The following is a 276,320-nucleotide window of genomic DNA, read 5'->3' on the forward strand; positions in this document are numbered from 1 at the left end:
TGAAGGCAGTCCTGTATAGGGAAGTTTTTTAATGCTTAATGTTTTATTATATTTTTATATATGTTGGAAGCCACTCAGAGTGGTTGGGGCATAAATAATGAAATCATCGTCGTCGTCATCATCATCTTCATCAGAGAAATGTTGGAGGGTATGGTAACTAACTACTTGAGCCAGCCTAAATTTTCCAAATGAGATCAGTCCCGTGGAATTTGCAAAGGAATTACTTCCCCAGTCATACCCAACATGTCCTCAGGGAATCAATCCCATCTGGTTGCAGGGCAAGGAGTTCAGAATACAGTGGTACCTCTGGATGCGGACGGGATCCGTTCTGGAGCCCCGTTCGCATCCTGAAGCGAACGCAACCCACGTCTGTGCAGGTCGCGATTCACCGCTTCCATGCATGCGCGTGATGTCACTTTGAGCGTCTGCGCATGCGCGAGCAGTGAAACCCAGAAGCAACACATTCCGTTACTTCCGGGTCACCACAGAGCGCAATCCGAAAACGCTCAACCCAAAGCTACTTCAACCCGAGGTATGACTCTATTGGCTTGCTATCCAAGTAGATTGCAGAGGAGGGATAAGCCAGAAGGATCATAGGATCTCTCTTAGTTGCCTCCCTCGACTTCTGCATCATTCGTAGGAGGTTGTTCTGAAACCAGGCCTATTTAACCTGCCAAATTTGCAAACGCATGGCCAACTCAGTTTTTCCCCCAAGGCTTAAATTCCACCATAGGATCTAGCCTGCCATGCTAGCAGAGCAGTTAGTTCCAACCCTTTGTGTGCGTGTTTTGTTTTGTTTCTTTGTGGAGCTGATGCTTCCTGTCCCGCCCACTGTCCTTGCTTCCTGCTCGCTAATTGCGGCAGGTGCCTTAACTCCAGGGAATTGCTCAAATGGAATTTCCCATTCCCACCCCTAGCATCAAACTACCCTGCACTCTGTACCTCTGGCAACCATTAAATTAATTTGAACGGGAACCAGCAAACCCTAGCAGCATAAATCTTCCATAACTGGTTTTCACATGCCCTGCCTCTGTAAGTAGAGGACATAGTGGGTCTTCTTTTGCTGACAAATAAGACCCTTAGGGTCATGTCTGATCTAGCTAGTTTTCTAGCTGCTGTTTTGTCTGTTAAAAAGGAATGGGTTGATTCCCATATGACTGCCTGCCAGCACCATTTAGAATAATGGGGGAGGATAAAGAATGCCAGACTGTGGGCCCTAGATTACTCTCCTTGGGGCTGCCTTCAGAGGCGGACTTTGCCTCTGATTATTCCTGGGCCGCAGCAAGCATGAGTGGAGGACTTTTCTAGGAAGCTGAAACTCCAGTAGGTGTTAAAGCTCTGCAGGGTCTGGTTCCAATCTGTAGCTGGAACAGAACCCACAAGGATCTGTGAATCGGATATACAGGGAAGCAGCTGAGGGCAGCTGAGAACAGAAATTGGGGGTATTTGAGTTCAACTGTAGTAAGAGTTGTGGCATTCCATTGGGCTCTCTCTGTTTCGTTCTTCAACTTCCCACAGCCTCCTTTCACAAAGCTTGTAGCCACAAATATGACACAGCATCAGAAGAGAATCTGGAAACAAAACAATAAAACAAAAAACCAAAACCACCACACCAGCCACCACCAAAGACAAACCAACCACAAAACACCAGCTGAATTCTAGAGCAGGCATAGGCAAACTCAGCCCTCCAGATGTTTTGAGACTACGATTCCCATCATCCCTGACCACTAGTCCTGTTAGCTAGGGGTGATGGAAGTTGTAGTCCCAAAACATCTGGAGGGCTGAGTTTGCCTATGCCTGTTGTAGAGAGAACTGAAATAAAGCCATCATTTGCATTTCATTCACTACAAGGAGAGCAGGTAAGCATAAGACTTCAGTCAGCAATGTTTTTTAATGAAGTTTGTAAAGACGCAAGAGAGCTGTTTGATGACAATGTAAATAAGGAGTGGATTTTGAATTATTTAAAAAAAAAAAATGTTTCAGCAAACTGTCCATGAGAGGATCCTGTAGCCTCCTAGATGTTGTTTGGCTCCCCAGCATAGACAATGTTCAGAGATTATGGGAGTTGGAGTCCAACAATACTTGTAGTGTCACAGATTTCCCAAAGGAGGATTTCTTGGCACAATTTGGTGATTTATACTGTACCTTTTGCTTGCTGCTGCCACACCTGGAGTCCAACTCACTACATCTGATTAAGAGGCTGGGATGACAAGAATTGATCCTCTGGCACTGGGAGAGCTTTTTAAAAAACCATTCCGTGCTTGACTTAAAACACTACCATAGCATCATCTTTCAGCACTTATGCCTCATAGCATCACGAAACCATTCATTGGTTAATTATTGCCCTGCGGATCAATGTTTATAATCCTTTCCTTGCAAGAGCTCGCTTGTGTGTTTCAGATCACTAAAACAAATGCCTCAGTCATGACATGCTGCTTGCATAGCAGCTAAGTAGGTCTCGTCTCATTAGACAACTTATAGGGCAAGTGAATAGAAGCCTTCCTATAGAAACAATGCCAATTCTTTTGCTGCAGACATGTTGCCCATAGTTCTCCTGGCTTTTCATTAGGGCCTTTGCCTGTGGTAGCTGCCTTCCACAGGCATATTTAGCAGGTGAAACATATCCAGCCATGGAGACAAAGTGCACAACTTTCGTGTTTCAGGAGCATGCATGTGCTGCAATCCTAGGCTTGGCCACAGCTAGCAGCATTGATGCAAAGCTTGTTTATTTAGATTTAAAGTATCACCTCTCTCTCTCTCTCTCTCTCTCTCTCTCTCTCTCTCTCTCTCAAAATCTTAGTACGTGCTGGCAATGGCTGCTTTGCAATATGAAGTGTAAAGCTAAAGGTACCCCTGACCATTAGGTCCAGTCGCAGACGACTCTGGGGTTGCACGCTCATCTCGCTCTATAACCCGAGAGAGCAGGCGTTTGTCCGCAGACAGCTTCCAGGTCATGTGGCCAGCATGACTAAGCCGCTTCTGGCGAACCAGAGCAGCGCACAGAAACAGTGTTTACCTTCCCTCCGTAGCAGTACCTATTTATCTACTTGCACTTTGACATGCTTTTGAACTGCTAGGTTGGCAGGAGCAGGGACCGAGCAACGGGAGCTCACCCCATCAGGGGATTCAAACCACCGACCTTCTGATCGGCAAGCCCTAGGCTCTGTGGTTTAGACCACAGCTCCACCCGCGTCCCTAATATGAAGTGTAGCTACCTACATTTCCACCTCTGCATTTCTCAAGGAGTTGCAGTCTGATCATCGATGAAAGGCAGGGCTCAGACAGGATCCAGACTAGGCCCAGGTTGAAGAAACAGCATCGGTTGTGGGGAGGTCTTGGAGAAAGGAGAAACGGGGTAGGACTTCTAGGTCAGCAAGATTACAGCTTCCCTACTTTTGCAGTGTGGTTGGGAGGACCTAACAGACTTGCATTGAATTCCTCCAGGAAAATCAGTGTCTGTTGGTCTAAGCCCTGTGAACTGCCCTGAGACCTGTGGGTATAAGGTATACAAATTTAATAAATAAATAATAAAATAAAGTAAGCTGGGAAACTAAGTGGTGCACCAGCTGCTCACACTGCAGAAACAAAGAAGCAGCCACACTCTACCAGCCTGGGTTTAAAGTGGGAGACTTATCTGGCTGCTAAAGGGGAGTGAAGGGAGAATACACGAAGCCTTGATTTCTTGGCCAGTGGCTTCATAGCAGCAAAGGATGCGATTCACAACCACACCTGTATCAGAGCAATTCCTGTTGAATTTCGTGGCACTTAGCTTCCAAGTAAATATGAATCAATTTTGGGGTGTCAGGATGTGCATAAATTTCAATAATGACCTACTTAGGAAGTTTACTTTCTTTGATCAGTGTTTATTCAGAGCCCGGTGTCCTATGAGTGAGATTAGTGGTATTTGGAGAAGTTAACCCATAAATAGTTTTCTCTTCTGATTAGCAGTTTGGCCTTTTAGGCAGTGCCAAGGGAGAAATCATTTCAGTACAGAATGGCTTTGTGTAGTTAGCGAGAATGCCTTCCTGAAAAGAAAGTCCAAAGGGTGAGTTCTGGAATGCAGGCTGAAGGTCATGTGAGTTAGCTCTCATATTTGGCTAATGGATATCTGAAAAGGACAATCAGCTTATTTAAATTTGGCAGAGATGAATTCATGGGTAGAGTACTTGGGTTCTTACCTTTTAATCAAACCTGCAACATTTCAGTTCATGGGAAAACCACGAAAACAGCTTTCACAAAATGCCGACAGGTTGTTCAGTGAGAAGGAATGCATTTTTTGTTCAATGTGGTAGGTTGATGGGTAGCTACAAAGACACATAGCCTTGTATCAATGCTCTTTGAGTGCGGCAGCTGGGGGTGCACATCTATACCTGCAGCCAGGTATGCACCTGACCAGCCATTCTGTATCCCTTTAGGATGTCAGCTTGCAATGCCACACTAACAAGGGAAGCGTCAGTTGGCAGCATTTCCCTGTCAGGATCGAGACCTAGCAATCCTGTGTTTCTTTGGCTTCCTGGTCCACAAATCACAGCTTTCCAAGCTCCCAGGCTCACCCGCCACAGCTCTTCCTGTCTCTAAGGCTTATGGTCAGTTTTGCCCCCCCCCCCCCCAGTTCTATGTTCTTCTGATATTCTACTCCTTCAACTCAAAGTTGCCACCACAGTTTATTTCCTAAGGTTCTTGTGTTTCAGATAACTCTGCCCCTCTTCTGTTAGTCATTCTGTTGTTCCTTGGCCAGTTTCTCTAGTACTCAACGCGGCCATACCATACAGTTCCTCCTGATCTTAAGCACAATGAAGTTTGTTCAGAGTCCCTTCTCAGATTACACACTTCTTGCCTCAATAGAACATTATTTGATATTTGACGTTTAACTTTCCTCAAGTCTCGTTCATCCAACCATCTTCTCTCGCACTCTCAATCCACCGCCCACCCTCAGCACTTCAGTTCCTCTGGCCTAATTATTTGCTAGCTTCTTTATATCCCAGGAACCTCTTTGCCAATCCTCAGTCCGCCTCGTAAGGTTTTACTTTCAGCCATTCTGACCGCTTTCCCTTCCCTCACAGAAGATGGACTTTGAACTGTTTGGTTCCCTGAACATGCCATGTGTGCGTGGCCCCAGCCAATGCATTTCAAAGGCTTCTCTGCAGCAAGTAGAAATTGCTCGAATCCCATTGCTGCCCTCTAGTGCCAATTTCAGCAGAGACTTGGCAGCACATTTCTGTGGAAAGGAGTGCCGTGCATATTCATAGCACAAAGGGTTATTTGAGGTTAATAATCTAAAGGTCAGGCTCCATGGTAGAGGAGGTGCTGCTGACAATATGCTCTCGAACATGTGAAAGCTGCAGCTGGCTTATCTTCATTATACGTTTTGCAGCAAACTTTTTTCCCTAGTGAAGGGTGGACAGCAGCTGTCTAAGATGGCAGTCATCAAAGAGAAGAGCCATACCATTACGCTGCAACACGAACACAAATTTGTTATGGTGAACGAAGGAGAGGTTGCATTCAGTGATTGTGTCTCTTAAATGATGTTTTCCATAATAACCATTTAATGAATGGACCGCACTGGATAGCTCAGTTGGTTAGAGTATGGTGCTGACAATGCCAAGTTTGCGGGTTCAATCCAGCTGCATATTCCTGCATTGCAGAGGATTGGATTAGCTGGCCCTCAGGGTCCCTTCCAGCTCTAAAATCCAATGATTCTTTTCATTCTATCTTGAACAATGTTGGGGAAGCTCTGGCCAGAGCTGTCTTTCCCATAGGGCTCAGTGGTGCATCGTGCCAGGGTGCTGGCCTCCCAGGGGCGCCCCAGTGAGTGGGGGAGCTGCGTGGCTTTGCTGGTGGCCTCCCCTTTGCCTGCACACCCGCCAGCTGTGCTCCACCAACCATAAGGCTGGTGGGCATGCAGCTTCCTTCCCAAGCCTCCAAGCCTCTGCACAGATCGCTGTCCCGCAGCTGCAAGGGGGAGAGTTGTGCCCCCCTGGATGGCAGGCAATGCGCAGCTACAGCCACCCCAACACTATCAGTGGTAATTTGGGGGCGCTGGGCGGATATTTGCACCCTGCCTCCACATCTGCTAAAGATGGCCCTGGCTCTGGCCTTCTCATAGTGGCTCAGACTGTTAGTCCATCCAGCCCAATATTTTCTACGCTGGCTGGCAGGGCTCTTCAGACATGGGGATTTTCCAGCCCGAGTTGGAGATGCTTGGGATTGAACCATGTGCTCTACCACTGAGCTATGTCCCACTTGTTCTAAGAGTCCCAGATCAGAGGGATAATATTCTCTGTAAAATAAACATGTGGCTTTAATATTTTGAAACAAAACATTGATTTTGGGTCAGAGAAGAGAATATTTTCACACTTCACCCGTGCAGAAATGTTTGCATTTGTACTGCAAGGAGATCCAAAGTTCTTACAGCATCATGTGCCCCCAGGCATGTTTTGTTCTGTTGCCATTGGTGATGTGCAACTCCACCTCTGCTTAGGAAACATTCCTTCACTGCTCCCTGCTTAAAACCTGTTGTATGAATGCCCAGCCATTGGGGAAGAGGTTATGCGCTCCTATTGCTATTCATTCTTACTCTCTAGGACATGTACTGTTTATGTGCTGAATCTATCCCCTCAATAATTCCCTCCCCCAATTGTGCATCATCACTCATGCATTCAAGCACTCCCCCCCCCAGGGATGCTTCCCCAAAACATTATCAAGATGTTGTTGTGACTCCCCATCAAGGCCAATTGTCAGAGATTATGGGTGCTGCAGTCTAACTACATCTGAAAGTCCATAGATTCTCCACTCCCGTTTTACGGAATGTATTGGACATAGCCTGTTGAGGCAGGTGACCCTATTCTAGTCAGGAAGAATTGGAACAAAACTGCATTTCAAGCTCTAAGAGAGAATTTACTGCTTTTGTCCTATACACAATTGGCTTTAAGTTCAAGAAGAAAGTGTTGTATTCTTGGTGTGAAATTCAAGAAGGTGTCTTCATGTCCTCCAGTTCCTTTATTCCGTTAGTTGTAATGTTGCCCCACCACCACCACCACCGCAGGCTTTAAAAAGTGGTTTAGACTGACAGTGTTAGGATTCATTAAAATGATACAGCTTGCTGTGAACATTGCAGGCTTGTGGTACCCTACCATTCCAAACATGGTCCAAGACGTAAGGTGGCCTGCATATTCTTGATTGCTCACTCTCCCATTTTGGCAGTCGCAACGAAAATCACCTCTCCAAAGCTGCTATTTGCATTTTAAGGGAAGCTTCCCTTGGTGCCCATGGAGGCTTCCATTGAAATGAAAATAGCAGCTTTGGAGAGGCATTTTTTTGTCAGCACTGGCAGAGAGAGGAGATGAACTCCCCACCTGTGAGGGGACGATGAGCTGCTTGTGTGTAAAATCCTAGTCCCTCAGAGTTTGGTCAAGTTTGCAAACCTCTGTCTGTAACGGAGCCCCTTAAACATGGCTCCGTCAGTCGCTGGCAGATTCCGACAGTGGTTGCTTTCGGAATCGCTTCCAACATAAAAGCTCCTTAACGGAAACACGTCTTCTGGACTCTCTGCGTGACAGTTTCCGGCGAGGAGTGGGTGTCCCTACAGGAGGTCCTGAAACCTCCCCACTGTTTTCGCTGGAAGTGTCTCTGAGCCATCCCTCCAGCTCCCTTTCCCTCAGCTCAGCTCCTCTCCCCCTACTGGTTCCCTCTTCAGCTGCTGAGTCTCTCCCAACCTGTGTGAGCCCTTTCACTTCCCTTCCTTCCGATGGCAGTTCCCTGACATCCACCTCCCCTCCAGGGCCCCCTTCATCCCCTCTCGCCCCCTCCTCTACGGGCGGTGAGGAGGCAAAACCCCGGAATGAACTTCCTTCATCTTCCGATGTCCCGAACACTTCTCTCCACCTGTTGCGGTTCCTGGTCTCGAAGTACTCCTCCTCCTCAGAGTCCATCTCCCCTTCCCCTTCCGATTCCGAGAATCCTTCCAACTCCTCCTCCTCATCGGTGGTCCCAAAGTATTCCCTCCGGAACCTCTCCACAGGCTGAGGTTTCCTTGGGAACCTTTGATGGAACGTTTCTATCAATACCTCGTCATTGATATCTTCTGCCATTACCCAAGTGTTTTCTGACTCCGGTTCTCCTTCCCACGCTACCAAATACTCCACCTGATCCCCCTTCCATCTGGCGTCGAGGATTTCTGCCACATGGCTGCTGCATTCCCTTTCTTCTATGACCGGTCCCCGAGTGGCCATCCCTTCTCGTCCCCCCTCATACGGTGACAGTAACGACCTGTGAAATACTGGGTGCAGTTTCATGTGGTTGGGTAACCGGAGCCTGAAAGCCACTGGGTTGACCTGTTGAATGACCTCAAAGGGACCCAATCTCCTGGGTCTTAATTTCTTACAACCTCCTTTGAACGGCAACCCTTGGGTTGACAGCCACACCCTATCTCCCACCCTTATGGTTTCACCTTCCCTTCGGTTCTTGTCTGCCTGCCTCTTGTATTCTTCCTTCGCCCTTTCTAAGTTGAGTTGGAGCTGACGATGGATTGCTTCCATTTCTTCTACAAAATGCTCGGCTGCCGGGACACCCCATCTCTCCCCTTCTCCCCCTGGGAAAGCCCTGGGATGACACCCATAATTAGCCAAGAAGGGGCTCATCCCTGTGGACACATTCTCGGCATTGTTGTAGGCAAATTCCGCCAGCGCCAACTTTTCTACCCAGTCATTCTCTCTGTCATTGACATAACACCTCAGGTATTGCTGGAGGACCCCGTTTGCTCTTTCCGCCTGCCCGTTGGTTTCAGGGTGCCGGGCAGTCGAAAAGTTGACCTCCACCTGCAGTAAGCTCATGAGCTTCCTCCAGAACCTGGAAGTAAATTGTTTTCCTCGGTCTGAGACCACCCTCAATGGCACCCCGTGCAACCTAAAAATGTGTTCTACAAATAACTTCGCTGTCTCTTCCGCCGTGACTGCATGCGAGCAGGCTACAAAGTGGCACATCTTTGTTAGTAGGTCTACCACCACCATGATGGCTGTTTTCCCCTTGGACTTCGGCAGATCAGTCATAAAATCTATCGACACTGCCTCCCAAGGTCGTTCTGGGGTTGGTAAGGGTTCTAATAGCCCCGCCGGTGCCCGCCTCTCCCCTTTGGCTCGCTGGCATTGCTCACACCCTCTTACATACTCCCGTACATCTTCCCTCACCTTAGGCCACCAAAATTCCCTGGTGACCAACCACATGGTTTTGTGTTGTCCAAAATGCCCCGCCGTAGGGCTGTCGTGCAACTGCTTGAGTACCCTCCCCCTTAAGTCTCCTTCAGGGATATACAGTGCCCCTTTGTAATACAAAGCTCCATTTCTTTCCTCGAAACCCCCTGGTTCCTCTCCCTCACCCCTAAGACCTCTGAGCTTATTCTGGGCGTATTCATCATTCTCTGTTTCCTCTACCAGTTCTCTTTGTCCCACCAATGCCGCCCCACACACCCAGCGGTCCTCTGGAATGACATGTCTCTCTTCGGGTGCTCCCTCCCCCTCCAAATATTCAGGTTTGCGTGAGAGAGCGTCCGCCCTAATGTTCTCTGGGCCTGGCACGTAACAAATCTCAAAGTTAAATTTGGAGAACTCCTGGGCCCATCTCACTTGCCGTTGGTTGAGCACTCGTGCCGTCCTCCAATACTCTAGGTTCTTGTGGTCAGTGCACACTTGCACCTTATGTTGTGCGCCAATTAGCAGGTGCCTCCATCTCCGGAACGCCTCATGAATGGCTAGTAGTTCTCGGTCATACACCGTGTAGTTCCTCTCGGATTTGTTCAGCTTTCGCGAAAAAAAGGCACACGGTCTCCACTCTGACTCCTCCTTCCCTGGCTGCAGAAGCACCGCCCCAATAGCTCTGTCTGATGCGTCAGTTTCCACTCTCATCGGTTTTTGTAAATCCACATGCAGGAGTTGTTGTTCCGAGGCGAAGGCCCTTTTTAGTTCCTCAAATGCTCGCTCCGCCTCCTCAGTCCAAACGAACTTCTTCTTACTGCTGAGACAGTCCGTAATGGGCGCCGTCAGGTGGGCAAAGTTTCGGATGAACTTACGATAGAAGTTCCCAAATCCTAGGAACCTCTGCACATCCTTCCTTGTTTTGGGTGTTTTCCATTCCAGCACCGCCTGGACCTTGCCGGGATCCATGGCCAATCCCTTGTCTGACAGGCGATACCCCAGGAATTCCACCTCCTTGGTATGAAACTGACACTTCTCCAGTTTCACCCACAGCTGGTTGGCTTGCAGCCTGCTCAACACTTCTCTGACGTCTCTCACATGCTGCTCCTCATTCTCAGAATACACCAACACGTCGTCTAAGAAGGCCACACAATTCTTGTAAAGCAAAGGCCCCAGGACGTGGTTCATAAACGATTGAAAGCACGCGGAGCCTCCTTGTAGGCCGAAGGGCATAACTAAATATTCAAATGCCCCCAAAGGGGTGAACATGGTGGTTTTCCATTCATCCCCCTTCCTTATTCGTATCAGGTTGTACGCCCCCCTTAGGTCCAGTTTAGTAAAAATCTTTCCCTTCCTGACCCTTGTCAAAATGTCGTCAATCCTGGGCATAGGGAAAGCCACTGGTTCTGACACTGCATTTAAGGCCCTGAAGTCACACACAAGCCTCGGCTTGTTCGTGTTTTTTTTATCCACAAAAAACACTGGGCTGCCCCCCACCGCCCTGGACTCTCTGATGAACCCTCTCTTCAGGTTCTTGTCAATGAACTCTCTTAGCTCCTGCATCTCTCTGTCTGACATGGCGTACAGCTTGCCTACAGGGAGCTGTGCCCCAGGGAGTAAATTGATTTGACAGTCAAAGGGTCTATGCGGGGGTAGTTGGTCAGCTTCCCTTTCGCTGAAGACGTCGCGGAGATCTGCGTATTGTCGTGGTACCTTCACGTTCTCCGTTACTTCAGTCCCTGCTAGGGTGGCTTGGGCCCCTGCCAAACCCTTTCCCTCTTTGCAGTGTTCTAAGCAATGTGCTGAACCAAAAGAAACCACTCTCTGATGCCAGCCCACCAGCGGATCATGTAACGCTAGCCAGCTCATCCCCAATATAATGGGAGCTCCTCCCAAGGTGGCCACATTAAACGCTATCAGTTCGGTGTGCCTTGCCACCTTCATTATCATTGGGACGGTCTGCAAGCTGACTTCTCCTCCCAACAGCTCCCTGCCATCGATCGTGGTCACCTGAAGGGGGTTGCTTAAAGGGATCGTCTGTATCTGGTGTTCAGCTGCAAACTCTTTGCTCATGAAATTGCAGGAGCTGCCTGAGTCCAACAGCGCCTTTATCTTTAGAGGGTGTCCGTTTGGCAGCTCTAGCGCCACTTCTATCACTAGGGCGGGTTTAGGAGGTTCTGGCGTGGGCACTTTCACTGCTCTTTGGCCTGGCTGCTGTGCCCCGACGGTGGCAGCCAGGCGTTGGCTTTTACTTGCTTCGGTATTTCTTCCTCTCTTCCCTCCACAGCTCCTACCATCCCTTGCCATTCCTTCCTCTGGGGGCAGACTCTGGCAAAGTGACCTGGCTGTTGGCAGAGATAGCATTTCCGGGCGCCTTTTCCCTCCTTCTTTCCCCCCTCACTGGGCTTTGAAACTGCGCGCGCGCGCGCTGTTCCGATTTCCATCGGCTCTGCCGGCGGGAAAGTTGGCTCTGGAATGTCTGGAATGCGGAACTCCTTCCAACGTTCCCCCTTCCCTTCCCGCCTCTCCAATGCTCTCGCCTCCTGGCGCGCTCCTATGGTCAGCGCTGATTTGGTCAGCTGGTCCATAGACTCCGCCCTGGGCGCCCGGGAAAGTTCGTCTTTCACAGCCGAAGAAAGCCCTTCTTCAAAGAGCATTTGAATGGGTTCCGCCGATAGATCCCACCCCAATTTATGGATCAACATGGTGAACTCAGTCCAGTACTCACGGACAGATCGGCTCCCCTGTTTGCAAGCCATTAACTGTCTGCGGACCACTCCCTGTTCAATATCGCTGGAAAACATCAGATCCATGGCGCGAAAGAACTTCATCGTGTCCTTTAGGACGTCACTATTCGCTGCCATCAGGGGTCTAACCCAGTCTCTCGCCCCCTTTTCAAGATGCCCAATCACGAAAGCCACTCGTGATTCCTCGTCAGGGAATTCATCAAACTGCAGATTGAGGGCATATTGCATCTCTGTCCGAAAGCCATGATAGTCTTTGGGCTCCCCCCCAAACTTCTGCACCAATCCTGGTACCTTTCTGACGAGCTGGGTGTCTTTCCCCTTTTTGTCTGCATCCTGAGCCCTCCTCTCCTCAAGCCTCGCCGTCTGCAGCGCTAGCTGGACCTCCAACACCCGGTACCTTTCTTCCAGGCTTGGACCCGCTCCAGCTCCTGCTTCTCCGGTTCCGGCTGGGTTGCTCATGATGCCTTCTCCTGCACAAGCTGCTCACGAAGACTGTCGGAATGCTGTGAGGGGACGATGAGCTGCTTGTGTGTAAAATCCTAGTCCCTCAGAGTTTGGTCAAGTTTGCAAACCTCTGTCTGTAACGGAGCCCCTTAAACATGGCTCCGTCAGTCGCTGGCAGATTCCGACAGTGGTTGCTTTCGGAATCGCTTCCAACATAAAAGCTCCTTAACGGAAACACGTCTTCTGGACTCTCTGCGTGACAGTTTCCGGCGAGGAGTGGGTGTCCCTACAGGAGGTCCTGAAACCTCCCCACTGTTTTCGCTGGAAGTGTCTCTGAGCCATCCCTCCAGCTCCCTTTCCCTCAGCTCAGCTCCTCTCCCCCTACTGGTTCCCTCTTCAGCTGCTGAGTCTCTCCCAACCTGTGTGAGCCCTTTCACTTCCCTTCCTTCCGATGGCAGTTCCCTGACACCACCCATAACCTGCAGGTGGCTCAAGAATCACACCCCCCCATGTTATTTACATAACAAAACTGTGCAGATTAATTTCACACATGCAGTTAATATTTCATCCCCCTTGCTCCGCCACCTAGGCAAGCAGCAAAACCCAGCAGGTTTAGCAAGCTCCTGGTGAGCTGTGTTCAGCTCAGCAGGTCAGATAGCTCAGGCAAACATGATAATTCACCTGAGTTGCTACTACATTTATTAGCAAATCACTTTACTCATCATAAGCATATCCATTGGTCTGATTTCAATGGGATTTACTTCCTGGCAAAATATTTAGACTTGGAAACCTATTAGGCTTCTCTCGAAAGGAAAAGCCTGGTTGTGGGAATCTTATTTCAGCCAGAATTGTGTGAATTTGGACGACATTTTTCTCTCTTACAATTTCAGCCCTTGGCTGATACTGTATCTTTCAACTGCACATAATGTATACTGTTGTTGTTGTTGTTTGTTGTTTTTAAAAAAATACAATATATATTTCCAGTTTTAATTATAACAGCATTTCTTGATTTGGTTTTCCAATGTGTCGGCATCATTTTACTCCTTTGCAGAGTTGTAGCACAGTCTCATCTTCTTTGTTTACCCTTCTTCTTCGAAAGAGAATTAGCACAGAAACACAAAGAACGTACAAAATAAGTTGATATGAAAACATCGTCTGAGGATTGTATTATCATGTGGCTCATTGATGTGTTTTAAAAGAAGAAAATGCACGCATTTTATGTTAACAGAGCACTTTTAAGCCGGATACATATTTTAAAATGCAGTAGAGGCTCTATTGCTCCCTAACCTGCCTCACATGGTTGTTGTGAAATAAAATTGGGGGTGGGAGAGAGAACCATTCATAATCTGAGCTCCTCAGATTAATAAGGTAAAGGGACCCCTGACCATTAGGTCCAGTCGTGGCCGACTCTGGGGTTGCGGCGCTCATCTCGCTTTATTGGCCGAGGGGAGCCGGCGTACAGCTTCCGGATCATGTGGCCAGCATGACTAAGCCGCTTCTGGCTAACCAGAGCAGCACACAGAAATGCCGTTTACCTTCCCGCCGGAGCGGTACCTATTTATCTACTTGCACTTTGACGTGCTTTCGAACTGCTAGGTTGGCAGGAGCAGGGACCGAGCTCACCCCGTCGCGGGGATTTGAACCGCCGACCTTCTGATCGACAAGTCCTAGGCTCTGTGGTTTAACCCACAGTGCCACCCGCGTCCCGTCCCCTCAGGTTAATGGTGGGATACAAATATGATATCACTGGTAGAGAATCTGCTTTACCTGCAGAAGATCCCAGGTTTAATCCCCAGCATATGTAGGTAGGGCTGCATCTTCAATTGTCCATAGTGCAGACATGACCAGTAGCCAGAGTTACCCTACAGATGTTCTGGAGCTCCATCTCACATCAGCCCTAGTCTGTATCCCAAAGCCTTGAAACAGCAGAAATCATGGACTGTACTTTCATGCAAGGAATTAGAAAATTAAGAACTTAATTGACAGTCAACACAGCTTTCCATAAAGTACACAGGGTGTGAAATGAATATTCCAAGTACTACATAATGGAGGGAAAAATCACCGAAGGGAATAATACAAAGAATATTTTATCGTCAGAGTACTTATATTACTTCAGTGGAGATGGGTTTCATTTCAACAGACTTCACAATTGCCTTGAAGGTTTTATGAGTAAATAGAGTGGCTGGATCTAGACACATCAAAGAAGCATTTCAATTAAACACGTAAATTTAAATGGGGAAAACAAGTAGAGAAAAATGGGACTCCACTTCGCCATCTGGTGGCACAATGTTATATCGCACATACAGTGCATATCAATCGCTTTTTCTTTACCAGTCTAGTTCAGTCCAGTGTGTGCTGTGCTAGTAACACATTTACTGTTCCACCACAGTGCATCACATTTTTAAGTAATAAAGTTCTCAAACTAAATTTGTGCATCTTCCAGTAAGAAAGGTATGTGTTCCCTTGTAACTACCGCAGTCTAGCCTGAAAGTGTTTTCATTTTATAACTTCATCTTTTGAAAACAAGGAAACCTGAGCCCCTCCAAAAAGTTGTTGGACTCCCATCAGGTCCAACCAGCATGGACAGTGGTCAGGGGTGTTGCAAGTCCAACAAAAACCTGGAGTGTCAGGTTTCTCATCCCTGTTTTTAAAGCACGTCTGTAGATGTTGCAATATTGGAAACTGCTCAGTGTCATTAATCTCTGTTAACTTAGATCTATATTTTCAGTGAAGCAGAGAAGAAAGAAGAGACAAGCAAATGTATACCAGATAGTGTGTTTTCCCCTTTCATATTCGTTAGTGAGAATATGAAAGCTACCACCATTTTATTCCCTACACTCTAATAAATCATAAATCAGTTGAACCATCAATCAGTTTATTAGTATAACTTTAGATTTTCATTGACAGCAACCTTTCTTTCTCTCTCATCGTACAACATGGATCCAGGTATTTTGTCCAACATTCACTTACCCTTAGACTCGCTCAAGTTTTTCCAGAGAGAATAGTGCAAACGGCATCCCACTGTCTTATTGTGAATGACACCTTCCTATCCTCAGGCTTTATTACCATGCTTCAATCCTGTCAATGCGTTGCAGGCTTAGTCTCTGTGGCAAGGTTTACCAACAACCTCCTTTTACTGCTGCAGCTACTGTGCTTCAAGCTCTAGAACAGGGAACATGTGGCCCTCCGGGTACATATTGGATTCTAGCTGCTGCCACACGCACAGAAATTAGCAGCTGAAGTGACTAATTATCTCCATGCCACTTATTTCAATGCCAGGAAGAGCATGTCAGGTTTCTGTTAATGACACAGAAACAGGGCTTGCCTAGGAGGTAATAACCTTTAGCAAACAGTAACATTTCTTTTGCTACAATCTCAGTTTAATTGAGAAAAGTATTATTAACTCCAGTCACATGACTCTGGAGTTGCACTGACTGAAGACTCCTCATTTTGAAATTATTAGCTCCAGGGGAGTTTTGGACTACCATGCCTATGAGTCCCAGCCAGCACAGTAAGGAACATGATCATGGCCTTGCTGGCTTGAGCAGATGAGAGTTTTAGTCCTAAACAAATGGAAGGCAAAGGCTGCCCCAACGTGAGAAATTTTGCACCTATTTGTATCCCTATTGAAACTGATGGGACTAAAGGCCCATTGACACTTCTGCTTGTCTGTTGTCTAGAAAACACGGGCCCAAGCCATTTTCCTCTTGACCCACAATTTCTAGGCTTAGGTTGGAGCGGTTTCCCCCCTTGACCCACTCCTTTGCCAGGGAAAACCCACTCTTTAGTGCTAAATCGGAGCAAATGTCAATCCGGAACAGAGACGCCATCTCCTCAATCCGACTGCGACATCACGCGCGGGAAGTCACTTGACTTCCTGACATTGCAAGGAGCCAAGGGGTGGTGCCATACTGCCTCTGAACTTTGAGGGGGTCCAGCTCCCTCAAAACAAAAACATGGGGTGGGGTGGACAAAAGTGCCTCTGCCGTTAGGAGCTGGCACCTATTATCTGGAGAAAAAAGCCGAATGGTCATTTGCTCCAATTAAGCTATAAGGAATGATTTTCCCTGGAGGACAGCATCAGGACAAAAGGAAGCGAGGGTGAGCCCTAACTGCAGAATCGGCAAAAGATGCCACCACACCTGTAGTAGCCATTAATACAAGACTCCTGCAGCCATGAACCTGTCACATTGGTTCTATTTCCATGCAGTCTCTCATTCATTGTTTTCCAAAATCTTACATTATGACACTTTAGGTGGCTTGGAGTTTTAAAGGGCCACTTGTTATGATGAGAGGTAGCCTAAGATCCTAAGAAAAAACTTGTGACATTAGACCAGTAGTCCATCTAAGCCAACATCCTGTTTTCAACAGTGGCCAACCAGATGCCTGCAGTCACCCACTGCTGTTGTTCCTCAGCAAATGGCATTCTGTGGCATATTGCCTCTAAACGTGGAAGTTTCATATAGCCAGCAATAACGGCTAATAGCTATTGGTAGATGGGTCACCCATGATGTTAGACTTTTTCATCTGTTACATTGAACACAGGAACAAGCCATCTCCATTATGCAAATACAAATTGTTTTGTGCAAAAAAAAAAGGTGTACACTTGTTTATTGGTACAGCACCACTATTCTGTACACTGGTACACAGATGGTACATATTTTGAATTTAATGTGTATCTCCCACTGAAGTCTAATCCCCATCTAAGCCAGTAGCCATAACTATGTCTTGTGGTTGCAAATTCCGTATTTTAAATGTTTAATATTTTAACTATGTGTTGTATGAAGAAGTACTTTCTTTTGCCTGTTTTGAATCTCATCATTTCAGAGTCAAAGTTGAGCAGATGCATCTCTGATTGAATTCCCTCCCATGCTTCATAACTGCATAGCCTGCCTCAGATAAAGCCACAACCCTACTAAACTTTAAACGGGATGAAAAGTCTTTCTTAAGGGCTCCACTTTGTGCAAACGGAGGCCTTGGCCAATTATGCGAAAACTTGGAAAATAAAACTTTCTTCCTACCTGACAGACTGCCTTCTGTTCAATATTTCCCATCTCCTAATTTTTCATCCAACAACATGACCTCTGCAGGCAACTACCATCCTTTATATTAATTAAACTGCTATCTGGAAACAAAAGAGCCCAGTGAAAACAGCATCTTTTACAGGGTCAGGAACTGGACTGCGAAACTGACAGTGACAAAAAAATAAAAATGACAACATGCGTCGCCAAACTCAAGACCTAAACACAAAATCCAGCTTCCTTAACCTTCACTTTATCTCAATACATTCTTCATGTACACAGAGGACCTATGCACACTCTTCTCCTTCATCAGCTTGCATTCAATGTCACATCCGAGGGAGACAAACAAACGCTCATGTTTAATAACATGCAATCATTACCCCTCCGAACGAGGGAGGGCATGGGAAATGGTGTATAGGCCTTATACCTATACATCCCATTTAGATCATAGGCAGGCTGACCTGAATGGCCTACTTTTGGGGGGGGTGAGGGGGTGTAGAATCCCTTTGATCTGTCAATCACACCAAGTAAGTGTGTATATTCAGAAAGACCTCATAACACTGAAGGAACAACTGGATTGTAGAAGTGACTCTGAGTCTGCATTCTTGCCAGGGCTGGACGCCACAATTGCCCACAATCGCCCCTAGTTATGTAGTGTTGCTGCAAGGCATTGTGGGAAAACTACAATGGCAGCTGCCATAGGAACCAACTCCTAGGGGCAGAGAGGGCTTTGCCTCCCCCTCTGTAAAACATTTGAGGGGCCTGCGCCCCCCCCCCCAAGTTTTTGCCATTCAAATGGTGTCTGTGCACCAGGTCATGTGATCGATTATGCAGGGCGGGGCTTACCTGCCCCCCCCATATTTTATTCAAGTTGGCACCCCTGGCAGCTGCCCATCACTCATCCTTGTACTGAAACAGGGGGCACTGGGAAGTGATGTCAGCCACTGCTGTGCTTGACTTGTGTAAGAAATGCCTTGATGGATCAAACAAAGGTTCTAGTCCAGAATGTTGCAAGAATCCCAGCAGACACCAGAAGGCCCACCAGGCATGGGATGGCAGCCTGAATAATAATAATAATAATAATAATAATAATAATAATACTTTATTATTTATACCCCACCCATCTGGCTGGGTTTCCCCAGCCACTCTGGGCGGCTTCCAACAAATTATTAAAATACAGTGGTCTGTTAAACATTAAAAGCTTCCCTAAACAGGGCTGCCTTTAGATGTCTTCTAAAAGTCTGGTAGTTGTTCTTCTCTTTGACATCTGGTGGGAGCGCATTCCACAGGGCGGGTGCCACTACCAAGAAGGCCCTCTGCCTGGTTCCTGGTTCCTAGTAGCTCTTGATTTTAAACCTATCAGAGCCTACGGTCCCAGCCCCCCTGCCATGATACTTAGCTTGGGGACGGTCTGCCCATAGAGCCACTCCTGATTTATTCTACTTCCCCCTCTCTCTTTCTTTCTTTCTCTCTCTCTCTCTCTCTCTCTCTCTCTCTCTCTCACACACACACACACACACACCACACACACACACAAATAAATAAACAAAAAACCCAAAACAATTTGGGTCATTTTTTTCTTGCAGATTGTGAAGAGACAGAGATTATTTCTATTTTTTACATTATTGGTTTGAAATATGACTCAGCAACATGGATAGGGCCATTCAAGTATATAAACGGGAGGTGGGGGAGCTAAAGCTGGCTATTCTTCTTCCATACTACATAATATAAGCAATTCAAGTGGTAATGCTTTATTAAATTAACAATAAGGTGTTGGATTCCCAAAGTTTCCCCTGTCATTCTACCCTAAACAATACTACTTAAAACTACCTTATTGGACCAAAGTGTTTTTTCCAATTTCAGCTTACCTATTACTATGAGCCATTAAGCTTACATTTTAGAATGCCACGTGGTTAGTTTTTGTTTTTTTTAAAAGTAATGTACAAACCTTTGTTGTTGTTGTTATAGAACTAATGCAGTAGTGTTTACAAAAATGCTGTCATCCCCCCCCCCCCAGTTTTTAGATTTTAAAAATAGCTGAATGGTATGACCGAGATGAATTTCAATTCAAGCTGCAATCTTCTGCACACTGCTACAGAAGTAAGCTCCATTAAGCTCAATGGAGCTTACTTCTGAATACACAGGTAGAGCACTGAATTCTTGGAATACAATCAGGAGCTGTCAAGATCCATGGGGGCTTTGCCATTAACTCAGTGAGGGGTGTGTGTGTTGTATTATTACATTCCTTCACAGTGAAAAGGCTGTTTTTTAATAGCAGCTCCTACCTGCTCTTCATCCTATAGAGTGGCCTTCCTTAACTTGGTATTAAGGAAGATCCAGTTTCTCAGTCCACCAGCTCTGCAGCTCAGCCTCGTGCTGGCAAACTCTTTGTGGTACAGCCCCGGGGGTGCCACCTATACTCCTCCTGCCCCAATGTCAAGTTCTTCCAAAAGTTGCCCAAAGTTGAGCATAAAGGCACACAAGCTTAAGTCTACTTCCTCCCTGCAAAAAGCTCAACAACTCTGGTCAATCCAATGAGTAGATCACTGCCAGTTTATTTATAGTGGGAGTAGATCATAGTCTCTTGGAAACTGGACGTGCCTGATCTATGTTAATTAACCTAGAGCAGAACTTTTATGTGTGAAAATGATGTTATTAAACTGGAGAAAGCTGGCCAAAGTCTAGAAATGCCAGAGTTGAACTTCTGTAGGTCTGCTGTCTCACCCCTGCATGGAAATTATTGAAGGAAGGAAATCTAATGCATATGCAGGTAACATTTTGGGGACTCTGAGATGTTTGACATAGCCCTATGCATTGCAACCCAAAGAGACTTTAAAATATTAAGTGGGATACAAATTGATTAAAGATAACGGTATGTTAGTTTTACATAGCAGGTGATTACTATATTTTCAAATATACCGTATGTTGGATGTCTTTGCCTATTCTCTTTTAGGCCGAAGCTCCAACTCTTGAGAACTTGGGAAACAGCTCTCGAAAGAAGCAAGGTGCTTTTAATGTTTAAAGTCAGAGGCCTGTGGCTTTGTCCTGAAGTGGCAAGTGCCTTACATTTTTTAAATTTCTCAGGTCATACCATGCATTTCCAATGACATGAAAATGGGCTGGTTTTGCAGAACCAAAATTCACCGGCAAGCAAAGGTCGCCTCCCCCACCCTGCCCCCACCCCTTCCTATAGGCACGTAAAAAAGGGTTTAACCTAGTCTTTCTAAGCCTACGTTTTTAAATACTTAAATACTGACTGGCACTGAAGATACTGAGCTAGCCCTGGATTCCCGGGTTTTGGTATTGGGCATCGCAATGGTACAGCAGGACACTCCGACAGTGGCCTCCGGCAACTCATCCTCATCGGTCCATTCATTAAGACCAGGGTTGTAGCATTGAATGCATTTCTTGTATTTCTTTTCTATTTCATTCCAACCTCCCACCAAGTAAATTTTCCCATTGAGGATGGAAGCGCCGGCGGTGCTCACGCCGGTTGGGAGAGGAGCGGCGTAATTCCACTGGCCGGGGTAAGAACTGTAACACTCCACAGGAAGCACGTCTACCCTTTCCCCTCGGCCTCCCAGTTGGGACCCTCCCATGACATAGACCTTTTCCCCAAGGGAAGTGGCGCAGTGCCACCCTCTCGGGGTACTCAGGCTGGGCTTGTCTTGCCAGCTGTCGCTAGCCGGGTCATACATGCAAACCGAGCGGGAATAAGCGTTATTGATGTAGCCTCCGGTGACCAGGATCCTACCATCTATGACCGCACTAGCATGGCAGCACCTAGCCACCTCCAGAGGGGCCTTCATTTGCCATTGATTAATTGCCGGGACATAACATTCGACGGAAGAGAGACAGCCTTCCGAGTTGCGGCCGCCCACTGCGAAGAGGAGACCGTTGAACACGTTCAGGCTGAAATGGGTGCGCTTTTGATTCATGTTGGCCAGGTGAATCCATGTGTTGAAACGAGGGTCGTACCTGAAAGAAATAGGGAGGGGGGAAGGATTACTGGTACGATCCAGATACGAACTTCATCTACAGTTCTAAGTACAGTTCAAATTTGTATTTGCTGTAGCTGCCACTCTCTTATTTGCTACTTTTCTCAGAAATGAAGACTCCCAAACATTGCCATTCCGCAGAAACTGCTGCTTGCCTTCTATCTGTGCCATTGAGAGTGTGCTCACTTATGGCTTATGTGTGTGGTACGGAAGCTGTACTACCCAGGACAGGATGGGGTTGTGCAGGGTTGTTAAGGCAGCAGAGAGCATTGTTGGCTGCCCACTCTCCACCTTAGAGCAGATTTATGCCACAAGGTGCCATAGGAAGGCACTGGACATAGTAAAAGATCCATCGCATCCTGGTCACTGTCTCTTCGAGCTCTTGCCGTCGGGACGGAGATACAGGACGATGAAGACAAGAACGAGCCGTCTTAAGAACAGCTTCTTCTCCAGAGCGATCTCGGCCCTGAATGGGAAGCCTGGACTTTGAAAGTCATCTAATCTTCCTTGCTGTATTATACTGTATTGATTAATTAGTGTTTTTATGGAGCAGTCAAGTAATTTTGTTGTCCCCGAAGGGGGCAATGACAATAAAGATATTATTATTATTATTATTATTATTATTATTATTATTATTATATTATTGAGGGCTAAACCAGATGCAAGTCCATCATCGGATCTTAGCTTTTCCCAAAACTAAAAGCAATGGTGAGCCCAAAGTGAATCATAATAATAATTAAATAATAATAATTTATTACTTATACCCTGCCTGTCTGGCTGGGTTTCCCCAGCCACTCTGGGCAGCTACGAACAGAATATTAAAAGCACGATAAAATATAAAACATTAAAAACTTCCCTAAAAAAGGATGCCTTCAGATGTCTTCTAAAAGTCAGATAGTTGTTTATTTCCTTGACATCTGATGGGAGGGCGTTTCACAGGGCGGGCACCACTACTGAGAAGGCCCTCTGCCTGGTTCCCTGTAACCTCACTTCTTGTAGTGAGGGAACCTCCAGAAGGCCCTCAGTTCTCAGTCTCAGAGTCTGGGCTGAACAATGGTGGTGGAGATGCTCCTTAAGGTATACTGGGCTGAGGCCATTTAGGGCTTTGAAGGTCGGGGCCATGGTGTGGGCCAAAAAGGCTGTATTACTCTCTTATCTCCTGTACAGTGGTACCTTGGATTACAGGCGCTTCAGGTTACAGACTCCGCTAACCCCGAAATGGTATCTCGGGTTAAGAACTTTGCTTCAGGATGAGAACAGAAACTGTGCTCTGGCAGCATGGCAGCAGCGGGAGGCCCCATTAGCTAAAGTGGTACCTCAGGTTAAGAACAGTTTCAGGTGAAGAACAGACCTCCAGAACAAATTAAGTTCTTAACCCGAGGTACCACTGTACTGTTTTCCTAGTTGAAATCACCCCCTCCCCAAAACTGCTCATTACTTATATGGCATACCGTCCAACTTTTCCAGAGCCCAAACAAAAACGAGCATCTTCCAGAATGTGCTCCTGAGTGAGTCATGTGACCTACACTGTGCTCTCAACATGAAAATTCACTTTTTTCTGGAGTAAGGTCTCACAGGGCACCCCCAAAAAACATGTTTTTGGACACTGTGGGAGGTCACAGCCCCCAAAAGTGCTTTTTGGGAGTGACAACATAGCATGAAAGTGCAGCACCCAAAATAGCCGCTGCGATCTTGTGTGGGAAAATGTGATGTCCCGTTTTTTTCCTGGGGAACTTGGGAGGTATGATATGGCAACTGGATGTTTCCTGCTATGGAGCAAATAGAAGTTTCAGGCAGGAGAGATGGTCAGTTGGAGCCCTGCACTACCTCTTCTTTGTTCTGCTCCCCGCCCCCTGTCAGCAGCTGGTTGGGTAGCCGGGGAAGGGGCGAGGCAACAGCCAGCAACTAATGGGGGTGTCACCCTGGCACAGGAAGCTTGTGCAGGGTCACAAACCCCGCCCACTGCTTTGATGAGTGAGCGGTAATTACATCCAGAAAGTGGCGTGTGGGAGAAGATAAAATCTTCCTTCCCTGGTAAAGGTAAAGGGACCCCTGACCATTAGGTCCAGTCATGGACGACTCTGGGGTTGCAATGCTCATCTCGCTTTATTGGCCAAGGGAGCTGACGTACAGCTTCCGGGTCATGTGGCCAGCAGGACTAAGCCGCTTCTGGCAAACCAGAGCAGTGCATGGAAACGCCATTTACCTTCCCGCTGGAGCGGTACCTATTTATCTACTTGCACTTTGATGTGCTTTCGAACTGCTAGGTTGGCAGGAGCAGGGACCGAGCAACGGGAGCTCACCGTGTTGTGGGGATTCGAACCGCTGACCTTCTGATCAGCAAGTCCTAGGCTATGTGGTTTAACCCACAGCACCATCAACGTCCCTTTCCTTCCCTGGTACTGTGGTCCTATTCATGCTCATACATGCATCCTCATAAGAAAAGCCCTTCTGGATCAGACAAAAAGCCTATCTACTCCAGCTTCCTGTTTCCCACAGCAGTCAGCCTGATACTAGGCATGAAGGCAATAGCTGTCTCCAGCTGTTTGATGCTCAGCAACTTGTATTCAAAGGCATACTGCCTCTGATCTTCAATATGGTATGTATATAGCCATCGGGACTTGCAGCCATTGATAACCTTGTCCTCCACGAATTTATCCAACCCCATTTGAAAACTGTCTAACTTGGTGGCCATATATCTTTGGGGAAACAGAACTTTCTACATTGGGGGTCTAGTTCATAACCGCTTGTACCTCATGAAAGATGACTCATATCTCAGCTGGATAGCATTACCTTGGTTTCAGGCATGGAGATATGTAAAAACAATGGAAAAGGGAGTTGGCACTGAAAGAATGATCCCAAGGAAAGCATAAGAATTGCAATATTGGCTGAGCTGCTTGCTCAACAGGTCCATAGCTTAATCAACGAACAAAATGGGGAGGCAATGAATGAGATTAACCATTTGACATCGATCGTGTTAAATTATTGTTGTACTAGCAGCAGGCTGGGCTCAGTAAGATGTCTGAATCTCGCCTGGTAACAGCTCTGTAATAAAACTAGGTTTAATAATATGCACATTTCATATTATTTATTATGTACTTCATTACATATTCGCCCCCATTATGTTCCAGTGTGTGATACATAATTAAGTCATACTCAGAGTAGATACAGTGGTACCTCAGGTTACATACGCTTCAGGTTACAGACTCCGCTAACCCAGAAATAGTGCTTCAGGTTAAGAACTTTGCTTCAGGATAAGAACAGAAATTGGCCTCCGGTGGCACGGCGGCAGCAGGAGGCCCCATTAGCTAAAGTGGTTCTTCAGGTTAAGAACAGTTTCAGGTTAAGAACAGACCTCTGGAATGAATTAAGTACTTAACCTGAGGCACCACTGTATATTAAAATCATTGGGCTTCCTCTGAGTATGACTAATGTTGGGTATCACCCAGTAATTTGTTGCGTGTGAGTACTGGAAAAAGCTTGAGTTAGTATGCATATTGCATCTATTCTTTTGATTCTGACTTGTGGAAAATCAAACTGCTAGCTCACTAATAAAACCAAACTGAATGGACATTTAATATAATTTCACTGCTCTTAGTCAACTGATTTCATTTGTTCCTAGTTATTTACCAGAAATGTTTGAAATACCCAGTGACTATCGTACATGAATGCTTAGACAAAACATATGCATATACACATACAAAAAGAGAGATGGAGAAAGAAAACTTCTTCCTTGGAGAATGTTCTTACTATTTGTTAACGTCGTTAAAAGTACATGACTCAAAATCTAACATTGGAAATGGCCAGAAATGGCACATTGTGGAGTAACATATTCTAGTTTCATTACATTTTATTATATTCTCTGTGAAATGAGCCCATCTGTTATTTGTATGTAACTACGTAAAATTTATGTATTTATTCATTTACTTTATATGCTGAATTTCTGCCAAGGCACCTAAGGTGGTTTATAATTTACTGTAAAATTGGGAGGAGGGGCAAGAGAAAGAGGCTGTCTGGTTGGATCACACAAGAAATGAGGGAGTATTTTCTATTGACTTTCTGGGATCAGAATTTCGGTCCTGGCATTCTTGTGGCCACTATAAACAAGTCTGGCTTCTCAGGTCATATTTACAACACCTTCATCCATTTCCTAAAATGTCCAATAGCACTACTCATAATGCTTCAGATAACAGTGAGGAAATGGCAGGATTAAAATCCTGGCTTTATAGTAACTTCAGAAAATATACTAGCCCAAATGTTCAGAATTTGGGTAACGGAATCTTCCAATTGCAATATAGTTGCTGCTAGCCAGTCTGATTTGTAACATTTGCAATCTACAAAAACTTATGTTACAATGAACCTGTTTGTTATTAAAGGGGCCACAAGATTGTTTGCTGTTTTCTTGGCAACAGATTAATATGGCTACATCCTTAGAATTTGCCCTGTGAGAATAGGAATATTTGTTGCATTGCTATATGTTGCTAATTCTAAGAAGCAGGAAAGAAAGTATTAATTCAAAAGAAAATAATATCAGCCTTGTTGTTTAGTTGTCTTGCAAGGGCCTACGACTCTGTAATAATATAAAATAAAATAAGGTTCCTCAATCGCTATATTCCTCTCTCTTCTGACTCTGCTTTCAGCTACAAAAAGAAAAAAAAGTTTGTGACCTGCTTTAATTTGGACATAGTGGCTGTTTCCAGACAACCTGTTTGCCAAGCATTTGCCAGATTTGTTTATACAAAGTTGATCAAGAGGTTAGACTATGTCAGCTATTTATTGAGTGTTCATTCTAAGTTGCATGTGGGGAGGTTATACAGGGTTGCATCAAGCAGTTGCTGTTCCATGTTTCTAGGGCATTTTCCCATCACATTTTATAATCACAAAAAGTCTGCTTCTGGGGAGAAGCAGCAGTTCAAATATGCCAAATGAACTTTACTTGCTTAACATGCATTTGACAGTATGTGACTGAATCCCCCCCCCCCAAAAAAAATACTCTGGATATATAAGCCTATAAAGTATTCTAAAGCATATAAATATATTTGCAGGTTCAAGTTATGAAATATATTATTTATATCCTGTAGCCACAATTCAACACAGCGTTAACATTTAGAATTATATGTTCTATACTGGATTTACAAAATTAAAATTAAAATATGGAGCGTTCTTTTAATGCTTCATATTTAGTGTCCATTGAATGATAATTTTATGACCAGAAGTAAATAATTTAATTTCAAAATTATCAAGCCTAAGCATGGCTCTGGGACTGATATAAAGGAAGAGCAATTTGATTTCCATTATATTCCCCTCAGTACATGATAATACTTAAGATTAATGCTCACTAGTCCTTTCAGCAACCCTGTAAGGTATGCCAATATTATCGTCCCCATATTTCAGAAAGAGGCTGAGACAGAGAGGCTCGTCTAACCATAACAAGTGAGTGGATGGCATAAACTCAGTCCGAAATGAATAATGGCCATGACAGAGAGATCAGCTTGCTTCAAGGTACCTGTTGAACTAATGGCTGAGGTGAAATTTGAAGCACAGATGGCCTGCTAAACAACGCCATCTCTCCAGTACAGTTGCTATTCATATGCCACTGCCCCATCTCAGAAGAGCTAATAACAGCTGGAAGTGTGTGACTTACAGTGCTGGAAATGGCATGGGAGCAAAGGATTAAATACTATTCAATATAGCACCACAGGGATTGTTCATTAGCAAAACCAACATCAAGGAGACTCTTCCTTGTCAGTTCTGCTGTACTACGAGCTCTTATGTTAAGCCGTGTAGATGGACTTTGCAAGATGGAATAGATGAAGGAAAGATAAATATGGATAGATACCTTTTAAAGCCTTTTAATGAGAGGTAATAACATTATCAGCAGTGCTTAAACACGCCCCCCCCCCAAAAAAATATTCCAGCAATCAGACTGAATCCTCAGTGCAGTTCTAAATGGCTTTTCTGCTTAGGGATGTTTGAGGCTTTCATTCAGTCCCCATTTTGAAGCAAACCGACTTGATCTGAACTTCCTGGATACAGAAGAGAAGACAGTTGTCCTTCAGTTTTCGCACTTCAACTCACATCACCCTTTCTGCCAGTGTGTAACCTCCATGGGGTTGGGGTTGCTATGTCATGTGACCAAGCTGAATGGATTTTGAAATGAAGTAAGTCTCCCCATCCTGCCCTGCCCCCACCAGTACCCCAGAACACCCCCTTTGGGGGACTTGCCTTGACTGAGCAGGGCAGAGCCAGGACTTAGCCCGGTGTCTCTCTGGCTGAGCCCTGGCTCAGCTACGGATACACCTATTCCAAACTCTGGTCATCCCAGTAGACCTTGGGTTTGGATTGCTCCCAAGGTCCAGTTCTGTTTTAAAGGCTTGTTTTGTCTTAAATTAGGGAACTAGCCAGTGGTAGGCCTGTCCCTGAATAGAGTTTGGAATAAGGTTAGGTGAATAAGGAAGGTGAAATGTTAGAAGCAAAAAAAAATTTGCAGCATAATGTGTGTACACTGTTTCCCAAACCAGTGGTTGAAGTGCCCTGGATATTCCCATTGATGCCCATTGATGCCAATGGGCACTATCCTTCCAGGGGTAATAACAGCTGCAATCCACTTGGGGCAGTCCCATCAAAAATCCTGCCTCACTTGTCTGCTTCCCCCTTCCCAAAGACAGAGTAGACTGCTAGCAATGTGTAATCTCAGCAAAATCCATATCAGCCCTTGAAGGCTGAAGATGGAAATAAGAACAGTGAAAGGGATAGGATGGACCACAGTGTGTACCATCCTGACGGCTTCTGAGACTTTCAGACAGAAAAGAGGAGATATGGATTGTGTTTATTTATTAATGTATGCAAAACTGAGGATTCAGTTTGGCAAAATGTGAAGGGTGGGTGACGCTGGGAGATTGGCAGCGTTGTGGGAGGGATGTATATTATATATTTATACCAAAGTATTCTAGGGGTTTCATTTTCACCTTCTGCACACTGCACCAGTGAGGCTGAATTGTTGATTACTGGGGCCAGATGTCAGACAACAATGTTCAAAGCCATGTTAAGGAGGAACGCATGCATGTTGTCTGGGAAGAAGCAAGATCTGTTTTTCTCAGGCAAAGTTTTACTCAAGAGGCATCAGAAGGAAATGTTTGAAAACTGATGAACGACTCTTATAGAGAGATAGAAGAGAATTTACTCTACTCTACTGTTTTGAGGACAGGCTATAACAATGTATAAAAGCCACAGCAGAAACTGGTAATTGAACAGGTGATGTGTAGGCAGAAGGGATGAATGTATTTTGAAATGATAGTAGGAAAAGTTATTTTATTGGGAGCACCAAAGGAAGGAGGAAAATAGAGGGGACATCTGGGGTGGGAGGGAAGTCAGTGTTTAGATTTATATTGAATTTGTATTAATTTGATGAGGATTTGTTAAAAATCATGGAATATCAATAAAAATAATTGGCCAACCCCCCCCCCCCCAATGTAGCATCACATCTGACTTGAACCTATGGAAATGTAAAGGCTCTCTGCATGGCTGCTAGAAATGTGTCTCTGTTTTAAATGTGTTGGGTGGATATCTTTGAAAGAAACACATATCAAATAGTATCTGAGAGTAGGAATGCCTGTCACGTTTAATGGTACAAGCATGGTAAAAACCATGGTGAAACCATCCATCTTTGCCACAAACCACAATCCATGAGAATCTAGACATAAGGGCACCTTGCTCTCCTGTGGGTGATCCTCATATAAGACTGGCATCCATACATGGAACTCACTAAGCCATTTCCTCTAACATCCCTATAGATACATGGAAGAAATGAAGGAATGTTCATGACAGTGCGGACGGATTGCAGGAGGACTTGCCTCATGAGCATCCTCAGATTCACAGTGAGGAAGCTGCCTTATAGCCCAGACTGTTTGCCCATCTAGCCCAGTTTTGTCTCCTCAGCCAATCTGCAATCCTTTGATGTGGAGATGCCAGGGCATCTTAAAAGCATGTGCTGTACCCCCGAGCTACAGCCGCTGCCCCAATTTAAGGGATCGTACACATTGCCTCTTTTGCTACATATACACATGTTGGGGAAAACTGCGAAGGGAGTTATTTTCTCATTCCATATGCTCTGCATGAATACTCAGCAAAATAGGTACATGATGTGCAATCAAGACACTCAATGCAATTCTGCCTGGGAGCCAAGCATAAGTCACTCTGACCTTCTGGGAGGAAGAACGGGGAATTTATAATAAACAGCATAAGACCTGGGGCAGCAGTGCCACCAGCAGCCAGTGCCATAGCTATGGAGGGGCTAGCTGGGTTTTTGCCCTGGCTGAAGCCTCCAGAGAGGCACCATTGAGACTCCCACCCTGTTTGTGTGTGTGTGTGCAAGTGCTCATGGGAGAGTTTTTGACCCAGGTGGAATAAAATCTAGTTTCGCCCCTGCCAACAGCCAAATCTACCTCACAGGATTATTGGGCAAGGGGGAGAGAAATCATGTGCACCACCCTGAGCTCCTTAGAGTAAGGACAGGATCAAAAGTCTGTGTGCTTTTCCCCCTACCCATGTCCATCATGTTTTATCATGTTTGAATAAAAATTGGTCATGTATTCATTTATTCAACTCACCTTTCTTGGTGCTTCTGGCCTTCCCATCGGTGATAGTCAATGAAGTTCAGTTCAGAGTAGACCCACTGAAATTAATGGGCCTAACTTAGTCATGATGATTAATTTTGGTGTGTCTACTCTGAGTAAAACTTCATTAAATACAGCTCCCAATCTCCTAAGCCATTTCAGGCAGGCAGTGTTAAGGATGCCTCTCTTGCATCTGAATGACCAACTTGGAGGATGAGAAGGATTTGTTGTATAATTATTTATGTTCGCATTAAAAAAATAATTAAAAATAAGGGAGTTTATGGGCTTCTGTCAGAGATCAGCACTGTTGCGCACCTGGTAAGGCACACCCTGCCAGCAGGGGGATCATGGTCAACTCCTGAAACCTTTACTGCTTCTGCCTGTTTGCCTGCCATTGCCAAGCAAGTGAGCAGGCAGGAGCAAGAAGAAGAAGCAATGGCAAAGTGAGCAGAGGGAACAAGGGCTCTTTGTTCTGCCTTCTTTCTGTGGGAGGTGATGTTGATTAAGCCCAAAGGGAGAAGGATGCATCGAGACAAGATGTGGGCATGGGTCCACTGAAGCTTACTGAGAACACCTTGTCCAAATGTTTTCCCCAAACCTAGATCTCCAGCACTGGATGGTTTTCATGTTAAGATTAACACGGTCGCATCCCAGCCGACTGGATGCTGTGCTGAGTGGTTGGCCAGGCTAAGTAGATGGCCATGCCCCTCCCCCGGGCCACCACGGATTGGCTCATTTGAAGGATGGGTTAGGTAGGAACCCATGAGCCTCTGCGGCCACAGGAGCAGACAAGGAAACAATCTAAATCTACTCATCTGGCGGAGAGAGGAGATGCCACGCTGGGCTGCAACTGCCGCTCACTGGCAAGACAGTAAATGGCCATTCTAACCCAGCTCTGGCTGCCTGGTCATAAGAGGCTACCAGTGCAAATCTTTCCACCATACACCATATGACCATCATTTACAGAAACATGATATATAGACCACAAAACTGTCTGGGAAACACAGCCATTTCTACACCCTGTACAGTTCCTAGTTTAGTGTTGATGCAGTGCATGTTGGGAAATCAGTGACGCCATCACACGATCACCACCCCTCACATTTGAGAAGCCCAGATGCATTAACCCCACACCTCCGTTATCATCGGATACTGGCTCCCAGTATGTTTGCGGTTTTCTGTGCGTAAAAGATTGTGTTTATTCTCCTGAGCATGGCCCACTGACAACTTTAATATTGGCAATATAACCCAAAGAGAGAAAGAAGATAATGGGTCCTTATCCATGTTGTAGGCCAGGTGAGGGATACCTTTGTCCCTCCAGAGGTTGCTGAACTACAACTCCCAGCACCCCTGTCTCGCTTGGACTAATGGGATAAACATCTGCAGCCCCATTCCACACCCCAGTTGTAGGGCAATAAAGCAAATGCACTCAATACCTTACACCATTTAGAATCATAGAATTGTAGAGTTGGAAGGGACCCCAAGGGGCAATGCAATCTTTTGCCCAATGTGGGGCTCAAACCCGTCACTCTGAGATTAAGAGTCTCATGCACTTACATATAGGCCAGTAAATATATTACTATGACAAAGAAATGGAAAACGTGCCTGTCTAATCCTATTTCAAATTAGTACGCCAACTGTGAAGCACCAACAGCTCTTGGGTGGAGAAGCATTTGAGTCTTATCCAACATGCATATCATCCGAGACATTTGAGTTATTCAGGCGTTCATAAGGGGACTTAAACACACAACGAATGGGGAGCGTGCATGAGCCTGCTTGCGGTGTCCCCATTGTCTTCCATGGCTGCAGGAGGCTTTCCTGCAGGAGACAGTCACCCTTGAACATACAAATGTCAATGGAAACAGGGAGTGGAGCTAGCATGCTTGTACATGCATTTTCCTCTTTGCAACATCCCTGTTGTAAACATATAAATAGGGACGCTGTTAATCTAACTTTGTCACAAAGGCATTTTTTTCTGGCTGTTTTTTCCTTCCAAAAATAATAATCGACCTTTGCAGATACAGTGGTACCTTGGTTTAAGAACAGCTTAGTTTATGAACAACTTGGATTAAGAACGCTGGAAACCCGGAAGTAGGTGTTTTGGTTTGTGAACTTTGCCTTGGAAGCAGAACATGTTTCGCTTCCTGTTGAGTGTGTTCCATTTGTAAATTGAGCCCCCCCCCCCCCGCTGCTATGGGAAAGCACACCTTGGTTTAAGAACGCTTTGGTTTAAGAACGGACTTCCGGAATGGATTAAGTTCGTAAACCAAGGTACCACTGTATTCCCTTTTGGCATGGCTTGGATGGCATTTGTCAATCACAGGCACCTATGCTAAAAACAACAACCTCAATCAAGATTGTTCTTCCGTTGCTGTTTATGCATCTGCATTTCCCTCTCCCTCCCCCTCCGGAGCTGTTATGTGCTGAACATACTACCTCTATAAATAACCAGTTACCTGCAGAAATTGCTGACCGCATGCTTAGCCTGATTCCTGGCATCATTCTGGTCTTCTCCACCTGCCACGTAGAGGAATCCATCCATCACGGTGACGCACTGGTTGAAGCTTTTAGCAGGCATCTCAGTAAGCCTCTTCCATCCATTGTCAGGGTCTCTGTATAAAATGTCTCTGCTAAGGGATTTCTCTGTTAAAGCTGGGCGTCCCCCAACCGTAACCAGGACCCGTAATCCTCCACGAATCCTTGTTCTCCTAGACTGCAATGTATTCTGGTGGTAGGGAAGCAAATGGTAATTCATGGCATCTACTAGAAGTCTATGGCAATCTGCATCTTGCATCATTCTTGGTACAGTCTGAACATAATTCACCAGGTCTTGGGCAGAGATGGTACCAAAGCGAATGTTGCTTAACAGATCCGCAGCATATTTTGCTCTTTTTTGGTCAAATTCCAGCCATCTCATTGCAATTTGGAATGCAACGAGTTCAGAAGGCAACTGCAAGTCATCGTCTGCAAGAAGTTCATTGATCCGGTCAAAAGTGAGCTTTAAGAACTGATCCGATTCGGAAAACTCAATGAAGTTGTCTCTGATGAATTTCTGAGCTGCTTCCTTGGTGGTTTTGAGTCCATATGTCTCTGCGATGTTAGCAACATACATGCAATTCTCCACGTTGATTTCTTGCATCAAAAAATCACTGCACATCTTCACAAGGGTATGAATCTGAAGGTAGATGGCTGTGGAGATGATGCTACCTATAGTATAGAGCGAGAGAGTGAGCTTTCCTGTGTAGGCATATGCAATGACAGTAGCTAGGCCCAGGGGAGACACATCGTTGAGGTCCACTCTCTGAGTTGATGGGTCTTTCTTCAAGATGTTGTGGAAGTAATCACTGCAGGAAGCCATCACCACCTTGTGGACATCAAAAGACTTTGTTTTGGTACCAATGACTAAATCACAGAGGAAGTTCTCCAGTCTCATCCTGCACAGCCCTTCCAAAAGGTTGGGACTATAGAGAGCATCGGAAACCTCAGTCGAGACACAGCTGAAGCCGTTCCCCCCTTCCAAAAGGCCGTTCAAGCCGTTCAGCTTGCTGAGAGGACCATCTTCCACGATGATGGTCAGCTCATTGATATCCACCTTGCTCTTTTTGACGTTCTTCTTCTTGGGCGCCATGACTGCAATATAATATCACAGCCAGGAGCTAGCTAGAAGAAGGAGAAGGAGAAGGAGAAAAGGACAACTTTTAGACCCGTATTTCACTGCGTTGGTTTTCAGCATCTCACTGAAAATGACTGCAAAGTGTCCTTGCAGGTGGCAAGAGGAAACAGAAAAATAAGAAAAGTGGAACAGCAGGAGATTACGGAAAACTCCGCAATCACACACATCTGTAACCTCATGCAAGTGAATAAATATTGCTTGGTAAATGGTGGTTTGTATCTACTCAGTGTCTCGTGTCAAACTCGTACTCCCCAAGTGGTTTGTAAAAATATAATACCAAAAAGAAAAACCAGCTGAAATTACAAAATCAAACATCAATTTAAATGCCTGCTGAAATAATAAAAATATATTCAGAAGTTCAGTAGGGAGTGGGCCTGTCTGACCTCAACTTGAAGGGAGTTCAATAAGCTATGATGCTTACTGAAAGGCTGACACACCCCAAGTTGGACACTGAGATCATGGCAGGGAGCCCTATTAGTGGTTTGCTGTGGGCCAGAATCTGACTCACATGTTGAGCTTTTAGTGTTGTGGGTCCAACTCAGCGGAACTCCCTGCCACAAGAAGTTATACATGGGCACTATCCCTACAGAGCTTCAGATGCCTGGTCAAATCAGGTTTTATTTTTGGAGGCTTTTGCACCCTGAATGCTTCTGAGATGTTTTGCAGCATTATTTTATATAGGCGGTTTCAAAATTAGGTTTAATTTCTGTTTTAAGTTATGTATATCATGATTGTAAGCTGCTTTGGGACCTACATAAAGAAAAGGGGGTATATAAAATTTTAAAATAAATAAATAAATCTCTCAGACCAATCTGCTTCACAGGGTTGCTGGGCCCACAACACGAGAAAATTGTGCATTGTTCTTGAGCCCCATTTTTTTCTTTTTTCTTTTTTTGTAGTGTGGACAAGCTGACAAATAGATAGGATTCGCAGCCCAGTCCTAAAGCACATTTAATACGAAGCAAGTCCCACTGGCTGAAGTTCCAAATCAGTATGTTTCGGGATTGGGAGTGTGAAGACTTCTTCACTTAAACTGGAGACTGCCTCTGTCCTTCATATGTAAGAACAGACTGCTCTTCTCTTTTGTAGATAGACTCAGCGGCCTGCTAAAGCCTGAGGTAATTATTTTCCTCCAAAACAGCATGACTAGACTAAGAGATAACAGTGAAAAAGAAACATACAATTCTGAAATAATAAATCAAGTTGAAAGTTGTGGCTCTTTTACACCTAACTACTACTGAATTGGGTAGAACAGGCCCACTATAGTCTTTCAATTTGTTTTGTTGCACATAAAAAAGAGTTTATTGTATTTTTAAAAAATTGCTTGGGGAGAAGGGAGATCATTGGCTTGTTTTGTTTTTATTATGTATTTTGTGTTTTATATTGTGTAGGGCGGAATCCAAATTTACTTACTTAATAATAATAATAATAATAACAATAATAATAATAACCTGTTTTAATTATGGTCAGGACATTTTATATACAGCTTAACATCTTTGGACAAAATCCTTAAGCAATTTACAGAAATTATGAAACCAAAATATAGTAAATGGTACACATTAACATAAGGAGCAGAAAGATGGCAATACAATAAATGCACTGTAAAAAATCCAATAATAATACAAGAACAGCATAGATGAATTTTTAAGATGGGTTCACATGACAGTTTTCCTCATGACAAGTAATGTTTCTTCACTCCTTGTCCATGTGGCAAGTGCCATACAACACTGAGCACAGCACATGTTTAATTTGCATTCAGCTGAAATCGACAACCTCCCTTCTTTTCAGACCATGTAGTAGTTGGGGATCTGAATTGGTATTAAATTATATAGAGCTCCACCAAAGGACCAGGAGTAAAGGTAAAGGGACCCCTGACCATTAGCTCCAGTCATGGCCAACTCTGGGGTTGCGGCGCTCATCTCGCTTTATTGGCCGAGGAAGCCGGCATACAGCTTCCGGGTCATGTGGCCAGCATGACTAAGCCGCTTCGGGCGAACCAGAGCAGCACACGGAAATGCCTTGCACTTTGACATGCTTTCGAACTGCTAGGTTGGCAGGAACTGGGACTGAGCAACGGGAGCTCACCCCATCACGGGGATTCGAACCGCTGATCTTCTAATCGGCAAGTCTTAGGCTCTGTGGTTTAACCCACAGCGCCACCTGGGAAGCAAAAGAAAATCCTACTTGTAATGGCAGGAGAATGGTTATGGATGACCTCCATATTTATTTACATCTGCCCCACTGAAATCAACAGGATTTATCTTTTGAGCAATTGCAGACAAGCCTAATTTACAGTTTGTCTACACAAAACACTTGTAGATTTGCGCATTCTGGTTTTCACCAAACCAGCTTTCTGGTCATAACTCTCACCATGAATTGATCCAGACTTCCAGCTGAGTGCTCTGTCACATGACATGGGAAACTTTCCTGAATAATTCAGTCGCTTCTTCCTCCTCATAAGACAAGTGCTATGCCAACCTCAAACAGCACTGAAGGGCACCAGGCTGGGTGAAACTGTTGTAATGCCAAAAGCAGAAAGCCAGCAACCCACAATATCACTGACAACTCAGGCCTGTAGGGTTGGTGGAGGACCAATGAGAGACCAACCCTCCAAGTGTCCCTATTTTCCAGGGACGTCCCTGATTTAGAGAAGTCATCCCAGTTTCTGATTTGATCCTGAAATGTCCTGCTTTTCTTAGGGTGTCCCTATTTTCACTGGAGAAATTTTGAAGGGTATGGAGTTATCTGACGCCCAAGCTGTCTGAAGGCAATCCTGTATAGGGAAGTATTTTTTTAAAAAGTTTAAAGTTTTATTTTGTTTTTCTATATGTTGGAAGCTGCCCAGAGAGGCTGGGGCAACTTAGTAAGATGTGTGGGGTATAAATAGCAAAAATTATCATTATGGAATGGGACATCCCTATTTTCATCGGAGAAATGCATAGCTGTCAACTTTTCCCTTTTCTTGTGAGGAATCCTATTCGGAATAAGGGAATTTCCCTTAAAAAAAGGGAAATGTTGACAGCTATGGAGAAGTGTTGGAGGGTATGTGACAGAGTGAAGCATCGACCTACATGGATTTGGATGCTCTAGATAAGGTAGACGAGGACCTGAGTTCAAATCCTCTCTAGAGGATAACTTTGGACCAGTCACTCTATCGCAGCATAACCAAACTCCAAGAGTCAGTCCTGAGGATAGAATAGCGAAGGGAGAGGACATTGCTGTATACCACATTTGATCTGCTTGGAGGAAGAGGAAAATCAAGATGTAATGAACATCTTAGATCAAACGAGTGCATCGGCAGCCCGAAATAAGCCCCTGCGAGTCAAAGAGCGCTGCAAAATGCACACGAAAGCTCATACCAAGAACTAACTTAGTTGGTCTTAAAGGTGCTACTGGAAGGATTTTTTTATTTTGCAAAATGTTAAAACAGGCAAGGGTTAAGCAATGCTGTATACTGGAGTACCATCTGCATTAGCGCTTTCTTGCACACAGTTTTTAAAAAGCACGAGCCATTCAGCATTTTAAGTATAGAAAGGAATGGTTAGTTCCTCTTTCAGGGGGGTATGGCGTCCACCCATCACCCAGTCCCTCCTGCTAGGTGGCAGCTATGTGCAAGCGAGATGATCGTGTGTGTGTGTGTGTGTGTGTGTGTGTTAGAAGCTTCAGCCATTGCCCGCGTACCAGAATGAGCAGAGGTCCCAGAATGTCACTTTGCCAAAGTGGCGGGTCAGCTGCTCCCCCCCAAGCTGCATTCCTTAAGCTGCATCTGTTGAAAGCTATCAGGGACGTTTCCAAGAATAGCATCGCTCTCTGGGGTCTCTCAAAGCCGCTTGCCATTTTAAGGCACGTCCAGTTTAAAGTGCATTTCATGCTTGGGGTTTTAATTCTTTTTAAGGGAGAAAAGAAGAAATATTGCCAGGTATACATTTGCAGCCCTTTCTGTTCTCCATTACTAAAAAAAAATCTGTTTATTTCATCGGTACAGGTTGAAAATAGCCAGTATGCTTTGGATACATATCAATTCTCTCTTAGCTGGCTATGCCGATATTCCTTTGGCAAGTGCAATGAACATTTAAAGACAGCCAAGTATCCTTTACATATTTAAAGCTTAATATGAGATCTATGTAAGGATTTGTAGCTCAGGTTTTTTAAAAATAATAATAAAAAAACCCAAATTTTATCAATATTTAAAACCGTTGTTTGTTTACGACTCGAGAGACATGCTAGCAGGGAAGAGCCGCCAGCCCTGTGAAATTTTAGCAGCAAAAGTCCTTGCGGCTTTTTCTTGGAGCAAACTTTCACCAAGTTACTTGTCAAAGACTGTACAGGAAAACACGCGGTTAAAGGAAAACCTTTGCCAACTTCATTTTCCTTCGGGCCTCCACCCCTCCCCATAGCTATAGCTGGCCACGTTAAGTTTGTAGCCTGGAGGCAATTCATCCCAGGGCATTTTCAGCTCTTAAATAGAAGGAACACCACCACCCCACTGCCTAGGAACGCTCAGAAACCCAGAAAGCTAATCAGCTCAATAAGAACAGGATTAGAGAGCAGCCTTACCCTTCTCAGCAACAGAGCCTTCCCAGGACTGACCAGCACAATGTCTACGAGAATATTTCTTGAAAAGAATGAGAAAAGGCAGGGGGAAGGGGAAATGGATTTCACCTGAGAAGTCCTAGCTAGCCACAGAAGTTTCAAGTGTGACCCTGCTGCCACTGTAGATGAGAGAGTCTGGAGCCTGCGCTCTGGGGCACTTTAAAAATGACCCCTCCCTCCCATCCTTTCCTGTCACCCAAAAGGGTTTATGTTTCCTCTGCTTGGCTTTGAATCTGAAGTCAACTTAACTGGACGTCTACAGGATAATAAAATGAGGGTTAAGCTCCTAGAAATTACATTCCTTCCATCGCTGCTGTACTACGGCAGGGTTACCGTTCCACCGTAAATGACTAAAAACATTGTCCTTAGAATAACTACATTTTTAAAAAACCTTCGCCCCTCTGAACTTTGGTTAACTCCTACTGAAAGTTTTCCCTGCTCCTCCCTTCCAGCAGGTTTTCATATACAGTGGTACCTTGGGTTAAGAACTTAATTCGTTCCGGAGGTCCGTTCTTAACCTGAAACTGTTCTTAACCTGAAGCACCACTTTAGCTAATGGGGCCTCCTGCTGTCGCTGCACCGCTGGAGCACGATTTCTGTTCTCATCCTGAAGCAAAGTTCTTAACCCGAGGTACTATTTCTGGGTTAGCGGAGTCTGTAACCTGAAGCGTCTGTAACCCGAGGTACCACTGTACAGTCTGTAACCCGATGTACCACTGTACAGTGGCACCTTGGTTTAAGAACAGCTTAGTTTATGAACAACTTGGATTAAGAACGCTGCAAACCCGGAAACAGGTGTTTTGGTTTGTGAACTTTGCCTTGGAAGCAGAACATGTTTCGCTTCCTGTTGAGTGTGTTCCATTTGTAAATTGAGTCCCCCGCTGCTATGGGAAAGCATGCCTTGGTTTAAGAATGCTTTGGTTTAAGAAAGGACTTCCGGAACAGATTAAGTTCATAAACCAAGGTACCACTGTAGACTGAAAGGCTGTAAAACATTTTATGGGTTTCGTTGTAAATTGGCGTGTATAGGGTATTAGGGTATGGGTAGTATCTCTAGTGAGGGACACATCATGCTTCTCAAGTCCCCTTTTGGTCCCCACCCTGCACTCAGCTCTCACCTGTGGCTACTAGAAGCTGTCAGCGTGTGGCAATGGCCACACCCTGGGAATGGCTTCAGCAGGCTGGCTAAACAAGGTGAGGTCAGCTGATGGGTCTCAAACCCTTGGTGAGTTAGGGGCTGGATCTACAGTGATTTGTAAAAACACTAAAAAAAACCCCACACATGTAATATAACTCTCAATGCAATTTTACATTGGTGACAGATCACTGCTCTACAGCGCCCTCTGGTGCCACATTTTTATAACACATTTTTAACATTTTCTCTGACTAGTGTAGATCAGCCCAGGACTTCCTCTACATGTGAAGACAAGCTCCGACAGATTGAGCAGACAAGACCAAAAGTGGGTCCAATGGTCAAGAAGGTGGTTTATGCACATGCTGGAGGAGAAAGCGAGGGGGAGATGGGACCTGTCAACCTGGGAAGGTAGCCCAACTAGGAGAATGAAAACTCTTATTCTAAACCTCTGCTGACTTGTGAGATATATTTTAGAGAAGAAGAGGCTATGGAGAAAACCCTACACAAAGTTAGAGTGGAATCCCTAAGATCATGGGTAGGCAAATTAAGGCCCGGGGGCTGGATCCGGCCCAATTGCCTTCTAAAGCTGGCCCGCGGACGGTCTGGGAATCAGCATGTTTTTACATGTGTCCTTTTATTTAAAATGCTTCTCTGGGTTATTTGTGGGGCCTGCCTGGTGTTTTTACATGAGTAGAATGTGTGCTTTTATTTAAAAGGCACCTCTGGGTTATTTGTGGGGCATAGGACTTTGTTCTTCCCCCCCCCCCAAAAAAAAAAATATAGTCGGCCCCCTCCCACAAGGTCTGAGGGACAGTGGACTGGCCCCCTGCTGAAAAAGTTTGCTGACCCCTGCCTAAGATGGATGCATGGCATCCCCTTCCAGCAACTCCTGCAGTCAAGCTAGTGTCAAATGTATTGCTCTGCTTTCCTTTGGACCACATTAGAAAGGCCAAGATATAATCTGGGCAGCCTTACCATTGCAGACCATTTGCCCTGAACATTTTGGAAACTGTTCCCCTTCTGCAGCATTTAGCCCCATACCCTCTAACATGTCCAGCCCCCAACCCAGGCTGTGTGTCTTCCGGGCCATGTTCTCAGGGGAGTCACGTGACTTGCACGTGATCCCAGAGCCAAAAATCAGGATGTCCCAATTTAACCAGAGTAGTTGAGGGGTATGTAGTCCTTCATTTGTTTGTGTTCCCTGCTAGTGTAGAAGTATTCGGCCTTGAACCACTTTAGTTCTGATTCTGGAAATGTTAAGCCAAAGGGAGGTTTATTTATTGACAACTGTTGGTGATGCTGGAAATCGTTGGCGCATGATGCCAAGGCCTAAGCAGCTAACAGAAGCCATTAAAATATAATCACGAGGTCTCTCGATAGCCAAGGGTGTGAGCCAGCCTTTAAGTAGGTCTTGGCAATGCCTTGTGTTTCATAGGTCAATATAGGTCAACTGCACTTTTTCTCAGTCCACAACCGTTTCTTTGCGAGCTACTGAGGGCTCTTTATTTTCTCAGAAACTGCTGTAAACTGAATTTGATTTCCCATGCGCACATGCGTCTGAAACATAAACAAATAAAGCACACTTAGAGTTGACATCAGGCAGCAGTTTTGTAAACTGAATGGACAGAGAATCTCTTCACCTGCAACATCAGTCCTCAGAGTAAGAATGATCTTGCTTGGCAGAGAAATGCTGGTTGGCCCGCAGTGTCTCCACAAGGACAAAATAAACTTCATTTCCTTCTTATAACTAGGTTTACTATGCCAAATTTTTCCTAGTGGTCTCTTGCTGATGATCTCTTCCTAGTGGTGTTGACCTTTAAAGCCCTAAACGGCCTCGGCCCAGTATACCTGAAGGAGCGTCTCCACCCCCATCATTCTGCCTGGACGCTGAGGTCCACAGCTGAGGGCCCTCTGGCGGTTCCCTCATTGCGAGAAGCAAAGCTACAGGGAACCAGGCAGAGGGCCTTCTCGGTAGTGGCGCCCGCCCTGTGGAACGCCCTCCCCCCAGATGTCAAAGCGATAAACAACTACCTGACATTCAGAAGACATCTTAAGGCAGCCCTGTTCAGGGAAGTTTTTAACGTGTGATATTTTAGTGTATTTTTGGTTTCTATGGAAGCCGCCCAGAGTGGCTGGGGAGGCCCAGCCAGATGGGCGGGGTATAAATAATAAATTATTATTATTATTATTATTATTATTATGCATTTTAGAGCTGCAGCCCTCACAGAATAAACAAAAAGGATAATGTGGGTGTCATATTGTACAGCAATCATAAGGATATGAGTGGGGGGGGGGGAGAGAGAAGGATTACCAACGAATGAGGAATAGCTTTTGAAACTGATGGACTATGCTGAAATGGCGAAATTCACTGCCGAACTAAGAGAACATAATGAAGAAGTGTTTAAGGAGGAACAGAGACTACTGATGGATTATCTATCAAAGTATCACCCATACATGAAGTTGTGGGCAGGATTTGAAATAAAAGCAGTGGATTACTGATGTGATCACCCCCTGTTCTCTGACAGGGAGGGGGGGTGCCATTTGGTGGTTTGCCTCAGGTGCCAAAATGTCTTGGGCCGGCCCTGCCACTAGTCAATGTGGCCTCCAAGTTCAAAGGCAGTGAGTTCCAAGGTCCTCATGCCCAGTTTGTGGGCTTGCCATGAGGCATCATGCAGTCATGTTGTTGTTGTTTAGTCGTTTAGTCGTGTCAGACTCTTCGTGACCCCATGGACCAGAGCACGCCAGGCATTTCTGTCTTCCACTGCCTCCCGCAGTTTGGTCAAACTCATGCTGGTAGCTTCGAGAACACTATCCAACCATCTCGTCCTCTGTCGTCCCCTTCTCCTTGTGCCCTCCATCTTTCCCAACATCAGGGTCTTTTCCAGGGAGTCTTCTCTTCTCATGAGGTGGCCAAAGTATTGGAGCCTCAGTTTCAGGATCTGTCCTTCCAGTGAGCACTCAGGGCTGATTTCCTTAAGAATGGATAGGTTTGATCTTCTTGCAGTCCATGGGACTCCTCCAGCACCATGGGTCTGCTCCAGCACCATATTTCAAAAGCATCAATTCTTTGGCGATCAGCCTTCTTTATGGTCCAGCTTTCACTTCCATATATCACTACTGGGAAAACCATAGCTTCTACTATACGGACCTTTGTTGGCAAGGTGATGTCTCTACTTTTTAAGATGCTGTCTAGGTTTGTCATTGCTTTTCTCCAAGAAGCAGGCATCTTTTAATTTCGTGGCTGTCATACCTCAGGTTGAAGTTGCTTCAGGCTGAGCATTTTCGGGTTGTGCTCCACGGCGACATGGAAGTAACATGGAAGCGTTACTTCCGGGTTTTGCCGCTTGCCCATGCGCAGACGGTCAAAATTATGTCATGCACATGCGCAGAAGCGGCAAATTGTGACCCACACAGACACGCAGACGTGGGTTGTATTCGCTTCAGGATGCAAACGGGGCTCCGGAACGGATCCCGTTCGTATCCAGAGGTACCACTGTATTGTCATATTGTCTACAGTAAGAGACAAGGTGCTTGAGTCAATAGGCTGGTCCAGTGGGCTTTTTCTTATGTTCTTATCAGCACCAGGAATTGCACAATGCTCTTCATAGCAAAGAAATATAGGAAGGCTTCACCTGTCAAATGTCTGGCCGTCCTGCAGCTCATAAGGCCGGGGGAACCTGAAAAGAATATGAAGTTGATGCTGAATGTCGGCATAATACATCAGAGAAAATTGCACTATAACCTTGTTAGGGAGCTGTGCCCCAAAATGATATATTAGCACATGCAGGAGACACGGTAGCCTAATATGCCCATCCACTGGGTCCCTGGCCTATCCAGGTTGATCAGGGAAAGTCTAGAGGGAGCATCTTCCTGCATTTGCTTGAATATGAATATAAGTCATCGTTTGATTGGAGATCCTGCTCGATCAGGGTTCCTGGTCATGCACTGGGTTCTTCTCATATCCAAGCAACACAAGAGGGCCAGAAACAGAGAAGGCAGGCCTGACATATTACAGAGATGTTGCTGTGTGGCTGGTGTGCATGACTCCTCACCTCAAAGTGTTGGTGCTGACCTTTAAAGCCCTAAAGGGTCCAGTATACCTGAAGGAGCATCTCCACCCCCATCATTCAGCCAGGACACTGAGGTCCAGCGCCAAGGGCCTTCTGGTGCTTCCCTCACTGCGAGAAGTAAGGTTACAGGACAGAGGGCCTTCTCGGTGGTGGTGCCCACCCTGTGGAATGCCCTCCCATCAGATGTCAAGGAAACAGCTATCTGACTTTTAGAAGACATCTGAAGGCAGCCCTCTTTAGGGAAGTTTTTAATGTTTGGTGCTTTATTGTGTTTTAAATATTCTGTGGGGAGCCACCCAGAGCAGCTGGGGAAACCCTGCTGGATGGGCGGGTTATAAATTATTATTATTATTATTATTATTATTATTATTATTATTATTATCACCTCCCACATTTATATATATCATTGTAGAGTCAGAAGGGATCATGAGGATCATCAACCCCCTGCAATGCAGGGATTTGCAGCTGTCCCTGACGGGGATCGAACCTGCAACCTGGGCGTTATCAGCACCGCGCTCTAACCAACTGAGTTATCCAGGCTTGCCCATGGGCAGAGATTTCTTGTAACAGGGACTTGTGTGGAAAATTATCGCCATGGGGAAAGTTGTGATGTGGTGATCGAGAGCTCTTTCAGAGGACCCCCCACCAGCACCACCATTATTCACAGCGCTGACGCGCTACTAGTTCTCCAACAACTGTATAGGCAGCCAAATGCCTTATCAGGGATGAAGGTCCACAGAAAGGCTGCATGCAGTTCCCTACAGGGAAGTGGGTTTCTGTGTGGGGAATGCCTGTGAATTGCTGTTGATTGTGTTCAGGCTTTGGCCTCTCCTGTGTGTTGGGAGAGTGAGGTCAGCCTTTTTTTCGCCCAGTCTAGCTACTGGCATTTACACTGCCCATTTATAGTACAATGTAAATGGAGCTGTCTGTCCTATGGTATTCCCATACATAGCAACTGATCTCATTGCCAACTCAGCTATTCCATGCTTTCTAGAGAGAGAGAGACTGCGCACAGGAGGCACTTTCCATAAAAGGATGGCTAGGGAATCTTGCTTTATTCTGTGTGGGGCTTACTGATTCAACTAGCAAATCAGTGTGATTAATGAGCCAACTGGGTATAATAGCGGGAAAAGATTTTTCTGGCTCACCGCAAACCTAACTGCGGGAGAGGTGGTAGGGACTGATTATCAGGGGGTTTAAGTTGATGTGCTCAGGGAACTCTGATTTCAGGAGAGTCATAGAATTATAGAGTTTGTAGGGACCCCAAGGGTCATCCCGTCCAACTCCCTGCAATTTAACAGGGCAGGGGGGAATGTTTATATTCTAAATAGCTTTGTTCCTGCTCTACCTGCCTCTTCGTTTTGCTGGAGGGTTGCTTTGAGAAAGGAGAAAGCAGCAGGTGTCAAAGCCTTTCCTTCCCACCTCGACAGACTGTTGCCAATAATATTATTATTAATAATCCTCCTCTTCTTATTTAAATATACAAAAAGATAACCAACCATTATTCACACGGCCACAGAGTGAATACAATGAACGAAATGATCCTAATAGACCTTCTGCAATTTTTATCTCTGGGTTTGGTAGTTTCGGGGAACCAGATGAAGCTCATGGGCTCCCAGTTGCCGAGTCCCTCATATCTTCTGACCTCAAGCATGTTTCGAAAGAACGTGCTGATTTTCCAACTAATCTTACCAATGGCACTCTTTCTGTCTACTCAGAAACTAGCAGCAGCACACATTGCCTGCTATTACTTTTTAGAATGCAAGTTGCATACCTTCCTGCTCTAAAATTAAATTGCCATTTATACCTGGCACTTCTGCTAGCTCTGGGAAAATTGTATTTATATACTGGAACTAATTAGAATTTCTGCTTTGTTTCTGCAGCCACTGCAAAAGCAATTGCATCCAGGAAATGCTGGTTCCTTTTATGAGCCTTGACTCAGCAGGCCTTGAAATAAATGCAGGTATCTCACCTCCCCCCCAGGCTGCTGCTTGCTTCTGACATTTTATACAAGTTGTTTTTCTGGGGTTGTTTTTTTCTGCCTGCCTTTATTTTCATTCTTTATTTATTGTGCGTTAGGGAGTTTGGGAGGGGGAATCTATGCAGAAAATATTCTTCTTGTGTATCACTAACCCATTTAAAAATAGCTATGCAAAAATATGATCAGGCTGAAATACTGAGCAAGCTGCGAATATTTCCTGATACTGTACATGGAAACTGGTATTCCAATTAAAAATATGGGGCTTTGTGGATCTCTGCTCCTGAATTCCAGCAACTAATAAAGAAACTTTATTTTAGCATGCTGATGCCAAAGTTTAGGGGCTTTGTTTTTGATAGACACCAGGTTTCTGCCATCTAGATCCTGCAAACTGGCATTCTCTTGGGTTCAAAATACAGTCGTACCTTGATTCTTGAACAGAATCCAATCCGGGAGCCTGTTCAACTCCCAGAACCATTCAAAAATCAAGGCGTGGCTTCCGATTGGCTGCAGGAGCATCCTGCAGCCAATCTGCAGCCACAGAAGCCACATTGGATGTTGGGCTTCCGAAAATAATTCATAAACTGAAACTCTCACTTCTGGGTTTTGATCATTCGGGAGCCGATTTGTTTGGGAGCCAAGGTGTTTGAGATCCAAGGTACAACTGTATGAGATAGGTAGAAAAGACAACTTTAAAATCTGAATGAGCTGGTGACATTCCATGTAACCCATCTGAATGATGGTGACAATAGCCTTGCTTAAACCATACCTATAGGTAAAGGGTAAAGGGGACCCCTGACCCTTAGGTCCAGTCGCGGACGACTCTGGGGTTGCGGAGCTCATCTCGCTTTATTGGCCGAAGGAGCCAGCGTACAGTTTCTGGGTCATGTGGCCAGCATGAATAAGCCACTTCTGGGGAACCAGAGCAGCGCACAGAAACACCGTTTACCTTCCCGCCGGAGCGGTACCTATTTATCTACTTGCACTTTGATGTGCTTTTGAACTGCTAGGTTGGCAGGAGCAGGGACCGAGCAACGGGAGCTCACCCCATTGCGGGGATTTGAACCGCTGACCTTCTGATCAGCAAGTCCTAGGCTCAGTGGTTTAGACCACAGTGCCACCCGCTAAACCAAACCCAAAACTGGCTTCAGGGCAAATTGTCCTCTCGAACGCCTCCTCCACTCTTGGTGTGTCCAGTGGGTCCTGGTGTCAAGGAGCCAACAGGGAGAACAGGTCGTTTACAGAACAGAGAAAGACAATGACACGCCAGCTAACTTACAGTTAGCTTCTTTATTAAGGAAGCAGAACAGAGTACACACACAGACCTCTGAGGGTTGCTCCTGTCTAGATGGAGCAGTTGCCCAGACTGGCTTCACTTCTTATCCCTCTGTGTCAGGCCCCTCCCTCTGTCTATGGTGAGCCCCAACCACCCCCTCTGTTTCTGCCTGGCTCTCTGCTCTGTGACATGCAATAGACGCCTCGTTCTGGGAGTAGCATCTTGCAGGCTGTCAGCAGAGAAGCTGTCAAGGTGACTCTGTGGTGGAGCTGCTAAGTCTGATTCCTGCTGCTGCACTGTACTGGGGCACCTGCCTGTCTCCTCCTCTTCACCCTCCTCCAAACTCCCAGCCTCCAGCACTTCCCAGCTCTTCCCCTCCTCTGGGATGTAGCTGATTTCCCACCATCAAGAGCCCAGATCCAAATCCTCTCACTCTGTGCTTTCCCTGGGGGGCTCTTGGTCAGGCACCCTCCACCACTTCTCATCCAGTCAGACCCTGACATCTGGTGGACTTATACCTAGCTATGGTGGGCAGTGCCCCAAGCAGTTCAGAGTGGCTGTCTCCAGCCACCCTTTGAATTTCACAGTGTCTGTTATGTACTGAGTTGAATAGGATCCAAATTGCAGCAGTCTGATTGGTCCTAGAAAAATAGGATCCAGAATGCAGCAGTCTAATTGGTCTGCAGGAGCCACCCAATCCAACTCCAGGTGGAAGTGAATTTGCAACCTGATTGGCTAATTCCGGGATTCTCCTCTAGGCCAATCACGTGGGGCCCATTGTGTAAATAATGTATTTAAAGCAGACATTTCGGGGGAACTTCCATTCCTCCTCACTACTATGAGCTGAATAAAGAGCATGAAATACACACTCGACTCCGAGTATATTTCAGTGCCCCAATCTGGTTTCATTCTAGGGAAACTTTCCCCAAACTGGCTGTCTTCTGGCTGGGGCCATTGGGAGCATTGGGGGAAATGTAAATGGTAGTTTTAGCTCTCCTCTGTAGCTGCATCTGGGTGCTGGGCCAGAGGGTGTGAGGTGTTTTTTTCTCTCTAAAGGAGGCCCAGGCTGGGATCAACAGTATTTGGGGCCTTGGCAGCTGTCAAAGGATGCCAGGTGCGGACACTGGCCCTGACCATATTCTCCGACGTTTCAGAGTTGAAAATAGGGACACATCTGCTCGCAGTATCTCTGTCCTCACAGCAAAGATAATTGCTTAAGCCACCTGTCCCGTCCTTGCAAAGTTGCAGTGCCTCTCCTCTGCTGGCAGATTATGCTGCAGCAGCTTGCAATTTATCCCGCAATGGTTTCAGAAGCCGGGCATTGCGTTAAATTACTCATAACCATTTTTCCTTTCTTTTAAGAAAGCAGCAACCTCACAGGTTAGCCATTTTTAATCGAACAAATACTTGCAACTTGCGCCTTCCCATGTTTGCTGGGAGTAATCAGAAGAGTAAATATTGCATACCTATTAGTAAGGGACGCGGGTGATGCTGTGGGTTAAACCACAGAGCCTAGGACTTGCCGATCAGAAGGTCGGCGGTTCGAATCCCCATGACGGGGTGAGCTCCCATTGCTCAGTCCCTGCTCCTTCCAACCTAGCAGTTCGAAAGCACGTCAAAGTGCAAGTAGTTAAATAGGTACCACTCCGGCGGGAAGGTAAATGGCGTTTCCGTGCGCTGCTCTGGTTTGCCAGAAGCGGCTTAGTCATGCTGGCCACATGACCCGGAAGCTGTACGCCGGCTCCCTCAGCCAATAAAGCGAAATGAGCACTGCAACCCCAGAGCCGGCCACAACTGGACCTAATGGTCAGGGGTCCCTTTACTTTTACCTATTAGTAAAACAGGAAGTGTCATGATACCTTCTTCACTCCAAAATTAGGCAGCCATAGATGTAACATCATTCTTTGGTCATCTGTTGCATTTTCGCCCAGTCCTTCCTGCCAAACGAGACCAGGGTGGAAGCACGCAAATGATAAAACAGTAAAAACATCAAATAAAATTATTCAATGCTCTCGCAGACTGGGAAGTAACATTATGCCTTCTTGCTTTGGAATAAATCCCAAAGTCTCTCCCTTTAATCGATGGACTGGCAACATGACAACACTTCCAACTTATGAACAGACTGCTTATAGATGTAGACTTCCTTTGGATAAATATGACAACATTTATAAAGAGTTTATACAGAATGTAGTAGGGTATTAACATCAATATATGTATTAGGATAATAACACTTTATCAATTTATATACGTATGTATGAGAGTATATTACATTGCATTTTTGTATATTTCCCCCTTTCTTATACACATATTTGCTCTCCTTTTTTCCCCTCCTCACTCTTTTTCCTTTGTATCACTTTATTTCTTTATAATTGTAATTCTTTCAGTAAAAATATTAATATTAAAAAATGTCTTCTTGGTGCAGCCTTATTTTGGGGTACAAGCTTGGCGAGTATTCCATCGCAAGAGATGGACAAAGGACAACCTCTGTAGAACTTATATAGTCTATTAAAAAACCTCGACAAAGGAATCACAAAGAAGACCAAGTTGCTGGTGGTGGCAGCAGTGTCATTTTCTGATGTTCCCCACCCTTCAGAGAATATATGCTTATAATTTATAAAACGCCAAACCTTAGGTGCTGTATAAAAATGAATGGAACTGTTCCCAAGACATAGCAAGAGAAGAAAATGAAAGGATATTATCAGACTAATGTTGAGGCGATCACAGTATGAAAAGGCTTTAGGTTATTGGCGGCTTTGCATTGCATGATTATATTATTATCTAGCAAGTGAATAAGCACATGGTGCAATAAACCAGATTAGAACAATGGAGGTTTGTCCTGTTTCGTTCCTATGGGAATGAGCAATGAGTATATGGCTGTAGCCAGAGGGGCAGGGGGGCAGCTGCCCCCCAATTAAGTAAAACAAAATAAATACTTAACAAACTGACCAATCACATTGGTTCTGCGCCCCCTGCCCAGCAAAAGTCCTGCTGCCCCAACAAAAATCCTGGCTAGGCCCATGAAGGGGTAAGTGCATACTTGTTACCATGAAGCCCTAAAGTTCCAAGCTCTTGCTCCTTCTCAAAGGCTGCTTTCAAATGGGGGTTTTACATTGCAAACAGGTTGTTCAGATGTGCCACTGGCAACAGCTTTTCAAAACTTTATTGGATTTTTCCTGGAAAGGGAAATGCCAGATTCATTGGGGGTGGGGTAAGGGTTAAAGGTAAAGGTAAAGGTACCCCTGACCATTAGGTCCAGTCGTGGCTGAGTCTGGGGTTGTGGTGCTCATCTCGCTTTATTGGCCGAGGATGTTGGCGTACAGCTTCTGCGTCATGTGGCCAGCATGACTAAGCCGCTTCTGGCGAACCAGAGCAGTGCACAGAAACGCCGTTTACCTTCCCGCCAGAGCGGTACCTATTTATCTACTTGCACTTTGACATGCTTTCGAACTGCTGGGTTGGAAGAGGCTGGGACTGAGCAACGGGAGCTCACCCCATCGCGGGGATTTGAACCGCCAACCTTCTAATCGGCAAGTCCTAGGCTCTGTGGTTTAACCCACAGCGCCACCCGCATTCCTTGGGATAAGGGATAGGGGCTGGCATTTGATGGTGTGGATGCTTGTGAAAAACTTGCATGCACAAGTAGCACCGTCCTTTAATAAACAACCACCTGAAAGCACCCTTGGACTGTAATCCGAACCCCATCTGCCTGGGAATAATTCCCATTTGATTCAATGGGATTTATTTCTGAGTAGACATAGTTAGACTTGTGCTGTTACTTACCTTGGCCACTGCAAAGACCGCACTGAGATTTGCAGAGATCAGGTAAGGATATAATTTAACTGGGAGCTCTACTGATTCTTGATAATTTCGTACCACTTAAAGGGAATATATTTGTTTTTCCCCAAATTTCAACATTTGCTTGATTTATTTTCTCTCTCTTATTGTTAAATTCATGGAATAGGGTGGTGTTTTTTTGCGAGAATCTTATTTTGAGCAAAATAAGAGATGACAGCAATAATTTGTGTCAATCACATTTACAAAAATATCCTTGCTCAGAACAACTCCATCTGGTGTCTCCTCTGCTAAATCTTTAAGGACTACTCTATGAGGAGAGGTCTAGATCAACCATGAGAATGAGCTTGTAACTTTTGACTTTCACATATAAAGAATGGTTTTCTTCCATGCTGTTTTGTCAAAAGACAAAGTTGTCGGGGCTGCCTGGTCGGGGCATGTCAGAACTATATACTCTAAAGCTCTGTAGATGCCATAAACATTGATCTGTTTATCAGTGCATATTGCACACTCCACATGAGTCAGAGAATAGGAGGAATTTGGCTACTAAACCTATAAAGCTGCAGCTATAAGGAACAGCAGATACTACTTGGCCACTGCTGCCCTCTGTGGGAAATAACTAATTTTTGCCAGACTTTCCCTAAACATCTCCTGCGCTGTGGGGCCTCCATTGGGAAGGTCAGGATGAGGTTTCCTATTAAGCCACAGCTCAAAAATGCAAATTCTTTCCACAGGCATCAGGTTGGTCACTGTGATAACAGGATGTTGGATAAGATGGACCATTGTCCTCATCCAGCAGCAGCTTCTTCTTATGAATGAGAGTAGAACCTTCTCATTAATTACACCCCATGCTTTGAACTCTCTCTCTATTTCTGGAATGTTTGTGCTGTTCTGCTTTAAAGAAAATTATAGTTGGGCTTCAGAGTAGGGTAATGGATTTCCCCCCCAGTGGCTTGAATATATGGAATGGCTTAAACTTTGACCCTAGTGATTTCTAGCTACATGGACTTCTTTGCTTCCTAGATTTGTTGTTGTTTAGTCGTGTGCGACTCTTTGTGACCCCATGGACCAGAGCACGCCGGGCACTCCTGTCTTCCATTGCCTCCCGCAGTTTGGTCAGACTCATGCTGGTAGCTTCAAGAACACTGTCCAACCATCTCGTACTCTGTCACCCCCTTCTCCTTGTGCCTTCCATCTTTCCCAACATCAGGGTCTTTTCCAGGGAGTCTTCTCTTCTCATGAGGTGGCCAAAGTATTGGAGCCTCAGCTTCAGGATCTGTCCTTCCAGTGAGCACTCAGGGCTGATTTCCTTAAGAATGGATAGGTTTGATCTTCTTGCAGCCCATGGGACTCTCAAGAGTCTCCTCCAGCACCATAATTCAAAAGCATCAATTCTTTGGCGATCAGCCTTCTTTATGGTCCAGCTCTCACTTCCATATATCTGGCTGCAAACACACCATACATTTAAAGCCCATGGCTTCTTCCAAAGAAACTGTAGTTTTCGCTTCACAGAGCTACAGTTCCCAGCACCCTTAACAAACTACAGGATTATTTGGGGGCAGTCATGCATTTTAAGTGTACACAGCAACCTCAAAAAGTAGAAGTGCAAATCAACTCTCATGTCAAGACATCTTATTTCCACCTAAGCAGATCGTAAATTGCCATTCCTATGGAGCAGAGAAGGGCACTCCTTGGTTTGCCCTTAAAATCCACAGCGAGAAGTTGGGGGTCAAGCTTTTGTGCTGTAGGGAACTTGGTTCAATTTTTATAGCTGGTGTGCTGATCCGTCCTTCAGCATGACTACTGCTGGATCTGCTCCAACACGTGCCTCACATTGCCACAAGATGTCGCCGTTTCCAAGGCTCACCAAATTTGCTTTATTGTTAACTAACAACGTCTACGCAGTTCCCTGTAATGGCAATTAATTTGGAAAGATTTGTAGCTAAAAAATTAGCAAAAACTGAGCAAGGCCTGGTTTCATTTATTTATTTTTTGGCCACTTTTAAATGAAATATCTGAGCAGGAAACAATATCGAAGCACGTTACCATAAGAAACTCATTTTAAAACAAGTAAGAACCGTAAATAAAGTCACGAAACAGTTCAGTGAATCTGAAAAGCACATCATTAAATAAATCAATGACATGCCTGGGCAAATTAAAATGTCTGCAAAAGATGCCTAGCACCCACTCAGGACCACACCAACCAGATCTGTGAGGGGAGGCCACATTAAACTGTGGACCATTAACATCAAGCAGGACCCCTGCAGACATATTTTTAATTTTGCATCCTGGATGATTTCTGCTCATGATGGTACTGGGACTGCCAATTCGGCTTGTGCCTCCAAAACTTTTGGGACATCCACACCTACAGCCTTTCTCCTTAGCTGATCCATGCAGGTCTACTAAGGAAGGGGTAAAAATAAATAAATAAATAAATAAATAAATAAATAAATAAATAAATAATCCCCAGCCACTCTGGGCAGCTTCCAACAAAATATTAAAAATACAATAAAACATCAGACATTAAAAACTTCCGTAAACAGGGCTGCCTTCTGTATCCACCAAATGTTCCCCTGTCACTTAGGACAAGGGGAAATTGCAGCTGAAATTGCAGCTGAACACTAGGCTCTGCCTACCTCAGAACTGTCTACTCCTTTATTTCTTAATTATTATCATTGCTGCCGCTGCCAAAATCTGTAGGGATTTTTGGGGGGGGGGGCAGCAGAAACATTTTCTTGTGGGGCCTGACCTGGGTTAGCTACCCCTGCTGTATAGGATCCAAGTTCTTGAATTACTTGAATTACTTTGTGAATTTGGCACTTCCTCGTGCACAGAAATGTGGGGAGCTGCTTCAGATCCAACTACTTCAACCAGCTCCATCTTGCTAACTGTCTGCGATTCTTTCGAGTTTCAGGTGGGTCTTTTGTAGCAGAGGTAGATTTAGGGCAGCACGACCGGTTCCACCGTACTGGGTCCAAGCAGGGTGTCACAACTATGGTGAGCAGAATGGAAGGTGAGGGGGGCATCAAATTTTGGCCTTGTACAGGGTGCTGCTGAAATGTGAAAGTCCATCCCTCTTCTCAGTCATCTTCAGAGATGCCAGGAATCCATCCTGGGGTCTGGTACGTGCCAGACATCTGCTCTGCCTGGTTACAAGGCCCTGCGTTGGTTAGACAGGCTTTTTCTCCTATTGGGCATTCCCCTTCTGTGTTAACAGCAGTTCCATTGTGAATGAATGTGCCCTCCATTCTGAGGCCCTTTGAATGTATTCAGTGCAGGGATTATGCTTAAGCACTGATTGTGTCCCAGGTCAAAAGAAGGTTCTGCCGAGTCAGCAAAGTGACTGGTCAACAAAAGCATGTGTAGAATTCCTTTTAATACTGCAGCCATATAGCTGAGCCGGGTGGGGAGGAGGAAGGAGGCAGTATTCGTAAGCAGGAATGCCATGTAGCCTAGGGTTGCCATATTTCAAAAAGTAAAGAATCAGGAAAGTTGTCAAGCTTTTTGACTTGTCCTGGTAATGTCTGGGAAAACCTGGACATATGGCAGCCCTACTGTAGCCCTGTGTTATGTGTAGCTGAAGGATGTGCTAATTGGAGGAAGAAACCCCTGAATGCTAAAGTTCCCACCCAACACATTATCAGGTAACTGATCACTATAGGTGAAATGAAGGTTTGGGAGCAATTGGCTTCCATGCCTTATTCCGGGGCTAAAATGATGGAGGTACCGTATTTTTCGCTCTATAGGACGTACTTTCCCCCCTCCAAAAATCAAGGGGAAATGTGTGTGCGTCCTATGGAGTGAATGCAGGCTCCTTGGCTTCAGCAATAGCAACGCGAAGGATGCGAAGTGCAGAGGGAGCGCTCCCTCTGTGCTCCTGAGGTTTCGGGTTCCTTTTGCTGAAGCCACGAGAGCAAGACTCTCCTGGCTTCAGCAGAGAGGTAGAGCTGCTCAGTGCCCCTCCAGCGAAGCGGGAGGAGAAATGGAAGGGGCTCCGTTTCTCCTGCCGCTTCGCTGAAGGGGCGCTGAGCAGAGAGGGGGAGATTTTTTTTTTCTTGTTCTCCCCCTCTAAAACAAGGTGCACCCTATAGAGCGAAAAATACAGTAAATGTTGTGGGGAGCGCAATGAAATCCACATACCCCTATCTTCTTATTTCTCCCCAACTTTAGTCAAATCACACCCAACCTGCAACTTCCCAAAATATAACCTGCTGTAACAAAAGGTGAGGAGCGTGAGCCTCCTTTGTCCACCCCTCCACCCCCCAAAACCTTTGCCTTGAGCTATCTAGATGCTTGTGAGCATCGCTCAGGGATTCCCCGTGTTTAAAAGCTGAGCTATTAATGCTAGCATTGATAGTGCTGGTTGGGCTTCTGATACAGTAGGGATGGAGGGAGCACTGTCACTTTCAGGTTCTTTCAGGTTCGAGATCTGGTGGTGGTGCCCTGCCTCTTCCCCCTTCCATTTAAGAGAGCACAAGATCATCTGTTCAACTTCAGGAATGAATGTCAAAACTCCATCTGGAAAATAAATTCCACCCATTCTCAAATGACATTCGCATACACTTTAATACAGACTGTAAGATTCAGGTAGATCAAATCTGAGTATTAGAATCTGGACCCTATTGCCCAGCTTTACCAGTAATCTACATTTTTATTCCTGCTGTTTTTAATTGTTTTTAGGGTGGGGGGGGGGCTCTGCTATTTTTTGCCTGTTTCCCATCCGCTTCCCCTTTTCATGATATCATAGCTCTTTTATGATTTCTGTTAGCTGCCTAACAGAAAACTGGTCCTAACTGCTAACCTTCCCTCAACAAGCATTTTGCACCACTGTTGTATACATCGTTATTCAAAACCAAGTCCTGTTGTGTTCTATGGGGGTTCCTGTGAGGTAAGTGGGTGTAGTATTGCCATCTCAAATGAAAAGCATCAGAAGTGGCCCTGATTAGGGGCTACGAACTGCTATTTCTGGTTGAAACCCCAATTGATCGCAAACACTAGTCAAGGAAAACTGAGCCTTGCCCCCCACCTCTCAGTTCCCACGCCCTTTGACAACTGTTCATATCATGGCTAAATATGGACTCAGATATTATTTAACTGACAGGTAATAATCCTACGTAGGTTGCTTCTTTGTTCCACATAGAACATATTCATGACTAATTTGAACACCGCTGATCGCAGGTTCCTGTAAGGCAACAAAGCAGCCATAGTTTTCATAAGGTTGTGGGATTCCCACCCGCCCCCCGCCCCCCGCCCCAAGAATTGAGAGGCTTGAAGGAAAACCAGGACAGGAAAAAAGCTTTAGTGGTGTTACACTAGGTAAAGCTAAAGGTACCCCTGCCCGTACGGGCCAGTCTTGCCAGACTCTAGGGTTGTGCGCTCATCTCACTCTATAGGCCGGGAGCCAGCGCTGTCTGCAGACACTTCCGGGTCACGTGGCCAGCGGTGTTACACTGACCCTTCACAAAAGGATCAAGGCTTATAACTGCACCAGAAATGGGGTAAATATCTCAGCATATTAAGCAGAGAAATGAACAACCTTTTTGCCCAGGCAGATGGCTTCTTCACTTCTCTGTTTGCAGGAGCCAGCGAACAATCAATGAAGTCTTCATTGCTTCAGCCAAACCAAGAAACTGTAGCTAACGGCTTCAGAAACAGCCAGGATATTAAGCCCCAGTTTATAGTGGGTTTAGAATCTTGGCTAATTCAGAAACAGCTAACCACAGTTTCCTGGTTTGTATGTGATGGGAAACTAGACTTAATGGAATACTTCCTGGTTTGTTCCCTCACCTGCACAAAGAGCCATGTGAGGACAGAAGGCTTGTCCATATCTCAGCTTATTATACTGAGAGGTGGTTATCCAAATGTTGCTTCCTCCCAGGTAAGTGTGTATAAGGTTGTACACCCTTAGAGTCAGTGCTGTTTTTCTAGGGGTGGGGGAAAGGTGCTGGAACTCATCACGAATGCCTCCCTTGTTCTCTTAGAATGACAATGTCGCTCACCTGAGAGGTGCTGGAACTAAGTTCTGGTGAGTTCTGGCTGGGGGAAAAAAGCCCTGCTTAGAGTGTCTTTAAGTCATTTATTTGCTTCCCTCCTCATTAGACTCAAGGCAGGAGTTGTGGAGGTGGTACCTCAGGCTCCCTGGAGAGAATTCACCACCCTTCTTGTGTGTTAAAATCATGAGCATTCCTGCTTTGCTTTCACAGCCATTCAGCTGAAAAAAATGACCCTTTAAAAAAAATAATGCATGCAATTTAACGAAGCATGGAAGGGGTGTGTTAGAGGCATGCTTCTTGCCTTTCTCCAGCAATCAAATTTAGATCAAAAGAAATACAAAGCTGGCCACCTGATGTGATTCAAAAATCTCCCCCCTCCCCAACACAAAGACCAGGGCTGCGCATGAACAATCGTTCCCTGTATAGCAAGGGCAAGGAAAGAGATGCCTTGCAGCGGTTCAATACCCCCTTCCTATTTATAGCCTTAAATGCAACGGTTAACAGCACTGGTCACGCCAGTTTTGCTATGGGGCCTATTATGTCACCAGGATCCCTGCATGGATTTCTTTAAACGCAGTGTACACAATTGTTACATTTCGCACACAACCTGTTCAATTAAGTGCTGCCTGGCTTGTGTGTGTATGTGACCTTTTGAGAGAGGCTTGTGGAGGGCTGTTGATTGAACTCGCACACAGTTGAAATACCAGAGATCATTTCAGAATGAATGCTTATTGGCAGGGGTAGGATAGCCCAGGGTAGCTATTCACACCTCCTCATTTAATATATCAATTTATGCTTCTTCTTCTTCTTCTTTTGCAGGGTGAAGCATGGGGAAGAGTGCAGAAGGTCCCTGGTTTAATCTCTGCCATCTCCAGTTAGGGTTGTTGCAAATGCCAGTCAGTGTACACAATATTGAACTAAATGGGACCAGTGTTCTGACTCAGTACACAGCAGCTTCCTGTATCCCTACAAATCACTGCATTCAGGCTGCCTGTGTTTTTGCTGCCTTTATTTCCTGTGCCTTTGACAGCAGTGCTATCTGTTCACATTAGCAGGAGATATTGCTCACCTCTGCAGATCAAGCTGCTGTTAATGGCGCATGAGTCAGCCAGGCTGCCCCCCCCCCATGGTCAGCTAGCAATCTGATTCTGTATACCTAAGACAATTAGCAAGCTATTGATTACGACAGACTTCTGAGGTCAAACAGAAGCAAATCGGGACCTCTAATGTTCTGTGGGCTTTCTCGTTTCAACCTAGCTTTATATTACACATTAAAAGGTGCAATAGAGGGACGCGGGTGGCGCTGTGGGTTAAACCACAGAGCCTAGGACTTGCCGATCAGAAGGTGAGCTCCCATTGCTCAGTCCCTGCTCCTGCCAACCTAGCAGTTCAAAAGCACGTCAAAGTGCAAGTAGATAAATAGGTACCACTTCAGCGGGAAGGTAAACGGCATTTCCGTGCACTGCTCTGGTTCGCCAGAAGCGGCTTAGTCATGCTGGCCACATGACCCGGAAGCTGTACGCTGGCTCCCTCGGCTAATAAAGCGAGATGAGCACCGCAACCCCAGAGTCGGTCACGACTGGACCTAATGGTCAGGGGTCCCTTTACCTTTACCCAAAAGGTGCAATGAGAACATCTGCACCCAACTACTGTCATTTCTGCAGACCCTCTTCTTGTACAGGAGAATTGGGCTTACTAGGGAGTAGCGAATGGGTGGGTCTGTCCATTTTGGTTATCTATTTTCTCATCGTACTGTAAATCTAGTCCTTCACATTTCTGTAGCAATGTGATTTAAAAAAACAGCAACGCTAAAGATACCCTCATGAAAATTTGCAAGCATTTTAGTGTAAATTTATCCCAGTAAACACATTTCTATTTTTCTTGATACAAATATTTTTGCAAAACAGTTTCTGCTAATAATAAATTTTTGTGCATACTCTGCCCTAGCAATGCAATTATTATTATTTTTGCAAACATTACTTGGTTGGGGAACTGATTTGCAAAATTCAGAGAAGTGGAAAAGTCTTGGAAGGATGGCTGTCCGTGAAGACCAAAGCTCAAAAAAGAGAGAGAAAAAGAGTCAAGGCTAGCTTTGTGCTGCAATTCATACAGAGCAATTCACCCCCACCACACCCCAAAGGAGATGTATTTCATTCCTCAGGGAACTCTGCAAACTTTTTTTTAAATAACAAAAAACAACAACACAATGGTGGGCAGGCCAGGATATATACCTGCTGGGATTGACAAGGCATCTGACCCTCACCTGAATCTCATAGCTCTGCTGTAGCTGCCTCTGATTAGTTATCATTTAACTCTTGGGGGAAATAATTAGCATCACACGTAATTTGCATGGAAGTTGCCAAACCAATTAACCAACTAGAAGGATTACTGGTAATAGCACCAGTTTTCCTATAACTTGATATTGCTGGATAGTTTTGATGAACTGCAAAAGCATTTTTAGTTTGCTTTCTGTTGCCACCCTGGAACTTTTCTTTATTAGTGCCACTTTGTTTTGTATGATTCCTTGCAAATGAAGGAAAACAACTTTTCTGCTTGTATATGTTGATAATATAATTTGGGTTACTGAGAACAAACAAAATTGTACAAAAACAAGATTGGGCACAGGCCTGGTCAGGACATAGGTGTCTGACTGTGACAAAGGTGACCTGTGTGCTTGCTTGCTTGCTTGATTAACAGCTGTTGGTAACTTCAAGGTCTCTGCTCTCCCTTCATATGGTCTTTATATTGGACCTGGGGACTCCAACAGAGAGCATTCCATGCCAGGAAGAAGGGCAAGTGGGCATCCTATCAAATGACAAGTCAGGAGCTACACAGAGCAGGGCCTTTTCACTGGTGGTGCCCATCGTATGCCTCACTCTTCCTAGACCTGCTCTCTTTTGGCCTGTATTTTGGAGCTTTATAATTTAGGAAGACTTTAGAAGTCCTGGATGGCAAGTCTTATCAATCGCTGACGTATGAGCAGATTTTATTTGCTGCTATTCTGTGCTTCTGGTGCACCAGGGTTTACACCAGCATAACAGAGTTGGCCGGGATGCCAGAAGGGATACAGTTTACAAGCTTTCTTCATTATCTGCACAGCTGGGGGTGTTCAGTCAACAGTGCAAAGGTTGAGCTGAAGCATTCCCTGCTGGTTACCTGCTTTCAGCAATAGGGGTCGCTGTTTGGTAGTACCCAATTGGTTAGCTGACAGATTCTAGAGCTCCCTATTGGTGGCTCTTAGGTAATTCACAAAATACAGAGTCCATTCATAAAACACAGTGTTCATTCATAAAGTAGTAACATAACATTGTAACATAACATAGTAACATTGCTACATATTGGGTGTATATTTCAGCAGTTGAACGTACAGGTTTATGGCCATGCTGTAGAGTAGTGCTTATGCGACTGTGATTAAAAGGTGGCTGGGCTCATTGTCTCAGGGTTTGGGAGGGGGGAGAGGTGACAAAACTGATTTCCAGTAAGTGCCCCCCCCCCTTATTTCCATAACAAGTCCTTGAGTCTGTACTTTGAATAGTGACACCAGGGACCTAGACGGTGCAGGGCTTGTCAGTCCAACCCCTGCACACTCTCTGTTAGAATTCCTGCTCCATGATTGCAGTCATGGGATTTTTGTCTATAAGATAACGGTGTATGTTTTGACTCCACAAAGTGGGAAGTGATCGAGACAGGATGTTTGTGTTACTGTGTTCCGTGAAGTGGGACTATTGTCCTTTGTTCTTTTTCTCTTTGCTGTCTGATGCTAGAGAGAGAGGGAGCCATGTTGCAGTGCTCCGTGTGTGTTTATATGTAAATAAAGTAGATTACGCAAAATGCGGAGTTACTGAGGTCTCTTACGCAAGCTGCGAAGACTCTGTGGATCCCTAAGTGTGCTGATGACTGTTGGCATCGGTCGCTGTGATATTTGGGCTGAAGAAAGCTTTTAAAGCTGGGACCGAGCAACGGGAGCTCACCCCGTTGCAGGGATTCGAACCGCCGACCTTCTGATCAGCAAGTCCTAGGCTCTGTGGTTTAACCCACAGCACCACCCACATCCCTTGCTCAGCCTACTTAGCCTATTCATAAATCTGGCACTGCTTCTCATGCCATCAGGTTGTGGCAGGGCAGAGAAGAGAGGCAGCTACTGAAATTATATTTTCCAATTTTCCTGCCACCCCACCCTGCAGAGGCCCTGCCCTCTTGTTTTGCATCTGGTCAACCTGCTACAATCCTAAAACAGCTCCTAGCTGGACATGAACAAATAATGTGTATTAAGGACTTGATGCCACAGGGTGATCTATCCAGCACTCTGCCAGCCAAGTAGTGGGTGGGTGTGCATTAAAACTGCTTGTGCTGCTTTCAGAGCAACATATTGCACAACAAGCGGGGCAGAAATGGTCAAAGTGGTTTTCGAGCGAACTTCTTTTCAGGGGCCGGGTGGAAAAGTAGAGAAAGAAGATTATTGTGCGTGCTAATTAACTCTGGAAGGCTGCCAAGCTGGGCCTCCAGCTACTTCCCAAGTTTCTTATCATGAAGTTTGTTTGGTAAATAGTTTGGCTCAATCTGTTTGGAAGAATTTGGCATCTCCACACTAGGATTCTTTTTACCCACATTTGTTTTCCACTCACCAGATCACTAGTTAATTGATTAGCGTGCCTCTTCCTCTGCTAGTTCCCATTCTGAGTTTGCTTTGCTTAGCTTATGTAGGTCGACCTGTTTAAGTCCTCCTTACCGTGGTTATGCTCTTCATGTTATTACTTTAGTCAAAAATAATCACAATGCTGTGGGTTTTTAACAATATTGTCAGCTGCCTTGCAGACTCACTGAACTGCAAGATGGGGAATGAATGTTTAATGAATAAATAACAACAGATTTCCTCCCCTATCTGTTAAGAATGGTTAAATGATCAGTGAGAAGTGGCCGCGTTATTACAGACGGTGCTTATGGCAAATTCTGCATCCATCAGGGAAGGGAGCCTGCAATGAAATAAACAAAATCCCATTGATTTTCATATAATCATTTGCTTTTTTATAAATTGATTCAAGCCTACGAGAGGCAAAGAGCTGTGGAAGCCACTGAACCTTTCCCTGCTTGGGCAGAGGAAACCCAAGTCAGTTACTCTCTGGTTTGTCAGACTTTCCTAGGTCAGGGATAAGAAACCTGGGGTCCTCCCTGCCCGAGGATAAAAGCTTTTTGGGAAATGATCTATAATGAAATTAAGAAGGTTCTTAAATGGACCTTTCCTAAAAAACCTGAGGCTTTTCTCCTGGGCATCGTCGGCCAATTGGTGAGAAGGAAGGACAGGACGTTTTTTATGTATGCGACCACAGCAGCAAGGATTCTTCTAGCAAAGTATTGGAAGACACAACAACTACCCACACTGGAAGAATGGCAGACGAAGGTGATCGACTACATGGGACTGGCAGAGTTGACTGGCAGAATCCGTGACCAGGGGAAAGAGACAGTGGAAGAAGATTGGAAGAAATTCAAAGTTTATCTTAGAACTTGTTGTAAAATTCAGGAATGTTAAAATGTCAAGGGGTTGGGAAACAGAGAATTGCAGCTGTAATTAATAATATTAGAAGAACTTAAAAGAAATTGAATTGAATAATTAGTTGACTGAGGAGTTGCTGAAGAAATATAAAACAAGGATGCAGAAAAGGGGAGGTATGGGGAAGTCCGGAAAGTAAGGTTTATGAAAAAATGGTTATGAAATTATACATGTTTATATGTTTGTATGTCGGTGTATTGTGTATTGTTTGTTTTTTTTATTTTGTGTTTGGAAAATTAATAAAAATTTATTTAAAAAAAAAAAGAAAGAAACCTGGGGTCCTCAAGATGAAGTTGAACTCAAACTCCCATCAGCACCAGTCAGAATTGCTTAAAGGTAAAGGGACCCCTGACCATTAGGTCCAGTCGTGGCTGACTCTGGGGTTGCGGCGCTCATCTCGCTTTATTGGCTGAGGGAGCCGGCGTACAGCTTCCGGGTCATGTGGCCAGCATGACTAAGCCGCTTCTGGTGAACAGAGCAACTCACAGAAATGCCGTTTGCCTTCCCTCTGGAGCGGTACCTATTTATCTACTTGCACTTTGATGTGCTTTCGAACTGCTAGGTTGCCAGGAGCAGGGACCGAGCAATGGGAGCTCACCCCATTGCGGGGATTCGAACCGCCAACCTTCTGAACAGCAAGTCCTAGGCTCTGTGGTTTAACCCACAGCTCCACCCGCATCCCCAAGTCTATGTTTGCATGGCACAAATGATTGCAGAATTGTGCCCTGCCCTTGTGGCTTCCTTATCCTCTTTTTTGAGCTCTCTCCTCACTCCTGGCCGTACAAGAGAAATCCCTGGGCATGTCTGCACATATGAAATGGTTTTATCTGTTTTGTGAAATATGCAATTGTTTTAGGTGTGCTTTTATTGCCTTGAGAAATTGCTTTGAGGGTTTTCATGGGAAGCAAGTCACAAATTAAATAACAATGGTAAATGGTGTCATTTCTTTTCACATGGGACCAAAGGAACCTGCTATCAGTCCAGAGCTTTCAGTGACAACCTGTGGACGTCCCAAGTATTTTTGAGCACTTTCAAGCCTCATTTATTTCTGTGGGACTGTTTGAGGGCATGATCCAAGTGACTGGCTTTGAAATTAATTTGACTCGAAAGTGCTTAAAAATTGGCTCATATGTTTTAACTTATATTTCACAACATGGTCCAAATATTTAAAATGTTTGAAGATGTGTCAAAAGAAATATTACAAAATTGTAAGTGTGTCTAAAGGACTGTTAAAGATTATATTTTTTTTAACTTTGCTGCCATCCTAGTCCCACCTACTGGGTAGTAAGTCCCATTAAACTTTGTGCAGCTTAGTTCTCACTGAATAGACAAGATTAGAATTGCACTGCAATGCCGCAAGCCTATATGCACTTATGGAGAAATAAATTCATATGAATTCACTAGGACTTAATTCTCAGTATATGTGCATAGGATTGCACTGTAAACTAAAGTATTCTTCCAAGTAGTTCAGTAGTGTTTGAAGCTACCAGTGCTTGCTGCTCCCATGTTATTCACTCTGGGTTTATGTCCTGCATGATAAACCCAAAATAATATTCTTGGGTGTCTTATAACTTAAAGGTTTGAGCCAACTAAAGTGGCCATCCCTGTTTCAACTGCTGCATCTTAAAAAGAGTGCATAGCTACTGTTCTGATCCACATAATGCTCTCTTAACATGTTATTAGCAAAGGAAAACAATACTGCAGACTCCCACTACCCCTGGCAACTTACCTTGTAACAACATAATGGGCAAATGCTGATAAGCAGAAAACAGCACGGCAGATTTAAGTGCAGGGTTACATTCCCATAATACTGGAACACTCTGAGAACAATGGGCTATAAATAGTCACACACACGTTGTACCAACTTGGGCACATTCAAGTCTTTGCTGCGGTGGTACCAAAATTAACACTTGCTCGTTCAAAATTTAAATGAGGTACATGGTGAAATATTGTGGGGCTAACTTTGGCTGGTGCATGAAAGCGCACTTCACTTGGAATAAAAGTGAACTTAGCCTCATCCGTGCAAATAAGGCTATTATACCGCACCTGGATAGCTAGTCTATAAACAGTGCACTGACTTCTCTGTACATCTAACTCAGGGTTTCCCAAATGTTGGTCTGTAGCTGTTTTTTGGACTACAACTTCCACCATCCCTAGCTAGCAAGACCAGGATGATGGGAATTGTAGTCCAAAAACAGCTGGAGACCCAAGTTTGCGAAACACTGATCTAACAAAAGATGTCATTTTCATCCAAAGGGATGTATGGAACTGGGGGGGGGGGGGGATTGCATTTCTTTTGATTGATATAAATTGAGGCCACTGGTTCCACTATCCTAAAATCACATACTAGAATAGCTGCATTTGGTTCGGTTTGCCTATTTTATTTTTTTATAAGATATTTATTAAGATTTTCAAGATATTACAAAATAAAAATAGAAAAAAGAAAAATACAAAATAAAAATAGTTAAAAACAACTCAATCTTTCCGTTACTTATTTTTCATTAGCTTGTTTCCCGGACCTCCTCACGCCTCCCTTTTTTGTATTCCAGTTCGGTTTGTTGGTTCAGCAAATCCTTCCCCTCTTTGTTTATCCTAATCTTTAATCTTAAAATATTGTAACGTTAAATTTTTACCTGTTAGTAATCCATTTTTCATATTCCCTTATAGTATTGCAGCTAAAAACCACTTAATTTCTATCCAACATCATTCTAACATTCATTAATTTTACAATATTTCTGTAAATAGTCTTTAAATTTCTTCCAATCTTCTTCCATCGACTCTTCTTCCTGGTCTCGGATTCTGCCAGTCATTTCCGCCAGTTCCATATAGTCAATCACCTTCATCTGCCATTCTTCCAGAGTGGGTAAATCTTGTGTCTTCCAATACTTTGCAATGAGTATTCTTGCTGCTGTTGTGGCATACATAAAAAAAGTTCTATCCTTCTTTGGCACCAATTAGCCGACTATGCCCAGGAGAAAGGCCTCTGGTTTCTTCAAGAAGGTATATTTAAATATCTTTTTCAATTCATTATAGATTATCTCCCAGAAAGCCTTAATCCTTGGGCACGTCCACCAAAGGTGAAAGAATGTACCTTCAGTTTCTTTACATTTCCAACATTTATTATCGGGCAAATGATAGATTTTTGCAAGCTTGACTGGAGTCATGTACCACCTGTATACCAGTTTCATAATATTCTCTCTTAAGGCATTGCATGCCGTAAACTTCATACCTGTGGTCCATAACTGTTCCCAGTCAGCCATCATTATATTATGTCCAACATCTTGTGCCCATTTAATCATAGCAGATTTCACCGTTTCATCCTGAGTATTCCATTTCAACAGCAAGTTATACATCTTTGACAAAATCTTAGTTTTGGGTTCTAACAGTTCTGTTTCTAATTTTGATTTTTCCACCTGGAAGCCAATTTTCTTGTCCGAATTATATGCCTCCATTATCTGATAATAATGAAGCCAATCTCGCACTTTGTTTTTTAGTTTCTCAAAACTCTGCAATTTCAGTCTATCTCCCTCCTGTTCCACGGTTTGCCTATTTTATACTCATTTTCTCTCCGCAGTGATGGCCGAATGTAACAAAATAGCAGCCTAACCTTAAGCAGGGACGCGGGTGGCGCTGTGGGTTAAACCACAGAGCCTAGGACTTGCCGATCAGCGAAGGGGTGAGCTCCCGTTGCTCGGTCCCTGCTCCTGCCAACCTAGCAGTTCGAAAGCACATCAAAGTGCAAGTAGATAAATAGGTACCACTCTAGCGGGAAGGTAAACGCCGTTTCCGTGCGCTGCTCTGATTCACCAGAAGCGGCTTAGCCATGCTGGCCACATGACCCGGAAGCTGTACGCCGGCTCCCTCGGCCAATAAAGCGAGATGAGCACCACAACCCCAGAGTCGGTCATGACTGGACCTAATGGTCAGGGGTCCCTTTACCTTTACCTTTAACCTTAAGCAAATTTATTCAGAAGCAAATCTCCTAGAGGTCACTGGGGACTGCATCCTGAGAAATGATGTCTAGGACTGCAGCTCCAGGATTGTACAGCAAATCTTGGGAAGAAGTCCTGCTGAACACAGTGGGACCTGCTTCTGAGTAAGCATTCTGATGGAGCACGCTGAATGCTACATTTGATATACAGTTGTTACTAGCTGGTGTCGCAGGAAGCAATAGATACAAAATGTCCTCTCTCCTGCTTTGCAACTGTCAGGCTTAGCACAAAGGAGTGGCGGGAGATAACTCGCCTCTTGAAAAAGTTACATTTGATGCAAGCTAGCTCTCATACTGGAAGTCTGAGAACTGCTCAGATACAGTAGGGAAGGTGAGAAGGGTTCTGGCAGGAACTGTAGCCACTTGTAGTCTCACAGGTCCCACACAAAAAGTACAGTGGGAATATTGACTAAATGTGAATTGCAAGGATCTTTTTGGTCTTGTCAATCCCATGCTCCCAAGGACGGAGAAGAAAATGTTCTTGAATGGCAAGGCATTGCTGAAAGGGAGAAGAGAGTGCTTTAGGCAGATACATGGACACCCTTCCTTTAGTTAGAACACAGGAAGTTCTCTTATGCTGGGGGAAAACCATTGGTCTACCCAGTTCGGCCTTTTCCGCAATGACTGACAGGAGCTCTCCCAGTTTTCTGACAGTGGTTTCTCCGGAAATTGAACACAGGTCTTTCTGCATGCAAAACAGGTGCTCTAGGATAGTTGCAAAACTGCTACGTACATGTGGGTTAGGAAGCCTTTGCTCTTGCTGCTGCTGCTGCTGTAAATAATAATAAAAATCAGAGCATGACTATGCCATGGAGACTGGTAAAAAAATCTAAGTCTGAATCTATTTTGCAAATGTTGACTGCAGAGCAGATATATTTGTATTACTGATTTTTATAATATGCAATTAATTTGAGTAATTAATAGGCTGAGTTAAAGGTACCCATGACTGTTATATTAAAATATGCATGTGTCTGTTGTAAAAATCCTGATTGTGCTGTTTGGGTCTTTTTAAATACTGTACAGGGGTTTGTTTGTTTTTAAGAGCACTGCAGGTACAAAATCAGTTTAGCCAGTGACCACAGCAGGGCTTGGTTGGGGCATGAATATTTTTACTGAACATTTGAAATGTGATGACCTTTAGATCTGACTCTTGACAGACTAGTCAAATTTTTAACGGTCCAAAAGAAAGAGAGAAAGAGAGAAAAAGAGAGAGAGAGAAGAGAGCAATTAATGTTGACTCTCATCTTCGGCTCCATTCCTATAGCTTCTTACATGAGACTAAACCTGATAGTATTTGCTTCTGAGAAGACATGACAATTAAGATTGTAATATCAAGATGATTGTTAGAATTAACTGGTGTATATCTCCAAAGACATTGCAAAATTCATCTAGGATTGTCAGCCAAAACATGCAGAATATGAATATTTACCAATTTTTGGAATATTCATTGCAACACTGCAGGCAATAAAAGGTCTATACACTGAGTGCAACTCTTCGAAATGCCACCATATGTGGACTCAGCCTCAAATCAACAGCTGATGTCTTGAGCAACATCTGCATGTGTTTCATGGGCTGCATTCAGTTGCATTCCAGAAAATTTTGAGGCAGAGGCCCCATCCCCACTTTTGACAAATAACTATGAGTTTTATTAATTTATTGCTTCTTGTTGACTGGTCAAATTTTAAAGCTCCCTCTCTATATTATGTCACTGGCTTTATATAACAAACAAGCTCAGCATTCCTCGCATGCCTTTCAGGAGAGAAGAAAGGAGTTCTTCTAACAATTTTCCACAAAGGGCAGGTGATGGCTGAGATTATGCCCATTCCTCTCCCACAGCTTTCAGATAGCAAGCTGAGAATTGGGCTGCCTATCTATAAGGAGATCAGTTCAGTCTCTCAGGATTTGTGACTGATTTTTGTGTGTGTTTGTTTTTGTTTTTCAGTACTTGGAGGAATACAAAAACAAAAAGTGTATACATACCCTACTGGGAAACTTTTTTGCTTCTTTCCTTTTATTATTCTTTACATTTTTCAATGCATGCATTGTTAGAAATATAAAGAAGATACAGAACTTTATGCTGGTTAATTGAAACTAATAAAAATCTTACTGGTCCTGCAATTCAAAGCACACCCCATGGAACTCAGGGAGATTTATAGTGCAATCCTGTACATGTACACTCAGAAGTAAGCTCCACTGAATTCATCATAATTTACCCCCAGAAAATTATGTATAGGATTTCAGCCTTACTTTTGGATAAATAACTTTAGGGACATGTCAAGGGTAGGAAATGGGTGCATGAAGGGCAAAGGGAGGAATAAACAAAGCTGCAGTATGTCCTTCCTTTTGAGAATGTGGGCTGACCTAAACTGCCTAAAATGTGGACGTACGGTAATTAAATTCACCTAACAGGAGTCAATATAAGCACCAAAAGCGAAGGTTAACACTGTCTGCTTCACTCATGCCTCCTGCCACCCAGAAGCAATTAGGATGCCGCTTAATTTACAGAGGAGATGCGCCCAAGTAGTGGTGTCTTGTCCCCTCTGGGAATGGTGGAGCAGAATGCAAGGAGCCTCATTCTCTATCTACTTATCCTTCAGGGTCCTCTTCCTTATTCCTTTTGTGCAACTTCTCCCTTAACTTCCATATGCAGTCCTCAGCCATCCCCCAGATGAACTGACAGCATTCATTTCCCTCATATTTGCTAGACGGTAAAGCTGTTTACTTTCCTTAGCAGTGGAATGTTCTATGCCATCATGTCGTTTTAGCTGTTCATTGGCAGAGACTCGTTACATGCAATACAATATAGACATAGACACTTCTGCAATGAGTCAGTGCGTTGCAGCTAACCTGGTGCAATCGCACTGCACAAGGCCTTGCATGAGTCATATGACAATGTGATAGTGGAGGATGAAGGCGTGCCGGCACTAATCCTAATCCCAGCCACATTATTAGGACCTAGAAGCCCCCTGTGCAACACTTTGACAACAGACTTGAGTTTCAAGGTCTGTAGCTCAAACAGACTATGAGGTGTTGATGAGCTTCTGCCAATGCAATTACTTTCCTTTGAAGGACCTCATTAAGACAGGTCTGTGAGTACTTCCAGATATGGGAAGCTCTGGCTATGATATCACCAACACAGGATGCTGACTAAGAAATACCTTGAAAAAGAGGTGCATGCGAATTAGATATGCAACAAATCAGATTTTGAGAGGGACAGTATGTGTTCTTTAGATATGTATGGTACAAGCACGTAACACACAGTGATACTGCTTAAATTCCTTCAAAGAGGGTGTGTACTGTAGCTGCTTATGCCTTGGACTTGGACTAGAGAAGGTAAAAGGTAAAGGTACCCCTGACCGTTAGGTCCAGTCGCGGACGACTCTGGGGTTGCGGCGCTCATCTCGCTTTATTGGCCGAGGCAGACAGTTTTCCCGGCTCGTGTGGCCAGCGTGATTAAGCCACTTCTGGCAAAACCAGAGCAACACACGGAAACGCTGTTTACCTTCCTGCCGGAGTGGTACCTATTTAACTACTTGCACTTTTGGCGTGCTTTCAAACTGCTAGCTGGGCAGGAGCTGGGACTGAACAACGAGAGCTCATCCTGGCGCGGGGATTCAAACCACAACCTTCTGATCGGCAAGCCCTAGGCTCTGTGGTTTAGACCACAGCACCACCCGCATCCCATTGGACTGGAGAAACTCGAGTTCAAATCCCTGTTCAGTTGCAAAGCTTATTTGGTGATGTTGGTCTGGTCATGGAATGAAGATTATATCTATGGCAAGAGAGTTGAAAAATATTTTTTCTTTGAGGGTTTTTTTATTTTAAGTATTGTTAATGTGAAGAGTGTGAAAGTTGGGCGATGGAGTCGGGAGTTTTGGGCAAGACAGCTTGTGTTCTCTAATTATGCATATTTGCTAGGGAGGTGGGGATCGTGTTGCATTTCTAGATACATGTAGGGACTCAGACTTGTGTAGGAGCAACAACATCTTTCCTAGAAACCTGTCTCTTTAATTCTGTGTGAGCACAGAGGTACTTTTACTATATTTCTTCTGGCTAGTGGGGTTTTATTTTTTACTACCAAGCCTGGACATAACTGGTGGCCCCTTGGTCTCAGCCTAACCCACCCCGATGAAGTGGCACTCCAGATGTGGCCGTGCTGGCTGCTGCTGACAACTGGAGCACCTTAGGCTCCTCATCTATGAGAAAGGAAAAGGCAAGTCTCATAGTAGATCAGGGCTGCTCTCCTTTGTGCAACTAAATTCCAAGTATGGTGGGCAGAGAAGGGTGCTGTGCCTTGCAGAATACCTTTGATTCCCTGACTTTGATTTGCGGAATGAGTGTGGAGGGGGCTGGCTGGGATGCCATGTGAGTCGAATCCAGTGGCGAAATTTTTATTTTGTAGGGGAACAGTTAGGGCCAGAGGCGTCAGCCTGCGAGGGCGATGGGGGGGGGCAGGCAATGTTGTTAGCATGTGACATTGCAGGTGTCAGCATCACACCTCCCTCCCTAAGCCAGGCAGAAGCATCCTAGACTTGGGGAAGGAAGTGCCAGACTTTAACACTCTAACGTACTGGGAGTATTTAGGGAACTAGTCTAGTCCTCTTAGTCCACATGTGACTGGTGGAATCTTTCTCCACAAAAGAGGAATCACAGAGGTGGAAGCAGGGCTGGATTTAGGTTTGATGAGGCCCTAAGCTACTGAAGATAATGGGGCCCTTTATATGTCCAACTGTCCTTTGTCAACAACAAATTGTCACTGTTTTTTGTGTCGAATATATGCTATATGGTAATTTACGGACCTAATAGGTATCTAAAGCCATTTGAACATAACAAATACAGTGGTACCTTGGGTTAAGTACTTAATTCGTTCCGGAGGTCCGTTCTTAACTTGAAACTGTTCTTAACCTGAAGCACCACTTTAGCTAATGGGGCCTCCCGCTGCTGCCGCTCCGGAGCACGATTTCTGTTCTCATCCTGAAGCAAAGTTCTTAACCTGAAGCACTATTTCTGGGTTAGCGGAGTCTGTAACCTGAAGCGTATGTAACCCGAGGTACCACTGTAGGAGCCTACACAACACAAAGCACTGTTCCTGTATGTAGGTTTTTATTTGTTTTTTAACTTATATTTTGGAAATGTACATCAAGTCCCCCCCCTTTAAATTATTTGGGCCCCCCCAAGAGAGTGGGGCCCTAAGCTATAGCTTGTTTAGCTTATAGGTAAACCAGGCACTGGGTGGAAGGGACCACGAGGGTCATCTAGTTCAACCTCCTGCAGTGCAGGAATCTTCTGCCCAACATGGAGCTCAAAACCCACGACCCTGACATTCAGAGTCTCATGCTCTATCGACTGAGCTACCCCTGGCCAGGAAACTTTGGGAGAGCGGGGGGTGGGAATCATTCCCTCTTCTTTTCGCCACCCTTCCTCCCCGTCCCCTGGAATTTCTCCCCGCAGCAGACGGAGGCGAGGGGCTTGTTCTTTCTCCCTTCTCCCTTGCTTGGGTGTCGCACGCACCACCTCGAGGTCAGATCCCAGAGTCCCAGCGAGGGAGAAGGGGAGGGACCAGCGGCTGGTGATGTCAGCTTGGGAAGAGCGAGGGAGGGAGAGGGAGAGCGCGACGGAGGAAGGGAAGGAGGGAGGGAGCGAGAGCGCAGAGCCAGCGAGTGTTCCGGGTCAGGCGCAGGAATGAAGAAAGGTGCTGCTGCTGCTGCTGCTGCTGCAGCCTGAGCGACGAGCGAGCCGGGCTCCTTGGGAGAACTGGGGGACACTGATTGGACAGCGGAGGCCCAATAAGAGACAAAAGCAGCAGGAAGGTTTTCTGTTTCTTTTCTGCGCGTAGTAGTCTGGAGCGGCAGGAAAGAGTTTTCTCCTGTCCCAGGCGAATGTTTGCAGGAGCTGCCGCCGCCTCCTCCTCCTCCTCCTCCGGAACTTGCTGAGGAGAGGAGAAGGCGAGGGCGGCCTCGAAGGCGGCGGCTGGCAGACCAGCGAAGGCGACGTGCCTGGGGAGCCGGCGTCGGCGGCGAGGGTTGCTAAGGGCCGGGTTTGGAGCCGCCCCCCTCCGTGCTCCTCTCCTCTCTCTCCCCGCGCTCGCTCGCTGAGGGCGAAAGAAGCCTCTCTCTCTCGCGCGCGCGCCTGGCGCTGGAACTGGAAGCCGAGCCGGGCAGGGGGCCGCGGGGAGGCTGAGGCGCTGCCCCGAGTGGCCGCGCGAGCCTCGCGCAGCTTGCCGAGGGTTGGGCTGCGGGAGGCAGGCAGAGGGTTGCCGCCGCCGCCGCCGCCGCCTTTGCTGCTATGTTTCATTGCATCCCGCTGTGGCGGTGCAACCGTCATGTGGAGATTATCGACAAGCGCCACTGCTCGCTGGCCGCCGTGCCCGAGGAAATCTACCGCTACAGCCGCAGCCTCGAAGAGCTCCTGCTCGACGCCAACCAGCTCCGAGAGCTGCCGAAGGTGAGCGAGAGAGGGGGCGAAGAGACGGCGGGGTCGCCGTTGGGGTGTGTGGGGGGAGAGATTCATTTTCGCAGGTGGGTCAGGAATGGAGCGCCGCTCTCGCCTCTCCCCCCCTCCCCGACCCTAAAGGTGAAAGAGTCCGCGAGAGGTTCCTTCACCTCGGCTGGGACTGGGAGCAACCATTAGCAGCAGTGGGGGGGGGGGTAGGTGGCCTATTGAAATCAGCGCCGTTTCTGAAACTTCTGAACTTCGCGGGGGGGGGGGAGTTCCGCTCTTAGTGCTCTTCTCGAGCCACCTACCAGCGCGGGTGACTGGTTTACTCGGAAGGAGTGTGTCGTGACCCCCGTTCTCACGACGGCATCAGTGCATTCCGACGGTGGTCTCTTTGGCGCATGGGCTTCTGTCAGAGCGCGCTAGCAAAAGCCCCCGCCCCCACCGCTCGCTAGTTTGGGATGGAACCACATTGGACAAGAGGAGAAAGTGTGGGGCGAGGAGCTGGCTAGGTAGGGAAAGGGACCTGAAAAACAGCTGTCTCTGCCTGGGCGCCAGCCTTCCTTGCCAACACAGCCCTAAGTCTCAAGTCTTGCAAGACCTGCTTTTCCATTTGTGTGATGGCCTGTTTGCCTTGTTAAAAAAAACAAAAACTGTCCTGCTTCACAGCCAGGTACGAATGAGATTTTAGAATAGCATCTTGTCAGGAAAGAATAAATGAGGAGCAAACAAACTTGGGACCCAAGATATAGGAGAATAGTGAAAGTGGTACTGGGCTCATGTTGGGTAGCCCCTGTCTTCCTGATGTAAATTAACTTATGGATTCCCCCCCCCCCCCGTTAATACTTAAAGGTGAATTCTCACTAAAGTAGTGCTGGAACCAACCTTTCATTTGCAGGTATTACTGTGGAGATGGGAATTTCTGCAATTGCTGTATTGTGTTCAATTAATGTGGTCATGAGGGTGGCTGCTTATAGTTGTTGAACTGGCCCATGCACAGGTTCACCATGGAAAATAGAACATTTGGATTTACAATGAGATGGAGAAGACCATGTACACTATCCCCTTTACACAGGAACTATTGCAAACATTGTTTTATAAATTCCTAGTCTCCTGCTGTGTTTTTTGGTGTTTTTTTTTGGAGGGGGGTTGTGTTAGCCTGCCCAAATAAAAAGGTTCTGAGTGGGTTATTTTATGTTTTAAAAACACACACAGTACAAATAAATCAGACCCTGTGACTAAAACCTAACCACCTCAGCTCAAATTACCTTGCATCTCTTCTGAAATACTTGGGGTATGTCTGTAGTGAGGCCTCATTATAAGTGAGTGATATAATCCATAGATGCAGCAATGGTATTGATATGTGCTGCTTTTACCAGTGGTTCTGAAAAGGGTCTTTAGATGGATTTAAGATATGGGCAGAAAGCATTTTTATGGCCTCAAGTAAGTCTCCTTCTGCCACTGTTTCCCCCCCTTAATGCACCAGTAGATACTTCCCCTTTCACTGTACAAGTTTATGAATCAAGTACCGCTTCATCTACATTTGTGGTGGTGAACAGCCTGTGGTACCGACTGGCTGAGTTGCTGTGGTTTCTTGGGGAACTAAGCCCTTTGCAGTCCAGTTTCTGTGAGGGAAGAGAAGGTTTTCGGTATGCCTAGATTAAAGTGGAAACACAGGATATGTCTGAGAACTGGGATACAGGGAAGCTAAGTGACAAGCTGCACAGAGGACAGAGGCTGAAATAGAAGGACAGAACAGGCCAGGACCTGAGAGAGTAGGTGGATAATTCAGCTTGAGGAAAGCTGCTGCTTGCTGTTTTAGCTACCAGATTTTGGTAAAAGTTTCTATGTGATGTACAAGCATGTCTGCTGAATCAGCATGCATGACACTTGGAGAAAACATCACCCTTATCTAGCTCTGGTCATGCTTAAAAACCCTCCCCACCATTTATGCATGGCTAGTCGTGTCAAAAGACTAATGAGCATTTCAATGTGCATATGAATCTGCATCCCACTGGAAACAATATGATGAAGACGGGTGTGTATTCTGAGCCACATTTGGTTTATAGCAATGGTTCCTGATTCTATAAGACAGGGATGGGATACAGCTGGACTCTCAGGTCCCATTATCCCTGACTGTTGGCTGCACTGGCTGCTGCTGCAAGTTGGAGTCCAGCAATATCTAGGTAATTCCAACATCCCTGGTGTAAGAGATATGGAAGTCTGCTTTCCCGTATTGAGCTTTTTAGCTGCTTAGGAGTGCAAGCCTGGAGTGCACCCTTTGGTTCAAGTAGCTACTAGAATGGAGCAGAATCATCACTTTTGGTAGGTAGGCCATTTTTGAAGTAGAAAGACTGAGAATTATCAGTTCTCAATTTATAGGATGAGTGTTGTTTGTTTCCTTTTGCTATTTTCACTCTTAGAACCCATACCCTAGGGGCAAAGGACTTTGGCACCTATAAATTGTCAGAGGACCTGAAGTATTCTGTGTGATGATTCATTCCATCTAGGATATAAGGGACTGTCTTGAATTAAATCAGGTTAGCTGAATTCCGTGGGAATGATAGATACAGTATACTGCTTCACTGCTTGTGCATTGATTTGGAATCAAACATTCTGTAATAAAAAGACGAATCAACTCTCTCTAGTACTGGCTTTTCAAAATTTTAGAAAATGGTATTCTCAGTGCTTCCCCCCAGGGGGTACTTAAGGGTACACAGTACCAGCACCTCTTTTTTGATTGCTAAAAATGTAGCACTTACTGTAACAACTTCATGGTGCATACCAGCACCTATTTTTCTAGAAAAATAGGTATTTCCTAGTCCTGCTCTCTGATATTATTTTACTGGAGATCACATTGCTCTTTCACTGAGCTATGCCTCTGCCCTATACAGTTTGTGCTTCCCCTCTGGAAAGGGAACTTCATTAGAAAAACTCAGTCGTCTTAGATTGCCTTCTTCCAGGATTCAAAGGCACAGTTTCATGGGTGCAGACCTTTGTGCGAGTCATATGCCAAATCACTGAGCCATACTGTGTGTGTGTGTGTGTGTTTGTAGCTGCTTCATGCTCAAATATCATGCTGTGGTCTGTCAGTTTGTTTGTCTGGGTAAAGTCATTGAACCTGACAACATGCTTCTTAAAAGTGATAAACATGTTTGTCTTTCCATTCTTGAATTTTTCCTTTAAGAAATACAATACCTTCAGCTCCTATATTTGGTCTTCTAAAGAACTAACCTTATTTCTATTGTACTCTCAGTTTACAGTGACTCTTCTCAGAGCAAAACATGGTTAAGAAAGTATAACTGGTTCGAAGTGGATGTCTGAACTAGGGTGGGGAAGGCTTATGGGTGATCACCAAACCAGAATAAGAAGCTATGGTTTGAAGTTGTTTTCAAACCATGGTTTTTGCCAACTCTGATTCAAGCCCTCTTCAGAAGTTACTTGGGTGAAAGGGGCTGTATGAGTAGTAGGCACAGCAAGGCAGGACTACTGCCCCCCCAAGTCACATTGCTATCTGCCCACACACCCCTCTATCCATGCATCGCCTGGATGTCTTTATGGGGGAAGCCTGTCTACACACACAGGCACTCACTCATTCTGGGCTCCTGCTCATGCAGGGTGGTATTCAGTGCTCGTCCTTCTCACAGTAGACCAATTGAAGCTCCTCCACATGCAGCTGCTGGGTGACCTTGGGCCAGTCACACTTCTCTGAAGTCTCTCAGCCCCACTCACCTCACAGAGTGTTTGTTGTGGGGGAGGAAGGGAAAGGAGAATGTTAGCCGCTTTGAGACTCCTTCAGTAGTGATAAAGCGGGGTATCAAACCGAAAACTACTACTACTACTACTACTCTTCTTCCTCTTCTTCTTCTTCTTCTTCTTCTTCTTCTTCTTCTTCTTCTCCTCCTCCTCCTCCTCCTCCTCCTCCTCCTCCTCCTCCTCCTCTTGATAGGCATGACTAACTTAGGTTTGTTGCTTTCAGTGGGTCTACTCTGAGTAGGACTTAGCTGAGTGGCCCATAGGGTTTTTGAATGTGTGCAAGCCTTTGTGCGCAGACACTGACTCCCCCTATGCAGACATCAACATGCACAGCCTGAGACTGCTTTTATGTGATGAGCCCACTTCAGATGAGTAAGACATGAAGGGACTTTGGTGTGATGTCCGCATGAGCAAAGGAGTTAGTCGTCACTCTTTTTGCAGAGATGCTGCATCCTGGTCAGGGGAGTGAACTTGTTGTATGTTTGTGTTTCTAGTCTATAGTTACCACAAAGTATGGCTTGGTGTGTTTTCTGAATTCAACAAAAGTGTTTCATTCATTCATTCATTCATTCATTCATTCATTTTCATCTGCCCAGTGATGTATGGTTAGTAACATGTCAGATCCAGGAAGTGTTTCTAGGGCTTGAACCCAGGTCACATTCCAGCATTCCACTTGCTTCTCCCCACAGCCAAAGAAAAATAACCACCAGCTGGTAAATAAAGGTTGCATTTTTTCCTGTTGCCCTTGCTTCTGTCGAAATTGTTTTAGGGAATATTGTGATTTCCAAGGGTCGTAAGGCAGGAACTGGCAGGCTTTAACACTTGAGGGTTCTATTTTGTTTTGTTTTACTGTAGCTCAGCCAGTGGCAGTTGCAAAATAGAGGCTTGACTGGGTGGACCTGATTCAAAGAATTAGAACCAAGCTCCCTCTGAGCACATGCTCAGCCCATAAATGTATGATCAGTACCAGAAATGAGCTCACAACATTTTTCACATGAAGATCCTACTCTTGATTCTCCTCCCAACCCCTTAACTTTCATTTTCATAAACCTAGTTGGGCATGGGGGTTGGGAGAGCTTCGTTGTTAAACAATTGGAAGTCAGAAACTTTTGCCAGTCTCCTAGATATCTGTCAATAGATCCCAATCTACCTTTTGCTGACCCCTGTTTTGAGCTGCTTTGAGTAGTCCATAGGTATTAAGAAGCGCAGGATAGAAATTTCTACGTAAACAAAAGAAATGTGGTTCCATTAAACTAAAGCTTTACCAAAACCTTTTATTTACTGGCACTGTGATAAAATATATATATATATATATATATATATATATATATATATATATATCACCTCTGCCAATACCTCTCTCTGGTCTAAAGAACATTTTGTGCAGTTTACCAAACACCTGAGTGTACATATTTTCATTTTTAACAATGGTCTTTGTTTTGCACCTTCCAGTATTTATTATTATTTATTTAATTTTATATCCTGCCCTTCTTCCCGAAGGAGCCCAGAGTTACAAGCAGACCCAAAATTTAAAAATGAAGATATTTTTAAAAACCCCACTACAATTAAAATCAGTCTGAAACATTCTAAAAGCATAGAGTTAAAAATATGATTCCACTCAGTGGTCTCAGTGTTGCCAGGAACAGTATTCTTTAGCTATCAAATGCCTGGATAAAGAGGAATGTTTTCAAGTTTCTCCTGAAAGTTACTGATGATAAAGATGGGTGCATCTCCCAAAGGAGAGCATTCCACAAACCGGGGAACACCACTGAAAAGGCCCTGCAATGAGTGAGCACCAACTGAGCACCCATTGCTTACAGCAGCACCAAGGCATCTACTGCTGAGCATAGGGTTATCTGACATGGTTGATATCTAGGAAGGCACTCCCTTCACTATATTTTATGCCTTCTTAAATGCATGGGCTACACAGTCGAGCAAGTGACTACCAGGAACACATCTTTGTCTTTCTCAGTTGTTGTCATTGCCAGCAAGATGACTTACAATCATGGATTCATAGCTAACAGATTTATGAACATCAGGTGTAGTTTGGCTCTAAGATTCAGTGTCCAGAACTCTGCAATTCCATAGTATAGATATGGTCTTAATAAATAAAGAAATTGCCCAAGATGTGAAAATGTTGAAGAGATACCTAAATTAGCTCTCTGAACATTTGATAACTTGTGCAAATAAGGGGGGGGGGGTGCAATGTATAGTAGGGACAGAAAACAATAACCCCACACACCTGTCCCGATAGGGGAAAACTTCCAAAGGATAATGGAAATCTCTTTGCCACCCTGATTATGTGTAGGAAGAACAGATCAAGCAACGTGTGGGGGCAATGCGGTGTGCATGTTTTTTTAGCTATTTCCTTTCAGGAAATATATAACAGAAGCAGTCTTTTTCAACCTGCTGTCCTCTGGATGTTGTGGTCTACAGCCCCCCCCCCCCAAGTCCTGACCATTGATGATTCTGGCTGGGGGCTGATGGAAGTTGGAATCCAAAACAGGTTCTGGAAGGCTGCATTAGCAGTTTAGTATGAAGGGGAAGGTTAATCGCATTTAGGCAAGAAACAATGTGTTTTCGTTTGCGAGCCTTGAGACTTGAAAGCAATTCATGCCTTTCCCTGAGAGATGACAATATAGGGTGTGTGTGTGAGAGAGAGAGAGACAGAAAGAAACTAAATGGCATTTGGAGGATTGTGAATACATAATGGAACTGACATTTCCTTATGCTCCTAATAATAATAATAATAATAATAATAATAATAATAATAATAGAGTTTCTTTCCACCCAGCAAGTTTTATCGCTGAAGTGGATGGCTTGTTGCCTGAACATTCTCTTTTGAAATATCTAGATTCTCTGGAACAGCAGGTTTTAAGGCATGGCATGGCTTCAAGTCAGCTAAGGTATGCAGGTGATACTGTACCATGAGCAAGGCCAGACATATGTGAAACTGGATAATTGAGGTTCCTGCAATGCTTCCGTATATATTGCTCTTCCTCCAAGGAGCTTGGAACACTTTTATTCTAGTAATTCTCCTGTGGTGGAGGAAGGGGATCCTGTGTGGGTTGTCACTGCCCACCTCTCCACTGTCATGAAGTCAGGCTTTCGAAAGGGTACACCTGTGGTGGGCACAGCATTCTCCCCACTAATGCAATTTGTAGTTAAACAAGCAACTATGTAGGACAAAAAACAAAACAACATAGTTCCGGCTTAGTTCCAGTAGTAGTGGAACTGTGTTATATGCCTTCAGACTGCTCTCTGGACTTGTTGTGTGGACTGTGCATGGCAGCGCTTTTTGGGATGTAAATGTTTCTGACAATACTGCTTTCGTAGTTTCTCAACTATCCCCAGGACCCACAAGAGAATATCTCATGTCTCATGCCTTGTTGATGCCTTAACAGTCCCTAATGTTGTTTTCACAGGTGATTAGTCACCTTTTGGCTTCTGTTCTTACAGGATGTTACTGTGTCCTGTTCCCACACTAAATGTGAGGCGATTTACAATTGGTCCTGATTCAGCCATGTGATAGTGTCGATATGAAAGCAAGTTTTCTAGTTAGGGGTTGCAATGAAGCGAGGATAGCGCAAGTTGCTTCAAGGTTTTGCACACAGTTGTGTGAGAAAACAAAATGCTGAATTAGGTGGTCCGATCCAGTCAACTCTTCTTGTGTTCTTATGATAGCAGCAACATATATATAGGTATTTGAATTTTCAGTTTAAAATATGAATTGGTACATCACCTCCTTAAATTTCTTATTTTTAATACTTGTGATGAGGTTTTTTTTTGTATTTCAAGCTAAACTTGTTTTTTTTAAAATACTTGCAATGTTCTAAAACAAATATGATACTCTAATTCTGATTCAGTTATCTGAATGCCATTGTTTAGGTAGCCTGAATTGCAGCGCACTTGCACAAATGGGAGGTAGGAGCAGGCATGGGGTACCCCTGATATATTCAGAGATACAAACCCTACAAAGGCATGGATGGCTGCAGCAGGGAGGATATTCCTTCCAAACATCCTCATAGGTATTGAGCAAGCCCAGTGCCTGTAGAATGCTGACTGAGGGAAAACACCCTGAAAACTGGGTGGGAGGGGAAAAAATGGGATGGAGGGGCTGGAAGAGCAGCATGGAGGAAGAAGCACAGAGATATAAAGATGCTCGCCTGTTTACTTGCTCTGCATAGCCTTCTGACTGAATTCAAAGGCCTGCCTCAAGCACCCACCCGCCCATGTTTGCATGTTACTTTTTGTTCCTCTTATTGTAAGTTAATATGATCAGAATATTTTCATTGTTCCTTGAGGCTCTTCAGACTGCTTAGCTGAAAGAGCACTTGGATTATTAACATGCATTTTAAAAATAATAATAAAAAAATGCACTGTAGCGGCTAAATGGGTCTAACAACTTCTTTAATTTTATACTTTTCTGCAGCCTTCTTAAATTTTGGACGCATTGTCAAAAGGAGTGTAAGTGCCTACAGTTTAGACTGCAGGCTGGCCAATGACCCGGCAGTCTCCATCAAGGAACTTTAATCCAAGCCTTTGGGAAGGCTTGATGTTGGGAACTACAGTGGTACCTCGGGTTAAGTACTTAATTCGTTCCAGAGGTCCGTACTTAACCTGAAACTGTTCTTAACCTGAAGCACCACTTTAGCTAATGGGGCCTCCCGCTGCCGCCGCGCTGCCAGAGCACGATTTCTGTTCTCATCCTTAAGCAAAGTTCTTAATCCGAGGTACTATTTCTGGGTTAGTGGAGTCTGTAACCTGAAGCGTATGTAACCTGAAGCATATGTAACCCGAGGTACCACTGTACTCAGAGAATTTTTATCACCTGCTTTTGTTTTTAGCATTTACAACCCATCTTTCCTCCAAGTGTCTCAAGGTGGTTCTCTCCCTCTTCATTTATATCCTCACAACAACCTTGTGAAGTAGTGTAGGTTTTTTATATCTTGCTGACATTTCTGTTTCTTTTATTGTGAACATTTTATAGTGTTCACTGTTTCCTTTCTTTTTGTATGTGACGTATGGTATCGGGTGGCCTCAAAGTTAGGTAAGTAAACTCCATCCTAGGATCCTCCAAAGCAATTTGAAGACACTTGAGGCACATCTCTGATGCTAAGCCAGATAGACAGAAGTGCAGGTCTTCAAAAACCTGACGAAACTCTGGATTTAGCTGTCACGTCATGTCTTTCTTCCCTGTCACAATGTTTTATGACAGCCTTTCCTCTATAAATTTGGAGTGGAAAACCTGGTTTGAAAACGCCTTAAATCAACAGGGTGCAGGCTTGCACTCAGTTACACCCAAGTGGTTCCAGTAACACTTGTTTTCTTGCAATGTGTAGACATACTTTGGCAAAAACCTTATTCTCAACAGTACAATAGGGATTTTCATCTCTCCTTGTAGTGAAACCAATGTGTACGGTACAAGACCCAGCTGGAAAATGTGGGCTTAAATGGTGGATTTAATGAGGGAAGGGATGGGTTGCGAGGATGGGTAGGCATATAAGGGACACAACTAGAAATGTCCATAGCCCAGTAGGACCAGCTTATGTGAGAATTAGTGGGAGGTTCATTGCATTTTTCCTGTGTGACCCCTGTGTTGAATTCTTCCCTCTCCCAAATAGGTTTGTATGTTTACACAGAACCGCTTAGCATCATGAATTTGCATTCTTACAAAAAATGAAATGCATCCTCTGCCATTATCTCAGGTCATCTCTTAGGAACCATAGGCAGCTCCCTTATACTGTTGGTCCATCTTACTTTGTATTGTTGATACTGACTGGAAGATGCTCTCCAGGGTTTCAGCTAGGGAGTCTCTCCCAACCATACCTGGAGAATCCAGGAGCTTTCGGATGCTTTACCACTGAGCTATCCCCCTTCCCCAAATAGTCCACATACACATTTCTTCTCTTCACATGCTTGCTGCCTCCAGATTTGTGTGGACAACAATGTGTAGATTAGTGGTAGGAAGGGAGTGTGGACCTTTCCTTCTTGGGATGCGACTTGAGATTTCATTCTGTACATCATTAGTATCTCTTTCTCTCTCATTAATCCCAAGTGCTTTAAAAGTAGCTGCAATGAGTGTGGCGTACTTCAGATTTCAACAACTGCTGTAATTACTTAATGCAGAGCACTAACTCAGTAATTGCCCATCTTCACGAAAGCTTTGCAATTAAGGGGGGGGAAATATATTTAACAAAATTCATATATTGCTTGTTTTAATAAAACTTCTAAGTAGATTAGAGTAGACACATGTAATTTATTGCAAGCTTGGAATGAGTATTATGTGGCACCTGGAACAGTAACAGTGCTGCAGATCAAAGTGTTCAAGGGGGCATCCATAGGGTAGGGCAATCCTGCAAGTAAACTGGTCACAATACAGTTTTAAATACAGATAGTGATGCCTAGAATGTGGCCCAGTAACAAATCAGGTTCTGTATGCTGATGGGGTCTTGGGAAGCTCCTCATAAAGGGCCAGTGTGGTGTTGTGGTTAAGAGCGGTGGACTCACAATCTGATGAACCGGGTTTGAGTCCCTGCTCCTCAACATGCAGCTGCTGGGTGACCTTGGGCTAGTCACACTTCTTTGAAATCTCTCAGCCCCACTTACCTCACAGAGTGTTTGTTGTGGGGGAGGAAGGGAAAGGAGAATGTTAGCTGCTTTGAGACACCTTAGGGTAGTGATAAAGCGGGGTATCAAATCCAAACTCCTCCTCCTCCTCCTCCTCCTCCTCCTCCTCCTCCTCCTCCTCTTCTTCTTCTTCCTCTTCTTCTTCTTCTTCTTCTTCTTCTTCTTCTTCTTCTTCTTCTTCTTCTTCATTGTAGTAATCTAGTTTCAAAGCCACCACTGCCTGAACTTCTGTAGCCAAGCTCTCCAGGGGTGGTCATAGCTGGTGCAGCTGGTAAAAGGTGCTTCTAGCCACTAGGGCTACCGGGGCCTCCATTGACAGAGCTGGTCCCAGAAGCACCACAGGGCTGGGCTGTGTACCTGCACTAGCCAGTGTTTAGTTGGCTTTGGAGTGAGATTTGTGCTCTCGTCTTCGTCCAGCATGCTTCCTTAGTCTGAAGTTCCCCAGAATGCCAAGGAGTCGGCAATTGTGTCGGCTGCCCATTTCATCTTTGCATTGCATAGCGAGAGCAGGGCTTCGACAGAATGGCCAGCTTCCCCCACTGCAAAATCTCCCTGAGCATTCGGGAACACATCAGGTTCCATCAGTCTCAAACTAGGTAGTTCCCTCACTGATAACTTCTGAAGGCTTTTTAAAAAACAACAGCAATGGCACAGACCTGTAAAACTCCAAAAAATATTGTTTCTTAAAGGGAAAGTTTGTACCATTCAATTCACTTTCAGGGGACTATAAGGCAAAGTCAAGGTATTTAATGTTTTCTTTCTTTTGTGCTACATTGTTATGTTGTTCAGTTTTGTGGTTGGTTGTGCAAGAATTACTTATACAAAGTGGCAGGCTGGGTTGTTTACTTATTCTCCATGGCACTGCTGGTAATGGAAGTAATCTGTCTACATTCTCTCTTCCCCTTTCCCGCTGCTGAGCATGACTATCCAGCTTGCTAGTGTATGCCCCAGTCCTTGTTTCTCTGTTTCCAGTTAAACTGGCCACAGATTCGGTAGCATCCAGTAACAAACTATGATTATAGGTTTCCTCTGCAGCAGCTGGAGGTGAAAGCTTTCTCCCTCTGCTGTGATCTGATGAGTCTCGCAGCAGATGCTCTTTAATCTTCACTGCTTTTGCTGCTCATTCTACATGTTGTGTTCGTGTGTGGGAGTAAATCTGTGCCCACAAGAAAACAAAGCAAAGCAATGATTTCAGTGCATTACTGAAGTGAGCATGTGGAAGTTAGGTTTTGCAGTAACTCTGAATTGTCTGTGACAGAAGGCCCTCGCTTCTGTTGAGTTGCTTCCCCATTCCCTCCTCACCCCCGAGTGGGTCTGCAGTAATGTAGACGGGCTCAAAATTGGCCTCCTTGTAGGAGTGTAGGTCACACAGATGAGAAGCTTTTCTGAGCACAGCTGCCACGACTAGACTGGCGATGTCAGAGGGAAGTGCCAGCATTTGGTGAGGGTTCAGTCATTCTGCTCACTCTACCTCTTGTCTACCTTTTCAATCTTCTTATTTTGCTAACCCTGTTAGACTTGAGATCACCTGCCAGATCTCAAGTGGGTGAGCCACGCCCAGATTTTATGGATGTTTTGGTTTCAGCATGATCCTGCAAAGGTTTGCACTCTTTAATGCCTCCCCTACCTCTGTTGTCTAACCTGTGTTACTAATTACGAAATACCATTCTGTGAAAGAGTACAAATTGAACAAGGCATCTATTAAAGTCTTAGAAGCATTAAAAGATAAGGCGGCCAGCTTTTTTGTATTATATGGCTTGGTTGTTTGCCACTCTGCACTTCTTTTGGAGAAAGAATGAGACAGAAATTTAAGGGGGAGGGACACACAGTGAGAACCATGCTTATAACACTTGCCATGTGTTAAAAAACAAAAAACAGCTAAGGTGTTAAATCTGCAATTTCTGTGAGATGGTTTTACACCCTGGTTTGTTGGCAAAACTGTCTACATGTGTACAATTAAGTAAGAAAGGACTACTGTTAATTGCTCTATGTGGCATCTATTACTGGCAGTGATAAGCTACTGAAAGTAAAAGGTCATGATATAGCTGGTGTGATTTCCCCCCTCCACCGCACTGGCACATAGCATTTTCAGATGCTTCCACTGGTACAGAGAAAATCACCAGGCTGCATGAGGTAGCTGCTGTACACTATCTGTCTACCATGAAATAACAGCTGCAGTGAGGGTGATTTGAAAGTGATCTCTGTTTGGTATCAGTAATGTTTAGACTGGCTAGTGGGTAGCCCTTGATTAGTATGCTTTAATTCAATTTTACATGATCGGAATGAACGGAAAATGTTAAGAACATTAATGTAGCTATAAAAACATTTATATACTGCTAAATCTTAAAGAAAATATCAAAACAGTTCACAGCAACTTTACATAAAACCGATACAATAAATCCCATGTAATGTTTTTGAAATCAGAGAACTATTGTGGAAAGGTGTTGTTTTTTTGTTGCCAATTAATTTTTATTGAATTTTACAAACTTTTAAACAAACCAACATCAAATTTAACATAAAACCATTTAAAAGTTGTATTCTTAAGTGCCTAAAAAAGCCTGATGAAATAGAAAAGCTTTCAGCAGGCATTTCAAAGTTGGAACAGAAGGAGCCTGTTGCCTCTCAATCGGTAGAGTGTTCTGCAGGACTGTGTTTATGAAACTAAAGGCTAGGTTGCTTGTTGTTGTCAAATGAGCCTCACCTACTTGGCTAATGACCAACGATGCACCAGCAGATAATCTCAGTGATTTTGTTAGAGAGTGTGTGCAGAGGGTGAGTAAGTGATCCTTGCAGGGTGACCCTGTGCATCCTTTCTTAATGCACCACAGCAGCAGATTTGTGTTGTGTGGCTGGAAAAATCCTAGGCACCTTGAAAATTGCTCCTGGTGCTTGAGGAATTTGAAATATTTCCCCTTGATTCTGTGCTGGGCTGCCTCCTAAAACAGCAACTCCACTCCCCGCCAGGTTGGTGTTTGGATGTTTTGTATGGGGTTTGGTCCCATTTATGTTAAACAACAAAAACAAAGGGCTGTTCCTGTTTCTGTGACTACATCTTTTAAATGGATGGATGTCCAATACAAATTGTGGGAGGGAGGGGCAAATGCTCATCTTTTTCAGTTCTCAGCTATTGGCTAAAAGCTCATGCACTCATTAAAACTGAGGTGACTTAAAAGCGGATGACAGATCTGGTTCTCCTTCTTCAAGAAAACTGCTGCATTAATCACAGAGGTGTGACGGAATATATTCTTAGCTATATCACATAGCTGCACCATATGCACCATAACCACTAACCCTGGAATTCCCAACATCACACTCAAAACCTCCCTTGGCACCTGACAAAATCTTCTGTCCCAGTTTCTTAAAATCATTGCTTTTTGGCTTGCAAGGGTTACCTGCTTTTGTCTGTCTTTTTGGTTGGAGGTGGGTGTTTTGCCTGTTTGTGGGGTTGGTTCTGAGCACCGCCAGTTTTTCTTCTGTGAAATGGGTATTTTGTGGTGCCCGCAACAGTTTCTAAAATTTCCAAATGTTTCCCTTGGCTCTAAAAGGGGTGTGTGCATATGTTAGGAAACCTCTGCCCTGATCTACCTACTGGGCCTTAGCAAATGGAGGAAAACAGTCACAAATTACTAACACTATACTTGCGTGCAGTGTAACCACTACATCTTTAGACTGAATAAGGGAAGCTTACAATCATTGCTGTAACATTTTATAAGATGCATCCATTGCCCACAGGCACATGGGCGTAAGTACATTTTTAAAAGTCCTAAGCAATAATTACAAAAAAAGGCTAAAACCACAAATCACCTACGTACAGGTGAGCACTCATTTCAGTAATGGGTAGTGGTACAAATTTTTGAAGCTGAATTATATTCTAGGTTGGAGCAGCCCAGAGGTTCAATGAAATGGCAGAGGATGCTATGAGAATGCCATGCCAAGTGTTCTGAAAAAGTGGGTCCTGTCTCTGGGAGTCCTTTAGGATCATATTCAGGGTGGAGTGGGAGAAGGAAAAAGGAGGAAGAAAGTGCAGTGAGATTCCCTTCCTTTTTTTGTTCAGGGTTTTGATTTGAATCACCACATGAATCTCTATAAAAACAGTCTTCTTGATTAAAAGCTGTTTGCACACAATGAGTAAGATATTGCATACCTATTCTGTCCACAAGCTGAGGAGGATTGCTAGCGTGAGGGAGACTTCTCGGAAGTTTGTTCATGTAAGACTTCCTCATGTAACATGTGTGGGATGCAATATTTGAATAGGTTGTTGTGTACAGAATGCAGGTTTGACTAGCACAAGTGGTATCCCAAGTAAAATTCAGGTGTCAGCAGTGTGATCCAAACCTATATACGCCAGATTTTTATGCATGCACACCATACTGAAGTTACTGTATATAGCTTGTGGCTTTTGTAAGCAGCATGCTGGGAGGAAAGACAAAGTCAGGTGGTGGTAGCTTCCACTTACTGGAGGCGTGGTTTACGGCTCTGCCTGTTCATCTCATTTGACGACTTGAGAGCTCTTGATATCATTTCTGCAAGGTGGTGGTGGTGGTAGGAAGAGGGAAGATAAACAAAATAAATGTCTGATGTCAATGTGCCATTTCACATTATGGATTTTTAAGTTGTGCTTTTAAAAAATTATGCAAATTGGTTGCCGTTCTTGTGCACAGAACATATTTCCTGGACCGTCCTAAGTTGCTCATTCTCCTTGTCTCTTTCGGTCAGGCTGCTTCTAAACTAGCTTTGACTTTACAAATGTTGACCTTTTTTTGCTAAGCTACTGCAGACAGCTTGGGGTCAGCACAAAGTACTAATCACAGGAGGATTATAAGCAAAACATTTCATTGCATGCCGCATAGAAACCTTAAAATGGGCAGTGTATGGTACCAGCAACTTTCTAATACTTCTATTGTATGTGGGTGTCAGAATCACTACATATATTCACTGTTCAATAATAGAACAAAACAAATGATGTGGAAGTAGTACATTTTACTACCTTCATTTTCAAAACATCAGTTTGGATGCAAGCTCCCCTGATTTACAATATCCTTCTAAATATTTAGAATTTGTATCACTTAATTCAAAACCTGAATGCTTCATTCAGCTTAATTAAAAACTGTCCACAATATTTGCATATTTTTGGGTGGTGGTGGGAGGCACACTTTCTATTCTGCTACTTTTAATAATATCAAAACACACTTGGGTTAAAGCAGGTAAGGTTTGGCATGTGGAGGAAGAAGCAAGGAAGAGTGTTTTCTTATCTCTTCAGCAACAGCAAACACATCAAGTTGTAAGTTTGCCCCTAAGGGATACAGAATCTTTTGATCCTTATCTCCAGGAATCCCCAAAATGCACCCTTCTGATTTGCAACACAGTGTTGTCGACTCTACTTTAAAAATTAACATAATATATGTGTTTAAACAATTTTCTTTCCTCTAGAGCAGATCTGTCCAGCCTGTGGGCCCATCAAGCTGAACGCAGCACATTAGCTTGCCTCTTGCCTGCCAGCACAGCTGTTTTTGCAACAAAGAAAAGATTTATTAAGCCACCCCACAGCTTGTGATCTACTCTGGTGTGTCACAAACTGTGCAGATGTGCTCTAGATTTATATGACAGGAATGAAATATGCTTGTACCTTTTTCTTCCACCACCTTGTTAGAAAAAATGCTTTCTTCTCCTTCCTGGTGCCTGAATTCCTCTGGAGAATTGTGATGAGTTCCTATGCATTTACAATGGAATTCTCATCCATTTCAATGAATTGGTATGGTTTCGTGCTTGTACAGTGGTACCTCAGGTTACAGACGCTTCAGGTTACAGACTCCGCTAACCCAGAAATAGTACCTCAGGTTAAGAACTTCGCTTCAGGATGAGAACAGAAATTGTGCAGCGGTGGTGCGGTGGCAGTGGGAAGCCCCATTAGCTAAAGTGGTACCTCAGGTTAAGAACGGACCTCCAGAACGAATTAAGTTCTTAACCTGAGGTACCACAGTAAAGGGAAATGTATGCAGAACCACTTCTCTCCAGCTGAATAGAGATGTGTGCACTTACACTGCTCCAGAACTAATTATTTATTTTTTATTTATTTATTAGATTTATGTACCATCCATCATAAGCTCTCAGGGCTGTCCACAGAATAAAACAAGTAAATAAGTAAAATGAAACTGCAAAACAATAACCCCCCTCCCACAGGCACATTAAAGAAAGGCTGCAGAATATTAATCAGCCAATATTAATTAATTAGATGAATGTCCAACTATGTGGAATGCTGGAAGTCATCCTGTGTGCCTTACTGTTGCAGCAAGCTGTGGCGAAAAAAAGGACAATCTAGCCATGAATTTCTGACCCCATTTGAATAAATTAAAACAAGGCAGCAGCACCCTTTACGTGACAATTGTATGCTACCACTGCACAGTTTGTAATACCCAGTTGGAATAAAAAAGGAGTGAATTTGTTCAGATATACTGGTTATGAGGACAGAGCACTGTTATATAGTGATGTAAGCAACTTAGCTTGCAGAAATAGGCAACCTGACCAAGGGAGTGCCTGCCTGGGAGTGCATGGGGATCAGGAGAGTGAGAGCCTTATTGTTGGTTGTGCAGTGGTAAACATGAAACGTGTTGGGAGGAAGGGCTGATGCAAACAATTTTGCGCTCTCCTCCATTCGTTCAATTGATGTGATTTAGAAAGTAAGAATAGTCTTTGGGTGACGAGACAAAGTCTTTGTTGCTGTTGTTTAGTCGTTCAGTCGTGTCCGACTCTTCATGACCCCATGGACAAGAGCACGCCAGGCACCCCTGTCTTCCACTGCCTCCCGCAGTGTGGTCAGACTCATGCTGGTAGCTTCGAGAACACTGTCCAACCATCTCATCCTCTGTCATCCCCTTCTCCTTGTGCCCTCCATCTTTCCCAACATCAGGGTCTTTTCCAGGGAGTCTTCTCTTCTCATGAGGTGGCCAAAGTACTGGAGCCTCAGCTTCAGGATCTGTCCTTCCAGTGAGCACTCAGGGCTGATTTCCTTAAGTCTGGTAAATTAAGTAATGAAATCTTCATTGCGAGTAATTGAAAAGATGCTTCGGATGAATTCACTGTGATCACAATTATATATTTAACACTATTTCAGGCAAGGGGAATTTTAGCGGCAAAGAAACACCATCAATGTTAGCTTTGGCCAAATTGGCTCACATGTTAATGATGTCATTCAGACTTGACCCCATGCATGCGTACTCACAGGGGATATTCCACACTGGGCAGTCTCTGTCAAAGAGTGAGACTTAAAGTGTCACTAACTAGGGAACATTAAATGGTCTTTGCTGTACCGCCTGGGTTTATTTTTTAATGGACTACTAACATGACTACCTGCAGTTTTTGTATATGCACTTAACAATGGATAATTATTTTCTCTTTCAGCCTTTCTTTCAGCTTGTAAAGTTACGAAAACTCGGGCTTAGTGATAATGAAATTCAGCGGCTTCCTCCAGAGATAGCAAACTTTATGCAGCTGGTAGAACTTGATCTGTCTCGAAATGGTAAGCCTGATTATATGAATACATACATCTTCTATATGGAATTGTTTTAAGGATTGTTCATGGCGAGTCAAGTTTAAGTACCTCAACACAGAACTGTTTAGCCAAATCGAACTGCATTTACTCTCTCCCTACTTGGAAAAGTCATGGGTTGCATGTTTGCATCCCGCCCCCACCCCAATTGAAACCCACACAGGTGAAGAGCTAAACCAGCACATAGGCTCTAAGCATTAGTCTTGCTTCCTTCCTAACATGTTGGCTTACATGCATCTTCACATTTCCAGTATCGAGTAATAAGGTTTCCTTCCTGGGTGATGAAATAGGCTAGGCTACAGGTGGGCAACCTGTGGTCCACACAGGCCTTTTCTGAAGCCCACCATGGAATACCCATCCCTACTGCCACTCCTGAATGTGTTGTGCTTCCCTCAGCCTGTCCAACAACTGCTTGCCAGACTGCTGGGAGCAAAATTTGCATGTGCCGGAAGGTGCATGGCAGTGGAGTGCAGTGAAATTTTTCATAGGGGAACAATTAGGGCCAGAGGCACTAGCTTGCAAGGGCCATTGGGGTGGGGTGGTCAGTGTCATGAATATGATGTGATGCATCTCCAGGGCTCTGGCAGGATCCTGGAGCTCTTCTGCTTCCTTCTAAAAGTTGGATGGGCTTTGGGAAGATGGCAGGACAGATCTCGGACCCAACAGAACCTCGCACCTCCCTCCGTTAGCTAGGCAGAAGCTTCCCAGGCTTTGGGAAGGGGGCACCAGGGGAACATTTAGGGCACTACTCTAGTTCCCTTAGTCCAATGACTGCAAAGCTTTTAATATTGTTGTTGTTGTTATTCCACTGGTACATGGGATAACTCCCCCTTTTCACCTTGCTCCCCATCTCTCTGCCCATTTCACACATCTCTGCTTCCCAGTCTTTGGGGAGAACTGAGAAGCTAGGCAGGGTGAGAGAGGTGCATGATGGGATTGCTGAAATCCCCCCCCCACATGCCTCTGGGCCATAAAGGTTGCCCGCACCTTGTCTAGATGTTCTATTGATTGCACTGAGGCCCCTTGAAACTGCCTCTTTGAGCTGCCTCACTTGTCACTGTGGCATGTAGAGGTTTTGCCACTTCCTGTGGGAGACCAGCTGCTAGGAGGCTGAAGTGCCAGAAGAATGGGGAACTTTCATGTGATGCCCAAATACAATGCCTTGATTGTTCTGTGTGCTATGGTAGATAAGAAAAAGGCAAACCATTATGGGAATGGTAGTTTTAAGCTGTCTCCATGAAGCATATAGTGGAGACAAGCCTATAGTATCAACATTTTGGCATTGGGGAATAGTGTTCTAGCTGGAAAAATAACTTGGGTGGAACATTATTGGGTTGAAGGTGCCAAGTATCTGACAGTGGCGAAGATTACCTTCATTGAGATACTCCAGCAGAGTGCAGTACCTTAAAAAAAAAAAAAATTCTGCTGTTGAAACTACATAACATGTTTCCAGTATCTGTTTTTGTAAAGACTTTGTCAAGAGAAGTTTGACATTTGCAGAGGTCTGTCTTATAAAAAAATATTAAAATTTGTATGGAGAGGCATCACTCACATGCTCAAAGGGTATGGATAGACAGAATGATTGAAATTAGCAGTCTGAAGAGAGGCTGCCATGAGAGAAAGGAAAGAGGCATGGTAATAGTATTCTCTGTAACTGGTATAAACACAGCTAAGGAACATAGCTGTGGATCAGGAAGTCCCTGTTCTAAAATCTGAATCTATTATTAACTCGCTAAATGACTTTAGGCAATATGGAGGATAATAGTACTGGCTTAGGGTGGGGAACTAGATCATTATTTTCCCTACCGTTCTTGGGCCAAGTTAGACAGGTGAGCTGTTGGGTGATCATTTGCCAGTATAGGACTTGCAGAGCATTGCACAAGATGGAGCTTTGTAAGGGGCTTCTAAAGACCTGACAATTAGGAAAAAGCATTTCAGCTTAGCCATGTTTTTACCTGCCCAGCAGATGATGGTGGGTGGCCATGGCTTGACTTGAAATGGACTTGAGAGCCAAGTGGGGAGGCCATGTGTGTGTGTCTCACTGGGCCTGTTGGGTTATTGTACCCCTATTGAGTTACTGTACGATTTACAGCAAGATAATGGAAGCGAAGCACTTTGGATGTGTAAAAAAGCTCAAGTCAAATGACAACATTGCAATTGCTACTATTCTTTTGTTAGTTCCACATAGGTATTAGGCTGTCGCATTGCAGGGGTCCCTTCCTTGAGTCTGGCAGAATAAGTCAAAAGATTCTAAGCCTGCATGTTCAGAGGACCATTCTGTAAGGGTCTCTCCAAACTTCAGTCTCAAGCTAAGTCAAGCTAGCTGGAGACAGCTGCCACACCCCTCCTGGCAAAACAAAATAGGTCTGGTTTCTTTCTTGTTCTTGGCAGCTTACTGCTGCTGCTTAGGGAAGCAGTGGCAAAAGCAGGGGTTGTACATGCAAGAGCAGCGAGGCCTCAGACCTTGGAAAACCCTAATTATGGGGAAACAGAAGCTGCTCTTTCGATTCTTGGCTGTGCCTCAGTATCTCCAAAACAACTTCTTCCTTACTATTAAGTGTCTGTAAGGTTTAAGGATGTGTGTTATTCTTTTTCAGTGTTGTCCTTTATGCTTGGAGTTTTAAAGTGTTTGTCCAGCCTATCTCTCCCAGAGATATTGCAGCAGTTTTAGGTTTTTTTTTAATTTATAGAATTATTTAAAGGCCACCCTTCTGAGCACAGCTCACTCAAACAGACTTCCATCTCATGAAAACAACACTAGAATGTGTCCTTCCCACTCCATAGATGTTGGGTTGCCCATTTGATCATCTAAATGTCTACTTTCATTGTCCCTTCTCTTCCAAAGTGTTTACAGCAAGGTGGGAACCCAGTCACAAACACTATGTTGGGGCTTTAAAGGCCTGAAACTGAGTGTCCTGTCTATTGTGAACAGAGTGATACATATCTCCTAAAAAGTTGAACCTATTGCTTTCCCAAGCACTATTTGTCTTTCAGTATTCTTGGTGTTTTGCTGCAGAGTGATAAGGAGTGAGTTCACAAAAAGCTGAGTGAGCAGCTAAGATAGACTACGGTACTTTTTGTTGAGCATTTGCTAAATTCCACACTCTCACTGTAAGACTTTCCCATTGCTAAGTGACTCTTTGATACTGTCATACTGGAATCATTGGCTGTTTCTAAATTACCTGCCTTTTTAAAGCATTAATCCTGGTTTGTTGACACAAAGTTTCTGGGGCGGTTATGCAACATCCACCGTTGGTTGAGCATTCATTCTGATTTGTTTGTGGGGAGGTTATACAAAGTCACATGAAACACTTGTTATCCTATGATTTCTAGTGTTTTCCCCTGGGACTTTCCAATTTTTATTTTTGGAAGTGGCTTTGTTATGTATCGTGGATTTGCTGGTATGTGGTTGACTCCTACTGAAAAATAACAACAGTCTAGAAGTGACCTTCAATGAGCCATCACAAACTCAGTCACTTTTATTTTCTAATTAAGTGGGACTGCTGTTGTGTGTGTAAGGATTGTAGTAGTATGTTTCTTAACAGGTCAACTCCATAGCTGAAGTGTGATGGAGTAAATGTTGATTTATAGGTTTACTGTTCAATGTAAATATAAAGGATGAAGAAGTAGGTAATGCGGATTAATTATTTCTTGCACCTCCCACTTTTTAAAAAACCCTGGAAAAAAATCTTCCTTTACAGGTTTCTCAGGTAGCATTATGACATATTGCATGCAAGGGTGTGGTATGAAAGTTAGCTATATTTGTTAATACTGAACCACTTTAAAAATATGCAAATATTTACACACATTTGCAAACAACTAGAAGAGTAACTGAAATGTTCAAGTTCTAAGTTCAACACCTGGTAGAATGGCTAACATTATCTATTCCATCTAGCTTTATTGATTTAGAGTTTCTTGACTTGCTTTCATTGTTCTTAGAGCTTGTGTTTTCTGTTTTTATTATGCACACTCTTTTGATGATTCCCCCCCCCCCTGTGAAGTGTCCTATAAATTTGTTGCTTAAAATAAATTTATTGGGACTGCTACAACATCTATATATCCTGAAGAACAGGGTTGGAGAATTTCTGACCAATGAGCCAGATGTTGCCATCTCTGCCTTGGATTCAGCTACAGTTTTCCTTCCTCAGCCCAACCCCCATGCACCAATTAAGCTTAGAAAAAAGGACCCCATTTATGCAAACAGGGACCATTTTATCTAAACCTAATTGCCGTAGGATGGCAGTGATGATTTTCAGGGTGGCAGCCACTGGGGAGAGAGGAGGGTTAAGCCCTCCCTGCACACAGTGGTCCCCTCTGAAGATTCCCCCCGGTTAGATATGGAGGAAAAGGTTGCATTTTTGCCAATGGAAGTTTTCATGCTGAATCCCCTTTCCCAACCAAGTAGGCTCAGGGGGAAAGTGTGGGTGAGAGGAGGAGGGATGGTGTGGGCAGGGGGGGAAAAGAGAGAGAGAGAAATGACTTGGCAGTGGATGAGTGGTATGTGTGAATGTAGCAACTCATGTGTGTGTGTGTGTGTGTGTGTGTGTGAGAGAGAGAGAGAGAGAGAGAGGCCCCATTAGCTAAAGTGGTACCTCAGGTTAAGAACAGTTTCAGATTAAGAACAGAGCTCCAGAATGAATTAAGTTCCTAACCCAAGGTACCACAGTAGATGAATGTGGTGTGTGTATGAAATCGTATGAGAAGGAGACAATGAGTGGGGTGACTTCAAGTCCACACACTTGTGGCTTTTGCTGATTCATCCATCTAAAATGGTAGAACTTGGAAGTTGTTTGGAAGTGGTGCAATGCAGCTTAGGAAGGGCATTTGGGGAGGTGATAGTCATACAGGGCACCTATGCTGGGTTAGTTTTTTCCTAAGCCCATAAAGCCCATACACCTTTCTCCTCTGAAATGCATAGCCTAATAATGATAACTTGGCAGAGTCTGCAGGTTTTTTGTATTTTTTTTGTTTTAAACTGCTCTCATTTGTCCTTAATGTAAATGCGGTAAGTCGTCATGACCCATCATTATGTAATTTTGCTGTACAAATAAGCTAACATTTTAAGCGCAGTTTCAAACTTCTGCCAGAGCAGAGTGGCTGTGCAGAGAAAAGAAAACTTCAGCCTCTGCTTATAGGAACCTCATGGGAGGGAGGGAGGGGGGGTGAAGAATATGAAGCACAATGCATCTCTGTGCACACAGCCATATTTACACGCCCCCCGTCCCTCCTTTCTTGCCTCAGTGCCTCAACTCATAACGTCTAGCATTTCACTTGCAGTGATTAAAGCAAAGTTATATCAAACTCGGTAGCATTTTAGTGAAGCAGTGTGAATAACTAGCATTACATTATGTTCCTAATTAAACTTGTACACTTCTTTAAGATTAGACTTTTAAGATCAGCTATGGGTGCAATTCATATTTGAAGCTGTGGCAGCAAATAATGAGAAGACAACTGTGCCTAGAAAATGGAAAAAGGCATAATCTTAGGCCTTGCCTGCTGTACATCCACCCCTATACAGTGGTACCTCTGGTTACGTACTTAATTCATTCCGGAGGTCCGTTCTTAACCTGAAACTGTTCTTAACCTGAAGCACCACTTTAGCTAATGGGGCCTCCTGCTGCTGCCGCACTGCCGGAGCACGATTTCTGTTCTCATCCTGAAGCAAAGTTCTTAACCCGAGGTACTATTTCTGGGTTAGCTGGGTTAACTGGTAACCTGAAGCATATGTAACCTGAAGCGTATGTAACCCGAGGTACCACTGTACCATTTTAACAGTGAAGGTTAAAATGGCACATTGACTCTTGGCAACTGTTGTTCAAGGGCGATGGAAACTGTAACTCTTCGAGGTGTCTCTTAACACCCCTTAACAAGCTACAGTTGTCGGGATTCTTTAAGGGGAAACCGTGACTATTAAAGCAGTACAAGAGCGCTTCGAACATATGGTGTGCATGTGACTTTATATGCAGAAGGCTGCTTGCTTGGTTTTCTCGCTTCAGCTGGCCTAACATTCACTGACAATGTGCCTGTTTGCGCTGTCCTGTGTCACAGAGTTTATATAGCCTTGTTGTTCAGCAGTGTCTGTGTACTGACTGTTTGCCAGAGCATCTGTATGTCACATGTTTATAGAGCAGCATTCATTGGTGTTCAGGGCTGGGTATTCCAGGGGATTGGAACTGGTTAACAATGAGTGTTAGAAATTAATCTTCATATTTAGCTATCATGCAAGCGCAAAACTTAATGTAAGTCAGACTAAACATTCAGGGGGAAAAACCTTTCTGACCATAAGAGCTGTTTGGCAGTGGAACAGACTCCCACCAGAGGTGGTGTTCTCTCCTTCCTCGGAGGTTTTTAAGCAGAGGTTGGATGGCCATCTGTCATGGATGCTTTAGCTGGGATTCCTGCATTGCAGGGGTTTGGACTAGATGACCCTTGGGGTCCCTTCCAGCTCTGTAATTCTATGTTTTTTTCTGCTTCAGAAATATTTTGTTATGTTCCTATCATCTGCTGCTTCTGGTTGGTTGGGGGAGTGTGTGCGCGTGTGTAGATTGATATTGTCCTGCCCTGCTTTTATTGTCCAGTCTACTTTATTTTGCAATTAAATTATAATGGCAATCTAGAATATATACAGCTCCACCTTTTTAAACCTTGTTGAGAATCTCCTTGCCCTCTGCTTCCCATTCCACCTCCAAGGAATCTTGTGTGGTGTCCCTGAGTGCAAATTGACTTTTCTTTTGAGGTCGGTGTCAGAAACTGACTTGGTTCTTCATGGCTGTGATTACGCTGCATTCCTCTTTCCAAGCTACTAAAACAGTCAGAGGCTTGTTTTCCTTTTCACCTAAACGGGAATTGCATGCAACTTTAGCTGTGTTTAACGCTGCCAAGGGTGTGTTAACATGTGGGGAGAGAAAAGGGTGATGTAAAACACAATGCTAGTGGAGCCATAATGGCTTGTTCATTTTGGATTCCACTGAAATCCCTAAATGATAGGTCTGTATATAAATGCAAACGAATATCTATCATTGCTTTTAGAAAGATATTTACCAGACAGTATCTTACAAAGTTGTATTGCTTTGTAGGATCTAAAATGCACTGAAGGTGGTATTTGCTCATTATTCAGAGCAGACCCATTGAAAATAATGGGCCTAATTTAGTCAGGTTCATTCATTTCACTGGGTCTGCTCTAAGTAAAGCTGAGTTGAATACCATTCTTTGATTCTGAAACAGAGATGGTACGGTAGATTCTTGGTTGCTGTTTCTTACTCTTTGTTTTCTCCCTTGCAGATATTCCTGAAATCCCTGAAAGCATTTCCTTCTGCAAATCATTACAGGTAGCAGACTTCAGTGGGAACCCACTCACCAGGTAATCTTCATAAAAAGGAATGAATGGTAAAATTGCAAAAAGTGTTCAGGTCTTAGAAGTCTTGTGTGTAAAGGTCATCTTCTATTTTGCTTGAACTTGACAGTTTTCTGTTGTGCCCTTCCTCTGCAGGAGCCCATGGTGGCATAAGAAGATCACAAAATACAATAATAAAACTTGATGGCAGAATCCAACACTTTGCTAAATGGAAGCATGCATGTGGGGAACAAGATTCACTTGCAATACTGGACTTGCACCCCTCTCTTCCTCTCATGCCTTCCTCAACCTGTTCTGGGGTTCCACTAACTTCCTGATTGAAATAGACTTAGAGTGGTAAAGGGGGTTGAAGTCCCGTTGTGCAAGTGGATCTCATTCTGCATACAAAACTGCTTTGTTGAATCCCTTCAAAGGTAGCTCTATGTGGGGCTACCTTTGAAGGTGACCCGGAAACTACAACTAATCCAGAATGCGGCAGCTAGACTGGTGACTGAGAGCAGCCACCGAGACCATATAACACCGGACTTGAAAGACCTACACTGGCTCCCAGTACGTTTCCGAGCACAATTCAAAGTGTTGGTGCTGACCTTTAAAGCCCTAAATGGCCTCGGTAAAGTATACCTGAAGGAGCATCGCCACCTCCATCGTTCTGCCCGGACACTGAGGTCCAGCGCCGAGGGCCTTCTGGCGGTTCCCTCATTGTGAGAAGCAAAGCTACAGGGAACCAGGCAGAGGGCCTTCTCAGTAGTGGCACCCGCCCTGTGGAACGCCCTCCCCCCAGATGTCAAAGAGAAAAATAACTACTAAACTTTTAGAAGACATCTGAAGGCAGCCCTCTTTAGGGAAGCTTTTAATGTTTAATAGGTTATTGTATTTTAGTGTTTTGTTGGAAGCCGCCCAGAGTGGCTGGGGAAACCCAGCCAGATGGGCGGGGTATAAAGAATATATTATTATTATTATTGAAAAATATGAAATGAAAAGTGGATGGACCACTTTTTGAAACACTTTTTGAAACAATGACTGCTACTTTAAAAACAGAATTGATGAATGGTGGGAAGGCCATTAACCTTTTGGCAAAAGCCAGTGAAAAATTTGACATTTCTGTGCTGCTTAATGCAACCTCTTTTTGTGGCAGTGAACTGTTGGTGTGTGTATTGGCAACTGCGTTTTTTTTGTCTGTGCCAAAGACCTGCATCCCCCAGAATAATATGGAACACTGAATCAGATGAGCTTACACAGAAAAGAATTGGGGGGAGGGAATGTGAGAAGCCTCTCAAGAACTATTAATGATTTGTGAGACTGCTCAGGCATGTGGGCACACACCACCTCTAAACCGAGGCCATTATTTTTTTTAAGACTGTAGCAGCTGGTGGAAATTAATGGCTGAGCGTGATGCATAAATGCTGAAGGAAAGTGGACAGATTTCTTCAGGAACCTCTGTGCTACTTTTTGCATAGCTTAGTGTGCTTCATCACAGGATACAAAATACGGGCACCTCATGACAATTATGAATGGCTGCTGTTTTTCTCAGCAGAATGCAAGCAATTATATATGTCTGGGGGGATGTCTGCTTTGTGCATTTTATCAAGGAAAAATGGCAGTTTAAATGTGCAGCACGTGCTGCTCAGAACGATGCAAGGGATTAATATTTGTAATCTGTTCCAGAATACAAAATCTCAAGTGAGAATGGGGCAAGCTGATCATATTCTGCCTTGGGTGGTCCATTATGCTGCCTCATTGCTTTTTCAGCCCCTGAACATTTGCGCATTACGACTGAGGCAAGCAGTGCAGCCTTAATTAAGCTGCAATACTTCCTATTCTGTTTATCGATCCCATCAACAACTAACTGCTTCCTGTTTAACACACAACATACATTTAGACAAGAACAGAGGCTGTTTATCGCCTCCTAAGGGGCTAATTATTTACATGGAGAAAGTGATGTTAATCTTTCTTTCACTGCAATTAAGCCTTGATTGAACTAGAGGATCATGAGAGATGATATCTAATCTGCAGCAGATTCTTGTATTGAAATGAGCTCCTGTGAATGACAGCCATCTTCCTCACATGCAGGGCTAAGAAAAGAAGACACAGCAGCTGATTGATGTTTGCCTTTTGTCAGTTTGGTTGGATTCAGTGTTGTGGCTCTGCTCCACTTTAATGAACTATTGATTTGTTTTTTTAAAAAAAACAGCATGTGCTGTGTGCCTTGTTGCAGGCCAAGCTGCCTGGTAGTAAAGAGAGAGAAGGCTTTATTTTTTTCCTCTTTGTCCTTGAGAAAACAGTTGTATGATGAAAGCGATCCAAAGGAGGTGGTGGGAAGAAAGGCCTTTCCAACAACAACACATTGGAGAAGAAAATATATGTTAACACACACACACACACACACACACACACACAAGATTAACTAAACTGAACCACTTAGCACAATTTAGATGATTTACTTTTTTCATTTATGTTTGGACAAACTGGCATTTTGGTTTTAAGGATTGCACTGGAAGAATAGCAGAGCAAAGTTCAACTCCTAGCTGTTGCAATGTAAACCATGCAGTGCTTCTCCATGGCAAGATGCTGAGGAGAGAGAGAGAGGGAAATGTCCTTTTCTGCTGTCCTTGGCTGATCTGTACTTTCATTTTTCTAGGTTGCCTGAAAGCTTTCCTGAGCTGCAGAATCTAACATGTCTTTCTGTAAATGATATCTCTCTACAAGCATTACCTGATAACATTGGAAAGTAAGTTCATTTTAAAATAAAATAAAAAATTGATGCCTGAAATTTGTCAGTGGTGGATTTTGTGCATAAGCCTAAATACCTGTGAACATGGTATAGAAAACTGGTTGTTTTTTCCTCAGGATATTTTGCAAGTATCTTTTAGGTCATCTAGAGCTGGGGTAGCATGGCTATGAGGTAAGCTGGCAATTCTGCAGTTCAAATTTGCATCCCACCATCAATTCATTAATGGCTTTTAACCCTTATTTTAATGCAGAATTCTCCTCTTGTATGAAGAAAGTCTTCTCTCTCTCTCTCTCTCTTTCAACATATGTGTACAAATACAACACTTCAGGCTGGAAGAATGGCTTGTATAAAAACTCACCTAAAATTCATAACATTCAATATCTCATGGAGATAGGGTCTCAGTTCAGACAAAATGAATGCTCACGATGATTTAGAATAATGAGCTTTCCTCTCTTCTTCCTGCATGTGTGTGAGGAGCACGTTTTAAGACTTCCTGTCACAATTTTTTTAAAATTTTTTTATTCAAAGTTATAACAAAACATATTTTCCAAAAACACATCCTTGTTCCCCCCATTTTTCCTCCCCCCTCCCCCCACAAAACCCACTCCCCACCTCACCCCCCAACTTCCCTCAGTTCTAGTCTTTGGTTTCTCCAATAATGCTATTTTCTACATGTTACAGAGTTGTATAGATCCTCCAACTGTTTAGCTAATTATTATCAGTAAAAAATTGTGGATGTTTATTCAAAACCTGCCAAGGAGTCCAGTTCACTTTGTTGCGTCTTCAAATACTTTATGAAAGGTTCCCATTCATCCTTAAAGTCACAGTTATCCTTGTCCCGTAGCTTATATGTCAATTTTGCCAGTTCTGCATAATCCATCAATTTTTCTTCCCATGATTCTTTGGTTGTCACAATTTTTAATGGACCATAGTTTTCTGCTACATCCAAACATGGGAAACTGTTATAACTACATTTGGTTCAGGCTAATCAAACTGTGGTTTCAGATTCTGGTTGATTAACTGCCTAGAACAAACCAGTTTCCAATATTTGAATGTAATGGAAAACTATCTAAAGCTTTTATCGGAAGCTTTACCGACGCAACCCGCTCATAGAGCAGAGTTGAAGACCACCTTGTTCCAACAGGCTTTTGGGAATTGACTGCTTTAAATGAAAGGGCAACTGCTGTGCTGTTTTTATTGCAATTATGTTTTAAACAGCTTTTATGTATGTATATAGTTTTTATTCTATCAATTTTTAATTGTCTTTTGATGCTTGTTTCTTCTATGTTTCTTTCTTTCTTTTAATCTGTAAGCCATCTTGAGTCCCATCAGGCAGAAAGACAGGGTATAAATAAATATATAAGAACTCTATATAATAGTTCCTAACTAAGCAATGCTTAGTTGATCAGCTTTATGTGGACACTAGTATCTTAAAGTCTTTGAACTGTCTCGAAAATACGAAGTTCCATATCTTAAAAGCAGCATATGTTTCAAAAAAAATTCTCCTAGATTTATATAAAACTGCCCAATAACTTGTTTTTCTGGGTGGCCAACCATATAAAATACCACAAGACATTAAAAAACCTTTCATAAAATAAAAGCATTTAGCAGAGGGTTTCCCAAACTTGGGTCTCTAGCTGTTTTTGGACTACAATTCCCATCATCCCTGACTAGCTAGAGATGGTGAGAGTTGTAGTCCAAAACCAGGTGGAGATGCAACTTTGGGAAATCCAGATCTAGCACAATTCAGGATTCCAGTATCTTTTGGATCCATTTCCTGGGCCTTTTGATCTTCATCTGACATCCTCCTCCACTTGCCCCCTTAGGTAAGTTTGGAGGGTGGGGACAAGAGGAGAGGACCTTATCAGTTGTGGCTTCTCACTTGTTGAATGTTCCTCCTCAGTTAGATCTGCCTGGGTCCATCATTAACATTCATTTGGTTACCTGGTGAAAAGCTTCTTTCTCCTCCCAGCCATTTTATGATAATTTATGATAAAAGTTCTATTTTTTATTGCTAGATGTTGCCTGCTGCTGAAGTTTTATTTCACTGGGTTTATATAATAAAAGCAGAGCAAACAGCCCCCTTAACCTACATATATGCACAAAAAGTATCTATAAATACACTTGGCTAATATTTTAAATCAATAACACCTTCAAGAAAAAGATTACTGCCTTTGTGAACTCAGGGAGTCAAAGCACTTTTTAACTTCCCATTGCAATTGTTGATTTTAGTACTTATTGAACCGAAAACAGAATTCACTTCTATAAAATTAGAGGTTCTCCATAGGTAGAACAGAGGGAACATGAAGCTTAAAAAAACTTTTGTTCTTTTTGCTTTCATCTTTTGATAATTGTTTTCTTTTACATAATGGGCACGTAGTTATGCCCACGTACAAACTGAGGGGGCCTGATTCAACTCGCTGTAAAAATAGCGCAGTCCCCTGACCTTCAGGAAGCACTTAAAATCTACTTGGTAACTTTGGTATCACTTTTTGTTGTACAATGAATATGAGTCAGTAGTTTGTTCTGTGTGTGCATGTGTGTGTGCACACATGCTTATGGGCTGGCATTCAAAAACATGAACCAATTATGTGTAATGTATGTTAAATACAAATGACACCTGCAAATAAGCATACAGAATTGAATACAGAAAAAGGGGAAACATGGCAAGAAACGTGATTAAAAAGACTAATTCTGTGGGTTATATACGCAAAATATATCCCATACATTATATTCAGTTATTATATCTCATGCTCTAGCTGCAGTTCCCTGTCTATTTACAGAGGAAACTGGATATGGTTTAAAATTAAGTGGGTAGGACCCTTGGCCTCCCTCTGTTATGTATGATCAGGTTTCAATACATTATACGTGATAGATTATTAGTAGAGTACTGGTTAAGTTGTGTGACAGCTTGTTCCAGATATCTGGAAATCTGCCTGTACTGCGGAAGAGCAATACAACTGATAATACAAATTATTCTTTTTAAATCTGCTGCGACCCACAGCAAGTATTTATCAGGATTCAGTGCTCTGACAGCTAGGTATTTAGGTGCAGTTGGGTATGGTGGAAGCTTCCACTGTTTGGGGGATATAGAGATCTTGCTCTAAAACAGCTCTAGGTCTCCGGGAGTCTTCTACCTTTTTCACTTCTAGCTATTGAATCTGTTCTTTTAGCCTCTTCCTCTATTCACTGTGCACTTCACAAATTTCTCAGGTGCATGGCAGGCTGATTGTTATCGTATTTCCTAGGAATTTGGGAATTCTCAGGATGTTGATTCTTCCTGGGGAAGGTTGCGTACTAGCTAACCCCTGGAATGCCACGTGGAATTTCACTTCTGGGGTTCCTGTGAAGCCTGGAACTCTAGAGGACTATGGTTCTTATCACTGGTAGCTTTTTTTTGATAGTGCTATAGAAGCAAGAGTTTTAATGTCCTATTTGTTTATTATTATAATTAGCAGTTCATCTCTGTTCCCACCCTGCTTTCTTCCCTGTAGCAATTCTGGAACAGAGTCATCATTCATTCAGACCAGTCATTTACAGGGCTGCAATACATAAATGGGGGACGCGGGTGGCACTGTGGGTTAAACCACAGAGCCTAGGACTTGCCGATCAGAAGGTCAGCGGTTCAAATCCCCGTGACGGGGTGAGCTGCCGTTGCTCGGTCTCTGCTCCTGCCAACCTAGCAGTTCAAAAGCACGTCAAAGTGCAAGTAGATAAATAGGGACTGCTCCGGCGGGAAGGTAAACGGCGTTTCCGTGCGCTGCTCTGGCTCGCCAGAAGTGGCTTAGTCATGCTGGCCACATGACCCGGAAGCTGTACGCCGGCTCCCTCGGCCAATAAAGTGAGATGAGCGCCGCAACCCCAGAGTCGGCCACAACTGGACCTAATGGTGATATGATAGCCATGTTCAAATATATAAAAGGATGTCACATAGAGGAGGGAGAAAGGTTGTTTTCTGCTGCTCCAGAGAAGCGGACACGGAGCAATGGATCCAAACTACAAGAAAGAAGATTCCACCTAAACATTAGGAAGAACTTCCTGACAGTAAGAGCTGTTCGACAGTGGAATTTGCTGCCAAGGAGTATGGTGGAGTCTCCTTCTTTGGAGGTCTTTAAGCAGAGGCTTGACAACCATATGTCAGGAGTGCTCTGATGGTGTTTCCTGCTTGGCAGGGGGTTGGACTCGATGGCCCTTGTGGTCTCTTCCAACTCTATGATTCTATGATTCTGTTCTATGATTCTATGATTCTAATGGTCAGGAGTCCCTTTACCTTTACCTTTAATACATAAATAGGGAAAATAAAGACAGCAGTACAAATAGCAAAGGCAGCAAGTATATGGGGATAGAAAAACATACAATTGTAGAGGCACAGTATATTATAATATACTTGCTTCATACACCGCACAGTACATTTTGCTCGACTTATAAGTATGTGTTTCATGCATACCTACAGGACAGCTTTGCTGAGCCACAGTAACTAAAGATACTGCTTGCTTCTTCAGTTTCTTGTATCGGACAAACTGAATTCTCGCCTACCAGAATGGTATAGGAAAAACGAATTATAGATGTCTAGCAGGAAATAGATAGGACTGTGCACTTCTATACATACCCAGGATAGCTGGACCTCAGCTTCTAGTTATGGTTTAGCTGCATTAATAGATAGCTACATTACTTTCGAAATATTTGAATGAAGCCAGCATATTTTAAGCACTGCTCTGATTTGAAACTGCGCCAGCAACTTGGTTCTTCTGAAAAGGGCATGTTTTGGAATGTAGCCCCCACAGGCTTCTAATTGATCCCATACTTAAAAGTAGAAAAGACATCTGGAATGCCGAGGGAGAAAAACAACAATTGTAATTACTTCAGAAATTGCATACTCCTTGTGTTGGCTTGGCAATATTTCTTGCATGGAATTTATACTTGAACACAGCTTTGAAACACTGGACGTTTGGTGGGAAAACGTTGGGGTTTTGCCTCGCAAAATGCGTACATACTGTAGCAGTATACTTTGCACCCCCCCCCAAAAAGAGGTAATAGTGAATGATACACCTATATGTTACTGTGGAACACCCCACTGTTCTAAGTTCACAATCCCATGGCGTGAACTGAAATCTTGGCCCAGGGAGTTGTGCCAGCATAGCAGCCTGAGATTAACACCACTGTGCTTTCAACAGAGGTAATGTACAGTTTGAAGGACCCTGTGTGAGAGACAGGGAAAGGGAGATATCCCAGGGTGAGAGACTGGGAGAAGAGAGGGATGCTCCCATGTGGGAGCTGGGAAGACACATCTTTTTCTGTATGAGACAAAAGTTAAGGTACATTGTGAGAGAGGATTTTGTGTTCTTCAATCTCTTCCATCTTTTTTCTCTTCTCTTCTCTCCTTTTATTATTCTTTGTGTAGATTAGCTGGTCTTTTATTGTATAGTGAAAAAATGCAATAAAACTTCATTTAAAAAACAAACAAACCAGAGGTGATGTCAGGATAGTGTCTACTCAGCTGTCACATGACACGAAAATGGCCGGGGGGGGGGGGGGGGCAAAGCTGGAATGTGACTGCAGAAGTCTCAGATGCCATTCTGAGGTTTCCTTGGCCACCACTGAGACAGCTATGATAATGTAGTCCTATGTGTGTCCAAGTGGTTTCCGTGGAATTCAGTCTACAAGGAACGTAAGAGGGCATGGCTGGCCTAGACATATTCCTAACCACTGTCACTTTTGAGTACAGTGACAATGCATTTCAAAGGGTGGCTATAGTGTGAAATTGCAACCAAATTCTACGCGTGAATTTGACTTTATTCAGTAGCGACAGGGAGGTCTCTTTCCCACTACACTATGCAGTTAATTCTCTTTATGTGTTGTTAGCATAACAGTGTTGCAGACCAAACTTCTACCTTTGCATCTCACAGGCTTATGGCTGCAGTGTTGGTGACCCCTCCCCTCCCCACTTTTACCCATGTATTTATCTGCTAAGTGAAGTAATATTTCATGCATCTGACCAGCTTTGGCTGTAGCCCATGAAAACCTACGCTTACAATAATATTGTTGTTCTTTACAGTGCCACAGAGCCCTTTGTTGTGTCTTTCTGCAAAAGTGACTAGCATGACTGCCCCTCTGGAATTTAAGGCAGAGGCAGCTATGATGCAGAAAATATGGGCATGCATTTCTGTTTTTTGTTTCAGGGAGGTTGGAGGATTAAGGCAGATTACAGCGTTGGGATAATGTCCGATACCTTGTGTTCCATTTGGTCCTAAATAAAACCCTGGCCAGGGTGGGGGAATTGTTTGTTACTATGGTGATGATAGGCTTTTACTATGATGGGAAGTGAGTGGAAAGCTTAGCTTAGTCGTGTAATGCCACTTACAATGATGAACACTCCATAAATGGGAAGTTATGGATAGCTGGAGATGCGCTGAACCAATAAATGCAGTTTGTATACCAAAGGCATGTTTTCTTTAATTGAAAAAAAGGGGGGAAGCTTTACACACTGACACATCCAGGCAATTCATCATTTTCTTCTTGTCTCTACTCCACCACTCATTCAAAAAACAAACATTTTCAACTTTGAATTTAAGTGTGTGAGTTTTCATCCATTGTCTGGGTACTCATTTTAAAACCACCAGTTTTGTTTAAAATAGGTTCTCATTTGCCTTAACACATTCTCATGGAAAGAGTTTGTCCTTATCTATGTGTTCCAGATTTTATTAATCTACACAGATTCACTAATAGCATTAGTTTTCTTTTAGTGTTGAGTTATTGGTGTCTAAGCAATGTGAAACATGAAATGGATCAGTCTTTTGCAAGTTGTAATAGCACTGTAAGGAGGTGAAAGTCCAGGTTTTTCCTTAATGTTTTTTATTGATCTCCGTCCCAACAGTTTGAGTGATGTGTATCCACCAGTGCCTTTTCTTGTTATTGTGATATGTGGAAGGTCTCCCTACACATCCATATAAGTAAATGATCTTGTATTTGCCATTTACTCTTCATGGCTTTTGAAGTGGGCATGAGTCCATGAAAAAGATTATGCCATAATCTTTAAGATGTGCCATAAGATGCTTTATTTTTGCTGCAAGAGACTAATACCGCTACCCCTTTGGAAATTATTTTTGATGTTCTTTTTAAACAAAGACAAAGGATTAATGAGGTTTGTTTTATCTTTTTTAGCCTTTATAACCTGGCATCACTGGAATTAAGAGAGAATCTGTTGACATATTTACCTGAGTAAGTTGTTCGTTTTAAGTTTGTTTTGCATTCATGGCATGAATTGCAGCATTTCTGCCTCACTTTCTTTCTCCAACCCCATTCTTTAAATGAGTCATTCAGTACAAAGAGATGGTGCTGGAATGCAACATTTTCATTAGCATCTTTTAATTTAATTTGTGTGAATGTTATTCAACAATTAAGACGGGAATGTCCTAGCCCTAATGCTAATAGGCTGCTTTTAAAGCTATGTGTACAAAATACACTATTCTTGTTTTCCTAGGTCAGTTGCCCAGCTGCAGAGACTAGAAGAGCTAGACCTAGGGAACAATGAACTTTATAATTTGGTAAGCTTCCCACACTTTCCCCTGGTTTATAGTGTTGGTGCATTAGTATGCAAATTCCCAAACTGGCAACAGTGACATCTGAAAAGAGCAAGGCTTCCAGAGCGTGATTTTGTACTGATTGCAATTAACGCTGTTCGTTCCAGCAGCATTTGGAACTGTCTTTGCTTATTGGGACTCGAAAGCATCTGTGCTCGAAGGGCTGCCTTATGGGCTGTGGACATGGATAAGGAACCTCTTGCAGGGAGACTATAGAACGTTATTGGGGAATGTAACTCCATCTTGGGTACACAAGTGCAGCACCTGTTGCTCATGCTTTATCAAGAGAAGAGGATCTAATCATGTGGTCCATGGATGAGATTGGTCCATGGATGATTATTTTATGAATAACAAGGGTTTGCAGAAGGAGCTTCCAAGCAGCCATCCCATTCAAACGAAATGGAGTGAAAACAGCCTCTCGGAGGAAGGCTGTGGTTTGCTTTCACTTCCTGAAGCAGAACAACCAGCAATCTGCTGTTGGGGCTGACTGCCTCCCAGTTGGCATCTTCTCAACATCTAAAATGGAAAGCCACCACATCTCTTATAGTCTGTCAAAATAGGACAATGTTAAAAAATGGACAGTTGGTCTTAAGATGCACTTTGGAGAGAGCTTGAAAAATCCCACTACTCTGCTTTTCCACTTTGAGTTCCATGGGCTATTCACACCATTGTCTAGTCTAGGATGATCATCATCTTCTTTTAATAATAATAATAATAATAATAATAATAATAATAATAATAATTTATTATTTATACCCCGCCCATCTGGCTGAGTTTCCCCAGCCACTCTGGGCGGCTCCCAATCAAGTGTTAAAATCAGTACAGCGTTACATATTAAAAACTTCCCTGAACAGGGCTGCCTTAAGATGTCTTCTGAATGTCAGGTTACAAAAGTTAATGCTAATGAAATGCGAACTCACTGAAATTACTATATGCCCACATGTTCTCATACATACGCTTTTCTTGGGTGAAATGGAGAGCACTTAAAATTAGCATTACCTTTCTTCTGTTTGACTTCTTTTTCCTGCAGGTAATGTATAAATGCACGCATGACATGTATACATCCATAGAAGAGTGAAAGGTTGTCACAACCTGGTGATGCTTCCTTGTATAGATTATTGTTTATGTAGACTCGCCCGTCATGTTCCCTGTATAGATTGTTTTTGTAGGCTTGTCCTTATAGTCATCACCTCTAAACTCTTCTTCTCCTTACTTCATTCCTCAGCTTTCAGCTTTCCAAAACTATATTTCCCTTCCCCCTTTTTTGAAAATTTGCAAATCCTTTTTAAGACTTGCTTTTATGCCATTCACAGTTTGTAGTGTTTTTCTTTTAAACAGTCCTCACTGGTGACAGAAATGGCAAGCACATCAAGAGAAAATCCCCACCTGCCCTCCTTAACTGCTTTAATGTTTAATTCATGTTTAAAAATACAGATACACTCACACACACTAAAATAGGCTCAAACTGTACAGTATGAAATCACAAATTTAATGCATAGATTACACACACACACACAAAATTAAAATTCTCCCCCAAACTAGACAAGATTAACATTCCAGCTGTTTCTCTTTTTTACTTTCTTTCTCCCATCCACTGATGTGGCGCTGAAGGCAGAGCATAAAAAAAAATTAGAAGCAGTGCAGGCTCTCATTTAATAACCACAGAGAATGTGCATGGAAGACAGACTACAGCAACTAAAAATATTCTGAGGTTAAATTCTTAATAATGGTAGTTAATGTTATAGTGTGGTTTTGGAAGCTCACTGTTAAAAAGCAGGGGGGAGGAGGGGTGTGTGTGTGTGGCTCTATCGCAGTATAGAGTCATTGCAAGTTGGGGGTAAGTTTGCTTAAGGGCATTAAGTTGCACCGTTTGTCTTGGCATTTTGCTCTTCTTGGCATGTTCCTCTTTCAAGCGGGTCATATAATTTCATTTAAAGAGAAAGAAAAAAATTGCCAGGTTTTTCTAGCAAGAAATAATAAAACGTAACTCCACGAAATAGTGGCCCGTCAGAATAATGAGAAGCTCTTAGATCCCAGCACTTTAGAACATAGGGAGATGGCCCTTCTGTCGCTGGTGAAAATGAAGCGCTTCTCGTTACAATGTTTCACGCACATTATAGGTTGTGGTTGTAATCAAGAAACTCTGTATTTGCGAATGTTGCCTGGAAAAGATTTCACTTCCATGAACTGAAGAAAGGGCTGTGGAATGTCGGCTGGAGTGTTTTGGGATGTGGTTAGGGTTATCAGGAGTTGACCCTGGAAGTGGAGTTGTTGCAACATGTTGTGATACCATTCCTCCTCCTCCTTGAAGTTCTGAACTGTTAGCAGTGTTAAGTTATGGCATGCTGAGCAGCCAAGAACCAGGAGGAGACACAGGTTTTGTGCTTATTCCTTATCAATGGCTGCACCTATTTGTTGTGAGATTTCTTTGCAATGGGACTTTGGATATAGCAAACACAAGCGTAATGCTTGCAGGAGTTCTGCATTCTTGATTTGGCTATAAAGGATACTTAGCTGAAGAAATGATGTTATTTTGGATTCCCCTGTGTATTTAAAAGTATTTTGCAATGGTATTCATGATACATTTTCTCTCACGTGTTGCAGCCAGAAACTATAGGTGCACTTTATAATCTTAAAGATCTCTGGCTAGATGGGAACCAGCTGGCTGAATTACCTCAGGTAAGAGACAATTCTCATAAATTTTTAAATTACACTAAACTACATCGAACATTATTATTATTGGATGACTGAAGGGGAAATCTAAGCCCTTCATATCCTGTTATTTAAAAAAGACAAAGTGTCCATTTAAAGATTATGTAATATTTGATTTCCGCCTGTAAATGCCTTTTCATCTTTGTATGTGTGTTTTGAAGCTGAAGAAGCACAGGGGAAGGGATGTGATGTCAGTGATTCCTCCAGAAACCCATTGCTAGGCGTTGATCGGTTTCCCTCTCTGCCTCACAGTGGAGAGGTCACTTATGTGTCATGCATAGCTGTCAATGTTTCCCTTTTTTAAAGGGAAATTCCCTTATTCCGAATAGGATTCCTTGCAAGAAAAGGGAAAAGTTGACAGCTATCGTGTCATGTAACTGCAAGGAAGTGGAAGGGGCCATGATAATCTCGAGGGGGAAGTAGGTGACTCTCAAGGATATTAAGCCCCCCAAAGAGTGGTGAATCCTTTTCAGCCTGATGGATTATTTCCTCATGGTCGACCTTTTTTGTGGGTGGGTATGGTCACATGCCAGGGAAGGGGGTCAAAGGTAAAAGTGGGTGTGACCAGAGGCAAACATTAGGGCAGGTGGGCAGGGACTAAAATGGGCACAGTAATGAATGGGGCACTTACCTTTGTAGAATAGGCAACATTTCAGCTACTCAAATGCCAGATGTTTCTGCAGCTCCTCACACACCTCTATCCAAGCAAGCAGTAGACTTATCAAGTCAAGCAAATGTATTTAAAGATGATGAGAGGTGTCGCTCAAGCAGAGGGGGTAAGGCCTGGGGAATGCTTTGGAGCCTAAAGGGCTGCATTTGACCCTTGAACTCCAGGTTGCCCACCTCTGCTTTTCACAGTTTTCTGTTTGGAAGATGAGGAACCTGAGAGATGCTCTACCCAGAAAGAGCGAGCTGCTGTTTTGGAATGTCTGCTTTCTGCTATCTTTCCACCTGTTTTGATTCAGCAACACGAGCGTTTTGATAACTTGGGAACTGAACTATGAGAAAATGTGTGTAGGTGTGGATTTTATAGTGCGGGTTCGCTGGCATGTGAGCAGAATTCAACATAAATGTCGTTGATTTTACAATCGGAACATGCACCCATATCTTTGGCTAACTGTAATCCAAACATTGATGGTATAATGGCAAAACTTGGTATACAATTCAGTGAGATTAAATAGTTAAAATATCCCCCTGTTAGACATATTTCTTCTTACAAGGAATGCAGAGGCAGGTTCCCCATATACTGATACTGAAGTTTTAGTCAGCAAGGACTGATTTGACTAATTGTGTGCCTAAGCTTTTACATGTTTAGCCCTTTCACCTTGAATAGTATTCAGAATTGGGTGTTGGCTACTGTTGAATGAATGACTGGCTGGCAGCGCTGGGCTGCACTCATAAGTCAGCAAATTAACTTGGACTGTTAGCACATGCTAGGTATTGCACACAGAGATTTTACTGGTGAATCACTTGTGATATCATCAGAAATGAGTTGTCGTCTGGCAGAGAGGAATTGCCCTTTTGCCGTTAAGCATCTTGTTATGGGGCAGTTGTCAGATCTCTGGGTGCTGCATGTTGAGACATGACTTAGATGTTTGTCTTGTAGGAAATAGGAAGCCTGAAAAACCTGCTTTGCCTGGATATCTCCGAAAACAAACTGGAAAAACTGCCTGAAGAGATAAGCGGTCTGCTGTCTTTAACTGACCTACTCATCTCTCAGAACCTTCTTGAGGTGGTACCGGATGGCGTAGGTAAGTGAAAAGTGTTTTTAAAATAAAATAAAATAAAGAGCAACAAGAATTTAATCAAGTTCAAACATTTCCAATGAAACAATTTCTTTCTCATAGAAATTTCTGCATTGGACTAATGCTGGTAAAGGACAGCACAGTACATTGGCTACATTTACACATAACACTAGCCCTTGGTTTAGGGTTGCAACGCTGAGTTTGTGTGACTCTTGGACTCATGTATTCTCCAGCCTCTTTCCTCTTCAGGCAGGGCCATAAGCAGAATAGTAATAGCTTCTTCTTTTGTCTATCCACAATTTAGTATTGTACCCAAACTTTAAGCTGTGAAGAGAGCCTGGGTTGTCTAGTGGTTAGAGCAGGCTTCCTCAACCTCAGCCGTCCAGATGTTTTGAGACTACAATTCCCATAATCCCTGGCCACTGGTCATACTAGCTAGGGATCATGGGAGTTGTAGGCCAAGAACATCTAGAGGGCCAAGGTTGAGGAAGCCTAGGTTAGAGAATGTCTGGCCCAGGATCTGGGAGAGATCAAGGTTCAAATCCCTACTCAGTCACGAAGCTCATTGGTTGTCCTTAGGCCATTTGGTTCTTCTCAGTCAAACCTACTTCCTGCAGTGACTGTGAAAATAAAGCAAGGGAGGAAAAAGAATCATGTATGCCACCCTGAGATCCCGGGAGGAAAGGTGAGAGATAAAAACAAACTAGTATAATAAACCACAGCTTGCTTCCGTTTTAGTAAATTGGTGCTTAAGACTACAGTGGTACTTCAGATTACATACACTTCAGGTTACAGATGCTTCAGGTTACAGACTCTGCTAACCCAGAAATATTACCTTGGGTTAAGTACTTTGCTTCAGGATAAGAACAGAAATTGTGCTCCAGCGGCGCGGCAGCAGCAGGAGGCCCCATTAGCTAAAGTGGTGCTTCAGGTTAAGAACAGTTTCAGGTTAAGTACGGACCTCCGGAACAAATTAAGTACTTAACCTGAGGTACCACTGTAATGTTAGCTAGTCTGGACTCAGATGGACTTGTAAGCTGTAGTTAGTCACTCTCTGCTTTGCTACCTCATCTGCTCAAAAGACTTCTGCATCTTCCATGATACAGGCTGTTAAATCTTTCTCCCACTTGAGCCTGTAGCTTTGTTCTGGAACACCAACATGGTTCTCTCCCTCAAATCCTTTTATGTCCTGCGGTCATTTTTAAATGAAGTGTGATAGCTGCAGATTCATTTGCTTGCATCCATCCTGTTTCTTTTGCAACATTTCTTCCTTCCCAATATTGCCGGCAGGCTTCCTGGAGCAGGGACCTGGTTTGTTTTTTTGCTTTAGTTGAAGCACTATATATATTGATGTTGCTATGAAAATAATAGTAACTCAAGTACAATGGTTTTCAGGTACAGTAAGGGAATACTCTTAAGAAAACATCTCACATGAGATTCTTCCAACTGTAATATCTCTATTTTCGCAAGCTTTATTTTGATTGCCTTATCTTGTCTGGTGCTGCCCAGGCCTCTCCCTCTTTGTCCTTGCCTTCCTCCCACTTGCTAAACATCCTGGCTGCTGCCCTTAGTACTCCAACTCTTGGTGATATAGCCCACAGCAGTCAGTCAGCAGTTTCCTTTTTGCTCGCTGTGCCTTGCCAATTTTTTATTGGTACATAACCAATTACCTATTACGGAGAGGGCAACTGGAGGCTTATGAATGAGGCCATTAATTACCTTTCATCAGACTCTCTCACTGTGGTCACACCATTAAAAATGAAACTGCCCCACCCCCCAAAAAGCAACTATCCTAAAAATGCATGACTTTCTACACCTGTGTCTTATAGCCAGTGGATGGAAATATGGAATTGGATCAGAATTCAAATCCCTGCTGCATTATGAAGCTTGGTGGGTAGCCTCGGGAAGCCAACCTCTGTTGGCTTAACATACTTTACAGGGTTGTTGAGGATATATTGAAATCAAGGCTGGAATAAGGTGATTGGGGGCCATGGTGCAGTTTGCAAAGTAGTTGTCTCCCTTCCCCGCACCGAATACACAAAGCAAGTTGTGAAGTATTTTAAAGTGCCTAACAAATTTAATATGGCATAAGCTTTCATAAACTACAAAAAAATAGTCTCAGCAACTACAATTTTACAGTAGCCAGCTAAACACAAGCAAAAGACAGTTTGCTAGCCTTGCTAAATGAAAAGAAAATACTCTGAAAATGGGCAGTTTCACATTTTTAACTCACTTAACTTACCATAAAATGGCAAAAAACAGAGACTTAGTGCTGGTATAATATGCATCAAATGTTGCTTCCTTTAACCTGAGTTATAAAGGACTCCCCCCACATGTACACACATATGCATTGGTACAACTCTGTGGCTTTAACCAAACTTAATTTGGCCTGATTATTGTGTTTGTTGGAGGCATAACTCCCACTTGTTCTCAGTTGAGCTTACTCACAGATAAGTCTGCACAGAAGATTTATTCCAAAGAGGAGGTGTCATAAGTCAGGCATGTCCAACTTTCAAGAGACTGAGATCTACTCCCACTATAAATTGTTGAGCTTTTTGGGGTGGGGGGAGGGTCCCGTGATCTACCACAGACACGAATAAGGGACTGTGGAAAACAGAATAATCTTCCTTCATTTTAAAAAGCTTTTTACTATTTTGCTTTTACAGGTGAAATAGTAAGGAAAAGCATACGGTCAGCATTTTTCCTAATTGCTTAGTTAAAAATAAAAAACAAAGCCTTTCCCTACTTTTCAGTGTTTTGCTGCATGGCAGAACCACTGAAATAACTAACATAAATTTAAAATGGATTCCCCCCCCCCCATTGAATAATGTAATTGTGTTATAATTATTTGATTTTTAAGACGTTTTAATCAACTTAGTTTAAACATAGTGGTCTACATATATCTGCATTGATAATGTCCCATTGCTTTCTCACAAGAAATCTAAGACTAAGCCCCATTAAACCCCAGTGATTCCTATATCCTGATATCTAAACAACTCACTCATTGGCTAAAAACATTGCAAGCCAGGTGTAGCCAGGCTTGATCATCTTACATAAATCACTTAGGAGGTTGTTTGCACATTTTTGCTTTATAACTTTTATTCTCAGTTTATCTGAGGGAAGGCGTACCTCAACGGTTCTTGACTATATTGTCCTTTCATGTTCTGCAACAGCTATTGTTAAAGAACTTGGGTGATAACACCACTTAGATAAAAGTCACGTGGAGTTTTGTTTTCTCATTTTCTAGATTATAAACATACCTGAAATAATTATCTTTGAAAAGACCTTATTAGAAACAACATCACCACAAAAGTTTGCTGGCACACCTCAAGTATTTTAGAATATCTGCTAATGATGTCTGGCACGTGTTTTATTCCACATATTTGCTACTGGTGCAGTTAAAGCAACTAGCATAAACTTCTCTCTTCTGCTTGTAGGTAAATTAAAAAACCTATCCATCTTGAAGGTTGACCAGAACCGGCTTGTTCAGTTAACAGAAGCAGTAGGAGACTGTGAAAGCCTTACTGAGTTAGTTCTCACAGAAAACCAGCTGCTGGTAAGTATGGCTGCAGCTCTTCAAATGAGTGGCAGTAATTAAGCCTTTTGCCATATCTTGACTCATTTTCACTGCAGCATCTTTGTTTTTCCAACTTATGACTACTCTAGTAAAATATAAGACAGTTGAATTAGTACCCTTCAATGTGCATTCTTAAACACATACTATGCATACTATGGAGGCTGTAGTCTAGGAAAAATAAGGGATTAACAGAATGAGAACAAACTTAGATTTCAGTTTTAAGCAGCTATTACTTGTATCTAGCTTGCTACAACAAATTATTCAGAAAACATCTGTGGCTTATATGAAAAGTGCAACAGAAATGAGAACACGCCCCCCCACAAAAAATGGAACTGGATCTTGATTTCCCCAAAGAAGGGCCAGTAGGGTCCAAAGCACATTTGATTAATAAATATGTTTTGCCTACCCTGCTTGTTTATATATTTGTTTATTTTGCTTGCATATTTAAGAAACCACAGGGATGGAAAAGCTACTTATTACTTCTTTGGGTGAAATGTCCCATCATTACATTCTAGCACAGTGTTTCCCAAACTCAGGTCTCCAGCTGTTTTTGGAATACAGTTCCCATCATTCCTGACCACTGATCTTGCTAGCTAGGGATGATGGGAGTTGTAGTCCAAAAACAGCTGGAGGCCCAAGTTTGGGAAACACTGCTCTAGTGGTAGGAACACCTGTTCCAAATTTAAGAAACTTGCCAAGATTGGCTGGTAGGACTTCACTACTGTATCATTCTATCTTTCTTCCCTACCCGATTTTTCCTAACATGCATTCACCTCATAATGGAAAGCCTTGATTAAAAGGGTTTGCGCTCACATATCTGATTGCAAATGCTCTTTAGTAAGCTGATGGTTATATCTTCAGAGGGAGAGAGGCTTTAATTTAAAACCTCCAACATTTTGCATTTGCCTAGTGTGGTGGAGCAGCAGCAATAGCTTCCCAGCAGCGTAGTCACTGCTACTTACTGGGAGCGATGAGGTTGAGGTTGTGCAAATGCTATTGCTGCAGCTCCACCCACCCACCCCTGTATCAGGGGAACTGCTCCTGCATATGGCACAAAAGCTTACCTACCTAATAATTCGGCAAGTTTCTTAAATCAACTAGATGTTTTAAAGGTATTGGAACAAGGAGGTAGAAATCCATAGTGCACAAAAGGTATTTTCAGTTCCCTGGTGCTGGAAATAGAGGCAGCGTAGAAAAAGAAAATGGAAACAACAACAACAACAACAATAACAATAATAATTTATTATTTATACCCTGCCCTTCTGGCTGGGTTTCCCCAGCCACTCTGGGCGGCGTCCAACAAAATATTAAAATACAGTGGTTTGTTAAACATTAAAAGCTTCCCTAAACAGGGCTGCCTATGTTGGAGCTGTTTCTGACACTTCCAGGCGGGTGCCCAAGTTAGGATGGTGTTGGATCTTGGGATGTTGTGTTTTCAAGCAAAGGGAGGCGGAGAAGGCAAAAACAGTAAGGGCTGCAGAGGTGAGGAAGCAAGGAGGGTTCTGAATGACACAGCAGCATTTTGATTTGCTCGGCAAGATGCAAACATAAAAACAGAGTGCACACCATAGTTACTTAACTCTGTTACATGCGGCTTCATCCTCAGATTATTCATATGTAAATTCGTATGTGGTGGTGAGCATTCCTCTTGGCACTGCCATCACTGCTCGTTACCTGGGATGGGGTTAGGTTTGAGTCAGCAGTGAGGTCATAGTCACATGGTTGTAGCAGAGGACTGGTGGCAAATGATGTCTGGCAAATGATGTCTGGCATGTTAGTGCAAACATGACCTTGCTTTGCTCTGATCTGCCCCACCACATTCACCCCTAGAACTTCATTGATTGAGCTCGCACACCTTGAAATCTTAAGTCTTTAAATCTCAACAACCTGTATTATCTGGAATTTCCAAACTGCTCTGAAAGGTAAACACATATTGAAAAGCTGGTGGTATTGGTAATCACTGACATTGCTCTGCTTTGATCTGAAACAGACTTTGCCGAAGAGCATTGGACGGCTAAAGAAGCTGAATATACTGAACGCTGACAGAAACAAACTAGTGTCTTTACCCAAAGAGGTAAGCAATATCCCTGTTGTTTGTCTTTGCAGGGGAAACTGGACAGCATGTAAAAAGGTATGTCATTTCCATTCAGCTAGCAGCCTTGGGTCAGGGATGATGGGGCTTGTAGCCTAACAACAAATGGAGAGCCATAGGTTCCCCCTTTCTCAACTAGAATGAAATGTAGGGCGAGAGATTGGACTGCACTGACTAGTAAAACCTGAAATAAGTGGACCTGGGTGGATGGAAATAAATGCACGTAAGGAAGTGTGTTAGAGCAGTCTATAACTGAAATGGTAATTTACTGTCCAATGTGCTGTGGCTGGTGTCTAGTGGTTTAGCCCAAATGATTTCACTTCTCATGGTCTTGGACATCCCAGAACTGAAAGGAGCTCTTAATTTCCATCAAAATCCACTTAACACAGCAGATGAAGCATTTTCAAAGTTAGAAAAAGGAAGAAAGAAGGCCAGTTCCTTTCCCAGGGCAATGTTTTGGAACACTAATTGCTGATGAATGTGTGGTGCTCTATCAGAATACCCTTGAAAAGTCCCAAGCAATTATGAGTATTACTGGTTAGCCATTTAGCTTTTTATGGTTAAAAATTACTATGCAGAAGTTCGTCTCAAGGTCACAAGATTTGAAATGGCATTGGGTGCTTGTAACAAATGAACTGAAGAATGCTGCCTTCTTGGATATCTATACAACATCTGCAGGGTTTTTTTTGTTTTTTTAAAAACATTTTGTATTTAGCACACTGATGAGATTGCATTGCTGGCAGTCTTATTGTCACAGGCTCTTGTCTGTGGCAGGTTCTGACCTGCAGAATGCTTGTGTCTTTCTGTGTGAATAATTTACTGAGGGGTAGCTGTGCTTAGTCTACTGCAGCAAAACAAAAAGCATTGCAGGAAGAAAAGAAAAAATATTTAATAGATTTGCTATTGCAAATTTGCTGAGAATCCTCAGGAGACCTAGATTCCTCATAGGAAGCTAGTCCCGTGATCTGTTTGAGCAAGCATGTACCTTGTAACAACCCTGCAATGTAATGTTTCTGGATTTCAAAGCATAGTGTACCTGGCAAATGTTCCCTTTAGTTCTTGGGAATTGCAACTTTTGGAAGTAAATGTAGGCTTCAGTTCTGCCATCTTAGTCTAAATCTGTGTCCTTTAAGCCTAACAAATGTCACTGTGGCATAACTTTCAACAGACACAATTACTTTCTTACACATGTGTCTTCCATGCTTCATTTTATGCAAAAACTGTGCTGGGCACATGTAATCTGCTTGGTTTGCTTTTAGTTCTGCTTTGTTGCTGAGTGAAACTGGTTTTGGTTTTTAAGGAGGGTGGGAGGGGGGTTGGAATGACAGCCGACAGGCTTCTGGTGGTGTTTTTTTTGTTGCCAGTGTAGCTGTTTGATAACATTTGCTTTCAGCAAAATATGAACATGTGCTATAAATAAGAAAAGCCACACATGGTGTGAAAGTCAAAATGACAAGAAGAAATTTAATTTAATACATCCAGAGACTGAAAGACTGCAGGGATGGAGCAGTGTGGTGAGGAGTCTGCCAGCTGACAGCCTTACAAATTCTGCAGACTCAGCCTGGTGGCAGGAGCCTTGGCCCTGGAAGTAGGTTTGATTTGTCCTAGTAACACAAAGGCCTCAACTCTGCCCTCGCCACTCAATGGGATTACTGCTACATTGCAGTAAACATTTCAAAAACAGCCTTATTAGCCCTTGAAGGTCAACATAGGTTTGTTGGTTCAGTTGGCCACATGCTCCTGAACTTTTAGGCTTTCAAGTCAGAGAGGTCTTCAGAATTTTCCTTTTCTTTGTAGTTTGGATGCTGATTTTTCTGGCCTCTCCAGATACATCTGGTATCTATGAATAGGCATGATGGATGGGGGCAATGGGCACTGAGTATCACCAATCTTGAGCAGTTCTACAGGCTAGAAAATGTGAAGGTGGGCCAGTATAAAGAGATAGCCTTAGATAAGTGTACTGATACCCTTTTATATAGGATTACACCAAATCAGGCCAGGTCTCCATTTAGCTCTGCAGGGTTTCAGATGAGTCTTTCTCAGCCCTACTTGCAGATGTTGGGACTGAACCTGGGAGCTTCTACACTTGGGTAGGGAACCTGTGGCCCTCCCTATGTTGTTGGACTCCAGTTCCCATCAGCCTTAGCCAACATGACCAATGATCAAGGGTGATGGGGGTTGGATTTCAACATTTGGTGGGTCACAAGTTCCACACCCCTGTCCTACATTGAAAGCATGGGGAACGTAACCAAATGTGGTTACTCTCTAGATTCTCAGCCAACAAATATGTTGACAATTAAGTGTATGAGAACAGTTAATTGAAAGCAAAGCAAATCAGCATCCTTAATTGTATGTTACTGCAGAATGAAGATTGTGTTCAACTAAGTCCTACTCAGAGTACACCCATTGTAATTAACGAACCTAAATTGGTAATTTCCATTAATTTCAATGGGTCTGCTCTGCATAGGACTAGCATTGAATACCACCCTGAGAGTTTATTCTACAGTTTTATTCATACAATAGTAGAGAAGTTTGGTGGTTATATGATACTTCATTGATTAGAAAATGTGAGTTAAGGAAGCTGACTGTTTTCTTCTGATGTCAGTGATATTTAAAACTGGAGATAAAATTGAATTATAAACAGAATTTTGTCTTTCACCGAGTACCACACGTATGGTAGGGTGTGATAAGAAACAGTTTTTTATCTGGTGAGTTTAGCCTTCTTTCTGTGTACCACTTAATTTGTCACAAATATCTGAGGGACCTGAATTGTGCCTGGGGGCCTGTAGATCCAGCCTGTCATTTTACTGTGAAAGCTTCAGATTATACAGAATGAGCTGCTACACGAGGTTGACTGTTGTGTTATAGTACAGAGATAACTGCATGCTGAGTCAGATAGTTGTCTTGTTGAGAGCAGGAAAGGAAATACTGGAGTTCAGCTTCAAATGTATCAACATACTCTGTACAGAACCTTAAATATGATAGCATGTGCTTTATTTGTTTTTTAGAAGCATAGCAAAAAGCTTGGGTAATTTTTCTGCTCTGTAGTGCCATGCAATTAAGTGTTTGGCTACAGACTAAATAATTGGTGGCCAATTTATTTTTGGTTTAGTACAGAGGCAGGCAATGGTATAAACCATACCCATAAGCTCTCCTTCTCCTGTCCAGGGTTGTCACAAACACCAGCTTCCTGTGTCACTTCTGCTGCTAATAGGTCGCTCCTTTTGCTTCCATTAACTGTTTAAAAGTCCAGTTAGTTTTGCTCACTCTCTGGATCTTGAATATTCACAAATTTATTTCCCTATACCCTCTTTGGTATTTTTCATGATGTCATAAGTAGCTGTTTCAGAGCTTCAAACCTCATATTGCCAGTGGTGAACTGTGTCTGGTGTTACATAAACCAGCTATTCAGGCTGCTCCGCAGCTAATCATAGCCATCAGTGCCACCTACAGAAATATGACAAAGTGAACTGCCAAGTGTGATAATGAGAACCTCTGCTGCGCAGTGTTGGGATGGAACCTTGACAAAATTCTGACAGGTGAGATCAAAGGAGGTGGGCTTGCGTTGCCTTAATAGCAAAGGGGTTTGACATGGGGAGATTAGTGGGTGGATTTCAGCAGGCAGCTTCTGGCAGGCAGGCAGGTTTGATGAAGTGACGGTCAGGTTCTTTTATTCCTACCTGTTTGAAATCATTATATGAACTAACAGCTGATTCATACACAGTGATTTATTTCATTGCTCTGTTATTCGGCATTTGATGTGGGGCAGCTGCTTTGATAAGGTATTGTCTGAAATGATGTGCACTGATATAAAAACTCTGGTGCTTGTTAGTGGTGGCTGTTTTACACCTGCAAATCATCACTTAATGTTGAAGTTTTGGAGTTCTGAGATCATAAATATATATACATATATACGAATTTTGTCTGTCGTATTGTCACCTATTTTCTTGTTCCCTTTTTTGCAAATAGGCATCTTTAACAAAGTCTAGAATCAGAGCCCCTAAAGATCCTTGGTATGCAGTGTAACATGCACAAATGAATACCATACTCTTCAGTCATACTAGGTTATCCAAAAGGGGTCAGAGGAACATATATGCAATTCAAGTAACCAGATTCAAACGTCTGCTATTTTTGACCTTTTTTTTGCATTTGTGTTGTGTATTTTGTCCTGCACTTGAGCCATGTTTTGAGATATACATTAGGTATCTATAAATACATAAAAATGAAATGGTGGTTAAATATATAAATTGGCAGCTGGGACTAATAAAACTGTTGGCAAATATGATATCAAGCGAGTCACTGGCTATTCATCACTTGACTTAGTCAGATGGCAAGAGAATATTCTGGATTAGTGTTGTGGCATGGATGCTTCGGAACGTGCATGCCGTTTAGAAAATAATGTTAGTTCAACTACGGAACTCACTTCTACAAGATGCAGTGACGGCCACCAAGTCGGCATGGCTTTAACAGAAGATTAGGCAAATTCATGGAGGAGAAGGCTATCAAGGCCACAAGCCATTGTGGCTATGCTCTCGCCCCACTGTTGTAGGAAATATGCCCCTGTATGCTTGTGGACGTCCCATAGACATCTGATTAGCCACTGTAAGAATAGGATGTTGAACTAGATGCACTTGATCCAGCAGACCCTTATATTCTTACGTTCTTTGAACCCTGTTTATTTGGCTTGCCACAAAAGTAGAATGGATTCTCCCGCTAAAATGCTTTCCCTAGTAATCATTGTTTCTGTTAATTGTTGCATGTAAGTAAACGTTTCTGCAAACTCTCCTTACCACTATTTGTAGATATTTCCCCCCTCTACAAAGTGCGAAATATTTTGGCAGCAAGATCAGTAAACCTCAAGGTGCTGAACAGCCATCCTTTTGAACTCAGTGTGTCCCCATGTTACAGAACGGGATACAAAGAAACTCTAAGCCCTTGTCTCCATTCAAATTCCTAAGTGTGCACATAACACCTGAGAACTTCACCAGAAAGTTTCAAGATCAGAATTTTGTTTCACCTAAGGATTCATTCATGCCTAGGGAACCCTGTAATTTTTGAAGTGGAGGTGTAAGTTTCACAACAAAAGACTGAGGTGATTATTTCAAGAAGGGCTATTAGTTCACAGTTGATATCTTACCAGTTTTGATTGGATGCTACATCTTCACCTATTATTTTTGACAGAGCTGCATGGTAACAAATGGTTCAGCCTTGTCAATGTTCCTCAGCTGCAAACTATGGCATTTTTAAAGTAACTATATGTGGTAGATATTTAGAATGTGCTGTGTGTAGCCAGCCATTAAATGTGTAGCATTTTTGTGCTCTGAATAGTCAACTTTCCTGTTAAAAAAAGAAAAAAGAGAACCCTTAAGGCATTATTTGCATCTCATGATTGTATCCTCCATATGAGCATGAAGTGTAGATAGCAAGCAATCACTTATCACATAGTATTCATTTGCAAAACTCTCTCTAGGATGTATGCAAACACATGGGGAACTGGTCATTATTATCTGACCCTGTGGTAAGCAAATACTTTGCCATGTTTTGGATTAGGTCCACAAAGCTCAGCATTATGGACAACTAGCTTCTCACATGCTTTCATTTAGTCAGTTTACAGATTTATTACAGTTTACCATGTAGTGGTCAGTTCACCAGGCCAATTGCTCAAGGCTGTTCAATGCAGAACTAGCTGGAAGCCAGTTTCAGTGAAGGAGCGGAAATGTTGAGTTCTCTGGTAGAGAAAAAAAATGTCTCATCATAGAGTGTGTGTGCTTGTGCAAGACTGGTATTGTCTTGTCCTTTGAAATAATAGTGTGTGTTTATATCAAACAACTGTCTCTTGTGTTTTTCTTAATTGTTAGCTGCTTGGAAAAATTGAGTCAGGTAAACTCTTGTAACCTTGTAAGTATTGTTCTGTCCACGGTTGCACTGATTCCTTTCATCCAAACTGCTTTCAATGCATGATGATTCCAACTGGCTGCACTTTCATTGCCCCCAAAAGTCTGGGGTTTTCCAGCTCAAGGGGTGGGTTCCTCTCAAGAAGGCTGCATGGCCAAAACTCATTCTGCTTGTTCTCGACACAGAACCATTCAAAGAAAACACTCCTTGTGTGCTACAGGGCATCATTTGCCAGCTCATCTAGCATTCACTAACCAGAATAATTGTGCTCAGTTTTTTCATTTTAGAGATGCACCAGTTAGGCAGACAATGGATACTTTTGCTACGGTTCCTCATATCCTGTCAAGAGTACTTAGAGAAATTTTAGTGCATGGTTTTTCACTCCTGGGGAGGCTCTGCAACTTAAACAAACACAATATATAATCATCTTGCTCATGCTTTTTTTCACTATGAACTCCTTGCATGAAAATAGGAGGAAAGTATGCCTGTTTCTAATGGAAGGGAATACGATGGAAATATTTATGTTGGCAAAAAGTTTGCATAAAGATTAAAATGTGATGAAAGGAATACTTTTTTTGGTGTTTACTGGGGGGGAAAAGATTTCAGTTGTAATGGGGGGAAAATGAAAATGAAAATTCAATTCAACCAAAATTGAATTGACTCCAATAGCTAGCTAGCATTTAATGAGTTGTTTGAAAAAGTATTTTTAGATTTATAACCAAGGCTTAGAGGGGGCTTTAAAGTGGCTTGTTGATACAAAGATTGTGGTCTCCTTCAAACGGTACAGACTCTCTCTTTAAGTTGGTGGTTAGCATCAGTGGTAATGACAGTAGAAAACTTTTTATCCTTTTAAAAAGAGAAATGTGATGATGGAAATTCCATTCATGTTGCAAAGTGACCATCTTAAAGATGCATGTGCTGTTGAAGTTCTTTATAATAGAATGCTTATTCTCTTGAAATGAAGCTTTGAACTTCACAGAACCTGGGTGTGAGATGATATCCTGAGTTCAAGATGCATAGTGTTTTCTATGCTGAAATTTAGGTGAATGTAAACAGAAGCTTATATAGAATTTCAGAGGAAATTGGATACTTGACACAGTAAATTGAAAAGACCCACTCTTAAATCCTATACATGTTCATTTAGAATAAAGGCTTGCTGATTTTAGTGGAACTTACTAAGTCTTATTACATTTTAAAACCTACTTAGAATTGCTAACTTTAAAATGGCGATTGTGATTTTGTGTAACTTAAAAAGTATGCCTTAAGTGCTTTTCGCTTGAATCTATTGCTTGAATCTATTGCTTTCCATTGTGCTGTTGAGTTAATTATTGGGGTTTGTGTAAATTATGGCTTTTTTTTTTAGCGCAAGATGCCTTACAGTGCACTCTTACATAAGTACTGAGTTTTCAAGTTTGCATAAGCACAGTCTCAATAATTGCTATGGAGCAACCTTGTGGGTGTTTTACTTAGTATAAGCAACTGCTGCTTTAAAAACACCTCAGCTGCAAATAGAGTGAATTGAAGATGCCGGTGCATTTGACAATGTATCTTGCTTTGGGCAAGCAGGTTTGTGTATTTCGTTGTTGCTTTGCAGGTGCGCCAACATATACAAACACATCCCTGAGCACCTGATGCAGAGTAGCATGTAGGGAAAATAAATGAGATCAGGAAGCCTAATTTTAAAAAGCAGTGGCAGAACCATCAGACCAGGAATTCAGATGTTTTGCTGAAGCTTATCAACTTTGTTCCCAGCTGCTCTCTTTTAGTCGCTAAACAGAAGAACTTTAAATGCTGTCTCTGAAGCTTCCATCGTCCAATGGGTTAGCTGAGAAGGAATCAGAATGAGTGTCCCAAGACTGCCCCTTAGTGGAGCGAGTTGTTGTTGTTGTTGTACAAAGCAACTACTAAGGCAAACATGAGTATTCTAGTGTGCTGGTAACATTAGTACTCACAGTCCATGTTCTACATGCATACTGTGCCTCTGCAACAATAATGCATTCTCTTTTCTTTTCATAAAACAGATTGGTGGGTGTTGCAGTCTAAATGTTTTTTCAGTACGTGACAACCGGTTATCTAGGATTCCTCCTGAGATATCACAAGCCACAGAACTTCATGTCCTAGATGTAGCTGGAAATAGGCAAGTACTCGTATGCACAACAAATCCAAATTATTTTTGTAATGTATTCAAGATGCATAATGTTTGCTACATCGGATGGGGTATGTGCAGTTTGGTAGCTGTTGTAAACACAGTTTTTTAAAAAACCACATTAATAGTTGAATGTTTAGGTTAGTTCCCAATTTAAGTCAAATGAAGAGATGTGTTGGATTTAGATTTATTTATTTATTTTGCTATTATTCCACTGGGGTACAGCTGTACAGAATGGTACTGCATCTGTAATGAGATTGGGGCATGTTGTTTTTAAACACCAGATATATTAGTATCATTTTATTATCTTTTCCATGCAGAAGAAAAAATAGGTACTGGAGGTTAAAAGCTCCCTTCCTTAGACTGTTGTGCTGTGTTAAGATCCAGCAGCTACTGTAATGGGATGTGAGTCTTTATGCTGTCTGGCTGTAATGTAGTTCACAGCAATTAATCCCCCTCCCCCCAGTTTGGAGAATTTAATTTCCCCCCTTTCCATTCACTTACAGCAATACCTATACCGTTCTCACAACGCTTTTAGGGAAATGCATGGCATATGAAGAGTTAGTTGGGTGGGTGGAATAGTGCAATTTTCAAGACCAGACACTACCTATGTATACTTGTGAAAATGCCAAGCTCTTTCCTGATCACATCAGATGCTTCTTGCATATTTGGCTGCACATAACAAAACCAATGTGGTAAGGCTGATCTTTTGTTGGAAAACAGTAAGTTACATGAAGTGCACAGAAACCATGTCATAATTTAAATTTGTATGATCTTGCATGGGGAAACAGTTGTTTGGGGCACCTTCTTCCACCTCTTTGCAGACATAAAAACAAGACTTTTTCATAACACTGAAATGCTTTATTCTCCGTAGCAGTTTAAGAACTATTAGGATTGTTTTCTCCGCCAGGTTGCTACATCTTCCCATGTCGCTCACCAGCTTGAAGCTGAAGGCGTTGTGGTTGTCTGATAACCAGTCCCAGCCTTTACTTACGTTCCAGACAGACACAGACCCTGAAGTAGGGGAGAAGATTTTAACATGTGTTTTACTTCCTCAAATGCCTTCTGAGCCCGGTTGCCAAGGTAAATACATTTTACAGATCAATTTCACTTGAAGCAAGATGGCTTCAGGGTAATGAGAAAAGCAAACAAAACTCCCTTGGCTGCATAGTATCATGTAAGTGTGCTATGCCTCTTAAGAGGTTTTCAAGAAATTGTAGTTTTGAGGTGATGAAGTGTTGCATATCTTCCGGGTGATGATAATAATGGCTTATCGGCTCCCCATCCCTGTAGTTTTACTTTTAACTTATTGAATAAATGCAAATCATTAACTTGATCTTGGAACAGCTTTTCTTGATGATGTTTAAATACTTTGCATGTTCTTAGCTCAAGCAAGTACAAGAGTTACGTACATCAAGTGATTTCTTTGCACTTGCAGCTGATGACAATCTTGGGCATTGGGGAAATTTACATTTCAGGGAAACAGTCTTAAAGAAAAGAGTTCCAGAAAGTTGATGTTTCAGCCTCTGTCTGCTCATATATGGAGACATGAACCAAATTTCCTGATAAGACTGTATCATTGCAAATGTGATGTAATGTCTTTCCTAAACATAAGCACAAGATCTTTGCAGCTGACCTCTCAAGTGAATGTAGTATGGAATTGTCAAACGTGTGTTTTTATCAGGGAAAAAAAAACTTGACATCTGAACTGTTGGATATATGTTGATGTTGACTTCTCTAACAACCTTCTATCTCTGTTTGTTATCTCTCATAACAGATAACCTGCCCCGATGTGGAGCACTGGAGAGTTTGGTAAATGAAATGTCAGATGAGACATGGAATGAACGAGCAGTAAATAGAGTCAGTGCAATCCGCTTTTTAGAAGACGAAAAAGATGAAGAGGATAATGAAATGGTATGTTTTCTTGGAAAGCGAATGAAAAAGTGGGGCCGTAAGCACGGTTTGTTGGACTATTGATAATTCGGGCATTAATTTACACGGCACCAGCAGACCATTACTAAATTGCCAATTTTGTTAAATGCTTGTAATCAGATACTCTTGCAGAAACCCCTGGGTAGCAAAATATTGCTACTTAATCCTAGCTTTAATTGACTTTTATTGTCTTTTTTGGGGGGTGTTCCCTTCAGTTTTCCAAAAACAGGATGGAAGTATCCATCTTCTGTGGAAGATCTAAGATTTGGAACCAACATCCTGTAGAGGCAGCAAAGCCCTTGGAGTTATCCCTCCCCCATTGGACTGTATCCTATCCTTCCATACTGTTTGTTGTCATCGCCACAATCCCTTCCATCGCCCTGCCTTCATTACATGATCATTTGTATTGACACCTGAACTGGCAGAAAATGTTCAGTGTTCTGCTCAAAATGAAGGAGGGCCGAGTGGGAGCACCTGTCACTGTACTTATGAGACCTCCAGTAAAGCACATCCCCACTCCCTCCAAATACGCCCATGAAGTAGGTCCACTTAAATGATTGCTTTTTACTCACAGAAGATGTCAAATGGCAGGCAGGCAACCATGGCTTCATATAGGAGTGTAGCAGTATGAGACACCTGTTTGCGTTCCCACTTAAAAACAAATACCTTAGGTATACACTTAAAGATGCCATGTGTGAAATTGTCCACAGTACAAACCTAAAATATGCATTAAAGGAATATTCTTGCTTTGAACAGTGACTACAGCATTTTTGAGAGTAAGAACATAAGTGTTTCCTTGCAATTAATACTTAACTGAACTGCAAAAGGTGCCTTCTACCCTCCTCATAGCTGGTAATATATTGGGGCAACAAATTGACTCCCAGTCCTTCTGACTTTCTGAAACTGGTGAAATTGTACAGTTCATATTAAAATAATGCTGCTATAAAGCAATTAAAATCACTGTGATTCATTTAATATCATGGTTTGTGTGTGCGCACGCACACCTTCTGCATCATGGGACAATAATTTAATTTTTCTTGGTGCATAGAAGGCGCACACAGCCTGCCACCCCCCTCACTTTCACTTATTTTTATTCTTCAGAATCAACTAAAATTAAAAGCAGGGAAAAGATTCATTGCATAACTAACAGCAGCTGCCATGACTCAGAATGCATATGGTGGTGGATGCTTTTTACGAAGGTGCTACAGTCACTTTTCTGAGCAGAATTGCATTTCACAGCTGCATATGTAAACTAGAATTATCAGCTGTCTTTTTGCAGCTATGGCTGCTCACATGTGAATGTATGTTGACCACATTTCCCACAGTACGCAAGTTTGAAGAACAGATGCTTATTGAAATATGTATCCTCTGTGTTTTGATGAACATCTCATCTTCAAACATTAGTGTTGACAATGTGGGTGCATTTTTCATATAAAGCATGAAGTGTCCCAAAAGTAATGGCATGTAATTCCAGAGGTAAAATAGATACAGAGTATGACTACTTTTAAATGCATGGGACTGCAGTGGTGGACTGAGTCCCTTTAAAAGACAGTGGTGGGTCCATTTATTAAAAAGCCGACTCTGGACACAATGGAGTGTAATATCTATACACCAGTCACCAACACCCATTTCTTGGCAAACATAGTGGAAAGGGTGATTGTGGAGTAACTGCAGGTATTCTTGGATGAGATTCATTATCTAGATTTGCTGCAAGCGGACTCGGTTTTAGAACCCAATCAACTTTGGTTGCCTTCCTTGTGAGACAGGGGGAATGCATCTCTGTTACTTATGCTCTGTCTCTCAGTGGTTTTGGATACTTCCTGGACCAACCAGCTTTTGAAACTCCCAATTGTTCTGGACGCATTTTGCGACAGGGAATTTCGTTAGTGCAATTAGTTTTTCAGCTCTGGGCGCAGCACCGCGCCTAAAATTTCAAACTAAAACTGCAGAGTGGAAGGAAAGGGGGACCTTTTTCTGCCTCCCCACTTCCAGCTACTCTCTAAAGACTGGAAAAGAGACCCTCTTAAGAATATTAGAGGGTGGGCAGGGAAAGGACTAGACCATGTGAAAAATGAACATAATACTTACCTGCAGTTCATTCATTTTCAGCTTTGTATTCTTGTTATAAGAAAGTGCACCTAGACATTCAGTTGTCGCACCCATAGCCTAGGTTTAAGGTGCCATTTAGGTCCTAGCTTTCATATCTCAGTTTCTAACACTGGGACCAGTCACGGTGGGATGGGTATTGGGGGCACTGTATTACAATGGTTCCGTTCTTACTTTCAGGCCTATGTTTGGAGAGCAGTGTTGGGTAAGTGCTCTGTGGTCCTCTGGCATCTCTGCTATGGGGTTCTGCAGGGTACTATCCTGTCCCCAGTGCTATTTAATCAGGCCGCTGATGACAGGCAGTCCTATTTTGCCATAACAATTAAATCAGGAGAGGCAGTGGAAGCTCTGGATCAGTGTAGTGGTGGACAGGATGAGGGCCAATGAACTGTATTTGAATCCTGGGAAGATGGAAGCACTTTGAGTGGGTTGTCCCCTCAATGCATGTTGCCTCTCTGCATCACGGCAAGCATGCCTTCAGCTATTAGGTCTATCCCCTGCCACATTTTATTTATTATTATTATTACTATTATTTTTAAGCAGCTATTTTAAAGTTGACAGCACATTTCCTGGTAGACTCAATCACTGGTATTTGATTGCCAAGCCTGAAAAGCCATTTTAAAGAATATATATAGTTTCTTAACAAGGGGGGGTGGGGAGTCACAAGAAGGAGAAAAATCATTTATTCCACTGTTTGTTTTTAGAGGACACTTCTAAGGCGAGCCACTCCACACCCTGGGGAGTTAAAGAATATGAAAGTGAAAGTGGAGAATTTACGGAATGATATGAACGCTGCTAAAGGACTGGATTCAAACAAAAATGAGGTCAATAATGCCAATGACAGAGTGACCACTTCTGTGTAGAGGCTCGCCTCCCAGATATTTGCCTCCTGTGTCTTCCCACCTGCTGTCGAACCGTTACTGTTGCATCCTGGGAATACCATCCAATCAACCCTCATGTGTTTTAACCAGAAATCCGACTCATCTTGTCCTTGTGTCATTCCTTTGGAAGGTGCTTCTCACTGGAAGAAAAGTGCCTTATTTCAGTCCAGGCATCTGAGCGCAGGGGGTGCAGCGCACTGAGAACTGCTCCCCCACTGTGGTTCTTTGCTTGAACAACTCCTGCTTGTTTGCTGGCGAATTGTTCCCATCAATTCCAGTGTTGTTGTTTTTGTTTTAAAAAAGGATTAAGAGGTCTGTTTTGTTTTTGTTTTGTTTTTAACAAGGGGAATATGCTATTATACAATCATGCATCTCTTTTACCCAGGGGTGTTGGTCTGCTGCTGTTCTCCTCTGCCCTTCCCCCAACCCCAGTTCAAGTGATGGGGTATTTATTCTGCCCAGTTCTGGACTGTGGTGGCGGGGGAAAGTAGTTTTATTGCAGAACTGATACTTTTTAAACCTCTCTGGCAGCTCAGATGGTGTAAATTTTATAATTTTTTGTATAGGAGTCGAGTCTCATAACAAACCAACAAAATGGATGTATTTCATTTTTTAAAAAAGAATTTTTAAGCGGTACATTTTACTATTTGTGGAGGGTGAATTCCATTGACACATTCATGCTTGTCATATCTGCATGTGCCTTAATGCAGCCTAATGAGATTAGTTAAAGAAGAAAAAAGCCTAGGAGACAGTGAGATTAGTTTGAAGAAGGGTGCCTCCTCAGATGTGCGACTTTACAAACAATTAATGTTTAACTTCCTCCCTTTGTTTTAAGAAGAAGAAAAAGCTGAAGTTTTTCTGCAAAGTGTTTTACTATGGTGACGACACTGAATTGCCACTGCCTTATAATATGATGCACTCACACACTTTTAAAACTTGTTCATGAAGAAATTACTTGGGCTGAAGCAGCATTGCACCCATTAGAATTTCAGGTGTCCACTTTTAAATGTGCCATTTGTAAAAATAACATATATTTTAGAAATGGAACAAAATACACAACAGCAAGAGCATAAGTTGTGAAAACGAATGTTATGTACTGTACAGGCATGATATTCTCAGACGTACTTGGAAGGTTTTATATCTCTATAAAACCTTAATAAAACACTAAAAACAACAACACCTTAGTGCCTCGGTAACTTTTTATTCTATTACTTATAAATGGATGTACAACTTTAATTCCTTTGCACTGTATTTCTTACTAAGTACTGCTCAGTGTCGGCCCCCAATATTACTGCTGATAAATGTTACTTCACATTTGCTTTGAAATGCAAATAACAAATGCCATAGGGTGATACCAAATTTTTGATTTGCTGGATGTCGATTCTTTTAGACCTGCAGATAAATATAACAGATGTTGCTTCACAAGGTAGCTTTGTTAGTTCCAACAGCCTGGCCAAAGAATGTATAAAAGGTTTTCGGCTTCTAGAGGAATGTAAATTCTTATGTCTGAGTCACACAAGTTCTGTGGTACTGGTGGTGAAACATTCATGCTGAACTGTCCCTGTTGATCAGAACACATGCAAGTGATGGGAAACTTGTAGCTCTCTAGATGTTAGTGAACTACAACTCCCATCATTCCTTGCAGTTGACCATACCACCTGAGGCTGATGGGAATCCAACCACATCTGGAGGGCCACAGATTTCCCATCCTAGGCAAATGGAAAACCTTCAGACATACCATGTAGTGTACTGCAAATCTGGAAAACACCAACCAAATGACTTTTATGACTTGAAGTAGAAGTTTTCTAACAGGGGTCTTGTGTTTTGCAAGAGAGAGCCCTCCTGGAAAATGTATTTCTAAAAATCTGTAAGTCCTTCATGAAAACATGTGTTTAGAAAAGATGTGTAGATGTTTTAAGCCGAGTGACATTGTGCCGCGATGGAGTGCAGTTGCAATTTGGGGGTGGGGGGAAAGCCTAACATTGTGGATTCATTCTCAAGAATACGTGGGTAGAATATTGTTACAAAAGCATCTGCACAAAGGTTTGCATGTTCTGCAGCAGAACAACGTTGGGGCAGCCCTAAGAGGAGAGAGCCTTCTACAAAGATCCTTGTTTTCTCACTGCTAGTAAAATAATAATAAAGGAAACTACTCAGTTCAAGGGGGACAGATATTCTTTCATTGTTTTCATTACTCTTGCGGTAAAATTCACCGACTTCACCAGTAAACAGGTATATAGTTTTCAGTTGGCCTGTTAAAACTGTTAAGGCCTGATTCATCATTGGTGCCACATAGATATAGATCACTGGGTTATGAAATGTTTGTGCTGACTGCACTGAAAAGTTTTGGCTTGGATCCTAACATAATTTAGCTTAAGGAAGTTCATGGAAGGAAAATACTCTGTCCCCACCTCGCAGCAGCAGCCCCTGTGCCCTGTCTCATATTGCTCAGGAAGTTACCCCCACCCACCCTACCAAAATGCTTTTCTGGGGTCACAGATGGCCTGGAGGAAGGAATAGTAAACTTTCCTTCTAGGAACTTCCTTATTAACACACTTCATAATCCAAGCAATTGTGGTGGACCTATTATGGAAGCTTGATAGCTGGAGACTCATTAACAAAAGTTACTACTTTATCTTTGAACAGCCAATTAACCATCCCTATCAGTAAAAGGAAAATAGTTTTGCAACTTGCGAACATGGTTGTTGTGGGATTAAAGTCTGCAGCGTTTGGGGCAATTCTTTAAATTGCATCAAATAATTTACCACCACCGGTCGTTTCTTTTGCTAACACTAGTTTATATGGGCATGCCTCAGTACACTGCTCCTGTGTAAGTAACATCCCCAATGCCAGAACTGTTTATCTCTATTATGGAAGAAATACTTGCTTCCCAGTTTAAATTAAATCATTTTACTTAAATATGGCTTTTGCTGGGTGATCAGTTGAATGGCTGCTGTCATTCAGCAGAGGCTGCAGTGTGTTCTGAGTGGTACACAATCTGGGCATTGTTCCCTTGTAGATGTTCATGGGTGAATGATGTTCCAAAGCAAGAATATATTTTTATTTTCTTGTTGTCTTGTTGGACTATATTTGCACTAAAGTGTGTTCATCAGTGAACAAGAATGGGAGAAAGCAGAATCCTGATCAAGTTGCAGTTGAAACACAAGTGTGAAGCCACAGTATTTGAAACTTTGCGTCTGATATTGCGCTACAATATATCTTGCATATTTTCTCTCCCCTCTTGGGAATAGATAGAGGTTTGATCCGGTGCATAAATATTCAAATGGAGAATTATGTTGGAATCCTATGCACGCCCCCCCCCCCAATTTCATATGGGTGTCTACATCCATGCCCTTTACTTTTGCAATGTAGCAAATAAAAACACCCCTCTAAAATACTACAAGTACAGTGCTAGCATTGATGGACCATTGGGAAGAAAATAGAGGGGAAGCAATACATGAAATCTAACTGCATGTGTGTATTGGTCAGAGTCTCTTCATGGCTTCATCAAGCACAGTTTTCAGATTTAACATCACTGCGTTTCTGCCATAGGTTTCTTATCACTTTAAAATCGCAAAGCAATGCAAAATGTATGCTTAGAGAAGTGCATATGAAGTCGACCGAAAGGCATACTGTGTTGTTAGCAAAAGAAAAAGGTCAGACAAACACTGTATGCACCTGTGGGGTATTGATTTACTAGATAGGAGATATGTACACATATAAACATTGCCTGGTGTCACCTGCCAGCTCATTACATTGGAAATGAATGTCTTGAAACAGATATACATGATAATTTGGCAGCAACACCCTTCCTATATGGAGCATTATTTCAGCACTGCTATATCTTGTGCCTTTTCCTGCTGCTTCAAAGCACCTGTGTCTTACATGGTTAGCATTTTTAAAAATTAAAAAATACTAAAGATATATATGTTTGGAGTAAAACAATGAGCAACCACCTGGAAGATTTTCACCCAGGCTGAAATTACAGAACTCAACATTTTTGCAAACAAAGCACCACTGTAAATGGAATTAAGTTTAACATTATTTTTGAAAGTTCTTAAAACATTTATTTTGAAGCATCGTTCTTACCACTTGCATTTACTGACCTTCAGTTCTTATTCAAAAGACTTTTTCCAGAGGATTTGTTGCCAGTTATCAGAATTTCTGAAAAGATTTTATCCACAGTGTAGAAGGAATTCCATCACCAGTTCTCTCAGACGACTGATTCCCCAAGAGAATTTATTGCCATCAGGCAATAAAGCATCTGGCTGTTTCTTACTGCACTTCTTTCCTTCATTATTGTTTATTCTTCTAACCAAAGGCCATGGACGTTGGTGCACATGAGAGTACTTCCATTTTCTGCTGCAGCTGTAACAACTGCTGCCTTAAGCCCAGATTGCACAGTGGGGTTAAGAGACTTTTAAAGTTGCACAACATCCTAGTCATGCCTGTATGTCTTTTACTCGAAGTCTCACTGCATCATGGGAGTTGTAGTCACACTTCCTCTCCAGCTTTGAGAGGAAGCTAATACTTCCAGTGACAGAGGAGGAAGGAGCCAAAGCAGCAGGGTAGGTTCCCTTTCTTTATGTCTAATAAAATACTCTTTATCTTTCCCTCTTTTCCCACTTGCTCTCTTTTTTGATAGGAGGGAAGCAATCTGTGTGGTATGCTTTGCCTAGTTTGAGACTTTATGCAATGCATGAGCAGTTAGTTCACTGTTTTCCCTGTTCACTCCTTTTCCTTAACTCTTTCCCAGTCAGCTATTTGGAGAGGGATGGGAAGAGCTGGGCATGCATATGGAAGTTTCAGTCACCATTCATTCTTCAAGAACACTTTTCTTCTCCCTTTGCACACACGCTTGGCTAATTAGCTGTGGCATGATAACAATCCTGGCTATGCCTGCCAGAAATCGATTAAACTCACTCCCAGGTAAGTGGCGTTCAGACTGCAGCCTGATTCAGTAGTGAACAAGGGCATGACCAATGCAGCATAAACAATGTGCAAGAATATTATTGATCACCGCAAAACTTGGGTTGGCATAGCATCTAAACAAGGTTGTTCCACCTAGGAGGGGCTATTGCATTAATGCCCTGTCTGTGGGCTTTCTGGACGCATCTGATTAGCCAATGTGTACTGAGGTTGAGTATGCTGGCAAGATGTAGTGCACTGTGTGGTCCTGCCACTGAAAAATGGTAATACCCTTTCAGATCTGTTACAGGACGGGGCTGAGGAAGCTATTGATGTGAAGACAGATGTGAAGACGGCATTTGCAGGTTAGAACAACTCTTCTGCTCCTTTGCCTTTACTTATATAGTATTAATATTTAGGCCACTGATGCCATGTCATCCATGATGTAACAGAGGAACAGGATGGTGTAACTCTGCCTGGTTTGGTTCATTTTCTCTTTGACTATATTTTCAGTACTTTTTTTTCCTGCCAGAGTTGTGCCCCCAATATTTCTGTAGCTACTTCTCTTCAAGATGCACTTAAAACTGTCTTCTAGGGAAGCACAGCTATCCTAGTGTGCTTATTAACTCCACACTGTGCAATTTTGGGGCTTGTGCCAGCATTCCTCACTTTTTGCTATCCTAATTCTTCCCATTTTAATTTCTTTGCAGACCAAGATCTGAAGGAGTTCCTGATGCAGAGTTCCCTGGTTGTTCTTGTAAAAATGTTAATGTCTAATAACTAGGTGTTTGTAAATAAATCATCATAGTAGTAGAATAGCACTAGAAATAATATTTAAAGCTCAATGATTTTTTTTATGATGGCTAATAAAGTTTTTAAAATAAAGTGTGCTTGTTTGCATGATGGTGGTGGCACTGGACGAGGCAAGCTCCTTTCGGACTGCTTTTTTGTTTTTGCTGAGAGAAGTCGCTTTTATCTCTTACACACTCTGGCAAAAGTGGGATATGAGGTAGCTGCAACCACCCTGTCCTGATTCTTTCTTTGTCATTAAAGCAGGGGGACGGGGAGGCCAAATGGGGCTTCAAATTTGACCTTGTATGGGTGTTTGTTTGAGGGTGAGGGGCGAACCAGACCAGGACATGAAAGGGTGAGAGACGTTATAGCTACCTCCTTGCATTTTTGGCAGCTGCCCAACGCCACTCATTTCCCCCACACATCATGTCAGCGGGAGTGTGGGGTTGAGCTTGTGGGACCCTGTCCCCCTCTTGCATATCTTTTTCTTAAAATCATGTCTTAAAATCATTTGTCAATGGTATTGGATGGCTGATGCTTTTGCTCGTGGTTCCTTGTTCTACTCTGCCATCTGATGCACTAAGCTCTCACCCTCTGCTTGCAGATTTCATTGTCTGCTTCAAGGTATGGCTCTCCTGATGTACATTGAGGTGACAATCTGGCCTTTATGGAAAGAAAGCTCAGTGGGCAGAGCACACGCAGAAGGTCCTCGGTCCAGTCCCCAGAGACCCCACACTGGGCTTGGAAATAACCCTATTGGAAGCTCCGGAGAGTTGCTGTCAGCCAGTGTAGATGATATTGAACTAGATCAGCCTTTCTCAACCTGTGGGTCCCCAGATGTTGTTGGAGTACAACTCCCATCATCCCTGAGCTCTGGCCTTGCTAGCTGTGGGGACCCACAGGTTGAGAAAGGCTGAACTAGATGGACCTAAGAGCCCGACTCGGCTTCCTACCCTGAAGCCCTCTTTGGGATTCACAGCCCTGAAGGAGTTGCAAGGGTGTGCCTTATTTCTGCTCCTCATGCTGCATGGCTCCCTCTAGCTTGCTTGTGCTCTTCTGTAGCTTCTACAGCAGGGAGCCTTTGCTACACATGGAGGCTCCCTGCACGGTTGAGAACTCCGGGAGATCGGGGTTGTCGATCACAGCCCTCATTTTGTGCTTCCGTGACTGTAACACATCTGTGGGGGACCTCGGGCCTGAGAGTCAAATGCAGCCCTTCCAGCCTTTATCTGATGCTTGGAACTTGCTCACTGCTTCACAACCTAGATTTTCTGCTTGACTGGAATGTGCATGTGATTATGCTTCTTGCTTGTCTGGATGTGTGTGTGTGTGTGTGTGTGTGCAGAAATGACACTACTGCACAAAGGTAAAATAGCCATCAGCTGCTCCACACACTTTTCCACCTGCCCACCCCCTCACCACTGGAATGTGACCCTCAGAATGTTGCCCCGAAGGGAATGTTGCCCTCAGGCTGAAAAATGTTCCCTAGCCCTGAAGGCTCACATCAGTCTTGGTTGCAGTCTCTCCCTAATACCTGTTAGCTAAATAACTTTCCACAGTGTTTAGTTAAAGCACTTGGCACTGATCATCTGTGTTTGTCTCGGCAGCAATGAGGAGGCTCCTTACCCACCTCCTGCTTCCATAGATCTCTAAGCTGGTATAGCAACATACTTTCTTTACCAGTTGGTCTGATGATACAGATCATGGGCTTGCCAATTGGTTCCATGCACACTGTGGAACACGGCTTGCTTGCCGGATGGCTTGTTTCTCTGCACTGGGAAGCAAAGGGGAACCATTTGCCCTGATGAAGGATAAGCATCCTGTGGCTCAGTGTCTAACCATCACAGGGCTTCTCCCTCGCCTTGTGTAAGGGGAAAGAAAACTCTGCTTGGCTGGCTCAACAGCTGGCTTGCTTGCTTCCAGGTTTCTCATCATGGTGATTTCTGTTGCCTCTGTGAGATGACTGTATGTTCTGGTTAGGTCCTGAACAACAGCTCACCTTAAGCTTGTAGTTACTGGTTCCTTTGAGTCTCTTTTTGTTCTGTCAGCAGGCATGCTTAGGCACCCTGTCTGCCTGGGCTCCTGCCTTGCTGGTGAGGATGGTGGTGGAGGAGGAATTAGGCTACACCTGCTATATCATAGTTGTGGGCCTGATGGTATTTCCTTCCTTTGTAACCAGCGTAGGTTTCTGAAACGGCTGTGTCTTGTGGTTGAACCCATCTCTTCACGGGTGCCATTTTGGAGCATCTCATTTGGTTTTTCCCAACTCAAACTTGAGTTTAATTCATAAACGGATTACTTCAACCAGCTCCAAAGTTGCTTGAGCACCACTCCTTGATCAAACATTTCCTCTTATCCTGACAAAATCTGATGCCATAACACAGGGATGGCTGTGTTGCTCCCATCATTGCCAAAAGATTTTGCATGTCTCTGCCCCAACCCTGTTCCTCTCTCAGCTATATCTCATAATAATCAATCAAAATATTTATTACTGTCAACCAACCATTAATGAAAATATAATAATCCAGAGAGGGACCATCAAAGATCTTGCATTGCTATCAGTTGTGTGAATGCCGTTAGAAGTGTAAATTACTTAGTACTGAACAGAGCTGCTGAAGAACCAAATTTTTCATGAAGTGTGTGAATCTTTTAAACACTTAAAGAGGTACTCAGAAAAATAACCCGCAAATCCCCTTTTATGTATTTTGTGTGTTTAAACTAAGTGTTCTGTTATGTCAGCCCATTTGGCTTGAATTGCTGTGGGCAAACAGTCCATTTTCTTTAGAAGACGTTGGCTAGAGACAGATTCCTTTGACTCGCACTAGAGTCTGCTTACCTAGTGGGAAGTGTTTCACCATGCCACTGTCTGTGGCTATTGAGATAATAAATGTTTCATAGGATCCAGCAATTGGAGACGAACTAGGAAAATCTGTTGCATTTGTTTCTTGCAACAGAATCCACTAGATGGTGCCATAACAGACACATTGCTGGAAGTTCCATTCATTGTTTGTGTATCACACAATTACACATCCCATATGTGTACATATGTGTTTGTGTGTAGAGGTTGCATAAATATGTAATTTGCATAAATTAAAGATATTTAATGATCTGATCCAGTCCTCAGTGAAGATAGTGGAAGGGCTGTTGCTTTGAATATGCTTGCCATTTTTTGTCTTGTCATGAGTCTGGGGATTTCCTGAGTGTTTGCCTTATTTATAGAGATTAAGACCACCTAAATACTGCTTGTAGTTACCAAATATCCTAGATTTTTTCTATAGCCCACCCATTCCCAGGAACTATGAGTGGATAAAAAGAAAGAAAAGTAACATGCTGAAGTTATCACTCTGCTGTTTGAACAAGGCTCATGTATTGTTAATACAGAGGTCTTAACTCAGTCTCAGGAAGACAAAATGAGGTGTAAGTTATGGGTCCAAGGTGTACAGAGCTTTATAGGAGGAGAAACAAATGAATGCTCCTGAAATATGTTGTTCTACCTTAGTCTTTATCATCTGGATGTTTTAGGCAGTCATCACGAATGGCACCAGATATGGCCCAATAGACTATTAAGTCTACCATAGTTGATAAGCCCCTTGATAGCAGGTGTTTCTTATGAATTTCCAAGCACATTTGTCATCAGAGGCAAAAGTAACTTAGAAGTTACTTTTTCAACTCTTTTTGATCTAATCAGTCCTGTAAGGCTAATAAAGGTTCAAGAGGCTTGTGAAGAAGCTGAGCTTTGTTGCAAAGTCCATAGCTCTTGTACAGTTTGATTGCCGGAAGTATCAAAACATTTAAGATGAAACTTTGACAAATTTGGTAGATTGGTTTTAAGATCAGGTGTCTCCTTGGGGACAGGAAGACTGACATGTCTGCATCTGGGAAGGTGTGTTGTAGTTCCCTTGAGCTCATCCATGCCACTGCAACCCGCACCCCCTTTTCACATATTGTGGATAGAAACATCCAAACTTATGTTTCCATTTATGCATTGTGTGAATGATGGGGAGGGATAGAGCACATGGGAAGAGTAGGGTAAACAAGCCTTGAGATGGGGCAGATAGCCCAAGTTACTGGATAGTCTCATCTCTGCATGGCATCTCTCTGTCCAACAAAATAAGAGTTTACCAATAGCTACTGATGAAAGTGCATGTCTGTGTGTGTTCCCCTGCCTCCTATTGTTCTGGCAGGCAACAGCATCTTCTAAGTTGCTCACTATTGTCCAACCTTTTTGTCATCAGATAGTGACTCCATTCATTTCCCACAGCCAATGACTGGCTGACTTAGCAACACACCTGATAAGCCTGTGCTTGACTGGATGCCTGGCAAACTTGAAGTCATCTGTTCTAGCTTGTGTCCAATTAGCAGGCATCCTTTTTGAGTGCCTGAACTCTGTACTGAATTAAACTCTTGTGCTTTTGCTCTTCCATGCAGGACTCTGTCAAATGGCTTCCCAAGTCTCCTAAGCTACATGGCAGTCATAACTGGAATTCCCAGGGTTCTCGCTGGGGCTCTTTGAAGGGAAAGGAGAATGTCCAAGGGTGCAGTCTGTACAAATTCAACTCGTCCAACGAAAAATGGAAGGAAGGGCGGATCAGCCCTGAACAAGAAGCTGAGGAGCTGGAGGATCCTGATGAGGATGTAAGTGCCAATCCAGCAAAAGATATGCTGCTCCCTCCTGCAGCCATATTCAGGCTTGAGGAAATCAAAGAAAAGAACCAAGGAGAGAAAAAAGAAATTATGCTGGCTAATGTTGTAGATTCTGAATGTTATTAGGAAGTAATAACATTCACAGATTTTCTAGCAGTATGATAGCCCTTGAACTCATTGAAATCAGTCCAATACTCATTTACATGATTGCTGCATATCAGAAGTAGCTGAAAAAATAATGAAAAGTTTGAAGGGCAAAAGAACAAGAGATTCTGGAACAGGAAATAGAGGCTTTGGTGTGTGAGAGAAACTGGGTGGTATTCATCTAAATTTTACACATTGAAATTAATGGACCTAACTTATGTTCATAATTTCAATGGGTCTATGCTGAGTAAAATTCACTAGTTTATTTTGACATATATCAGCTATCCCTAGTGTATGTCCAGAACAGACAATTTTGTTCTTCAGATTTTCACAGGATGAACTGTACAATGCCAATCCTCACTGTTGACTGATAATCTTGGGATTTTCACAGCAATGTAAATTTGCACATTGACATCTGAGTTGCTGTCAGAAACTGTTGATTTCAGAGCTTGAGCTGAGATTCTCTGGATTTGTGGAAAACATATAATCCTGGCTGTACCTTCAGAAGTGAGAGTGAAGCTACACAAGCAGCTCTGTCTGCCTTTCGTGCCTTTTCACATTTACTGTGGTCTGGTTCACACATAAAGCTAAGCCATGGTTTGTTTGTTTGTTTGTTTGGTTAAATTTGCACAGGAGCCTATATCCAAATTCTCTGGGAGTCTCTTTGACTCTGGAGACAACCTTCGAGATCAAAGAAATGCTAGAGTCACTTTTCAACAGGAAAGGCAAAAAGTGGCAACCAAGTCAAAACCCTTCCCAGTGGCCAACAGCAAACCACAGGTTCCAGTTGCAGCTGCAAACAGCTTCCCGACGGATGGCAACAGGTTTTCAAAGGAAAGCAAGGAGCAGATCCCAGGAGCTGCAGATACAACACAGTCACCCTTGAAGGTAACCCATGAGCAAGAAGAAGCATTTGCCTCTTGGTTCTGCTTTCTAGAATGGAATGCTAATAAATGGAACAGTCTGTATTCATTAGCTCCCGCTCCGGCGGGAAGGTAAACGGTGTTTCCGTGCGCTGCTCTGGTTCGCCAGAAGCGGCTTAGTCATGCTGGCCACATGACCCAGAAACTGTATGCTGGCTCCCTCGGCCAATAAAGTGAGATGAGCGCTGCAACCCCAGAGTCATCCGTAACTGGACCTAATGGTCAGGGGTCCCTTTACCTTTACCTTCCTAGGTCCCTAAAGTAGGCCCACGCTCTCAGTTACTTTTATACAAGGCAATGTGTGTGAGGGAAAGGCACTCTTTCTAAGTGGAGGTAAAGAAGAAGAAGGCTGAGAACCCAAAGCTTATTTTAAACTGCATCCTATAGCCACATCCCTTGAAACAAGCCCCACTGGGACTTATTTGGAGTAGATCTGTAGAGGATTGTGTTGTTGACTAAATTAAGGAAAAATATTCATGGATTAACGTCCCAGAAATTGTGACTTGTCTTATGCTTTCACTAATTACATTTTCTAAACAGACACGATAGATGTAAACTATTAAAAATAATTGTTAGAGACGTGAGTGCTAGAAATCTGCACTTTAAACTTATGCAAAGGAATAATTTGACAGCTTCTTGGTCAAACAATGCATTTTTTAAAATTGAAGCTGGCTTTGATCATTAAAAGGATTTTTTTTTTTTTTTACATTAGGTAAAGGTAAAGGGACCCCTGTGTAAATGTTGTGTTTTGAGCACCTAATGGTATACTACTTTGTACTGCCTAATGGCATAATTCATTTTAACTTATTGTTAAATTAAGAGGCTAACTAATAATATGGGGTTGGATCCAGACTGCCCTGCTTGATGCAGAACCGTTGAAATCCATAGCCCTGATGACTAATTCTGAATCCAGACTGCCATCATATACTGCCTACATTCATTATGCCATCCCAAAATTAAGCTGTCACATTGCAATTTGTGTTGACAGTTGATACAGGTTCCATTGCATTGCATCCCAGATCACAAGATGGAGGAAACTGGAGGGAGAACAGGTGGGAGGGTCAATGCTGGAGGGTTTGGGTGAATCTGCTGGGGTTGTCTCCAATTCCTTCGCACTTCCTCAATAACCTCCGTCTTCCAGGAGTCATAAACAAATATATCTTAGAATTTATTTAATGGGGCTGCCATTTATGTTGTATAAGTATTCTTCCGGTTCTGTGCTACCACGTTTAAAAAGGTAATTACTGCAGCACAGGCACTGCTGAGATCTCTGTTCATTTTGAACGAAACAGCATTTTCCATGTGTGTGTGTCGTGCATGAGTTTCATTACTTGTTGCTTGTCTAATAAGAATGAATAAGTGTTGTGTTTGCTTGTTAACTGCCTATTCAATATGAACTACAATTCTCTTCCAGATAACGATTACTGTGTGCAGTCAAATGGGGAGTCTTGGTATTAGCATTGCTGGTGGAAAGGGCTCATCTTCATGTAAAGAAAATGATGAGGTGCATTTCATTACTCACACATTTTCCAACTACTAATTCTTTGTTGTGAGAGACCAAAACAGTCGTCCTCCTGTCTTGCCATTGTCTCGTTGGAAGTCATTACATGGCAGCCTGTCTTAATAAGAAAAGCAGAAAGATTAGCTTATGCTGAACCTCAGAATAATCACATGAATTTCAACTTCTTGAGGGATGACTAAAATAATATTTGTTTGTTTGTTTGTATACAAAGCCCATATGTTGGAAATGCCATTACCAGTATCATTTCCCACCTTGATTCAAGGTGACTCTACTTGCTTCTATGCTAATGCAAGTATCACACCTGTTCATTTCACAATTGCTCCTTGCTCTTGGGGCAGTGTCTCCGTGTCATCATGCCACAAAAACATTTCTGTTCATGGTCTCAAATCTCTTCCCAACCCAGCACACCTGATTCTGGCCCTCTTCTCTCCCAAGTGAATTTTTGGTTTGATCTTACTAGCCCGGGAAGGCTGGCTTCAATTTTTGTTTTTGTGCCCACCAAAATAACTGGTGTCCGTATAATTTTTAAAGCAGTTTTTTTCCTCCCTATGCGCTTAGTAATGCATAGCTAGCAAAATAAACTCCCAGGTCTGAAATGTCTTATTTCTCCCCAGGGAATCTTAATAGCACATGTGTCCAAAGATGGCCCACTTGACTTGCCTGGGGTACAATCCGAAGACAAAGTTGCGGAGGTATAGAGTCTTTGCTTTCATATTTCACTTTATGAAAAGCTCTCCTGGACTGCAAGGTAGGTTAGGTGGGTTATTAAAGGTCACTTAATACTGAATTGGCGTTTCCGTGTGCTGCGCTGGTGCCGGCTCGCCAGAGCAGCTCCGTCACGCTGGCCACGGGACCCGGAAGTGTCTCCGGACAGCGCTGGCCCTCGGCCTCTTAAGTGAGATGGGACACGACTGGCCCGTATGGGCAGGGGTACCTTTACCTTTACCTTTACCTTTACCTTTAATACTGAATTAAGCTCATTAGTTGTGGCCTACCCTCTTTCAGCAGTGTATTTTAGCAGATGGCCTGTACTGAAAGAAAATTGCTCTCTTCTTCTGTGAGAAAATTTTCAGTTGTAAGTTGCTCTTGGTTACTTTTTGTAAACAAAAAAGGTGACTAAAATGCCAATGCTAATAATAATATTATGAACCTAAGTCCAGTGCTGCCGAAGACTTAACTTTTCACCCAGACCTTTAGATGAATCTGGTGGCATGCTTCAGTTGTTGGTTGTTAGGTTCTGGGCTGTACCTCTATTTATTTTGTCCTTTCATGACGTCTCTGGTCTGTAACGTTTCTACTGTAACTTATTCTGAGGTGACTTTCAATAATGAAGAGTGGGTAAGAAATTCTTTGAGTAAATAATGGCCGAGAGAGAGAGAGAGAGAGAGAGAGAGAGAGAGAGAGGTGCTTTTTCACTTGTTGAATAAACATTATGGTTCCAGGTTTCCTCACCTGTTTTAATAATGCCTGAAAAGTGAATTGGCTATTTTTCTTCTTTTTCTTTTTAAGGATGCCCTTATATCAGAACCCAGCACACCTGATTCTGGCCCTGTTGAGATGCCATCCAAAAGTGGACCATTCCAGACAGTAAATCATGTTATAACAGTAAGTAATGATGGAGGAAGATATTTATGCATTAATAGTGTCTGAAGAGGTGTTACTATTATGTTTTGGTAAAATATAGCTTAATCTCCACTCCCCAGGAAAAAAAAAATCCCTGTTCTTTTTATTTATACCCACCTACCCCTGAATGGTAAGTTATCTGTCTGGTTCTTGTACTGAATTAAAAACAACCCACCAGATGTCAGTGTTAGCCTGGGCTCTTGTCAGAAGGTTTCAAATGCATCATCGACTTTGGAGAATGAATACTATTTACCAATAGTTAGAATTAGTTAACATTCTGCTTCTTCTCCCACCCCCGCAAAAAACCATAGGAACAAATTTAAAGTAAAACAGTTGAATAGATAGTAGTGTGGAAAATCCTTCAGGCACACAGCTCTTCTCCAGAAAAAAATGGAAATATGCCCTGTTGCAATAGCATTAAAATACTTGCTTCAGCACTTAATAGTTTAGCAAAACAGCTCAAATCTTCTCTAACTTTAATTCTGATTTATATTAGTAGATTAGCAAATATTAATACAGTCGTATCTTGGATCCTGAATGCCTTGCGAGTCAAATGTTTTGGCTCTCAAACGCTGCAAACCCAGAAGTGAGTGTTCTGGTTTGCGAACGTTCTTTGGAAACCAAACATCTAACAGAGCTTCCGTGGCTTCTGATTGGCTGCAGGGACTTCCTGCAGCCAATCAGAAGCCACGCCTTGGTTTCTGAATGTTTTGGAAGTCGAATGGACTTCCAGAACGGATTCCATACAACTTCCAAAGTACAACTGTATACCCTAATGCCTAAACCATTCTAATAAAAAATGCAGTAACTGCTGAAAATTGTTGGTTCTTTACATTTAGAGAGACAGTATTAAATATCAGTAGATATCAATCCAATGTCCCTCTGGTTACTGAGAAAACCACAAGAGAGAAAGAGATAGAGGATGGATGTTGTAGGCAGTTTCTGCAAATAATACAGATCCTGAAAGGGATCGCTGTGGCGCTGTGGTCTAATCCGCCGAGCCTCTTGGACTTGCTGATCGTAATGTTGGGACTTTGAATCCACATGACGGGGTGAGCTCCTGCCAACCTAGCAGTTCAAAAGCATATCAGCAAGAGTAGATAAATAGGTACTGCTGCAGTGGGAAGGTAAACAGCGTTTCCATGCGCTTTGGCACTTGTCACAGTGTTCTGTATGCCAGAAGTGGTTTAGTCATGCTGGCTGCATGACCTGGAAATCACCACTCAAGGTGTCTTGTAACTTTCTAGTAGTAGTAGTAGTAGTAGTAGTAACAATAACAATAACAATAACAATAACAATAACAATAACAATAACAATTTCATTATTTATATGTCGCCCATCTGACTAGGTTGCCTCAGCCACTCTGGGCAGCTTCCAGCAAAATATAAAAACACAATAAAACATCAAACATTAAAATATTCCCTACACAGGTTTGCCTTCAGGTGTCTTCTAAAAATCATATAGTTGTTTATTTCCTTGACATCTGATGGGACGGCATTCCACAGGATGAAGGCCATCTTCTTGGTTCCCTGTAACTTCGCTTCTTGTGCTGAGGGAACCACCAGAAGGCCCTCGGAACTGGACCTGTGTTTGAGCTGAACAATGGGGGTGGGCCGAGGCCATTTAGGACTTTAAAGGTCAGCACCAACACTTTGAATTGTGCTCGAAAGCATACATTCTAAAAAATAGAATGAAAAAACCCAGCAATATAAAACCATCCATCAAAACCCCATATATAATCTGAGCACAGACCCTCTCGGGTCCTACCCCAGCCATATTTCCACTGTAGGTGGGCCTCTCCTTCCAATCTGAGGAAGAAGGATATGAGAATAGACTATTCCTAAGCTATCCAACATTTGGGGAACAGTTAAGCATTCAGAGAATATCTGGAAAATGCATGACATTAAAATTTGCAAGGGAGATCTGTGTCAGAGGAGAGTTCTTGGCAGCAAACGAATGTTAGCTTCTAGATTCTCTTGTGCAATTCACTTCTCTTCCCTACCCCCTTCCCTGCATTCTTTTACTGTATCCAAGATACCTCGAATCATCCTAACACGCCCTTCCACTTCAGACGAAGACACGGACCAGTTAGCGCAAGACCCTGATGACTTTGAGCCCGAGGAAACGGACAATTCAGAAGGCCACCTCTATTCAGACTGTTTAAACAATGCTTTTTACCCCCCTTAATAAATTATTCTTTTTAGAAAAAAAAAGTTTTTCTGTTGCATTGAATATGGTTTGTGAACTGCTCAGATTTATTCATATTTTTAAAGGGTAGAGCTAGGTAGAATGAGATAGCCTAGGGAGCTTGCTGGCAGTAGATTCAGAGGTTTGATGAGCTAGATTACATTTGCAGGCCAGATGTTCTCCATCTCTGATTTAAGCCAATACAACGGAATTGAATTTCAGCAGCCCAAAATCTACTGGTATGCTCAATTAATATGCCTTGAATTGTGCTTGGACTGGGATTTATAAAAACTGATATACTGAGTGAATTGTAGTGTACATAGAATTGTAGGGTTGGAAGGGACCCTGAGGATCATCTAATCCAGGCATAGGCAAACTTGGCCTTCCAGATGTTTTGGGACTACAACTCCCAGCATCCTTGACCACTGGTCCTGTTAGCTAGGGATGATGAGAGTTGTAGTCCCAAAAATCTGGAGGGCCTTCAGTTCTTCTCCTCTATCCTTAATCTTAAAAACAAAGTCCATAATTTGGAAGCTGGGGTTCTTAACTGTATTCTTTTGATGATGAACAGAGCATCTCTACATCCTGCGCTATAACAAACTTGATTGTTCTAATGCCTCTTCTCAAAACAGGGCTGATGCAGTCATTAGGTGAAGCCAGGGCCGGATTTAGGTTTGATGAGGCCCTAAACTACAGAAGGTAATGGGGCCCTTTATATGTCCAGCTGCCCTTTGTCAACAACAAATTATCACTGTTTTTTGTGTTGAATATATGCTATATGGTAATTTACGGACCTAATAGGTATCTAAAGCCATTTGCACATAACAAATAGGAGCCTACACAACGCAAAACACTGTTGCTGTATGTAGGTTTTATTTTATTTGTTTTTTATCTTATAGTTTGGAAATGTACATCTAGTTTTTTCCCCTTTAATTTTTTTTGGGGTCCCCAAGAGAGTGGGGCCCTAAGCTATAGCTTGTTTAGCTTATACATAAAATCCGGCACTGGACTTGAAGCTGCACAACCATCCATAAAAGAAGCTGAGCCATCCACCCATCAGTCCTCTGAGACGGTGGAGACTCTGATTTTAGCTCCACTGTTTTTCTCATTTTGCCCTTGTCAGCTACTCCAACTGAGAACACCCCGGGCGTGACTTCCTCTGTTTGGCCCTCATATTTCTACAAGCGTAGTCAGACTTCTTCCTTCACATACTCTTCTGCCTTCTACCCCCAAGGCAGTTACAGATGCATGCATATTCCATACTTGAAGCCTGTTGTCGATCAAAAAAGGTTTGGCATGAAGCCGTGGTCAAGTGGTTCCTCTCTGAAAAACATATTATGGATGTTTAGCACTCAAGGTTCCTGTGTTTCTGCTCCTTAGAGGAGGATGTAGTATTAGTTAGTATAAGGCACGTGACACTATTTTCCCCCACCCATTTCCCATGGCTGGTTATCTCGCCCTCCTCAATCGTATTTACAAAGCAAGCAGTATTGTCTGCAGAGTGATGGCAGCAGGTGCTGCTGTCGGAATGTGGCCTGTGATCCCTCACAAGATTAGCTTCCCCCTCGTCCTCCGATTCCACGCCAGCTGAAAGGGAAGAACTGTGACGATAACAGCAGGCTCTCCAAGTGTGTTTCATTTCCAGTGGGATACCTCTCTGCACAGAGTTTAATTTCAGCCAAGGGGTCACCATGCCTCTGCTCAGAAACATGTTTTTGTGTCCAAAGCATGTGATGTAATGAGAAATAAACGGGTCTTTGAGCACGTTCAGAGTGCATTCCCACCCTGGTGCTTTCAGGATTATGGAAGAGTGGTTCTTAGACATGTGATGTTTCTAGTCATTCTGAGCTATAGCAATTTCCACTTTAGAAAGTTACCAGTGGCTATACTTAAAATGTTCACAAGAAAACCACAAACCATCAACTTGCTATTGGGTTTCTGTGATGTTTGTAAGGGTAAGAACATCCACCCAGAGTTAAGGGTGGGGAAGAAATCAAACCAGTATTTGCAGAGAGATGCAGCTGCCCTTCAAAATCCGCAAGCTCCAAATTTCACAGCGCTGTTCTCGCCCCCCCCCCCGAAAATAATAATTATACAAACTTGTGGATATTCCAAAAAGATACACACAAAAATGGATATATTTAATGTACCAAGAACAATATCTGTGAGTGTACCCATCTCAGGTGCTCAGTAGACACAGACACACACTCCCCAACCCAGCTTCCCATTCTTCAGTTAAAGCTTTGGAGAAGAGAACTTCATGAGATAACTTCTCCCACGGGGATTTTTCAGAGCAGGAAGTAGAGGCAGCCAAGGAGGTTGCACAGAATTGGAGAAAGTTTAATGGAAAGAAGGACACAGTCACTGCTCACAGGCACCTCACAAGAATAAGGTAAGCCCACCAAAATTCTTAAGTGCCCCCAGAAAGAGGAAAAATAAAAATAAAATGGAAGACTCTTTGGCAGGGGAAGAAAAGTTCTGAGCAATTGGAGGACAGGATTCAGCACAGCATTAAGGGATTATTATTATTATTATTATTATTTGCTTTTTGTGACAGTACTCAACGGTACAGAGTATGCACAAACCTTTTTTCACAGCCCAGGACAGACATTTTGTGCCGGCACCACAGTCCAGTGGTCATTATATGAGTACTGGCACCTCATTTTCCACCGAAAAATCTGCTTCTCTTCTTCTTCAGATGTATTAGGCACTTGTCACCTAAAAGGTCTCTAAGCAGCTGACTTTTTAAAAGATAACTACATTATACCTTTGCAAATTCATAGAAAACATGAACATGCTCATAGAGACACCCACAATCCAAATTCATGTCCAAAAGCAAAACACTGTCAGGTTGGGTTTTGCAAGAAATAGCAGGGAAGTGACCTACCAAAAAAGAAAAGAAAAATGAATTATTTCAATGAAAGCATGTAGTTTACTGCACATTAATAATCTGAGGCATCATATTATCTGTAGTGAAGTTATGGGGGATTAAAAACAAAAACAAAAAACCACACATACCACGATTTTTAAAAATTTCTTTTTGCATTGGCATCTAGTAGGCTAGAACGCACGTTTGGTTTAAATATGACACTGTTCACTTTTCACTGCCCTGTTAATAGCATTCATAAGTGTACAAAAATAGGGCATGAGAGACTCGCAGGCGCTTTTAGTGCGATGTGTGAAAACACCCTCAGACAAGTTGTTCCTGCTACTGGGCATGCTCTCCTACTACTGGCTGCTAGCTGTTGCCCAAATGGCTCTGAACCACTTCCAAGGCAGCCCTGCTTTCGTTGGTGTAGCAACCAAAGGGTGTGTTGTTGTTGTGAACCTAGGAATCTCACTCTGTGCGCCAGGGAATGAACCCCCTCCCAGCAGAGTTACTAATATTGGACTGCTGACTTTTATCAGCCATGAACTGCTGCCAGGTTATTCTTCTACAACTAACTAGACATCAGAGCCTGCATCCCATGCTATGCAAAAGGCTTTGCGTGTGTGTCTGTACATATTCAATAAAATACTACTAAACCAAATCTCAATTTTTTTTTATTGGTTGTCCATATACAGAGGGAGATGTTTTGTAATGATGAAGTAACCTTTGAAAGATTTGAGAATGGTTTTCTAAGATTTAAACTCCTGTTCTGAAGTGTAAAACACGTTTTTTAAAATGTAATTAAATCTTGGTTTTTTTTATTTATATAGCACCATTGATACGCCACGGTGTTTTACAGAATGACAAGTCCTTGCCTTGAGCTGCTTGCAGTCTAACATTCATTACTAAGGAGGCCAAGAGTGGGAGGGATATTAGGATAATGGAAGGAAGCATATTCTTTTCATTTCAGTTAAATGGACTTCTGCTTGGGTTGCCTGCATCTTACAGCTTGCTAGCAATTCTGAGGCATTGCTTTTCTCAAGCATCTAAAAGCAGAGTTTAAAAGGTGGTACTTGAAATACAGACAAGGGACGCAGGTGGCGTTGTGGTCTAAACCACTGAGCCCCTTGGGCTTGCTGATCAGAAGGTCGGCAGTTTGAATCTGCATGATGGGGTGAACTCCTGTTGCTTGGTCCCAGCTCCTGCCAACCTAGCAGCTCGAAAGCACACCAGTGCAAGTAGGTACCGCTGCAGTGGGAAGGTAAAGGGCATTTCCACGCACTCTGGTTTCCGTCACGGTGTTCCATTGCACCAGAAGCAGTTTAGTCATGTTGGCCACATGACCCGGAAAGCTGTCTCTGGACGAACGCCGGCTCCCTCGGCCTGAAAATCGAGATGAGTGCCGTACCCCATAGTTGCCTTTGACAGGACTTAACCATCCAGGGGTCCTTTACTTAAAATTCTACTATATTCTCATTAAATATCCAGCAGTGCCCAACCTCACAAACAAGGTCCTGATATATGTTTGCTCAGAAGTAACTCATATTCAGAGGTCTGCTTCTCTCTGCAATTGACCTTTTAATTAGTATTGTCCTCCAGTCACCTTACTTTGAAATAGCTTCTGCTTCTCATCTTCTAACTGGCAGGTTTCCATTTTCATGGTGTTCCTTAAATTTATTGATCTATTTCTATTCTCTGCAAGTGTGTGTGTGTGCGTGCACACACATGTGAGCCTTTAATTAATAATTTCCTTTTTACAAGAGAGTGAAAAAAAAATATATTTTTAAGACTGCCATTTTGCAACGAGTACTCTGCTCTTTCAGTACAGTTAAAAGACATCTGAAACTAAAATTCTGAAAGTTGTGGTCACTTTAAGAAATTGTACGTGCTTCTCCTTTCAGGTATTGCACTGGTATCATGCAGCTGCAATGAATAATGGGACATTTCAATTAGCTAATTCGTTTGCGAGTGAATGAATAGCATATCTGCCTATCTAGCAAAAAATTCAAATATAAGACACTTTGGGACTAGAACTTGCTCCCACGTCTGAGAAGTTTTAATTACTTTGGTTCAATTCTCCATCACTTTTATATCCACTTCAAATGACTCTTTTGATAGCTGCCTCACTTGAAGTTGTAATCAACACGTTTCCATAGATTTCCGCAACCTCCCCCCAATAAAGAGAGTGGAAAGTTTTGCATATTGCTTGATTGTAATAATGCCTGAGTGCACTTGCTTGCATCGTACTGTAAGATGTGGAGCAAACTTTACCATCTACCTCACTGAGAAATGTGGTCATAATGATTCCTGGCACAGCTTTGGAAATTATCAAATAATATCCCCACATGTTCTGTGGCGTCAAGTGTTATGGGGAACCTGCTGTTAGGAAAAGAGTCAGAAGCAGGCAGCTCTTTCGATCCTGCCCTGTGGATGCTGATGGTGTCTGAGTAGGGGTGCCAACTTGAATAAAATATTGGGGGGGGGGAGGTTAAACAGGTAAGCCCCACCCTGCATAATCGATCACATGATGTAGCACACACACACCATTTGAATGACAATGCCCTAGTCCCTCCCCCCAAAAAAGCTTTTGCTTTTTAGAAGCTGCCCTCGAGGACACCACCAAATTCTAAACTCACATTCAAAACATAGTTTGGAGGGTTGAACAATTTCAGTGAAAAACTGCTGCTGAATACTCTTTTCCCTTAACAAAGCTCTTAAGCCAGATCCCCAAACTAGATTTTGAGCTTTAAATAACAATTTGGACCGTTCTTCTAGGAAAAGTATGTCTTAGGTGTTTGATGTCCCTCTGGGCTGCAGCCAAAGATTACCCAGGGAGGTGGCATTTTGTTGTCTGAACTTCTATTGCAGACTTGTATCTCTGAGGTCCTTCCTGTTTCATCAGGGAATCCTTAAGCAGAGTTTATTTCACGATCCCCAGGTAATCAAAATTGTGTGGTGCTGATAGTGCCAAATGCTAACCAGCTTTTTTGATGCCAGCCTGGCATTTATTGTTATCTGAAGCTAGTTGCTTGCCTTCCCTCCAGGGTTCTATTTGTGAATTTTCTACGTCTATAAATGGAAACCCTAGCTAACAAGAAATTATCGCCTGGGCAGCCTGATGCAGTTCTGTCTCACAACTTGAGTATGTGATGTGGTAGGGTGTCTAACATGTAGCTGGCTAAGGCGCTGCTTTGTGGGATCTGAATCCCTTCTCTTCCTTGGAAATGGAGTTAGGAAAGCACAAACCAGAAGCTTCAACAAGAAACACTTTGTGGAATGAGAAGCTAAAGGTAACAAGTGGTTTACCTTAAAATAATGGGGTGGCTTGGAGTTGTTGAGGACATGGAAGAAATGCAAAGTACGGTAGCTCTTGCATGGCTGAGACGTTCCAGTTACTATTTTGATACTTCCTCGAGTCAGTGACCTTGAAGATTAACAGGTTCAATAACAGTGTGTAGAAATTAATTCTGCTGTTATCTCTCAGTCGGAATGATGGGGGTGGTGTTACAGACGTTTCGGTACTTTGGAGTTGCGTGTTAAAATGATAAAGCTATAGATCTGCTCCTGTATCTTGTGAAGTATTCTGTATATATTTTAACAAGTCTTTCAACACGGTGCATGCCTTCCACTATGTGTCCAATACTGCATAAGGCAGAGAAGAATCCAAAATCCCCCAGATTTGCTTTTGTTTACAGTATATGTTGACTTAGATTCCGGGGTGATAAATGGAATTTGCTTGTGCCAAATTTGTTTTCCCGGTAGCACGAAAGGGCTGCGTTATTCTTGACCCTGGGAATGGGTAAGCTGTGTTGCCTGTCGCTTCCACCGAATGATGAATTAGAAATTGCATTGTGTTCTTGAGAAGGAAGGCAATACAATTGAGGGATCAGTTTTGTTGCCTTCTCCTAATTCACTGTGAAAATTGCTAGTTTTTACTTTGCTGGCTTTGACTTGGAACTTCCCCCAAATGCCAGTGAAAGAAATAAAATCATTTGTGGACAACAGTGCAAACATTTTATTCTACTCAAGGAGTCTTTGTCTGAGGCCCTGTTAGTCTCAACCCTTCACCTAGAGATTATTTTCTCCATTATCATGGGGTGTTTTTGTGCTACATTATTTAAGTTCTGACACAGAGATGTGTTCACCTAGTAACCTAGGGACAAGGCCACTGCCACCCTCAGGCTGGACCAAGAATCCTTCTTTAGAATTAGTGTTTACTTGATGTAGGCGTACCTGTCAATACCTGGACCTGTTGGTATGCTGCAGTAAATTGTATACATAGAGTTCCATAATATATACAAATTTATCAGTTCATTTTCTCTATCTTTTATACAAAACTACTATACATCATTATGAACATACCGGTACATACAACACTGTTACCTAGATTTTACTATGTCGTGTTATATAATTTTCTTTCCTACATATTAAAAAATGCAGCTCTATATGTAAGTCCACCTATTTTTCCAACCTTGCAATAATATATTTCTTTAATACTTTCATTCTGAATTTTAAAGCAAAAATAGGACTTTAAGCTGTGCAACGAAGTCCAACATTTATTTTCCCATTTTGCTGCAGTAGGTACTTCCATTTTTATTTTCAGTTTAAGGGCTAGCAACCTATTTGCCGCTGAAAGCAAAAATGAAACACTATGTCAACCGCCTCTTTACACCCAACTTTTTAAAATAATAATACAGTGGTACCTCTGGTTGTGAACGTGATCCGTTCCGGAGGCCCGTTCGCAACATGAAAAGCCCGCAACCTGAAGCGCCATATTTGCGCAGGTGCACACCGCGATTTGGCGCTTCTGCGCATGCGTGAGTGGTGAAACCCAGAAGTAACCCTTTCTGGTACTTCCGGGTCACCGCCGGATGCAACCTGAAAGAACGTAACACTTGGCTTCCGCAAGATCTGGCCCTGAAAGACACACGTCCCAGTTTTCCTTTGGGGCATGTTGGTGGGCATGCTTCATGCATCTAAAAAAGTGGCCTTGAGTCCACAAAAACGATACCATCATAAATTGGTTGTTTTTAAGGTACCTAGGATATAAACCTCACCAGACACAATGAGACGTACTTCTGGGTAAGCCTGCAAAAGACTGTACTGTGAAAAGCCTAGGAAATGAATGTTCATTTGAAGCCTCCTTCCCATTTCTCCTCAGTTGTACTGTTCTCCAGGACCTCTTCCAGGCCAGTTGCAATTGCCTCCCTTTCTCCTTCACAGCTTATTTGATGCTGTGAATGAAGACATGAAGTAACAGTGGGAGTAGCAACTTGCCCCTTCATCAATAGCGTGTAAAAAATTGTTTTCGGAAGACCAGGCACAGATCCACTACAGCTCTATGCGCAAGAGGGAAAATGTAATGGGGAGCCTCAGTGCTTTAGCTGGTTTTCTTCAGGACTGTGACTGCAAGTTTCTCATTCTTTCTCTTCTCAGGAAGGAGAGGCAGGCAGACAGAGTGCCCTGTCTGGTAAAGGGCATTAGCCATAGCACTGCTTGTATTTTCCTCCCCAAAGACTTCCTCACCTTTTAATGTGCCCTTTCGTTTAAAAGTACTCTATGTTACCACTACAGCTGCTGCGTCAGTGCTTCAGCTTTGCCCTACCTGAATATTTTGTCATTTCCCTGGCCCAGCGAGACGTGGGAGATGATTGATACGAAGGGGTAGGATCAAAGGCAAACGGACTTGCAAGCCCCGCATCTTTAGTGTGACATTTGTTACATACAGTACATGCAGTAAACATATTTTCCATCTTCGCTTTGCACTGAATTTCACGTACCTAAATATGTCAGGCTCCCTTTGCCAATATAATATCCACAGGGAGAAATTGAAATAGATTCTTGCGGGAGATAAGATTACCGTCTGGCACCTCAGTCCAAAACATTTTCACGATGGCATGAGATGTTGGGCGTCCCCACAACACGCGGCTAGCTTCATGTTTTGAGATGTTGCACTGGTGTGAGAGCTTATCAATGAATTTCCTTCCCTTCTCTTTATTCGCCTTTACTTAAAAGAACATTTATAAGCTGCCAATTCATTAAGAATCATGGCTATGTACATGAAGACGTTGTAAGAGTATAAAATGCAGAACCAAATGACCACTGGCTCCTATTAATTCTCTTTAAAAAATGGTTGGCGAAATGTTTGTGACAGGTGTCAAGATGACAGAATTGTAGGTGCCCGTCTTCAATATTACTTGATGCCCCTGTGCTAAAAAGCCCGAGTTCATGTAGAAACTAATGGAATATCACTTACTGTAACTGCAAGACAGTCAGGAGAGCTTCTCCAGATGATTTCAATGATGAGAGCAGAAGTCTGCTATAGTGCAAGGATTCCCAAGCTGTGGTCTATGGGCCACCAGTGGCCTGTGAGCTTCATTCAGGTGGTCCACAGCATGTTGGTGGATTTGTGATTGAAGATGGCACATATATTGCATTAGATAGTCATATCCATTTTTAATTGTATTTCTTGGCCATAGATTCATAGAATTGTAGAGTTGGAAGGGACCGTGAGGGTCATCCAGTCCAACTCCTTTATTACTTCTTTTATTTATTATATTATATTGTATTACAATTTGAATCTGAACACACTCAAATGCAATCTTTAAGAAACGATCTATGAAACACACTTGAAACTCCCACAACACCTAGTTCAGCACATTGCAATTGCTACAAGAGGCAGAAAAATCAACCGGTGGTCCACCAATATTGTACCACCAGCAATTTCAGGTGGTCCATGGGGGAAAATCTTTGGAAGCTGCCGTAATAAGTGTATTCTAACCACATAGCTGTTGCAGAAAATCTGTGGACTGATGTGATTTTACTCTTGAATCTTCGCAGAATAGCAGACCCATGGATTAAGTTGTGAGAACTTGTAATTTGTGGCACTTGGATGGTTTTGCTCATCACAGGTGACTAAGTGTGTAGCTACTTATGAGTCTGCAGTAAGTAGTCTAATTTCAGACTGAATTTCAAGGTAGCTGCAGTACTTCTGAGATCAGCACCAAGCAATAGATTTGAATTCACAATCTGGATCTTGTTCTATAATACAGCTTTATAAGATGATCCCTGACTGTTTCCACTTGATGGAGCTTGAAGCATTACAGAGTCATCTGAACGAGAGACTGACATTAGATAAAGGCTTTTAATGCCAGTCTCTGATTATCAGTACAGCAACAATGATGCTGACTTTCCTTACAGAAAGACGTTTCAGAATGCCATAGACACTCCTGACTTGCTTTGATTAATCATTCTCTTACTATCTGTTGGCAGCTTAGTCAACTTCTGTTGGCAGCTTGGTCAACTTCACTGATAGATGTGTCACAACTTGATTCATTAAGGGCTAGAGGCAAATGTATCTTATTTCTTTCTGGTAGTTGGGTAGGACAAGGTACACTGACCTCAAGTAGCACCACACTCCTTGGCTGAAGGAGAAGTCAAAGTTCACTGCCTTTCAGTTCAAACTGAACATCCCCAGGTTGTGCAAATGATAGATAGGAATGAATGCTGTTTATTTTGGACCAGGGTGTTTATTGCAAGGTGCTCTGCTAAGTGGGAAGCTCACACTGAAAGTAAACTGCGACATCTTAATAGCATTCCTTGCTAAAAATGCAAGTTGCAGCCCAAGATGGACTGGATTTTTGTGGTGCTTTCTCAGGAAGAGATGGGCAAGCCCAGCTTTACATCTGAACATTAGCTGACTGATGAAAAGGAAAAGGAGGAGCCTGGGGAAGAGGATATGGGAAAGTCTGGAATATGTGGTGATAAGTGAATTCTGGAAACCAGCCCTGCTGCTGTAAAATGCTGGTAATTTCAAAAACTGCCTCAATCACCTGAGACTTATGCTTCCAGTGTCTTATCCAAGGAGGGAAATCACGTAGGCATGGGCATCAAATTCACATGGAGCACACATCACTCTCAACTCTTTGGACTTCACCCTGGATATGGGAAAAAACTTTACACATACCCTCCACCTTCCAAAGCTACTTGTTAATTACAGTGGTACCTCGGGTTACATACACTTCAGGTTACATACGCTTCAGGTTACAGACTCCACTAGCCCAGAAATAGTACCTCGGGTTAAGAACTTTGCTTCAGGATGAGAACAGAAATCGTGCTCTGGCGGCCCGGCGGCAGTGGGAGGCCCCACTACCTAAGTGGTGCTTCAGGTTAAGAACAGTTTCAAGTTAAGAACGGACCTCCGGAACAAATTAAGTACTTAACCCGAGGTACCACTGTACTTATATAACTGATTTACTTCAAAGCAACACATTTTTACAAAAGCAAATGAAATATTTGGTATCAGGCTAGGGATGTCGGAGAATTCCGAAGAAAATAGGAGCAGAAATTGCCAAAGTTCATTTATTCATCTATGTCCGGCATGCAAATCAATCCAGTGAATCTGATTGGTATTCACAATTGTTTTCAGTCCATAAATTATGTGTACTTGACGACTCCTACCCTCCAATCTGCACTGAATCTTCTTTTTACTGAAACAATGTGGCCTAATGTCAGAATAATGCAGTTAATTATGTAGAATTTTACCACCATGGGCAGAATGGAAATCGATGCCTTCTTACATTCCTAACTGAGACTGAGCAACGATTTGCAAAGAATCTCTGCTTCAAACCAGTCAACTGTCCCAACAGCAAGGTGACCCCACCATGCATCCAAATGGTATATAAGCTGTGATTTTTTAATTGATTAATGTACCACTTAATCAAAGGGCTCATTAAAACGGTAGATAAAATACAGCTAAAACCTACAAAACTATTTTTTTTAAACCCCAAATATACATAAAATCTTTGAAACACAGATAACACCAGTAAAACTTTTAAAACAAATGTAGGTAGCTATGCTATGTTTGAGTAAGGTTGCTGAACTAGAAAGGTTTTCTCCAGTTGTCTAAAACAAGGTAACAAAGACACGGAACTAGTGGAATTTAGTAAATTTCATCCTGTTGATTATCTTACTAGTTTAAATCATAATTAGTAGTTAAAGGGGGCAGAAACACACATGCATCACACAGATATTCTGTCTGTTTTCCCTTTCCCTTCCAGCAATGAAGTTGGTTTATTGGTTAAAATTAGTAAGGTAGAAGCCTAGCCCTGCCTTGATGTCATCTGTATGACTCATCAACAGGATAGCATGTTAACCCTCCACCGTAGGGTGTGGTACTCTAAGAATAGTGACAGAACTTGACTCCAGCAACAACAGCTATTACATGACTCTCTCTAGTTGACTGAACTGTCACAGTGGCAGCACTGAGGAGAGAAAGAAGAAGAAAAGACTTGCATATCAATAGTGTGTGGGGGGGGGGGGACGAAAAGGAAATACAAAACAGAGCTCTTCCTGTCCTCAGTGGAGAACATTATAATGTTAACTCTATGGCAGTATCCACAGGACCTTGGGAATTATAGTGCTGCACAGAGGGCAAGGAATCTCTAACAGAATTCTTGACATCCTTAGCGTTCTGTAAAAAAAGTGAAAGTTGATTAGCTCTTGGGGGGGCAAGTTATTGAGCCTTTTTAAAAAAAGTTTTACCTATTTTTAAGGAGATTTGCCAAAATCTAGACTTCCAACATCAGTTGCCATACGTCCAGATTTTCCTGGACATTTCAGCGATTTCCGCCCAGACGCTGTTTCCGGCTACAGTATTCTGGCTATATCTGGGAAATTCCGGACATAGGGCAACCCTAGTTGAAGTGAAAGATGCCAGAAGAGAAAGCAAGCAGTCAGAGGCTGCTGTCTGGCCAGGCAACCCATCACCACTGGGATCTGGCTAGGCTAGCAGCTGGCTAGAGTGCCAGGCCTGGTTTTAGCCACCCACCGACTGAAGCTGAACCTCTGTTACTGGATCACGAGACATTGCTACAGGCTCCGTAAAATCTCCCAGGACTTGAGAGTGCTTCTCTGTGGTGCCAGCAAGTAAGGACAGACTGCTGGCAGTCCTGGGGGAGGGTGGTAGCAGGTGCCCCTGCTGCCCCTAGTAAATTGGCTTGCCATGACCCTGAGAATGCTTCTTTCGCTAAAGAGAGAAATTTGGATATGAAGCAGGGATTTTAAGTGGGTGGGGAGAAACTGAGGACAGAGTGGTGGGGAACTGCAACAAACTTTTGGAGTGTGATTTGCTACTCTGCAGGATACTCCATTCCACCCCAGACCCTGTGATCATCACCTGAGGACCTTCTTTGTTTTCCTCCTCTGAGAGAAGTCTGGAGGGTGGAAACATGAGAGACTTTTCTGAGGTGGTTCCCCACTTGTGGAACACCTCCCCCTCAGGAGGCTTGCCTGGCGCCTTCATTACATATCTTTAGGTGCCAGGCAAAAACATTCCTCTTCTCGTCCTTTGGCTAATTAAACAACCTATGGCCTTTAAAACTGAGTTTGTGAGGGGTATTATTTTTGTTTGTTACTATGATATGCATTTATGTGTTCTTATATTGTAAATGACTCTGTGATCCTTGGATGAAGGGTGGAAGAGAAACTAACAACAACAACAACAACACATAAGAAACAAGCAGGGATTAAAGATCTACAATGGGAACAACTGTCTCTATATATCTTGCTGCCTGAGGCTGTTACCTCACCTTGCTTCATAGATGGAGTGGCCCTGAGTTTAGTTGCCTTTTATACATGGAGTGGAGCATCATATTATCCATTACCAGCAAAATATCTTGGAGATGCTTACTTTTATACACCTTCAGTTGAGACCTAGGTTGCTTCCAAGCATGTGCTCAGCTCTAGAATTTGTTTTCAGGATCAAAACTCATCTCACTCCATGCTTGGTTTCCCTCTCAGTTGTCTTACTTTTTGGCAATTCCCCCCCCCCCACCCCGAGGCTTTTGATGTTGTTAAATGGATATGAGTAAAACTAAAAATCCACCTCTTGCTGATCTACTGCAAATCACCTCCAAGATCTACCAGTAGATCACAATTTTCCTTCTTCTGAGCTTTGGGAAAGCAGACAGACTGTTAGAATTAGCATATAAAATGTATTCAGAAATTGGCCGTGGCTTCCTGTGAAAATAATGTTTCCTTGTATATTGATTATCCCTGGAGTACAGCTGGGTTGACTCTAAGCCTGCATGTGAGACAATTACAAAGCCCCCAGCCTTGCCTCCATTTTCAGATGTTAATCTAAAGTTACTCCCTTCCATTTTAATAACTTTTACTGCTGGATTCCAAATTCCTCCTCATTGAATTACAGATTTTATAGTGGCCTATTTAACATCACTGACACAGCTCACATGATTTTAGAAAATCGCCAGACTGGGGTAGAAAAGAGTAAACAATCTCCAGCAACTCAGCTGTAGAATAATAATAAGATTTTAAATTAGAATCAGTTGGCTATTTTAAACTGATGAATAGAATGGGCATATGCTTTCCTGTTACATCAGTTCATATTAATGTTTTAAAACTTTCCAAATGTGATGTTACCCTCTTGCCTCTTGTAAATGAAATAAAAGAGCTACAGAAAGCAGAGGAAAATTTAACAATGTCTCGGTCCAGAGATGCTTTACAGATGAAGTCTCTGATGTACATACAGTGTCCCTTACTTACAAGACTCCAGTCGTACCTTGGAAGTCAAACGCCTTCAAGTCGAACATTTTGGCTCCCAAATGCTGCAAGCCTGGAAATGAGCGTGAACATTCTTTGGAACCCGAACGTCCAACGCGGGTTCCGCAGCTTCCGATTGGCTGCAGGAGCTTCCTGCAGCCAACAGAAGCCGTGCCTTGGTTTCCAAATGTTTGGGAAGTTGAACGGACTTCTGGAGCAGATTCCATTCGATTTCCGAGGTACTACTGTATTCTCATTCATTTTAGTTGATGGGAAAGCTCTGTGAGCCTATCATTTGGGTGCAAAAGTCTCCTCTATGCATCTTTGTATTATTGAACTTGCACACGGAGTTTGTAGCAAAACAGCACCCTTTATGACAATGCACATAAGGGAGGTGTCAGAAGGTTTGGGGGATTCACAAATTGTGCAGACGTATAAAATATTCAATGGGGGAAGAAACCCTAATGGAGTCAAAACAGCAGAAAAGGCCCAATAAGGACTAAGGCTGTGTACACACACCAGAGTTTAGTCTGTATTCAGTGCACTCTGCATGTTGGTTTGTTCCTTGTCAGTTTTGTACACATGATGTCAAACTCAATCCAAATATATCCTGTTTGATTCTATGAGTTGCTGAGTTTTGTTTTTTCACAAGCCAGGGTTGATGCAAAGAGAGATTTTAAAACGGAATGAATTTACACTTCAACCCACATATGTGTGATGTGCATGTGAACAGTACGTTTTTCCAGTGGTTGTCCCCTACTGTGGTGACATTGCAGTGAGTGTACACCACAGTGGAGCATTCCACTTCCTTTCTGTGTCAACTTAGTTTCTACTTTACCAGTGGGGTGCTGGCAGAGATTTACATTTAAACAATTAAAAGGGGGGAGAATAACATTGTTTTCTGAAAGTCTAGTATATTGGAAAATTTGTACCTCAAGATATATATATATATTTAATGGCTGTGCAGAGAAATACCTGCATGCATGTACACAATGACTACTTACCCAGTCCTGGGGTGGGCGGCAGTTGCGGCCTGTCACAACGGGTCATGACCCCCAGGAGCAACGGTGGGATGGGTGACCAACAGTTTGGAAATCCTCATTCTGGACGCAGAGTAGGACGATAGTTCTTGCCAGTCCCAATTTTAAATCCTGGGTCTTGGGGGCAGGCCTTGGTCCCATGATCGACCCTGTCATGCCTGCCTCCACTAGGAGACTAAGGAGGGATACAAACCCAATGCTTAAGCCAAATCCTATCTACTTCTGGAATCAATAAAGTTGTGGCCAATTTCAAATCCGAGAACGTTGTCCTTGTCCAGTTTGCTCACCTTAGACCAGGCCTTGCTGCCAGGGGAGGGGTCACTGCGAATGGGACCACAATGGGGCATGGAAATGCTAATTGAGGGAGGGAGCGGAGAAAACCGCTGTGAGCTACTTGCAAAGTGATGTGAACAACGCTAAACAATGCATCCGGCAGCGTTGTGAGAAACCCGGAGTCCCAGTAAGGACAACAGAACGCTGAATGGTTGTTCAGAGGGGGGAAGCAAAAAACTGAGGAGTGGAGGAAATGATACTTCTGATAGGGTGAAAAGGAGGACAGAGTTCCCACCCTTTTAATGCTTGTATTAAAAAAAGGGAATTTCAGCTGGAGCAGCTTACATGATAAGCTGCTGGAATTGCACTGCAAAGGTGGAGGAGCCCTGCCCTCTTCACTGGGGAGAATGCCAAATGGGTGAGCCCAGAGAAGAGGGCCGGTGGCGCTGTTGCTACTGTGGTTGTTAAAGGTGATGGCTCTTTCTAGCACCCAGGATAAACACTGAGCTAAAGCTGTGTGACATTTTTAGCCGAAAATGTTTTTGGTTTCCCACTGAGGCAGTTGTCAATTATTTGTGCTAAGTGGATCTATCCCAGAGGGACTAATTACGCTGCTCTTTTCTCAGACATAACTGGTAAATGCAGGTTCATGGTATTCCCTTGTTAGATGTGTAAAAAAAAAGGGGGGGGGGAGATGTTCCAAAAAAACTTCAGGAAATAGAAAACAAGCCTGGATGATTGCCTTGGAGAGTTAAGTGACAGCTCTTCCTTTGATCTTTCTCTTGTTTCTAAAAGCTCCTGATTTGATGTAGGTACTGTGCTGTTAACAGAGGTCATTAAGATAAAGGTCCTCTTCACATGTTCAACCAGCTGTGTGGGAAATGCTTGCTGCTGGTGCTGTGTACAACCAACCTCATAACTATCTTCCACCTGATTGGCAGCCCTCCAGAAGGGAAGTTGCTGATTGGCTAGGAAAACCATATGTGAGCTGCTCTTCCCACATGGATGCTTTACACACAGAGACACACAGGAGCAATACTGTGATAGCACTGGTGGAAATAAGCTCCCTCAAGGCTGGGTGAATGTGTGAAGCTGAACAATAAGCTCTCAAAACCTTGGGTTCTCAGCTCCCCTAAAACAGGAATAGAGAATCTATGGCCCTCCAGATGTTGTTGGGCAGTAAACTCATTTAGATTATCTGAGGGCATTCTACTCATGGCACCAGATCCTACAGAATATCATAGGGTGGTGATATGAAAATAGGCTTTTCTCTGCTTTTGTTCCTGTACTATGGAATACTCTTCCCTCAGCCATGTATAAAATGGCAACCACCAGTTGCTTCAGACATCTTGTAGAGATATATCTGTTTGCTCAGGCTTTCCTTGACCTAGAAGATTGAACCATGTTTGAATCCCTTGAATTCCTAATTTGTTTTTATATGCTGATATGCTGCTGTTTTATTGGTTTTGGGTTGTATTTTTGTTCTAATGACGCCAGTGGTTTTTACATGGCACAGTGCTTAGAGATTTGTAAAACATGAAGCGGTTTATCAATGCTTTTAAGTAAAATAAGCACCAGACCATTCACCATACTGGTTGGGGCTGGTGGAAGTTAGAGTCCAACAACATCTGGGCAACCAGATGTTTCTTATCCAAGTCCTAAAGGAAGCATTAGCATCATGTAATCAGCTCCTCATCCCCCAAACCAGTTGCTTGTCTGAATGGAACCAGTAACATTTGACCAATTGGCTCTGGGACACAGCTATTATTTATGATGTTTTTGAAAAGCAGGTAAAACATGGATTTCTAATAAGTGATAGAGCATTGGTCCTTGGTCCAGTCCCTGGCAGCATCACTAGGTAGGGTTGGGAAACAATTTCAGCCTAAAAAACAGAAGACCTGCTTCCATAAGTGTACTGTAGTCAATACTGAGCTAGGTAGACCAACAGTCCGAATCAGTAGAAGGCGTTTTCCTGTTTTCTTAAGTAGAGACCTGAGTGAGAACTGTCTCAGTGTATTTGAATCAGAGATCTTGTTATAAAACATTTTAAATTGTCTTAGCAATTATGTTATCATAATGGCAATTTTATAAATTTATAAATATATCATGAAGAATAAGATATTATTATAGGGTCTTACATTACTTTCAAAACTGCATTTTTCTCTTGTGCAGATTCCTTGAAGCCAGCTAGGCGAGACACTTTAGGGCCATAATTTTAACCATCAGCTTATTTGGGGTCTGATACACTGTAGCATAATCTTTGTAGAAGTGTTTCGATTTGGAGCAATTTTCTTTAAAAACACCAAGATGACTTTGCTAGGCACTTTTTTTTACTTTACAATCACTTGAGTTTTGTTACAGTAAAGCAGTTTTTGTGTGGCTGACTTCCATTCTGAAGGGCATTCTCAGTTTATGCCAGCACCATACACCTACACACGAATATTTTAAACCATTGTTATTCATATAAAACACACAAAGTTTTATAGGTCCAAACGAGCAAAGCAAGAATTCTGTGCCTTAAAAGAAGCAACATTCACTTGCGTTGTCTCCCTCCCTTTTCCCATTGTAGGTAAAATAAAATGCATCCTTTGTAATTTCATATGATCAGTGCTACAGACTGGTGATGTTCCAAGTATTCACTTAGGCAAAGCTGTGTGCCTTTTCTAGGTAACACGATAATCTGTGTCATTATCTGTAGAGCTGTCATCATGTGTGAGCAACAAGCAGGTGGCACTTGAATCCTTCAGCGGAATAAAAAAATATAATAGAATAGGTTTCAAGACAATGAATCCACTTAGTCCTAGAGGTCTAATGTGGCTTTGGTTATGATATGCCTCCTGATGTTGCTGAACTACAGCTCCCATCAGCCCAGACCACAAGACACAATGGCTGGGATAGATGGATGTTGGAGTCCCAATGCATAGGAATGGCCACCGGGCCACTATCTCTGTCCTAGGAGTAAGTTTAAGAATTAAATGTTGTGGACTGTTTTACAGGGTTGCCATACATCTGGGACGCGGGTGGCGCTGTGGGTTAAACCACAGAGCCTAGGACTTGCCGATCAGAAGGTCGGTGGTTCGAATCCCCGCGACGGGGTGAGCTCCCGTTGCTCGGTCCCTGCTCCTGCCAACCTAGCAGTTCAAAAGCACGTCAAAGTGCAAGTAGATAAATAGGTACCCCTCTGGCGGGAAGGTAAATGGCATTTCCATGTGCTGCTCTGGTTCGCCAGAAGGGGCTTAGTCATGCTGGCCACATGACCCGGAAGCTGTATGCCGGCTACCTCGGCCAATAAAGTGAGATGAGCGCCGCAACCCCAGAGTCGGCCACAACTGGATCTAATGGTCAGGGGCCCCTTTACCTTTACCTATACGTCTGGGAAATCACAGACATGTCTTGGGGGGGCAGCATGCCCATGGGGGGATTTTAAAATTTAAAATGAAATGTCAGGTTTTTGGGGGGGTTTATTCATATTTTTTTTTTTTTGCTTGGGCTTGGGCTCGGGTGTGGGTGGTGTGGGTTGCTCTGCATGCCACAGAAGCTGCCAACCTGAGCCAGAAAAAGAGGTGCATGGGTTCAGTGGCCCCGTGTGCCTTTTTCCTTGGCTCAGGCCAGCAGCGCCTTTGGCTGCCATCTTTTTTGCTCTTCAAGATATGGCAACCCTACTGTTTAGAACCCCAGCATAGGATTTTACCATTTGCAATAAAGTGCTCCTGATCTTCTTTGAAAATCAATGCATCCATCATTTTCTTTTAAACTGTCACTTCTTAAATTATATCCCATTGAATGATGATAACTTATTTTCCCCAGTGAAATGTTCAGAAATCTATCTTTCTCATCTCATAGGATGCTTAAGTGCTTTTACAAAATTATCCATAAAACCTTCTGGTTGAACAAACAAATAAATGAATTTCTGTTGAATTTCTGCATTGTAAAAGTTCTAACATCTATTCTCTTCTCTCATTTTGCTATTCTGAAGTATTTTCCATTATAGGTAAAATGCATTCTTAGTAGTTCAGTATGGTAAATGACTTTTTGATGTTTCAAATAGTCACTTAGGCAAAGTGCCTAGCTTTTTTAGGTAACACAATATTCTGTCTCATTGCAGAGCTGCTACGTGCAAGCAGTGAGCAGGTAGAACTTTAATATTTCAAAAAATTGAAAGGAAATAAAAGGATAGATTTTAAAACTTTCACAATACAGAACATTCAAGTGCTGTCTAAGTATGTTTCATTCGATTTATTTGTTCACCAGAATTTTTTTATGGATAACTGTGAAAGCCCTTAAGCCTTCTATGGACTGAAATATGTCAATTGCTGAATATTTAAACCAAGAAAGATAGGTTAGCATCATTCAATGGGATACAATTTAGGAAGCAATACTTAAAAAGAAAACAGAAAACCATTTTTGCACTATCTTGCAAAGATAATCATAAGCGCCTTATTGCAAATGTTAAAAGAGAGGACTACAAAATACTGGGATTAAAACAGGACACAACTTTCATTTGACTCCAAAAATTATTACTGTGGCTCTTTAGATATTGTTGTCTCCAATTCCAATCACTCCCTGCTATCATGGCCTGTGGTCTGGGATGATGGGAAGAAGAAGAGTTTGGATGTGATATCCCTTTTTATCACTACCCTAAGGAGTCTCAAAGCAGCTAACCATCTCCTTTCCCTTTCTCCCCCACAACAAACACTTTGTGAGGTGAGTGGGGCTGAGAGACTTCAGAGAAGTGTGACTAGGCCAAGGTCACCCAGCAGCTGCATGTGGAGGAGCGGAGAAGCGAACCCAGCTCAGCAGATTACAAGTCCACCGCTCTTTACCACTACACCACACTGGGAGTTCAACAACATCAGGAGGGACACCATAACCAAAGCCACATCAAACCTCCAGGAATAAGTGGATTCATTGTATTCTATATAATGGATCCAGCATATTTAATATTGGGAAAATAAAGGTTTTAATTATCTTAACAGTTTCATATAAATATCTTGCCCAGTGAAAATCTTTTGCTGACACCTCTGGCCCATGACTTTAGGAAGCAGCCATTTTGCCTTTAACAATGTCACATTTTAGCAACTGGATGTAGCTGAACAAGCTGAGCCTTTGTGTCCCAAATTCTTCCTATGCCCACACAAACTGCCTACTCCTAGAATATCCCATTAATGGAATCTCTAGCTAGAAATATATTAATTCCCTAAGACACAGGCATAAATCTACAGCATTATTTTATTTGGTTCCCGCCCCCCCTTGTAAATAGCAACCCATACAACATGGAGAACAGACTGAGGCAAGAAATGTGAGAGACAGTTCCTCCTTTAATTTCCTTTACAGAGAACAGGTATGAAGTCTTTTTGAATGTAATGGCCTATTGTATATTTTAAAAAAACATTCTAGGACTTGAACACTGCTGTAGGTATAATGCTGTTCTGCTAGGATGTTAAATTTTTAAATCATTGTATTGGTACTCCTGGTATAAATGTTTCATGTTTAAGATGGAAATCCCCATAGCATAGCTAGAGGAAGCAAGCCCCTTTTGAACTCACAGTGGCTTGCTTCCAGGTAGATAGGCTTAAGATGAGGCTTTAAATGTTGTGCTGGTTTTATGCAGTGGGTTCTGAATACAGATTTTTATTTTGGATGCCTGTTCACATGCTACCCATTTGCAGATGCAGATAAGTCCGTTCACCCCTTTTGGTGCAGCAGCATTGCAGGATGGCAAAGGCTTTACTAGAGCCCTGAGGGGGGGAACTGGAACAGTGGTGCCCTTCCTGATAAGCGGTGGGGGCTTATCAGGAACTGGATCCTGGCCTTCACCCAGCTTTGTCTAATGGGGATGCAGCTGGGGACTTGGGCTGTGCCAGGGGGCAGAGCCGACGGAGCAGGTAGGCTTCCTTTGGATCTGCCCCTTGCCCATTTAAGCAACCCACCCCTGAGGCACTACCTGTTTGTTCCTTCGCCGGATTTTCCCCCTGCCCACCCACCCTCAGTTTAAGCTTATAGTCAATGACTTTGCTGTGGCTACGGTGGTCGCCGTTCTTTAAGGGGGCCAGGTAGGAATTTCCCCACTGGGCTAATTGCCACTGACCCGGTGGTTTTGCCTACCTCATAGCAATCGTCACAACTGGTTGAGCATTGGGGCAATCCTGCCCCTCCATCCAAATGTTGGGGTATCCCATTAAAGGGATCCGGGGGGAGTGGCCATGTCTGTGTGCTTGGGGGTGGGGTGGGGCCGAAGCAACTCCCTCAGAAGAAGGTCCCTGAGGGGGCTCACCCTATTTGATGTAAGTCTCAGGAACCCCCATCTGGATTGACCACACCTCACTTCCAGCAGGCAGGCTGGAAGTATTTTGATTGCCCCATGGCCAAGCCAAGCCTCTTTCATCTGTATTCATCTGTGGTGACTACGCGGGGCCAAATATGTGGACTACAAAACTTAAATCGATTCCCTATATCTGTGCCACGTGTTGCTGGCTAGAACACCCTGCAGTTCCGGATGGTGAGGCTTTGGGAAAACTTCTTCATGCTCCAGATAACCCCAAATGAGAGTGATCTGAATGGACCCGTAAAAATGTAAAATTGTAGCATGTGGGCCTGATAGTTCTGTGAAATCCTTAGCTTGGTGCCCTCCAAGTGACTGACAGCTATGTCAGCCATTGGTACTTCCCCAGAGGAGTGTGTCAAATCAACGTCTTGCAGTACTAAGCAGTACCGAACTCACTCTCCTGCCTTTTCTGCCTGAATCCCTGACATTTTGAGATTAACATCTCACGCTGATGGGTGATGTGAGTTTATGTCTGTGTACACACTACCAGCTTAAAACACAGCTAGGTGCTTCTTTTTCTCAATTCAGATCAGTAATAATAATTTTTTATTTATATGCTGCCCATCTGACTGAGTTGCCCCGACCACTCTGGGTAGCAGTATGTGCACGGCCTATATCTCAAGAAATGTGGTGTTCTCTAATTTACCACAAGACTGCTATTGAGTTCCCCTGTGTTTACAAATTTGTGATAGACTGTTGCCACACATATCCTGCCCCATATTTTTTTTTACCAGCTGCTATGGAGGCCAAGCATTTTTATTGCTTTCTGTACACATACAAGCAAACACAAGAATTATATAATATCTGTGGGACAACTCTCTCCACATAATTAGTAGTTAGAAGGACTCAGTTTTAGTATAACACATCTTGAAAGTCTGTGGGTGTTCTATAATCAGCAGTTCTTAAGGGAGAAAGGCACCAGAGTCGTGGAAGGAAGCTTACATTACACTTATATCGAAAACAGAGACTGAAAAGACACAGCTCAAGAACTACCGCCCCATATTGCTGCTAAATGTGGATTATAAAATTTTTGCAGATATTCTGGCTAAAAGATTTAAAAAGGTGTTAGTAGAAGAAATTCACAAAGATCAAGCGGGCTTTCTCCCGGGCAGACATTTGTCTGACAATATGAGGAATATAATTAATATTCTAGAAAAACTTCAAGTGAATATCAATACTAAGGCTGTCTTGATATTTGTGGACGCGGAGAAAGCCTTTGACAACATCTCCTGGAGCTTTATGAAGAAGAATTTACAGGGGATGGGGGTAGGTCAAGGTTTTGAAAATGGTATAGGTGCAATTTATTCAGAACAAAAGGCAAAATTAATTGTGAACAATGTAGTGACAGAAGAGTTTAAGATTGAGAAAGGGACACGACAAGGTTGCCCAGTTTCTCCACTGCTCTTTATATCGGTCCTTGAGGTTTTGTTAAACATGATAAGAAAGGACCAAGAGGTCAAAGGTATACAAGTGGGAGCAAAACAGTATAAACTGAAAGCATTTGCTGATGATTTAGTATTGACCTTACAGGAGCCAGAATCCAGTACAAAAAGAGTATTGGAACTGATTCAAGAATTTGGACAAGTAGCAGGTTTTAAGCTGAATAAGACGAAAACTAAGGTCTTAGAGAAAAATTTAACTGTGAACGAGAGAGAGAAGTTTCAGGAAGAGACAGGACTAACACTGGTTAAGTAAGTGAAATACTTACGGGTTAACATGACTGCCAAAAATGTGAATCTATTTAAGGATAATTATGAAAAATGTTGGATTGAAGTGAAAAAGGATTTAGAAATATGGTCAAATTTGAAGTTATCATTGTTAGGCCGAATTGCTGTGATAAAAATGAATGTGCTGCCAAGGATGTTGTTTTTGTTTCAAACATTACAAATTTTGGATAAGATGGATTGTTTCAAGAAGTGGCAGAAAGATATTTCCAGATTTGTTTGGCAGGGCAAGAAGCCTCGAATAAAATTTAAGATATTAACTGATGCTAAAGAAAGAGGTGGATTTGCCCTGCCAGACTTCAAACTTTATTATGAATCAGCGGCTTTTTGCTGGCTGAGAGAATGGCTGCTTCTTGAAAAACACTGACGTGTTGGATTTAGAAGGTTTCAATAATGCATTTGGTTGGCATACATATTTGTGGTACGATAAGGTAAAAGTACATAAAGCGTTTAAAAATCATATTGTTAGAAAAGCATTGTTTAATGTTTGGATAAGATATAAAGATTTGTTAGAAAAGAAAACCCCAAGATGGTTGTCACCAAGGGAAGCGAAGGCACAGAAAAAACTCAATATGGAGGCCAAATGGCCGAAATATTGGGAAATTCTGGATCAAGATGGAGACAGAATAAAATTGCAGAGCTTTGAAAAATTGAAAAATAAAGTGTGAGATTATTATCAAATAATGGAGGCATATAATTTGGACAAAAAAGTTGGTTTCCAGGTGGAAAAATCAAAATTGGAAACAGAATTGTTAGATTCCAAAACTAAGAATTTGTCAAAAATGTATAACTTGCTGTTGAAATGGAACACTCAGGATGAAACGGTGAAATCAGCTATGATTAAATGGGCACAAGATGTTGGACATAACATAATGATGGGAACAGTTATGGACCACAGGTATGAAATTCAAGGCATGTAATGCCCTAAGAGAAAATTTAATGAAAATGATTTATAGGTGGTACATGACACCAGTCAAGCTTGCAAAAATTTACCATTTGCCCGACAATAAATGTTGGAAATGTAATGAGACTGAAGGTACATTCTTTCACCTTTGGTGGACATGCCCAAGGATTAAGACATTCTGGGAGATGATTTATAACGAAATGAAAAAGGTATTCAAATATACCTTCCTGAAGAAACCAGAGGCCTTTCTCCTGGGCATGGTCGGCCGATTGGTGCCAAAGAAGGATAGAACTTTTTTTATGTATGCAACAACAGCAGCAAGAATACTCATCGCGAAGTATTGGAAGACACAAGATTTACCCACCCGGGAAGAATGGCAGATGAAGTTGATGGACTATATGGAACTGGCGGAAATGATTGGCAGAATCCGAGACCAGGGAGAAGAGTCGGTGGAAGAAGACTGGAAAAAGTTTAAAGACTATTTACAGAAATACTGTAAAATTAATGAATGTTAGAAAAATGTTGGAATGAAGTTATATGGCTTTAGTAGAAAAGTTATAAGGAATTAAGTATAAATAGATTAATAGAGTATTAAGGAAAAAATAAGGTTAGAATGAGTTAAGATAATTATAGGATAGAAAACAGAGGAAGATGGAAAGGAATTGCTGAAATAATTAACAGAAGTGGAATACAAAAAGGGAGGTGTGAGGAGGTCGTGGAAATAAGTGAATGAAAGATGGGATAATGAAATTGTTTGATTTATTTTATTGCTTTTGTTTCGTTTTGTTAGTTTAATGTATTGTATTGTATTGTCTTTTTAGTGTTTAAATTTTTGGAAAAGCAATAAATATTATTTTAAATATATATATATATAATCAGCAGTTCTTTTCATGAAAAGTTTCTTGATCATTGTTGAGTATTTAAAAAATAAAAAAATCAGTTTTGGGCCATAGAGTATTCTTCTGCTAAGCTGCATAGGAATGTTGAGTTGGCTCTGGCTATGTAGCCTCAACTGTAAAACTGCATTCTTTTTACAAGGTAATGAAAGCATCTAACTGAAGGCTTTATTTGCTGAGGGAGAGCTTGGCTTAACATTTTCCAATATGCCAGTGGTTAAACTGATGAGATACTTTAAAATGAGTCATATGTCTCTCTTGTAAAATGGTGCTGCTAATTGCAAAAGCATGGAGTGAATCCTTTCTATCTGTTTAGTGTGCTTATAAAACGGAGTATTCCCACTGGAAGCATAAATGCTGATCTGATTATGGCACCACCCCCTCAATTGAAACTTTAGATTGACTAGTAAAATCCTGTGGTGTGTGCTGCAGGAAAAGTGGGGGGGGGGGAGAGAGAGAGAGATAAAAAGAAAGTATTGTGGACTGCTTGAACTGTTCCATCTCCATTTACTTGCTTTTCTACCTATGCTTCTAAAAGACAGACGAACAGCAACAAAAACAAACCATTACTTTTCCAGTTCACAGTAATAACAATAATAATAATAATAATAATAATAATTTATTTATACCCTGCCCATCTGGCTGAGTTTCCTCAGCCACTCTCGGCGGCTCCCAATCAAGTGTTAAAAACAGTACAGCGTTAAATATTAAAAACTTCCCTGAACAGGGCTGCCTTCAGATGTCTTTTAAAGATAGGATAGCTGCTTATTTCCTTCACATCTGAAGGGAGGGTGTTCCACAGGGTGGGTGCCACTACCGAGAAGGCCCTCTGTCTGGTTCCCTGTAACCTCACTTCTCGCAATGAGGGAACCGCCAGAAGGTCCTTGGCGCTGGATCTCAGTGTCTGGGCTGAACGATGGGGGTGGAGACGCTCCTTCAGGTATACAGGACCAAGGCCGTTTAGGGGTTTAAAGGTCAGCACCAACACTTTGAATTGTGCTCAGAAACGTACTGGGAGCCAATGCAGATCTCTCAGAACCAGTGTTATGTGGTCCCGGCGGCTACTCCAAGTCACCAGTCTAGCTGCCGCACATGGCAGGAGCTTGGGGAAAACATAGTTTCCCAGGCAAGGTATTCCTATTACAAGAGTATAAGGAAAGCAAAGGAGGGCAAACAAGAAGATCAAGGGCATGGAAACCAAGCCTTATGAGGAATGGTTGAGGGAGCTGGGTATGTTTAACTTGGAAAAGAGGAGGCTGAGAGGAGATATGACTCCCAGTGGCGAAGCTGCATGCTCCGCTACTGGGGGCAGAGAGCAGGCGGGGGGTGTGGCTGGCACCCTCTGGGGGCATGACCAGGGGTGTGACACACCACCCACAGGGGCATGGTGCACATCCCAGGGGTGTGGTACGCCGCCCATAAGGGCATGGCGTGCATTCTGGGGGTATGACGAGCTGCTTGTGGGGGCATGGCGCCCAGCGGGCGGGGGGGCACATGTCCGGGGGGGGGCTACACGATGGCACCCTACTGGAATAGTGGTGCCGGGGGTGGTCCGCTCCCTCCGCACTCCCGTTCCTCTGCCAGTGATGACACCTATCTTCAAATATCTCAAGGGCTGTCACATGGAAGATGGAACAAACTTGTTTTCTCCTGCTCCAGAGAGTAGGACTTGAATCTATGGATTCAAGTTACAAGAAAGGAGATTTCAACTAAGCATCAGGAAAAACATTCTGACGGGAAGAGCTGTTTGACAGTGGAATGGACTCCCTCATGATTTTTGTGGGCTTGTTTTCCAGGCTGATTCTTTGAAACCCTGAATCTAACTTTTTAAAACACTGAGGGCTTATCCACGGTTACCTTTCCCCCACTCTTTCCAGGCAGAGGTCTGCACTGATGCTCCATGTCCAAGCATTTGTTCTGTATGTTTTGCTTTTGCCATGAGCTTTCCCTGAAAACCCCCCCACTCTTTTAAGATGAATTGGAGCAAACATCAAATCAGGTTTTCCAAGAGTTGCCATTTGCTCCAATTGAGCTTTAAAGAGCAGGTTTTCAAAAGGGGAGGGCTTGAACATGGACTTCTAAATTGTGGACCATGCCTGGAAAGAACAGAGGAAAAGTGTGGATAAGGCCTGAGTCAGCAAGGGCAAATTCAGCCTGGGTTGACTAGGAAAAGCTGATATAGATGAGAAAATATGAACAGTAAAATAGTCAGAAGAGATGATCCTCACTCCAGTTTGTCAGAGAAAATATTGACCTGAAGTTAGGTCCAGTGAAATGACTGCAAAGTGGTTCAGACATGGTAATGAAGCATTACTATATGTTCTTTGTTAAATATCCTCTTCACATGCAAATATATATATTTTGTAGGTTCCTTCTGAATCTGAATTTCTGAGGTTCACTTTTGTTCCTTCGTTTGGAAGGCTTCCAACTCAGTTCTACATCGCCGATGCCACAACATTTCTTGCAGAGGGACTTGTGGATAGAAACTCTCGAGAAATTACTGGGCACAAGGTAGGGTTTTTTTCTTTTTTATATTTTCATACTGATTTATGTTTGTGCGGAGACAGTCTTTTAAACTGTCTTGAAATAGGTTGGCTGCCATCTGCATAGGTCCTCTTTGCTTGTAATCTTTACTGTTTACAAGCAATATCAACTGTTGTTATTTTCAGGTTGGATTCACTCACATGCCAGCAAACCTAGTTTTGTAATTAAAGTTTATTTGGTGCTGTAGTGCAACAGACCCACTTTCTGAACCCCCCCCCCCAAAAAACTGGACATTTTGTGAAAAGCAAACAGGTGGGGAAATGTACTGCAAAGTGTAGGATAACTGATTGATTTAATGTCAAAAAACATCTCCATAATCAAATCAGATGAATGCTCAATAAATCATGGAAGTCATCTAACCCTCCCCACAAACTTTGTGCAAACAAATTATGACAAAATGCTCAACTTGTGGGTTTCCTGGAAGTGATCTTTATGTCAGCACTGCATTAATGTTTGAACCTTCTTGAAAAATGTTTTTAGCTTTGGCAGCATTATAGCTGTCCTTTGTTCTTCATCACACCTTGATGACATCACAACCAGCCAGGAGGGATAGGGAAGGCCTACCCATTTCAGCCCACCTTTGGGAAGCATATCCAGCTCGTAAATTCTTTGGCAACCAGTCACCTGTACTCTCTTTAGTCTTGCAAAGAGACGCTTAACAGACTGGGCTAGAGCCACTAATTTAACAGAGACAGGTTTGACCATTTGGGCATCCTCATTTTCTACAGAACCCTGTTTTACAGATATAAAGCCATAGGCTAATCCATACTAATCCCAATCCTATAGCAATGTTTTGTAAGTATGCTCTGCTGGATTAAGCAGAATGTCTTTCCAATCATGTCTTCAGTTGTGCCCTTTAAATCCCCAATGGAGGTGACCTTAAGGAGTGCCAACTCTGTTTCCCCAAGCCGATGTGTTTACACAAGAAGTTCCTAGGAGGCATTCCTGAATGAGCACAATGTGTACTAGGGTTAAGTGTACAGTCCTTAAGAGCTATTCCCTTGTGGGGTCCTACCTTGTGAAACAAGCTGAGACATTGTATTTGTTGTTTAAAATACATGGTGCCTTGTTGGGGACAGCCTCCAGTCTCTCATTCAGGAGCCACAGCAAAGCTGTTTCTGGCATTTGAGGGGTTAATGGCCAAAATCTGCAGGACCACTGAATGGGTCCCTGTAACAAAACAATGATGCTTTGTACTAAAATGCCCACCCTTAACAAGTACAGTCAAGCTCCCTGACTGCAAATTCTTTTGTTTTGTCTGCTCAGAGAGTGTCCTGGTTTTGAAGTCCTTTTGTGGCTTCAATGTCTATATGGGGCTTTGCCCCAGATTTTTCCCTCTGAGGAGCGTGGGAGCCAGTCTTTTGGTTTCGTGCAGCCCACAGCCAGAACCCAGTCTTCACCGTGCCTGCTTTAAAGGGGTCTCGTAGTCCATTCTGCTCGACTGCACCTGCCTCCACCCCAGTTCCTTTATTTCTCCTAATAAAATGTGAACGATTTCTTCTGGAATCTACCCCCCTCACTGTTTTGGTGCTGCTTGAAAGCGACAAGTGTCTTCCCTTGTATCAGGCCATATTTATGGGAAAGTGCATTGAGGGAAGAGGGAAGTCGCCAACAGTGGAAAGCTCATTATGTCAACAATACAAGCCCCACTTTCTTTGTCTGTGACCCTCCCCATCTTTTCTGGTGCCTGAGACGTTGGACACATTTTCCAATGGACTGTAACATTAGCTTATAGTACAAATTCTTAATTCTTTGGCTGGTAAGGAAAACGAGCTTATGAAAGTAAAACAATTGACCCAAGTCTGGTTTGTTTTTGTTATTTTACAATAGGCCGAAGCAGTTCCTGGAGGTCAGGCCGTAGGAAGTGGAAACGAGGGAAACAGCAGCTCTGCCAGTTGCACAAACAGTCGCCACAAACTTTTCCAAGCCAAAGATCACAAGTCAAGCAGAGGGGAAATGGAAGGGGACGACCTTTTCAAAGCTGAATTTGTCTTCATTACGGACTCGGATGAGGACAAAAACACTCCACTAGGCAACGGATATGGACATGGAAGATCTAAGGGTCTGGATGCATCCTGTTTGTCTCCGAGTGGCGAATCCAGAGGACATCAGACAGCCCCACAGTTACCACTGCACACTGAGATCTCTTACAGTTCTGTCAGCCAACAGAAACAGTCTCAGGTATCTTGTTTTCCTAATTGTGAGTGTGCATGGGAAAGGAAATATTGCCATCTCTATGAAAACCTGTCTGTTTGTACTCTTCTTGGTTAGACTTGCTGTTTATTCGTTAACCTGCTCAGTTACGAATTAGTCCCTCGCGTATTTTATTGCCTTCCATGGCTGAGAGAAGCTGCTTGCCTAGTGGAGGAGATTGGTGTGGTGGTGGAAAAAGCACATGGCACTGCAACATTTTTGGGTACTTTCAATGACACGTGGCAGTTATGGCAAATGGGAGTAGTCCAGCCTTCCCCAAGCTGGTATCCTTCAGGTGTTTTGGACACCCATCAGCCCCTGCCAGCATGGCCAGTGGCCAGAGATGGTGGGATTTATAGTCCATAATATCTGGAAATCACCACTTTGGAGAAGGTTGGTGTAGACTGTTACTATACTGCTTCACCTAATGATGGCTGAAAGAACACTTAACCTGAGCACACATTCTACTTAGGACTACTTTACACAGGACAAAAATCCTCTCTCGCTATATATATTTTGGGGTAGGGGCCATTAAGGAAACAAAGGAAGGGAAGGGCTGTTGCTCAGTAGCACGGCACAGGCTTTAGATCCCAATGATCCCAGGCTCAATCCCTGCCATTTCTAGGAAACTCTGGTAAAGATTCCTATCTGAAACACTCTAGAGCCACTGGCACTCAGTGCAGACTATGCTTCATGGACCAATATAAGGCAGCTTCGTAATTCATTTTGACATAGGAAATTGTAACTCTCTTGCATGCGGATCATCATGTGTAAATTGCTTCCTAGTGTGTGCAAACAAAAAATTCACATGACTTATTTGAATATGAGATTTGCTGGCATTCTGTGTAGGCATTGAGTGAAGTGTGAAGCATCCTACAGATCAATGAACAACTGTGACTGCTTTTAGTCTCACAGTATTACTCTGAAGCAGCCAGAACTATTCACTGGACCAAGGAGTCTGGGAATGTCATCAACAAAACTAACTTTTGCTGATAATCATGGGCTGGATCCAGCGGTTCCCTTCCTCTAGTGGAAGCAGCTGGATCCAGTACCAAATCTCCAGGCTTCTTCATACGTTATGTTTTTTAGATTGCTGTACACCTACGTTTATTTTTAACTGTAGACATGAAATGGTAAACGATGAATGTGGCAAGCATGTGTTGGTAAACACGGGGACTGTATTAACCATACACACTTGTTTCAGAGTTGAGACTGGCTGCAGATCTGTCTCAAATCCATTTGGGGGGGCTGCCTAACTTGTGGCACTGTAACTTGTAAAATAAAGATTTTGAGGGGGTGGGGAATGTTTCAAATGTAGTTAGTCGACTCGTACCTTATCTGCTTTGAGATATATGTGTAAGGATTGCTTCCTATAGACCAGGACTCTTGCATCTTGTGTCTACTTTGTTTTTTGTTTTCATTTTTTGGAAACCTGAGGTTCATCATTGAGAGCTGGGTGCAAAATTGGGTCTCAGCTGAGCAAACATACAGTAAGAATTAAAGGACAGGGTGCTTCTGAACACATGTCCAAGCCAAGATTTGTGATCAGCACCAGAACCAAGTGTACAATCTCTCTCTCTCTCTCTCTCTCTCTCTCTCTCTCTCTCTCTCACACACACACACACACACACACACCATTCCTGGTTGCCCCTTTAAAATTCATTTTTCAACAACATAATTTAGGAGCAGAACAGCTTTGTGGTTGTTCCTAATGTCAAAAATTCTTGCTGATTTACTGAAAATCAATACCCCTCACCACCCCAGTTAAAGGCCATAGGTTGTTTAAATAATTAAAGGCCTGGGAGAAGATAAATGTTTTTGCCTGGTGCCTAAAGATATGCAATGAAGGCACCAGGTGAGACTCCCTGGGGAGAGCATTCCGCAAGTAGGGACCACCACAGGCCTCTTGTGGAGGAGGCACACAAAGAAGGGCCTCCGGTGATGATCACTGGGTCCAGGGTTGGTTCATATGGGAAGAGGTGGTCCTTAAGGTGTTACGGTTCTGAGCTGTTTAAGACTTTCTATGTCAAAAACAGCACTTTGAATTGGGCCCAGAAATTAATTGGCAGCCAGTGCCATCGGGCCAGGATAGGCGTCATATGCTCAAACTGTCTTTCAGCAGTGAGCAACCTGCCCACTGAATTCTGCACCAAACTATCTTCAGATGCAACCCCACGTTTAACGCAGTAATCTAGCCTATAGTAGAGCATAGATGACAATAGATAGGCTGTCCCTGTCCAGACAGGGGTGCAGCTGGGCCACCAACCAAAGCTGATGGAAGGCACTCTGCACCACGGAGGCCACCGGAGCCACAAGCAACACAAATGGACCCAGGCATACCCACAAGCTGCACATCCACTCCTTTTAGTATTATTCAGCTGCACTTTACCTGGAGTCATTCTTAAATGTATAAAATGCTGCTTATATTGTGCTCAGCCAACCAAGAAGAACCTTATTCTTTTAGATAACTCTGTATATATGGAATTCCATCTGTATATAATAGGTACTAGTTTGCATCCCATGCCAGTGGGTTAGTCATGATTAATAATAATAATAATAATAATAATAATTTTATTATTATACCCTGCCCATCTGGTTTCCCCAGCCACTCTGGGTGGCTTACAGCATGTATAAAACATAGTAAAACATGTTATACTGTATATGCTGGTGTGTGTGTGTGTGTGTGTGTGTATGAGATTTGTAAGCTGTTAGAGAATCCCTCAAGCAGCAATTGTTTTCATGGGTAAAGTGTTTAGCCAGATGGTGCTAAGGAATGTGCTTGGTGTCTTCAAGCCAGGACACAGCAATGCTTATGTCTTCACATCAACTTCTTGGGGAGATGTGCATGTATAACTGTGAGCCCATTTGCAGCCATTGGGTCCCTTTGCAATTCCACATAACACCAAGGTGTCTGCTAATAAAATCCTTCGTGGGTTTGCATTTTAAAAACCTGAAGCTTTTTACATCTTCTGTTTACAACCCACAGTTGTGAATGGCATTTATTATTATTATTATTACTATTTGTGGGAAAGGGGGGGACAAATTAGTATTGAATCTAGAACACTGATATCTTTCTTTTATGTAAAGCAAAGTGCCAACAAATTATGTGCATGGATTATTTAATATTAAATAGCAATCACTTAGCAATGCAGCACACAATATAATCACTGGTAATTAAAGGAGGTGTTATGCTGTTAAAGCACATGGCGGATGTAGTGAATGGAAATAGGATGCATAATTTGAAGAACATCATGGTTGCTGCTCTGTATTAACATTTCTTTTTCTTTTCCCCTCTCCAGTTAACTTCTCCTCTGTCTACCTCTGATCATCCTTCTTATAAGCCACTTGTTGCTCATTTGCTTTTTCCAACTAACCTGACGGTAGAACAGGACCCGTCTCCCGCTGTCCACCAAGCCTCTTCTCTTCAAGAATCCCACAGCCAATGGCAGTCTGCAAATGGGTCCTCTGTACGCCAGACATCTACCTATTTACAGTCTACTGCTTCTTACAGCCTCCCTTCTCCCATATTGCAAAGACCTTCTTTCCCAAGTCACAGCCTTTCAGATGGGGCTCAGTTGCCCAGTGGTCTCCAGGCTAGGAATCTTCCCCAGAAATATGAGCTCACCTCATCCCCTTTATCAAGCAAAGACTCGTGCCCTTCTTCCCCACAGGCTCACAGTTCAGCAGACACGCTTCAGAGCTCATCCCCTCAGGCCACTTCTCCTCTCCCGCCCAAGAGGTTTGCCCCCTTGTCTGTGGTTCCCATCTATATCACGACACACTTATTATCCCCTAGTCCAAAGCCTCTGTCTTCTCCTCTTCATGGTTCCTCCTCCACCATCTATAGTGTCAACAACCCCGGCAGCCAAATGTCTTCCAGTGGGAACCTTCTGAAATCCGGAACTAAGTCGCCACTACCAACCAGACTCTCTCTTCTGACTGCTATTTTGAAGTCAGGATCCACTCCGAAAAGACCCTTTTCTCCTGCATCTTGCCCTGCTACGTTTTCTCCCAATTCCCTGGGCTCTTCAACACTGGCAATAGACCAAAAGTTTAAAATGACCCCTCCGACCCCTAAGAAAGCTGCCTCAGAGTATTCAATTAGGTCCGCCTCTCCAAGTCAAGAGGAATTTCGTCTTTCGGTGTTTTCTACCGTGCCCAATCGCATGGCCTCATTTTCAAAATCCAGCCCTACTCTTAGAACCAGGTCCCCGTCTCCTAAAAAGCACCTTGACACCAGGGCGCTTTCCCCTGACAAATTGCGCCCTTTGTCGCCCACCATTTCTTCCTATAGAAAAACAGTTGTGTCTCCTCTGTTACAGTCGAAATCTCCCACTTTCTCCTTGCCTCCCCACGTCCCTAGGAAAGGGGCTCACTCTCCTGCCCACAAAGCCCGAGGGCCTGAAAAGTCTAAGAAGGTGCATACCTATTCCCCCACTTTTACCGCTAAGTCCTATCCACTGTCTCCTCCCGGTGTTAGCCAAAGGGACGCCGTTTCCCCCACTGCAGACAAGGGCTCTCTCTCTCCAACCGTAATACATTCTAGCTGCCGGTCAAATGGATGTTTACCGCAAGCCATTGTTAAGGACCCAGCTATCAATTCGCCAGGTCTTTCACCTCATTGGCAAACTTCTCATACAGATTCGACTTCACCCACTCCTCCAGGCTATCGTATTAAAGCCCCTTCTCCACACAGAGAGTCCTCCTCTGTTCATTCAAACTTCCGAGCTTGCCCTCCATCTTCAAGACCCAGGACCCCAACAGTACCACAGCACAGATCTCCTGCCACGGTGCACTCACCTTGTTCATTGTTGTCAGGATCCAGGGAGGTGACTTCACCACTGTCTTTCTCTCTGCCTTCTGCCTCTGAGAATAAGAAGCCCCAGGTATTCAATATTTGCTTGCCTGCTTGCTTGCTTGCTTTCAGGGATGGGAGAGTCCATCCAGTTTGGTTGTTTCAGTGTCTCATTTTCCCGGACTTAAATTAAGTTATCCACATTATGTAGCAATTAGCATTTTTTATATATATTTTTAAAATCCTCATGGAAATCACCAGCATTTTAGCACTAATTTCTTCTAATAATCACATGTAGTTTGACACATTTTTGCAAGCAATTTATCCTAATGCTTCTTTGCATGTTATTTTACTAATACGTCCAGTTTTATGCCTACTTTCCACTAATAGACACATTTTTGTAAACACTGGTTGGAGAACAGCACTGCAAAATTTGGAGAAGTGTGACATAACTGTGTTTTGGTTTGCATGTGGCTTGGAATAAATGGAAATGTGATAGATTTGGCTTTAAATGTGCACTGAATCGAATTTCTCCTCCATCCCTACTAGCTTCCCTGCTGGTCTTCCCTTTCTTCTCCACTGCAGGAAAATGGTGCCCAAAGAATGAAAAAGAGAGAGAATCAAAGTTCTGAGCGATATCAATTATATCTTTGATAATTGAGATAATCCTCATCCAGCAATGTTTTCCAAGCACCTTGAGCCAAAGTATAGAAAAACTTTGCATAGGAGCAGAGAGGGAGCCAAGCTAACTGCTGGTGTCAAATTGTTCAAGGTGGTTGAAACAAAAAGATATTGTGAGGAGCTCCTAAAGGTTCTCTTGAAACTGAGTGGGTGGGCAGGAAACTGGCAAATGCAATTCAGTGGCCTGGTTTGCTCATCACAGTATGGCTTCCCATGACTGTGTGAATATGCCACCTCCCAGAGATGCAGGGTGGAACCTTGTTTGTTCCTCCCTGGGTGTGGGGTGGCAGCTAAGCCAAGGTTTAGCTCAGCTCAGATTGTGGTTAAGGTCTCTCTTCCTTCACCATGATCTATCACCCTAGAGTAAACCTTTATAGCGACTTTCTCCCTCCACCATATGCCTCTGAATACCAGTTGCACCAGTTGCAGACCAGATGAGCTGCTGGCCTGATCCAACAGGGGTCTTCTTAGGTTCTTCTCAATATCTTTGACTAAATGAAAATACTGCAGGCCCTTATTATTTTGCATACATGGCTTGTACCACTGATGAAGGAACGGTATATGCATCCGAGTACCCATGAATTAGGGACGCAAATGGCACTGTGGGTTAAACCACAGAGCCTAGAACTTGCCGATCAGAAGGTTGGCGGTTTGAATCCCCGTGACGGGGTGAGCTCCCGTTGTTCAGTCCCAGCTCCTGCCAACCTAGCAGTTCGAAAGCACATCAGAGTGCAAGTAGATAAATAGGTACCGCTCTGGTGGGAAGGTAAACGGCGTTTCCGTGCGCTGCTCTGGTTCGCCAGAAGCAGCTTAGTCATGCTGGACACATGACCCGGAAGCTGTACGCCGGCTCCCTCAGCCAATAAAGCAAGATGAGCGCTGCAACCCCAGAGTCGGTCACGACTGGACCTAATGGTCAGGGGTACCTTTACCTTTACCTTTATCCATGAATTTCTGCATCATAGGATAACTGTATTTGTGGTTTTGACACCACATGTCATTAACAGTGTGCACCAGATTGCTCAGCAACTACTTTTAAGGCTTTGTTTCAAAATCCCTTCAGTTGAACCAGTGACCATTTACATACACGAAATCTTTTGGCATTGTTGGCACACATTCCAGCTTGTTAAAAAGAGAACTTTCCCCCCTTTCTGCTTTGTTCATGATAGAATGACAGTTCTAATCTGTGCTCATCAGTAAGTGGAAATAACCATGAGCTGCTCTGGATTAATTAATTTTGAAATTGAATTTTTTGGTGTGATGCAACCTGTTTTCTGAAGCAAGTAGGGCATTGTCTTCAATCCCACTTTTCAATCCAATCAATTGCAGCACAATTCAAACTTGCATCAACAATAGGCTGATTTGCACATGCTGTTGATGGATATTATAATTATTGTTGGCGGGAACTAACTTTGTGGCTGGTTCCATAGAAATAGCTTTAATCAAATTCAATTAAAAATGCAGCAGTTGTGTTACTGGATACAAATATTTATAAACCATTGTCCATATAAATCTCAAGCATGGTTCATTTTGTGAGGAAGTGTTTCCCCACACAAAAGCAGAGCATGCCTTCTTAAAGGCTGCTAATAATTCATGGCCTGCTATTACTACAGTCATCTCACTGTGCAAGGGATTGAAAAGCATGTGATTCTATGCAGTTTGCACAAAATGCTTGAATAGATTTTGCAGACATACAGGACAGAAGTCTTTCTGCCACATTCATGTGTGTGCACACACAGACACACACATGTGGCTACCTGCAAAATAAATATGCTGTATGCGCAGCCCACAATTATCTCACACATCTTATGTGCATTCCAGAAATCACTTTAGTGCATGAACATCCACAGTGGAGTAGTGGGCAGGCGAGGGCAGTTGCCCCATGCATGGTTTAACCATAATTCCCAGATTTTCTTTTTTTTAAGATAGGAAGTAAATTTCTACATTTGTAGAACCTGATATATGAGGCAAAACAGACAGGTATCATTCATATTTTTGTGAGAAATTAGCATGTCTTAATACATGGACTTAGGGGACGCAGGTGGCGCTGTGGTCTAAACCACAGAGCCTAGGGCTTGCCGATCAGAAGGTCAGCGGTTCAAATCCCCACAATGGGGTGAGCTCCCATTGCTCGGTCCCAGCTCCTGCCCACCTAGCAGTTCGAAAGCACATCAAAGTGCAAGTAGATAAATAGGTACCGCTCCGGTGGGAAGGTAAACGGTGTTTCCATGCACTGCTCTGGTTTCGCCAGAAGTGGCTTCGTCATGCTGGCCACACGACCCGGAAAAACTGTCTGTGGACAAACATCGGCTGCCTCGGCCAGTAAAGCGAGATGAGTGGCACAACCGCAGAGTCGTTCACGACTGGACTTAACTGTCAGGGGTACCTTTACCTTTAACACGTGGACTTATGTTTCATGAATAAACAGCATCTCTCATAGGATTGGTATTTTGAGTGCATGGAACTGCTCTCTAGAACATTGTGCCTTCAGAACTTCTAATGAGAGTCATGGTTTCAGGGGAACAGCTTATTGGGAGGAACACGGAGGAAATCCTCATCAAATAACACATTTATTCATAGAAAGAAAGAAAAATAATAATTTGATGCCAGCTTTATTGTTATGAGTCACTGACAACTCTACGCAGTGCAAATTCATGAGCTGTCAAATCCAGTTTGTCCCTTAAGAGTTTCTCTAATCTGACTCTGATAACTCTGCATCCCATGATGCTAGGGTAAAGACACTGGGGGAGGAGAATCGGGGGGAAGGAATAGACTATGAGGAATTAAGAAAATGAAACTTTGTATTTTAATCCTTCCTGGTGTGTCAGAAAGAAGTTCCAAAGCAGTGATTTGGAAGAAAAAGTGTTTTCTTGTGCATTGTAACACTGACTGTTTGGACCATGTGTGTCACATGCCAAGAAAAGCACAGGAACTTACAGCAGGGTAAAGGTAAAGGTACCCCTGACCATTAGGTCCAGTCGTGACTGACTCTGGGGCTGCGGTGCTCATCTCGCTTTATTGGCCGAGGGAGCTGGCGTACAGCTTCCGGGTCATGTGGCCAGCATGACTAAGCCGCTTCTGGCAAACCAGAGCAGCACACAGAAACACCATTTACCTTCCTGCTGGAGTGGTATCTATTTATCCATTTGCACTTTGACATGCTTTCAAACTGCTAGGGGGGCAGGAGCTGGGACAGAGCAACGGGAGCTCAACCCGTCACAGGGATTCAAATCGCCAATCTTCTGATCGGCAAGCCCTGCTGTCGCTATTTTTGGGTGGGATTCAGTCACATACTGGCAAATTCGGGTTGACCAAATAATGTTCATTTGGACCCCTTACACAGCAAACCTGCTTTCCTAAGAGATCAGAGTTTTTGCACTAAGGAAAATGATGGGGAGATGCACTGGAAAGTGAAGGTCATATAGACTCCCCACAAACAAATCTGAATGGATGCTCATTAAATAGTTATCTAAGCTCCCTGCAAATCAGTTGTGATGAGTGCTCAATATACAGGTTGTCTGGAAAAGTGTTCCTAGTGTGTTTACCTTTTCCTTGGGAGTGAAATTGATTAGATGAAAAGGTGCTTGCTATCTGGTCCAAGGGACTTCACCACTGTCTAGCAAACAGAGCTAAGGAAGGCAACTGCAAGTCAGAATGGAGAAAGTCACAAATAGGCCTCTCCACCCTCCACCTCCACTTCAGTGGTTGTCTGTGTCTCAGCTCCATTATATTTGTATTGTTATCAAACTACCAGTGTTGGCTCTCTTTGCAAAGCAAAGAGTTATCGCTATTGCTCTGTGAAAGTGATCACCTGTCTTTATCTGGAGCGGTCTTCACTGACCCTGTCAGCAAAAGGGCATCCTTTCACACATGTGGGCTGCATGGGTTGTATTTGCAGCAAAGCATAAAATGAATATTGTGTGCACCCTAATAGACAAATGAATGCATGCCAATGAATAGTGAAATGAATGTGTGAGCTAGTGTTCTATAAAAGTCAGAACAACATATTCACACAGCATGTAAGCCCCCTTAATGCTGACAATATTTAAAGTTGAGATTTTAATGTATAATATGTTTTCTTTTTCCATTCTCACCGCCCCCTTTTGTTTATGATTTGTAGTCACACAAGATCAAGACAAGCTACAAGGCTTTTGCAGCAATCCCTACAAACACGCTACTTCTCGAACAGAAGGTTAGTTTATTGAAAAAACCTATTCCAGGAGTAGCTTGATAAAATCACTTATTTGGGGTACCAAAACGTATGACCAATGCTCTGCTGTTTGTGGTAGATGATTGCCAGCTGTTTAGCCCTAAGCGTTGATAGTCACTCTAAACTACTGGCTACATTTACAGAGCATCCATCCTCAGGGATACTTGCCACCATTTGTGTGTGCTGTCTTGAAGAACTGGAGGTCCAGATTGGTTTCTGTTAATCTTTCTAAGGAGCTTAACATTACAATAATCCAGGTTCCCCACCATAAGAATTCTGTTTGGAACCCTGGACAGAGGCAAATTTGGGAGAGCGCATCTGGTTCACTTGCACTGGGTGCCACAACAATGACAAACAATGGAATGTGAGAGGAAGTGGAGCACCACATTTTGGTGAAATGTTAAAGCCTGAAGTCTTTCACTGCCCTGGGGAGCCACTGCCATTCAGCATAGCCAGTGTTGTGCTAGATGGGCAGGATGACTAGGTTCAGAGCAAAAGCAGCTTCAAGTGTCCCTATGGGAGAAAGTAAACATCATGCTCCCTCTAGAGGACAGGTGGGCACAGTGCATCAGAACGGCAGCATGACTAAGAACCAGAAGTCACATTGGTTGTGGCCAGGCCCTTGGATCTCTCTCTTGATTGTGGAACCTGGCTGGGAGAAATTAGCTTAAAGTAACAAGGGAATCTTAAAAAACACAAAAATAATTTAGGAGAAACTCATGTTTTCCTAAATTTACTCCTTAGATTCTACTGCTTCTACAAATGTGTGCATGGAGATTAAGATTATAATACTACAAGTGCGGTTTATTATTATTATTGTTGTTGTTCCCCTGCGGTACTTTGCAAAATGAGTTGGGGTTACGGTAACAGCTGATTTGACGGAATTCTTTTCTTTGGGACTTTGTATGCATGTTGCTTGGGGTGCTCGGACAGATGGGTGCAATCTCAACAAAAGAAAGAAACAGGTTAACAAATGAATAAAATTTGCATTGTAGTTCTGCCTTTGTTTTTTATTTTTCCAATGCTGCCTTGATCTCAGAATAATTTGAATTAATCCGTAGGCACTCGATGAACCAGCCAAAGCAGAAGAAGTCGCAGAAAACAAATCTTTGGATACACATTCAGAGGTGACTCTATTCTTCTCTCTGAATTCAACCCATCCCTATGAAAATCCCTTTATTTCTGGTCATATCTCCATTTGACTGATCTTGTCCACAGTGAATAAATGTTAGAATTTGCACTTTTAGGTCGCATCCACGCCATTCATTGGAGAGCATTTCAAACACACTCCTGCCTCGAAAGAATCTTGAAAATGGTCATGTACCTTTCAGAGATCTACAATTCCCAGTCACCTTAACAAACTATAGTTCCCAGGATCTTGGGGGGGGGGGAGCAATACGTTTTAAATGAGCTTTAGATGTATGATGTGGATGTGATAGTTGTGGTTCCCAAAAGATGCAGGCTATTACAAAATGCTGATAGCTGTGTTTTTGCCCACTTCTAATGAAAACTTTGTAATGGTAAGAGCTGTCTGCCAGTGGAAACGATAGCCATGGGAGATGGCAGACTCTCCTTCACTTGATGGCATTTAAGGAGATGCTAGATGGTCACTTGCCAAGGATGCTATGGTCCAAGGGAAACCAGTGCTCTCCAGATATATATTTTTTTCAATTTTTTCAATTGATTTTCACATTTATCACAAGGAAAAAGGAAAAACATTACAAAACACAAAACAAAGGAAAAAAAGACACAAAAAAGAATTATTACGTCAAATCCCTAATTTCATTACATTGAAAACTGACTTCCTCAAATCCCCTCTATCTGAATTTCATTATATCACCTATTTAACAGTTCTCCAAATTCATATTTCTAATGATATTAACTCCTTTCATTTACTTACCTCATCTCCTTTATTGATATTGTAATCCTTAATATTTACTAGCACATATTCTTATTCTACCCTTAAGCCTATTAATTTCTTCCAAGAATTTTCTATTTATCTTATATTACAGTATTTAGCTAAATATTCTTTAAATTTCTTCCAATCCTCTTGTATCTCCTCTTCCTTCTGGTCGCGGATTTTTCCAGTCAGGTCGGCCAGCTCCAAAAAGTCCAACATCTTCATCTGCCATTCTTCTGTTGTTGGTATCTCTTGCGATTTCCAATTTTTGGCTAGTGCTCTCCAGATATTTTGGGCTATAACTCCCATCATTCCTAACCATTAGCCAAGCTGGTTGGTAGTTGTAGTCGACAATATCCAGAGGACAGAACACTGGCTCCCTCTGCTGTAGTTGCATTTTGCATTATAGTTCTTGCATTGAGAAGGTAGCTGGTCTACATACCCCCACATGCCCCCTTTAAGCTCTCTGATTCTAGAATTACAAGGGCATTTCAGATATTTGTGTGAAATTTGTCGAAAGACCAAAAAGGGGTTGGGAGATACATGCATGATCTGGGTGGTGTTGGGTCATGATACATCTTTGGGGAGCTTAAAGTGTTGTGTTTTTGTGTTCAAGACAAATAAACAAATAACCCAAACGCTTAGTCGTGTTGAACTTGAGCATTCTTGGCTGGAGAAAAATGGAGGCGAAGAGATGGAATAGATAATAGGATGTAGCAAGAAGAAAGATGGTGAAGGAGCAGAAAATGAATGGAGGCTGAAAAGCCATACGTTGGGCTTTGCAAGCACACTGCAATTGACAACACAATGCGGTTTGCACTTGGTAAAGTCAAGAGAAGGCGACCTATTGTTGTTGATTATAGAAGAGATGCAAGTTGTGGAACAGGACTTGAACAAGACAAAGACAAATTATGCGATATTCATGGCACAAGCTAGTCCCAGTAATAAAAGCAGGAGATCATATGCAAAGGAGATGGTGAGCTGCAAATACATCCTTGGGGTGAAGTTGAGAATCATGTTGTAGGTAACCGTCTCTCTTTTAAAATCTTCTAGATGTGCTCCCCTGCTCAGCTCAGGCAACAAACTGAAGAGCTGTGTGCTGCTATTGATCAAGTCTTACAAGACCCCCTGTCTATGGTAACCAGATATTTAAAGCATCTTGTTTGTCTCTATGCTTTCTCCCCAACCCCTTTTGGTTTCTGCAACTGAGCACTTGCCATTTTCAACTCATCCTTTCTAGCGCCGCTGTGAATCTTCTCCAGGCTCCCTGCAGAACATACTGGATTCAGATGCAGGCAAAGTAAGTGGGCATGGATACCAGAATGCATGTTGTCTTACCCAGATGTCCACAGCAAAACATTTCTTCCCTGAAAACATGAACAAAGCAAGCTAAGGGTGTTCAAATTCAAGTTAATACCAAATTGTACTTTTCCATCTGACAAATGCACAATAGTCTGGGGTCGTTAATACACCCCATGCTTCATCTTTGACACAAGTTCAGGGGTGGGGGGGACTTGTGACCCTCCAGAGGTGGTTTGACTGCTGCTCCCATCAGCCCCCAACCAGCATGGCCAATTGCCTGGGATAATGATGGGATCCGTAGTCCAACAACAACAGGAGGGTTACAGATTCCTGCTCTGGTGTGAAATACCCTGAAGGTTTTTCACTCTGTGGGTGGAACTACATACACATAAGGCCAGACGTGACTAACCACCAATTTGGGGGCCTCATCCGCCCCTCCCCCAAATTTTTCAGGGCCCCTAAGATCCTCCCCTGATTTTGGAGATGATAATAATAATAATAATGGGAGGGAGGAGGAGGAGGGAGGCACAGTGCTGTGGTGGACTGATAAGGATGCAATTTTTTCCTCTACCTTGTGTTATTGGGTTGTTCTTGTTTTTATTTTGATTATATATTTTGTGTTTTGATATTGGTGTTTTATCCTGTGAACCACCCAATTTGTTCTACCTGTCTACTATTACCAAATGGGGATAATTATGTGGTCCTTCTAGTTCCTCACAATGGGAGCAATGTGCTAACTAACTCTGATGTTTTTAATTCCCAGAAGGAAAAATAAACATATTCCAGGGTAGGGTTAAATAAAGTTCTGGATGGTTGACAGTGAATCACTTGCTACAGTGATTGACCACAATGGTCTCATTCAACATAGTCCTAATATCTTAACAAGACACCCTTTTTCATGTTCAAATTCTGTGTGTATCTTAAGCAACAATCTTATATTCACCTGGGAGCAAGCCTCCCTGAATTCAGTCAAACTTACTTCTGAATAGATGTGCGTAAGATTGTGTTGTTACTCGTCTGCATTGCTATTTGGTGATAACAACAGCAGAAAATTGCCTGAAAGTTACAATTTGGCACAAAACTTCTCAGTACAATGCACACGGAACTGGCCAACCTATGTTGCAATTACAATATCGGGCTGATTAATCTTTACCTACAGACACTGATGTCTTCACAGAGACCAGCTGGACGGGAAACAAGATTTGTAAGTAATGTCATAAATGGACTTTAAATTTCTTGCCTGCACTCAGCCTTTGTATCTATTGGCAAGAGCACAGCACAGCCTTGGAACATATAAATGCAGAGTGCATTTTCTCATCACTGACTGGCTACAGCAAGTCGCTACAGATTAGGAAGAACAACTTCCAGACCTGGGAAAGGTGTTTCCAGAGAGATCTGAACTCTGGCATCTGCTTGCTCTCTCTCTCTCTCTCTCTCTCTCTCTCTCTCTCTCTCTCTCTCACACACACACACACACACACACACACATTAAGCACTGATCATAATACCTTTACAAGAATGCCACGTTCAAAATCACATTATTCGCTTGTAATCTTAATCATCTTTAGTCTATCAAACTGAATGACAGAAGCCCATCTCTGGGGAACTGAAAATAAGTGGCTTGAAGGTATTAGCATTTAATGAAGCATTAAATGGCATTATCCATCTCTTCACCTAGCAGCAGCTCCTTACAGAACAGGTACCTGGAACAGAAATCTTGAAGCCTACTTGGATTTTTTTCATTAGCTCCAATGAGGAGCTATAACAGGGCACCAACTGTATTTTCTCTTATGATGATGATGATGATGATGATAGTAATAATAGTTGCCCCAGCCACTCTGGGTGGCTTCCAACATATATCCGGCATTCCAGGATCAAATTAAAAATTGGGACATCTTCTGTAAATCCCAGACTGTCCCTGGAAAATAGGGAAACTTGAAGGGTCTGGAACATAAATATTGTGCCCAATAGCCACTGGTGGCCTTTTTCTAATCCTCTTTTAAAGCCATCACTTCCTCTTGCAGGGACAAATTTTATAGTTTAACTATTTTCCTCTGTGTAAAGTTGCTGATGTCGCTTACAATTTCAGGTTTGGGGTGTATTTGCAAATCTTGCTCTTCTGTGTGTATATATTTTGGAATGAACGAACCGCTTACAGACATAGACTCTGCTTGGATAAATATGACAATATTTGGAATGAAACGTTGTAATTTTGAAAAGAATTTGTAAGAAAAATCACGAATGATTCCAACTAAGATGTTACTTTCTCACTGCAAAATGTATTCGTTTCTCCTGTCATACCATGGATATTTTGTTATAAGGTGGTGGTGAAGCGCAGAGATTTTGATGAAAACATAGGTGGGTTTTTCCTTCTATGCACAATTAACTGAGGGAGGGAGGGAGGGAGAGAACATTTATTATCCAGGGAAAGGTATTTATTTCAAGACAGGTTGATGTTGCAATTTAAGTCTACATGAGAATACATATTCATGGTTCCTCCTACAATTTGTTTTATTTCCTCAGAAGGCTCACTGTAGGAGGTAAAGGAATAAAAATTCCCAGTTTATTTTTTATTTATATTTCTAAATCAGTGCAATAGATAGCTAGAGAGGTGATGGTTTTTTTTTATCATGTGCTGGCCCATAATGATTTGAAAAGGGAGTAGAAGTGATCATTCACTCTTCTGAAATTGTCAAACATGTTAAACTATGTTTGGGGCATTGTTCCACTGGTAACTGCCTGGGGGCTTTCCAAAAGATCAGTTTATTTAGTGCAACAAATATGCAGTTGATATTCATTTGCCACAAGTGCTAATAATGCAGTGTTGAAACAGGACTCAAATATACCGTATTTTTTGCTCTATAAGACTCACTTTTTCCCTCCTAAAAAGTAAGGGGAAATGTGTGTGCGTCTTATGGAGCAAATGCAGGCTGCTCAACTATCCCAGAAGCCAGAACAGCAAGAGGGATTGCTGCTTTCACTGCGCAGGGATCCCTCTTGCTGTTCTGGCTTCTGAGATTCAGAATATTTTTTTTCTTGTTTTCCTCCTCCAAAAACTAGGTGCGTCTTGTGGTCTGGTGTGTCTTATAGAGCGAAAAATACGGTAACATGTCTACAATTAGGGAGAGGAGAATCTGTCAGTTTTTGTTCCTCTCAGTTTCTCATTTGTCTAGTCTTCAGTCATCATGAATATTCACCAGCATTTGCTTCCAAATTCCTCCTAATATACAAATTTTATACAATTTTCCAAATATACACATTTATGCAAGCAATTTTCCCCAATATAATGCATTGCTGAGTATGTAATTATCACTAATATACGGATTTTAATGAACAATTTATCCTAGTGAATATGTTTTTGTGTTCATTACTTGTCTGCAGAACTGAATTGCAAAAATCAGAGAAGTGCAAAATTTAAAATATACCTGTGTTTTGGTTCACGCATTAATTAAGTTCATTTTTAAATGTGAACTGAGGTGAACTTTCCCCTCCCTCTATCCCTGGATAAGCTGCTGCTATGAGCATTTTGATTTTTGTGCAATTCATTTTGTTGCTTGTAGAAACAGATTTCATTTGGACTACCTTTCTCCTTTTCTTAGTTCTGCAATTATTATGCACTATTGTGATGCTTAGTCTCATTTAAAAAAATAAAAATCTAATACATCATTTGTTTTCGGGTTGTAAAGCCTCATACGTTCATACTTTTCCCAAAGAAAAACAAGACACTCTTAACATGATGGAAAACAATGTATGCTTCTAGTTGAACTGATATCACATGTATTTTATTTCAGGCTAACCTTCGTTCATTGCAATCTGTGGCACCTGAGAAGCAAAAGGTATGTTTCATGTCTAAACTAACACTCCCCACTACAATAAAATAAAATAAAATAGGTTATGGAGCTGGAAATGATTGCATTTAAAACACATCACTGGAGTGAAGGTAGTTTTATTTATTTATCGTTTCATGGCTTTTAAACCTAAATATGTGACCAACAAATTAAATAATAAAAATGCGGTGTCAGAGCAGCCCATCGCTCAAGATGAAATTAAGTTACAGGGCTCTAAACAAAACCTACAGGCATGGAATTATTCTACCTAGGGCCAAACTGCATGTTGCATATAGCAGAGCTGTAGCTTCAGTGGGGTTAACTGGGTTTTTTTGACCCGGGTGAAGTCTCCAGAGGGCACCATTGAGGCTCCCAGCCTTTGTGAGTGTATGATGCAAATGTGCATGGGTGTGTGTGCCAAACTTGGTCTTTGACCTGGGTGAAACAAAAATTAGTTTCACTCCTTCATATAGTGCACTTAAAAAACCCCAACTGCTTAGAAGTGGGTAGATCAACTTATGTTGGCATGTGCAAAACAAAATCTTGGAAGTGCCTCTTTCTAGAAGTAAAAATGAAGTTGTTATGTACTGAAGTTCTCACCCTGGGCCAGCAGGGGGATACTGTAGATAGTTATGCAAATAAGGGATCGAAAGTGACGTTCAGTGATTGGATAGTTTGTATGCAAATGAAGGATCGAAAGTGACGTTCAGTGATTGGATAGTTTTAGAAAATTGTTACAGTTACGTTGTACTGGAGCTCTATATAAGCAGGCTGACTGAACCCTTCAGTTCAGTTTTGTTCTGGCCTATGAATAAACAAGAGCTGTTTGAAGAATCGCTGTGTTGTCTGATATGTTCACCCACAACTTAACAGAAGTGATAATAAATTAAATGCTTAAGCATTTGCTGCTCTGTCTCCCTGCCTGTGGGAGATGCAGCTATGCATCTGAGAGAGTTTCGCAGAACAGTGCCCAGCATTCGGAATAGATCTGCATGTTGCTTGAAGCTGGGATGTGATTTGTCAAGCAAAATAACTTTGGCCAAGCGGCTGACAAAGAGGCTTGCCAAATATATTGCTTTGTTAGGAGCAATATCAATGCAGCGGATTGCTAATACCATTGTATTCGAAGCTGCTTTGCAGTTATCTTCCACTGAATAAATCAAACGCTTGAGATGTCGTGTTTTCAGTCTGGTGCTGAGCCTCAGGACTTCATCATTTTATTAACTGCAAAGCAATATTCAGCAGGCTGCTTATTATGATGTCAAGAAAGCAATGTGCTTATTTGGAACTCTAAAACGGATTCCTCACTATTTTTGAAATGCTTTGCTTTCATTTACAGATCATGAGCATTAAGTAACAACTTGAACTTCATAGTACTGTTGGACAGGAAGGGGTTTGGGAAAACCTAGTCCCGTAGCCCTGTCTAACCATTGACATGCAATGTAGCATGGAAGCCTAGAAACTGGGAAAGCTTTCGTGCTCCTCTTTTTCAATATGAGTGATGATTTGTTGTGCCACCCACAATGACTCTTGTGATGTGTTGGGGGAAATGGGAGTGATCAGCAACAGGACACAAGCAAATACAAATAAATATTTTCTTATCGGTTATGTATCTGGCTGATGTTTCCTATAGAACAATGCAATACAGAGAAAGTATAGAGTGCTAAAAGTGAGTTCAAAATATTTAAGTTATATGTTTTACATGTACAAAACAAGTAACTTGTATCTCGTGAATGTTCATGAGATTTGTTGCTCCATAAACATGGGCTCAAATAAGAGAATTTGCATTTTCCTCTTAGGCATTTCTGGAGAGCAGTAATTTAGTTGCCAGTGGGAGGGCAAAAATTAGACTTCTTAAATCCAAGGCTTGCCTCCTGTTCTTCTGATACATACATGAAAATGAATTTTTATTACCCTTCCGTGGGTTGTATGAGACCGCTGACTGTCATTGCTTTAATTTTTTTAAGTATTGATAGAATACAAAATGTTCTATTAATATTTTCCAGAGTGAAATATAGCCCTGGTAGGAGAATGACAGGAAAAGCATTGAAAGTAATTTTTCTTTTCCTTCCTTCCTTCCTTCCTTCTCTTTCTCCTTCTCCTTCTCCGTCTCCTTCTCCTCCTTCTCTTTCTCTTTCTTTCTTTCTTTCTTTCTTTCTTTCTTTCTTTCTTTCTTTCTTTCTCTCTCTCTCTCTCTCTCTCTCTTTTTCCCTTTCTCTTTCCCTTTCTCTTTCTCCACCTTTTAAAAATTCCAATACATATGCAAACTTTTCCTTCCTCTCTCTTACCTTGTTGGTAGTAGGTAGGTACAACAGGTGGTCTGGGGTGGGTCTGTGAAACTGCAGTTAAAAATCATCCAGCATCTAGCACAGTGTATTACAATTGCTACAACAGGCAGAAAAACCATTAAGAGATCTTCCAAGACCCCCATCAATTTTCAAGGTGTCCAGGGGTGGGGGTTCAGAACCACGGCACTAAGTGAAATGTATTCCACTAGTGGAGCTTGAGAAAAAGCTTATCTATCTGGGACAGTGAAACAGATGACTTACCTGTCATGCCACAGTTCACTTTTAGTAGGCTATATCCAGTTTCCTAGGTACCACAGCCTGCCTGAGTCTTCTTCTGATCTTCCACTGAGGCCCTGCCCCTGGTGCCTTCCATTTTTGGGCTGTGATGCTACAAAGGGCAGAGATTTTCAGGGGTGGCACCTGGTTTTGGAATCCCCTGGTAAAGAGGTTCCACTGGTGCCTACTTTGCAAGCCTTTAGATTCCAGGTTAAGGCATTTTTATTTACCTGGATGTGTATGCGTGTGTAAATAAGATAATTAATAAATAAATAATGCCTTGGCATGCCTTGTGGGTTGGGTTTTATACACGATCTTAAAAAGAAAAAGAAAAAAGAAGTTTTGACTCTCCAGTTGCTGCAGCAACCGCTGAGGGATGATGGGAGTTGTAGTCCAGCAATGTCTCCTGTGCCAAAGGCTATCATTTATACTGGTTGTGCCACAAATGCATCAGAGTGGACGAGTGCAGCAGTTTCCCTTTCATACTTAACTGTTCTTGGCTTCGGCAAGAAGGGATACTCATTGAAAAGTAAGGAATGTATCTTTATACTTTATAACATGTAAGGGTGGCAAGTTAATATCTAAGAATGTACAGTGGTACCTCGGGTTAAGTACTTAATTTGTTCCGGAGGTCCATTCTTAAGCTGAAACTGTTCTTAACCTGAAGCGCCACTTTAGCTAATGGGGCCTCTCGCTGCTGCTGCACCGCCAGAGCACAATTTCTGTTCTCATCCTGAAGCAAAGTTCTTAACCAGAGGTAATATTTCTGGGTTAGTAGCGTCTGCAACCTGAAGCGTATGTAACCTGAAGTGTATGTGACCTGAGGTACCAGTGTATGCAGTTTTCCAAGACATACACACAATTCAAACACACAAACGTACCTCTCTACTTCTCTTTCCTGCAAACTAGACAAAGCCTGGTGTCATTCGTCCAACAATGGTGAAAGCAAAAATAATAACGTTAAAGGAAGAGGAACCTGCCCAACCAAACCCGTTCAGAAAGTACCTAGAAGAAACCGGTGGTCTCCAAACTGAACAGGTAAAGCTTCTTTCTTTTCCTAATTCAGCTGAGATTTTCTTACTGGAACACTGTAGCTGAATTTGTCTTAAGTATGCAGGTGGATATTTTTAACTATGGAAATAACAAACCATCCCTGAACCAAACCCTCTTCCCACTCACCCCCAATATCTAATAAGAACTGCCCCTCTCCTATGCTGTTGTCATTGCGCTGTGTGCCCCCCCACTTTTGTGTCACGGGTTGGTAAGAATGGGGAGACTTGGGCCCCAAACCCCACTTAGCCACCAGGCTCCTGGGTAACTCTGGGAGAATATTTGCTATCTCTCAGATGAACCCGTCTCACAGGGTTGCCGTGAGGATAGCATGGGAAGGTATCCATTTATGCCACCCTCGGATGAAGCAAATCAGACATCCACCAGCTACTCCTTGTCCCGCTACATTAACTATTTTTTCTTCCTTATCCAAACAACTTGTGAACAATTGTGTCCAATCCAACAGGAGCATGAGGCAACATAGTAGATTCTCCCTTGCTGATATGAGCCCATCTTTCATATTATAATAAACTGACATTTACTGTATCTGCTGCAGTAACCGTATTAACAACCACAAAACCATACAGAAATAACAAGTGAATTCTTAATTGTACAAAGTCAAGCAAACTGGGCATCCCCTCTGGGCCTCTTGGGTTGTCCTTTAACCAGTCTCTTTGTCTGCTTCTCTTTCTTCCAGGATTCATCTCTTTCCCATCCTTATTTATATACTAAACTGAGCTCTCCTACTAAGTCCCCATTGCACCCACAGGGGCTCTCTCATGCTGACTTGCTAACTCCTGGTCCATTCAATCATTTGGGTTCCATCTTTGGCGACATCCATGACAGTTCTTATAGTCCTTACCGTCGCAATACTTTGTATAACAAGGTGAGAAATGTCCCTTCCCCGTGTTTCTGTTGTGTTAATGAAGGACAAAGGTTTTTGAGGCAGCAATTCTAAAGACAAAGTAATTCTATATACGAATGCATTGATATAGTGCCCTTTGGCCAAATGGTTTCATAAGAACATAAAAGTAGCCCGACTGGACCAGACCAAAGGCCTGGGGTCAGACACAGACGGCCTTTATTGGCTCCCAAACCCTGCCCACTAGCCTGGCCAGATTGGCCAGGATTCAGATAAACAGATGGCAGGAAAACCCAGTACTCCCTAGCGGCTGGCCTAGGAGTTCTCCAATGACTGACCGCCTAAATCAGGCACTGCTCCCAGGGGGTAGGTATTTGGAGCTGCCTATGCTGTGCAGGGACGCAGGTGGCGCTGTGGGTAAAACCTCAGCGCCTAGGACTTGCCGATCACATGGTTGGCGGTTCGAATCCCCGCGGCGGGGTGTGCTCCCGTCGTTCGGTCCCAGCGCCTGCCAACCTAGCAGTTCGAAAGCACCCCCAGGTGCAAATAGATAAATAGGGACCGCTTACCAGTGGGAAGGTAAATGGCGTTCCGTGTGCTGCGCTGGCTCGCCAGATGCAGCTTGTCACGCTGGCCACGTGACCCGGAAGTGTCTGCGGACAGCGCTGGCTCTCGGCCTAGAGTGAGATGAGCGCACAACCCTAGAGTCTGGCAAGACTGGCCCGTACGGGCAGGGGTACCTTTACCTTTACCTTTATGCTGTGACCAGGTAAGCAGCCATTTATGAACCAGATGCCTGTGTGAACCAGATGCCCATCAGCAGGGCCAATAGCCCTCTCCTGATGCTGCTCCCCAGAAACTGGTATTCAGAACCATACCTGTATGCTTCACAACAAATCAGGGCAGTTTCAAAAACATAGCACTTTTAAGCACATAAGAACGCGGGTGGCGCTGTGGTCTAAACCACTGAGCCTTGGACTTGCCAATCAGAAGGTCAGCAGTTTGAATCCCTGCAATGGGGTGAGCTTCCGTTGCTCGGTCTCAGCTCCTGCCAACCTAGCAGTTCGAAAGCACACCAAAAAGTACAAGTAGATTAATAGGTACCGCTCCAGTGGGAAGGTAAACGGCATTTCTGTGTGCTGCTCTGGTTCGCCAAAAGCAGCTTAGTCATGCTGGCCACATAACCTGGAAAAACTGTCTGCGGAGCAGACAAACGCCGGCTCCCTTGGTCTGTAAAGTGAGATGAGCGCCGCAACCCCAGAGTCGTTCGCAACTGGACTTAACTGCCAGGGGTACCTTTACCTTTAAGGACACTTACTTGGCAGGTACTTGACATCAATAGGTTATATGTGGCCTCTAATAAGCATCTTCAAATATTGTGAAATAATGCAAATGAAAAAGCATTAAAACAAGCGTCCCTGTGTTGTGAATTTCACTGCCTTCCTCAAGGCAGCCTCATTGGCTGACAGGGATGTGGAAAATGCCCTATCATGTGGGGAGCATTGCTAAATATTATGGGGTGGGAGGAGAAGTTACCACGAGGATGCTATTTCCAGAAGCATCTTTGTGGAGTATATAATATGATCAGATTCAATACTAAGTCAAATTCTGGACCACATAGACCAGAATTAAAAATTATGTGAGTGTCCCAGAAAAGCTTGGTTGCTCTTATGTTGTCATTTTTAAATTCATGTGCTATGATTCCATTCTTCGGGTGGTATTCACTCAAGTTTTACTCAGAGTAGGCTTACTAGATCTAACTTAGTCTTTTTCATTAATTTCTGTGTAATTTCTGCGTAAAACATAATTGAATACCACCCCATTCCTTTTCAGAAACTGTAGATATCCTAGCACGGCAGAGCTAAATTTCAGTGGTCTTGATCTAAATTTCACTTGATCTCTGATTAGCTTTAGAGATTTTTTTTTCAATAGAAAGTGCAGTCTTTCCAGCAACATTAAAAATATATCCTAGGCGTTTTCTCAAACTATCTCACATGAGTTGAATTTTAAATTAACCTTCTGCTGTGTCTACAATGAAATCTGAATTAACTAGGTAAGTTGTACTGTGATCATTCTACCACTAGAGAGCAAGATTCACTGAGCAAAATGACCTTCAGCGTTCATGAAGCATTAACACACCTGCTTAAGCTGAATGGATTCAGGTATTTTTCATTTGCTTTTGAAAAAGCAATTCTTCATTTAGAAAGAATATATAATCTCCCTGGTGAGTGCCATTGTAAATTAACCTGGTGAGAAAGAGTCTTTTTATGCCTTGTATCAGGGCCATTTTAAGCATATCCGGCGCCATGGTGCAAAGATCCCTCTGGTGCCCCCCACCTTTCCCAGAGTTGTTGACCTTTCCCCAAGCCTCTGCGGGGATCACCCTCCTTCCACAGAGGCTTGGGAAGGAAGCTGCACGCCTACCAGCCATATGGTTGACGGGGCACAGCTGATGGGTGTGCAAGGAAAGGGGAGGCCAGCAGCAAAGCCGCGCAGCTCCCCCACTCGCTGCGGTGCCCGAGAGGCCGGCAGTAGCACCTCGACTTACGTAACCCTCAGGTAATGTAAACTTCGGGTTGTGAAAGCAGCAAACCCGGAAGTGTTTTGCCATGCACGCATGTGCAGAAGTGGCCTACCGCCGTGGGTGCATGAGGAGAAGCGGTCTAATGCTTCTCCTCCAGTTGCGAAAACCTCGGGATCCGGCCGGACCTCCGGAATGGAACCCGTTCTGGAGGTACCACTGTACTATAATGTAAAAAGAAGTGCTTCTCATCATCATGATTAAGGCTGTGACCTCATGACCAGATCATACTGACTGACTGTTGATGGGCAGCTTCAAAGTCTCCCTTAAGATGGTTCTTTATTTTGAAAAGGACTTGAACAGGACAGCTTTCAAACAAAGGACTGCTTTCTGTAAGACAGGACACACAGCCTGAAAGAATTGGGGGGGGGGCGGTTTACCTTAGAAATAAATTGGATTTGTGTGTAAACTTTAAGTGCTTCTGTATGTTTTTGCATTCCTTTCACATCAGGACAAAACAGATCTGCATGTCTTAAACGCCTAGGGAGAACGAAAGTTTGAAAGAGATGTTAGCCTCACTAAATAGCACAGAAAATATGTGGGAAACAGAAGATGTTGGAAACAGTCTTGTTGCTATGGCATTTGCCAGTTGCCAACTGGTAGAATTTGATGTCAAGGGCACACAGTTCCTATTGGGAATGAAAAAAACCTCCCACAGCTAAAAAGACAGTCGTTCAAAAAGCCCCACGCTTCTGCCGTGAGTGATAGCAGGTGATCTACCATACCATTAAAAATATGGAAAGTAAACATGACTCATTCTCTCATGCAAGAGGAATAAAGGTTTAAATAATCTATTTTGTGATCTTCTGGCGCTGCAGCTTAAGTGTCAAGTGTTCTGACATGGAATTGCTGGTCTAGAGAGAACAGCGTCAGAAAGCCTTTTAAGATGCCCGAAGAGTAGAAGGAACACTTGGGTTTATTGGGGCAGGTGTGGGAGGTCAGAGAGAGAGAGGAGCCACTGGTGACATACCTACACTCATATTACTCTCAGCATGGTCCTTAGCTGCATACAAATGGTATGTGTATAGGTTCTACTCTAACTCCAACAATTTGGAGTTAGAGCTGACAGTGGGTGTTCCCTGACTCTTCCCCCCTTTTTTTGGTGGGATTCAGTGACATGTTGGCAAATTCAGGTAGAGAAATTAAAGTTGATTTGGCATTCTTGCAAGCACCCCCTCCTTCCCTCCCCTCCAAAATCAGACCTTTGTGAAAAGGAAAAGGCGCTGGAAAGTATGGGTCAATGTTTCCTTGATGGAACATCATCTAACCTCCCTGGAAACAAATGAGGATAAGTGCTCAATAAATCGGTTGTTTGCATATGAATAAAAACTAAGTATTTCAAGCTGGCATTTTCTGGATATGGGGTTTTATTCTTTTGGGGGAATTGCAACTAAACATCTAAATTAGCATCCTATTTCTAGCAGGGGACAAAACAGCTGGTTATGGAAAGCCCCAAAAGTGAAAGCTCTAAACATGAGGATTCCATGTAGGCAAGAAGACCCTCAGCTACAGACCAGCCTTTCCCATCCTTGGTTCCTCCAGATGTTGCTGAGCTCTCATCATCCTTGATCACTGACCATGTTGGTTGATGGTAGTTGATACCCAACAACATCCAGAGACATCCTAAGTCTAGGGAAGGCTGTTATAGACAGAGGAGCTGATCTGATTCCCTTTTAAATTAATCTAAGCTAGTGGTGATCACTATACAGCTAGCACTCTCTGGGGCTATGTGGGTAGCAGCAAACGTAAGGCTCAGTGGCTGAGGTCACCAGAGACTGAAAACTGGTTTAGCACCCATCCTCCAACAGTCTCCACAAGTGAATATTTTCCTTTATTTAATCCTGTGGAAAGGGTGAAGCACAGCTTTTAAGGCTATTGTTACAGTGTGTGTGGGGGGGGGGGGGCTCACCTTCATCCCCACCCCAAACAGCATTTGGAAGATTGTCCACCACTGATGGAAATCTTGCAAAGTATCGGGGTGTGTCTGAGCGCCTGTACACAGTGCACATTGAGATGCACTGCAGACACACACTTTCAAAATCTTCAAAGTACACAGACCCGAACATGCATGCTGTCTGTCTTAATGATGGGCATTCTGCTAACAGTGCAGTGAGAGGAGTTTTTCAGACATCAAACTGTCATGCAGGATTCATGGGCATTTATCTGAACATTTATCTTCAGTGTATTGGCGTCCCATTTGCAATACGCCAGGTGTTTCGCCCTCATGAAATGCCATTAAGTGCCATTGCAGTGTCTGCTTTGTAACGCTCTTGACATTTCCTCTCTTTGCAGCCCACTCATCCGATAGTGCCCATTCCAGAAAATGAAGCACTCAGCTCCAAAGAGGTATTGGTAAAGCATTCTGCATTTCTAAATGCATGCAGGGTTATGACCGCTCACTCAGATTTGTTCTTGTTGATGCAATGTAAGAATGAAAATTAGGAGAGGGTGTAGATGGGAAAAGGTTGTTTTGTATGACAGGTTCACATGCATGGGTTAAATCCTTTAATCTGTTTATTTATTTTACTTTTTTATAAAGGCATTCAAATACTTCCTGTGACAATCGAGCTCAAGGAAGTGTACATATTTAAAAATATAAATGAACACAACAGGGAAAGCGCAATGTTATAAGTAAAACGCAGCTGATAACCCGAATGACACAATTAATTAACTTTTGACAATAAAACACCAAGAAATGCTTTAGTGCACAGGTATGTTTTTAACGGGGGATGCGGGTGGTGCTGTGGGTTAAACCACAGAGCCTAGGATTTGCCGATCAGAAGATTTCAAATCCCTGTGACGGGGTGAGCTCCCGTTGCTCGGTCCCTGCTCCTGCCAACCTAGCAGTTCGAAAGCAAGTCAAAGTGCAAGTAGATAAATCGGTGCCGCTCCGGCGGGAAGGTAAATGGCATTTCTGTGTGCTACTCTGGTTTGCCAGAATCGGCTTAGTCATGCTGGCCACATGACCTGGAAGCTGTACGCTGGCTCCCTCAGCCAATAAAGTGAGATGAGCGCCGCAAACCCAGAGTGGACCTAATGGTCGGGGTCCCTTTACCTTTACCTATGTTTTTAACAAGTGCTGTGTTTAACAAGTGATGGCACTTGTTGGAGGTGCAAGGGAGGCAATTCTATATAGAAAGGGGGCCACGACAGAGAAGGCCCTCCCCCTGGTTTCCTCCAACCAAGATAGTGACACAGCCAAGAGTGCAATGCTTGGACAGGACAGTAGGGGCAGAGGCACTCCTCCAGGTATCCTGGTCACAAGTTGTTTTATAGGTTAAAGTCAAAACCTTGACTTTCACCCATTAGCTTATCGGAAGCCAGTGGAGTAGCTTCAGGAACTGTGTAATATGTGTGAAAGAGAGCACTAAATGGCGCACAAATTACACACTTGTGCCTACAAATGAAAATAATGGTGATCACGGCATGGCGATAGGTGGGATAGAATTTATCATATAGAAGGGGAAGGGGAAATCCTGCCTGTACCTTTTTTGTGGCTGAACAAGGAGACTGAAGCCAACACTCTTGTTGCTGAGTGGATGGCTGGCCTGATGTAGACACAGGATTCTAATGTTATTCTAATGCCATGGCTGTCAGGAGCCTCACCTACCAAACTTCTTCCTCAGCTATGGCTGGTGTGGGGGCAGGAGGGGGAAGCTTGTTCTAGAGTGAAGCCTTTATTCTGTTTCCCCAAATTTAAAACTTCTAAAACTTCTAAAAGCTATGTTGTTTTTTTGAAGAGGAAAAAGAGAGAGGCAAGCATACCTGTGTTGTGTTCAGAATAGCAATATTCTTTCTAACTGGAAACTTTTACAGCTTTGTTCTGCTAGAGCACAAAACAAGCTGGATTTGCTGCCCTACCAGGAAAACAAAGATCTAAGCAGAGGAAATGTTCCAGACAATGGCAGTCCTCACAGCAGAGCTCACTGTCTACCCAGAGGAGACTTTGAGAACGTTTTTGCAAAAACCACCTAAGGTAGATTTGTTTATTATCCTACCTTCCCCCAATGAGCTCAAGGTGGCATGCATTGTACTCACAGTGGTCTGTGAGGTAGATGAGGATGAGTATGACTTACCCCAAGGTCACCTAGTGTGCTTTGTGGCTAAGTGGGGATTTGAACCCTGATCTCCAGGAACCAGAATAGTGTTTCCCAAACCTGGGTCTCCAGCTGCGTTTGGACTACAATTCCCATCATCCCTGACCACTGGTCCTGCTAGCTAGGGATGATGGGAGCTGTAGTCCAAAAACAGCTAGAGACCCAAGTTTGGGAAACACTGTTCTAGGCCAACACTTTATCCTAGCCTTTCTCAACCTTGGTCTCCAGATGTTCTTGAACAACAACTCCCATCATAATTGACCACTGGTCATGCTGGCTAGGAATGATGGGAGTTGTAGTCCAACAACATCTAGGGACCCAAGGTTGAGAAAACCTTCTCTGACCACTGCAATACACTGCTATTTCCTGTTCATGACCCACCTTTTCAATATGTAAAGCATGCAAGGCACATGGCAGGAGGTCCAGCAGCAGGGTCTAGCCATCTTGCCCTCTGCACTCAGAACAGAAACATTGATGACCCTCCAAATGGGTTGCAGAAGTTGCCTAATAAAGACCTCTTAGGTTCTCATCAATGAATTAGTGCATCAGTCTTTAGCCTCCAGGATCTCTGAAATAATTATAGGCTGTCTGTGTAAAATAATACCCTTTATTAACAAAAAGGGACATCATCACAGCTGGATGTTTCATGCGATGTTAACAACTCAGCACTGTAGACATGCTCTACTAAAGCCCAATAATGGATCAAAATTATTTATTCATATGAGCATGTTTGCACTCTGGTCAACACACCCCTGTTTTGGTTAAGATGAGTTGCTTCAGTTGCAATTCCTAGGGTAGACTGTAAGGAGGCATCCTGTTTTGTGTTCATTACAGTCGGCACTGATTCTGACAGCTGGGATAGCTCAGTCAGTAGAGCATGAGACTCCTAATATCAGGGTTGTGGGTTTGAGCCCCATGCTAGGCGAAAGATTCCTGCATTGCAGGGAGGTTGGACTAGATGACCCTCGTGGTCCCTTCCAACTCTACAGTTCTATGACCCACTACAATTTGACTTCCACTAAAAGCTATGTTGTTTGTCTCACTATCCACGATGGCCAAAAGTAATGAAAGGGAAACAGGAGATATGAATGGGGTCGTATCAACTAACATGGACAAGTCACAAAGCCAAAATGTTACAAAAGACGGCAGACTACCTAAAACCTTCTTTGAAATGACAGATAATATGGATTTGATTGACATCTGGAGGACAAAGAACCCACTAGGAAGAGAGGGAACATTCTTTTCTGAAGCCCAACTGACCTGGACAAGAATCGACCAAATATGGATATCTAGAGGCCTGGCACCTAAGGTCAGAAAAGTGGAAATCTGCCCAAAGACCTGTTCCGACCATAATGCAGTAAAAATGGACATGACACTATTACCAACTGGATCCTTTAGATGGAAGATGAATGACAACTTGTTCAGAGATCAGGAAATTATCAAGAAGGCCCAAAAAGTTTTGAAGGATTACTTTGAGATAAATATGAATACTACGGTGGAAAAAAGAATCGTCTGGGACGCAAGTAAAGCCGTAATGAGGGGATTCTTGATACAACAGAATGCAGTAAATAAAAGAACACAAAATGAGAAAAAAGATAAAATCTTGGATAAAATAAAAGAATTAGAGAAGAAGTTAAGAGTGAATCCGAAGTCACAGCCAACTCTGAGAGAAATTAAACTTTATCAAATACAATATTCTAAACTGATAAATCTAGAAATTGAATGGAAGGTTAAATTAATGAAACAAAAAACGTTCGAGTCGGCGAATAAATGTGGAAAACTGCTAGCTTGGCAGTTGAAGAGAAGACAAAGATTAAATACGGTTACAAACTTAGAGGTTGAAGGAAAAAACATTCAGAATCCTGTGGACATTAGAAAGTGTTTCCAGAGATACTTTAAAAAATTATACACCCAAGGGCCGCAAGATGAGGTTGAGATTAAACAATTTTTGGCAAAAAATGGACTATCCAAACTGTCACAAGAAAATAGGACAATCCTGAATTCCAAAATAACACGACAGGAGATTGAACAAGCCATTCAGAACATGCAACTGGGCAAATCTCCAGGGCCAGATGGGCTGACCTCCAAGTACTATAAGACATTAAAAGACTACTTGATACAACCTTTGATGGAGGTCAGCAATGAAATTTTGGAGGGGAAGAGGGCACCGGAGTCGTGGAAGGAAGCGTTTATCACATTAATACCAAAGTCGGAAGCTGAAAAGACACAACTTAAGAACTACCGTCCCATATCCCTTCTAAATGTGGATTACAAAATATTTGCAGACATTTTGGCAAGTAGATTTAAAAAAGTTTTAAATGAAGTAATCCATAAGGACCAGGCAGGCTTTCTCCCAGGTAGACATCTGTTTGCCAATACAAGGAACATTATTGACATTTTGGAACTTTTGCAAACAGATATAAACACAAAAGCAGTTCTAATCTTTATAGATGCGGAGAAGGCCTTTGACAACATCTCCTGGAAATTTATGTTGGGAAATTTAAAAGAGATGGGAGTGGGATGGGGTTTTGAGAATGGGATTGAAGCGATATATTCAGAACAGAAAGCTAAACTGATAGTTAATAATGTGGTTACAGAAGAGTTTAAAATTGAAAAAGGAACACGACAAGGTTGCCCTATATCCCCTTTGTTATTTATCTCAGTTCTGGAAGTGCTATTGAATATGATTAGAGGGGATCGGTTGGTGGAAGGAATTCAGGTCGGACAGAAACAATACAAATTAAAAGCTTTTGCAGATGACCTGGTTTTGACCCTGCAGAAGCCAGAGCCTAGTACGAAAAGAGTATTACAACTGATTAATGACTTTGGTCGGGTGGCTGGATTTAAATTAAACAAACAGAAAACTAAGGTTTTGGGAAAAAAATTGACAGATACAGAGTCAGAACGGTTTCAGAAAGAGACGGAACTTAATGTGGTTAAAAAAGTAAAATACCTAGGGGTAAACATAACAGCAAAAAACCTAAGTCTATTTAAGGACAATTATGAAAAATGCTGGGCAGAAATTAAGAGAGACTTAGATAGTTGGTCAAAATTGAAACTTTCTTTGTTAGGCCGAATTGCTGCTATCAAGATGAATGTATTGCCAAGGATGTTATTTTTATTTCAAACACTTCAGGTTTTGGACAAGACGGAGTGCTTTCAGAAGTGGCAGAGAGATATTTCTAAGTTTGTCTGGCAGGGCAAAAAGCCCAGAATTAAGTTTAAGATATTAACTGATGCAAAACAAAGAGGGGGCTTTGCCCTGCCAGATTTAAAGTTGTATTATGAAGCCGCAGCGTTCTGCTGGCTAAAAGATTGGCTACTTCTTGAAAACACTGATGTGTTAGATTTGGAAGGGTTCAACAATGCTTTTGGATGGCATGCATACTTATGGTATGACAAGGTTAAAGCAAATAAGGCCTTTAAGAACCATATTGTCAGAAAATCACTGTTTAATGTCTGGACAAAATATAAAGACTTGCTGGAAAATAAAACCCCAAGGTGGCTTTCACCTTTGGAAGCTAAGGCCCGAAAAAGACGCAATATGGAGGCCAAATGGCCAAAATATTGGGAAATTCTAGAAAAAGATGGAGACAATTGGAAACTGCAGAGTTTGGAGAAAATGAAGGATAAAGTGCGAGATTGGTTACATTACGCTCAGATTAAAGAAGTTTTCAAAAATGACAAGAAATTAGGGTTCCAGGTGGAGAAATCGAAAATAGAAACAGAATTGTTAGAACCTAAGAGTAAGGTACTTTCAAGGATGTATAACTTGCTGTTAAAATGGAACACACAAGACGAAATGGTTAAATCGGCTATGATAAGGTGGGCGCAGGACATTGGGCATAATATTATGTTTGAGGACTGGGAAAGGCTGTGGAGTACTGGATTGAAATTTACTGCATGTAACGCTTTGAAAGAAAATGTAATGAAAATGATATATAGATGGTATATGACCCCAGTCAAACTTGCAAAAATTTACCACCTGACTGACAATAAGTGTTGGAAATGTAAAGAGTGTGAAGGAACATTCTTCCACCTCTGGTGGACTTGCCCTAAAGTGAAGGCATTCTGGGAAATGATTTATAATGAACTGAAAAAGGTATTTAAATATACCTTCACTAAGAAACCAGAGGCCTTTCTTTTGGGTATTGTCGGCCAAGGGGTGGTAAAGAAGGACCAGACATTTTTTATGTATGCAACAACAGCAGCAAGGATATTACTCGCAAAGCATTGGAAAGCTCAAGATCTACCCACACTGGAAGAATGGCAGATGCAACTGATAGACTACATGGAATTGGCTGAGATGACCGGCAGAATTCGTGACCTGGGAGAAGAGAGGACTGAGGAGGATTGGAAGAAATTTAAGAATTATTTACAAAAATATTGCAATTTGAGTGAATGCTAAACAGGATGCTAGATCAAAATAACTGAGCACCACTAATTTAGATGATTTTAAGAAAATAAGTGAGAATTGAGAAAATATAACTTTTTTTGAGAACTAGAAGATTATGAAACATAGAAGGGATGTAAGAATGTAAATAAGATAATAAATTGCTGACAAAATGTTATAACGATGAAAGTGGGAGTGGGAGATGTGAGGAAGTCCAAAGAAAATGTGAAATTATGTTAAGATATATGTTATATTGTTTATTATGTTTATTTTTATTGTAAAACCCAATAAATTTCTATAAAAAAAACAAACAACAAAAGTAATGAAAGGGAAACAATGCAGAAAACAATGTCAATGGCAAACTAAAAAACCTATGGCTAATGCTGCTGGTATTCATTTGCTTGATCTCTGTTCCTGACCTCAGATGAGCATGTGAATTGCAGCCATTTCCACTCCTGATTCCAGTTGAATTCCCTGACATTCCTACTCATCAGCCATCACAGCATCCTACAGCAATAAATTCCACAAGGACAATTAGGCATTGTGTACTTAGGTCTTTTTCTTTTTTCTTTTTTAAATGATATTTATTAAGGTTTCAAAGAAAAGAATTACATGAATTAAAAAAAAGGGAAAAAAAGAAAGACAAAAGTAAAAAAAAATAATACAAAATACAGAAAAAAGATAAAAAAACACTTTAAAAAATACATCAGTCTTTCCATACCTTACATTCATTTCCTTGTTTCCCTGACCTCCTCACACCTCCCTTTTTTGTATTCCAATTCAGTTAGTTAATTCAGCAATTTCTTTCCCTCTTTGTTTTTATCTTAGTCCTTTAACATAATATATTATAACTTTGGATTCTCACCTGTTAACAATCCATTTTTACATACACCTTTATAACATTGCTGCTTAAACCACTTAACTTCATTCTGACATCATTCTAACATTCATTAATTTTGCAATATTTCTGTAGGTAGTCTTTAAATTTCTTCCAATCTTCTTCCACCGACTCTTCTCCCTGGTCTCGGATTCTGCCAGTCATTTCCGCCAATTCCATGTAGTCCATCACCTTCATCTGCCATTCTTCCAGAGTGGGTAGATCTTGTGTCTTCCAATACTTTGCAATAAGTATTCTTGCTGCTGTTGTGGCATACATAAAGAAAGTTCTGTCCTTCTTTGGCACCATTTGGCCGACCATGCCCAGGAGAAAGGCCTCTGGTTTCTTCAGAAAGGTATATTTAAATACCCTTTTCATTTCATTATAAATCATCTCCCAGAAAGCCTTAATCCTTGGGCACGTCCACCAAAGGTGAAAGAATGTAGCTTCAGTTTCTTTACATTTCCAACATTTATTATCGGGCAAATGATAGATTTTTGCAAGCTTGACTGGTGTCATGTACCACCTGTATATCATTTTCATAATATTCTCTCTTAAGGCATTACATGCCGTGAACTTCATACCTGTGGTCCATAACTGTTCCCAGTCAGCCATCATTATGTTATGTCCAACATCTTGTGCCCATTTAATCATAGCAGATTTCACCGTTTCATCCTGTGTATTCCATTTAACAGCAAGTTATACATCTTTGACAAAATCTTAGTTTTGGGTTCTAGCAGTTCTGTTTCTAATTTTGATTATTCCACCTGGAAGCCAATTTTCTTGTCCAAATTGTATGCCTCCATTATCTGATAATAATGAAGCCAGTCTCGCACTTTGTTTTTTAATTTCTCAAAACTCTGCAATTTCAGTCTATCTCCCTCTTGTTCCAAAATTTCCCAATATTTCGGCCATTTGACCTCCATATTGAGCTTTTTCTGAGCTTTCGCTTCCATCGGTGACAGCCACCTTGGGGTTTTGTTTTCTAGTAGGTCCTTATATCTTATCCAAACATTAAACAATGCTTTCCTGACAATATGGTTTTTAAATGCTTTATGTGCTTTGACCTTATCATTCCACAAGTATGCATGCCATCCAAATACATTATTAAAACCTTCTAAATCCAAAATGTCTGTGTTTTCAAGAAGCAGCCATTCTTTCAACCAGCAAAAAGCTGCTGATTCATAATAAAGTTTAAGGTCTGGCAGGGCAAATCCACCTCTTTCCTTTGCATCTGTTAGTATTTTAAATTTTATTCTAGGCTTCTTGCCCTGCCAGACAAATCTAGAGATATCTCTCTGCCACTTCTTGAAGCAATCCATTTTGTCCAAAATTTGCAATGTTTGAAACAGAAACAACATTCTAGGCAATACATTCATTTTTATCGCAGCAATACAGCCTAGCAGTGAAAGCTTCAAATTTGACCAATACTTAGGTCTTTTTCTTGTCTTCTCTTTCCTACCAGGGCTGTCACTTGTGGGATGTTCTGTCTGGGAGCTGGAACATGTATTATGTTTTCCTCCTTCCTCTCATAATTGCCCTTTGTCACTTCTGTGTCTAATGAGTACAACAGGGAATTTAATACTACTGAATACATACTATGTGGTACCTATTAAGTTTCAAAGTCACCAGCTATTGTAAATTTTATTTATTTATTAAAAATATTTGTATGATGCTAGTTCATTAAAAGAAACCCAAAGTGTACAGCAGTATTGTAAATAATCAGCTATTAAAGAAAGGTGATTTCTTAACTTCCTGCATTATCTCGACAGCCTAGAAAAGTTTTCATCCGAAATTTAAAGGTTAAAACAGAAGTTGCCTCCTGAATTGCCATTGGACTGAGCCAATGATACAAAAGTCTGAGATTCTTGTCACTGTCAGATGAGTCTCACCAACTTGATCTCAGTGATAAAGCTGTGCTGTAAACTGCTCTGTGATCTTCGGATAAAGAGCTGTACAGTCGTACCTTGGTTTTTGAACAGCTTAGTTCTTGAACGTTTTGGCTCCCGAACACCACAAACCCGGAAGTGACTGTTCCAGTTTGTGAGCTATTTTTGGAAACCAAACATCCAACAGGGCTTCTGCGGCTTCTGATTGGCTGCAGGAGCTTCCTGCAGCCAATTAGAAGCTACGCTTTGGTTTCTGAACGTTTTGGAAGTTGAATGGACTTCTGGAATGGATTCTTTTCAACTTCAAAGGCACAACTGTATATAAAGTTAATATATAATAATAATAATATAATTAGTAATAATAATACAATAATACAATTAAACTGGGATATAAGGGTTCAGATGGTCCCTAAGGTACGCTGGACCTGAGCTGTATTAATTTACAAAGCCCTGAACAAGGACTTTGAAAAGGAGCATAAGATGCTCTCAAGTGCATTATTTTAGGATGAAGACAGGTGTAAGGCTACAATACTGTGCATTCTTACTTCAGACTAAGCCCAATTTAATTCCATTGGACTTACATCTGAGAAAATATATGCAGAGAGGATTATGGTGCCTAAATGATGGAATTTATTTGAAAATACATTTGAAGCATTCCAAGACATAATTTTTTAGGGTAGCGAATATATATTCAGATCACTTTCCACTACACTTAAAATGTTAATGTGCCTTCAATTTCAGGTTCTTATAGTGAATTTAACATCCTTTTCACAAATATCCAATGGCTTGTGTACATGACTATCTGTATGTTAGTGGCTTAGTAAAATCTTAAGTGGTAATCCAATTCTAATTGTTTATAAATTGGAACATCAATTGATGGAGATTATTAGATACAATTTCAGTCTATGGCATTTATTTCTCTCTCTCTCTCTTTTCAGACATGATTTCGGATTAGAAGTTAATTGTAGGGAATGCTACTTCCCAGTCTGCTGCGATGCTGACATGAGATCTATGCTGAAGTGAGCTGAAGTGAGCTGAAGTGTTGCAGCTTAAAAATGGCCTCTCTCTGTATTCGTTGTAAAATATCAGTAGCATACCACAAGTAATCAGGAACTCAACAGTGAATATACAGTGAAATGATTGTTGAAAAATTCTGTATAACTTCCTGAAGTGTTTTTAACGCATGTTGCCTAGAAAATCAGCTTCGGCTGATCAGAAAATGATTTACATTTTGAAATGAAATAAAGTTGAGTTGTATATTGTATAAAGCAATTTTCGTGTGTGACTCATTTATGCCTGCTGAATAGTGGTCAGAAGGATTTGTTAGTTGTGTTAGTATATTTATTATTCTTTTTATTTATTATTCTATTTATTATAATACTATTCATTAAATTTATATACAGTACAGTGGTACCTCGGGTTACATACGCTTCAGGTTACATACGTTTCAGGTTACAGACTCCACTAACCCAAAAATAGTGCTTCAGGTTAAGAACTTTGCTTCAGAATGAGAACAGAAATTGTGCTACGGCGGCGCGGCGGCAGCGGGAGGCCACATTAGCTAAAGTGGTGCTTCAGGTTAAGAACAGTTTCAGGTTAAGAACGGACCTCTGGAACGAATTAAGTACTTAACCCGAGGTACAACTGTACTGCCTTTCATCCAAAGATCTCAGGTAGGTTCACAGCATAAAAATACAAAATGAGAAAACCAAATACATAATAAAACAAAAATAAACCGCTAACCCCTTTCCCACAAACACATTTAAAAACTTTAGAATGTTCAATCAACCAAAGGCCTAGTTATTGAGAAACATTTTTGCCAGGAGCCTGAAGATATGTAATGAAGGTACCAGGCAAGCCACCCTGGGGAGAGCATTCCACAAGTGGGGAGCCACTGCAGAGAAGGCCCATTCTTGTGTTGCCAGCCTCCTAGCTGCTTCAGAAACATCCAAGTGGTGACAAGGTTTGTACACAATAATTTCTACAAGCAGATTCAGGTGCCCAACCTTTTCCTCTTTCTATTCAAGGACTGTTTTTTCCTGACAGTATCAGAAAATGGAGAGAGAGAGAGAGAGAGAGAGAGAGAGAGAGAGAATTGGTTTTGATAAGCTTCTAAAGACATGTAAGCCTTTAATTTTATTGTTTTCTTTCATTTATATCCCTGCACCTTTTGTCTGACATGGGGTCCAAGGCATCATCCATGTTGTTCCAGGCACTAACTTACTGACATTCAGGAAAGTGCTACACTTACCTGCTTTCAGACTATACCTTTGGAAGCTGATTATTACAGTATGTCACAAATAATTTCTTAATTTCCAGACAGCTCTAAGCCTACACAAACTGACTGAACAATATGAAATGGTACAAGACAAGACAAACCCAAGACAGGTGATTGTCAAAACTACTGTATGATGGAAAATGAGAAATGTGTAGTAGTCTGCCCTCAGTTGGAAAATGATAAACAGAGGATTGCATTCACTGACATTCTACTCAGCATATGCCCATTGAAATGAATGGATCTGAGTTAGTTGTAATCACTGGGCGCAACCTAGAATGTCCCAGTCATTTGAGAGAGGCTTCATTAGGCCCAATGAACAAGATTTTCTTGCATTGTACCTGTTCAGGTTACAGGTCTATTTCTGAATGTATCCCAAGGATAGGTGGAGAATTGGTGGAAGCAAAAACCTTCCTGCACATGGAAAAATACCGGCTGATCCTTACTGTGCCAGTTTTGTATTTCCCCTGCAAAAGAAAAAGACGTTTAATGGGTAGTATTCAAACATCAATTTCCCCAGCTGTACCTGACATAGTTCTCCCTAGGAAAATCATTATCACTTGTTTTCATTGAATGTATAAGGTAAGCAGTGCAAGACAGATTCTGGGAGCAAAATGTCAAAGGTGATAAGATGTGTAGCCATTCATCAACCTAACACCCATTGTATGCTCAGAGGAACTGGTGGAATTCAGGCTCTGTACATGACACACGTTTAAAGCACATCTCCTCCTTCCAGAGAATGCTGGGGACTGTAGTTTACCCATCACAAAGCTATAATCCCCAGCATCCTTAAACTACAGTTTACAAGATTCTTTGGGGTGGAAATGTGCTTTAAATGAATGGTGTTTATGTAGAGCAGAGACAGTGCAATTGTTGATTTTCTAGCCCAGTTGTAGGAGTCATTATTTATGCAAACAGCCAGTATTCTGAAACAAAACACCATTGGAAATGAGAAATATTGCAAGGGTTATGTTTGATGTGTCAATGTGCAGGTGCTTCAGTAGCTAATAGGTGCTTCATTAACCGGTGAAAATGTAGAAATATGTGTCATTACATTTTATGGCAATTGCTTAAGCGGTAAAGTCTCAGTGAGAATCCATGTAATATACTCCTAAAGCTAATGTAAAAATAACGAGGCTTCAATTAAACTACATGTGATTTTAATGGGCATTTAGCATGCTTAATTAGGTTGTGGCACAATGTTTGCAACGACTTGGATTTTCGGCTGCTGGCTGGCACATCTGAAAGTCCTTATTTGCACGAGAACATTTGTATGATATAAAATTTATGGTTGTTTTCCTTTTACTGGATTTATGGAGCTGTGGCATTACATAAGTTCCCTGGGCAGCTCACAGAACAAAATGCAGTGCAGAATGAGGTAGGCTCACATTCGCAGTCTTATTTGAAGAGGAAAAACTTCTTCTAGAGGGTATTAGCACAAGACGAGGTAATGAATCATTTCTTGCTGCCTGTCACTTATCCACTCAGTGTTGCCAGGTATATCAGAATTGTCAAGGAATGCTGTACAAGGTATGAGATGCTCTGTCAGGGATGTGGAACTGATGGACCTCCAGATGTTGTTGGACTCTAACTCCCATCATTCCCAGGCAGCATGGTCAAATGTTAATGGATGGTGGGCTTTGTAGTATACACACGAGGCAGGTTCCTCATCCCCACTGCAGCACTAACCTTGGGCAGTACAGTAGTTCCTTGAGGGCCCTCCAAACAGGCGAAAATGCCAAGTGGGAGGCTGCTGGATGGGCTAGATAAGGGGCAGGTTTTCTCTGTTTTGATTGCCCCAACCTGAGGTATTTGCTCTGCAAAAGAGGAGCTCACGTTTCCTTCACCTGCCCTTCCGCATGCACCCGGGGACAGCAAATATGCTTGGGGTGTTCCCATACATGTTCTTGGCTTGCATTGCTGCTGTGAGAAAAAGAAGCCATTTGCCAGGAGAGGCCCTTCTGGCTGCTCCATGAGAGTTTGAACAAAAACTGGATAAATTTTGAGTTTGTAATATGAGGATTCGAAGCTGATCCCATGATGACACAACCTTATCACCCTAAATGTGGCTTTCTCTCTCTCAGAATGGCTATGGGCCTAGAGTTGCATGCATTTGTGTGTAACATGTAGTTTGGCCAGTAAGCAACAAGTAACACTGGTGGAATATTAAGCTAGAAGTATACTAACCAAGTGCTATTTTTTTCTAGAAAAAGAGGTGCTGGAACTCACCATGAACGCCTCCCTCATTCTCTTAGAATGGCAATGGCGCCCACCTGAGAGGTGCTGGAACTGGGTTCCGGCGAGTTCCGGCTGGAAAAAGCCCTGACAGTATCTAAGAATAGTAGGCATTAGAACCTCAGGTCCATCCAACATAAGAGTGCATGTATTGTGCTACTGATGTTGACTGTGATTAAGACTGGGTTATAATTGCCTGCCTTGAGGGTGACAGTAATCTGAGAAGTGTGCCTCAAAGTCAATAGGTTCACGGTAGGTATTCCTCTCCCTTTGGCAGGTAATCCAATATAGCAATAATGATCAGCATTAAAATGGTGATGGACATGCAGAACTGCCAAATATTAGTAGCAGATCTTATTCTATGTTCATGCAGCTTCGCTTTAAGCTCTAAAACAGTTACCGGTAACTTCTATGTTCTTGGGCAAAAAGCATTATTGTGAAAAATCAACAGGATCTGGGTTTGGTGGTTAAAAATAATGTTGTCTGACGTGATGAAATGCTCTTCAATCAATTTTTGTTTCCTGTGCTTTCCCAGACACAGTTTTTCTGACTCATACAGCCATGTGAAATTTCAATTTCCATTGAATCTTTCCATGCCTAGCAAAGACTGTTTTCCTGCTGCTATATTTGAAGCTGCCTCAGGCAACTGATTCTGGGGTGTTCTAAAAGGGCAAGATATTATTTATTTAATTGGCTGTATTTTTACTCCTGGGGAGGGGAGGGGTATGTGTGAGAGATTTTCTGCCTCAACTGTCAAAACATTTAGGTCAGCCTTGGGTAGTATCCACCTTGATTTGTTGTATATGTGTAGAGATTTCCTAACTGGCCTCAGGCATAAAAAATGCTGAGTAGGAGTATTTTCATGTATTTCAAGATGTGATGGCATCAGTGCAGCATTTAATCTTGCCAGAGATAGACCCATAAACTGTCAAAGATACTTTATACATAACAATGATGAGATCAGATGTAGTTTTCTAGAAAAGTATTTTACAGCTCAGCTCTATTGATGTGCCTAGTTGTTTATCGTTCCCATTATCTGAAAGGATTTCTGTTTATTTCTTCGGACCTTGTGTCCAGTATTTATGCGATACTAAGCAGCTTGTGTAAAAATCTTGTGTAAACAGGGCATTTTATAACATCTCTGACTAACGGTTAAAGTCCAAATGTTTTCCACATCACAGAGAACATTATTTTCCAAGCTTCTGTGTGGACTTCTTGCTCAAATCATGAGCATTTTTATTTATTTTTTGCTTTGTTTTGACCTGCACACTTGGTAGAGAACCATTCTGAAAGAGTCCTGCTCAGGGAGACCTAGAAAATCAACCATTGGGAAACAAACACCCCAGAATGGAGATCTATACCTGCTTTTTTGTTTTTTGTTGCTTTGCACTCATGCTTTGCATGGACAGACTATATGCCTCCAAGAATAATATTCTGCTGAAAGACTATTCGACGGAAAACAGAGCCAAAAGGACGCTATCCGGGGGAAGTTACTGTAGGCTACGAGGCTGCTGTCCAGGCAGAGATGATGGCTGCACCTTTCTGTACTATGCCAGGAATGCCACATGCTACTGTGATGCTTTCTGTTCCTCAGGCCCTCCTGGCTCTGTAGACTGCTGCCCTGATTTCTGGACTGTTTGCCGGGGCCACCCTATTACAGCTTCATCAGTGCTAGCGGGTGAGTGTTGAATATATCTCCAGCTGCATTTGGCGTAAAACCTATGTGTCCCCCTGAATGTATACTGGCCAAATGCTACAATGTTATTTATTTTTTTAGAAACTGTTCTTGGCAAGTTAGGAGGTGTGTCCTCTACTTGGAGATGACAGAGATGGAATCTGGGACCTTCTGCATCAAAAGCAGACGCTCTATGACTGAGCTAAGAACTTTCCCCACAGATAGAATCTGTGAACTTGCAAAATTAAGCAATACATTTGGTAGCATTGCTCATTTTAAACACATTTTAATAGAAATCAAAATGTATTGCAACTGACATTTCTCAAATTTCATCGGAAGTTATTAACAAAACATGCTCTTGGATTTCACACACTGCGCTGTGACAGATACCGTGAAGTAATTTAGCACACAAAATTATTTTATGCTTTTACCACCTGTAATCGTAGAGGCTAACATAAGCTCTACTCAGATTAGACCAGTTGAAATCAATGGACTTCAGTTAGTCATAGATTTGAAGATGAATTCAAATAATGTTTGGAAAGTCGATACCTGTTTCAGAAAAAAATATTTAAAGGCATCCTCTGAGATCTAATAAGGAAAACCTCCCTGGCAAATCTGGATTCCCCCTCTCATCTCTGAAGATGAGTCAGGGCTCTAGATCTATAGACAGGAATGTACAGCAAAGCAGCAACAAACAAGTGGCTTTGCTCCTATTTAGATGGAATCTGATCCTCCTTTTTTTTTTTTTCATTTGTCTTTTCGGTTCTGGACCTGGTGTTTTTGCTTCTAGATTCTAAAACCCTTGTGTAATTCATGGGAACAACAATGTAGGAAGCTGTCAGTCAGGCCATTGGTCCATCAAGTTAAGTACTGCACACACTGCATACACTGACGCGGGTGGTGCTGTGGGCTAAACCACTGAGCCTCTTGGGCTTGCTGATCAGAAGGTCGGGGGTTCGAATCCTCACAACCGGTGAGCTCACATTGCCCTGTCCCAGCTCCTGCCAACCTAGCAGTTCGAAAGCACACCAGTGCAAGTAGGTAAATAGGTACTGCTGTGGCAGGAAGGTAAACAGCATTTTCATGCACTCTGGCTTCCGTCATGGTGTTCCATTGCCCCAGAAGGGGTTTAGTCATGGGTCACATGACCCAGAAAGCTGTCTGTGGACAAACACCGGCTCTCTCGGCCTGAAAGCAAGATGAGTGCAGCAACCCCATAGTCACCTTTGACTGGACTTAACCATCCAGGGGTCCGTTACCTTTACCTTTTTTTTTACAATGACTTGCAGAATCGCTCCAAGGTTTTCAAATATCTGGAGATGCTTGGAATTGAACCTGTGACCTTCTGCATGCAAAGCCAATGTTCTACCACTGAGCTAAGGCCCAAAATCACTGGTAGACTTTAAGAGAGCTATACCAATTTTACACCAGCTGCTTCTCCTCTCCTACTCCAAACCAAACCAGACTCAAATAATATTAAGGACTATAGTAGCAAGAGTATCACCAGAACATGGATTACACATGGGACCAAAGGTCTACAAATTTCTGATATTGCATGTGTTCTTCATGGAATCCATTGCCAACTAGGTTGGGAGAGGGGGAACTGATGTCCCTCTTGGTATTGCTGGACTACAACTCCCATTATCCCTGACAATTGACCACGCTGGCTGAGGCTGATGGACGATGGAGTCCAACAACATCACTAGCCCTGAATTAAGCAAGGCTATCCACGGAAATAATGCAAGCACTAACCTGGCTCTAGTTCCAGCAGAAAAGCATGAAAAGGAAATGCTGAAAGGGACAGGGCTCCGTTCTCGCCCTCCAATTTCCACACACCTCTGAAAGAAAAGAGAATCTCTGCTGAGTACCAATAGCAAGTGGCTCCTTTCAGTTAAATTGCCGGCAAACAATTCTTCCAGCTGGTAGCCTGGCGTGGAGCTGTATTTGCCAAGGAAACCCCATGGAGGAGAATATCTATTCTCTGCTAATGATGACAGAGGCTCCCTCATTTGAGGCAGCGCAGATCAGAAGGACTTTCTGTGAAGCGGCTGTGAAGAGTGGAATTCAGTGAGGCTTGTTCCTCCAGGAAGCTGGAGGAAGAGAAAGACACTTGGCATCTTCCCACCTCAGGCGGCATTCTCTTTGCCGCAGTGAGCTGTGCACATCAGCCCATTAAAGCCTGTTACAGATACAAACATCTATCATCTATCTATCTATCTATCTATCTATCTATCTATCATCATTTATCTATCGCTATCATCTATCTATCATCTATCTATCTATCTATCTATCATCTATCTATCTATCATCTATCTATCATCTATCTATCTATCTATCTATCTATCTATCTATCTATCATCTATCTATCACCTATCTATCATCTATCTATCTATCATCTATCTATCATCTATCTATCTATCTATCATCTATCTATCTATCTATCTATCTATCTATCTATCTATCTATCTATCATCTATCTATCTATCATCTATTTCTGCCTCTATGAACTGAAAAATAATACTAAATCTATCTCCTACTTAGAAAAGAGAGGGGTGATTGTCTCCTGATCACAAAAAAGGTCTGTATAATTTTTTCGCCTGGTGGATTGGAGGCACCTTATTAACTATTAGTGGCCTCGATTCATAAATATTATCTAAAGCTGCAAGTCTCTGCAGTTCTATTGATTCAGTGTCTATCGGTTGTATATGGTACTTTAGAGAATACAAGAGGACAGGTCCCTGCCCTGATGAGCTTACAATCTAAAATGAAAACTTGGGGGAACAACGGAAGAGTGGTAGAAACATGTTTTGGGGTAAACATGGGAGTTGGGGTAAACATGGTTACATGTGAGAAGGGCTGTAGCTCAGTGGCTTAGCTGATGCACCAAGCTGAACTATAAAAAGACCAGGGAGGAGCAAAATGGCCATGATCCTCTCCTCAGGAACCTGTATATTTGTGTGTTAATGCCAAGCCAAGCCCTGGTTTGGCTTAGCGTTACTTCCAAAAGTGGCCACGGAGTTAGAGAAGATGACTCTGAAATATCAGAGATATGCCACTGGGAATAAGCCCTATCAAGCAGACTTGCTCCTGAGTAAACATGCACAGGACTGGCCTACACATTAAATAGAGGATGTTAGTTGTGACTAGCGTAAGTCTGTTGCTCTCAACAGGACTGTATCACACAATTATCTTTAGTAGGGTTTTGCCTAATATTCATGACTTCTTTTTCTTTCTTTTTTGGAGACATTCCAGACCCATTAGTTTTTCAACTATACTGTGTTCAGAATTAGCTGACAGGAAAATGCATGTTTCATTCCATGTTTATATGAATCTAATGATGCTTATGTACTCTGCTTAAAGTGAGTACACAGCATAAATTTTTCAGACAGGGGAAACAAAGGAATGATAATTAAACCTTTTTAGGAATGTGAATAATTATGCTGGAAGCAGAGGGATATGTAAACAGCATTACAAGAATATATAATGAAATCTTTTCTCAATTTGTATGGGCATGATTCGCTTATTCATCGAGTTCACTGATGCAGAAAATTAAAATGTCTACTTGGCAGAAACTGGGCGGTGGGACAGAATGCTATCCTCTGTCTTTAGGCAAATTATGTACAATCAATTACCTCGCTGGCATTTGGCTAATTATGGCCTCCTTTTTTCTATGTACTGCATTGGCAGGATGCTTCAAAGGTAGTCGGTACTATGAAGAAGGAGCAACGATTCAAGACAATTGCAATTCCTGGTAATTGAGAGAAACAAATGAAACGTCTTCACTCTTGAGATCAGCCTTAAGAAACCAGCTCAGATCTTGTTTATCTCACAAACTCACTAGCTGGTTTTAGGCAACCCATTCATCTCCCACCTGCAATATAGACAGAATATGTGGCAAGGATTCCAACAAGATAATGGATGTGAAACACTTCATGCATTTTAAGTCGCTGTATAGATACTGAGTCCTGCCAACCTAGCAGTTCGAAAGCACGTCAAAGTGCAAGTAGATAACTAGGTAGCGCAAGATAAATGGTGGGAAGATAAAAGGTGTTTCTGTGCGCTGCTCTGGTTTGCCAGAAGTGGCTTAGTCATGCTGGCCACATGACCCAGAAGCTGTACGCCGGGTCCCTCGGCCAATAAAGCAAGATGAGTGCCGCAACCCCAGAGTCGGCCATGACTGGATCTGATGATCAGGGGTCCCTTTACCTTTACCTATAGATACTGAGACTATTTGAAATAGGAGTTGGTTATTATTGCACCCATGTTGTTTGGCTGATAGGTGATTCACCAAATTTATTAATTAGAGACTGTGAAGTAGGAGATCACAGGCTCCAGTTGCCCTTTCAAATTCAGCTAAGGAATTTAGATGGTGTGGAGGTTTCTTTTGAAAGGGAAAAGAATACTGGAATCTCTGTCAGAAAAGCTGCTGGTGCATTAAAATCCATAATTAAAAGCTTGCTTAGTTCTTAGTCATTGACCTTATACAGATCAATGTGATTGAAGAGGAGTAAAAAAGAAAGAGAACTGAAATATTCTCTCCTCCCTGCCCCTTAAATGTAATTCTTGATTACATCTTAAGTTAGGGCAACTAACAGGGTGAGCCTATCCATGTCTATGTAGAAGTAAGTCCTATTGAGTTCAGTGGGGGCTTATTACCAGGCGAATGGGTTTAGGATTGCAGACTGAGGCAGCAGAAGCATATTTAAACTAAAATCCCACAGCATTTGCCAAGCAATACAGGACGGACAGAGGGAGGGATTGAGAGAAAGAGAGAGAGCCTTCTACACCTTATTTTGAATGCATTAACAAGCCCATTAACCTCTCTTTCAAATGGATATTAATTGGGCAGTTTTCATTGCATGACTGCATGCATTACAGAGAGAGCAAAGCACTAACATGACTAATTTCTTTATTAGATAAAATGGTCTGTTGTATCTGAGGACCCAGCTGCTGGTCTTGGCCAGATTCCAATCCCAAATCCATCCTAACAATTCTGCAGCAGCATTTGGACTGTGAATGGTCTGGAAAGCAGAATGTACAACCCTAGAATGAATTCCATTTCTATCTGGGGAACAGGTCTGCAGGCATGTGACAGTTTATGATTCTTCACTTTAAGGACATTATCACAAACGCGAAAAAGGTAAAGGACCCCTGGACAGTTAGGTCCAGTCAAATTTGACTATGGGGTGTGGTGCTCATCTCCACTTTCAGGACACCATGACAGAAGCCAGAGCTCACAGAAACACTGTATATCTTCCTGCCACAGAGGTACCTATTTATCTACTCCTGCTGGTATGCTTTCAAACTGTTAGATTGGCAGGAGCTGAGACAAAGCAACAGGAGCTCACCCCTTCGTGTGGATTTGAACTGCTTCAGCAAGCTCAAGAGGCTTGGTGGGTTCAGACCACATTAAGAAGCTCGGATGAACGTGGTGTGGAAGATTTTTCTGAGATAGGGCAGGGATCTATTCCAAAGAACAGCTATATTCTGGGGGACAACTGTAAATCATAAACTAGATTTAGAAGAACCCATTCTTTTGTTACTGAACAAAAGGGTTACTGAATACCCACTAATCTTGATTATTGATAAAAAAGGAAACCTGTCACCAAGCAGATAAAACAAAGAAGGAATATATGACAGAAGCCCAAATTTTCTTCACCAGATACACACAGAGAGAGGGAGAGATGAAAAGAGGATTATAAGATCATTGTTTCAGGACAAGGTACTATGTGTTTGTAATTATTCTCCACAAACTTTTCCTATGTAAGTCTAACGCTCTCCTTTTATTCCTTTCAGCAAATGCATGAGCAGCAAGTGGAACTGCCTAGAAGAAATGTGCCTCGTGCAGCCCAACTTAATTAAGCAAATCAACGATGGTAACTATGGGTGAGAAAAGTCCTGTTCTGCAGCACTAAGATGGAAATAGCTCCCATTTTATTGACAGATGAAAAGATCACTTGAGCCTTACGCAATTGCCTTGATATCTTTTTTTCCCCAAGACCCATGCCCACAGATGTGTGTGTATGCATTTGTTATTACACCTCCTCTGTGAGCACAGCGCAAGATATGTGATTTTCTTCTTTTGAAATAACTCTATGCAGCTATTCCTCTACACAGCATAGAGAAGCAACCTCTCTCCGAAGCTTCAAACATTATTCCCCCGACGATTTCGATATCGAGAGTAACAGCTTCATACACACAAATTGAATGCTGAGTGCCCCCATGATGTTAGTTTCCATTTTCAAGAAGGAGCGCATTGATTTTTATAACTTTATGATTTGATGACTCTTTATATTGAACATATAGGCCACTTAATCCACTAAGGATTTCTGCTCTGTGCAGCGCATCCTTGATACAGCAAAGTGCACTAAGATACAGCAAAATGTCACCAAGTTTTTTTCATCTTAACTGATCCCATGGGAGACAAAATGCAGAAACAGTATTACTTTCTGCTGCAATTCCCATATCTTGCTGCCTGGGCCTGGCAGGTCTATACATCACAAGCAGCAGAAATGTCACAATTAAAAGGTGACTAAATTGAAACCCTGGTTTCACTTTGTAATAACTCCCCCTGCTCCAAAAATGTATGTTTGTATCCATGATCACACACACACACTACGGGAGGATAGCCATACATAAAGTAGACCCTGTCCCATAATAACATTTCTTAATGTAAAATGACTGTGTTTGTTAGTGGGGCATTTTAAGTAATGTTCTTGAGCAGTCGCCGGATGAAACCCTCAATAAATTGGATCCTATTTCTTAAGATAGAAGGACCCCTGGATGGTTAAGTCCAGTCAAAGGCGACTATGGGGTGTGGCGCTCATCTCACTTCAGGTTGAGGGAGATAGCGTTTGTCCACATAAAGCTTTCCAGGTCATGTGGTACAAACCACTTCTAAACCACTTCTGGTACAATGGGACACCGTGATGAATACCAGAGCACACAAAAACGCTGTTTACCTTCCCGCTGCAGCGGTACCTATTTATCTACTTGCACTGGTGTGCTTTCGAACTGCTAGGTTGGTAGGAGCTGGGACAGAGCAATAGGAGCTCACCACCGTTACACTGACTCGAACTGCTGACCTTCCAATGGGCAACCCCAAGAGGGTTGGTGCTTTAGACCACAGTGCCACCCTCTCCCAGTAGATAAGACAAAAAAGGGATGTGTGTGTCTCACACTATGTATGTGTGTATGTGTAAGTACTGTTGCAGCAAAAGACGACCCCTTGCATTTCAACTGTAGGTGAGATTACCATGATCCACCACCATTTTTGTGTCAGCAAAGGTTCATGTGATAAACATGATCTTGGAAGTCTAAATCATCATGGTTCCTGGAAATGGGTTTGCTGTGGGTGATACCTAGTGTTAGCTGTAGAGTAGACCATTGAAACCCATTGATTTCAATAGGTCTTCTGTGAATATGACTAGCCTTCGATATCACCACATATGGATCAGGCATTTCAACACTACAGGGAAAAGAATACCTATGGTGGATGCAAGGGGGACATTTTAAACAAACAAGCAAACAAACAAACAAACAAACAAACAAATGTGAAAGAAACCAAGATAAAATCTGAGTGATAAATCTTGAGACCGGATGCACAGAAATAAATCTTGTGGTTGTGCATATCTATAGCAAAGCTCTATCTTCTGTGATTAACTCACTGCAATTTTGCACATAGTATTAGCTGATAAGCAACATGACTAAGCTATAGTATGATAGTGCACTGAATGATGTGAATTTGTGTGAATGATGAAACTCAGGAATACCATATTTATGTTGAAAGGAGGGAAATTGCCCAGAATTATCAAAGTATTATCTTAAAAGGAATGGGCAATGTATTCCTTTTTATTGTACGAATGCAGACCTTGAATGGCAAGTTTAAATGCTACCATTTCCCACATCAGTGGAAGATCGTTTCCTATGGAGGAAAATCTTATGAAGGCTTCATTCAAAACTTTTTTAAAATGGCAACATCTATGATGAACTGCCCATAGAGCTAAACATGCATGACTAACACACTATTTTTTTATTTTTTTATCACTGAGGCAGCTGGAAAGCTAAGAACTACAGCCAGTTCTGGGGAATGAGTTTGAAAGAAGGTTTCTATTATCGTCTTGGCACGTTTCCCCCATCTGCTGCCCTGCTGGACACAAGACAAGTCACGGTAGGTTTTCATTTTCTCTCCTCTCTTCAAACAGCAAACTTCAATGGAGCCTTTCCCCACAGTTATCCTCAAGCTATGCTTCAAATGGATTTGTCCATCATCCTGGGCATGACACTGAGAGAATGTGTCAAGCACAGGCAATTGGCTAACCAGGTGAAAATCGTGATTCTCTTATATGTGAAGATGAAATCTTCCTCTGATGGAAAGCTGCTCACTCAGATTAGCACAAAGAATCACAGAATCATAAAACTATAGAATTGGAAAGAACCCCAAGGATCATCTGGTCCAACCTCCTGCAATGCAGGAATCTCAACTAAAGCATCCATGACAGATGACCACCCAACCTCTGCTTAAAAACCTCCAAGGAAGGAGAGTCCACCACCTTCTGAGGGAAGGTCTGTTCTATTGTCGAACAACTCTTGCCATCAGAAAGTTTTTCCTGATGTTTAGTCAGAATCTCCTTTCTTGTAACCTGAATCCATTTGTTCAGATCATACGCTGCAGTACAGAAGAAAACAAGCTTGCTCCATCTTCCATGTGACAGCCCTTTAGATATCTGAAGTTGGCTACCAAATCTCCTCTTTTCTAGGCTAAGCATACCAAACTCCCCCAACCATTCCTCATAAGGCTTGGTTTCCAGACCCTTGATCATTTCAGTTGCCCTCCTCTGCACAGCTTGTCAATGTCCTTAAATTGTGGCACCCAGAACTGGACACAATATTCCAGGTGTGGTATGTCCAAGGCAGAAAAGGGTGGTCCTATGACTTCCCTTGATCTGACACTGGACTTCTGTTGATGCAGCCTAGAATAGCATTAGCCTGAAATAACATGTAACAATTAGAAAACATATAACACTTGGAAAAAGTGGTCCTTAGAAATCCACCCATATGGGGTCAAATGGGGAAAGGCTGTGGCTCAGTGGCAAAGCATCTCCTTTGGATGCAGAAGGTCCCCAGGTACAATCCCCAGCATCTCTAGGTTGGTCTGGGAGATCCTGCCATCTGAAACCCTAGGGAGTCACTATTTGTCATAATATGTATGTTTGAATATAGTTATCCAGTCAAATGCCTTGGGTTTCTTGTAGGAAAACCTGATCACAGAAACAGATTTCCCCGAATTTTTTGTGGCCTCGTATGAATGGCCTGGGTGGATTCATGACCCACTGGATCAGAGAAACTGTGCAGCATCCTGGGCCTTTTCAACTGCAAGTAATGTGTCCCTCCCCTCTTTTTCTTGCACCCTAAACATAGGAGAGAGGCTGTCCATGCTTGCAATAGAATATTTCAGTTAGCAGTTCACTGCTTGCTAGAGAAGGTTTGTGCATCTCTTTACTTTTCCAAAAGTTTCAAAAGGGTTTACTATTTTATCTGTTTAGGGTAGTCTTTTTCCCTTTGGGATTATCCTTCTCTTATTTATTGCCTCCCCTCTAATGCCCCTTAAATGGGGAGGTGGATCGTAAGCTAGAATAAAAGACAGACCCAGACTGGACTTTGGGGTGCAGAGTAACATGCAAATGCAATCTTCCCTAACCACATCAATAGAGTAAACAGCATGTCTATCATATGCAGCCAGGCATCCTCCTTAGATGGGAACTCTCTGTGTACACAGGCGCCCATGCAAGAGATCAGTATAAGACAGGGGTCAGTCAACCCTTTAGAAAGTAGGATACTTCTTTCAAGCCTAATTTCAGTGTGGAGGGAGGAACCCTGTGGGTGCCAGGGAAAGGCTCTGTGGATACATGTGACCCTTGTTGGAAGAGAATGGACTACTCTTCTGATCTACAGGAAGTTGTGGATTTTTGCAAACCAATGAACTAATGCCTGGTTGATTTGGATAACATAGCAATATAGAAATCGGTGGGGGTGGGAAGATAGAATTTGATGCTCAGAGGTCTCTTTCCCTCATCAGCACCAGAAAGTGGAAGAGCAGCTTGGCCCTAGCCATTGGCTGGGGACCAACCATGCACTGGAGTTGTCTGCTTTTCCTTCCCATCTATTTCTCTAGGAAAAAACCTATCTGTAGCTATGATTAGTTGCCCTCTGGCAGCAGGAAGGAGTGGCAGGATGCTCTGGGTGGAATCCATCATTCCGCTTGCGTCATGACTTTTGAACCAGCAGATGGCTCTGGCAATATGGGAGGAAGAGAGAGGAGTGTTGACCATTTCATCTTCCCTCTAGTGCCTCCTGTACCTCTCTCTCTCACACACACAAAAATTGTCCCAGACCCTCCACAACACCATGGAAGTTGGCTTGGGGGGCCTCCAGGACGAAGGGTGGAATTGGGGGCAATCCCATCTCCTCTTCCATTAGTGGAGGAATCTGCTGGATCAAAGGTTGTTATGGGAGTGGAATAGCAGCACTGGAGACTGCTCTTTGGCTCCAGTCACCATCCAAAACAACCTGGGTACTAACCTAGAGAAGGGCTTCTCCCACAAAGTCACCAGTGGAAACTCTGGCAGTGGTGGGACACAGAGAAGGAGAAAGGTCATAGCTCAGTGGTAGAGCATCTGCTTTGTAAACAGAAGGTCCCAGTTTCAATCCCTGGCATCTCCAGGTAGGACTGGGAATGCCTCCTATCTGAAACCCTGGAATGTGGCTGCAGGTTAATGTGGGGAAATCTGAGCTAGACGGACCAATTGTCCGACTAGATATGGAGCAGCTTCCTGTGTTCCTAAGGGTCACTCTCAGAAGTGGATGCACACGTTTGTGTGGGAAGAAATCCCAGGTCCCAAGCCATACAGGGACTTCTCAGGTACGCTTTAGGTAGGATATACCCTGTAGGCAAGCAAATTGGGGCATCTTGAGTTTCTCAACTTGCCTTCCAGCTGGCCAAAGGGATTGATCACATTTGAAGATGCAACCTATCAAAGTCCTAGGAAGTGCATCTCCAATTGTGTGGGAATGTGAAACCTTAAAGTTGAGGGCATTCCCTCATAGCAATTTGCTAGAATTAAAGGACACTCTGTGGTTCCATATATATTCTGTGACACAGATTTATTATGTCTGGCACGGAGAAAATTCTAACCGTCCAAACAATATAGATTACTTAGTAATCCAACTGTTTCCCATAAAACAGGTGTTGCGGCAGACAGAATAGCAATTGGGTCCAAAGGCCGTTTCACAGACAACCTTTCCCCTCAAAATTTGATCTCTTGTGACACCAGAAACCAGCTTGGATGCAGAGGAGGAAGCATAAATGGGGCTTGGTCTTACCTCAAAAAATATGGGTAAATAAATCATTTACTTACTGTGCTTTTAGAGCTTAAAATAATCAACAGCAATAATGTTTAAGAAAAGCAACTTATATATGTGAACATCCTGAAGCAAAACAAAAACAAGGTCACCAAACTGACATATTTTAAATTTATGCAAAGCATAAGTGCAAACCTGATAAGACTTCCCAATAATTTTCTCAGTATCAATGAGAAGTGCCATATGAATTGCAGATCTATTGTCCAGAGAGTGCAATGTTAATGTATTCATATACTTAAGCCATGCCATTCATATGCAAGAAAGTGTACGCAGGAGATGTGAGTGCAAATATGACTTCCCTCATTGACTCAACGATGGCCTTAGGACCCAGCTACATTAGTAAAGAACCATGATCTGAATGTGCTATAAACATGCAACACCAGATGGCGCCAGAGAGCAGGAAATTTTAAAACGTGATTTTCCATAGAGATTTTCCCCCTTTTGTTAAAACGATCTAATTTCTGACATATTTATAGGGGGGAGATTTCTGTGTTTAGATCCACCCACAGTTTCTTGGACCAGTTACAGTGCGCCATCTGTAACATTTAAAAAGTAGCAACCTCCTTAGATTGTTACAAAGATGAACGCTATAATACTGACGCCACCTTAGAAATAGGACAGGTGCATATATAATAGGATTGATTCCTGGGACGTGTCATTGTCATCAAGCTCTCTAATAACTGTCATAAGCAAATTTCAAAACTAATTTTGAATCAGATTTGACATTTGACCAACAATTCCTTGATTGTCAGGGTCTGTTTATTTGAATGTGGTAGCTAACTCCAGAGGGGAAGCTGTACTGGCCTGTTGCAACAAAAACAACTTCTGGTTATGCAAGTAGTGCACTTGCAGCCAGCAGTGGCAGCAAGTGATGTATTCCTTGGTGGCTGGATCTGCTGCCTCGGTAGATCCTGCTGCCCAAAGTGTTTGCCTCACCTTGCCTCATGGGTGGGGCAGTCCTGATTGTACTGTAAGTTGCTGAAACAACAGTGAGGTCTGTAGCACCTTGTTGTTGTTGTTTAGTCGTTTAGTCGTGTCCGACTCTTCGTGACCCCATGGACCAGAGCACGCCAGGCACTTCTGTCTTCCACTGCCTCCCGCAGTTTGGTCAGACTCATGTTTGTAGCTTCAAAGACACTATCCAACCATCTCGTCCTCTGTCGTCCCCTTCTCCTTGTGCCCTCCATCTTTCCCAACATCAGGGTCTTTTCCAGGGAGTCTTCTCTTCTCATGAGGTAGCCAAAGTACTGGAGCCTCAGCTTCACGATCTGTCCTTCCAGTGAGCACTCAGGGCTGATTTCCTTCAGAATGGATAGGTTTGATCTTCTTGCAGTCCATGGGACTCTCAAGAGTCTCCTCCAGCACCATAATTCAAAAGCATCAATTCTTCGGCGATCAGCCTTCTTTATGGTCCAGCTCTCACTTCCATACATCACTACTGGGAAAACCATACCTTTTACTATACGGACCTTTGTTGGCAAGGTGTAGCACCTTAAAGGCAAGCAAATATATTACAACATACATTTTCATTTACTAGAGTTTACCTCAACTCTATGATTCTGTGATTTATTGGATATGTCAGCTACAGCGGTCCAACACTGAGGGCCTTTTGGCAGTTCCCTCATGGTGAGAACGGAAGCTACAGGCAGCCAGGCAGAAGGCCTTTTCAGTAGACACACCTGCCTTGTGGAATGCCCTCCTGACAGATGTTGAAGAGTTAAACACAGCAACTCTCCCTTTCTTTCTTTCTTTCTTTCTCTCTCTCTCTTTCTCTCTCTCTCTCTCTGTTTGTAACCATCTGAAGACAGCCCTATTTCAGGAAGCTTTTTTATTGTTGTTGTTGTTCAAAGCTTTACTAACTTCAACTTCTTCAAAAACAGTTCCAAAATGTTCAAAATGATACATCCAAATAATTCCATTAGACATATGCCTGTCCAAGACATAGGCTCATCTACTTAGAAATAAAATGACTTATAATCACAGCTGACAAGCATAGTGCGCTCTCTCTCTCTCTTTTTATTAGATGATGATTTTATTTTGACAAAGTAAGGATCATAAATAAATAAGAACAAAAATGTGCACTCCACCACCCTTTTCATTTTAACAGTACAAATTCTACAAACACCTTCCATATTTCCACAAAATCATTTCTCCTGCATGTTCCCCATTGGGAAGCTTTTAATGTTTGTTGTTTTGTTTTTCCTGTATTTTTGTTGGAAGCCACCCAGAGTGGCTGGGGCAACCCAGTCAGATGAGCGTGTTGTTGCTGTTGTTGTTTTTGTTGTTGCTGCTGCTGCTGCTGCTGTTAAACAATGTATACCCTAGTCCACAAAAGCTTTGTCAGAATAAATTTGTTAGTTATTTAGATGCCACTGGATTCTTTGTTATCTTAGCAACTTAAAGCACAATCCTATATACCCCGCCCCCATTCAGAAGTAAGCCCTGTGAGGTTCAATGAAACTTAATGCCCTGATTAAGTGCATCTTACACTTACCTAATTGGGAGAAAGCCCAGTTGACCTCAGCAAGACTTACTTCTGTGTAGACATGTATGGGTTTATAAATGGCTCATTGCTGATTCATACATCAAAACCAGAATGTCACACGAAAGTGACTTTTACCTGTAGCATATTCTTTTTGGAATGAAGGGTGTGATGGTTCCCTCAGGGCCTACCATGGAGACTTCTTTACATTAGGTGCATCTGTCACCTCTCAGCCTACTCTGCCCAGGCTTGCTCCCTTCAAGTTTGAGGTTATGCATCTCCATTCTGGAGGCAGCACCACAGTGCAGTAATGAACTTCTCATGTTCCTAAGATACACCCTAGTCTCTTAAAGGGAAGAGCCATAGCTCAGTGGCAGAGCATCTCATTTGTACACAGAAACTCCAGGTACAATCCCTGGTACCTCTAGGCAGGAGTAGGAGAGACCCTCATCTGAAACCCTGTAGGGCTGCTGTCAGTCACTGTAGATGGCGCTGATCAGGATCTGAAATCCTTAAAGATGGCTAAGTAAGAGCTCAAATAACATTCATTCTACACCTTCCTTGTTCCCTAATGAGCCCGAAATGACAGCCAAAAGGGTGTTGCCGGTTTTCTTAAATAAAGGATTTGCGTAAGCACAAGTTCTTTGCTCACTCATAGCTCAATATGAGTGGATCGTAGTCACCGAAAGTCATTCTCCTTGAGAAAATTAGAGTATGAAAGCTCAGTCTGCAGTGGATGTTTCTGAACATACAAATCATCACTTGCCATTATAGCACCTGAGGAGGGAAGAAGCTGGCATGGCCTCTCTTAAAGACAGCTCACCTGCCCAGCAGATCCTATCTTTAGGCCCTCATAGCTCCGGCAACTCTACTTCTCTTATTTTCTCGCTTCCACCCAACTATAATAATGCTGCAAGATTCAGAGACTGCACTCCATACACAGGTATAGCAGGGCAAGACACCAGCTAGTAGAAAGTGGAATGGGTGTGGAAGCCTGCATTCAGCAGCCCCCAAACAGATGTGTAGAATCATGTGTCTTGTACTACAAGTCTGGGCAAGTGGTTCTGCGTCTGAGCAATTTAAGGGACATGTGCTGAGCATTCGGTTACTCCCAGAGTTCTACAGATTTAGGCACATGCTGCAGTGTTTCCTCCAAATCAACATGGTGCCCTCCAGATCTTATTGGACACCAGCTCCCAGCAGCCCCAGACAACAAGGCCAGCAGGATGGAAGCTGGAACCCGGCAACGCTGGGAGGGCACCAGGTTGACTATCCCTGAACCAAGGAACTTTAAAGTGAGTGCCATATTCCATTTGTAATTAAAAGCACCTTCTAAATTTCCCCTCTCTAGCTTCACTACCAGACCTCTTCCTTCTACCATTCCTTCCTGCCACCAGTCCTTCAGAGTAGAAAATAATTCTACCTACTGAGTTAAGTAATCCCCTATAATTCTCCTTTAGAAATTTGTCAGAATGCTTAAAAGAATATTTAGAAGGAAAGTGCATTTTAAAAGAAGAAGCACGTTAGGCCGTTCTCCCTGCCCCATTATTTTTATCTCGAGGGGGAAATGTCACTTTTGTAGGATTTAAATGTAAAGTAATCCTGTGTTAGTAACAAAGCCTCATCAGCACTAGTAATTATGCATGTTGTGGCGATGTGACAGATCTCAGAGATGAAAATTAGGACTCCCTTTCACTGGAGAAACCTAAAATTTTACCTGCTTGTTCACTGCGGTTTAAACGTCCTATTTACTTAAATGTGACTGATGCAAGACTCATTTGTCAGTATTGCACTAACTGTAGTTATTCTATGCCAGCGGGATGCTAACTTTCTAAATTGATTTGACAAGGCTCTTAAGAAAATGTAATAGGCTCTCACACAAATTTAAACATCTCTAAGCAGCTCCCTATATCAATATTTAATTATCTGTGGTGGGTATCCTATACCAATAAACCTGGAAGGGAATAAGCCTCATTGACTTCAATGGGACTTGCTTCTGAATAGATATGTATAAGATTATGCTGTAAGTCTGCCATCCTGCAGGTACAGATTTGGTGGCAGAGCTTACACGCTTAAGAAGTCAGAGTGGTGTCCCATCTGGCACCTTAGGACATTACCATAGCTAGTGGACCACTGTTGAGCTGAGCATTTTGGAAGGCCCATCCTACTAAATGGAAGGCATCTCTCCATGGTTTAGATTTAAGGCACCCAACAGTTCATTATTCTCCTGTTTCAGTAGCAGGGACGTGGATGGGGACCTACACAAGAACTGCCTGTTGAGATACCCTATTGAGAGAGACGAAGGGCCTCCAATTAGAACAGGGATGGCTAACCTGGGGCCCTAGAGATGTTGATGGACTACAGCTCCCATCATCACTTACCATTGACCATGCTGGCTGGAGCTGATGGGAATTGGAGAGTAACACCTTGAGGGCCACAGGTTCTCCACCCGATTTAGAAGGCAATAAACCTGCTGAGATGCAGACTGCTTAACACTGCTTAACACAACATGGATGCACCTACAATGGCTTCTTATGAGAGCATTTTCCATGCCCTGCACCATTCATTCAGCATGTAAGGTGGACTCTAAGATACCTGTTGATCCCATAGATCTCTGCTGAATTTTGGTCACAGCCCATGTGGTGTAGCGGGGAGAGTTAATAAACTAGGACCTGGGAGAAGAAGAGTACAATGCCACATTCTTGAGGAAGCTCAATGGATGACTTTGTGCTAGTCATTGTCTCTGAGCCTAACCTACCACACAGGGTTATTGTGAGGATAAAATGCATAGGGGGAAGGGGCAGAGAACCATGTGTGCCACCCCAAGCTCTTTTGAGGAACGGTATAAACAAGTACAATTTTAATGAGTGGATAAGCCACAACATGGAGCTCTTTTTCTCCACCCCTTCTATGCTACCTTGTCTAGCATTATTTTCAATGACTTCCAGTCATTGAGAACTTCTGCACAGAATGAGCAGTTCAAGCATACTGCTTTTCTAACTGAACAGTTGTGCTGACTAATACTTTAAAGTCTTTTAGAAGCACCCTGGAAGCCTTAGAAGATATCTCAAATCCTGGAAAAGAAGAATCAGTAATTGACCTTTCTTAATGTCTGTTCTGGGCCTTTGTTGGCAAGGTGATGTCTCTGCTTTTTTTGTTGCAGCGTAGTATTTTGTTATTAGAGGTTTTGGAGCACTGCATGATTGTTGTGCTGATGATGCTCAGCTCTTTCCCTGAAATACCTAAATCAGGTGCGGCTATGAAAGTATCGTGCAAGACCAGTGTCTAGATGGGTGAGGGTCATCAGACTGAGCTCGACTCATGAGGCTCCAGGTTGTATACAAAGTTAGAGCTACTCAGAGTATAATGGGCATGGTTAACTTCAGTCCATTAATTTCAGTGGGTCTTCTCTGAATAGGACCCAGCTGAATGCAATCTTTTCAGCCTGATTCTAGTCTTTTTTGAATTCAATAACTTGCCTTCCAGTCCCAGCTGCATTTCTAAATCGAATTAACTAGATGAAAGCCATAATACAGAAAATGATTTGGCATATTATTTGACAATCTTCTTTTGCCCTGAAAGGATCAAATGTCCTTACCGTGCCTTATTATTTGATTTAATGTATTATGCAGGTATTCTTCAGCAACTCTAAAATAATAGATGAGCCTCCCTCCTCCTGCTTTGCACCGGGCATCTTCTACCCTGCCTTTGGCACTTTAATCTTTTCTGCCGCCTTTTGCTCTCTCCACCCCACACTCATTCACCATTTATCGTCAATGACATGCCAAGGAATTAACACACAAATGCCTTGCATAGAAATAAAATGATGTGCAGTCTGTCCATGTGTCAAATGAAAAAGAAAGATCCAGCTGTAGCAAAGGGATATACAGAATAAACCTGAATTGCCAGGAGGCTGCTTGGCCTAAAACCCCCCCCTGTAAACCAATATAAGGAAGATCAAAGAGGTGTATGTCCAGTGATAGATAACCACAGGCTCCAACTGAATCTTTAAACTCACCACCACCACCTCAAACAGCATTACAGCACACCTGCCATTACCAGCGGCAATGGGAGTCTCATGTGTTCATCTCATAGTTCTTAGTAGCATCCACTGGTGTCATCTGCTGCAAGTAGGCTGTTCATATTACAAACAGCCTGTTTGTGAGGATGTTGCATGCCACTCTGGCAGGGATGGGAGACCAGTTGGACCACAAGTCAGTGGTGTAGTGCGGGGGACACAGGGGTGATTGCTCCAGGTGCAAAATTGTTAGGGATACAACATCTCAGCCCCTGGTGCTACCTCAGTACAGCTGTGTGCTGGCAACCAATGCTACGCTACTGCTACAAGTCCCATTAGATCCCTGACCATTTGCCATGCTGGCTGGGGCCAAGGAGAGTTGGAGTCCAACAACATCTGGATTCATCCATACCCAATAGGAAGTGTGCATAGGTTTCCCTTTCCATGCCTGATGTGTTCCTGTGCGTGAGCAGGAAGGAAGCAAAGGAAAGAACTTTCCAAATCAATCAGACTTTATTCAGTAAAAGTCTATATTGACCTTGAATGTGTATAATTTGTTGTTCATTATTGCTAGAGGCAGCCTATATCTCTTTTCTACAGCACATTTGAGAACCAATGGAACAAATTATTCTTTACTGCTCTTTTCACATGGCAGAAATTAATTGACACAAAAAAGAATTAAATACAAAACCATGTTTCCTACAAGCATTTAACACATAAGCATTACTTCAGCAGATGCACACACATAACTTTATATATATATATATATATATATATATATATATATATATATACATATATTATTTTGCCATAAAATGGACTTCTAAGTGATTAAGGGGCAACAGAGCATGCTTATAAAATGTTTAATATAATGTGGGAATTCAGAGCAAAATGTCAACAGGATGCCAAGTGGTCCTTCCTGGATGACTCACGGAGGGGAACAAAACAGGGTGATGAGTATATACGGAATTGTAAAATCAAGATGGTGAAAAATAGCAACCCTCAGAAGGTCGTGCAGAAGGGGATGTGGACCTCAGACTGAAAAGGTTCGCCAACCCTGTCCTAAAAGCATCTGATTGACCAAGGTGGGAATAATCCTAACCCTACTATTTCTATTTATTTATTTATTTATTTATTGCCACTCAGAATCATTGAATTGTAGAGTTGGAAGGGACCACAAGGACCATCCAGTCCAGTTCACTGCAATGCAGGAATCTTTTGCCCAATGTGGGTCTCAAACCCACAACCCTGAGATTAAGAGTCTCATGCTATACTGACTGAGCTATCAGCAGTTCATCACCATTACTTCATTACTGCTTCATATCTACTTTGTTAACTCTGTCTTTATTGTGCCACAAGGCTCTTTGTTGGTTTAGCTGCAATGGGGCTTCCCCTCTGGAAAGGCAACACACAGGGAATATTTGTAAATGGTTGATGGCTGAGATATGTGCATCTATCGTTGGCTCGATATATGTTTTTAAAAACATATGTTTCTGTATTGGCGGATGACAAAATAGAATAGAATAGAATTTATTATTTATACCCCGCCCATCTGGCTGGGTTCCCCAGTCACTCTGGGCGGCTTCCAACAAAGTATTAAAATACAGTAGTCTGTTAAACATTAAAAGCTTCCCTAAAGAGGGCTGCCTTCAAATGTCTTCTAAAAGTCTGGTAGTTGTTTTTCTCTTTGACATCTGGAGGAGGAGGAGGAGTTTGGATTTGATATCCTGCTTTATCACTACCCGAAGGAGTCTCAAAGCGGCTAACATTCTCTTTTGCCTTCCTCCCCCACAACAAACACTATGTGAGGTGAATGAGGCTGAGAGACTTCAGAGAAGTGTGACTGGCCCAAGGTCACCCAGCAGCTGCATGTGGAGGAGCGGGGAAGCAAACCCAGTTCACCAGATTACGAGTACACCGCTCTTAACCACTACACCACACTGGTGGGAGGGTGTTCCACAGGGCAGGTGCCACTACCGAGAAGGCCCTCTGCCTGGTTCCCTGTAACTTGGCTTCTTGCAGTGAGGGAACCGCCAGAAGGCCCTCAGCGCTGGACCTCAGTGTCCAGGCAGAACGATGGAGGTGGAGACGCTCCTTCAGGAAGACCTGTGCAAAATAAGCCAATTGCAGTGGAATGGAAAATGGTGGATAAAAGTACAAGTGGACTAAGGTGCAGTCCCATGATGGCACATTCACACATCCTTAGACCCTTTAGATGTTGTCCTTCAACTCTCCTTTGCCATAGCCAATATGGCCAACAGTCAGGGATGATGTTAGTTATAGCACAAAAACATCTGAAGGGTCATAGATTCTCCATCATTACTCCAAAGCAATTGCTTCCAAACTATGCGCAGGATTCAACTAACGACTCCCATCAACCCAAAACCTGTGCAAGGATTTCTACTTGTGCAACAGGGGATTTCCCCTCCCCCCATGAATTCCCAAAATTTGGCTCTGGTAGGTTCAAGAGGAATTAAAAATTAAAACACAGAATTGAAAAATAATAATAAAAAATAATGTGTTGTCTGATCCCAATAGGCTGGTGTCTCATGCTTGCTACCCATTATTCTGGAATCAATCTGACCCGGCTGCTTGTGGGGTTTCAAGTGTGGCTGATGCTGCTGGGAAAAGGCAGGCTACGCGACCATGTCCAAATGCCTTAGAACCATCCAACCGCATTTATCAGTGCGGTTCTCCCTACAGAATCTCCTCACAGGTAAGTGCAGACAACAGGGACTCAGCTGCAAATAAAACGTTTTAAGTGTATTTTAATTGCAATATACAATGTGACACTAGATGGTGATGGTGAGCCATGGAAAATTCAATGTATTTTTTAAAACGCTTTTTTAAAAAATAAAAGTGTTTTCAAAGTGGTTTTTATATGTGTCTAGATTCCACCTAGGTGTCTGGTACCTTTCTTGAACTATGGAATGAACCATAAAGTTAAAAACAGATATATGATAATAAAATGCATTACTGCAGTACAGGACTGCTATAATATATGTGAAAGTTCTTTCAAAACTTTACAGCACTGGATAAAAGTTTGTTATTATATCATCACTGTGAAAGTAAACTTTGTGTCCCCTGAGAGGAAGCATTCAGGTAAATTTCCTTTAAAACAAGACAATAAACAAAACCCAATGAAATTCTAGAGATAAAATCTTTAGTTTGAAACAACAGTTGAGGCACTTACAAATTTACTAATGCACCAATAAGCATGAAAATTGAAAAAGTATTAAGTGGCAGCTAGTCATTCACATTAGCCTGTGTAGCCGGAAGATCAGACCATTTATCACAATAGTTAAATTCAGCCCGTTGTAAAAGCTTTATATCTAACTCATTCTGAAATGTTAAATGTGGGGAAATATATGCAAAAATAGTATATGTCTCTTCCCTCCACTTTTAGGAGACGGACATAATGAAAGAAATTAAGGAGAACGGGCCAGTGCAAGGTAAAGAAAACAAATGCTCTTGACTGCAAAACCAAAACCAAATTATTGCATCCTGCCCACACATAAAAGCAAGCACTGTGTAAGGTCCTTTGTGCCAACACCACACGTCACACCAAGCATCAAACAGATGTCTGTATCACTGATAGGGCTGCTTACCTCTGTTTAGAGGGAGGGCTCTGATAACATCCCCACCAGTACTATAATGGCAATGTCTTCCCTGCACATGTTGTCTTCCTTCCCCTGGTCCTTAGGAACATAGGAAGGTGTCTCAGACAGTCAGGTCGTTGGTCCGTCGAACTCATTGTCTACACTGATTGGCAGCTGTCAACCAGGATTTCAGAAAAGGCATCTTTCTTGACCCTATCTGGAGAGGCTAGGAATGGAGAAATGAAAGAAGCTGCAGGAAACACCAGGAATGGGAAGACAGAACTGCTTTGCTTCCACTTACACCAATGTTTTACACTTACCTTATTTGCTTATGTTTCATACTTCGGACGTAAGCTGGGTTCCTTGTTAGTCTATGACCTGTCAGCGATGAGCCATAGGTAAAATTGGAAGAATAAGGAAAATGAACATTGACTTTGCTTGCTGGTTCCTTTTTTAAATCCAGCTGTCATGCACGTGTATCGTGATTTCTTCCTTTACAAGAGCGGGATCTATAAGCACATTCGGAGGACAGGTGGGCAGCTGCAACATGAGAATCACAGGAGAACCCATTCTGTCAAGATTGTTGGGTAAGTGATGTCTGAAAGCTGAGCAGCATGGATTCCTGCTGAACCTCTGCTGGATGAGTATCCTGCCGCATGGGACCATGGACATTAAATGGCAGACTTATAGTTGAAGTCATTTCGGCTTCTGAAACACAGGGGCGGGGAATATAATATACACACCTTGTTTTGCTCCCCCTTCCGCTTCGGAGCTATAGCCCATAAAGTGGACACAGTGGCTGAGCATAGACATAGGCTACATCCACACCATATATTGAAAGCACTTATTTTTAAAATATTTTAAAATAGTTTTTATTCTTACGCTACTTTAATAGCTATGATGTTCCCCCCAAAATCATGGGAATTGTAGTTTTTAAGGGTTCTAGGTATTGTAGCTCTGTGAGGGGTTTCCTAACCACTCTCAGCATCCTTAACATGCTACGGTTCCTAGCATTCTTTGGGGGAAGCCACAGCTGTTAAAGTGCTATAAGAGAGCTTTAAATGTATGGTGCGCTTATGATTCTTCAACATCTCCTCCTTTCCATTATTTTGCACAACAACTTCTATTGTCCTGGTTGATGCTTACTCTTAGGACTTGAGAGTCTTCCAGTGAATAAATTAAATGTATAAAACTCTAAAAGTAATTGCTTCTCGCCATTATTGATATGCGGTAGAAGTGGAGGTTTATGGATCACTGAGTGGATCGTTAACGCTACAAGCTTGCAATTAAAATACATTTCCAGCGCCTTAAGTTTCTACACACTTGCACTTTAATAAGTGATGTTTCACGATCTTATGTATGAGTGGGTATCAGCTTCCCAAGAAATTGTCTTCTCTGTCTTTTTTAGCTGCCAGGAGGCCAAGAGAGGCTTTGTGCTGCTACAGCAGCTAAAACAGCATCTTCTGTGAGGGCAAGAACTTCACAGCCGTGCCTTGCCTCCCTGGTAGTTTTTATGAATTCCCACAACTTTCTTGCCACTATTTCTGTGGTGCCAACTTGTTCCAGCACTAGGGGGAGTTATCCCAACACATCTTGGGATAAGATTGTTGGAGGCCAGGCCACTCCGGTCAACCTCCATCCCTTCTGAAGCCCACGGTGGTTTGTGATGGAGTTGCACAGATGCTGCTTGGATGTGGCTGCGAGGTTGCTAGTGTTTTACATAACTGAGCAAGCATCTAAGTCTGGTCCTTAGTGAAACTAGATTTTCTAAAGGGGGTTGTCACAAACTGGCTGCTATGGACACTGTAGTCAGGAAAATCAGGAAACTGAGCTTTGCTGAAATTATGGAGTCTATTGAACTGGAACCCTTCATGCAACCAATTTCAAGAGGGATTCATCTGGTCAATGACAGCAGAAGGTACTAAGATACCTGCATAGCTGGTTATTTAATCCTTTGTTCCCCTAACAGTCGCTCCTTTATAGTTAGATGCTGGTGATAATCCATTCTGTAGTCTAATCAGTATCTGTAAAGGTCTGTAGTCCCAGTTCTGCTAATTTTATCCCAAGCCAAGGAATGGGTAGCTTTGGAACTGAAATAGACATGCAGAGGGCAGAAACTCAGGGGAAATGTCTTCACATTTACTTACTCTCGTTCTGTTTAACTTTGGTTCAGTGAGCTGGCAACTTCCCCACAGAAGAAAGCCCATTAAAGAAAATAAGAAGCTATTTCACTGACAAGAAGTCTAAGCTCTAACATTGCCTGCAATTTCCATGTTGACGCTGAAAATACACTTCTCATCAGCATAGCAATGAGCAATATACTTTCAGATTCACTCTTCTGTTATGATTTATATTGATTGCTCACCATTAAAAAAAAAACATATCAGAGGGTGTATACAGACACACACAGCAGTAAAGTGCCTTCTCTGCCTTGTGGAGACACATTTTTTGGCCAGAGTTCACACATTGTAGTCTTCATATTGTTGGCTTTGGTGTTTCTAAAGTGTCTTTTGCTATAATTTTGCAATGCATTCTGAAGTACTTGTGGAAACTGAGAGTGCCTTCTCTTGGGTTGGCAGTCTTCTGGACAACTTTTCTTTAAAAGGAGTGTCAGTGGGTGTTGAAAGGGGAGGGAGCAAAGAAACTAATCTGTGCTAGACACACCTTCTGTGTGTACAGATGACTGTGTTTCAACAGCTTCTCATGCTGCCTGCATAGTGTGCAGGTGTAGACAGTTGTAAAATGATGTCTGCAAAAGTGATTTAGAAAACACCAAACTGCAGTGCTTCAAAGCTTGTATGCAAAGGTGTACACAGTCAAAAGCTCCTCCTTTGATTATTTCATCACCCCCACCCTGATGTACGGGGGAGGTGGAGAAAAAATATATAGCATGTCTGATGAATGCCATCTCTTTGGATAGGTGGGGTGCGCTGCCAGATGCAGATGGACAAAAGCAGAAATTCTGGGTAAGTGTACTTGGGCAGTAAGATAGAGCAAAGACAGAGGACCCCAACCAGAAAAAGTTGCTTGTGCTTAAGTCCCACTGAAAATGAATGGGTCAACTTGCAAATTAACTAACCATCCCTTTCAGTGGAACTTACTTGAGCATGGCTATCTTTCTCTAGATTGGGGTCATAGCCTTCTTTGCTCATGTAAATTATCTAAATTTGTCTTTCCCTCCTCCCATTTTACTGTTTCACATTCATTGGTTGCATCAAGTCCATGTGATCTTCCATGGCTACCAAAACTGGGGGCTCACATTGTGGTTGGGTTGCCCATAATGCCAGTTGTTCCTAGCAAAATGTCGTGGTTTTCCTTCTGCTTTCTCACCTTATATTAGTATAGCAATGTTTGGTGGCAGAATGAGTGAAAGTTCTGCTGACTGTTTCCAGTGACTATCAATGGCTGCTAGTCACAAGGCCTAAATTCTTCCTCTACAGCTGGAGGCACAAATGCTTCTGAATACCAATTGCTGTAAACCACAAGAAGGGAGAGAATTCTTGTGCTCTAATCTCACAGGCATCTGGTGGACCACTGTGAGAACAGGATGCTGGACTAGATGGGCCACTGGCCTGATTCCGGTTTGAGATATGGCAAACTAAGAGATCAGCTGCTTTAACTTTCTCATACCACAAATATGCATGCCAACCATACCTATTGTCATGACCTTCAAGGTCTAAAACATCAGTGTTTTTTAATAATATCAATTCCCTTAGCCAGCATAAACAGGATGCCTCATAATACCTTTCTCAAAAAGCAACAGGATAGATATGGATAACATTGTAAGTGAACTGCTTCCCAAACCAGCTGTGGGAGTGCACTGGATACAGTGTGTACACAGCCTTAGACTACCACATGTCAAAGAGAGTTCAGGGTGTGTGTGTGTGTTGGAGGTTAGCCAGGAAAGACTGCAAGTTGGATTGAATAGAGAGAAGCTGCTTAAGCCCTCCCTCCGGCCATTCCCCAGCTCAAAATAACCATTGACAGCCCCATTGGACAGTGGACAAGAAACCACCCAGAGCAGGGAGTATTAGGTTACAAGAAGGAGATACAGAACAACTTCAGCTCATGACTTTTATAGCATTTAGTCTACTCTTGTAATGTCTGGGTGCTGTCAGTGTATGCTAATAGGCTAGATATACTACAAGTTTCACTCCATATAAAGTAGTTCTTTATAAGATATGGGGGCAAGTGGCAGACCTTTTGGAAGAGGACAGTACTATTATTGCCACTGGCGATATGACTCCTTTTCTCCTTTCACTACATCCCTGCTTCACTACAATCTGGCCATTCACAGTAATAAAAAGTTATTTCTTTCCCCTCCTGTAGATTGCTGCAAATTCCTGGGGGAGCTCCTGGGGAGAAAATGGCTATTTCAGGATTTTACGTGGAGAAAACGAATGTGATATTGAAAAGCTGATTATAGCTACTAAGTGTCACCTTTAGTTGATTTTCATTTATATCATTATTACACTCCAAAAGCTTTTTATATACCCAGAATGTACCATCTATAATGTCTTTGTGCATCCTTATGTTTTATTTGTGTGACTGTTTTACCTTCACTTAAACGTACTGCATTTCTGTGTGAATTAAAACATGGCTGTACATCCAGCATGATCAAATTCTGTTACTTGCTTTGCTTGCAGCTCCAGGGATATTGGCGGTCTGTCTATCTTTTTCTTCATTAATGACACAAATGAAAGGTAGCATATCTGTATAACAGCCAGTTCTCATGACCTTCTCCTTCTGTAGCAGATGTCATTACTCAATGGGTGCCAATAATGACTGTGATGCCTCAGGCTGCGCATGGCATATATATGCCAATATACCCGCTGCTTGTCTACATGGTACCCAATTAAGGCTGTAATCCTATGCACTCCTACCTGAGAATAAGGTAAAAGGTAAAGGTAAAGGTAAAGGACCCCTGGATGGTTAAGTACAGTCAAAGGCGACTAGGGGTACAACGCTCATCTCGCTTTTCAGGCTGAGGGAGACGGCGTTTGTCCGCAGACAGCTTTCTGGGTCATGTGGCCAGCATGACTAAGCCGCTTCTGGTAAAATGGGACACCATGATGAGTGCCAGAGCACACAGAAATGCTGTTTACCTTCCTGTCACAATGGTACCTATTTATCTACTTGCAGTGGTGTGCTTCTGAACTTCTAGGCTGGCAGAAGCTGGGACAGAGCAACGGGAGCTCACCACCGGCGTACGGATTCAAACTGCCCACCTTCCAATAGGCAAGCCCAAAGGCCCAGTGGTTTAGACAACAGTGCCACGTGTGTCCATTACTGGAGAGTAAGTCTCATTGAACCCAGTGGTTATTTATGAGTAGACGTGTATATGATTGCATCGGGGTGCCAACTTGAATAAAATATTGTGGGGCCCAGGTAAGCCAGTCCCCTCCCCCATAACTGCTCATAAGATCCTGCACACAAATACTATTTGAATGACAATGCTTGTCAAATTTTGGTGGGGCCTGGCCCCCTCAAATATTTTACTTGGGGGCCCAAAGGAACTTGGCTCCTAGGAATTGGCTCCTATGTAAATCCCATAGAGTTCAATGGGATGAAAAAATCAAACATGTCTATTTTTTCTCCTGAATTGTGACCACTGGCTCCCATCCAGCTCTTGAAAGCAACTGGTTGTAAGGAGTGGTGGTTCTAGATATATCTACTTAAAAAACAAACAAACGCAGCCAGTCTGCTCTTTCTGACCCAATGAGCATCCCAATGCAAATGTAGCTGTGATTCTAAACCCTCTACGCTTGCAGAAAGCTACTTTACATGGCCCTCTCTTGGAAAGGCAGGGTACATGTAATCAAATGATTCCACTCTCTGTTCTCCATATGCCATATTAGCAGCACATGCATATAGGGGCTTGCGCAGAAGTAAGTCCTGTTGCATTCAGTAACACCCCCAAATAAGTGTGCTTATGATTGTCGCCTAATTCTCTGGGTCTGCAAAAGAATCTACAATGTTCCAATAGCATCTTGCCAACATGGTATTGATAACTACAGATGCTTTTATGCAAGGACTAATCTGTTCACATTACATGTCTCTGGGTGAGAGCAATTATTTTCTTGAAGTAGACATGCTGGAAAACAGGTGTGTTTTCACACACACAAATGAACACACTGATTATCAGGCCTTGCGACACACACAGTTAACAGTTACAAAACTGCAGTATAGTCATATAATTATTACCTTAAGTTGGAACAAAAACCCTCTATCTTACTTCCAGAAGTATTGTTCAAATTCCAAGCCAGTAAGAAGGAAGTATCCAGTCCATTCCAGGGTGCAAAATCCTTGCCACACTTTTGTGGCTGCAAGCCTATTCAAATAACTTACTAGGTCATCAGAAGCAGGTGCATAAGAGGCTGTTGTTGAATTTCCTGTGAATTTCCCCACCTAGTGGGGTGGATTTTGGCCTTAATCTTTCCATCTTTTGAGGAGTGGCCATAATGGCCAAACTTCTGGTTTGTTTTCTTTCTTTGCACATAATGGCATCATAATTTTTATAAGAACCACTTGCAAATGCTGATTCAGTGTGATAGAGTTGTTATTGTGCATGCCGATGGCACAGTTATAATAAACAGTGGAGAATGATAGGTTTAGAAAGAACCTTGTATTTTGTATCAGGGATTTCTGATCCCAGCACCTTTTCCTAACTATTACCTTACACACTATCTCTCAAAACAGCCTTTCCCTTCGAAACAAACAGATAAGGAGCAACAACAAATCTTGCCATTTGTGGACCCAAATGCATGCCATATTGACTTGAATCAAGTTGCTCTAGAGTCTAGACATTATCAGGATACTTCTTTACCAATCATTCTTAAATCGCATTTCAGGCATCATGAAGTGAAAATTGGCTGTTGTCAGTGTGAGGCAACCTTTGGAATAATTGCATATGTCAGTTTGAGTTTTACCTCTTCAAGCTTCTCAACTGCTTGAAACCAAATAGGCTCATTTCCTTCAGATGTTTTCAAATCCAATTGCATTCATATGCTTTATTTGGGAATATGCCTGAGTTAAACCTCTGCTTATATAACCTTCCCCTAAGCTTTTACTGATATATTTGAAGGCTGAATGGCCAGAAACATCACTATAATACAAAAGTCTGCCAAGTGAGGGGGGAGGGAATAAATGGAACTGCACACTTGGAAAGTAAAGAAATAAGACTAGCTCATCATTTCAAGAAAATGGAAAACTCTATCACTCAGAGGTGGGTGTTAAATTGATCAATAAAACTGTCTGTTACAAATAGTTGCAAGATTAAGGTTGCAAACTTCCCGAGTGCCAGAATGAATGTTATAGGAAGCCCTGTTTGTTTGTTCACATATCTACCCCATTCATAAAGCAGAAATCGTCATCTAACTATTATTATTATTTATTAAATCTATACTATCCTTCCTCCAAAGATCACGGGGTGGTTTACAATATACAAACACAAAAATACACACCATAGCAACAAACAAAAACAATAATTCCACACACAATAGTTTACAAGTCCATAGAATGTTAGTCAGCCAGAGGCCTGGTTGAAGAGAAACACTTTCGACTGTTACCTAAAGAAACACAATGAAGGTGCCAGGCAAGCCTCCTTGGGGAGAGCATTCAACAAGCAGGGAACCACCAGAGGAAAGGCCCATTCTCGTGTTGCTGCCCTCCAGAGCTCTCATGGAGGAGGCACACGGAGAAGGGCCTCAGATTATGTGGGTCAGTTCATGTGGTGTGAGGTAGTCCTTGACAGTGCCACATCACCACATAGGCAGAGCACCAGCCTATGGGCCCCACGCCTTTGAAGGGCCCTGAGACAATCAAAATAATATTGATCAAAATAATATTGATTTGATCTTGAAAGAAAATTACAATCGAGCTTTCTTAGTTCATTATTATCCCACTAGAGCGCATGCACAAATCGTCCCCGTTCCCTGTCCCGCCCCCCAAGATTTTGTCTGGCTAGGAGCCTCCACAGGATTTAATCAGGGCTGCCATATGTCTGGGATTTCAAAGGCGAAATTGATGTCCAAGGGGAATTTCCTAAAGGCGGCGTTAAAAAAAGGAAAAATCTCAACAATTTTGGGGTCTTCCTAAAAAATGTTCAGCAACTTTCGGGGTGTCCTGGTTTTTACTTTTTGAAATACGGCAACCCTAAGCTCCCTGAGGTATTGCAGTCCTGAGCCATTTAAGGCTTGGTATCTAATTTTTATAACAAATAAATGGGTGACTAAGAGAACCCTTGCCTGAGAGCTGGACTGGAAGAAATGGGGCACAGAGAAGCAGCAAGGGAAGGGGGCGAATTTGGCACCTCTTTGGGTGGAAAATCAAATGCCTCCCCACATCAACAAGAAACATGATTGCCTCTAGCACATTTAGTTTCTCAACGAGTTTCAATGTCTCCATTAAGTACAAGCAGGCTGAAGATCACGACCATTGATCAAGGGGTGGAGAACTGGTGGTGTCTGAGAAGGAGTTGTACTCTGTCTCCCATCACTCCCAGTCAGCATGACCAAAGATAAGGGATGATGGCTGTTGCAGTGCAGTAGCATCTAGAAGGCTACAGTCCCTCACCTTTGCCTTATGTTAAGCAGTGCTGCCTATTAAAATTCAACAATGAAGTACAAATGTATTACGTATTTCTGTACCTAGTACTTTCTCTTTTAAAGCACGTGGCTGTGATGAGTCACTGCAGTGAACTGTGCCCTGTGAGCTGGACTAAATGAGGGACATTTTGTCAAAAGCATACATACAAATGAATAAATAAGCAGGCACCTTCCTGGAGCCAATTTTGATGTACTTTGATTGCTAAGTAAAGAAAAGTGTGTGTCTGTGTTTGTGAACTCTTATGCAAAAAGCATAGCAATTAGTGCCTATGCAAGTTGATGCGAGAGACAGGTACTGCTGGAAACAATAATTACAGAAAAGAGATGATGAATAGCTGTGCTGTGACATTTATAGACAGCACCTGCCTTCATGTGAATATCATAGGGAAGCTTATGGTACAAGAGAAGAACATGGAAATTATGTATTCCCCCCACATTCACCCCTGATTGAGACCGCCTCCAGATTGCTAATATTCTGTGGGAGTATTTAATTTGCATACTAGAACATTGGGTTTGGGCAGTTAGAGTGGATTAAAGCGCTCTGTTGCCTAGCACAACAAATGTGCATGTGCACACACACAGCAATTTGGAAAGTTGCAGGGAGATGCATTGAAAAGTGTGGGATGAATGGCTGGCTCAAGGGCAGATGTGTAAAAACATTAAGGACATTTCCAGTCCTTAATGTTTGAAACCCCTTTTATAGAGTAACTTTGCAGTCTGAGCAAGAGGAGTCAAACATTTGTTCAAAACATTCTGAGACATTATCTGAGGCCCTTCTTCATGTGCCCCCTCTGTAAGAGGCCTGGAGGGCGGCAACACGAGAATGGTCCTTTCCTGCAGTGGCTACACATTTGTGAAATGCTCTCCCCAGGCAGGCTAACCGGGCACCTTCATTAAATAGGTGCCACATGGAAATGTTTCTCTAGAATCAGGCTTTGGGCTGGTTGAACATTCTATGGCCTTTTAAATGCATTTGTGGGAGGGGATTATTGGTTTGTTCTGGTTCTGGTTTTATTATGCATGCTGTGTTCTCATTTTGTATTTTTATGTTGTGAACTACCCTGTGATCCTTGGATGAGGGGCAGCATACCAATTTAATAAATCATCATAATCATACTCCAAAATTTCCATTGATTCCAGGAGAAGCTACATCAACCACGCACTGAAACTTTGATTAGCTTATGGCACAGTTGATATGAGAGTCTTATAAAAATGCCTTATCTATGGGTACACAGACACTAGCTAATTAATTCTGAAAGATATCTTGGGCCAACTGAAAATACACCCCTGCCCTAAATTTCCAGTTATAAATTTACATGATGTGGGCCTCATCGTGCTTCACTGAAGAGGAAACTCAAATTATTTTTACAGGTTATTATGATCTTGGGTTGGTTATTTGGGCATCATCTTGAATGGGATAGTTCCCACACAAGATACTAAGGAATGCAGCATTGGGTGGCAGAAGATGAGAGAAGTTTCAAAATTCCAAGCTAACTTCCAGAATGTCGCTAATTTGCATGTGGGATTCAACCACACATCAGCAAGTTAAGGTTATACAATTACTCTGGTTTTTGCATTCTTGCACAACAAAGCACAACATTCCAGCCAAGCAAAAACACTTGAGGAGGAGACAGAGGAGAGCTGGTGATAGGCATGTTGTGAGATGGGGCAGGAAAGAGGCCTGGAAGACTGTGTCTGGTCCCTGATGTTCTCCACTCCTGGGCTAAAGGTTTATTCCGTCAACTCACCTGTACACATGTTCACTTGCCATGCCAGAGACCCAGGGCCGGATTTAGTTTTGATGAGGCCCTAAGCTACTGAAAATAATGGGGCCCTTTATATGTCCAGCTGTCCTTTGTCAACAACAAATTGTCGCTGTTTTTTGTGTTGAATATATGCTATATGATAATTTATGGACCTAATAGATTTTGAAAGCCATTTGCACATAACAAAACATGTATTTTATCAAAGTAATTGTTGATCTGAAATGCAATTAAGAAGTATATTAATAGTGAAATAATTATTAAGCTAGGGATGCGGGTGGAGCTGTGGTCTAAACCACAGAGTCTAAGGTTTGCCAATTGGAAGGGCGGCAGTTCGAATCCCCACGATGGGGTGAGCTCCTGTTGCTCGGTCCCAGCTCCTGCCCACCTAGCAGTTCGAAAGCACGTCAAGTACAAGTAGAGAAATAGGTACTGCTCCAGCAGGAAGGTAAATGGCGTTTTTGTGCGCTGCTCTGGTTCACCAGAAGCGGCTTAGTCATGTTGGCCACATGACCTGCGGACAAATGCCAGCTCCCTCATGAGCGCGTAACCCCAGAGTCATCTGCAACTGGACCTAACAGTCAGGGGTACCTTTACCTTTAATTATTAAGCTCTAACTTAAAATGATTTTTTATTCAAAACAAACTTAACAATGCAAACACATTGGCATTTGGCAATAACAAAAGTTCCTTTAGAAACACAATTTACAAAGACCCATAATTTTTTGGGGGGGGGAGGCCAAGAGAGTGAGGCCCTAAGCTACATCTTGTTTAACTTATATGTAAATCCGGCACTGCAGAGACCACAAGCTTTGTGGGTGTTTTTACTGCCCTCCGCTACTTGTGCATTGACAAAGGGGAATATCCAGAATATCCAGAGTAAAAACACACCATCAACAATGCATTAGCATATTCTCCTTCCATTGCCTTCCCCTTCTCACTTCTCAAGAGGCAGCCACTCTGTCTTCTGGAAGTAGTTCACAGATCTAAGTATCCGTGGGGCACAGTGAATGAGAGCAGTGGAGCAGGGGCAAGAGAGGAGCTGGTGCTTCACCCCTTCCACCTCCTAGAGGTGTCAGAACCAGAGATTGGGAGGAGAGAAGGATCAGTCTCTTCCTGCATCCTGCTGGCTGTTTACACAGGCATTCCTGTGATCTATTGAGCCACTGTCTCCTGCTGTAATTGCCATGTTGTTTAGCAGGATTGTTCCACTGCACATTTTAATCATGGTCGTTTATGTCTTAATGAGATTGCTTTATTGTTTATTTTAATTATAGTGCATTTTTAAATTATTCTGTGTTTTAACAATGTCGTGTGATGGGTTTTTTTAATGCTTTGTAAATTGCTTAGGAGGCATCTGCGTATTAAGTGGAATATAAATTATCCAACGCCACTTTGTTCTCCTACATTTCCTCTACACCGATGGCACGGGGAAGATCTGTTCCAATCAACCTACACCAGGGGTCAGCAAACTTTTCCAGCAGGGGGCCGTTCCACTTTCCCTCAGACCTTGTGGAGGCCCGGACTATATTTTGAAAATACCAGTAATAATAATGAACGAATTCCTATGCCTCACAAATAACCAAGAGATGCATTTTAAATAAAAGCACACCTTCTACTCATGTAAAACCACCAGGCAGGCCCCACAAATAACCCAGAGATACATTTTAAATAAAAGGAAACATTCTACTCATGTAACAACACACTGATTCCCGGACCGTCCATGGGCCGGATTTAGAAGGCGATTGGGCTGGATCCAGCCCCCGGGCCTCAGTTTGCCTACCTATGACCTAGACCATAAGAGCTGAACATTGTTTATTTGTTTCTTTGCTATTAACCCTCTGGTACCTACTCTCACATTTTCAGTTCCATCTCTGCAAATGGTCCTTGTGACCTTGAGGGGTTGAAACATGTCACCATAATGTCTTTCCTTTTTAAAACTTAAAACTGGCATGCTCGTAACTCTAGGAGCATCAACTGGCATCAACTGGGCTCACAATGAAATTTCAGTTTTTGGTATTTTATGATGCAGTCAAGTACAAAATGCAATCAACCAACCAACCAATCAATCAATCAATCAATCAATCCCAAAAGATCAATCAAAGTAGTCTGCATCTGCATAACTGGCAATCCTACCTACCTGAGTGCAGCCCACTAGGGTCTCAGAAAACCACCTGCTTCCTGCCTTGGACTTTTTGAAAGGGTATGTATGCATTCTTGCATCAAGTAGCTGCCTGCAATATGTGGCTGGAAAACAATGTTCCAGTTTGTGCATTAACAAATAGCTCTGACGGCAGATGAGCAAGGATGCATCTTTACTGCCATGCAGTAAAGTCTACCCCCAGAAAGATATCCACCAACGGCCCAGATATTGTCCCTGGAGTTATTCCCTATTCAAATATGGATTGCCAGTAATTTGGCTGCTATTTAGCCATTTCTCCACTGATTCGATTTTGGCTGATTCATGTTTACAAAGCAGTCTTACATACAATTCATACATGTCATTAATGGATGAAGCACATTAAAAAAAGCACACAGATTGTGGTGGTATTGGTTGTTCAAACAGAATGTTATGTGTCCCAAACACATTGTGGTTTTAGGTTCCAATCCTTTACATACTTACCTGGGAGTAGGTTCCAGCAAACACAGTGGACAGCCAGTAAAGGTGAATGTTTGTTGGGGGATTTGAGGTGGAGAAAAGTAAGTGCTTCTTGATGCAGCAAATAGTTAAATGATGGAGCTCTCTCATAGAATCATAGAATCATAGAGTTGGAAGAGACCACAAGGGCCATCGAGTCCAACCCCCTGCCAAGCAGGAAACACCATCAGAGCACTCCTGACATATGGTTGTCAAGCCTCTGCTTAAAGACCTCCAAAGAAGGAGACTCCACCACACTCCTTGGCAGCAAATTCCACTGTCGAACAGCTCTTACTGTCAGGAAGTTCTTCCTAATGTTGAATTCTCCATAGGCAGTAGCGATGGGTGCCAATCTAGATGGCTTTAAAAGAGGATTTGACAAATTCGTGGAGTAGGAGAGGGCTCTCAATGGCTACTAACCCTGATGGCTATGCTCTGCATCCATCCTTGAAGGCAATAATGAATACCAGTTGCTGGAAACCAGAGGAGGGCAGAGTGCCCTTGGGCTCAAATCCTGCTTGTGGATTTCCTGTAGGCATCTGTTTGGCCACTGTGAGAACAGGATGCTGGACTTGGTGGGCCATTGGCCTGATCCAGCAGGCTCGTTCTCAATAGTTCCATCAATAAGATGGAACTACTCTTGATTTTAATCTCAATTGCTAAAAATGCATTGCTAAAGACAGACTTCATACACTGGGCTTGTATGTTGTGCATTGAAATTTGCCTGGCCATTGTTATCTTCATAAAGTTATAGGGTTGCAATCAAATGATGCACCATGGCATGGTAGCATTTAACCAAAATGTTCTGTTTGATGTGATTGTTACCAAAGCTTTTTGATCATATGTCTTATTTAAGCACTAAAATTAGCATCTGGGGTAATATTGATAGCTGAATTAAGCTGTCTTTGATCTGTCTCACTGCTCTAAGCACAAGAGCAACTTTAATGATAGTTTAATCTGTTTTGCTGGGAAACCATTCATTATTTTCTTTCACCGTGTAAGCCAGTCTGTAATTTTGCACTATGCTACATGTCTCCAGGGTAATTTGAAAAGGATAACATCATACTGGCCGTTGCCCAACTCCTTTGGGCTACTGTGTGAGTGGGAAAAACTGTAGTTAAACTTGAAGTTAGGAAACACACTGATTGCACATGGCAACGTAACTCCTGAATTCATTTTGCAGAACATTGATCAGTCTATATTCCAGTACATTGAGAGTGAAACACTTTGCTTTTTCTAAGAAATACAGTCTGCTGTAACAAACAGGTGAGCTTTTCACAATAACAAGCCCAATTATAAAGTGTTTGACATGTGTAATTCTTTTTCCTTTTTTATGACATTTTGAAATGCTACTTGTGTTATTACCCCATTATTTCTACTATTTTCAAAAATCACAGAAATGTAATAATGATTCTGTTTGGCAGGGAGGGGGAGACAGTTTGGGGCAGTGATGGTTATGTAGAGTGGTACTTCGGGTTACAGATGCTTCAGGTTACAGACGCTTCAAGGCTACCGACTCCGCTAACACAGAAATAGTACCTCGGGTTAAGAACTTTGCTTCAGGATGAGAACAGAAATCGTGTGGCAGTGGCGCGGCAGCAGCGGGAGGCCCCATTAGCTAAAGTGGTGCTTCAGGTTAAGAACAGTTTCAGGTTAAGAACAGACCCCAGAATGAATTAAGTTCTTAGCCCGAGGTACCACTGTATTTTAGTTTAGCATAGTCTGACCAAACTAAGTCTTCTAGAGCAAATTATACATCAGGATGCTTAGTTTGGTCAGAATCGAGTATACATTTCCAGAGTGTATAGATAAATTTAAATTATCTACGCGGTAGATAATTTAAATTATCTAGAAATTTAAATTATCTACACGGTAGATAAATTTAATAAATACTACTAATAAAAATATATGTCACAAAATTAGACACAGGAACACCTATATCAACCTTCACTAGCGACAATATTGTCTTTTCCAAGGATACACTTGAAGTTTCACAATGACTGTATGACACATATTCTCTCTGTCTTTGAAATACAAAATGATGCAAATAATTTCCCTGTTAAAAAACACTTCTCTGGGGTCATTACAAAAGGCTAGTGAAGTTGTTTTGAGTGTTTATGCCTTGACACCTGCTTTCACAGCAAAAACAACAACCAACTCACAGTCCCATCAGTGTCGCTAAATAATAATAAAAAAGCCTGCACTAGATATCAAAACAGCAGTGAGAGAAATAAAAGGCAAATGTCATTTTAGAAACTCTAAACATGACATCTCAGGAGCTTGTCAAAACACTAACTGCATTGTAAAGTGGTTGTTAAAAGGGCTGTTTTTCATCTGTTTCCTTTATGTTTGCTAGATCTGTTGTAGCCTTTTCTGACATGTTTTGTGATTGGCTATTTTATTGCAATTTTTCATGGTTTGTTTGGTGTACTGATGAAAAAAGAAGTCAGGGAGCAGCTAAAGAGGGGGCGGGAGTTGAGTTCATCATAGATTAAGGCTATTATCCAATATTATGTATCTGGAAGTAAGCCCCATTGAATATAAGGAGGCGTACTTCTGAGAAGACATGTATAATATTGCACTGCAATTCATTTGAATTAGGCTGGGTACACATTACTGACTTAAAATTCAGCCACATCGTTCTTTTTTCTCAATTTGAATCGAAGCTGGTTTTGTGGAGGCAAACACATCAAAACACACTATTTTATAAGGAACGACATGACAGATACAGAATACATATGGATTATGGTTAACATCATGTGTAGACCAGTTCCCAAACCATCAGTGGTGGGAGAGCAATAGCTGCAGAGTAAATGGGAGTGTGTCTAGCCACTTAGTAGCTGAATGGTGATGGCAGAGAAATTCTCCTGTCCAAATTACTCCCTGGTTTGGGGTTGTGTGTAATGGTTCTGAATTTCCTGATCCCCATCCTAGTGATATCAATACATAAGTGACCACCTGAAGGAGCATCTCCACCCCCATCACTCAACCCAGACACTGAGGTCTTCCTCCGAGGATCTTCTGCTGGTTCCTTCACTACGAGAAACGAAGTTACAGGGAACCAGGCAGAGGGCCTTCTTGGCAGTGGTGCCTGCCCTGTGGAATGCCCTCCAATCAGATGTCAAGCAACTATCTGACTTTTAGAAGACATCTGAAGGCAGCCCTGTTTAGGGAAGTTTTTAATGTTTGAAGTTTTATTCTGTTTTTAGTGTTCTGTTGGTAGCTGCCCAGAGTGGCTAGGCAAACCCTGTCAGATGGGCAGGGTATAAATAATAATAATAATTGTTGTTGTTGTTGTTCACTATTTCCATATGCTACTCAGACTGCTGCGCATGTTCAATTTGCAGCAGTTTTTCTTTGATCTCTCTCCTCACCCTTTGTTGTTGTTGTTGTTTAGTCGTTTAGTCGTTTAGTCGTTTAGTTGTGTCCGACTCTTCGTGACCCCATGGACCAGAGCACGCCAGGCACTCCTGTCTTCCACTGCCTCCCGCAGCTTGGTCAAACTCATGCTGGTAGCTTCGAGAACACTATCCAACCATCTCGTCCTCTGTCGTCCCCGTCTCCTTGTGCCCTCAATCTTTCCCAACATCAGGGTCTTTTCCAGGGAGTCTTCTTTTCTCATGAGGTGGCCAAAGTATTGGAGTCTCAGATTCAGGATCTGCTCCTCACCCTTTCTGATTACTAATGTGTTGGGATGTGTTTGTACATTGATTAAAGCCAGTGCTATTTTTCTAGAAAAAGAGATACCGGAAGTCATGGGCGTAGCCAGCACTTTTGTTAGGATGGGGGGCAAGACTTTGTTAGGGGGTCAGGGCTTTTGGTAGGGGGGAGAACTGACGTGATTGGTCAGTTAGTTAAGTATTTCTTTTTCTTTTTTTACTTGATCTAGGGGAGGCATGCCAGAACTTACCTTGTTCTCTTAGGCTAGATCTAGACACTTCAAAGAAGCTATTCGGTTAAACACGTTGTAAACTCATACAAGGAAATCCAGTAGGGAAAGACGGAACTCCACAGTGCCATCTGGTGTTATATCACATATACAACGCATATAAAACACTTTCTCTTTACCAATCTAGCTGAGTCCAGAGAATGGCAATGACGTCCACCTGAGAGGTGCCAGAACTGAGTTCCAGTGAGTTCTGGATGAAACAGGTCTATGTTTTCTGGGATTCATGGCACTAACCTGGGATTGTCAACACTGAATAGTCACTGTGTCATAAACAGGAACTACTTTGTGGTGTATTAGTGTAAGTATGTTTGTGGTCACCAGAGGGCTGTACAGTTAAAAGAGCCACATGGGATTAGTGTTGCTGAACTTGTCCTGCAGGCTGCAATCTGGCTTCCTGCTGCCTAGAAAGCAAGTGTTTCATAATCCCACTATACTGAGCACTCCCACAATGTGGGTGAAAAGAGAAAAGAGTGGTAAAAGCAGCAATACAACAAACAAAAATCAATAAAAGACCACAGAGTCAGAGCATTTCAACAATGCACTATATTCATCCATGCCAAGGGGAATTTTGCAAACATTTCTGTAAGAAAAAATGCTTGCCAATCAGACCCAAAGGCCATCTTGTTCAACTTCCATTTTTTTGCTGCAGCTGACTGGAAGCTTCCAGGAAGGAAAGCAAGATGAAGGCCATGGGCAACCCCTGTTCTCCCTTATGCAAATGGTATCCTGTGATACAGTGGTACCTCGGTTTAAGAACAGCCCTGTTTACGAACTATTCGGTATATGAACTCCGCAAAACCAGAAGTAGTCATCTGGTTTGCAAACTTTACCTTGGTCTACAAACGAAAACCGAATGGTGGAAGGGCACCGGAGGTGGGAGGCCTCATTAGGGAAAGCGAGCCTCGGTTTAAGAATGGCTTTGGTTTAAGAACGGACTTCTGGAACGAATTAAGTTCATAAACCGAGGTACCACTGTATATTGTTTCTGGACAAGGAAGTTCCATCTTAGCTAGCATACCTAATAGTGTTGACAGATCGTTCCTCCATGAAGTGTTTGAAGTCAGCGGCAACCATCAGACTGATTTTGTGTTCACTTCTTGAAAGCCTGTTTTGAGCACGAAGGAAAAGGAAAATGTTTGTCAAGGCTGGGAAACCAGTCTTCTTCAAGAAGTAAAACATGGACTGCACAGAAACTGAATCTCAAAGCAACTCATTTTACAACCAAGATAAGCCATCACAAGTTACTTGCTGCTGTATGACGAAAACATCTCAGTCCTAACCTGCAGGGAGTGCCCTGGGTGTATTTAGAGGCCTGCCTCTTTCACATTGCTTAACCAGGCAGAAAAGTCTCTGGCAAAGAGAAGTTTTACCAGTTCTAAACAATAACAGACCCTCCAACACTGTTAATTGTTACAATTTATCGTCCATTAACAATTTTGTTCAGAAGGTTTGCCAGGATCACTTCAGTTCAGATCATATACAGTGGTATCTCAGGTTACATACGCTTCAGGTTACATACGCTTCAGGTTACAGACTCCACTAACCCAGAAATAGTACCTCGGGTTAAGAACTTTGCTTCAGGATGAGAACAGAAATCATGCTTCGGCGGCGCGGCAGCAGCGAGAGGCCCCATTAGCTAAAGTGGTACCTCAGGTTAAGAACAGTTTCAGGTTAAGAACGGACCTCCGGAACGAATTAAGTACTTAACCCGAGGTACCACTGTATTTGGCAAAAATGTGAGGGGTAGAAAATCATCAAGGAAATCGGAAAACAATGACTGAGGCCCCATTTGCACCATACATTTAAAGCGGTATCATACTGCTTTAATCAGTCACTGTTTCCCCCCAAAGAATCCTGGGAACTGTAGTCTGCTAAGAGTTCTTAGGAGACGCCTGCTTCCCTCACAGGGCTACAATTCCCAGAGTAGTTTAACAACCAATCCCTAGGAATTGTAGCTCTGTCAGGGGAATGGGGGAGGGGCTCCTAACAACTCTCAGCCCTCTTAAACGACACTTCCCAGAATCCTAGAAAATCAGGGTTCTAAAATCTCATTGAGAGTCTCCATAAGTGCAGCTCTTCACTTCACAAGTTCAGTTTATGAACGCCAATGGAAGCAGCCGTCTGAGAGAGAGGCAAGGGCATGGCTAATGTGCTTCTCCCCCAAGCCCCCTCCCCACCACTGCTGCTTTGAGTGTCAATTCAGTTCCTAATCAGGATGCCGAAGAGAGCTGATGCAAACACTCCATTACAAATTTAAACATACCTTATCTGGGATTGCGCAAGGTTTTGCAGAAAGAAAACCAGCCTTTCTCAGCTATCAGATAATTGCACTAAAATATTTTGTGTTTCACTTCCATTACAGTGGTACCTCGGGTTAAGTACTTAATTTGTTCCGGAGGTCCGTTCTTAACCTGAAACTGTTCTTAACCTGAAGCACCACTTTAGCTAATGGGGCCTCCCACTGCTGCCACGCGATTTCTGTTCTCATCCTGAAGCAAAGTTCCTAACCTGAGGTACTATTTCTGGGTTAGCAAAGTCTGTAACCTGAAGTGTATGTAACCTGAAGCGTATGTAACCTGAGGTACCACTGTATATTTTTTCCAGATTAAGAAGCAGGAATATAACGCCTTTGATTTCTTCCTGCCAGATGTCATACTCTCCAAATGAGTTGCAATTGGGAATTCAAACTATGCTTAAATATACTGCTTCTTATTACTTATCATCTTTCTTCAGATACGAGGGTTTGCTTCCCTTTATTTACGTTGGAGGCGGTGCTGATGTCTGACAGCTGCAGGTCTTAAAGTTTAAGACTTTAAAGCTTTCTCTGGCGTTTCACAAAGGCCTGCTGCTCAGGGTGTAGGTTGCTTGCTTTGCATTCAGAATATCCCAGAATTAATCCCTGGAATGTGCAGGCCAGAGTCTGGAAGGAAAGATTCCTCTCTGAAGCCTTGGCAACTGCTGTTAGTCAGTGCAGACAATACTGAAGTAGGTGAAGCAATGGTCCCTTATGCTCCTAAATTTGTTGCTGGCCGACTTGCAACAAATCAAATGTGTCAGAAGCTGGAAGTCAGGGCTCTGAGCCAATAACACTTTAATTCCGTACTCAACAAAAGCAATGAGTAGCTTGGGAGCAGATTATTTGAATGGCCCTCTCTTCCAAGATGATATTGCCTGCCTAGGGAGAGACTTTACCCCATATCCTGCCACCATCAGATATGGGACTGACTAGAACACAGAAGAGAGTCCTTTCCAAGGTTGTGAAACAACTTGCACCATGAGATCAGCCCCCTTCCAGATCACGCTGAGATGACCGTATAGTGCTAATGTACCTCTGGTCCAATGGGCCAACTCTTAAATGGTTTCTCCTAGCTCTGTTGCTGTTGACCAAATGTCTTGTTGATTCCTTGCTGCGATGGCTTACACTTGTAACATTTATTATGTGATTTATTTTTAAAAACAATTGTTGATGTTCATTTCCCAGAGTGCCTTAGGGCTCAGCTACACTGGACTAATTAAAACGTTATATGTGTGTTATAAACATGTGACACCAGAGGGCGCTGTAGAGCTGCAATACGTCCCAAAGAGAAAATGCACTGAGAGTTTTTTTATAGAGAGAGTTTTTTTAAAATAGCGTTTTCCAATTCAGTATAGGGCTGGATCTATACTGATTGGAAAGACGTTTAAAAAAGAAACATTAGTGCAATTTTACATTGACGATTTTACACTGCTCTACAGCGCCCTCTGGTGTCATAGGCTTATAACGCATTTATAACGTTTTAAGTCGACCAGTATAGATTAGTCCTAGATCAATCCTTAATCTTAGATGGAATATGGCATGTATATATTGGGGAAAGCTCTGTAGCTCAATAGAGCAAGTCCAAAGTTCAGTCACTGACATCTCCAGGTAGAAAACCATAAAGTGTCCCACCACTAGTCAGTGTAGATAGAACTGAGCAAGATTGCTGGTCTGACTCAGTATAAGGGAACTTCCTGTGTTGGTATGTTTTGAATAAATACAATGTCAGGGACCGGGCAGAGGAGGAATAGTGGAGATTGCCTCTTCAGCCCAACCCTTCCGGAGAAGAAAAAGACAGTTCAGAATTACAACAGAGGTTTGAGGGAGATCACAGCTCAGAGGCAGACGAGGGGAAAAGCTGGGAAATAATGGGAGAAGAGGAAGAAGAATCACCAGAGGGGGGACAGCTGATGGACACAGTGTCTTTAGAAAGCATTCCAAACTCCCCCTCTCCCAGAAGCCGGCAGGCATTGAAAGTTGGAGAGCAGAGAGCTCAGAGGTAGAAGGCATATCTCAGCACCCGTAGTGATGACACATGAAGGGAGAGAGTGGAGACTCACTCGAAGCAATACCACACCATTACTCCAAGAGGCTGTATTTCTAAGCTTCTCTCTGTGAATATTGAATAAATCGCATTGGTAAAAACTTTCCTTGTCTTATCCGTTCCTGGCAACCTACTGTGGGGGGTTGGATCCTCTCATGCCTGGCTTACATATATAAATAAACAGCTGCCACTTCATTGGAATAAATAACTGATAACTGCTTTCATTTTATATAAAGTGAAATACCGTATTTTTCGCCCTATAGGACGCACTTTTTCCCCTCCAAAAATGAAGGGGAAATGTGTGTGCGTCCTATGGGGCGAATGCAGGCTTTCGCTGAAGCCTGGAGAGCGAGAGGAGTCGGTGCGCACCGACCCCTCTCGCTCTCCAGGCTTCAGGAAACTATCTGCAAGCCTTGTGCGCCCGGCAGGAGTTCCCGCAGGCTCGTAAGCTTGCCGGCAGCAGCCTGCAGCCTGGAGCATGAGGCGCCCTCCAGAGGTAGCCCTGTGCTTCGGGCAGGTGTCCGCAAGCCTTGCGCGCCCGGGGCCAGTTCCCGCGGGCGCGCAAGGCTTGTGGGCGGCAGCCTGTTCTGGGGGCTGGGGTCGGGGGAAGCTCGGGCTTCCCCCGCCCCAGCCCCGCAGCTGGGGGGGGAATAATTTTTTTTTAATTCATCCCCCCCCATAAACGAGTTGCGTCCTATGGGCCAGTGCGCCCCATAGGGCGAAAAATACGGTATATATAAAACTGCATTGCAATCACTTTAGGGAGGTTTTTTGGGGGGGGGGTTTACTTCAAAATACTTCACGCATGATCTGAATTATAGGATTGCTGGAGGCATCTCTCTTATAGTTAGCAGGAACGAGGAGGCTCGTTCTTTTTTCCAGAAGAGAATCCCAGTCTTTTGAAACTGCAATGAAACTAAAGCAGGACAAGCCCATTGGTACCTAGCCTTACCTCAAGGATATGGAGACAGCAGCCAAACGAGTCAAACCTGTCTGCTTTCCCATGCTGCTGAGATTCATCTGGCAAGATGGGACCTCAACATCAAGGAGTCGTCCGGATTTCAGTGCTAACTTTCCACGTAAAGAGTTTGAGACTGTGCTAACAGCGAGGGCGATTGAGAAATAGTGTTTCAGTCCCATATCCACACACCCTATTCATTGCTGTATAATTCAGCTTAACTGGGAGAAATACAAGTGCTGATGAAATATTAGTCCAGAAATCACAGACGTTACTTGGCAGGTAACTTTTTCCAACAGCTTAGTGAATGAAAACCCACAGAAACAGGCACTCCCAAGTCTGTGGGGGCTTAAAAAATAATAATATTCTACTACGCACCTAGTGAAATTCTTTGTTCTTTTGCACCACAAAGGATTTTTACTACCTGCAACTCATGTGGCCTTAATTATGCTAATTTTTTTAATTGATGCATTCAATTCTGTTTAGCATTAATTTTAGAGGCAGTGAAAACAGTCTCAATGGATTTTCTCCCTGTGTGGAGTTAATTTCCTGCCTTCATCATCCTGTTCATAGATACGAGAGCAGATGTGATTTTTTAAGAGACTCTGAGAATCTTTATTTTTTCACCTTACAAAGGGGGAGCTCTTTGATATGTAGTGGAATATCCTGAAAGAAGCCACGACCGGCTTCAGTGCTGAACAGGAACATTCTATGCTGCAACATTCTGTTGGAGGTCCCGCTTGTTACGACGTGTGTGTGTTTATTATTTGTTCCTCCTGCAAATACTGCTCTTTCTTTTCTTATCTCTGGTTGGTAAAATAGATTGGTCTGCATTTTTTGGAAATGATTTTACATTGCTGTTATCTGTCTCTTTAGGGATAGTAAATGTTAAGACAGGTTTCCTTTAAATAGTTCAGCTTTAGAGCAATTGGTTTACTCATGTGTAGGAGCCACTTATGGAAATAACAGCTGTTGAAGATACATGGATTGGCAACTGATCCCCTATATAAGAGCTCAGCCAAATGTCATTGTGTTAAGAGCAGTACATGAATATTAGTATGAACAAGGAGTATTTGCTCCTTGCCTACAATTCAGAAATGGTTCACTTTTGGACTACAGGTTTGAATTTGATTTTTTTATATATACAGTATGTTATCTAAGAAAGTTTGGATAACTTGTATTTGTGTATTGTAGTTTTGTATCTTATACATGTATACCTATATATATTCTTACACGTGTAGCCTTTTTTTGTTTAAAGAATCATTATTTCTGGAAACACTTCATTGTCAGTTGGGTTACTGTAACTTTGTCTTTTGCTACCTGAAATAGACTGCAGGCGTATTTACTTTTCCCAGGAGTTACTAATCTATAGTTCAGTATCGGCTGCGGTAGAATAATTCTTATAAAATATATACAGTCTGAAAGCTTTTCTTGTTTTTTTTTAAAGATATAATGAACAGAAAATGATTCCAGCTAGCTGATTTGATAATTTCAACCAGGAAGTCTCACTGTTAAATAAAAGCTGGCAAGGATGACTTGAAATGAAGCCAATCCATGAAAATCAGACACACCCTTTAATCTATCGCTTCAATGTATTCAGTATTTCACAAAGTCCCTCCTTTAGTGCCAACAGACTCCAGCTGAGGTGATTACATGTTCTGGACATAAATGGAACTTTTTTTGCTTTGTGGTAGACAACTGTTTTATCCTGCAGTGTATTATGTTATTAAATAGCCGTATCCCAGGTATGGACTTAATTTCTGTTTTCTGATTCTATTATTTTATTCATTTGGTGGCTATAACAGCGTTTGGATCTGTAGACGAGAGAAAATGAAAAGAAGCAATTTGTGTGATCTAGACGGGCACCAATGGAAAAACTCCCTATGTGTAGCCACTTCCTGTGTACATGGGTCTGTACACACACACACACACACACACACACACACACACACACAAACAGATGATGAGTGCTGTTTGCTTTGCTATTGCCGGGCACCTGTTGGAAAGGAAGGGAGTAGCAAAGGTAGCAAACGCTGTCACAAAGCAGATATGGCCCACTTTTGGCTGAGGTAAAGGATGTGGAGATTCAGCCAATGAGAATAACAGACACATCATGTTTTTGCGTGTTGAGTTTCCATTATGGCAGGTGACCTAATTCAGTGCTTGGGTCATTCTTGCTGGACTAGAGTGATGGTGTCTAATATTTTGTTATTGGGGTCAGGAATGGGGAACTATTGTGTGAGACGATGTAGAAATATTGATGAAGTCATCTGACCAGTAGTGAAACTGACAGGCACGGAGCATCAGAATAATATTATTGGAGTTCTAGAAAAACAAATGATCCACTTCCATCGCAACATGAAATATCATAACTTCCAGCAGGGAATGAACCACTTGGCAGTATGAAGCAATTTAAAATCCAATCAATATGACACAATATATCTAATGATGTGAACAGCAGATGATCAGGAATTATTTTCTGTTTTTCTTTAACAACTGCATAATCAAGTTTTTTAAAAACAAACATTTTCTTCCTGTTTCTCAATCCATCTTCAGCCCATGACAAAATTTAGGAATACAGGAAAGACATGTTCAAATGACTAAGCAGGAAAATTGGCTATTGTCTTGGGGAAATTCTGTTGTTCTTTTACAATTGCAGCAACTCAGGTGGTGTTGTTTTTTAATGGTTTGGAAATGGTGAATGGTTTTTTAATGGTTTGGAAATGGTGAAGAACGCCTTTTGTGTCTATTTACAGTAGTTTTTATATATGGTAAATAAGAGTAATTTTATAAAATAAAATTCATTTTTGTAACTTTTCTTTACATCCTACAGCCCCCCCCCCCCTTGCAATATTTTGTCAACCTCTGTGAAGTTGGATGGACAGATGATGACTGGCCCAAGGCCATTCAATGAGCTTCATAGCTGTGCAAAGAATAGAACCTGCGTTATGCAGACCCTAGTCCAAAATTGCAACTGCTACACCACGCTGCCCTCTCAATAAGCTTTATGGCCAGGCAATTGGGTACTGGATTGCAGCCCACATATCTTTTTTCAAATGTTTTGAACGGATGTTATACAATATGCTGAAATCATGCGATAGATCACTCCAAACTATCACAATTGGTTTATCATTCCAAATTAATTAATATTTTGGTGCTTTACTTCTTGATCATATTTACAAGAAGTATGTATGAGATGGAAGTAACCACACATTTTCTTTTTGATTGTTACTACTTCTGTTGCTGCTTGTTATATATATATATTTAAAAAGTTGCTTTCACATCACAGAATTTCTTGAACTTCACTCCTAAATTAGGGAATCGTGTTATCTTTGGGATTCTGACTGTGAGGCAAGAATTTCTGCTTTTCATTAGTTTTTTTAATGAAAAAAGCAACAACGACAAAAAGGATTGAAGTCTTTCGGTGATCACAAGTGCCAATAATACTAGCAAGCATGTCTGTACATGAATGTTTAGAATAAAGCTGGCATAAAACTGGTTAATATTTGCATTTATCAACTTTCCTCTGTTTGCCTAAGGAGGAGAATTTTGCAAAATAGAGATAAGACAGCTTGAGCTTACATAAAAACAGAAATGAAAACAGGCAACTGGTATTTCTTTTAACCTGAATTTCCAGTGGCTCAGAAAAGCCTTATAGGATACATCTGAAACAGTCTTTCAGTGGTGGTTCTTAAAAATAAAAATATATGTTCTGCTACATTTCCAGATCAATCATAGGAGAGCAAGGATAAGTAAACAATGAACTGGTTGCCTCTCTTGTATTAGCTTCTACATTTGGCCTGAAGTCAGATATTATCTCTTTCCTCACTTTTTTTATGCTGAGAAAACAACATATGATTTGTGTCACTCTCATAATCATCCTGATTCAGGGCCCAATGAGATGATGTGTTAGCTACCTATCTGTGTACCCTAATTCTCAGTGTGGGCCCCTATCGAGATCAAAATACTACTGTGGAGTTAAGGGACTTTGACTCTTCCCTCCCCCTGGTCCTGATCAGCGGTAGTTTACATGAAATATTCACAAGAAAATGGCAGTGACATCAACAGATTTCAAAAGCATGTAGTCATTACAAAATTATGGAAATCTAGATAAAACCCACATTTTAGAAAACAAATATGCAAGTTGTTACTAATTTATTCCCAAATTGGTGGCATTAAAAAAAAAAGCATTTGCAGCACATTTATCTCCAGTAATAGCAGGCAAAATGCCCCTGAGGCTTTGAGGGGTTCCTGTGCCTTTCATTGAAAGATTCCTGTTTATAAGACTTTATTCCATTGTGTGCTAAATAGACTGGGAAATTAAATTACTGATTTCCTTCCATTACATGTTCACTTATCTTATAGTTAAATACCACCATTTGTTTAAAAACAGAGCTCATGTAATAAGGAAATAATGTAAGGAACGAAGTCATTACCTGCACCAAAGAATCTTGGAAACAATTCCCAGCACCCTTAAAACTACAGTTCCCAGGGTTCTTTTGGGGAAGCTGGATAATTTAAAATTATGGTGTAGATATGAGATATGTTGCTGAATGAGGACTCCCATCATCTCTGACCATTACCAATACCGGCTAGGGCTGAGTTCAACAACACCTGCAGTAAAAGGAAGGGGATGAAAGAGATAAAATGAGTTAAGCAATTGTGGGTGCCATGCATTTGTTACATGAAACAATACAGCATGGGTGTTAATAAGTACAGAGTATTCGCCTTATTCGTCTAATATCTTAGATTATGCCAGTGTGTCATCTTGCCTGCATTAATCTTTATAAAAAACAAATTAAAATAATATAAATGCAAATTAAGGAGGTAGCACCCATTAATTATATGTTATTAAGACTATTTTATCAGTTAGGATACAGTGTGCATTTGCGATAGTTTTGTGTGTATTATGTGTATTTTTTAAAAAACTGAATTATCAGTGTAGGTGCTGGGCAAAAGACTTTATAATATATGCAATGCAGTTACAGCTATCTACCTATTTTTGCTCCAATCAAACAATGTTACCACAAATAAGCCTTGTGATCATTCTAATAGCTTCCCTTTGTATAGGTTCTCCTTTGATTTCACATTCCAATGGGATTTTATTCCCGATGCATAATCTTTCCAAATCTTCATTACATTGGTTGTTAAATGATTGCCTTGCTAATCAACCAATAGAACAATAGTCTTTGGGGAGGTGACCCTATGGCGTACTTGCCATCTCCCAATGGAAATAGCTGTGGCTGATGTATGAGGTGAAGTAGAAGGTTTTCCTGTTTTAAAAAAAATATCCTTCCAGTGGGAGGTATATTACTGCCCTCTTGACCCAGGATTCTGGGCCCCTTTCAGAGGCACATCAGGGGAGCAAAAAGGCTTGGGATCCTCAGGATCCTGGCTCATAGCTATCAACTTTTCCCTTTTCTTGCGAGGAATCCTATTCGGAATAAGGGAATTTCCCTTGAAAAAGGGAGAAAGTTGACAGCTATGTCCTGGATCTATAATGCCGCCATTTCAGTCTCTGCTTACAACAGAACATTGCCAGCAGGACATGGTGGCAGTGGAGCTTCTTACTGGTGTGTAAGGTTCTTCTGTCATCATAAGTGATGTTCTAGTGGCACCACTCCTTCTTCACAGGAGAAATAACACTTGCACAGCTTCCTAGGCAGCTGAAAGTCAGCTGTAAGGTTGTTCTCCAGAATTCACTCATTTATTTAAAGGATTTATGTACCACCTTTCAGAAAAACTTCCAGGGAAGTTACCATAAAACCCACCACGATAAAATACAAAATCTTCATGCTTACAGATTAATAAAAATCTATGAACAGTTACGGTTTTATTTCAGATGAATAGTCCAACATGTTTTTCATTCAGTCGATTCTATATCTTGCATATTTTAATGGCCTTCGATTTTCAGGCAGTTTTGAAAGATACAGTTGCATGGTATTTAAATCCTTTCTACCAACTTGACATTTTCGTATGGTCTTGGTGTTCTAGATTTATTGATGTAACGCCGTTTAAGCCCTGCAGCAGAACTGTGTCTGCTGCATTGTATAATACCCCTTTTAAAATGTCTGTTTCTTTGCTTATCTGTCTTATTAAAAAAACCAACAACTGGATCTTATGATTCACTTATTATCCTGTTTCTCTGTGGCCACTTATTTACCATGCATTAAATAACTGGTGGAACATACCAATATAGTTTTCTGAATGAACAGGATGTTGATCCAGCGAAGGATTTTTTTATTTTTTTTTGCCTTTTCCAAGGACCAATGTAAACATTACAGGCTCATAAAGTGCTCCTGTGTAGTGTCTCAGAGCCACTTAAATCATTTAGGGCTTTTTAGTTTAATAATAATAATAATAATAATAATAATAATTTACACCCCGCCCTTCCCGGTTTAAAAACCGGGCTCAGGGCGGCTAACAGCAAATATAAAACATTGATTAAAATGTGACTTAAAAACAGCATAGAATACAACATAAAATGCAGCATCAATATCAATAAATTCAAAAATTCAGGGGTCATTTTTTGAAAGAAAAAAAACCTCAGTCAGTAGACATTGAATGATCACCAGGGCTAACTGGCCAAGTTGGTCCTACTAGGGCCAGCGAGGAGGTGTGTGAATAAGAATTTTAATGTGGGGTCCCAGAAAGGGTTTCTTCATAGAAGAGGAAAGGGAAAAGGGAACAGAGGATCAGGCTAATTCAAATTGAAGGCCAGGCAGAATAGCTCTGTCTTACAGGCCCTGAGGAAGGAGATCAAGTCCTGCAGGGCCCTAGTCTCAGGGGACAGAGCATTCCACCAGGTTGGAGCCGTCACTGAAAAAGCCCTGGCCCTGGTGGAGGAGAAAAGGTAAGTGGTGATGGGTACAAAATTATTCATAGCAGGAAAAAAGAACGTTTTCCTCCATCTCTCATAACAGTAGGAGCTAATGCACCTCCAAGGAAGCTGAATGTCGGAAGATTCGGGACAGACAAACGAAAATACTTATTCACAGAGGGCATAAATTATGGAACATATTTGCACAGGAGGCAATGATAAGCACCGACTTGGATGACTTTAGAACCTATACTTTGCCTTCATGGTTACAGGCAGCATGCTTCTGAATACCAGTTGCCAGAAACTACAGGAGAGGGTAGTGCTGTTATACTCCAGTCCTGCTTGCAGGCTTCCCATAGGCATCTGGTTGGCCGCTGAGAACAGGATACTGGGTTAGTTGGGCCACTGGCCTGATCCAGAAGGACTGCTATTATGTTCTTCTGTTGTCCCAGATGTCAATTAGATCATATGTCTCTTTGTAGTTTTTTTTAGTGATTGAATTAAATGGTGGAATTGTAGAGTTGGACCACGAGGGCTGTCTAGTCCAACCCTGTCCAACGGGGTATTTTAACCAACATGGGGCTGGAAGCCAAGACCATGAGATTAAGTCTCATGCTCTACCGACTGAGCTATCCTTGAATACATAGGAACCAACTCCTAGGGCCCAAGGGGTCTTCGCCCCCCCCCCCCGGAAAACATTTGAGGGGGTCACCCAGCCTAAAGTTGATGGGCATTGCCATTCCAATGGTGTGCATGCACTGCATCATGTGATCAACTAGGGAGGGCAGGGCTTACCTCCCCCCCCCGCCACAAGTTGGCACTCCTGCTTGAATGCATGATATTATATTAATTTTAGTTCTTTCTTGGGGAGGCAATAAAATCAGACATCCATCGCTATTGACCTTATTCACTGTGGATTGTACAACTCAAACTCTGTTATAAAAACTTTGTGCTAACATTTTTGATTCTTTGATGATCATCTTGATCAGTGCTCTTCAAGGGTATGCAGTACTGGCGCCTCTTTCTCTCTCTCCCCCCCCCCCCCAATTTTAAAAGTGTGGCACTTACTGTAACAACTTCATGAGGAGTACAGGCATCTTTATAAATGCTTGGTATGTAAAAACTGACTATATGGTGAATTATTCTTCAGATGCATGGGGTTGTAAATGTTGTATCTAAGAAAAACAAACTGTTGCATGTATAGATTAGCACAGGGGTCAGCAAACTTTTCCAGCAGGGGGCCGGTCCACTGTCCCTCAGACCTTGTGGGGGGCCGGACTATATTTTGGGAGGGGGGGAATGAACGAATTCCTATGCCCCACAAATAACCCAGAGATGCATTTTAAATAAAAGCACACATTCTACTCATGTAAAAACACAGATTCCCAGACTGTCCGTGGGCCAGATTGAGAAGGTGATTGTGCTGGATCCAGCCCCCGAGCCTTAGTTTGCCTACCCATGGGTTAGCAGTTTCAGACCCCTATAGCTACGTACGCCTGACCAAATAAATAAATAAATAAGCATAAATGGCAAATCCATACTCAGAATATGGGAGGAGTAATTCGTTTCTCTGACGCATTATAGAAATTCATTAACTCAGCTTCCGGCAAAAGTAAAAAGGAATTCTAAAATGTTTGGAATTTAGTAAAACATGTCTGGGCCAATATATTGTGTTGTCATGAAGGAGGTATATGTAAGTGAAGAAAGCCAAGCAAAACTAATTATGCCGCCTATGAGGACAGCAGAAAAACAACCCTGAATTTAACATGAAGAAACCTTCAACTTCATTAACTGCGTTTAAAATAGAAGTGAAAAGGCAGCTTTCTCAGCAACTGCTGAACAAGAATGGATTATGAAATTTTATGCAGCCTAAAGGCATTTTTTAAATACAGGGAGGTTTCAGAATTACGAAGGTTTAAAAAAACACTTTGGAGAGGTTTGTTTGCAAAAGATCAAACAAAACCGCCATGCCCTGAATAATGATAATGGCACCAAATTCTGAACCTAGGCAGGCTTGCTGTACGTCAGGAAAATTCCTGACATGTCCTGGTTTTCAGGTGTAAAAATGGCATGGGGGGGGGGATTTTGCTGAATCTGCAAAATGTCAGGGGAAACCCAGATCCATGGCAACATGATGGAAAAAGCAGCGGAAACAGTTCCCAAAGCTCAGAATCACTGTTTTGGGGGTGTCAGGAATTTTACTTTTTGAAATATGACAATCCTATATAAACCTGACCTCACTGGGAGGCAAGCAACCATCTTATATGCATATAAAATATTTAGCCTAAACTGGCACACAGTGATCTCATCAATGAAGAGTGAAGCCCTACAGAAACAATAAAAATATCAAGAAATGAGGGGAAAACAGATGTCATCCACAAGCAACAGACTCAATATATAGTTTAAAATATCTGAATTTAACTAGAAACCAATTGAAATGTCATCGCTTGTAGTATTCTGTAACAAGCTCCCAGCTCATAATAATAATAATAATAATAATAATAATAATAATAATAAATTATTTTATACCCCGCCCATCTGGGCGGCTTCTAACAAAATATTTAAATACAATAGTCTGTCAAACATTAAAAGCTTCCCTAAACAGGGCTGCCTTCAGATGTCTTCTAACACATATTACATTTGGTGATTCATTTAGAATGGCTTTTTTTTAAAAAAAAATTCCCTGCCCTGTTTGTTGTGGCATATTTCAGTGTATGAGAGTTCCCAAGATGGCGGTGGGGATCTTTGTCTATGTTTGGCCACCAGACACCAATTTAACTTAAGATGGGAGATCAAATATGACTTTGGCGTGACAGTTAAAAACAAGGCTTCCTGAGTTGGAGAAAACGGCTTCTTATGTATGTTTAGATGTCATCAGGTACTGTGTGTCAGTTTGTGAGTGTGTGCACAGCCCTAACCTCACAAATCACACTTCCCATTTACACATTTTTTATTTTTCTTTAAATTCTTGTATTTCTTTGAATCCCCAGGCATACCCTGGGCACACCCTGCTTAAAGTGCAAGATTTCAGGAGGCACTAAAGGGTCAGGAAACAACATTTTCTATCAAAGGATAACTGCTAGAATAAGAACGTTCCCATACAAAACTGATCTGAAAGAGACTACTAATTGTGACCTCCTAGCCTAGAGTTTAAGCAGAATGGAGGGATCGTATTGTGCCTATTTTGGAATTGGCCATGCTGTGCCTGCAGAGACCTCTAGTTGCCTGTACCACTATACGTTTATGATGACATTTGCCGATAGCAATACACCCTGATATTATGAGCTTTTGATAGATGGTATGCTAGAACTGAGGACGCAGGTGGCGCTGTGGGTTAAACCACAGAGCCTAGGACTTGCCGATCAGAAGGTCGGTGGTTCGAATCCCCGCAATGGGGTGAGGTCCCGTTGCTCGGTCCCAGCTCCTGCCAACCTAGCAGTTCGAAAGCACATTTGTCATACCTCTGCCATGTGCTTCATTCTCTAAAATGTGGTCTGTTCATCACTGTTACTGTTTAGCTTGGTGTTTCCTTCACTAACTGTGAAATGGGCTTTTGAAGCTGTTGATAACACAAACTTCTACCATATCCTAGGATTGCTCTCTTTGAGGCTACAATTTTATACCCATGTTCCCAAGAAGAAGCCTTACTAAACTAAAAGGGATTTGCTCCTGAATGAATGCATAGCAGTGCACCGTTACAAATTCTCGTTTGCTTGTTTTTTAATTAAGAGAAGCGTTTGCTCATCATGGACCAAGAAACATAGAAACTGTAATTTATGGCTTGTGTGTCATCTTCTGTGGCGGGTAAGCTGAACACAGAACAAAGAGAGAAGGCATATATCATTAGAAAAAGAAGGAGATGGAATATAAAAGGTGTTCAGGAAAGTAAGCTTATTAGTCCACTGTGTTTTGAAAGACTCTTTGTAGAGCAAATAACATAATAGAACTCTGCTTCTAGTTGAATAATAAACAACCCCTTTGTGTCCTGGCCATCCTTCCTAAAGCAGAGCAGAAGAATGTCGATCAGATAACCAGGTAAACTGTATCTCATAAAGGATTTTATAAACAGAAATCCTTCAGAAGCATATCCATAGTTTTTACCTGCCACTGCAAATTCTGAATATTCATCCCTTAAAACTGTTAAAAAATCATCTGCTAGAAGCTTCTTAGAAAACCAGTAACACAGCTGAAAACCTGAGAATGACTGCCTTGCCTCCTGCTCATTGAATTGTTAAGCACCACTTCCTGAAATTGGCATTGGAAATGTTACATATGCATTTAATTTAATTAAATGGTGCTAGTGTTTTTAATTGGATTGCTATAGATTAAATGTTCCTCTTCACATAAGAATCAGACTGTTATTAGAAAGTTGCTTTTCATTTCAACATCCTCAAAACTACTGAACTCTTCAACCAAATAAACTTTTAAAAAAATCAAATTAAATATTTTCCCTATTTCCTCCCCCTCTTCTTATTCCCCCACCTACCCATTGTTAGCTTTCACTTCTTTTTCTGGTGAGAGAGGCATCAAGTACGCTTGTAGAATGTTACTGTTCTAGAGTAAGAAGGAAGTCCTTTAAAATAAATCAGTTTGATGGAAGTGTCTCCGACTTCCTTAATCCAAAACATAAAAGCTTCTATTGAGAGTCCATTTCCCTTGATATATGGTTTTAGGAATGTCATTATCTTTCAGCTTCAGTTTCCCTTTTATAAAATGGAAATAATAATAATAATAATAGCCACAAGTGGTTACAGTTCTCTAATAAATAGAAATAATATGGGCAGCCTAAATTTCAGACAGTTAAAATCCACATACCAACAAAGTGCTTTCTAAGGTGGCTTTTTTGCATAAACTTTAACTCCGGGTGTGCAAATCACTTTCACGTTTTGTGTACACATTTCAGGATTTTCACATGAAAGAGGTTTTTGAGCAGTACTTATATGTGTGCATCATGAGCACAAACAACCTGGGAAGACAACTTGTGCATGTTTCTCCATTGTTAGTAGACACGAAAGAATTCTTGTGAAGCTTCATTCATTCTTGTATGCAAATATACGAGAACTCAAGCTTGGTGCAATCATTGCCAAAACCATGATCACAGATGAGCCAGTGCCAAGGCCCCGGGGCCTTGAGAGGACCCACAACTGCCAACTTATGACTAGTTGTAACTGAAAAATGCACCATTGCTAGTGTGAGAGAACCCATTGGGAGATTTGGGCGCTCACAGCTAGTTAGTCTTCACTCCACCTCAGAGGCAGGAGGCAGGCAGTGCAGTCACCATTCACTTTGCTCACTCTTTGTTATCAGTCTCTTTCACCACAAGTCTTGGAGACACCAGATGATGAAGCAGCAGAGGTGACTTTATTTTGCCATTGGCAAATAAATTACCATTTGAACTGAATCGATATAAACCAGCAGAATTTACAGATCACCCTGAAGTGACCACTGGTGGCCTGACCCATTTTGCCGCCTGAAGCGAAACAGGAAGGTGCTGTCTCACCTGGCAACTGCCACCTCTGCCATTCCCTCACCCCTGAACCCAAGGCTGTGCACAAGACTTGTTTTTCAGCCGGAACTCACAGGAACTTGGTTCTGGCACCTTTCAGGTGGGCGCCATAGCCATTGTAAGAGAAGGCGGCAGGAGTTCATGGTGAGTTCTGGTATCTCTTTTTTATATATAGAAAAATAGCACTGGTTGCACAGCTTCCAGCGGTGAAGACACCACCAACACAGGAGGAGTGGTAGTAGCTTCTCCTCGCTTCTCTTATGACGCTTCTCTTATGGTAGCAAGGAACATCTCCACCCCCATCTTTCTGCCTGGACACTGAGGTCCAGCTCCGAGGGTCTTCTGGTGGTTTCCTTCCTGTGAGAAGCAAGGTTACAGGGAAGCAGGCAGAGGGCCTTCTCGGTAGTGGCACCCACCCTGTGGAACACCTTCCCATCAGATGTCAAGGAAAGAAACAATTACCTGGCTTTTAGAAGACATCTGAAGACAGCCCTGTTTAGGGAAGTTTTTCATGTTTGATGTTTGTTGTGTTTTTAATATTCTATTGGGAGCCACCCAGAGTGGTTGGGGAAACCCAGCCAGATGGGTGGGGTATAAATAAATTGTTGCTGTGGAGGCAGAGGCAGTAGAGGACTTCTCTGGCACCACAATAGGTGCCTCCTGCCCACCCACCCTCACCAGAGAGACAAGGAGAAGCACCTGCAGGTGACCAGAACCTAGAACTTCTCCAGTGAAGGGGGCACTAGGAGAGTTGCCATACG

At 42.6% G+C, this 276,320-nt stretch overlaps 5 protein-coding genes and 2 long non-coding RNA genes across 18 annotated transcripts; 6 read left to right on the plus strand and 1 right to left on the minus strand.

Moving 5' to 3' along the window:
• Nucleotides 1–6,173: 6,173 nt before the first annotated feature.
• On the plus strand, nucleotides 6,174–18,922 carry LOC308472859. Its single transcript, XR_013983783.1, has 2 exons — nucleotides 6,174–7,124; nucleotides 13,620–18,922. It is a non-coding gene; the product is annotated as an uncharacterized lncRNA (long non-coding RNA).
• On the minus strand, nucleotides 15,238–38,434 carry KLHL31 (kelch like family member 31). 5 transcript variants are annotated; one of them, XR_013983728.1, is made up of 4 exons: nucleotides 38,241–38,419; nucleotides 32,467–33,670; nucleotides 18,923–21,378; nucleotides 15,238–18,867 (listed from the first exon to the last, which is right to left on the minus strand). XR_013983728.1 is itself a non-coding variant. In XM_080998005.1 (3 exons), exons 2-3 carry the CDS (start codon nucleotides 33,636–33,638, stop codon nucleotides 20,646–20,648), a joined length of 1,905 nt encoding a protein of 634 aa, XP_080854131.1. In that variant the 5' UTR covers nucleotides 33,639–33,670; nucleotides 38,346–38,434; the 3' UTR covers nucleotides 15,238–20,645. The 5 variants fall into 5 exon arrangements, 3 of the variants coding, with proteins under 3 accessions (XP_080854131.1, XP_080854130.1, XP_080854132.1); XR_013983729.1 differs by having other exon boundaries at nucleotides 15,238–18,871; XM_080998005.1 differs by having other exon boundaries at nucleotides 15,238–21,378; nucleotides 38,346–38,434.
• A 33,250-nt stretch (nucleotides 38,435–71,684) lies between these two features.
• Nucleotides 71,685–132,354, plus strand: LRRC1 (leucine rich repeat containing 1). The gene is made up of 14 exons (XM_080998013.1): nucleotides 71,685–72,503; nucleotides 90,279–90,396; nucleotides 97,708–97,786; nucleotides 100,419–100,508; nucleotides 107,673–107,729; nucleotides 107,992–108,055; nucleotides 110,696–110,770; nucleotides 112,410–112,554; nucleotides 115,986–116,104; nucleotides 118,116–118,199; nucleotides 126,134–126,249; nucleotides 127,169–127,341; nucleotides 128,036–128,172; nucleotides 131,001–132,354. Exons 1-14 carry the CDS (start codon nucleotides 72,345–72,347, stop codon nucleotides 131,157–131,159), a joined length of 1,575 nt encoding a protein of 524 aa, XP_080854139.1. The 5' UTR covers nucleotides 71,685–72,344; the 3' UTR covers nucleotides 131,160–132,354.
• A 4,439-nt stretch (nucleotides 132,355–136,793) lies between these two features.
• LOC308473032 (uncharacterized protein) lies at nucleotides 136,794–147,940 on the plus strand (the record flags this gene model as incomplete). Its single annotated transcript, XM_080998281.1, has 7 exons — nucleotides 136,794–136,850; nucleotides 141,306–141,512; nucleotides 142,299–142,553; nucleotides 144,003–144,092; nucleotides 144,725–144,802; nucleotides 145,620–145,715; nucleotides 147,768–147,940. Coding segments are annotated over 7 exons (936 nt in total), but the record flags the coding sequence as incomplete, so codon positions are not given.
• A 5,938-nt stretch (nucleotides 147,941–153,878) lies between these two features.
• On the plus strand, nucleotides 153,879–214,547 carry MLIP (muscular LMNA interacting protein). 7 transcript variants are annotated; one of them, XM_080997976.1, is made up of 17 exons: nucleotides 153,885–154,079; nucleotides 168,922–169,002; nucleotides 175,878–176,021; nucleotides 177,885–178,235; nucleotides 181,547–183,133; nucleotides 187,844–187,915; nucleotides 188,995–189,060; nucleotides 190,887–190,970; nucleotides 191,074–191,133; nucleotides 192,295–192,339; nucleotides 194,927–194,971; nucleotides 198,436–198,564; nucleotides 199,274–199,462; nucleotides 204,312–204,365; nucleotides 205,836–205,995; nucleotides 212,852–212,892; nucleotides 214,214–214,307. In XM_080997976.1, the coding sequence occupies exons 1-15, from the start codon at nucleotides 154,014–154,016 to the stop codon at nucleotides 205,992–205,994; spliced, it is 3,132 nt and encodes a 1,043-aa protein (XP_080854102.1). In that variant the 5' UTR covers nucleotides 153,885–154,013; the 3' UTR covers nucleotide 205,995; nucleotides 212,852–212,892; nucleotides 214,214–214,307. The 7 variants fall into 7 exon arrangements, with proteins under 7 accessions (XP_080854108.1, XP_080854107.1, XP_080854106.1 ...); XM_080997982.1 differs by lacking the exon at nucleotides 181,547–183,133 and having other exon boundaries at nucleotides 153,879–154,079; XM_080997980.1 differs by lacking the exon at nucleotides 199,274–199,462 and having other exon boundaries at nucleotides 153,883–154,079.
• On the plus strand, nucleotides 199,469–200,851 carry LOC308472870. The gene is made up of 2 exons (XR_013983793.1): nucleotides 199,469–199,843; nucleotides 200,231–200,851. It is a non-coding gene; the product is annotated as an uncharacterized lncRNA (long non-coding RNA).
• A 4,398-nt stretch (nucleotides 214,548–218,945) lies between the features above and the next one.
• TINAG (tubulointerstitial nephritis antigen) lies at nucleotides 218,946–245,639 on the plus strand. 2 transcript variants are annotated; one of them, XM_080998023.1, is made up of 11 exons: nucleotides 218,946–219,463; nucleotides 223,148–223,211; nucleotides 225,257–225,336; nucleotides 227,512–227,630; nucleotides 228,715–228,838; nucleotides 230,706–230,856; nucleotides 239,920–240,097; nucleotides 240,788–240,833; nucleotides 241,444–241,567; nucleotides 243,901–243,946; nucleotides 245,310–245,639. In XM_080998023.1, the coding sequence occupies exons 1-11, from the start codon at nucleotides 219,133–219,135 to the stop codon at nucleotides 245,424–245,426; spliced, it is 1,380 nt and encodes a 459-aa protein (XP_080854149.1). In that variant the 5' UTR covers nucleotides 218,946–219,132; the 3' UTR covers nucleotides 245,427–245,639. The 2 variants fall into 2 exon arrangements, with proteins under 2 accessions (XP_080854149.1, XP_080854148.1); XM_080998022.1 differs by having other exon boundaries at nucleotides 218,952–219,463; nucleotides 225,257–225,346; nucleotides 227,516–227,630; nucleotides 245,310–245,619.
• The last annotated feature ends 30,681 nt before the right edge of the window (nucleotides 245,640–276,320 follow it).

The sequence above is a fragment of the Podarcis pityusensis genome (assembly GCF_964106645.2).
Source record: "Podarcis pityusensis genome assembly, chromosome: 3".
Lineage (NCBI taxonomy): Eukaryota > Metazoa > Chordata > Lepidosauria > Squamata > Lacertidae > Podarcis > Podarcis pityusensis.

What these genes read in the sequence shown, in the direction of transcription:
- KLHL31 (XM_080998005.1), bottom strand. Translation starts at nt 33,638, where the DNA reads ATGGCGCCCAAGAAGAAGAACGTCAAAAAGAGCAAGGTGGATATCAAT. An exon ending in GCGGTCAGCAATTTCTGCAG is followed by an intron (nt 21,379 to 32,466) that starts GTAACTGGTTAT and finishes TATTTCTTTCAG; the next exon opens with GTACGACCCTCGTTTCAACA.
- LRRC1 (XM_080998013.1), top strand. Translation starts at nt 72,345, where the DNA reads ATGTTTCATTGCATCCCGCTGTGGCGGTGCAACCGTCATGTGGAGATT. An exon ending in AGCTCCGAGAGCTGCCGAAG is followed by an intron (nt 72,504 to 90,278) that starts GTGAGCGAGAGA and finishes TTTCTCTTTCAG; the next exon opens with CCTTTCTTTCAGCTTGTAAA. An exon ending in AGTGGGAACCCACTCACCAG is followed by an intron (nt 97,787 to 100,418) that starts GTAATCTTCATA and finishes TCATTTTTCTAG; the next exon opens with GTTGCCTGAAAGCTTTCCTG.
- MLIP (XM_080997977.1), top strand. Translation starts at nt 154,014, where the DNA reads ATGGAGTTAGGAAAGCACAAACCAGAAGCTTCAACAAGAAACACTTTG. An exon ending in GCAATACTTTGTATAACAAG is followed by an intron (nt 199,463 to 204,311) that starts GTGAGAAATGTC and finishes CTCTCTTTGCAG; the next exon opens with CCCACTCATCCGATAGTGCC. An exon ending in AAGCACTCAGCTCCAAAGAG is followed by an intron (nt 204,366 to 205,835) that starts GTATTGGTAAAG and finishes AAACTTTTACAG; the next exon opens with CTTTGTTCTGCTAGAGCACA.
- TINAG (XM_080998022.1), top strand. Translation starts at nt 219,133, where the DNA reads ATGGAGATCTATACCTGCTTTTTTGTTTTTTGTTGCTTTGCACTCATG. An exon ending in TGGACACAAGACAAGTCACG is followed by an intron (nt 227,631 to 228,714) that starts GTAGGTTTTCAT and finishes GGTTTCTTGTAG; the next exon opens with GAAAACCTGATCACAGAAAC. An exon ending in CATTCTGTCAAGATTGTTGG is followed by an intron (nt 241,568 to 243,900) that starts GTAAGTGATGTC and finishes CTCTTTGGATAG; the next exon opens with GTGGGGTGCGCTGCCAGATG.